The sequence below is a fragment of the Mustela lutreola genome, chromosome 8 (genome assembly GCF_030435805.1).
Source record: "Mustela lutreola isolate mMusLut2 chromosome 8, mMusLut2.pri, whole genome shotgun sequence".
Classification (NCBI taxonomy): Eukaryota; Metazoa; Chordata; class Mammalia; order Carnivora; family Mustelidae; genus Mustela; species Mustela lutreola.
The window spans coordinates 7147041-7435398 of NC_081297.1; the positions used below are offsets into that span (position 1 = coordinate 7147041).

Genomic DNA, 288358 nt, shown 5'->3' on the forward strand with positions numbered 1-288358 from the left:
AAATGAAGTGATAGTAGAAAAATCCCGCGCACCACTAGAGAATGCCAAAGCCAGAACTGTGGTTACCTCTGGGATAGGAGGGGGGGAAACAGACTTGGGGTGGAGATAAAAGGGGTTTCAACTCCACCTGTAAGATTCTATAGGACACATCAATCGGAAGCAAATACGGCAAACCCAATTACGTTGAATTCCTTAAAAATGTATTGAAACATTAAAAAATAGAGAGAGCTAAAAACTTTACCTCCACCCGAGTACATGATTACAAAATAAATTGGTGAGCAGTTTTTAAGTGGTATAAACCTGATTTCAACATCATGTCATAAGCAAACACGGAAGTATGCGAGACTGGTCATTGGACATGATGTGAGAACGGGAGACGGAAGAACGGCTCTTTACTTGCCACATTTTCTAGAACGCACATCCGTTACTTTAATAACGAGAAAGAAGACTTCTAACATGAACTTCCAACCCATGTCTTCAAGTAATTCAGAAAGGCTTCATGTCATGGCAAGAAGACTCAGTGACAGGAGGCTCGTTTGTTTCTCGGGCTCCAGACGACAGCTGGACCGCACCAGGACATTTGACCATCACTATTTATACAGGGCGTCTGCGAGGACAATGACAGCTGCCTCCTGTCTCAGGCTTGGTCCCCGGAAAGAAGACCCTGGAGATGAGCCTAGAAGCTGCAGCTTTACTGGTGGGATCCCAGCTGGGGGAAGGAAGGCGTGGAAGGGGGAAATGCACGGAAGCCAAGGAATAGAGCATTAGAGAAAGCACATGTGGTCGTTCAGACGTGTGGGATATCTGTGGACAGACGTATAGAGCTCCACAGTGGGGACAGGCAATCTGGGGTTGGACGGCAGAGGAATTTACCTGCTGTCTTTCACTGATCGAAGTCTGCCCACAGGACACAAACTGCCAGCATTTTCCAGGTCCAGGTTCTGGGTTCCGATTCTTCCATGGGGAGAAGCTACATCAACAATGCCCAGTGCCTCACCTGGGTGCAGAGACTGAAGGAGTAGAAACTTTGACCGGTCTGGCACCCCAGGATCTGGGGACCCAAGGGCATGTGGCTGCCCGCATGGTGGTTTGGGACAGCATGCGGTTCCAGTCCTCCAGGGCCAGAGGAGTGGGCAAGATGGCAGGCGGTGTGCACCAGGTGCAGCGGCTGGGCTGTCCAGGAAGGAGGTGCTGGCCCGGGGTGCAGGGGATGCCTAGCACCAAGCACATCTGGGGAGATGCGTTCCTGGACCCACCACCCAACAGTGCATCTGCTGGGCCACTCTTCTGCTCCCTCCAGTGACAGCCAGTCCTCACATGCACGGAACAAGTGCAGGTCCAATGTCCCTGTAAACCCTGTTCTGAATAAGCAGAAGCATCCGCTGAGCCCCGTCTCACAGACTCTACCCAACCTGTTTCCAGCCTTCGGACTTCTTCCTCATGCAATGAAGTGGATGTTCTGGAATTTCCCTTGTGCTCAGTGTAGGAAAAACTCTGGGAACCCTTCCTGGGAATCATCAGACGGTCTCCAAGTTGTCCTTCACAAGAAGGTTAAATCCCAAGTCCCAGGCGAATGTCCCACACCCAGGCTTGTACCCAGCACTGGTCTAATGTCCTCACCTTCTCCCACACCAGCCACATCCTGAAATTTCTGCCATGTGTGGACTGTCCTTCCAGGATCAGGGTTGGTAATTCCCAGTGTGGGCCGTCCAAGACCCATCTGGTTACCGCGGAGGCAATGATGGGCAGGGAAATTGCAAGACATCTTGAGAATGCTGGCATTTTGCGTTCTGGAGTTTTGCACTCTGTCCTCTGGCAAGGGGAAGGCTGGCCAGCTGGGAGGGCTCAGGGCAATGGAGGGTTCAAGGTTCTGAGCTTACGTACTCCATGACCCCCCTGCACATTTCAGAGGCTCTTTCTGTCACTGTCAGGAAAAGTCACCATCGGACATCACAGAAGGAAGCCCGAGGCCACACACCTCCTGTCCTCTGCATCTCTGCCATCCTCCTCACCAGATCCTGAGCCTGAGTTTTCAGCGGGTCTTCCCTGTGGCTGCGTTAAGATGGGAGTACCTCTACAAGCCTCCTTCCGTGCACCCACGCTGGTCATTTGCTTTCCTAAGCCTGCCTCTTTCTAAGCGCAGCCTCTCTGTAGAGTGTCTACTGATATCCTCGCCCATGTTCCCCTGCCCGAGCTAGGAGCCTTGCCCACCTGCCCTTCGTCCTCATCAGCACAGGCAGGTGAGCACACCACGGGGCTTGGGCACCCCGCTCCTGAAAAGTGAGAGGGTCCCAATGGCTTTCAGTTGGGTGGCAATCAGATTCCCCAATCCCATCTGGGGAATCTGTTTTCTAGAAAGCTTCTGGCACCCTGGCTAATTCAGGGTTCCAAAGGTAACACAGTTTGAGGCAACACTTATAGGCTAGTATTTGACTGTGGGATACAATTACAAGGCAACAGGCAAGTGGAAAAGAAAGCAGGGAAGAAAGCACAGCAAAAAACCCCAAAAAACAAAAACAACAAGGTGATGTGCTACAGGGTCAGCCTCTGCTTACGAAAACAAAGGGGACTCTCTGGACAGGCCACCTGGAACTCCCACTGTCCTGCAAGCACTCTCCCTACTCCTGCCCTGACCCAAGCTGGAGCTCTAGGACCCTCACCCCCCAGCCCGTGGGTGTCACTACGCTTCTGGTCAACCATCATTCCAGGAAGCGGATTCTGCTCCCACATGGTGTGTGCGTCCCAAGGATCCAGAGGTGGAGAGGTGGGGCCAGGCTCTCCAGGGTGTGACTGGGTCGGGCCTGGGTACCTGAGGCTCCCCCTGTCATGGGCACAATGGACACAATGGTTATGGTCGCCCAGATATTCTGGCTACGGACTATGTGTTTGCGGGCACGGGAGCTGATGTGCCGTGAATCGAGAATTCAGGTTCACCCACTCTGGGCTAGACTCTTGGCTTCGCACCACGTAGTATCTTTAATCCTATCTCGGGAGCATGGATGTATCACCACCTACCTTCGGCAGGCAAGAAAACCGAGGTTGTGTATCACATCCGGGGCATGTCGCAGAACAAGTGTTTCGACCCAGGACTGTCTGGAAAGCACGATACTCCTCCAAGCGGGCACCGTCCGTCTCCACCTGGTCTCTCTCTCTCCCTCCACAATGCACAGCCAATTGTCACACATCTGTCATCTTCCAAATCTTGAAGCCCAAGATGGCAGCGACTATGAGAGCAGAAACTGTGAGGAGGCTGGATGGGGCCGGCGTGGCGGGCGCGCAAATCCAGCCCCGACGGGACCGAGAAGAACGTTCTTCTTCGTGAGTCCGCCAGGCAGGGGACGCAGCACGGCACAGGAGGCCCCCCCCCCTGCCCCGTCTGGGCTGACATCACAAAGCCTCCCGACCAAGTGACTCCCTGGAAACCCACGGTGGCCTGGCAATTGTTCAGATGTGGTATTTTCACCTCACGGATGAATCGTCCTGTCTTCCTATGGGAGCCACCCAAGGTCATGTCTGGGTAAACAGCATTTTTTTACGTGGTCTTTGAACCCCCGGGAACCTCCAGGAACCTCCAGGAAGCGCTGTCCCCCCTCGAAGGAGAAGAGGAGCAGCACCCGGTGCCGGAACAAAGGGCAAGGAGCTTCCGAGAACCAAAGTCGAGAAGAGCCTCGCTGGACAGCAGAAACATTAAAACTCGGCTCTTGGTGGCAAGATGGAGAGAAATGGAAGGGTTTTTTTGTTTTGTTTTGCTTTTTTATCTTTTGGGGTTTTCTTTTGCTTTAACTCATCTAATTCAGAGGTCGGGGCAAGTGTTCAGCTCCCACTTTCCCTTATGATACACTCAGTCTGTGTTTCTTTGTCACCAAGGATCTTCAAGCACAAAGAGAAATACCACAATCCTACTTGCTCAGCCCTACAACCTGTGACTTGTTTCTGGTGTATTTGGAGAAAATGAACAGTATGCCTCCCGCTTGTGTCTGCCGTCGTAGGCTTTGATTTTGGCAGTGAGGAGCTGCTGATGGAAAAAGCTTTCATAATTCGAAACAGAACACGACAGAAGCGTCTACATACAGGGCCTGCTTGTGTGTAGGGGCAAGAGCCATAAGCTGAGAAAGAAGCTGTGGATGACCAGGTGGGCCGGGGCCGGAAGAAAGACACGTTCCTCCACCACCTGCCCCCAGGGCTCGTCCCCTTGGCCTTGGCTCGGCCCCTCAGTAATGCCGAGTGTGGAGTGACTGACGGGGGCAGGGAACAGAGCGCATCCCACCGGGGACAGAGACTGCACGGCAGGGCCGGGGGTGAAGGCACCCCTTGCTCTTCTGAGATGTCCGACACCCACCGGGATCATTCACAGGACAAGCATCCACGGAAACGTGGTCGAGCGCCACTCATAGAGCTGTCATCCTCTTGACGCAGCCGGTGGCCACGGAAGAGCCCAGCCACGGCCCCGGAAAGCCCAGAGGTGACTGAGTAGGAGATGCTGGTATGTCTTAACAGAAAGAATTAACACAAATGCCTTGAATAAAAAGTTCCGAAGCCACCAGGTAACTGAGAGATCGCACGGGACTTTCAGAGCCACGGTCATTAAAACCCTACGAACGCGCACTTTGGTGCATAGCAGGGAGAGACGGACAACACACAACACAACCCAGCAGTAACACCGAGTGCCCTCACACAGACAGACACACACAGCACCGCAGAACTTATTTTTACTTTATTAACAATGTGGCTTACAATTTTTTCAAGTAAAAAGGGTTTCTTTTCATTTAGAATAAAAATTAAAATATAACTCTGATTTAGATTTATTTATTTACATGAGAACATATATACAGAATACAATCTTCCAGCAAACCAACAACATGCCCTTTGTCCTGCAAATTCCAAAAGTAAAAACACGAATTTTTTCCTTTTACACACTGAAACGTACACAATATATGAATCAGATTTCAATACAAACTACTCAAACTGGAACGCAAAACAGTAACGGGGCTTCTGACATTCACAACTTGGGATAGTTTATGCCTCTGGATATCATGCTAGTGCCTTCTGTGAACAACAAGTGAGATAGTTTCTCTCTTCTATCATTTAAAAGAACAATCATCTCCAATTTCCCAACTCAGCAGCTGAGTTTCAGCCCACGCTGCTCCCAGACGTTCCCTTTTCTTCGCAGTATCCATCAGGCGGACCTTGCTCTAGCTTGGCTGCCCAAGACGACTGACGTGCTCTCTGGTCCGGAATCCCCAGCATTTAAAGCCAACAAGGAAGATGGACAGCTGGGATTAGCTGGGATTAGCTCTTATCACCTGAACTAGAGCTGCTTTAAACCAAAACCCAAAGCAGCGATTACAATTTTTAGGTAAATTCAGGGGGTCAAAACTACCACAATTCTTTCATCACGTTCATGTTTTGGGGTACTTGTAAACCAACTCGAGTGATAAAAGCCAAGAGAACCAACTGAAATACTCAATCGAGTTAAAGGGATGAAAGCAATTTCCAGAAAGCTCTTGAACAGAAAAGAACAGGAAACGGCAGGAGAATCTTTACATCATTACATTGTCAGAGCTGTGGGTAGAGCTGCTCCTTGCTGTTGGCCATTGCACCAACACACGCGGGCAGTGCTCACATCTCTTCAGCGACTGCTTCCTTACATGCTACAGACACCTTAATGTACTATCTTTCCCTTCAAAAATAATTGCACATGTGATCACAGCTTTCTAAAGACAAAACAGAGTACTTGGATCCTAGATTCACCATCTTAACCAAAAAGCAACCAGGGCGCTCAAACCACAAAGAAGATTTTGACGCTACTGTTTTTACAGTTCTATATACAGAAATAAGCATAAATGGGCGCTCTACGAAAGAAGTTAGGAAACCCCTAGAGCTTGCGAGACGAGGGAGAACGGCTCTCAGGTGTTTGGTCTGAGATAAAAGGCAAATCTCAGAACTTGCCTGATACGACACTCGGCATTCTGAGACGTCAGGACACGGAGACCGAGCTTCGAAGACTGACCCAAACCGACCCGCCAGATTACAGCAGGGGTCGGGGTGGGGGGAGGGTCACAGGTCTGAGACACTCTAGTGTACTGAGGAGCCAATCGAAGCAAACACAGGAAAGACGTGTCCAATACAGGTGGAACAGGTTATGCGGCCTAACCAGGGTGAGCCCAAACATGGGGGTTGAGCCCCGCTTCCATCAGGAGCCTAACTAAAAGCGATGGGATATCCTCTGGTCAGTGCAACTTGAAGGAAACAGGTTTCCATTTCCCTTTTTTGGTTTTTTTTTTTTCTTTTCTTATTTTTAGAAAAGCAAAGAAGGTTGTTTGCAATGCCAGCCTTACCCTACTCTTTAGGTTTTGTTTTCTTGGGTTTTTTGGGTGTATGTTGTTGTGGGCAGGATATTTTCCCAACACAGCACAGACACAGTCAGGAAGGTGGGGGCCGAACCAGCTCACGTAGTTTCTGGATGGGATTGCTCGAGGGCTCTCACCAATGCTGCATTTCTGCTTCTCCCGTTATCCGCACTTCACAGAACTCGAAGTGTCTGCTGGGCCAGGAGAGGAGAACGTGCTTCCCAGCCCGCTCCAGGAGGTAATGGGCAGCTCGGTGGATGCGGGACCCAGCCACACAGAGGACAGGACTTTGGTCCCAAAGTACTATCATAGACACAGAGCAGAGGCTGGAGCGTCTGGGGACAGATTAGTGGGGGGAGAGGCACCCCTTGCTGGTGTTTCAACCGAGAGAGGGGTTTGCCTCGGGGCCACAGTTGTGCTGGGGTAGGAGAGGAAATCATCGTTTCCTGCCTTAAGAGACACCACAGCAAGACAGCAAAATGTGCCTTGGAAATTGGCCCTGTTGATAGGCCAGAAGCCGATGTCAGGTGAATCCTACAGAGGAACGAACACTCATTACCACTGGTGGCCCACTTGCTACGAGGTGAAGTGCACCCAGCAGTGGAAACCCCCCAAGAATCCAAGTTCAGGAGGACGTCAGCAACACTCATGCCAGAAGCATCTTCTTGGCCCTGAAAGGTTTACTGGCCAGGAGGGGACACATACATGACCTCCGTGATGGTGACCCTGGAGCCAGGCCGTCTGCCTCTGGCCCTGGCCTTGCCTTCCTGACCACGCACCACCAAGTGGACGTGGGGGAAGTGACAGGTCGCCGCTCAGAGAGACACTGAGGACAAGGAGGTATGGGGCACACAGCCCCTTGGGGAGCAGGACGTGTCCCAGCAACAGAGGCTACATCTTGCCCAGGCTGCCGGGGGGAAGCTTACCAGCTCTCCAGGGGTGGGGGGGCTCCCGAGATGCCTGCAAGACCCCCCACCTCCCACGCAGCACCTCTCCCCCATGCCGTTCCCGGAAAGGACATGAGGAGGGGACACTCCTTCTGGAAACACGTTACCTTGCAGCCCCCACGTCCCCTCACTCCCGTTTCAGATGCCACAGGAATAGCTCAGCTCGAAAAGGCCACAGTGAAGGCTCGTGAGTGAGTCAGCGCAGGGAAAATGCCGACGATCTGGAAATGGATCCCCTTCCCACGGACTCCACAGGGCGGGCGTGGAAGGCCGGAAGTATGTGGCTGAGAAGCAGGAGTGGGAACCCAGGAGGAGGCGGCGGGAGACAGAAGCCTGACTGCAAGCCAACCAGCGAGTCCCTGTGGGTACTTCTGTCCTTACCACCTGCCAACGCCACAGGGCAGGACGCCGGTCCTTCCAGCACAGGTCCCCAGGCAGACCCACTTGCCAGACGTTTAAAACCTGGTGGTGGCAATCAGCTGGGTGGAAAGGAGAAAGTCACCTGCAGGACAGGGTTCCCGTCTGCATCTGTAACAGGGACAGACTATGGACACAGGTTCGCATCAGTCGTCAGACCCTGCAACGTCCGACGCATGACCACACCTCCCAACGCACGCGGAGACAGGACAGCTCGTCGGACCAGCCTGGGATGTCCCGCCAGGCAGGAGACCCTAATCAAGGACAGAAGAGCGAGGTCACTGCAGCACAAGAGCAGGAGGCCGTGCTCCCCTTCCGGGTCCATACCCTGACTCCAAAGCTCTGGTGTCCCAGCGCGAATCTTCCCGACGGAGGGCAGCCCCCTGGGTGGGAGTGAGCACACTGGGTCCCTCACAGGCAGATGGAGATCAAGGCCTTGGTACAAAAATAATAATAATAACAACAAACAAACAAACAAACAACTCAGGCAATTCTCAGAGTCACAGATCTCCCCACAAGAGACTTCACTGATCCGATGAACTCCCCGAGAAGCGTCAGGGGCACCCTCTAGGCCACCGTGGGCTGCCAGGAATGGCAAACAGGGCGCGGATGTGATTCTCTTCCACCTCGCCTCGTGTCTCGTGGGGGTGGATCAGACTCTTCCCTTAGCAGGAGCAGAGGCGGACGAGTGGGTCCGGAGAGACATGGTCACCCGAGGTCAGCGGTGGCCATCAGCCATACCAGCAGAAGAGCAGGGCTGAGGCAGGTCACTGATCCAGAATGCTGCCTGGGCTCCCGTCGGGAACACGGCCTTCCTCCGGACAGCCCAGGGCTGGGATCCGAGCCAGTTTCATTGAGACACTCACTGCAGGATCCCTCTAAGGGGACACAGCTGGCTTATTAAGAGTTTCCTGAAGCCTCTTCCCACTCCTCTCTGAAATTAAGCTTTTCCTTCGATACACCGCTCAGCACTTCCCCGCAGACTCAAGGACCCACGCCCTGATCTGGTCACAATGAAATGAGAAAGTCAGAAATAAGTGAGGTTCTAGAAGAGACTGCAGACAGAACTCTCCACAGGCTCTAGACATCCACTGCTTGGCAAGACCGGTCTCATTACAATGACATACCGCCTCCTTCAAGCCTCCTACTTCCCGAGAGGCAGCTGGGACAGGTGACGCAGGTTTAGCCCATCCTTTTACAACCACGTCCCAAAACCAGTGTGTCTGAGAATGAAGCTGCCACCGAGATCAAATCGGCATCCGTGCAGCCACAGCCACACGTGCATCGTCACCAGCGAGCAGAGCAAAGCCACTGGCTGGTGTCCTCTCTGGGTTCGTGCAGGAAAGACATCACCTGTGCCTTCATTTTCAAAGCCAAGTGGGCCGTGGCTGAGGAGGGCCCTTCGCAGGAGCCTCCTGGCTTGCGGAGGGAGAAAGCCGAGAGGCGGACGTACAGAGCAGCTCTTCCTCTTCCCGCAGTGCCCAGCACTCCAGGGGCCCCCGCCGCAGTGGCGGGTGTGCTTGAAAACGTGGTACTGGCACAGAGGCTGGAGAGGCAGGAGGTCCTCCGTGCTGCCTTCTGGCGCTTAGTACTAAGTGCGTGTATCAGCTCCCGTCACCCAAAAAACAAAGCACTGGTCCCCAAACTTTCCCAAGACGCTGCACCACCACAGCGCCGGTCCCCTCCGAGAGGGCGGCGTCAGTTGGCGTACTGGGCGTAGAAGGCCACTTTAACCCGCTCGATCTGATGGCACAGCTTGATGGCGGGCCCCAGCTTCAGCTCCATGCACTCCTGCACCGTGGGCAGCGTCAGCAAGAGCAGCGCCTGCCCGTCGATGTCCTGCCGGGAAACAGAGGCATGTGAGAGCCCACACTCCGGACACCAGGGGAAGGCAGCTGTCATGGCAGGTTCATCCCAGGGCCCACGGGCGTGCAGGGCTAGCAAGACAGACCAGCCTGGCCTGAGGACTCCCTCCTCCTTCTGGGTAATAAAACCTGTGTGCTCGGAAAATCCCAGCTACCCCGAGGCCACCCAGCTACCCACACCCAGGCCGGTGGGGACGAAGGAGCAGAGCAGGGGCACTGCCGCAGGGCCTCCTATTCCCCAGGCCGCCGGCCCCTCGCCGGGAGAGCCCCCTCACCCCCACGCCTGCCCGGTCCGTCTCGTGTCCTGCTGCGACTCCACATGCGAGCACCAGGGGAGAGCGCTCTGCTAAAAGCAGCAGCTCCGGGTTCCTTGCCAAGGTCTGACATTTCACCATCGCAACGGCTGAGAAGATGCGAGAGCGCCAGACGTAGCACTACCCAGGGCAGCGTGCCACGGAGGACCACATGCGAAGGCAGGCATCTGCCGGCGCACACGTGCACCACCCAGAAGGAGGTGTGCGACCCCGTCTTGTTCCTGTTAGCCCTCGGCAGCCGCGCACCGGGCCCAGGCAAGGACAGAGCCGGGAGACACCGGGCAGCCGCATTCCCTGCAGGAGGCGGGACAAGGGCTGCCCAGAGCTTTAAGATCACCCCAGGAGACACCGCTGCCTCTTCACCAGCTTGCTTCCTCTAACAAACGGGGCTCATTTACGTAGACACCGTTTCCCGGGGTGACTGAGTGTAAGTGCGATCCCTGCCCCCATCCACCGAGGCCGTCTTCACACGGCAGAGGCAGTAGGAGAAGGTAACGGGAAAGACCAGCGGTGGAGGAGAGCACAAACCACACCCCGCAAACGAGAATTTCTGCCCCGGGGCGGAGTGGTGAGCGCAGGGCTGCCGTCAGCCACGGAGACGCACGGTCCTACAGCCGCACACGAGCCCCTCTGACCTCACTCATGATGACTGACACACAGGAAGCTTATTTTCTTCAAATAATGGTTTAACGGTCTCAAAAATACTCAAACCAAACCGAACAAAACACAACCCCAAATGGGAATAAATGCCAGCCTTTGGGAGGACGAATAGTAGGAATACAATGTCGTGTACCCTGCGTTTCAAAAAGGGCACCCTGACGTGCTCATAATCTCTAGTACGAAGAGCAGCAGTAACGATGCAGCGTTAACCCTTAAGTACCAAAGCAGGTGCCACTTACCATGGTCTGAATTACGTGAGCGCGGCCGTGGCCAGTCCAGGCCACATCTCACCCAAGACTCAAACTGGACCTCCTCAAACCCAGTGTAAACCGACTGGTCTTGAACACACGCCCAACGAATTTTTGATGCTCTCCCTGGTTTTACTTTTTCGGTCGTGCTTTTACATGTCACTCCACTGGCTCTTCATGTGCCACCTCTCAGGCCGGCTGTAGGAAAGGGCAGACCGGCAGTGCTGAGAGACCGTGTTCTGCTCAGGGTCGTGGGCCAAGCCATGGCACCCCCGACCGGGGACCTGGGAGCCAACTGCAACTGCAGAGGCAAACCCACCTACGTTACACCACACCGTGACAGATGGGCACAGGCCTAGGGACACAGTCTTGTGAGCACCACGGGCCTCAGAAAAACATAGCGTGAGCAGGAAACAGGATGACGTCATGAAACCACATGCAGGTGGCTTTGCCATCATGTTCAATGAAGAACAGAACAGAGGCTTACTTTAGGATAGAAGATGCTTTTTTTTAGATGGAAATTAATGCCAGAAAAGCTAGTTGATCTACCTAAGATCATTTAGTAAGAGACCACATCAGAACTAGAGCCACAGTTTTTTTTTTGTTTTGTGATTGATTTATTTGAGAGAGACTGTGGGGGGGCAGAGAGAAAGGGAGACAGAGTCCCCCCACGGAGCAGGGAGCCTGACGTGGGGCTCAATCCCCAGATCCTGAGATCATGACCTGAGTCGAAACTAAGAGCAGGACCAACTGAACCTCTCAGGTGCCCCGAGAACTGTGGTTCTCTGATACTAAATTCTGGAAGGAAAACTGCAGCTCCAAACAGCCATACACTTAGTCGTACATACACTGTATGTCCATCCTTGGACATACAGATTCAATTACACTTGAAAGCCGCCCCTAGAATGCTTCCACAACTCTCTACAGACCATTTCAGTGAAGGTGGCCGCCATATGCACCGCATCTAACTGGAGGAGGTCCTTCATTTCTTTACTCAACAAGCACATGTCAGAGGGCCTGCTGAGAGACAGGCACACTGATGGGCTCCGTGGCTACTGCACCGACGGAGACAGATTCCCTCCAGGAGAGCAGGAGCCTCGAGGGAGGCCACTCTGAGGAACAGACCACCACAGTACAGAGAAAATCAAGTGTGGACCCAAAGGCACGGGAACACAGCCAGTCCTGCTGGCGTCAAGGAGCGCTTCAGAGATCAGGAGATTCCCGTGCTCAGACCTAAGGGACCACAAGGAATCATTCAGGGAAGGACGGGCCCGTGGAGGACAAGCAGTCAATGACAGCACGTATTCGAGGAGAGCAGAGAGATGCTGAAGGGAAAGCTGAGGTGCGCCCGGACAGCAGCTGGGACACGAGCTTCTGGGGTATGTGACCAGGAAGTCACTAACAGTCATTAGGCAGAAAAGCCACGTTCCAGGACGTGAACATCCGCAAGCTGCTACTGGCCACAGTGTACCGGAATGAGTTAGGAGGCAGGAAGGGAAGTCACGAGGGACTGAAGGGGAGGCCATTTACTAGGGGTCTCAAAGCTGAGCCTGTTCAGAGATAAGATCGCCCAGAAGTGGGGTGTTCCCCACGGGATCTGGTACTGGGCCACGGAGTGGCTGGACCAACCATGAACCATACACTCTGTGTGGATTGGACACGGGATGGCAGATGGACACAGGAATACAGAAGGCACAACACGATCAACAACGAAAGGACAAACTGTAAAAAAGAGTCTTCCTTGGACAGTGGCTTTCACAGGCGTTCGTCTTCTCAGGGTGCCCCGTCTGCACATGCCTCATGGGCACTCTTCAGGACACACAAACCATTTCTTAATAAAAATACATGAATGCATCTACGTCTCAGATGCAAGCCACTATCTGTCATTCTTTCTGAAATGCTTTTAGGTTTCCCCATTTTTCTGATGCCTCACAGCCCAGGAAGGAGGAGAAGGGGATCCCCTTGGGAAATCAAATCTCAGTTTCTGAGCAGGGCCAAGTCTTTAAAGTTGTTTTTCATTTATTTGCAAAATAGGTATTGAATTATTTGTATGTTGGACCCCAACGTAGCTACTGGAGATACAAGGTGAGTGAGACTTGGCTCCCGCGTTCTCTAGCTGGGGAACAGGCACACGTATGCGGCGGCCCAAATCCACACCTTAGCAGACAGAGCTTGAAGCTGAGCCCCGGGACACACCTGGCTGGGGGAGCAGTCAGGGACGGCCTCGTGTTTAACTCACTTGTGAGAAGGCCTGGCAATAAGGGCAAGAGAGCTTTTCTAGTCTGTTTCCGCCGCTCTAATCTCGGCATCTAGGAAAATACCTGCTGGATGCAGAAGAGGGGCTCGTGAAATGTTTGCTGAGAGACTGAAGGGGAAGACCTGGTCTGGGTGAATTTAAAAGTCAACAGACAGGTAAAGACAAAGTGAGAGAATGTGACACATGGACAGAACTCAGAAAGATGGGGGACTCTGGGGCTGTGAGTCCCCCAGGACACAGTAACAGACACGGCAGGCTGGGGGCCTGGGGAACGACAGGCACTTGGGTCTCACGGCTCTGGAGGCTGGGAAGTCCAAGACTGAGCTGCTGGCAGACTAAGGTGACCAGCGAGGCCCTGCTCCCCAGCTCCGGAGTCCTCACATGGGGGAGGGGCCAGGGAGCTCTCCGCAGTCTCTCTTACGAGGGCACTGATCCACTCACGAGGGCTCCACCCTCCTGACCCCATGACCCCAACACCGTGGGGGACAGCCGCTTTGGTCTACACCGCAGATGCGTCCAATAGGGCCATCGGGCTCCCATCCAGGGAGATGGGGGCTAGGGTGCACACTCTGAGGTTTCTGGAAGTGCCTCGGCCAGCTGTCCCCGGCTACCGAAGACCCCCCACTCATCCACGCAGACCTCACGCGGGAAGAAGGACTGGCCCGCAAGGCTGACTCTATTCAGCTCCGCTACCCTCACATTCGCACTCCCGTCTAGTGGTGGGGGTGAAGATGGCCCCTTGCTGGGTCTGTTCCTAAACCTTGCAGGGCTTCTGCCAACGGAGCACCGAAGCCGTGGGACAGGCCCTGGGAGTGAATGCAGGCTTTACAGAGCCGGAAGCGCCCCAGACGCTTTCCAGGGCAGCCCAAGTGTTCCTCCCGGGGGATGCCAGAGAGCCTCACACCTGCCACCAGGACGCGCCAGTTCCCAGACGCGGGCCGTCTGACCCACTTGAACAAACTACTCCTTGACCACCACGCACACGCCCGGGGGATGAACGCGCTTGATCCTGAAGCCCTGTAATGAACGGCCAGAGTGACTGCTGCTTGTTCCAGTCTGCTTGTCCGTATCTGTTTATAAGCCTGCTGCCCCTAGGCGCCTGGAAGCATCTAAAACTGGGGGGCAATAGGGCCATTTCCAGCCCTGGCAAGCAGCTCCCCAGGCCCTGAGCAGTGGAGGAAAAGCTGCACAGAGAGCTCAGGGCAGATGAAACCAGACGAGAATGATGGCCAGGATCTCTGAACGGCCTCTAGACCTTTATGTGATCACAGCCCCTTCTCACTCCCCCGACACACATTCACTCGCTCATTTCGCAAATGGGCAAAGCCAATGGGAGAGTGTTTCCCAGGCTCTCCCTCCCTCTGCGGGAATAGCGCCCGAAGGGAAAGACATCTGGGTGTTTGGGCCATGGTTGAGGGGTGGAGAGTCCATGCTCTGTGGCACGACCTTCAAGTGTGGGCAAGCTGGAAGGAATGGACGTGTCCATGTCCTCGAACCGGTCCTGCTAAGGGCTGGTGCACGTGGTCATGTGGGGACCGCACGGAGAGCCCTGGGGTGAGTTGGGGAGAAACGCCCGGCCGGATCTGCACAGACTGCCGCGTGCAGGGAGACGGAGACCACAGCGGGCGAGGCACGGCCGTCTCCCTCATCACACACACCGAGCACCCTGTTTGGGACGCGGGAAGAACCAATCAACCACGGGGCTTGAGGGTTCTGTGCGGTCTGTCTGCGGCTGAGCTGCAGGGCCTCTGGCCCCTCATTTCCCGTCCTCCCCGATGACGTGAAACAGAACTCCGCACTGTTCTCGTTTTGAGAAGAATGTGCAATCCAGAATAAAACTGTGCCCCTGATTTCTCAACACCAAAGTGTCCCCTGCCAGGGGCTGGGCTGAGCGACCTGAGCATCAGGCTGTCCCAGAGGTAAGGGCAGGGGTGGCAGCTGGGTGGGGTCAATGTCACAGGTGACCGACAGGTCTGTCCCCTGACTCTCTTCCCATGTGGGCTGCGTGTGGCTCCCACCCACTGCACAGCCCTGCAGCTCGTAGGGCTGCAGGTGCACAGAAGTAACACTGGGCCCCACACTAACAGTACCGCACGGCAAGGAGCGAGGGCAACCCCCTGTTTAAGAGTCTCGTGTTTTTCTTAGAGATGTGTAGAGTTTTACTATATAATGTACACGTTTGCAGCAGCATGAACAGAGTAGAGACATTTTAAGCTGTTGCCATAACATTTCTGAATTAAAGGCATGGCCTCCCATAAAGCGGGGACAGCCCTGAGCTGACACCTTCACGAGGAATGAGTGCACTTTGCTGTCGCCAGACCATGCCCAGGGTTTCTCCCACGTTGGGGAACAGAGCCACTGTCTGCCCCGGGTCATCGGAAACCTCACGCCGTGGCTGGACGGACCCAGTGGAGGCCTCCCAAAGCAGGACCACAGAGCACTTGCGCTGAAAGACGACTGAACAAATTTGCAAAAATTAGTAATGACGGGCCCAACTGAACAGTAAAGGGCTCACGTCCCACGCGCTTTGGACAGCACGGTGGGCCGCAGCTTTTTACCACAGTCAAGGGAAGGCCGACTGTGAGGCTGGAAATGAACCGGAACACAGCTGTGATCAATTAGTCTACGTATTCTTCCGTCTCTAAGAGAAGTAAGAAGGTACATAGTAGGACCGAGTTTTTAACTGGCGTGAGAGGAGAAGGTGAGAGGCAGGGCCCTGCCCACCGCCCGATTCTGGGAGTGGGAAGGCGGCAGCACGCTTCACGTCTTGGACACCTTGGCTTGGGAAGGCTCGGAACTTTCTGGCACACCCTAAGAAGCTGGGCTTAGAAGTGCAAGGAAGGACGACTCGACGACTCGGCACTCGTAGCATTTAGCCTTTCTCCCGAGTCAGCCTTGTTTCCACGTTCTTGCCGAGTCACCAGCCGGTGAGAGCAGCTGCAGGCAAGCCCCGTTCCCCTCTCGCCACCCCACTAACGTGGAGTTGGGGCGGGAGAGCGCCGTGCTCTGTTTGGCCACAGCCCGGCTGAAAACCATTTCCAGCCACAAGTGTGCACTGGAGTCTAAAAGTGAAATAAGGCAAAAGCACAGCTTGAGACTAATCTAGAACACGACCCTCCACATCGTAAGGCCCAGAGCAGACACTGTCACCGCGCTGAGTGAACACACGAGCAAACATCTCCCCATGTTAAGCTCTGGGTCACCGGCACTCAGTGGCTTCGCCGGGCCACCACTCACAAGTGGCCGCCTGGGAAAATGCCACGTTAGCCAAAGTTTTGAGCAGGAGTTCAATCTACCGCTTTCTTTTGTTTCCGAGATAGGAGATGGCCCAAACCACACAGGCCTTCGTGGTTCTTAGCAATTCTCTCCCTGTGCGCATGTTTTAAACGAAGGGACAGGCTCGTTACTAAGTTACGTCTGATGCAGCTTTTTCCTATTTGCGTTTCTGCGTCACTCAGAGGAGGTGCTGGTCACGGCAGAGCCCCACGGCCGCCACTCAGGCCTCCACGTGTGCGCAGTCCGTGTCTGGGGCGGCTCTGCGGCGGACCGCACGGGGCCCTGCCCTGGGACGCGCGGGGACTGCAGCCATTTGCTTTCACACGGTGGCCTCGAAGGTCTGGGGGACTCGCTGGGGGCAGCGGCATCGAGGCTTCTCTTTCCTTCCTGACTGAATGCCGGACTCCCCTCTTCCCAGAACATCGGTCTGCATCATCTAAAGAAAGGCCGCCCGGACCCACGTCTACTGGAGTACGTCCTTACATCCGAGCGCCCGAGGGACACGCGTACTCCGTGAGGCGCTGTGAGAAGTGACAACCTTCACGCGAACACGGGAGAGCGGCTTCCACTGGAGCTTCCGTGGGAGGCTTGGGTCCAGACGGGCCATTTGTATCCGTATTAATTTAAGGGGCAACATAAAAAAAATTCCTTTTTTGCGGCTCGAAGCACGTCTTACACTTTAGCTAATTCTCCCCGTCTCAGCGGCAGAATCAAAACTCCTCTAACGTATGGATCATCTTGATCATTCTGCGTGGACCTGTCGCTAGCAGGAACCTAACGTCCCACAGGTTTTTAATGTTGTTACAAAGGAAAGAGCGAAAAAGTGAGGCAGAAGCGGCGCAGAGAGCGGCCCTGAGAGAAACGGGGCAGGTGCGGGGCTTCTGCCTCTGCAAGATGAGAGCACGTCCTTCCGTTTCTCCCGCTGAACAGAACGAGAAGCTCTGGACGGTAGGAACCCAACAAACTGAAGTGGGGGGCAGAGACGGCCGACCAGCAGGGACCTGGGGGTGCCGGAGGGCACGGCACTGAGCACCCGGCTGTCAGCGTCCCTCTACATCCAAGACTCGCTGCTACAAGCATGGCCCCCAGTGCTGCCCTGGGCCTGGGTGAAAAGGAGCCCAAGGGACGCCTGCTCTTTCTAGCTGAAGGACTGGGAAAAGGGCGGCCCAGGGAGACAGAAACCTTTCAAAGATGGCTTTCCTGCAGGACAGAGAACCGCTCTGACCCTGACCGCGACGAAGGCCAGATGGCCCAGGCTCTTAGCCCCTGACAAGGGAGCCCGAGCCAGGACTCGCGTCTCTGCTGGGCAGCAAAGGGCCCCCCACGGAAGTGTCAGCGGGAACCACGAGTGAGCCAGGCTTCCGTCCCCCCAGCCCCCTGCAGTCACAAGGAAGCACCTGTGCCCTGCCAGAGCCAGGTCCCAGAAAGCAGCCACGTCGGAAGAACAAAGAACAGAAACGCCGCGGCAGGACAAGCACACCTGTTCCTGAAAGATCTTGGCCAGTGGGGCGCAGTCTGTCAGCTTGATGAACCTCACCACGTCGGTCACGGTCCACTCCAGCGGGTTGCTCTCCAGAACGAGTCTCTCCTCCTCCTGCTGCTTTGTGTCCTGGCGGGAGAAGGGAGGCAGCGGTCACCTGTCACCACCACACCGGCGGGACACTGGTAAACCCTGCGGGCCTGAGCCAGACTTTCCTCCTCCCTCTGGCCTCTCCCCAGGCACCGGACAGACCATAGGGACGTTCAGAGCAGCTCGTCTGGGTTACAGTTTTGCCTCCAATGCCTTGTGTGCCTTGGAGGTTAAAAGAAAAGGCGCCGTGAGGGCAGCTGCTGGAAACCCAGTTCAAGTCTCGGGCCTGCGCAGGGAGGAGCATCTCCGACTGCAGAGAGGACGGTACAAGGTGCCTGAGAACGTGCAGGAGGCAGCCAGCCCTTCTGCGGTTATGCTGCTGCTGACGGTGCCTGTGCCCAAGCTGACTGCTGACGGCCTGAGGGTTTGGGGGAGACGGGATATACTGTGTCATAGCATCACAGAGGTCTCCTGTGAAGGGGAAGCCTCGTGGCCACGGGACCCTGAGGGCCTAGTCTGTCTGTTCCCCTGACAGGGATCCTCAGCAGCTGGAAGAAAACCTTCTGGAGAAACAGGTGCCATGACCTCCCTCGGAACTCCGTCCAGGGTGGGCGATCCCCAGCCCTTCTCCCCAGACTCGGGAACCAGGCTGGAGCTGCCACGACTGCTGGTTTAAACCTGGAGCCCCCAAGCAAGGCCTTCCTTCTTCGACACGCTGTGTGCAGCCCCGCCCCCACAGCCCAGCTTGGGGCCCGCGGCCGTTACCTCAGCCGGGTCCTGGCCGGTGGCCACACCCTGCTCTGCCCCCTCGGTACAGGAAGCAGCCTGTGCCCTCCGGCCCCTTCGAGGCCTTTCCACGGGTGGCCGGCGCTCGGGCTCTGAGCTGCTCCTCAGGGTGACGGCCCTCCGGGGCCGCGCGGAGGGGACCTCGGCTGAAGAGGCATCCGTCTGGTCACCGCGGAGCTCGGAGCCGGTCTCCTCACTGCCCGAGTCCTCGTCCGCGGCGTCCCCGTCCTCCTGCGCGCTCTCCTGGGGAGAAGCCACGGCACTGACTCCAGGGAGGCCGTCTCCCACCGAGCTGGCCCCTTGCAAACCCTCGGGGGGCGGGGTGCAAGGCCCAAGCAGCCATCCCCAGCCTGTCCCCGCCGCGGCCCTCTCCTGGCCCACATGGCCGAGCGGGCGGGATCTGCTTTCAGCGGCTAAAGCACCGGGCTCCTGGTACTCGGAGTGTGCAAGCACCTGGCATCACACGTGGGCCGCAGCCCCAGCCAAGAGCCACCGCACGTCCAGGGCGCATGCAGGAAGGTGCCCTAGGCAGCACATACCTCGCCCGAGCCCACGGCCAAGTCCACGGCGGAAGATCTCCGCTTCTTCTGCACAAAGATGGATTTTCGCCGTTTCCTGCGTCTGGCGGGCTTCGGGTGTCCGCTCTCAGTGCTGGCTTCCCCTATCGGGGGCTTCACGATCTTCTTTCTCTTTCCATAGTAATAGGCTGCAAGGAGAGAGGATCCAAAACGTCTTCTCATGATCACACACACGTAGTACGTGGACACAGAGAGCACAGAGAGCAGAGGGAGGTCGGGCAGGAGAGAAGAGAGAGAGAGAGAGACCGGACCATTCTTCCAGTCAGAACGTCCCCCCCTTGCCCTCGTGGTTAGAAAGTGTTAGGGGCAAACCTGTGTGTTTTCAAAATTCACACGTTAAAGCCCTCACCCGCACGGCACTGTATCTGCAGTCAGGGCCTGTGAGGAGGTGACGAAGGTCTTCGAAGCGTGGGGCCTTCATCCCACAGGACCGGTGCGCTTATGGGAGGCGGAACAGAGCGAGGAAGGGGAAGGTGCTCAGAGGGGGAGGTGTGAGGACCGCAGCCAAAAAGAGAGGCCTTTGGAGAAACCAGGCCTGCCAGCACCTCGATACAGGTCTCTAGTCACACGCACAGCACCCGTCAGAGTCAGTTAGCAACTTCCAGTAACGACCGCTACATTTTGTAAATTAAACGTATACTCAACTAATTGAAACCACTGCTAAGGACCCAATTCTCAGTGATGATCCCAATCGAGACCCATCGCCCAAAGTCTCGGCCGTCCCACAACATAACCCCTACTGTTCCATCTAAAACCACATGCAGAAAGGCAGCCTTTAGCTATGGTTGGAAGGAGCCAAGAAAACACCCAAGCACACAGGCCTGAGGCTTCAGTGGAGCACACGCTCTGTGGTGGAGCGTGGCTGCCGTGGGTGCCCGCGCCCCTGCACTCCCCGCGAACGCCACCTGGCCCCAGCGTTCTGTTGTCTCACATGCAGAACGAGACCAGTGCGACCCACAAAGCAGGACGATCACAGCTTCACAGTTGTCTCCATGGACCAGTCACAAATGAATAAGCACCTGTTCACACCCAAGACCCCGCGTGGGCTAGAACCCGGGGGAGTCAAGAAGGTGGAGGAGCAGGGGACCCTGAGCTCGCCTTGTCCCTCCAGCACAGCTAGAGTAAATATCAAATCCTCAGGAACAGCCAAGAAACTGATCTGAGGGCTGAGAAAACACAGCACACACCTACCAGTGGCTTTCTAGAAGCCAAATGCTGGAAATCTGAGTTTGACCGAATACAACAAAGGGGCAGCACACTTTCAGAATCCTGGGCTTACACTGGGGTGACTGCTGGCCTCGGGGCTCCCAGCGTGGTTCTGTCGTCCCCCCAGAGCATCCGTGCAATCTGCAGCAGTATTTACGCTGACCCAGGGGTCTCAGGATTTTGATGTTTCATCACATGGGACCCAGAAAAATCTCCACGTCATTTCGTTCGTATTTAATTGGAGCTGGGGTAACCCGCTTCTTCCCGTCTGTTACTGAACAGCGTACTCCAGGGGGTCTCTCCTCTGGCCCAACGTAATGTGAGGGGAAACAAGTTCTCCAGAGAGGGCGGTGACGTCCCCGTGTCCTAGCAACACACCCCTGGCTGTCCGGGCGTGAGCGCGGGCACAGAATGCCCAGTGGCCCAACCTCACAGACAAGAGTGCTAACTCCTGGCAGGAATGGGGCGGAAAGGAATTCTTAGGATATCCATGCACCCATACAGGGAAAACTACAAGGAGATTCACACGCCAAATGGTGGCTCAGATTGCTGGTTATGACACACGAATTGATCCGTCTCAGCTGGCTGGGGTTCCCAGCACATGGACCGCACTCCCGTGTCCCGTTCATGCGCCAGTGGTTGGAATGCAGGCTGCGGGAGCAAAGCCCCAGGCCACCGAGCCTGCAAAGGCCAGAGCTGAGGAAGGATGGGACCTGAAGAGGCCACTAAAGGCGGCAGAGGAACCACACGTATGAAAATCCTGCCAGGGAGGGGTCAGAGCAAAGGTGGAGGGAGTGGGGGGCACCCTGAGTGCCGGGAACAGTGCGGGCTGCCTTTGCACCTTGCAGCAGCCTCATCAAGGAGCTCAGAGAAGGAGATACAGACGGGAGGGGGGGTGCAGGCTGTGACAAGGAGCTCCCCCCGTCCCAGGCGGCAAAGGCAGGGTCTGTACTTCCTCAGCCTGAGGACCAAGAAAGCGATGCCCGTTACCAGCTGCAACCGAGAGCCAGCTTCACCCCGCTCTCCCTCAGCCGGGTACATTTCCAGACTTACCGGTGCCCGAAATTCACAGCCCGCCCTTCCCACCGCTTCTCTGCCATCCTGTCCCTCCGCGGGGCTAGGGACACGTAGCGGCCACAGCAAATTTTAAACAATTCTTTCATAGCAATTCCCATGAAAAATTACTCAAAGGTTTGTTTTTTTTTTTTAAATCCACCAACGACCTATAGGCCCCCAGCCCCATCTCCTTTCATTCTTTGTACTTACTGTACTTGGTTTTGGTGTGAATGGAGCAGTTCTCCGGGCAGTTCTCCGAAACCAGCACGGGACTAAACAGATTTGGGCAGCATTCCAGCTTGGCACAAACCCGCCGGCAGAAATCTGCTACCTGGTCAGACGTCCGCACGATCTTGGCCACGGCGCGGTACGTTTTGCCTCTGTACCTAGAAACGAGGAAGAGCGACGACAAGACCGCACCGTTACTCACACCTGCCGGGCACACGGCACGTTCTGAAAGTGGCCCCTTTATTTTCCAACCATAAGGTAGGCTGTGTGCGATTCTCCCGTCATTTGCTTTTATCATTCCTTTGGAGCTCGGAGTAGTGTTTTTAGGAAAGCACCACGTGCACCACGACCGCAACGAACCAGTGCTACGGAGCTCGGCGTGGCATCGCTCACTGCGGTGTCTGCGGTTCAACACCCACTCCAGAACCCTTCAGAAATCCAGATGTTGTCACCTGCTGCTCATCACGTTTGAGGGAAAAAACCAAAAGACAAAAAACAAAACACTGTCTCCTGCTAAGAAAAACCACGGGCAGTGAAGTCTCCAGCATAACACTGGAGACCAGCTCTTTGGGAAAGCAGGCAGAATGAATGCTGGGTTCAAAAATGGGCACGGAGTCCTTGGGCCAAGTACTTACAGGGATAACCACGTAAATAATGCTCGGCTGGAAAGGGGAGCACTTGGATGTAGGTTCGAGCCACATGTCAACACATTTTTAAGATATCACTGGTAGAAAACACTTGCACACATCTCTGTTCGACCAGTGTTGATTTAAATGACACGTCACAGAACCCAGAATCCACCGACACAAAGAATGCATCAAAACCACGGGGCCTGTTCAACTATGCCCAGAGGTGCACCCTGATTTTCAAGTTGAAATCCTTTTTAAAGGTATTATTTATTTTATTATTTGAGAGAGAGAGAGGGAGAGAACAAGAGGCGGGAGAGCAGAGGGAAAGGGAGACGCTCCCTCCCTCCCGACGCGGGGCTCCACCCCAGGCCCTGAGATCATGACCTGAGCCAAAGGCAGACACTCAACTGAATGAGCCACTCAGGGGCCCTCAAGTTGAAATCCTGAACAACAATGTATGTTCCAGGAAGACAGTGGGACCTTTGGTAGGTAACACTCGGGTTAGTTTTGGGAAAACTAACCACCATCCAGAGGCATGAATTGCCAAGTAAGCCAACACTGCCGTCCTGCTCGTCCCCATCTGTAGGGGTGATGGGCACGAGCTCTCTGCCAAACCTGCTTTGCACACTCGTGTTGCAGGTTTCCAAGAGCCTGCCGCAAAGCAACAGGGACACCAGGTAATTCGTGCAAATGGCATAACGTAAGGAGAGCATCGCTTCGGTAATTTGCAAGTGAAGTATTACGTTCAAAACCTAGATCTGGTTCCCTAAGAGTAAGGCAGTGATAAAAATAAAAGGAAAATAAAAAATAAAAAATAAAAAAAATAGAGCAAACTGATCCTGAGTTGCGTTCAAGTAGGCTTTCTCTGTATGCCTCTGAAGACCAGAAAAATACTCCTTTTCCTAACAGATCGTTGTTTTTGTTTTTGTTTTTTTGTTTTTTAACAGTATCAACAGCAAAGAAATTAAATTCTAAGTTAAAAAAACCGGACTTCGTGTTCATTCTGCGTCTGGTCTCTCCGATCCCAGCCCCTCTGCACTCTTCTTGCATTTCTCTGAAGTGCCTAGCTTGGCTTTCTGTGTCTTGAGAACTAAAAAGCAATTCTTTATAGATAAAGATCATGCTTTAAATCGCATCGCCCTTGAACAACTGTTGATTTTTCTAGGACCTCTCCTGACCCTAGATGTAGGCACACAGTCCGCGCTCCGCTGAGGACTCTGTGGTTCACGTCTGGCTGGCTTGTGCTCCGAGCTTTTGTTATGCTTCACGGTAAAACCAGCACAGGTCCGCGGACACGGGGTAGCCCTCCTGCTCTGGGAAAGGCTTCCCTTACAGTTATACCCACTACGGTTTTGTAGCCCTAGGGCTCCCTCCCTTCTAAAGAGCTCTATATCAAAATTCTTCAAGCTCCTTAAAAAATTAAATGATATCAAATTTTAAAATAAAGGCAAGAGAAATGTGAAAATCGGGTCCAATTCCAACCTGTGGAAGTCGGGCCCGAAGACAGGTGTCTGAGACCTCCAAATTCCGAAGCTTCCAGAAATACATTAGAAGGACGTGAAGAGGACAAGAGCAAATGCCCACGGGAGAGAGAGAAGGCTCAGCTTCTTCTTCCCTTCTGGTTTGGGACGACCCCGTGGAAGCAAGCGTTTTAGTAAACCTTTCCCATTTAGGAAATGTCAATCCAAGTTTATGAAAACAGGATCCTGGTATAGTTTAAAAGTAAGAGAATCCCCTCTCCTTGCCTGCCCTTCTGGAACAAGCCCATCAAAGAGCTATGGTGATGGAGGAGGAGGGCAGGGAGACTGGGCAGGGAAGGTGTGCAGGCAGGAGAGGCTGGGTGGGACCCACAGTGTCCTGGCCCCGGGGTGGGTGGATGCGGGAAACACTGGTGGTGCTGCCAGGACCTCCCATTCCCACTGCTGGCCCAGATGCAGGCCCTAGAGGCTCTGTTCAGCTCCAAGAGCTCGCCCCCTCCCCTCCTGTGGGCATCCCCCATGCCGCGAGTCACTGTAATGGGGCAAAAGGGCCCGACCACTTGGGCCCACCTCGGGACGACCATGGAGGGCCATTCCAATGCCAGAGGGGCCCCGTGGGCTATGGTCCGTCTCCCCCTCTCCCTCAGGTGTTGTTCCAAGGGCCCTCCTTAATTAAGAGGATCCAGACGCGTGGCAGGTGAGGACGGAGGCAGGATGACAGCATCTCCGTCCCGCTCAGAACGCAGAGGATGTCTGCCCCTGCGGACAGCCCGGCATGGGTCAGGTGCGAAGGCCCGGATGGGGGTGAAGGGAACAGAGGGACAGGAGACAGGTTCCAGAGCGGGACCTGACCAAACACAACAGACTAGAGACAGGCCAGCCAGGTGTCCCCTGTGTGTTGGGGGGTGGGTGCAAATATAGGAGAGAAAAGGCCAGAGGGGACCCCCCCCCCCCCCACGGTGTTAGGCAGGTCGGAGAGGGGGAATCAGAGCTCGAATTCGGTCACAAGCGTGCAAGAAAGGCCAGGCTTGCGGGCCTGACGTTGCAGTCTCTAGAGAAGCTAGTCACTGTGGCTGGTGTCTGGGAACCGCATTTTGGAGGTTATCCAGGTGCTGAACTGCGCCCGGCGTGGGTGAACCATGTGTTTTGTGCTGAAAACGGGACCTGCTTGCTTGGCTGGCCCATGCCAGGCAGCGTGTTGCCCGTGGGACCAGCCCACAACAAGAGCCTCGGCCTGGGCTTCTCTGGATGGAATCATCCCATGAAAGTCACTTCCGCTGCCGGGGAAGCAGAGCAAGCAGGAGGACGCCTGACATGGAGATTCTTCCAGACCCCACCGGCCTCTCTCCTCCTCACGACCTCGCTGCGTGTCCTTACTACGTCACCGCGATCAGTCTCAGCCCACAGTAAAATCATAGCACTCAGTCCCCACAGCACTTGTAGGAAAATTCAGACCATGGAGGAGGTCATGAGGTCTCCCGACCCAACAGACACAGAAGTAAATATAAATATGTTTCTTTTTGTACATGTGTATGTCTAGACACTCACATGTGTATGTCTGTCTACACACACACACATACACACACACAAATGTCACTGCTCTGTCCAACGAGAAAGCCCAAGAGACACAACACCTCAATAGCAATGCACTTAAACGTGTCTAAACCTGGCTGCTAAATATCGTTTTTCACCTCCGCCCACCAAAAACAAACAAAAACAACAACAATAAAACAAAACAAAACCCAACCAAGTCTCCTTAGAGAGGTGGCTAAGTCCAGGACGAGGCAGAGAAAGAATAAGATGATCTGGGAACAGTTCACTGGGTCAGAAAATAACCAAGTATCAAACACTGATGAGAAAGGTCAAGGCGATAAACACAAAGCCTGCTGGGGTAGCGTGGGGGGCGCCTGCGTGGCTCCGTCCGTTAGCTTCTGGCCATGGTATCGGGTCCCAGGACGGAATCCTGCATCCGGCTCCCTGCTTCTCCCTCTCCCTCTCCCTCTGCTCGTTCTCTCTCTTCCCTCTCTCAAAAAAAATAAATAAAAATAAAAATAAAAAATAAATAAAATCTTAAAAAAAAAAAAAAAAAAGCCTGCTGGGTATGGTTCCCACTGGCCAAATCTGGGCCAACCCGAGCGTCAGAGTAAGCTGATGACGTCACCCCACTGAACGAACCTGTAGCCCCTGAACTCACACAACACAAACAAGGCTCTGAAAAGGCTGAAAGCCTGACAAAGAGGGATATTTACGTAGTACAGAGCGTGCCCCCACCAGCTGCCTCTGCCCCACAGCAGCGTGGCAGACGTCCCTTAATTAGGTGATCAAAGTCAACACCCCCAGGGAGGGGTGCACAGAGACGGGCGTCAGCCAGCAGGGTGCTGTGGGAACATCCTTACTCCTGTGATACTCCCTACACACCCCCTGAACCCCGTCATGCAGAAACATGAAAGAAACTCCCAAAGAAGCAGCGTTCTGCAACGTGGTCCCTACCCTCCACAAATATCAAGGTCATGAAGGTCAGGAAAAAGTCCGAGTAACTGTTGGGGAGCAAAGGGACCCTAAGAGACAGGGCAGCCCAGCGCCCCGGTTCTGCCCGAGGGACAACACTGGGACAGTGGAGACACGAATGCTAGTACATAGCACTCGTGTGCACCACTGTTCTGATTCTGATTATGTGGGAGAGCGTCCTTGCTGGTAGGAAATGGTTATGGACTGGGGGGCGATGGGCCATCATGCCAACCATTTACTCTGAAATCCACCAGGAAAAAGAATGTAATTGTAATAAATTGTTTATATAATTTAAAGTCATTTTTCTAGAAGTCTGAGACTGTTTCCAGATAAACACGTAGAGAAGAAATAATAAAAATGCTGGGTGTATATTGACTCAAACTACATGAAGCTTAGTATATACCACGATTTCCATCTCTGTTTTCGCGTGCTGTGGGTCAGTACGGGCATTCGCTTTTGGATCTTCACGCAACGCGGGGAAGACACATTGGACCTTACAGCTCCTGGCCTGTTTGGAGCCGGCCAACAAGGAGGGTGAGTGTCTGCACAACCCTTGTTCGTGAAGACGCACTAAACATACACAGCTACCAATCTACCAAGAAACGCAGGCAAAAGGCGGCTCCAGGACTGTACCCATAGGCTGGGGTTTAATGGTGACTGCATGCACACGACAGGGTCATTTCTGTGTTCTCTGAGACGCCGCACAACGTGACCATCCGAGCCTCACAGTCTCCCAGGGCCATCGCGGGCAGGTCAGGCGTCAGGAGCTCCGCCAGACGTGGAGAGGTGGGCGGGCCGTGCCCAGGGCGCGAACTGAGGGGCGCCACCGCGGTCCCCTCGCTAGCCTGTATCGCAGGTGGCCGTAGAATCCGTTCTGCAGCTCTCCGCATCAGGAAAGGCTGACAAACAGTAACGCCAGGGACACACTTCTGCAGGGAGAACGGGAGGGGAACACCTCAAAGCACGGGATCAAGCTCCTTGCTTTAGCCTGTCAATGTGAGTCCAGAGGGAAGGACCCTCTGCCGGGAACTTAGTAAAAGGACCAGCAAGGCTGTTGTAAACACAAGGTAAGGTTCTTCAAGCATGGAGCACAGGTTCAGTGAGGAGCGGAAAACACTGGAAGACATGATCCAGCTAGTGCACAGCAGGAAACTCCCTGGTCTCGGAAGGAAGGAAGGAAGGAGAGAGAGGAAAGGAGGAAAAGAAGCCAGAACTGCCGCGGCAGGACAAGAAGCGAAGATAAAGAAGGAGGGACCCAGGGAGATGTGCGAGCCGCCAGCGGCAGAGGAGCTCCGCCTCCGTCACTCTGAAGACCGCCCCCGTTCCCGGGGCACCTCGGCCTTACTGAGGTTCCAGAGATGCGCGGAACTTGATCCTGTGTTTATTAGCAGGGCGCCCGAGCACAGGCTGGGTGACAGAGGTCTCAGACACCCACTGTGAAACAGCACAGGATGCCAGAAAGCAGAGGGACGCAGGAGGGATCCTCTCCCCGGCTGTCCCTGTGGGGACCCCGGAGCCAACCCAGAGACGATTTTAAGATGAAGACAGCTGAGATCCAAAGATGCAGCAAGCAGCTTTCCCAGAGCCTCCATGAGCTGACTAAAAGCAGAAACTTCTGAGAAACGAGGACTGCCTTAAGTTCCTTCTTTGGAGTGGCTTCTCACCGTGGGGGAGAGACCAGAGTAAACCCACCATAAATCCCCTCTCTGAGGAGCTTCATGGCCATGGAAAAGAAAGACTGCTCGTGCCCACATAAACCAACTTTTCCACAAACTTTCTTATCTTCTACTTGTTCTCCTAAAAACTCCTATGTCTTTCATAAAGAAACCTATTTGGGGGCGCCTGGGTGGCTCAGTGGGTTAAGTCTCTGCCTTAGGCTCAGGTCATGATCTCAGGGTGCGTCCTAGGATCAAGCCCCGCATCGGCTTTCTGCTCGGCAGGAAGCCTGTTTCCCCCTCTCTCTCTGCCTGCCTCTCTGCCTATTTGTGATCTCTGTCAAAAAAATAAATAAAATTGGGGTGCCTGGGTGGTTCAGTGGGTTAAAGCCTCTGCATTTGGCTCAGGTCATGATCCCAGAGTCCCAGGATTGAGCCCCACATTGGGGTCTCTGCTCAGTGGGGAGCCTGCTCCCCCCCCCACCTACTTGTGATCTCTGTCAAATAATAAAATCTTTTTTAAAAAAACAAACAAATAAATAAATAAAATCTTAAAAAAAGAAAAAAAAAAAAAGAAAGAAAGAAACCTATTTGTTCTTCCCCTAAGGGCCTTTGCTCCATACTCTCTTTCCCCTACTGAGCTAGGGGTAACATACACATAAGCTCCAGATCCTAACTTCCCCTTCAAGTTCCCCATCAGGAAGCACTCCTGTGTGAGTGCATGGTGCACCTGTGAGTAAAGTCTTTTCTCTTGCTCATCAGTCCTCTGTCAGTTTAATTTGCAGGCTCCCAGGAACTGAACATTACAGGATACAGAAAAGGTTTTTTCCTCCTTGCCATCAAGAAGGAAGTATGGATAGTCTTCCAGTATCTTCCTACCAATCAAAGTGGGGGTTTATTTCCACATGTGAGTACATCAGGCAGGGTGGAGAAAGAGAGATGAAGACGGAGAAACAAGGATGCTGGAAAATATTCACCTCTTTCCCCCGAGAAAAACTGGATTTTGAGCCAAAAAGAAATCCAGAGTGAAAAAACCCAACAGTGATGTAACAATCCACTCTTGAATTCCAGGAGGAATTCAACTTGGGAGGACTCCAACTGGGCCAACGTTCTCTCATTCACTTGCAAAATGACCCCAGAGCAGGACCTTCTAATAGAACTTGGTGAGGCAGCGATGGGGGCGTGAGAGCACAAAACCAGGTTCTACTCCCGCAGGCTGAATCCACGACCTGAGGAAGAATTCTGAAGGAAGAACTCAACTCTGCGGAGACAGAGAAGCTTCCCATGCTGGAAGACCTTCACTCCGTTCCTTAGCCACAATGAGCAATGGTCCTGACTTCCTACAGAAGGGAGCCTTTCCTTCACTGCCACATCTCTGTGATCTTCAGAACTATGGGCAATGCTCTGGTTCACTGGCTTCTGGTCTTATGAGACACAACCCCTCAGAAACTTCTGCCATCTTTCTGGATTCCTGCATTTCAAGGAATGAGAACTCTGAGTAAGAAAGGGGTATGTGTGTGCTTATTTTGGAAAGACCCAATCCAATTCAGAACATCCTAAACTGGTCTTTGTTGGAAGCAGAAACACCAGGCCCACAACCTGGGGAACGTCCGCGCGCAGAAACTTGGGCTTATGTTCCACAAACTGGTTCAGCACCTGCTTCCTGGAATGTTAACGGCATGTTTTCAGGAGGTGATCGCATAAATCTGAGCGAGGTAAAAATTAACAAATGAACAAACTAATAATTTTTTTTTTCAACGAAAGGCCTCTGTTTGCAACTCCTTTTCCACACAAATCATTTTGCTGCCAAATATTACATCTTGCTACTCACAAAATAGAAGCATGAGTAAAAGACCAAAAAAAAAAAGCGGGGGGGGGGGGGAGAAACACATAAAAAATCAGTAACTGCTTATGAAAAAGAGACCAAACTATCGTTTCTATAGAGCCAAGTGTGACTCACCTTGAAGTTGTGACTTCCCCTGCGTCTGCCTAAATGATAAAGAAGTCTCATTCCCTCCAGTTACAGAGGACAATTCCTCTTTAAATATTCTGAGTAACTGTAGCAAAGGACTGTGAAAATGTATTAAGCCTTTACCTAGATTTTAAGACGATCACAAAAGCCCCTCAAAGCAGAGTTAACAGTCTTTCTCCTCCCAAGAAGATTCTAGAACATGTTGGAAAACATTTAAATGTCTCTAGATGCACACGGTTGGAATTATTTTTTTTTTTTAATCCCCCTAACGTATAGCCTAAATTCTTCCTCCTGAAATTCAAACTAATGTAGGTCAATTTAGTATACGGAAATGCACTGGAGAGAAACGTTCTCTTCCAGGACTGCTGAATGAACTACGTGAGAACCTACTTACTCTTCGGAACCACAGCTACCTGGGTTTTGCCTTTCAATATACGCTGAAGACTCCCAGTACAGACTCCTTACCCGGTGCTCAATACTGCAGTAAGTTCTTTAAGTATAAAAGGTGTGGCTGTCAGATAAATAGGGGGAAAAATCATCAAGGGACAGAAGATGACGATGTTAGGTCTTTCTCCCACGCACAGGTCAAACCTTTTCAATGGCACCTCCATCCTCTCAAGAAAATGGGTCTTTTCAGACGAGGAAGAACGAGTCAGAAACCCCAACTGCTCAGCGACTGCCCTCCCAAACCCCAGGACTGATGATCTCTTGTCTGTTTCCCCTGAAAGCACTCCCCGTGATACTGTCATTGGAGGACAGGGACCCAGACAACCAAATGCCTTAAATGCGAGTCCCCCCCGCCCCCACCCGCCAGAGGTTAATTTTTTCAGGACAGGATGTGTTTCAGCCTTCCAGCAAAATGGGAAGAAGGCCGGGCTCTCTCCTCTCATTTGCACCAAAAAAAACAGCCAAGTTGTCAAGATCTAAAATGTTGTCGTTTTACATCAGAAGCGAAGAGGTGACTCAGCACACAGTACCCTTAGAAGGAACACTCCCTCCCCCTGTAAATCTGTCATCATTAGCAGCTGCTTTTGAGACGCCACTGTGATCCAGAACTCTCGAAACCCAGGGCAGACAGACACATCCTCGTTGTAAGCTGCCACATAGGATCCGCTAAGGAACACACCGTCGTCTACGACCTAACAGGTAACACATCGCCTTCACGATCAGGCAGGGCTGACTGCCCATGTCAGTTTTGACTGTATGAGGCTGGATTTCATAAAAGCTCTGATCGACCTGGTAACGTGAAAATGAGTGCCAACACCGCAAAATTAACTCTCCCTATCATTCCGGTACCTGGGGCAACTTTCTGGCTTGTTTAGCAACAGGGGCGATTTTAATGGGGTTTAAGATTTTTGTCCCTGTCCTATTTCCTTATCTGTGAGGTGTGTTTGGGAGGTACGGAATCTTATAGAAACTGTTTAAAGCAAGTGTTTCTCTGTACCAACACATGCTCAAGTTTTTGGCCACCGCTGTTCCGGGGCATTGACCTTAGAAAATGTCGAGGTGCTGCTGATCTCCCCCTCAGATGAAGTAGAAAGATAAGGAACAGTCAGCTGGTGAAAAACCTGCTTTAGTTTCTTTTGCACTACAGGTGATGCTCATGTATTTTTTTTTTTTTAATAAATTCAGTTGCTTACATTTATTTCTATTTTTGAAAAAAGTAAATTGTTAACAAACCACACTAATTACAGAAGGAAAAGATTTAGTATGGCTGGAAGAGACCATTAATTTTTCCCATTAATCATAGCCTCTCAGGTAATTTATAGGGGAGGCTCATTTAAATACTTCTCGGGAAGGAGGAGATACGTGCCACGTCTCACCGGCAAGCCACTTCACACAAATAAACGTTCTCCCAACTAATGCGTATTCCCTCTGATGCCTGGGACTTGGCAGCGCATCGCTGGACCACAAATGACATTTATGGCATCTAAAATTACAGACGTGATCAAAAAAGAAACTAGGAAATGCTAGGCCGAGAAGACAGCGAATGGAGAGTCGCCAAGTGGCATCCCGCCAACCTTACCCAGGACCAGCGTGGTCAGGAAACCACACAGGAGGATAAAACCGGTCAAACAAACCACTTCACATCCCTCAACTTCCACATGAGCAGGTCAGGTGCTTTCTTTAAAGGGGGCTCAGCCACACACTCGTCGCGGAACGTGCGTCCCTGCTCAGAAAGATCTCATTTCCCAAATGTCACATCTGAAGACTATGTGAGGACGCTGTTCCACAACAAGCTGACCAGTCAGATCTAGTCTGCGGAAAAGCTAAACGAATACCAAGGACCCAAAGTCGAAGCGATTATTAACAGAAATTATCTTGACAGATTGATCTTCTTCTCTCCGCCTTCTAAACACGGCGCTCAAGCTTCTCCATCCAGCAGGGGCCGTCCGTTTCGGAGCTCGAGCAACTCGAGCAAGGCCAACGTACCCGCTTTCCAGTTAGCCTATTTGGAAATAAGCGGGACCAACTACATTTCAACCCACACCCATTTACCAAAACCAAGCAGAGGATAGGGTTCTTTTTATCTTTTAACACTGCCAACTGTCGGAGCAAAGAACATCTATCTGTGTCTGGCAGAGCTCCTCACAGTATCGAATATTAAGAGTTGTCCGTGAATCACAAATAATGACAACAGATATCCTCTCTTTCGTAACTATTCCCCTTCTGATCAAATAATCTGTTGGTCCTGAAACACAGGACATTCTGACTCTGAACGTTTATCACAACAAAGTTACAGTTAAACAAATCTCTCCTTTTGTTCCAGAATCCCAAGGCTTAAGGCAACTCCATGAAGCAGAAACGCCAATAAAGCTGCACACAGCGCCCAGCCCAGAACTAAAGAATGGCGGCCCCTCCCATCTGTCTGCACTTTGCGGGCTGTGTCAGGCAGAGGAAGGACAAATTTCAAAGCAGCAGGCGCTTACCAGACCTTGTTTCCCAGAACTGAGAACACCTACTTTGCCTTCAGCGTCTCCTCCTGAAAATTCCAGTGAGGATCCTCCACCAGCTGCAATTCTCTCAACACCCTTCCAGGCTTGTAAGCCGCATTGATGATCATGCTAAGAACCTGTGGGGGAGAAAAGAGCAGCAATGAACTTCAGCCGCATCCACCCCGGCTAAGCCAAGAACGCTGCCCCCACCACCCGGCGAGTGCTGGCCGCACACATCTGCTGAGTGGGGCAGAGCATCCTCCGCGGCCGGACACCGGCTCGGCTCACCACCCACGGGGTCCAGAGGATGGCAAAATCCAGTCCCCCTGGCGGGCGTGTGGACCGCTGGCCAGAGGGCACGGCGGACTTTCCCAGTCGTGTCTGACGGAAGAAAAGCGGATCTATTTCCTCTAAAGAGCCATTACTTTGCAATGGGATTGGCTACTGAGAATTTTTTATTTTTTAAAATAAATTTCAAAAGGAATCAGTGGGACGGAGGCAACAGAACAGATCTGCACTGACAATTCTGAGTGGACTTCAGGTATCTGTCCAGAGACTAACCAAGTATCTGAAAATCACCTGATGCCGGCTCAGTATACAGACGATTCACAAGAGGACGGTGCTCTGAGATGTAAGCGCTTCGAAGGACCGTGTGGAGTAACCAATACTCTCCCGTCTCCTATTTCCTCAAACCTCTCCTTTATTTCCAATTCCCAGCCCAAGGAAGTCCACCAGTGGTCCGTGCCTCCTGTGACACTACCAGAAAGACGGGACATTCCGCCCTGTGAACCCATGCGGGCTCTGAGAAGGTCCCATGTTCCTATTAACCTCGATGTGCCCCTTGAATGGAAAGGCCACAGAATTCAGATCCCGCGGGGCAGCCCCCCCCTTCCGTAAGCCAGTCATTAACCACAAACGTCTGCAAGCTCTGGCACGTTCCAGAGCGGCTGCCACTTGGACATACCGCGTGAAGAACGGGAGGTACGACGTAGCCTCCAAAGGACCCCCCCCCCAGTGTGAAGTTGCCCAAACGACCCCTTGCTGAGGATCCACCATGTGTGAGCCCCCTGTTGTGGCAGCAGGAATGCGTCACTGTGCCCGGCACGCCTGCGGGGTCTTCCGCCCTTGAGGGGAACCAGCCAGGCCCTGAGCTCACGTTTGCAGGTTTCTAAGCAAAACACACACCCCTGGGGAGGGGGTGTGAGAATCGCCATGACTGGAGTCCCTGCCAGAGCCCCTCTGCCTTTGGGGAGGACACCGCACGGTATCAGGGGGAGGATGGAGATCAACGTATGTGGCCTGGATTTTTACGTCGCAGTGCCTGAGGCACTGGCATGTTCTGCACCCTGATTTGATTCTGAAAAAGAACAAAGCTCCCTATTACAACAGAAGAACCAATCTTTACAGTATTTCAAACGGTGCAATAAGCCTGCAAGTGTCTTCTCTGAGCCGGGCCAGCGCTCCGCTGTGTTGCCAGGTTCCTACAAATCCCTGGCAGGAGCCCATGGGCCGTCCGCTCAGCCGAGGCACTAAAAGGCCAGAACAAGGCCATACAAGCAGTTTTGCAGTGTTTATGTTTTCTGTGTTAGAATAATCATCCGATTTTATTGTTTACTCTCAGTACCATTTGCAGAAATCGAGTTTAAAAATAAATCCAATTAGAACTGGCTGAAATAATGCACGAAGTATTTATCAACAGACAATAAAATTTAAACCAATTCTTTCCATTGTGTTTCACGAGGAAGGGCCCAGAGCTACATGTTATTCGCTGCAGAACGAAATGTATTTGGAGATGGTGACAAGAAAATGCCTTCCAGAGTTCCATTCAGCCTGGGAACAGGCAGCCATTAGGTTGTCAAAAGCGTCTAATATTGAATAATTTTCCCATGGCATTTCCGACGCCGCACTGCGCGTTGCCAAGTTCAGCAGGCTCGCCGTCAGACTTTGGGACTGTTGGCTCAATCATTCTTCTGCTCGCGACATCTTAGCGCATGACGACTACCTCTAGGAAAACAACTCAGTTGGCAGCTGGTACCACCATCCAGAGTCAGAATTACTGCTGCCTGTACCACACGGTGACTCAGGTCACTGGATTATGCTCTTGATCACAAGGGGTTGCGTGGACCCTGCCCACAATTAGCTAGCAGGATGCGGCTGTGAAGTTAATAAACATTATTCCCAAGAAACGCACGTACAGGCGTTGGGGTAACTCCAGGAGGAAACTCATGCTCCACGCAACCTTCCCTCGGCTTCTTGGAGTCCATGACATGGGTGGTGGAGAACACACCTCACGCAGAAGTCTCACCTCTGCTGGTGAACAGATCTGGGCTCGAACCCCAGTTCCATCTTGTAGAAGGATGAGTTCTTGGGGTGCCCGATTGGCTTTCCTCCTGTAGGATGGGGACACTGCCATTTATCTGGCTCATAAGGGGATCAGAACATTCCACCCCAAATACGCCATTTTGGCATAGGATTATTTTGAGTTGAAGGCAACGGAGAACTACACACAGGAGGAACTCTCCATTCTGCCCTTTCCTGCCTAGAAGCAGGGCCCAGGTGTCCCTTCATGCCCGCAGAAGGAAGAGGAGAGCAACCCTTGTCACTGGAGAAAGCAACATGTCCCTGAGATGACTCTGCAGAAACCACCTTCACTAAAAGAAACCTCAACTTCCACTGGTTTTCCTTATACTTGCCTTCCCACAGCTCAGCGCCCTAGAAGCCTGAACCCCTTTCCTTGGTCTCTCCCCTCTTCTACCTGCACTGCCGTTTGTTAAAATGGTACGGAAACATCTCAAGCATAATGGCCTCCCTGGGTTTTCACTTGTTTTCTGTGAGCCCCTGTGCACACAACATAAACCTTCCCTCCTACTGATCTGTTTTGTGGTCCGTTTAATTCACATGCCCCAGTCACTAAACCTAAAAGTAGAGATTTTCCTTCTCTACAACAGGAATGCCATGAAAAATAAAAGAGATCACATATTAGCACACAAAAAACGTTAAAAGGTAGCCCAAATCGCAGTATCAACCCAGTCCTCGCCAAGCCATAAAATAAACTGTCCAGCTCGCTATCCCCGCCAGCCCCCATGGATGTGTCAGTCTTTACAACTCTGCAAGATAACTCTGCGTCAAAGCTCCTTGACTTTCTTGCCACTGATTCCTTTTCAGAACACAACTTCTCATAAAAGTACTCTGTACTTTTAAATTCCGCTGCTTCAATTCCATTCTCGACTGACCCAAATCCGATTCCTCTTCAACCACGACACACGAGTGCTCTGGGAAGGTCACTGAGGACCTGCCACCAAATCCAATTAGCACTCCCGGCTCGCTGGGTCTCGGAGGAACCCGCCCCGCGTTCCATCGCCTGGGCCTGCAGCACCTCTCCCCGTGCTTTCCCTCCCTCTGCTCCGCAGGAACAAACGCTTATGCAGAAAGCGGGGAGCGGGTCAGGTGCGTGGGGGTGGGGAGGGGATCAGGGGAGGCAGAACACAGGTAGGCTGTGCCAGCCACAGGAGCTCACTCTGCACACCACGTGGGGCACACAGGAGCCGCTCGACCAACGTGGGTTTCTTCCCCCAACGCCTCCCCTTTCGGGCGCTCAGAAGATTATGTAAATTGGTGGGAATTTTTTTTTGTTCACATCATGAAATTATGTGATTCCATGATTTCCTTTCATATCCACGGTCATGAAAACTCCCAAAACACCAAAGTAATTTAGATAATTTCCAACCTCAACTGTATCATATGATCAAAGTCAGAACAATGTTGAAAGTGCAGGGAACCACTTAATAAGAAAATTATTTCTTTGAGTGTCAAAATCAGAAAACACTTTAGAAAGCAAATATGGCTCCCACAGCTTGAGTTCGGCTGATTTAATGGAAAAGAGACAGATTCTCAACTTTGAAAGTATGTAATTTGCTAAATTCTAGTGACTGTGGGGAGGCCTCTCTTTGGGGGAGACTGGCTCCTGTGGAAACAGGAAGGAGAAGATTCCCTCTTGGGGAGGTCGAGGAGTCAGAAAAAGGATCTGGACACAAAGCAGCCTCCCCCACATGCTCCAACAGACATTTCTCTGCAGTGCCTTCAAGAGCCATGGTTACAATAATTAGCTTTTTACAGGAACTGGGGCCATCAAAGGCCCTCGTGGGCCTAAAACATTTCTCCTTTCCAACTTCAAAATCAGAGGAATGGAGCTAATATGATAAACAGGTTGCTTGTTTTTATTCCCCTGTAAAATGATAAAGAATTGTTCCTGCTTAATCAGCAGTTTCTCCATCCATAGGGTTTTGAGCCTCAGAAAGGAAATAACCTTTTCAAGTGATTTACTCCTGAAAACTACTTGTTTTCATTTCGTCTTCTCAAAAACTGACGGCTCTCTGCACACATTCCTTTGCAAATGCTGCGTGTGATACTAAATATTATCTAATGATAAACTTTATGTTCCTCACTCCTTTTGTTGTTGCAAAAATGTTACTGCTAATAATAACAATTAGACGTTTTACCAAGTGGAGAACTCCACTGCTTTGGCCAAAACTGATTTCGACTTTCATTCGATCCTCAATGGAAGGCTGACCTCCCCTGGCAGCCCACTACTCGGGAGGGGAGGTGCTCCCTCTGTCCCAGCGGCAAGGCTAGGAAGCCCCCCGGGCTGCCCGGTAGGTAGCCTTTCCTCCAACCCAATCCCACGCCAAAGAACTCCTGGCTCCATTGCTTCAACTTGATTGAAAGATCATTTCTCAAAAGAGGCTATAATTCCCAGGAATTCTCTACCTGCCCCTGGAAGGCCATCAGAAGAATCCCATCAGACCCTAAATCTTCATTCACCTCAGTCACCAGAAACCCATCACTTCTAGAACATTCTTTATACCCAGAATCTGTTCCCTTAGGACTCTGCATTTCCCCCTAGTATGACCCAATCTCAAGCCCTTCCGTGCAAGCCCAATGCATCCCTTCTGCCCTCTATCATCAGCGAAATATCCTAGAACCCCACACGCTTTCCAGAATATTCTTCACCCTATAATTTTCCCTTCTGCTCTTTCCCTTCTGCACCCCAACCCCTATTCATATGTTGAAATGCTAACCTCCGTGTGAAGGCATTAGGGATGGGGCCCTTGGGGGAAGATTAGGGCTCCATGAGGTCTTGAGGCTGGCCCCCCTGTGCTGGAGTATAACTGTGAGAAGAGACCCCAGCGCCTATTCTCTCTCCCACCATGGGAGGACACTGCGAAGAGGCATCCAGCCCCACGCAAAGCAGGACCCACTCCGTGGGCACCCCAACCTCGGGTTCCTGCCTCCAGAGCTGCGAGGCACACGTCTGCTATCTGAGCACATCTGTGGCGTCGGCTGCAGCAGCCCGAGCAGATCAGCCACCCGCCTCTCCTACACCGTCACCTTCCCTGCTCTGCGGACAGCTTCCCTTCCTGCAGGAGCCCGTCCACGGTCCCACCCTCAACCGTGACAACTCTCCCCTCCTCTCTCACCTTCCTGCAGCCACCTTGTTCACTCTCCCTTCTCTTCCTAGGACTGTCTGCACTTGGGGGTCCTCCTCTCCTCTAGCACTCTCTGGCACCCACCCAGGGGTGCTCCCACGCCCACAACGTGCCCGCATCACCAAAGAACAGCCATCCTTGGTTCTGTTCTTATCCAGCCCTGCTGGTGCCTTGAGGCACTGCCCTCACACCTTCCTTGGTGAGCACCCTCTCCTCTACCTCCAAGACACCAGCCTCTCCAGGGCTTCCTGAATCCCAGCTCGCTTTCCCTGGGTCCCCCTCTGTGCCTCCTCCCACAAATAACAGTGGGGCTCAGGACTCAAATCCTTGGACTGTCGACTTCACTCTGCGGTGCACCTGGCTTTCAGCATGGCCGCAGACTCACAAACTAATGGTTCCTAAACTATTTCCATCCTAAACCTTTCCCCAGCTCCAGACTTGTGTGTCTGCCTCCCCTGGGATGCTCGGTGGGCATTCTGTTCAAATAAGACAGATTTTATCCATCTGACAGCTTCCCCTTCTCAATAACGTCTCTTTTCTTAGTGCTCACAGCTGACTTGGGACACCTCCGTGAATTCTGCTCTTTTCACAGTCCATGCCCATAGTCCAAATGAAACACTCCCTGTCTCCAATATATATCAGCTTATTTGTGTACTGTCCACTCCCACGAGATCATAAGCACCACATGAGGGACTGTATTTTGTTTGCTGCTGTATTCATAGTAGTCACAATTATACCCGCCAATAGCGGGAGTTCAGTAAGTTGTTTTTTTTTTTTAATTTTTTCAATGAATTTCAATATGAGCTCTGAAATGAGTTAAAAATATTTAAAAATATATTCAAAAGTTATTTAAAAATAGTTAAAATCAAACTGATATCAGAAATTAGTGACTAATTCATCCCAAGGATATCTTTGATACCATAAAATACACAAAATATGTGTGGATACAGACCCAGGGGGTAATATTTGCTCCTGACTTTCTTTGCTACAAAGGCCTATCCTACAGCATGATGAGAAAGTTCCACGAAGGGATCTTACCTTCCTGACAGGCAAAGAACAAAAATTTAAGCTTTGCCAACCCTCCCAGACACCGGCCAGCATGCTGTGAAGTCCGGCTTCACAGGTGATGTGTATGTGACAGTTTATGCCCACACCCAGGCTTGGTGCTTTGTTCTTTACGGGCTGGTGTTCAGCATAAGCTTAAGACAGCAGCAACGGAGCTACCACACGAAGCCACCCAGAGGCAGGGCACCATCTTGTATTTTGTTGATGGACGTAATGAGACATCACCGAGGCCAGACTTTTCCTCTGACATTACTGCAGAGCCTGAGTCCTTCATATGAGGCCACAGTCCCCCGTGACCCACTCCACCTTCTCCGTTTATACTGATGCACACAAGCCTCTTCTGAGGGACAGAAGGGACCGTCACATGCAGTATGGCACCATTTACGTGAACAGCCAAGGCTGCTCTGGATTCCTTTTCTGGGTTCCCACACGAAGTCGTTCCAGTGTTTAAGTGAAAGTCGTGACAAGGAGCCAAGAACAAACGCTCGATGATACACAATGAAGGGAAAGTCAAACAAGTCAGCCCAGGACTCCCCAAACGTGGGAAATAAACACGGTAATCAAAACCAAGAGACTGAGGGAAAGAGCTTCACGGGTCAACCATGTGGCAGAAACATGAACCGCGAGCCTCGACAGAAGCCAAACTCCAGCTGTCGGAACCCACCGGAAAGCCGGGAGGGTGTGGCGCTCACTCTCCCCTGTGGGGCACCGTTTGCAGGCGGGCATCTCGGATGGGGCAGGGGAGGCTGGCGCGGTGCCCGACTCAGAACAGGGAGGCCTCCGGAGCCCCTGCTGGCGCCCGTGCCATGCCCGTGAAGCACAGGGCCATGGGCACGGCGCCTAGAATCCACAGGAAGGGCAGGTCTGCAAACTCGCCCCCTGCGTCAGACCTGATGTTCACTATTTCAACCCTCTGCTGTGATGCTCGAGACCCACTGCCCCGACTGCCTGACGTTGGCTACATGTCATGGGGGGCTCGCGCAGTCGGAGATAACTGCCAGATGCCTGTCGGGCGGGGGGCCTCCGCCCCCGCCAGCCAGGGAGAAGGGGTCTGCGATCCTGGGTCCTGAGCCCGAGCACAGGAGGCGGTCCCAGCGAGACCTGGAAGGACACCATGGGGTACACAGAAAGGGGCTCCGGAGCAGGCATCTCTGTCCGTCCTCTGCCTTACTGCCTAACACGTGACCCTGCTTCCAGGTTCACACACCACGTGCCTACGCCTCCCGTGGACCCCACGGAACACGGAACTGGGGTGTTCTTCTAACCTGGCACAGATCTCTGCTGTGTGTCTGCAGTGTTGGTTTGCTAGGGTGAGACAGGCTGAGAGCGGTGACAGACCAGACCCCTCCCCGATCTGCAAGCGGGTTGTCACCTCACCAAATGAGGGGCTGCATCTCTTGCCCACCCTGATCCCCACTCCAAGAACAGAGCCCATAGGGCACGAGAGTACGACCCAGGCATTCCCGGGGCCTGAACGAATGAACGGCGGAGGGACCATGATTTCCTGCCAGGCTCCAGCACCGGAAGGGTCCCTGGTGTGGCACACGCTCAGGGAGCCTCGACTGTGTGTGGAGTCAGCCAGCACCTTCGTATCTGAAACACGCTAGAGCGGTCGTGGACAGCTGGAGAGCTGTGCCCAGACCACAGCGCCCCCGCAGGCCCCACACCACTCACTCCACACCTGCTGAGGCCCCAGAGCTACGAAGACAACAGAAGCCAACCGGACAGAGGAATCTCATTCACTGGAGGTGAGTACTCCCTGCTAGTCTGCCCTCTGGGAAGCGAGGACCCTTTTCTCCACCTGCATTTCACTTCCCCAAGGTCGGCTCTGGCCACAGGCACACAGGTCAGCCACCTCCGAGCAGAACAGACGGGGGACGACAGCTGTCACTCTGCGTTTCTTAAGGACCTGAAAACCTTTAACTGCTAAAAGCACCAAAAGCCTGAGAAGCAAACGTGCTCTGTCTTTGCTCCAATTACCTCGTTCTCTTTAAGTAAAATGCAATTTGAAACCACAGAGGTTTGGGAGCTGAAGGGAGCACATTAGCATAAATATTGGCTGGCTGGAACTCCCATTTTTCCTGCTCTCACAGAACTGAAGTGCTTATTTTTTTTCTTCTTCTTCTTCTTTTCCTGCCTCATGCATTTTCTGAACATCAGCAAAAAACTAGTTTTGTCATCAGAAAATGGCTCTGGCCTGGCTTTTGCATTTGGCTTCTGGCAGCTATCGGGGAATTGGTTGGGGACAACCACTGTTGACTCTGAAAACCACTGTGAGAGCCAAAGAGCCAGGCCCTGAAGATAGGCCGGACGCGGACCAGCATGTCTGTGAGCAGAGCCGGGGCAGGTGACCGGAACCCCGGGCTGATCCCTGGAGCTCGCCGGCCTTCCTGCTCCTTCCCAATCCCTCCTGACAAAAACAGGCTCACATCCAGGCAGGCATCGCCTAACCCACAACCCGCTTGGGCTGGACCGCGGCGGTGGGGGTGGGCGGGCAATGCTCTGTCCAGGGATGCGATTCCATGTCACGACGGGAATCCTGACACGGTCCTGGTTTCATCTCGTCCTCCATCTGCTCCATCATCCGCGAGGATCCAAGGTCCGCGCTGCCTCGCCCAGAGCTGACCAAAGGTCCCTCCACTTGTCCGTGTCACCTTGGCCTTTCAGAGGCATGCCTTGTCCCTCCACCTGCCTCGAGCACTATTATTCCGTAGCGACGAATGTCTTGTCTGTGAGACCAACCTGCCGCTTCAGCTGGGCCAAAATGTGCACCGTTCACTTTCGGGAGGCAGGGCCCAGGTGCAGGAGGTGAGCCACTTTAAATCAAGTGGGTGCCGGCGGCTGAGGACACCTGCCAAGGGCCCAGGACAAGGCCCACCCACACCTGTGCCCTTGCTGTGTCCGTCCTCCACACTCAAGGTGCCGCACGCCTTCCTTCCCGCTCTTCCCGCCTCCGGCCCCGGGCACCACGGACAGCCCAAGCCTCCCGGGAGCAGGCTGCCCGCGCCTCCTTCCGCACCGACCGTGGGGGACTCCCGGGGATCTCCACACACCTGCGCCGGACCCCTGGCGGCACGAAGATGCTCCCCCCTCTGCAGTCCTCGACCAGAGGCGCGTGAAATGATGGGACCCCTGCCGAACGCCCTGTGGGTTCCATGCTCCCAAGTAAAACCCACAGCAATGGCCCTATCAGAGCTTCTTCTCAGAGTTTCTTCTCAACCACTACTTCAATTTTCTCTCTAAAAGGGATTTTTGTTTTCTGAACATGTAAGTCTTTAACTGGTAATTCCGTGTTAGCCTAGAAAGGCTAACAAGCTCGGCCTCTGCTACAACCATCTCACTCTCTTTAAGGAGAATGACATCGGAAACCACGTGGACATCCCCGTGTGGAGGGAAGGCATTTGCACGGCATCACTCAGAGGGCCAAAGAAGGCCACCCTAGAGCTACATGGCTACCCAGTCCCGCCTCACCCGTCAGGCAGGCCAGACCTCTCTTCCGTTCTTTTGAAACTGTGACATTCTTCTGTACTTCCGAGTCGCCTCCAGCCGAGGGAACCGCACCCTGTCCCGACACCCAGCTGTACAGCCGCCGCCATGCTCCCACAGGAGGCATTCTTCCCTTTGCCCAAGCCAGAGCAAGGGGCCCTTCCCATCTGTTTGTCACTCCTTGTGCTCCCAAAGCGCTCTGCTCTGCGCCCTGACTGTCCCCCCGCACCGGACCGCCAGCCTAGAGTACGCCATCTCCCCAGCAGGGCCGTGAAGCTCCAACAGACCAGGGGCAGGGACAGCTTGTGTTCAGACATGGCACTTGGCACAGGGCCTGCCTCCAAGAAGTGGCCTCACAGACATGTGTTTGGTACATGAACATATTGTTGGGCCCCGGGAATTAAAACACATTCACTGCGAAGAACAACATCTACGTGGAGTCCTCTTTCTTAAGAGAAAACACTGATACATGTGAAAAGAGCAAAGATCACGTCCCAAGAACAGTTCAGAATGGTTCCAGAATGCTAAGCCATGTCCCCACGGGGTCTGTGGCAAGGCTATAAAAACGCACCAGAGAAGAACACCTCCGTCACTTTAACGAGGACTCACCTCTCTCTGTGGGTGGACCCCGAAAGACAGGGAGAGAAATGAGAAAGAAGCATCGAAATGATGCATGGCTTTGCCCACAACACCAACTTTAGGCAAGTGCCTGGAACCCACCGTGCAGTGAGCCCGTGCGTCCTGCAGGCAGACGCCGCACACGGACGACCGACGGAGGGGAAAGGCCATGCCACCCCTGACATGGCCGAGGGGCAGCCATCCCTAACAGCACTTTCTGTCACCCATCCAGGCTTACTTACCTCTTGAGAGAAACGTCCAGTCTGCGGGCCCGGGCCTCCACTCCACACAGGCAGCCCTTAAACCCACTGCAAGGTTCCACAGGACGCGGGCAAGCAAGGTCTGGATGCCCCTCCACAGGCCTGCGAGCCTTGCCGGTCTCTGCCTGACCAGCTCCCGTCCGAGGACAGAGAGAAAGGAAGCGCGTGGAAAATGTCACCTCAAGTGATTCAAATTTCTGTTATGGCCTTCAGAAATCGTGTCTGTGTCCGGGACGCCTGTGGAAATGTGCGGCCGCAGAGCCCCGCGTGCCTGGCTTACCTCCTTCAGCACCAGCACGCACTTGCCCGGTCCCACCGACTGAGGTAGCTCGGCGATCCGGCCCTTGTTCAGGTAAGGGCCCGAGAAACACCTGTGGTTGATGAAGAGCTGCGGACAGCAGTACTTCCCGTTGACAGGGCCTGCGGGGACAGCAGCACAGATCCCGATGAAACCTGCTCCGACCCACTCAGTCGGCAAAACGACCCAGAGGCCCGCTGCGTCTTAGCAGCCGAATGTCTTATAGACACAAGAGCGTAAAATTGGGGTTATTTTTTTGCTACCATATAAATGAACTTTTCTGTTTATGATGCAGGATTCAAGACACAGAAAAAGATGTGAAATCAAGACAATGATAAACAATGCATCACTGTGCAGCTGAGAAAAACAAGACACAAAACAGGAAACACGCTCAGCAACAGAGCTCAGCTCCCCTGGGTTTTCTACCCCAGAACTCCCCCACCTTCTCTTCCCCTAGCCTGAATCTGGTGTTTGTCATTTCCACAAAGGTCTATAAACTTGACCACAAACACTGGTAGACCAAAATGCATGGCATTTCGGGTATTTTTAAAGATGTCCCATAAACAGTTCTCTGCAACCTTTTGTTTGTTCGACCTACAGTTTCTACAATCCCTCCAATGGTCCACGTATATGAAGAACGTTCATCCTTCTGTCCTTTCTCTGTGTGACTCCATGACACGAAGCCAGCGCAAGCCAGCAGTCCACTCTCTTGCTGACGGACACTCAGTCACTTCTACTTGCTCGGCATGACCGACAGCGCTCTACTGAACACAGCTGTAAACAGCTGCTTCTTCCGGGCAAGAGAGCCTTCCAAGTCCATAACAAGGAGGGGACGTGCTTGGCCATGGGGGCTGCACATCTTCGGTGTCCCCCCACACGTGCTCAAACCGATCTCCACACGGACAATTCCAGTTTCTACTCCCATCAACACTGCACTGAAGCAGCTGCCATCCCACGTCCAAGGTTTGGCCAATCTCATGGACGTGCCAAGTACCTCCCAGGAATCTGCATTTCCCTCATTATGCTTTCCACATAGCAGGGTCTCAAATGGCCACGGGGAAACGTGGACGGACTGAATGATGAGGTAGTACCCGAAACCTGCCCGGTGTCTGTAACAGGGTCTCGCTGTCAGCCCAGGCCCGCCCTTCCCAAAGCGTTCCTGCTGAGTTCCACTACTAGTGGTGACTCTGTCCAAAGACCCTCCTTCGTGTGGGACGGTAATTTAACAGGCCCAGAAGGGCTGTCCTCATAGGACTTCAACTAAATACCAAGAGGGAAGGAAGGAGGAGTGTTATTTTTGTGAGGGGAAGACAAAGGGAGTAATACAACAATTACAGACTCTGAAAGAAGAGCTGACACGGTTCTTTTAAAACCATTCTGAAGTGTGAATTCTATACAACAAAATTAGGCAAAAGAATTATGTCCACAGCTGCATATACATGGAAATTTTTTGGTAGGATTACCCTATCCAGAACCTCAGGAAAAAAAACATTTTAGTAAGTCTACTCAGAAAAATGCTCTCCTTATAGAAGTTTGATTGCCAGGATTCTTTCATGCCATAGAGCTTAGAATCCCGGAAGAATTCAGAGCAGTTTTCACTTTGGTTAGAAAACCGAATTCTTAATCAAATGTGTTATTTAATGTACAAACACGTCTATAATCAGAGTTGTTGTCAACGGGGTATCCACATTTGTTTTCAAAGGTCATTGTAAGATATAGAACTTCACACATTAAAAAACATAAATTATTCACTTTTATTTGTTCGACCTACAGTTTCTACAATCCCTCCAATGGCTTTCAAACACAGAGGGTTTTAAGGAACAATTCAAAAGCCCCAGGGACTTAAATATTAACCAGTAATGGAAAAATGCAAGTGGGACAACAAAAAAATGTGAAAAAAAAATGGATGCCTACTAATATTTTCAATTCTCTCTCCTTGCACATGACCATCTACGACATACATCCCTAACTGGGCTCAAATTTCCAAGGAACACATGGACTCTTCTCCTGAAGACTGAGAGAACGGTCTAGAGCCACGGACCAAGAGACACAAGAAGCAGAGAATCTGGTTTAGAAATTTTTTTTTAATAGGTATGTGTTAATAAGCGGCAAGAGCAACAAGGAGAATGAACTTAAAGTAGAGATGTTCTTCTATTGACCTAAAACCACATGCACGTCTCCACTCCCAGATCAGGACAGGATGGCCAGCCGTGGGTGGGTTCGCTTACCTGCGGTGTCCAGGTGAGGGAATAAACAAAGGTCATGAGGTATTTTCTCAACAGGCACTGTGGATGGCAATCTGTTGATCAAGAAAATACAACCATCACGGCTTGCACACTTGAGAAGAAATGCAACAAACAAAATAACTAATTAAATTAATTAACTTAATTAAGTCTTTTCCCAACTTATAGTGACTATCACGGAAATCCAAGCACATAGTAAAGCCAATGGCATGTCTGCCCCTCATGTGGTCACCCCTGACAAGTGATATTCTTCAAGGAGGCCCCTGCGTTTGTCTCTTGCTGTAGAATCGTCATAATGCCCTTCATTATATTTTAGACACAAAGAAACATCAACTTGCATAGATTTTAATGGAACTCAGACTTCCCTTCGACAGAAGAAGCTGGTACTTTCTACAGACTAGTGTCTGAGAACTACTTGGCCTTCAATTTTTGGTGCCTTGCTTGTGTGGGTCATGGCCACACTAAAAAGACCTCCAAAGAAAGCCTATGAATGGACAGCTCCTAGAAAGAACAGTCAGCCTAGCCTAGAGCAGAGTTTGTGTTCTAGTTCAGTAAAAAGCTGCTGAATGAACAGAGAAGTAGCCCCAGGGGGAAGAGGTGCGCTGGTTTTCACAGGGCACCCAGGATGGCGGTGTGGAAACCACATCACTGAAAAATGACACAAATGCAGAGCGAACCATTATGAGATCTCAGTGGGGTCCTCTCTGTGCTGGTTCTCAAAGTGGGGTCCACACACTTGTGGACCAGTGCCACCCGGAAAAGTGTCAGATGCACAGACACACAGGCCCCACTGAAGACATCCCGAGTCGGGGGATTCGGAGATGGGCCCAGCAGTGAGTGTGTCTTATGGAGCTGTCTGGGCTGGTACAAGCGCAGGGCGGGGGCCATGGGCCCACGGACCACAGACTGAGGAGTTACAGATTCGGGCGGGGGCCACGGGCCCACGGACCACAGACTGAGGAGTTACAGATTCGGCTTTGGGTTCAGTGATGGGACCGTCTATTGTTTGCTCTCGGTTTCAATGTTATCCAGACCACACCGGAGTCATATTATTAACCTGCTACACGGAGCTTAGACACGAATGCACTGAAAATGCCCTGTTATTCACTGTTACTCACATTCAAATAGCGATGCACTTATTATTCAATTTCATTTTACAATTAAACCTGGGAACCCAAGAAAAATGCTGTTCTTCAATTCACTTCTACTGGTGTATTTTTATTAAGAAAACAGAACCACATTGCAAAGGTTGTGTATTGTAGTGGACCTTAGCTGCTCTTCAATATATAAAATATATATACATAAATGCTACAAACTTTCAAAAACATATTCCATGTACACACACCGCTTGATACCTTTTCTCCCTAAAATTACAACTGAAACCGGGGGTAATATACACTGAGCTAACCATGACATTTTTGTCACAAGAAATCTAATTTAATCTTCAAGAAACCCCCAAGAAACAGGTGCTTCACACAAGAGGATGCTGAGATGCAGAGCAATAAAGCAGCTTCGAGGACACCTTGCTGGGCCTGCCAAGCTGGCCTCAGACGACAGTCTGCCCACCGGGCTGGCAGTGACCTGTGATGCCTGCATGCGGAGTGTGGGTGGGGAGAGCGAGGTGCCGTCACTCTCCATGTGTGGGGCCAGGATGCCCTCCAGGTTTGCCGACGAGGACCGGGAGGGAGAAACTACAAACCAGAGAAGAGATCCCTGGTGGAGCAGAGCCTGTGTCTCGCATGTAACAGGTGCATCATAAAGACAGGTATATCTACGATCCCCTCTGTGACTGCGCCAACTGTGAACTAACCCCCGATACAAACAGCCGTGCTTCCGATCCTCTCTAAAGATGGCTCTATGGAGCTTAGCACCTGTAAGTTTTGGGAAAAAACAGAAACAGAAACGTACTGTTTTTCTGGTTGCACGACTGCAATCTTTCTCTTCTTTTGTGCTGTAAAATAGGCAAGAAAGGGCAAAAAGACAGTCAGCTTCGTTTGCAAGTTGAGCAAAGGCATTTTCCAAAAACATCTTCCCATTGAACTGGGTCAGTTTCAAAGTAACAATTTAAACACTGAAAAGTTACTGCATTCTCACAACTTTAATTTCCTCTAGCATTAAAATAAGTCTTTGATTAGGGGCGCGTGGGGGTGCAGTTGGTTGGGCACCTGACTCTTGGTTTCCGCTCAGGTCAGGATCTCCAGGTCGTGAGATCGAGCCCTGTGACCTTCTCTCTTCCTCCGTACCGCCTCTCCACGCTCTTCCCTCCCTTCTCAATCTCTCTCTAACATAAATAAATCTAAAAGAGGCTCTGACTCATCAGAAATGAAGTCTAAACAGAATTCCCTGCATTCAGTAAGATTAAACAGATCACTATGTTTGTATCCTCCAGATAAATACCTAGTGCAATCACGGGGTTGTAGGGTATATTTACTTTTTTATTTATTTTTAACTTTTTGAGGAAGCTCCATACTGTTTCCAGAGTGGCTATGTAATTTTAACTAACACTTTTGGTAAACATTAGGGTGGAATAAGAAATGGCAAAACTGATTAGTTTTGAAGAGTTTTAAGTGGTACGATCTCAGGATAATGAGCTACAGTAACCTATGTTAAAACACACACTGTTGTATATATTTAAGAGACAGACAGAGTTAGCTGCTGGGTTAACTACTAAATACTGTTTTAATTTTGTCTTTTTGTGATCAGAAGGATGTCATATTATGTACTTTTCAAAGCAAAGTTGAAATCTCACTGGTTAGTTAGTGCTGAGATTGGTTAAGTTTTTATATGTTATGTCAGTAACTATTAGGACCAATTATGATTCTTTTAGGGTAAACCTCACGAGAAAAATCAGTTGTTCCTCAGACATGATAGAGAAATGGTATCTGGGGGCTCCTGGGTTGCTCAGTGGGTTGAGTGCCTGACTCCTGGTTTCAGTTCAGGTTGTGATCTCAGGGTCTTGAGACCGAGCCCCAAGTCGGGCTCGGTGCTAAGGGGAGCCTGCTTGAGAGTCTCTCCCTCTGTCCCTTGCCCCCCCCCCCCCCCGCCCCGCTCATGCATTCTCTCTCCCCACCTCAAAACAGAAACAACAACAAAAAAATAAACAAAAAACCCCATGGTATTTAGCTTAAATTTTCTCTAATCAAAATAATGAACTTTAAACTGAAGACTTAGTTTTTTAAAGAATCTATTTATATATCATTTTATACAATCTTTATAGGTCTTATTACATTTATTTTCTATTTTACCTCTGCCACTCCATGGACCTTCACCTGCCACACCATCCTGACTTAGCTTGTCTACCTGTAAGATGCTTCCAAATCTCCATCTCTCAAAGGTACTGGAAGCATCCATGAAATAAAAACATTGTTTTTTACAACCTGGCTACAGTCTCTTTACAACACTGTCTATTCACCTCCCGAGCCCCGGACCCCGTCCACGCTGGCTCCCACCTGGGCGATACTCACAGATGGTTTTGTGCGGTGTGGTCAGAGGGTACGAGTTCGCTTCGCACCAGCCCACGGGGAAGATGTCCATGGACTCCACGTCAACAATGAACTCAGGGGAAGGAGTCTGCAGACCTGCATCGGGAAAGTCAAGACAACGGGTACGGACATTACCACGGAGACCCAGAAGAAAGGAGCCCAGAAGCATCACGGACACGAGGATCTCGCTCCCCGGACTGTTCAGCCGAGCCCAGTCTGATGACCGATACCAGCACCTGAAGTACCAAACAGCCGGAGTACGAGGGGTGCAAAGAAAGTGGAGATCCAGAAGATCCAAGCTACTTCCTGTGTGGGGTGGGGGGGCCGAAAAGCTGGCAGAGGGAACAAGGCCATCCCTTTCCCAAAAGTGCCTTTAATAAAAACGAAGGAAACGGGCCCGAGCTGGGGACACCAAGACACACTTCGTCTGACACCCAGCAAAGGCTGACCTTCAATTCATGAAGGTTAAGACTACCATGGAAAGAACCAGCTGGGCATGGCAACGTGGCTGTTGAGCAAGACACACAGACAGTTCCCCTAGGGAGCGGGCTCACTCGTCGGTTTGACGGCGGTTACTTATTTTGAACTCCATGGGTGGCCTGCAGGCTTCGGTCATATCCCATCCCACAAAAGCCATTTATGCGGGAGGGTCTTTTCTAGCGGGGTCTGCCTAAAAGTCACCCCGTTTCATGGATCTACTCGTGCCTTGTGATAAACTGTCAGCACAGCTCGGAGACTCTGAGCGAGGAAATCTGCCTGTGAGGTAAGCAAAGCTCTCAAGGAGAGCTCTGGCCACAGAGGACACACTTGGAACCCAGCAAACTAGTGAAAAGGAGAAAATTCGATACCGAATCAATAGTTCTTTGGGGGAAAACAGAAAACCCAGCAGCACTGAGGGAAGACACTCATGAACTACGAATGGAAAGACGTGACCTCTATTAAGACTTCCTCTCGCTTTGCCTTGGCTGCTTCATGGAGCAACAGGAGAAAACAACGCAGTCAACAACCCCCCCCCCCCGGCAACACCCGCCCACGTCACCACTCCCCATCTGAGGAGTTTTAAATCCTACCTCCCCCCAAACTGAATGTCACGAAGCTCAATTCCAACAGACACAAAATGGTCCCAACCGCTGTAACGCTGACGTCTGCTGCATCGGGCCCTCCCCCCAGCTCCTCGTGGTACAGGAGATTCCATGAGAAAGCAGCACGCTGTTCCACAGATGCGGTTCCAATTAAGTGCTAGCCCAACACTGCTGCACTCGCGGCACCCGAACACGCCGATGCACGCCGTGTGATCACCACCAAAGTCACTCCCAGCTCTGGATTCCTTCCCCAAGAGAGCAAGTACCATGATTATCAATCCTAACCTTCTCTCTCCTTAATGCTCCCAATAATCCGAAGGGTACATAAGCTAAAGGAATGCAAGCAGCTTTGTGGGGATCAGTTCTCCCCAGCTGAGTGAATGGAAATCATTTCTGTCCCCCATTACGACTCCACGGGTACTTAATGTACTCGCCAAAGAGACCGTCTAACAAACAAGACCACGTCCAAAACAGACAAGAAGTAAACTCCCTGGGTGGCTTCACTGAGGAAGTGACCGCTCCTGTCCTGGAGGGCGCCCGGCTCTCTAGAGGGTCTGCAAGCTGTCTTTTCCTCTCCAGACACACAAGAACAGCACCTGTTTCCCAGCTACTCAACAATTTTGCCAATGGGCTGAATTCATCTACAACATATATATGTATCTCCAGACTTATGTTTAGGTACAAATAAGATTTTCAAGGTCAAAGTAGTACTTCGAAAAGAAGCATAAGGTGAACTTGATAGCCTGTTCCTTCCTGAATCATGACCTTGATCTTCCAATATTCTGCTGGCTCAAACATCACTTGCTATTAATGCTTTAATATATACACTTCCAAAGCAAGGTATACAGTCATATATTTATATGGCTGTCTCTACCATGCTTTAAAATTCTTCAGTCATGCTCTGCATTCAGAACAAATATTTATGAGCTGCAACGTGACAGCGATGACATCTTCAAGAAGGTTATAATCCCGCCTTCCCTGCACCTTCAAATCTGACCCATTAAGGCATCCACTGAATAGGAACAGATGGAAAACTGGGTTATTTATCTCCCAGAAACATTTTCCTGACTGTGAAACTTTTCCAATCCTATTCTGAATGATGGGTATCGATTCCTTATGTCCTAGGAACTAGGACATATCTACAGCTAGATACAGCTGGCTGGACTCGGAATAATCTTTATAAAAAATAATCCACTATTTTCCAAGACCAGCGACCCACTAGCTTAGAAAATAATCCATTACAAATGTATGCGATTATCCTTGATTATTCCAGGGTTTCCACAACTACCTATACAGAGCTTAGTGGACTACTGCAATAGTCTTACCATTTTAGAGGACACCCTCTGTGAACAACACAAGGTCATGCTCAACCCTAGAGTTCATTTTAGCTGCATCCATCAATACGAATTCTACTTGCTTATCCTTATCCAGAACTTTCATCTCAAAAACCACCAAGAAGCCTCAATCTCTATCTATGGGAAAGTACTTCAATAAATTCTGGTACACCATATGACGGGATCTTCTGCCACTGTAAAAAAAGGATGAGAAACCTCTTTGTATACTTATATATAAAGATGTATCTGTATATGTTGAGTCAAATAAAGGCAGAGTACAGAACACTGTGGATATGTAGTATGCTACCATCTGTTTAAAAAAGGGGGAAATAACATATATTTATATGTGCATAAGACAAATCTGGAACCAAGTGTAAAATTCTAATACAGTGGGCGTCTGCTGGGAAAGGAACTAGGGCCCCGAGGGACAGGAGCAGGAGTGGGAGAGAGACTCTGACCATGGACACTTTCATGTATTTTTGGCCCTTGCGAATGAATCAACTAATTTATAATCACAAGCTCACTATCACTACAATAATCACACAACACAAATGCTCCAAGAACAAAAAGAGTTTCACGCACAGACCCTACTGCCACAGAAGCCAGATTAATGACGGGCAAGTGACCATAATAGGAAATAAAACCACACTATGACGAATCATTTTGCTACGAGGACAGAGATGTTCCATATTCACAAAGCATGTAAATTTGTTAAGAGTCACTTTGGAACCTTAAAATAGTTCTGCCATGTGCCACATCCAGAGACTGCGACATCCCCTCACTGGATACTGTTCCCTTCCATAAAGCTGCACCTGCCCTCCGGAAGAGGCTTAGGAAGAGAATCAGAACCAGCCCCACACTTCTGTTAAAAGGTGGGAAAGGAAGAAAAACAAGAGGTATTTAAGGAAGCCAGGTAGCCTTGCTCAGTACCCTCATTCAGAGTCAAAGGCTACAGCAAACGGGGTCGGGCTCAAGCACGGGACGGAAAGGTAAGGTGTTGGCGAGGGAAAGTGCTCCCGTGATCTGAGTGCCAGAAACCCCAGGGGCTATCCGGCCGCCTGCTTCCCCCTGCAAAGACCCACCTACCAAGCCAGACTGTCACGTCCCTTTGTCAGCCGTGGAGCCAAATTTCTAAGGAGGAAGCAGGCAAACTGTGCGCAGTGAGATCAGGATGTGACAGGGAACAGGCGGTCTGGAGGGAACTACAGAAGTGGGATCAGACGTGTGAGCGGACAGACAGATGCCTGAAGGACTACAAACTTGCAAGCACTGACATCGGGCCCGACACTTCCCCGAATGTTTAATCTTCACAAAGACCCTGAGGGATAGGGACCAGACACAGCCCCATTTTGCAGATGAGTAAGCTGCAGCACAGAAGATGATAGAAGAGCAGCGAGGGGCAGATCCGTGACTTGACCCTGAATAAGTCTAAGTCCAGAGGCGTTTCAGATGACCTCCTCCTTCCTTCCTCTCGTTCTCGTTTCGGCCTGGGGTTTGCACGGGCTGGGTCTGTTTGGCATTGTCCCATTCCTGTTAGAGCCTCACATCCCCCCTGCAGAGTTCCCCAGATAAGGCAATCACCACCGCCTCCCACAGAAGGGGAAGAAGCCAGACCTGCCCTCAGTGCGGGCAGACGACAACAAGAAGGCGGTCGGTCAGGCGTCACAACTATCCCAAGGGCAAACTCTGCATGTTCCTGCAGCAAAGCCTTTGGAGAGGTGCTCCCCCAGAGCCCCATCAAAAGCCTTCCCCCGGGGCGCCCGGGTGGCTCAGTGGTTTAAGCCCCTTCCTTCAGCTCAGGTCATGACCTCAGGGTCCTGGGATCGAGCCCTGCATCGGGCTCTCTGCTCAGCGGGGAGCCTGCTTCCCCCTCTCTCTCTGCCTGCCTCTCTACCTACTTGTGATCTCTCTCTATCAAATGAATGGATAAAAATCTTTAAAAAAAAAAAAAAAAAGCCTTCCCCCTCAATTCGCATCTTGCCTAGAAGAGCCGGCCCATTTCTGCTGCTAGTTACCAAGAACCCGTCTAAATCGAGCCTCAGCTTTGGGAACAAAACAGATTTGGGAGGATTAAAAGCCTGTGCCCACAGACAGCTCCCACTCTCCAACGGCCCTCTTTAATGTGCAGGAAACATTGCTCTCAGCCCGATCTGCTGAGGCAGCTTCTCCCAAAATTGTCTCATGCAGGCCATACCTCCTTTTAAAGATTTTAAAACCACCCACACTGGCTTGAAATATAATTACTTTCGCATTTGCATTTTCCCTTGTTTGATTTTTGCAATCTCTGCGAAATGCTTATTAACCACCTGACTTTTCCACAAAGTACAGAAAGGCTTAAGGGGCAGTTTTCCACACCTGGTCTCCTACCCATAAGGGGTCACGTCAACACGAGTCCCTTTAAGCCATGCCACACCTCACCCATTAGATCTCAAGAGTCCTTTACGAACCCCAGCGCACACGGAAGTACCATCTGCAGAGGGTGACCCCCAAATGCAGACTCCGGTCCCTGCCTGGGACCCCGAGGCACCAGGTCTGAGGAAGGTGCAATTTCACGGGATTCCCGGAGATTTACTGGAACTGACCCAAGCATAGGAAAAAGCTGGCCAGAGAGGTTCTGAATGTTAACTTACATATATAAAATATCTCACTGGCTCAAAATTCAGTTGGCCAGAGAGCAGATCTTTTTGTTTGTTTTAGATTTAATTAGCCAACATATCATTATTGGTTTCAGAGGTTCATTCAGTTGTAATGCCCGGCGCTCACCACACCACGTGCCCTCAATGCCCATCCCCCAGCTACCCCATCCCCTACCCATCTTCCCTCCAGCAACCTCAGTTTGTTCCCTAGAGTTAAGAGTCTCTCGCGGTTTGTCTCCCTCTCTGATTTCCTCCTGTTCAGTTTTCTCTCCCATCCTCTTCCGTAATGTTTCTTATGTTCCACGTAGGACTGAAACCATATGATAACTGTCTTTCTCTGACTGGCTTATTTCACTTAGCAAAATCCTCTCCAGGTCCACCTACCTCGCTGTAAATGGTGTCGATCCTTTCTGATGGCTGAGTAATATTCCATAGTGTATACGGACCACATCTGCTTTAGCCATTCATCTGCGGAAGGGCATCGCAGCTCTTTCCTCAGTTTGGCTATTGATGCTATGAACTTTGGGATGTAGGTGCCCCTTTGGATCACTACATCTGTATCTGGGGGCTGCTGCTGGGTCATAGGGTAACTCTATTTTTAACTTCTTGAAGAACCTCCATGCTGTTTTCCAGAGTGGCTGCACCAGCTTGCATTCCCACCAACAGTGTAGGAGGGCTCCCCTTTCTCCGCATCCTCACCAACATTTGTTGTTTCCTGCCTTGTTAATTTTTGCTGTTGACTGGTGTGAGAACGTATCTCACTATGGTTTGGATTTGTATTTCCCTGATGCCGAGTTGAGCATTTTTCATATGTCTGTTGGCCATTTGTACATACTCTTTGGAGAAGTATCTGTTCATATCTTCTCCCCTTTTTTTCACTGGATGTTTTCTGTTCATTGGGTGTTGAGTTTGATAAGTTCTTTATAGATTTTGGATACTAGCCCTTTATCTGATTAGACATTTGCAAATATCTTCTCCCATTCTGTAGGCTGTCTTCTAATTTTGTCGACTATTTCCTTTGCTGTGCAGGAACTGTTTATCTTGATGAAGTCCCAGTAGTTCATTTGTGCCTTTGTTTCCCTTGCCTTTGGAGACGTGTCTAGCAAGAAGCTGCTGCACCCAAGGTTGAAGAGGTTGCTGCCTGTGTTCTCCTCTAGGATTTTTATGGATTCCTGTGTCACATTTGGGTCTTTCATCTATTTTGAGTTTATCTTTGTGTATGGTATAAGAAAATGGTCCAGTTTTATTCTGCATGTGGCTTTCCAATTTTCCAACACCATTTGCTGAAGAGACCATCCTTTTTCCATTGGACATTCCTTCCTGCTTTGTGGAAGATCAGCTGACCACAGAGCTGAGGGTCCATTTCTGGGCTCTCTATTCTGTTCCATTGATCTATGTGTCTGTTTTTGTGCCAGTACCATACTGTCTTGATGATGACAGCTTTGTAAGAGAGTTTGAAGTCCAGCATTGTGATGTCCCCAGCTTTGGTTTTCTTTTTCAACATTCCTCTGGCAATTTTGGGTCTTTTCTGGTTCCATACAAATTTGGGGATTATTTCTCCCAGCTCTGTGAAAAATGTCGATGGTACTTTTTTTTTTAAGATTTTATTTATTTATTTGACAGACAAAGATCACAAGCAAGCAGAGAGGGAGGCAGAGAGAGATGGGGAGGCAGGCTTCCCACCGAGCAGAGAACTGAAAGTGGGGCTCAATCCCAGGACCCTGATCCAAAGGCAGAGGCTTTAACCCACTGAGCCACCCAGGCACCCCAATGCCAATGGTATTTTGATAGGGATTGCACTGAGTATGTAGATTACTCTGGGCAGAATAGAAATTTTGACAGTATTTGTTCCTCCAATCCATAAGCACTGAATGTTTTTCCACTTCTTTGTGCCTTTCTCAATTTCTTTCATGAGTACTTTATAGTTTTCTGAGTACAGATCCTTTACCTCTTTGGTTAGGTTTATTCCTCGGTATCTTATGGTTTTTGGTGCTATTATAAATGGGAATGATTTCTTAATTTCTCTTTCTTCAGTCACTTCATTAGTATATAGAAATGCAATTCATTTCTATGCATTGATTTTTTTTATCCTGTCACATGGCTGAATTTTGCTCTAGAAGTTCCAGCCATTTTGGGGTAGAGTCTTTGGGTTTTCCACATAATGTATCAGGTCACCTGCAAAGAGTCAGAGTTAGACTTCTTTTTGCGTTTCAGGTGCCTTTTATTTCTTTTTTTTGTCTGATTGCTGGGGCTAGGACTTCCAGTACTATGCTGAGCAACAGTGGTGAGAGTGGGCATCCGTTGTACTGCACACCTTAAGGATAAAGCTCAGTTTTTCCCCCACGAGAATGCTATTTGCTGTAAGCTTTCCATATACAGCTTTTATGATCTTGTGGTGTGTTCCCTCTATCCCCACACTGTGAAGAGTCTTAAGAAAGGATGTTGTATTTGTCAAATGCTTTTTCTGCATCAGTTGAGAGGACCTAATGGTTCTTGTCCTTTGCCTTATTAATGATGTATCATGTTGATTGATTTGCGAATGTTGAACCACGCCTGAAGTCCAGGAATAAATCCCACTTGGTCGTGGTGAATAATTTTTTTAATGTACCATTGGATCCTATTGGCCAGTATCTTGGTGAGAATTTTTGCATCTTTGTTTGTCAGGGATGTTGGTCTGTAATTCTCCTTTTTGGTGGCCTCTTTGTCTGGTTTTAGAATCAATGTAATGCTGGCCTCATAGAACAAGTTTGAAGTTTTCCTTCCATTTCTATTTTTTGAAACCATTTCAGAAGAATAGGTATTAATTTTTCTTTAAATATTTGGCAGAGTTCCTCTGGAAAGCCATCCAGCCCTGGACTCTGTTTTGTTGGGAGATTTTTGATTACTGCTTCACTTGGTTTGACGCTGGTTATGGGTCTGTTGGTTAAGGGTCTATTGGCTTGGTCTGTTCAGGTTTTCTATTTCTTCCTCCTTCAGTTTTGGTAGTTTCTATGTGTCCAGGAATGCATCCATTTCTTTCAGACTGCTTAATTTATTGGCATATGGTTGTTCATAATATGTACTTAAAATTTTATCTCCTTGGTGTTGGTCATGATCTCTAAGATTTTATTAATCTGGGTCCTTTCTCATTCCTTTTTTTATTAAGTCTGGCTAGGGGTTCATCGATCTTATTAATTATTTCAAAGAACCTGCTAGCAGTTCTTAAGGGACTGCTGTCTCTTAAATCACTTTCTTGTTCAGAAACACAAGATTATATTTATGCCTCTTATCTAGTCAGCAAATAGCTATTTAGCGAGCAAAATGCACACGAACTCTCGTCCAAACACTGTGCTGCGTGATAGACAAAGACAGGAGCACAGTCCCACACAGTGGCACGGGAGAGGGGGCTGCCGAATCCGCGCGCTGGAGCAGGAGACCTGACTCCAGGAGACAGACAGATGGACTGAGAAGGAGGAGGAAGCCATGGCTGCTGTATTACAGCATGAACTCCTAGGGCCCCGTGAGGGTGGCAGGGCAGCAGCCGGGGAACAACTGCGGGGGCGGGGAGATGAAGACCTGGGCCAGAGGGCGGCAGGGGGACATGAAGACAGAGTCAGGCGGGGCACTGGTTGCCGAGGGGATGCCCTGGTCACAGTGGCGGGCCATGGGCAGCCATGCGCTGGCTTGGATGGTCTCTGAGCTTCTCATGTGGGTCTGAGGGGAAACTCAAGCAGAGCAAATGTCAGGGTAACAACTGACATCTGGCTGGGGGACACTGTGCCGGCAACTAAAACTAGGACTGGTGGGGGGGTCTGCCATGAGTGCTGGAGTTGTCAGCACAGAACGGCTCCCAAAGCCACAGAGAGACAAGATTACACAGGCACTGGGGAAGAAAAGCACTTCAAAGAGCTCTGGCTCTGACCTTTACGTGAAGGAAGCTGAAAAAGTAAAGCCAGGAATGCTCATCGAAGAAAGAGTCTGTGCCTGGCACAGTATTCTGGAAAAGAGATGGAGGGGAGGCTTGGAAGGAGGGGTCAGTATGGTTTGAATGCTGCAAAGAGAAGAAGGGAAGGTGACAACCTACAGACGGAGAATCATCAGCGACGGTGGGAAAACTTGGGGAGAAAAAGCATCATAAGGAAAAAACCAGAAACAACCAACCAAAGCTAGAGATGGAGAATAAGTATCAAACTTCTTAGCAAGAGAAACAGAAGACAGGGGTGTGAGGAGGACTGGAGGCAGGAAAGTAATCACTAGACATCGGTCCTGGGGGGTGCCAGTCATCCACGCAAATGCATGGTCTCCCCGCAGATGCGCGGACACTCAGATGCTCACACGGACACTCGGATGCTGGCCCGAATGGAAGCGGAGTTAACAAGGCGTGCCTGGCATCGTCACTTTGTTTCAAAATGACAACCGGTTCAGCAGCTGCCTCCATGAAAGGAATACACCTCCATCAGGCCAGCAGGTGATCGAAGACCTTGTAGGTTCTATTTGCCGCAGAACCAGGTTTTCTCTCTTGACCAGGCAGGCAAAGGGAAAAGCTGGTTATGGCTAACAGCGGATGGAGATCTGAGACACGGAGCTCCCAGCCTCTCCTGCGCACTAGATCCCAGGGACAAAGCAAGCGCCCCTGGCGGTTTTCTACCCGTGGGAGGTGAGAGGACAGCAGGAGGCAGGGGTGATCTTCCCGAGGTTCTCACCACCAGCAAGCGAGGCCGTGAAGTCTGTAACAGTTAGACTCAATACTCCCATTTCTGTTCTTAAGAAGCTTTAGGGGTGGCTAGAGCTGCGGCCACGGTGCCACTGTACCCTCGACACGCTTCGTAGCTGAAGCCCACAGCAGACCAGCAACTAAAGCTTCCTGCCCTTGGGGGATGCCACCATGTGCTTGAGAAGAAGAGCTTGCTCAGTGGTAACAGAGGGACCTTGCTTCCCGGCACAATCCTGTCCTGCTCGAAACACCGTGTTTCTTGGCTGACCCGGGAGCAGAGAGACTCCCCATCTTGTTTCTAAATTCTCTGAGTCCTAAAATCTCACTCCGCTGGATGATAAATGAAATGTACAGCCTGGCACCGAGCTACTGATCAGAGGACACTGCGTGTTACTGCTCCCACACCCCAAGAAAATCTGAGTTCTGAGCCTCGACAGGCCTAAGGGGCTTACTTCTTCCTCAAGCGGAGCATTTGGAACTAGTGCTGCCCAAAAGAACCTTCTGGAAGGAGGCGGACGTCCAGGAGCTGCCCCAAACAGCAGCCTCCTGCCTCACGTGACAGTGCATGACCACAGACAGCCCAACATGGGAACCGAAATTATGATTCTGTTTAACTTAAAACAAAGGAGCCACCCGTGGCTAGAAGCCACACAGTGGACGACACAAGACTAGTATCTACTGATATATCCTGAGAATGTCTCCTACAGGAGTTCCGATCTGGGGAGCATGAATTCCAAGGAGGCCCGTCCAAGAACGGTTTTGAGAGGCTCTGTGGATGGTCTGAAGTTGCACCAAAAACTGCATACATGTGCAAGTGCTTTTTCCTGAGTGTCAGTCACCCACACCGGATTCTCAAATGGGCCCGTCTCATCACAAATGTAAACAGCCGTTGTGGAACTGGGACCATTCTAGAATTTCAGCACATTCTCAGTTCTAGTACAATCACTTGTACAAAACAGACTGAATTTTCCAGGAATCTGCTACAGGAACAGCCTAAGCCCTCCGTTAAATATGTCTTCATGGCCACCTGGCTTGGGCCCTCATCCCTATGCCTCATGGAATCAAGTCTGCCACCGAGGGGCTCGGGCAGGAAACCTCCTTAGCCTTACTTAGCACGTTACCTCAGGCACTTGATTTGCCCACATGCTCATTCACTCACTCTTCGGAGCTCTACAGAGTGAGAGAACAAGGAAGGCAAGAAGCAAGACGATCCAGCCTCCAGGCCCTAAGCGGGCGCGTGGCAGACAGACAGGGAGGCTTTGAGAGGCAATGGACGGCCGGTCTGGAACAGACAAAAGGCGGCTGATCCCAAGTGTCCCCAAGAAGCAGTTAGACCACTCCTTCCCTGCTGACTGTGCTGGTCCTCTGCATGTTTGTGTTTTAATAATAAACAGAACCGAAAGCAGTTGGTAAGAACACCTACAGGGCATCATTCCCTCCCCCGGCAGGCAGCTTGCTGTTTACTCTCCAGAAAATACAAAGCAGAGTGACTTAGAGTCAGAAGCACCAGGACAGGGAAACCGCAAGTGCAGCAAACAGGCCCGTGTGGAAAGTGAAGGGTTTGCACCTTCCCGCTGTCACTAACAACCCAGGTCCCTGGCTCTGGACGCCGGCCTAACCCTTAGAGCACGTGGAGGATGGGAAAGCAGCAGAGGCAGGCCGACCTCGCACAGCCAAGGAGCCAAGAGAAAATCAGATAAATCATTCCAAAATGCGTGCATTTCTCAGGAGGGGAGGAGAACTCACATCTGTTTCCTGTGCTTAAATACCTCCGCTGAAATTCTACGTGAGGCTTCGGCTCCAAGAGCCCACGGGCTGCTGCTGACAGCCCTCGGCCCCGGCAACCGGGGTGCACAGACGCGCTGCCCAGCATGTCCTGAGCTTGTCGATGTGCGACGTGAAGCCAGCAGCTACAGCCTGGGATTCCAGAACTCCAGAAAGTTACTGCCCGAGGCTATTCACCGCAGACTCACAGACTGACGCTGACACAGCAGGATTCTCCAGGACTGAGTGTGGAAAGGTTTTGTTCTCTCCAGATTTCAGACGGTAGCAAATAGTAAAGACCAAGAGATCTTGGTAGTAACCTAATTTGGATCTGACTAAAGCTCCCTGTTCTTAAGATTTCTTGGGGCATCGGGTGATGCAGTCCATTAAGCAGAAGACTCTTGGGTTTCAGTTCAGGTCATGATCCCAGGGTCATGAGATCGAGCCCTGTGACAGGCTCCCCACCCAGCGGGGTGTCTGCCTTAGATTCTCCCCCTGCCCCTCCTGCCCATTCCCATTCTCATTCTCTTTCTCAAAAAAAAAAAAAAAAAAAAGGTAAGTAAATAAATAAATCTTTTTAAAAAAAGATTTTGATACCTCTCCACAGACCTGCGGATTCTCAGTCATCTTTGTTTTTTTTGGTCCTCTGCATGTTTGTGTTTTAATAATAAACAGAACCGAAAGCAGTGGGTAAGAACACCTACAGGGCATCATTCCCTCCTCACGTGCAAAGCACAAGAAGGCCTGCTGAGAGTCCCCTGCCCTTTTCACAAGTAAGAGTGCTCCCAATGGCAAACCAGGTTTTGGTGTCCCCTTCCAGAGATCTCTTCAAAAATTTCTGTAGCGGCATCGCCTAAAAGAGTTAAATAATTCTGCAGAAATGAAGCCTGCTGGTCACCATCTCTTTTATGGCATAGGAGGAATTTCTGCCTCAGCCGGAAAAATAAAAGTAATATATCCAGGAAAGTGGAGCTTATCACATCTCTTCTAAACAGGAGAAAAATATTAATAATAATGGGGGTAACAGAAGCGAAGGAAAGCAAAGATGTAAGCCCTCTTAGGAAGGGAGCGGGGAGTGGGACGTCGTGAAAACAGGTAGAAGGGGGGGACCCTGAGGACAGGTGGAAGGGTGCAGGGGTGCATGAAGATGAGGGGAAGGGAGAGCGGGGTGCCCTGAGGATGGGTGGGGGGAGGGGCTACACCCTGTGGATGGGTGGGGGGAGGGGGGCGCCCTGAGGACCGGTGGAAGGGAATGGGGTGCATCCTCAGGATGGGTGGAAGGGAGCGGGGGTGCCCTGAGAATGGGTGGGAGACCCACATCCTATCCCCGGAGACAAAGCTCTGGAAGGCAATGAAGTGGCGCGGCCTGTGGGGATGTAGACGCAGGAGCACGAGGTTGCAAGGCTGGGAGCAGCACCACCGACAGCAACTCATGCCACACGGCCAACGCTTATAAATACAGATCAAATCACCTGAAGCAGAGTATTAACACAGAAGAGAAAGCACTACAACGTCCTCTCGCAAACACAAAAACCCCATCATCATAAATTGCACTTGCCACCCATCAGTGGTGAGAGCTTGCAATTCTTTTAAAATATGCGTCTAAAATAGTGCCACCTCCATCTCCTGTATTTCATTCATGGCCCGCTCCTCGTCATCAGCTCTTTTATAGACACTTAAAGAACTGACTTCAAGAGAAGTCAACTAGATTAAAAATGATCATTTTAATTACCTAAAAGTGGTCAATTAGCCATGTGTTGAAACTACTTCAAATCAATTTAATGCATAAAAATAACTAATAAATTGTTACGAAGTACTTTCTACATTTACAGTGTCAAGTAAATAAATGGTCTATAATCAGAATCCCCATCATCATAAAAATAATTTAACAGCCACAAAGCCACCATGGTGAATCTCTAGCAATTATTCCCAGGACTGAAGACAGAAAATACTATATACATAAAACTGTGAAACAATGAGAAATAAGGGTCACCAAGCCCACTGTGACTTTAAAAGTAATATTCAGAAAGGTCCTAAACAGAACAAAACCCAAAACCCCCCAAATTCAAGCAAGAAAAATTAACAAAATGGCATTTTACTTTTTTGATCAAACACAATTCTGACCAAGGACTCCAGGAGGTAATATGCAACAAACTGTATATTTAAAAAAGATTTTTTTTAGTGTGTCAGTCTGGAAAAAAAATGGACAATCTATTTTCTGATCTGCTCCCTAATGGTGATTTCACTGCTACAGGATAAGAAAGCGCTCTGAAGAATAATAAGCCGATGGGAGCTGCCTCACGTTTCTTCGCTATAAAAACAGAAATTTCTATCCAAAGAAAAACAGTAATAAGGATAAAAGCCTGTCAAAAATGTTCAATATAGGCTAAATGTTGCTGCTTCTCATTCTTTTCAAGAACTGGAAAGCTGGGGCGCCTGGGTGGCTCAGTGGGTTAAGCCGCTGCCTTCGGCTCAGGTCATGATCTCAGGGTCCTGGGATCGAGCCCCACATCGGGCTCTCTGCTCCTCGGGGAGCCTGCTTCCTCCTCTCTCTCTGCCTCTCTGCCTGCTTGTCATCTCTCTCTGTCAAATAAATAAATAAAATCTTTAAAAAAAAAAAAAAAAGAACTGGAAAGCTGTGAGGTCTGATAAATTAACCAACAAAGATGTCGAGGACAAGGAAAGTGACCCCAGGCATATCTTCACAGCTTAGCTAGTGTTGTTTCTCCATCTATAAAAATCAGGACTCTCTCACTGTTGCCTGTGTTAGGTAATTAACAGCTGTAAAGCACTCTAGAAGTAAAAACTGCTAAATAAATAATGACTGCCAAAGAACTTTAACAGTAATATGCCTCATCATAACGTGAAACATGGGCCGTGAACTCTACCGTTTTTGTTTTCCAATTAATAATGCAAGCAAGACCCCAATCTCGCAACGTGGCTTAGCACAGTATTAGGGAAGCAGGTTTAATGTAGGGACTGGAAATCACAGGAGGAATCTTATTTTTCCTACAGCAGTTGACTCAACTTTACCTACTGTAGAGAAAATAAGGCTAATTTTTGGCTAATTCCACCGACAAGCCATTTTACTTGAAAATCCCACAAGCAATCAACTTTTGGAGAATTTCCTTTTATTGCACCTTGATTCTGAAACCCTAAACCACAGTATGTTTTAAACTACTTTTCTAGGAATTAACGACAGATAATGTTCACGTACAATCACTGCTCTCTACACTTCCTGCTCACTTGGACTACAGTATTTCTGAGATCGAGATCATCAGCCTCAGAATTCTGGTGCTTCTTAGACTTGCTTACTAAAGAGACAAAATTACGAGATTAGTACCAGTTCTATGACCTTGCAAATTTTCATACCAGTGGTGGTAGGAGCATGGCATGATGGTTGAGATACGGGCCAAGAGAGCTAACTTTATTATTCATAACTAGTCTTGTTTTTTTCATATACATTTAAAATAAACTTATGAATGCCAGGAAAATTAAAAAAAAAAAAACAAACAGCAAAAATTTAGAGCACGGAAAAATGGGCAAACCTTACAGATCAGACTTAATTCCTTCTCGTTTAAAATATAACCTATAAAAAAACCACAGTGTTCTAGCTTAATCTAAAATCTGATCATGGTTCCGCTTATAAAGCATAATGTTCTCTGAATTATCTGCAGAGTTATATATATATATATATATAAAGGAGCTATGAGAAACAGTCTAAACATCATTCAACAAACAAGTCTTGTGTATTATTATATTTGGGGAGAAAGTCATCTCCAGGGACTATTTCAAGGTAAAATTAAACATCGGTGGAAGGAACCAAACAAAACGATATTATTCATATGAAAATGCAAATATGTAATTATATCCTCATAATAACCAAGACCCGAAATAGCAGTTTTAGTGACCCGTGTTAACTTGACTGGGGCCCTGGCGTTCATGACCATAGATGTAAAGGGCCGCCGTGCTCCAGACACGAGGTCACCGCAGCACCTCACTTCAGGAAATTACTCGTTAAGACGCGCGCCTCCGACCAGGTTTATATTTGATTAGTTTCCCTTGCTGGAGATCCCTGCCTGGCTCAGGGTCCGCCGCCGCGCAAGGAAGGCACAGGGGCTCCTCCCGAGAAGCAGCGCGAACCCCGCGGCTTCCAGGCGGGCCCAGGCTCCCCGGGGCGGGGTGCGGCCAGCCTACCTTCCAGGTGAAGCCACATCAGCCTCCCCTTCACACGGACCACAGAGGCCACGCAGAGCTCTCCTGGGTTCCTGGGGTTGACGGCTTCGAGCTTCATGTTCTTCGTGAAACCCCGACTGAACGTGGTCTGGAAGAGAGAGAGAGAGACGGGACCCTGAGCCAGGGCACAGCCAGCAGGGGCGGCACCGAGCGGCCCGCGGGCCAAGCAGGGATGCGCGCACAGCGGCACGCGCAGGCGCAATCAGACACGCGCGGACAAGCATGTGCAGGCGCTCACGGGCAGGCGCAGGCGCACACAGGCACGCGCAGGCGCACAGGCTCGCGCAGGCGCACACAGGCACGCAGCGCTCATCCATCAAACAGGGTTGCCGCCGTTGGTCGGAGAAGAACCATGACCTCATCTGCATCCCAGAATGAGAGCTCTGCGGGCACGCCGCAGGTGCCTACCGATATCTGTAGGAGGAGATGATGGATCGGTTCTCTGCCCAGCCCCGCAGGCGCCCTTACTTCTACGCCAGCACCGAGGCGCACAGTTGTCCTCCTTCCCTGGAGGCCCCGCTCGCGGCAGGCCTGGGCACATTCGTGGGGGCAGGGAGGCGGCCCGAGTCTCCATCTGGCATCCTGTCCTGTGGCCCGAAGAACATTCCTGGGCGCTGTTTTTAGTGTAGGTCAGCTGGTGGTGACATCCCACAGTTTTATCTGAAACCGTATTTATTTTAATTGGTGGCTTTGGCTTCCTTTTATTTATTTTCTTAATTCGCTTCTTAAAAAACTTACACCTAGGAACATTCACTCTTTTTGGTGCCCCGTTCCATGAGGGTTCGGGCTGTTAAATAAACGCGTAGAGAGTCCCGCAGCGATAACCTCTATCAACAGGCACAGCAGTCCCTTCACCTCCAAAAGCGTTTGCACTGGCCCTTTGGTGATCAGTCCCTCCCTGGCTCCCCGTGTCAGGACCATGCACCTGTGTCCTCTTCCGAGAGTGTTGCCTCTTCCGCGAGATCACTTTAAATGGATCCACACACTGTGTAGTCTTGCTTCTTCCACTGAAGCAAAATGCATCTGGGACTCATCCATGCTACTCCACGAACGGGTAGTTCGTTCTGTTTTACTGCTGAGTAGTTTCTAGGACCGTGCCACAGTCCATCCATTTGCCAGTTGAAGGACATTCGAACAGTTTCCAATTTCTGGTGATTGTGAATAAAACCGCCATAAACATTCAAGTGCAAGTTTCTGTGTGAACGGAGTTTATGAGTCTGCTTGGAAGACCATAACAAAATACCACACACTGGGTGGCTTTAACAGTAACAATTTATCTCGCTGTTCCAAAGGCTGGAAGTCTGAGATCACGGTGTCATGGGGTTGGCTTCTTCTGAGGACACTCTCCTTGGCTTATAGACAGCGGCCTTCTTGCTCTGTTGTCTCCATTCTCTCCTCCATGCATGGTCCGTGTCCTAATTACCACTTCTGATACGGACACGAGTCCTACTGGATTAAGGCTCCCCCTTATGCCTCATGTTACCTTAATTATCTCTTTGAAAGCTCTAACTCCAAATACAGTCACACTGGGAGGTACTACGGGTTAGGACTTCCACTGTATGAATTTGGGGGACTACAATGCAGCCCAGAGTGCAGCTTTCATTTCTCTAGATAAAGAATTGCTGGACCATATGGTAAATGTATGTTAAACCTTGTAGGAAACCACCAAATTAGTTTCCATAGATCATACTGCATTCCTACCAGCAGTGTGGGGCATTCCAGTGGCTAAACGTCCTCCCTAGCACTTGGTATTGGCAAGTTGTCCAATTTTAACCATTCTAACACATGTCCGGTGCTTGCTAATCATGACTTGAATTTGCATTAAATTAAATGTGGAGCATTTTTTTTTCACACGTTTCTTTGTCATTTGTCTATCTTCCTTGGTGAAGAATCCGTTTCTCTCTTCATTCGGGGAGCATTAGCTGTGGTGGTTGATTTCTTTCAGTACTCTACAAACACTGGTTTACTGTCTTCTGCTGTCCCTTGTCCCTGATGTGAAGTTCACTGTCATGCAAACTGCTGTTCCTCTATTTGGGATCTACCATTTTTTCTCTGGGTGCTTTGAAGATTTTTCTCTTTATGTCTGGGTATCAGCCGTTTGACTATGCCAGGTGTCTTCCTATTTATGCTACTTGGGGCCCACAGAGATTCCTGAACCTGTGCATTTAGTATTTTCAGCTGCTCTGGTAACTTTTGGGCATTGTTTCTTCCTACATTTTCTCTTCCGTAGTCTCTGTGGCCATTTCTTCTAGGTCTCCCAACTACATATGATATCGTCCCTCAGGTCCCTGAGATTCTGTTCTCGTTCCTCACACCCAATCTTCTTTCTCTCTCAGTTCTTCAGATAGGATCACTTCTATCCTCAAAGTCCTCAGCTCTCTCCCCTGTCTCCTCCATTCTGTCAGGAAGCCTTCTGATGAATTTGCTTATGTTAGGTATTGTATGTTTCAGTCCTAGAATTTCTCTTTTTTATACTTTCTACTTCTCTTCTGGAACTTCCTACCTTCTCATTCACTTTTTTCTCAAATTTTAGGATATATCTGAATCACCCGGGGAACCTTTTAAAAACAGGCTGCTGGGGGCCCCCTGCGTGGCTCCATGGATTCAGTGTCAGCCTTCAGCTGAGGTCATGATCCCAGGGTCCTGAGACTGAGTCCTGCATCCTCCCTCTCCTGCTCTCCCTGCTTGTGTGTGCGCTCTCTCTCTCTCTCTGTCAAATAAATAAACAAAATCTTAAACAATAACAACAACAACAAAAACAACACACAAAAAAACAGACTGCTGGGCCTTCCTCCAAAGTTTGTGATTCATTTGATTTGAGGTAAGGTCACAGAATTTGTATTTTCAACAAGTTCTTAGGTGATGCTGGAGCTGCTGGCCTAAAGACCACACTTTGGGAATCACTGCTTTACACCAAGCTTAGTCTTAATGGGAGCTTTAAAATAACATGTCTGCTAATTCTGACATCTGGGTCATGCTGGGTTTGGTCTCCATTGATTATCTTTTCTACTGAGAATTTTCCTATTTCTTCATATGCTGAGCAACTCTGAAATCTGGATGTTTTAAATGTTATGTGGCAGAGACTCTGGATTGTGTTATATTCTTCCCCAAAGCATTGGTTTTTCTCTTTTAGCAAGCAATTAACTTGTTTGGACTCAAACTACACACCCTGTCTCTTGAGAAGGAGCTCAAATTCCCACTCAGTCTTTTGTCCTTAACTAGGCTGCCTGGAGTTTGCCTGGAAAATACACAATCCAAAAAGACTTAAGCAGAATTTATACACAGAATCTGTGGTTCTCTCTCCTGGCTCTTCCTTATCTGTGACTCCTTTCACTTTCCAACAGCTGTGATTGCCCAAATTCTGTTATCTGGTTCATCAGACTGTGATTTTTATATTGCTGGTTTTGTTACCTCATACATCAGCTGTCAAAAAAAAGTCTGAAAAAAGAGTAAATCACACAACCCATCGTGTTCCTTCCAAGCGACCTGCTCCCCTCTAGATCTGCTCACTTTTGTTCATTCGCCACACCCCCAAGGTAGTTGTCTTGGTATCCTGTCCAGAATCTATAGTTAACTGCCAGAGGGTCAATTCAGCCAATAAATACTCAGCCAATACTCAAAGCAAAACTCCCTCTTAGCATTATTTTTAAATAAATATAAAATTTTCCAAAGCCATCCACTACTATACATTTCAATCAGATATTACAATACTGAAAACATCTATTTTGAAATATATAAACTGAAATTAACAGGTTCCTGTTAATAACAGAGACTACATCCTTGCGTGACCCATGGGGAGAAACTGAGGTTATTCACAACTCTTCATATGCAGGTTAAGTTGTAAATGCAATGTTATCTTTATGTAACTGGAACAAAATTATTCAGCAAATGTTAAGAAAGCAATTTGCATTTTTCCTTTATGTTTCTTTGGAAATAGGAAACAGAGATTTTAGGTGGGTTATTTTTCTGCAAGTCATCCTGCCCCGTCCACATCTATGTATTGAGCTTCTTTTTGATAATACGACTCGACAGCCTGCCTGAAAAGCCTCTAAGTAAGTTAAAATGCATTTTATCCTCCTTAATAAAGGAAAGCGACAACCGCATAACCTATTTTCGTTTCAACTCACTGCTTGAGGGTAATTTATAAAGATCAATAGCAAAACTGTTACCTGTGAGTTTATTTTACTAAGCATTTGGCTGTGTCAATCCATTTCAGCCCTGCCTGGAGATTGTTAAACGTCCCCAGGGAAATCCACTTCCACACCACCTCTCCTCTCGTACACACAAGATGTGTGATTAAAAAATGAATTCATAATAAGCATTCCATTAAAGAGCACTTGTAGCGAGCTAACAAAATTCAGCAAAGCATCGGTAATGCAATGCACATGCCAACAGGCTGATAACGACCCTGTCGATTAAATAAACGGAGGGCCAGAAACAAAGAGGGCATGTTTGTAACAAGTGCATTCCTAATGAATACGCCAGCATATTCATTAGGAGCAATTTCACTGTGGAAGCTAAATCCTGAAAGCTCAGAGGCCACCTGGGGATGCGGCTACTTGCTCCACGGCAACACTGCACATGGCCGGCTGCCGGCGGAACCGGAGCAGAGGATGGGTGGAAAGCAGCCGCAGTGGAACCATGTTGTCACAGAAGAAAGCACTCCCGACGTACAAAACTAGGGGACATGGCAGGATTTCCCTCCTTCCCAAGGCTGGAGAGGCAGGCTTTGTCGGGCAGAAAGCACAACTCCAGGAGGTTTGGAGAATGTGGTAAGTATGTCCATGATCCTAAGTGAAAGATGACGAGGCCAGAACTCTGTGACAAGAGATGGCACTCTGGTAAAGAGTCTAGTGAGACGCTCTGGGACGTGATCAGCCCCGGCAGCTGACCCGCGGCTATCCTCACGGTGGCTTGCCCACACAGCATTCCCGTCCTACTGCCTCAACTCACCACGAGGAGCTTTCCACACTGCAGAAGAACCTTTATGCAAACGCAGCTTCGGCCAGGAGAAAGGCCCTTTGGTCATTTCAGGAGCCCTGGTTTCCAGCTCTTCCGCTGCCGTGTTTCCATGTACGTGAGTACGAGCCGGCCCGCCAATCAACCTACTTCATTCTTCGAAATCCACTTCTGGCTCATGCTTGCTACTGAGCGTCTCCAGGAAGCCAACCCCTCTGCCTCTCAGTTCTCATGTGCTATGAGCCCCGCAGTCCAAATTATGGGGGATAGGGGGTAAGGGAGTGGCAAGGAGTCAGCAGCGCTAGGAGCACATGCCCAGAAAAGGTCTTTGATTTAGCGGCTCACTCTCTCTGTACTATCCACTATCCCCAACTGGAGGATTGAGTCTTTTTTTTTTTTTTTTTTTAGCATAAAGAATTAACTTCCATAACTGAATGCATGTTTAACACACAAGGCTATATATTTATGCCTCATTCTCAAAACAGAAATAATAATCCAGATCCCTTTTCATAGTTCCTAGGGCTGATAAGGTTTCAATAATTTATAAGCTACTTTATACGACCAACTCCTATAACTAAACGAGTACACATATGTGCACACTCACACACACACAAACACTCACATACTCACACACACTCACATACTCACACAGGGCTGTTTCATGGGCCATCAAGCCAACAGCTCTACTTGAACCAGGAAGCGGCGTAAAGTAAGCAAAGCAGAGAACTGCTGGGCTAGCATCTTACAGAAGTGAGCCAAGGAAAGAAGTTGACGATCACATACTGGGAAGATAGCTCAAAGGCAGAGCGTCTCCTATCGATGGGCTTATCCACAGTATGCCCCACACAGCAAATACCCATGCAATGGTGGCACAGGGGGCCACCCAAACGTGTCTTCCCCTGTCTACAGTACAGACTCGTGGCTGGAACAATTCCCCGGCCACGGCACATCTCCCAGCCTCGTTCATGGCAGGTGTGGTTGAGGAACTGGTTCTCACCAGCGGAAGGTGGATGATGTATCACGCCAGTATCAGCTGCCGTGTTGAGAAGCAGGATGAGCTTCTCCTTCCTCCCTTTCCTTACCTGCTCACTAGATTTCGGATGATGGAGTCAAGGGTTCCGGGGAGGCTGAGACTCACTGTTGACTCACTGTCATAAGCATGTGCCAATCAGGAACACCCTGGACTGCCTTCTGTGACTACGGCCCAGAGTCACCCTGATACACAACCCGAAAGAGGACTTTTCAGGACTACAAAAGCCTTATGCTCCTGCGGTCCACGGCAGCCCTCTAGTTTCGCCCAGGGAATAGAAAGCAGCCAACAAAATTGATGGTAGACGCCCTCTGGGAGAGAAGGAGTAGTAAGAACCAAGCTGCTTACATTTCTGAAGCAGAAGGGAGGGGCTTCTTCTGTCCCGTGCTGCTTGTGATAATCGGCCCAGTCGAAGTCCTGGCCGGAGTAACCTGCGCGGGGCAAAACACAGACAGAACAGCCTTAGTCAAGCTAAAGCTCAGAGCAAACGAACAGCTTTAGAGTTGGCCTCTCATTAAAACAATAAGAGGTCCAAGACAGGGCCCCAGAGGTGAAGTCCTCCTTGCTTCCAGAGAGCAGGTCAGATTTCCGAGGGGCACGTGGGAAAATGTGAAGTCCAACATGCACGGAAGGTGTACCGTCGCTAGTGTAATAGGGGCCCTGAAACCAGGCCAAGGTGGGACGCGGGTGCCGATCTGCTTTGGGGGAGAGCAGATGAGCCAGGATACTACACACCACACACCCACACAGCACGTTTGTAGAAATCTACAGGAACTCCTCCTTCTACGTAAATCCTGAGTTCACGAGAACTTGCTTCGTGGTATCGTCGTGGAAACCATGAGACTTTACCGGAAAACACCACCTTGGGGGACGGTTTTTTAAAGAGTTTCAGTAAGTGGACACCTAGCGAACAAGGGGCTGAGGTTCTCCCCAGAAAGCCTGGAAAGGCACGGAAGGCAGCCACGGCCCTGCCTTGGGGGCACGCCACAGAGGAGGAAGGAAGGAGAGAATCCGCCAAGTCAGGCCAGTCTGGGTGAGGATTTGGAGGGGCACACTGGAGACCTGGAGGGAGGGGGTTCGAGACACAGCTCTTCCCACATACTACACTTAACGAAATACAGATCTTACCAAGGTGGATTTTTCCCATTCTTTATTCATTTCATGTGGCAGGAGGGGCACAAGTAAGAGTCAAGTCATGACCACCGTGATAAGACATGGGAGGTCTTGGGAATGTCATGGGAAGAGGAAACAGTTCCAAATCTTAAAATAAGCATAGCATTGGGGGTACAGTTTAACCTGGAGAGCGAAACACCTTTTCCTGTGAGTGTCATCTGCATTTCCTGTGAACAAAGGACAGCAGTGGAAGCCATTGGGATCAACGGAAACCGTGTAAAATGTCACCATAACCTTCACTTGAGCACTCTCTCTTGATGGGTTTAGGCGTATGGAAAATAAATCCACAAGGGAGTTCTTAAGTATGTTTTTGAGCCAAGTCCCCATTTTTTCTTCCCCATAACATCGTAAATCCTACACCTGCTTTGGGGGAGAGCAGATGAGCCAGGATACTACACACAGGGGACTTGTAGTTCCTAAATCCCACAGCTGCAAAGTGACTCCAGGAATTCTTCGCTGAAGAAAGTCAAGATCCCGGTTGCCTCCTCCCTCCATTTGTACTCCCAAGTACAAGGCAGTATTTTCTTTTCCTTAGGGAAGCTCAATTTACCCAGCTTCTTTAGAAGATGGAGATGGGGTTAACCAAGAAGGCAGCTGCCCTCTGGCCCAGAGCCTGACCCTTGGCCCTCTGATCTGCTGCTGGCCATGAGTGGCAGAAGTAACCCCCCCTTTTCTTCCTAAGACATCCCTATCATTCGATTAAGGCTGACAACTCCTCATTTCTATCCAACAAGGAGTTAAAATTCTTCAAGTTTTGAGATGCTGTATTCTTCGAAGAGAGTTTTGAAGAGATTCTAAAAGCTTTTCCACCTGTCTTTGCCGCCAACCCCTCTCTCCAGAGCCTGATGGACATTTCTGGCAGGGGTTTCCAGAAGGGACCCTCTCATCAGAAGTTTCTGGAAGGGACCAAATCCCCTTTTTTCTGAACACTTACAAACAAAACGTGTTTTCAATGAGATCATGCAAGTTTCTTTACGATTAATAAAACCTCCACTTGGGGAATGGCTTCTCTGGAGCTGTTTGATAGCAAATCTTTATATTAATGTGTAAGAACAGAAGAATTTGCCCAAAGACAGCTCAAAATGCTGAGAATCTATGTGATGCATCCAAGGAGGACATCTGGGAGTTGAGAGTCAGCTCTCCCCAGAGCTGCGTGAAACAAGGGGAGAACCACTGGAACCTTCTGTGCCCAACTTCCCTTATTCACAAAGCTAAGGGAAGATCTTTAAGGCACCTCTAGCTGTTGCATTTCATAACTGAGAGCCACCATTATTCATTATTCTACCGTGGCTACTTAGGATTTTTCCCCATCCTTCCGTGGTTAATTCCTTCCTCTTTTCCTCTGAGAAAAATGTGGCAGGGTAGATAAAGAGAGGTTATGAAACAAGATACCTCCTAAAAGCTCTCCACGGAATAGGGGAAGACAAGATAAATCCTGCAACAGAAGGACCCCATTCGTTTGGGGTTGTGGCAGGCTGACTTCGCTAAGGGCAAGATCTCATTCCGTTCCGATGTCTCTTCCCTGGGCCTCTGCTGCTTAGTAACTTTTGTGAGCTGACAAAAATTTCATCAAGATCATGGGGGAGGAGGCCATATAGGAAAAAATATATATAAAAGTGAGTAACAACCCGTTTTCTGATATACTATGGAAACCTGGGTATTCTATTTTATAGTCAGATAAAACTTCCCGACGTAGAAGTCACCTCTACTCCCCCCACAGAGGCATGAGCTGGGCTTTCTATAATCACATTTATAACCGTGAACTTCCCATGGGCTTCAACGCAGTCCATCAAATGTCGTGCTCTCTGGTTTCTTAGACCTATGTTCAATCCCTCTCTATCCCGTCTTCCAGACTCGCTCTACAGGGAGCCATTTTTAATAGGATGATTTCAAGACAGAACCAAGACTTGTCGGGTACCCACACAACGACGGATGATTCTACCCCCAAAGTTCTTCATTTCCTTGACTATCTGAACAGCCTAGACCTCTCCTCCTCCTCCTCCCTCCTCTTGGGAACCTTTATTCACTTCATCACTTAAAATTCTTTTCCTTCAGGCTGATAATGAGCTCGCTCTTTGTTAGGCAGTTTTGTGACAGCTCAGAATATAACTGCTACATAAAAACAAATCGCTGTGGCTTATATAATAGAGACAACAGGGGTCAATTATACTCATTAATCAACAAAGACAGAACAAGAAGTACTGAGGCTTAACTGTAGCTAGGAAAACATGATGTAAACCCAGGAGGGAGGAAAATAACAGAGGGGAAAGAAAAGGAAATCAAAACCCCTTGGGCTATTAAAATCTGCAACAAGCTGCCACAGGGGACCGCTGAACCATGGCCACTGGAGTTATTTAAGCTTTTATTAGTGTTTATTCTGAACGAAGTTCCAACTCTTACGGGTCCAAAAGAGAACAGGTCGATGACCCATTTCCTTATGATACAAATTAATGGGCACAGGACAGCCTCACTTGCAAACATCGCTATTGGACGCGCAAGTGGTTAATTCTTTTAGAAAACAATTAGGCAGTAAAAATGTTCACGAACTTTGACATGACAATTTCACAAAAGTTTCAAAACAATCCTGAAAACTGAAAAAGTGTCCTACGTTAAGATACATACAATGGCATTATTACTGCTCAATCTGGGGATGGGGACCACTTTACACCCCCAGATCAGAACAGAAATGAAATCCAAGATCCATGGAAAATCATACAGGCATGAAACTGCACACAGTTTATTAAAAAAAATATGAAAACATTATTGCTAAGGTTTAGATGGAAAGACTGCCTGGCATAAGCATATACAGAATTACCAAATTTATAGAAGAGTATGCAAAGAAAAAGACCCAAGGAAATGTAATGAAAGCTTAGTAATGGTAATTAACAACACAGTTATCTGGATGGTGGGACGCATGGATATTTTTTTCTTCTGTCTCTTTGTATTTTCCAAGTCTTGATAGTGATCATAAATTATTTCAATAAAAATTACTTACAAGTGTAGCGCCTTTGCTCCATTATAAAAGATAAGGCACTAGTCAACCAACGAAGAGGTAATTCACATATGACCTGAGCTACACCATGAGCACCTCCCAAGAGCCAACCTCCAGCTTCTCCTTTGCTAACAGAATCCTGATTTTATCCAGTTTCTACAGGAAATCAGGACTCTCCTCAGCACCATGAAGTGAATCATGACAACATCATATAATCATGGCGGTCTTCTTGACCTTTGCACCAGGTAGTGAATCACCACAACCACCCCCCACACAATCATGGTAGTCTCATGCCCTTTGCACTAGGAAGTGAATCACCACAACCACCCCCTACACAATCATGGTAGTCTCATGCCCTTTGCACCAGGAAGTGAATCACCACAACCACCCCCTACATAATCATGGTAGTCTCATGCCCTTTGCACCAGGAAGTGAACCACGACAACCATGAGACAATCATAGTAGGGTAGAGGTTAGAGTAAGGGTTTAAAAAAAGACATCCTTCTGTAATAAAAGAGACAGAGTAAGAGCTGCTCTTCTATACTGAGTGAATATGAAAAAATTATACAATCTTCAAAAGTAACATCAGCAAAAAAAAAAATCACCTTTGCCATCTATCTGACTGGCAAAATGGAGGACAATAATAAGAATCCACCACTGTAAAGACTGTTGGGAAACAGGTGCTTTTATGCATTTCCAGTTGGCATATCACTCAAAAAACCACCCCAGATGTCAACTGGGCAATGCGTCAAAACCTTTAAGAAGGTGTCTCCTCTCCACTCAAGCCACTTGCTCACACACACAGTTAATCATTTAAAAGCACTGATTCAGTGTACCTATTAAGGCACAGTTCTAGTACCAGGCATGCAGAAGCGAAATAAAAGACGACAAAAACCCTTCCCCAGGCAAGCGTACATTTCAATGAGAGAAGACACATCATGTACAAATATAAAAAGTCAGACAATCAGAGCGTTACAGAGAGAAGCAGAGAAGGGGCAGAGGGAGGGCTGTAAGTCTTGAGGAAAAGCTCAAAGGCGGAGGAACTGAGGAAGGAAGCCTTGTGGCCATCTGGGGGAAGGGTGGGCCGGGGGAGGGGCCAGCAACTGTGAAATTCCAGGAGCATGTCTGGAATGTTCTAGAAAGAGCAAGGGGGGTGTGTGCTGCAGGGCTGGGCAGAGTGAGCTGTGAGAAAAAAGCAGTAATTCCACTATGAAGCATCCTACAGAAATAATAGGATTGCTGTGCAAACATTTTATGCATCAAAGCAGATGAGCTCAATACACACAAACAATGGGGACGTGTTTAAATCATTTCTTTACCTGCAAATCATGGAACTTTCCAGTCAGGTAATGTAGGAGACATTTTGCCAAGTAAGTGGCAAATTGGTATGTATAAATAAGCAAGTCGATACACAAAGTTACATATTCTGGGAAACAGAAGTCTGAAAGCATATACACCAAAAGAGGTTTCTTCACGACAGGAAGTTCTCTCCTTTTTTCTCAAAATTTTAAAGAATGAATACATTATTAAATCTATAAATTTTTCTTTTAAAAAAGTAGTCTCTAAGCGATGTCTGGGTGGCTCAGTCAGTTAAGCATCTGCCTTTGACTCAGGTCATGATCCCAGGGAACTGGGGTCAAGTCCTGCATCGGGCTCTGTGCTCAGCGGGGGAGGTCAGCCTTTCCCTCTGCCTGCTGCACCCCCTTGTGTGCTCGCTTGCTCACTCTCTGTCAAATAAATAAATAAAATCTTTAAAGGAAAATCTTTAACAACAACAACAACAAAACCCAGAAGTCCTAAAAAGTAGTAACACTTGTTCAAACAAGGAAATGCATTTAATTCAATCACTTTTCCCTGAGTCTCCAGGTTGCCGGCCCCTGGTTCATTGAGGGTAAGAAGATGATGAAATAGGTCCAGCTGTCCCCTGGCTCCAGGAGCCACTGAGAAGAACATGCACACGGTGCGGGAACAGGGACTCCGGGATGGAGGCCGACCTGGAGACCTGGGACAGAAACCTGGGAAGACACACCACTGCACTGCTGAAGAACACAACCCCACAGCGAGAGGTCCACCCCAGAGCATGTTCACAGCACGCGGTGTAGACGCAGGAGGCATGTCCACACCACACGGGTGAGGAAGCAGGACCACAGACGTCAGGGCGCAGGCGCAGCCCCGGGAACCAGTCTGTTGACTCCTGAGCCAGGCTTCCCAACGACCCTTCAATGCCACTCACCGTGAGTCTGCGCACAGGCTCACAGGCAAGAAGGCAAAGACACTCGCACCTGACTAAAGCCCTTCCTTTTACCCATGCTGTTTGCTAAAGAGCTATACCCCACGCCCCCCACCCACCCCCCGAAGTCTGCCGGCTCCCTCACTTCCCCAGCTAACGTTCAATCAAGTCCCCCCGGTGCAGATCTTTAAAACACACACATTCATTTCCAACTGAATTCTTCTATGTTTACATTCATAGAATAAAGCAGAGGCAAAAGAACCATGGAAAATTTTTAAAAAGGGTGGAAATAAATAATCAAGTTAGTATAAACCTGAGCTGTGCCAACTTCCTCATCTTTTAGAATAAAAACCAACGCTGAAATGCACTTAACATCAATAGGTGACACTATGACACCTGACACACTTCTTTGTCACAAAATATTAATCTGAATCATAACCATAATGCTAGGAGGTGTGGACATGTCCCCAGGAGGCAGTCCACCATCATGAAAGTATCAGCCAACGGCAAAGCCATGGCAAGCATCCTGAACAACGAGACTGAGGCATAAGTGCAAGGAGAGAGGCTGTTTCCAACCACTGGGAAATTTTCAGATATAAAACAATGACCCAAACAGTTTTACACCCCCAATTCTTTTCAATCAAAAGTGAATTTTTGTTCAAGAATCAATCAGGAAGCCAGAAATGAGAACAGACTTCCAAATCCAGTAACAGGATGGACGCTCTCGGAAGGGGATGGCATATAGTAATAATAAAAACAATTGCATAGCTCAAAAGAGAAGAAAATCTCCAGATTCTAAAAAAGCCACGAGGGCCACAAAGGCAGAGCTGACCCTTCCGGTGAACGCTGGGAGCTCACACGGGGTAGAAAACAGCCATGGGCTGGAGAGAGCAGAGCCACAGGGGCTGAGACAATCACAAAATGCCTGGTCCCCATCCGATGCCTGGTCTGCGACAACAGGACAATAGAACCAGACAGACTCAGGAGAGAAGGGGCAGACACAGCTGCTCCCAGCCCAGGGCTCCGAGTAAGTGGAGAAGAAAGGAGTGCCATGCTCCACCAAGCCAGAGGCCCATGTGGGCATGCTGTACCATTTTACAATTTTGTACAGCACAAGCTGAGATATTAACATGACATTCATTCATTCATTCATGCCTTGAATATCCAGGGACACCTCCATGTACCAGGCACTGTTTTAGGTGCTGGGGATACAGAAGTGAGTAAAACTGGTTTTTAAAATCCTTACTTTCTGGTGGGGGAGATAAAGATAATAATAAATAAATACTTCCAGGACTTGTAAAAATCCTACAACACTGGGTAGGCCCTAACACCACGCTAGATGGAAGGAAGTACTTTGCTCTAAGGATTCTGGAACTCCCACAGAAATCACCACCACCGCTGAAAACCAGTTCACAGTGGAAAATCACAACCCACATAACGGAACAAATGAACATGAGCGTCAAAAAGGGGTTTAAAACAAAATAACCGACTAGGGATAACGAGGGTCAACAGCAGCGAGCCCCCAAATCCCAGACTTCAATGTCCTACCATGCTTCACACACACGCACACGCATGTACACACACATGCACACACACACACACAAGATGACAAAGCCTCAATCTCACAATGATATTTTGATGAACCTTCTAGAAAATTATAGAACAAACAGAAAGGTAATATGTATTTTATGTAATATGTAACGGTTGAACAGTTAGTTTACCTAATAGAATACTGACAATACATTTGAAAGCACAGCTAAAGCAGGTAATTCTGGGGGCACCTCGGTGGCTCAGTGGGTTAAGCAACTGCCTTCAGCTCAGGTCAAGATCTTAGGGTCCTGGGATCGAGTCCCACATCGGGCTCCCCGCTCAGCGGCGACCCTGCTTCTCCCCCTGCTTGCCACTCCCCTTGCTCTCCCTCTGTCAAATAGATACATAAAATCTTCCAAAAAAACGCAGATAATTCTGTAAATACGTACACATTCCCAAAATTGTCTCAAACAGAAGTGGTAACCATGACTAAACTTAATCACTCAAGGAAATAAATTCATAATCAACAGAACACAAACTAGAACACCAGCCAAATGGTTTTATAAGCTAGTTTTACAAAACCTTCGAGAGTCAGATTGTCCATATCCTACACACACTGCTCTGGGGGGACCTGCCTTACAAAGGCGTCTGGATAGGACATAAGCATGCAAAAACCAGTGGTACTCCATTATACTGGCCACAGTCATTACAAAAAAACAAAAACGTATTCACAACAGCAAGCAAAATGTACCTTGGAAAAATTCTAGCAGAAGACTGAAAGTTATAAAAAGATAATATAGTGAAATATCAATTTGTTTCAATTAATTAAGTCCAACACACTGTCAATTAAAATCCAATGGGACTTTTAATAGCGTCTTCCAAACTGATTCTTATAAAATCCAAATTGTAAAAATACCCTGCCAAAAGCAACCAAGATAATTTTGAAAAGGAAGAAAAAGTGGAGGGATTCACCTGATGGATATCGAGACATAAAGGAAAAAGTATTTATGCGAGATGGACAAACAGACCAGCAAAGCAGAGTAAGAACAGATAAAAGGTCCTCACCCCTTACGGGACTCCCTGTCTGCCAGTGGTGGCTTTACAGATCAGAGAGGAAATCACGGACTATTCAATTCATGATGCTGAGACAACGGGTGAATCTGAAAATCCAATTCAACTTCAGAGAAAATATAAAATTGTTTTCTTTCCTCATGCCATGCAAAACTTCACTCCAAGCACATTAAAAAGAGCTAAATACAGAAAATGAAACCTCAAGATTTGTAAAGAAAACACAGAGGAACATCAGTAAAGAAAGATTTCCAAAGACATATAAACAAATCATAATGGAAAAGGCTGGTAGTATCTGACATTACAATTTCATATTTCAATATAACATAAAATACCATGAGAAGTGAAGCAACATGCCACAGGCTAGACTCTGACACGTGGTGAGTGTAAGGCAAAGAAAGCATTCATATTCAAATATAAATACTTCCATAATCAACAGAGGAAGGGCAAAAAGTATAATCAACAATGGAAACGAAATACAAATTGCCAACAAGCCAACGAGGAACTTCTCCACCGGGCCAGCGATTAGGGACGTCAAAGCGAAACAAGGAGACCCATTTCACAGCCGTCGGAAGGGCCATGTTCAAGCCCAACACACTCAGGATAGTGAGGAGGATGCGAAACGTGAGCCCCAGCAGCCATCCCACAGCTGGATGCATCCTCAGAGAGACCGCTCCCACTCGGGCACATGTACGCAGAGGCACTTCTGAATGTCATTCACAACACAGAAACCAGGAACAACCTGCAGAGGCCCTCACTGGTTTCAAGCATCACGGTCTGCTCACACAACAGGCAAAATGAATGAATCATCGATATGCACCAACGTGGAGAAATATCTATAGGACGCTACAGGGCGAGGGTCACATAGAAAGAGGCGTGGCGTCCTACTGTGTGCACGTGTTGAAAAGATCTGCTGTCAAGCAGTGAGAGCCTCCAAGTCATGCTGTGGGAGCACAACAGGTTTAGGAAGGTGGGTATGGTCATGGGCGGACAGGATGGGGGACGCTGAAGTCATGGCGGACAGGAAGGGTGGGAAGGGTCGAGCACAGAACATAGGCAGGACTTCAATTCATTCAACACTCAACACACACTGCCCAAGAGCCGCTGGGGATGAGCACAGAACCGGAGAAAAATCTCAGCTCTCCGGATCTTTCGCTGCAGCGGAGAGACACACACGGAACAGGACTAAGAAGTAAAATCTACATGACTTGCATCTGACATGCTAAGAAGTTCTGTGCAGCGAGGCCACACAGGGAAGGAGGTGACATATGTTGGGGGGGGGGGGATCTGTAATTGATACTCAACAAGAGAGCGAAGGAAGACCGCCCCGGGGAAGACGGCACCTCCACTGAGACTGAGGGAGGAGGAGGGAGATGGACGCATAAGGGGACCGAGTGTCACGTCCCGGGAAAGACAAGGCCTGCGGTGGAGGGCATCTTAGGAAATGAGGCAGACAGGGAACGAGGGGGAGCCGGAGGCTGGGATTGTGACCTGCGCTTGCCACTGAGTGAGGCAGCAGGCTCTGGACCAAAGGGACATCTTAAAACACGGGCATCTTAACGGGTACATTGTAACAGCACCAGCCAACCATCAGGCTCGAGGGTAGTCCTGGAGAGATCTGACTGTGGCCTGGACCAGGGTGATTGTGATGACACACAGTCAGATCCCCAAAATACCAACGGGATTCACCGACGAACAGACACTGAGTGGGAGCAACAGACAGTCAGAGGTGACCCAGTCTTCTTTACTCTATAACACCTCATTTAGTTTTTTAAAAATCCAAATCAAGAGCGCCTAGGTGGCTCAGTGGGTTAAAGCCTCTGCCTTCAGCTCAGGTCATGATCCCAGGGTCCTGGGATCAAGTCCCACATCGGGCTCTCTGCTCAGCACGGAGCCTGCTTTCCATCCTCTCTCTCTGCCTGCCTCTCTGCCTACTTGTGATCTTTGTCTGTCAAATGAATGAATAAAATCTTTAAAAAATAATAATAAATAAATAAATAAAATAAAATAAAAACCCAAATCAAATGTGGCCAAACGCCAGCACCTGCTTTAGGAGTGTGGGTATTTATTTTCTGTCCCCTCTGGTAGGTCTGAAAGATAGCAGATCACCAAGTGGGGAAAGTTCATCAGTCAGTGTCCAGGCCTTTTCTTTAGGAAAAGACCGTACCAATGAGGGGTCGCTACTCTGCGTCTCAGTAAGAATGGAAAACCCACCTTTACCTCTGAAGTCACGTTAACAATGGAAGCACCGATTACTAGCGGCCAAACAGCGGAGACAGGTGCTGGAATAAGCAGATTACTTCCAGCCCTTGCACACCCATTTGACAACAGACTTGCAACCAAAGGAAAGGCTTAATATTTCCTTCGAAATCCCCCTGGACGGGATGTTGGCCCCTCTCCTTCTACGCCTCATCCTTCACGTGACACGCCAACGAGGTTAAATCAAGTAGTTTAAAAACAGCAAGTCACGGCTGATAACCTATATACACTTTGGCTTAGCTGATTTATCTACTCGCTTGATTACCTTTTATAGTGCCTATAATACTGAATTGTCCTGCGCTGGTTTTAAGTGAATGGAGTAAAACTTCCAAGGTTCTGCCCTTTCCTTACCAGGAAAGCATTGGCTCTCCCAGAGACCTACTGAAACCTGCCTATAGGTTCTAGCTTACACTCTCTCAGTCCTTAAAGTCGGGAGACAGATTATTTTTTTTAATTAAGAAATAAAGTCAAAAATATGTAGGTATGGGTCTATGTTCTTTGCAAATCTTCCCAGACCACCAGGTATCTCGTGTTTGATAGCTGCTTCCCACTGGGGAGCGAGTAGGCTATCTTTTGGGGACCAGGCAGTACATGGTAACTGTAAGCAGTGTTTCCATTTCTAACGGAAATCCAAACGATGTTAATATGTTCATGGAAAACATACACACAAGAAAACAGTGAAACTCACTTCTCAACATGTATAATAAATCCTACATACCCTATGTATAAAGCTCAGAATAACTTTTATAAGAAGAGCATCTATGTCTGTATGTTAATAAAGCAAAGAATGGTTTGGAAACATTCTACAGAAGGATCCCCAGCCCTGCTGTTGACACGTAACCCATGTGACAAACTACCTCATGAGGAAACCATAAAATCACCACCACAGAAACCTCCAGTAGCACCTCTTCATTTTACTTTGCTTTAATTACAAAAACAAATATATTTTACTGACGTGCATAACATATATATAAATATCCAACAAATACATTGCCACAAAATGATAGGAGCTCAGTAATTAAAGCCAAGACTCTGCTATAACCACAGGCACTTGAAAAGATTATTCCCTAGAACTGTAATTCTCCAACTATATTTTTCCAAATATCATGGAATGCAATTATCCAATAGGCGCACACATTTTCTAAGTAAGTATCCAAATTACACCAACATTATCTTTTCCAAAACATATTTCTAACATTTAAATTTCATAATAAATATATTTAAAATATAGACATTTGGTAAACATTTTGGTAAACATTTGGTAAACATTTTGGTAAACCAAAAATCTGGGAGACATTTAACTCCTGCCTAATGGGATAATCAAGCAGCTGAAATGCATACACGAATATTTTCCCCTTTTGTTCACCCAACTCATTTTTTCTTTAAATTCTTAAATAGATCTTGTTACTACTTGGGAATTTAGAAAGTCCAACCACACAGCATTTTGGGTATCTAGAAGTCTTTCTTCAACGACAGGGACCCCTCCGCACAAACGCTCTGATTCTATTAGCCAGCACAAGGTTAGAGATGGTCCACGGGACTTTCAAACACAGCAAGTGACCTGTCGCTAGATTCTGCAGCAGAAAAAGACTTCCCTGATCTGTTCCCAGGAGATCGTCACACTGGAAATGCTGTAGGACCATCAGAGAGGATTATAAAGATACCTAGACTCGTGTCACTGTTGGACTCTGCCGAGCACTCGTAGAGTCCCGTTGGTGTCTCATGTGACAGTCTTGAAAACTGAAAGGCAATCTGGCCAGAGTCGCCCATGAGGACCAACACAGAGGCACATGCAAGGCCTCAGGAACTGGGGTCTTCATCACAGGGCCACACAGACTTGGGAGGCTGACCCCTCGCTACTTACCAGCGCTGTGATGTGGCCTCAGGTGGGTCCCGGAAGCTCTCTGTGATGGAGCCCTGTCCCGAGGCCAGGCTCATTTTGAGGACAAAATGAGTTAGGCATGTTCAAGAGGGTAAACCATGGTCTCTAAAAGTTCACCACACTGTGACAAGCCCACGCTCTGTCACCGCAGCCCCCTAACAAGAAGGGTCAATGGCGGAGGTGGACACACTCAACAGGCATCCCCCAGTGGGGGTGTGCGTGGAGGATGGAGCGGGAGAGAAGCCCGGCGGAGCACAGGGCAGACCAGCAAGGCAGAGCAGCAGGAGAGGCTGCATCTGGGACGAGGCATCTGGAACCTCCCCCAGGATATTAGCCCCCCAACATGGTGAACGATACCCGTAATCCAGTCCCTGGCCAGCTGAGAAGGACAGCACGGAACCCCCATATTATTTGTGGGTTGCTACTGGTATCCCGCCGTAAGTTTATTCTTCCAGGGAATCGCCTCCCCCTTTCCCTGCGATTATTCTACCATTCCCTCTGTGTTCCTTCCTGCCCGCTGTCCTTCCATCTGGCTGCTCTCTTCCATCACCTCGGTCAGGGACAGCACACTACATGCGAACCCCAGGCACAGTTCTTACCAACAGCAATGTGGTACGTGGTCCCAGTTTGAAATTAACTGCATGCAACCCGGCTCCTGACTGGATTATTTTTATGCGTTAGGGCATCAAATTGTTGGCTATCAGAAGAGTGACCGAGTTCTGGGGAAATTTTAAATTACTGGAAATGAAAATGTTAAGAAATGCTTCTTCAGCATATGGTTGCATTTGTTTGTTTGGTTGGTTGGTTTTTGCATAGCGTGGAGACCAACGCGGGGCTCGAACTTACGACTCCAAGATCAGGACCTGAGCTGAGATCAAGAGTTGGATGCTCAACCCACAGAGCCACCAGGTGTCCCTTGTTGCATTTTTAAACCCACTTCTAGACACATTTAAGCGCTGAGCCAACCCTGATCACCTAGTGATGCTGCGTCCTCTGTCATGCACACGAGCAGCCCCGCGCACGATAACCAAGAGGGAACCGGGGTGGACAGAAGCGGACTTCTCGAGAAGCCCAAAGTCACGCACCTCACCGGGGAGGGAGCTGGGACTGACTCCTGCGTCAAGCCACCTGAGAGACATACTCTTCTCACAATGTCAAAATAGTTTGCAACCTCAACTTCTGGAGATTAACAAAGCCACGCTTCAGTGACAGTAGGATGCCCCCACCCACCCACCGCGAACCACCCAAACACTGCGTATTTTCACAGAATACGAACCTTTGGGAGGCGTGAGATTGACTCCATTTTTAAGGCACCATTGTACTGGTAAAATCCCCAAAGAATCCGCATGGCACAGCATCGAGAGATTACTGGGTTCTGCCCTTAGGTCGTCAATAGTCACTTGAAAAAAATGATTGTTAAAAACCTGCAAGAAAACACAGACCACAGAGCCAAGGATTAATTCCGTGGGATTTTCCTGAAAAGCTAGTATGAGATGCTGGCACCACTTCCAAAGGCCATAAATACATTTCATCAAAATGATTTCAGCACAAACCGACCCCTCATTGTGTGTTATGAAATTGGTCCAGGTACGAACTGGTTGATAGGTGATCACCACGGCCATTTTAACGGCAAGAGAAGCGAATGAGTAGTACTCACATAAAACAGAGAAGGAAACAACACGGGAGGTCAACTGACGTCCAGGGCTGTGAGAAAACCAAACTTACACAGGGATACCAGGCCAAGCTTACAGCAACACCAAGACAGGCCCTGAAAGGTCAGTGGTTTCTTCTTGTCCACACCTGGGACCCACGCGCTCACACCAGATCACTGGAGAAGCTCCACTGTCGGGCTTGGGGACTTCTGGCTTCACCCTGCCTCCTAGCCCTGTGAACACCACAGGCTCCAGCCCAAGGTCACCCCGTGCACCCCCGCAGGCACATCCCTGCCTGACACCCCCCCAGCCTCAACACCCACTGCGCCAAAGCTCTTCCAAAACAGCAGTGTCTTTTGTCAAGGTGCCCCTGAAAGTCAATGCTGCTGGAACGTTTTCCTGACCACTCCGGTCCGAGTACAGGCCCCCAAGGCTTCACCCTGCATGTGCCCTCTGTCCCGGAGATCCTCATTCCTGCCTGGGGACTGATCCCAAATCGGTCTCCCCCCACGGATCCTCTGAGGGCAGTCTCCTCTCTTCAGTGAGGGAGCAGGAGCAAGACGTACCGATGGCAAGGGCAGAACGCAAAACCGAGATGGGCCCGGCACTTTTGTCAAGCATGATGGGGTTGAAGGATCTAGTATGTGAACCAGGCCAGGAAGAAAGACATCACTTTACGAGCTTGACAGACACAACCCAGTCTTTCTTACAAAATCCTAACACTTACTAAAAAGCTAGGATTCCTGGCTCCTTCACTGACAAAATATCTTCCAGAAGCAGTCTGATTAAAAGCAAAGTGGCAGAGCGCACTCCCTTCTGTTCTTCTCGATGTTAATTCTGGTAAATGACTACTGTTGTGCTGCCCGAGGTCCGCCTTTGACAGTGGACTTGACAGAGCAAAGGACCCAACCTCACCTTCCCAGAGAGATCTTCCCTGCGGCCTGATTTAGAATCACATCCCACACGCTGGCCTGCCACCCTCCGCTAGTCCTTCCCCTGCTGCGTCTCTCTCCTTAGCACTGAACATGTCACCTTCTATATAGATTTACTGATTTTGTTTGTCTCTGCCCCCCCCATTAAAATAAAAGCTCTGTAAAAGCAAGGACTTTTGTCATTCCCAGTGTCCAGAGTAGTGCCTACAAAACCCAGTGGAGTGGGAGGTGCATGTGCACACACACACACACACACACACACACACAGGCGGATAATTGAAGCATGGGATTCTGCTGGCTGAATCTCTTAGCACCACTGGACCCCATAAGGACGCACACTAAGGAATCTCCAAAACCTAGTAAAATGCATATTCATGTGTGCGCACTTCAGAATAAAAGCTCTATTAGTTTCTTCAAATCCATCAGGGTCATGGTGCACATGGTCCAAAAACATCGATCTGGTCCAGAACCTGCAGGTCTCAGAAAAAGACCCTACAGTTAACCAACCGGCCCAGGACTGTGTGGCTCAGAGCTAGGGACAGAAAGGGACAGAACCAAGACTGTTGATCTAAACAACGACAGATTTCACACACACAAATATGTCATCGTCACCATCATCAGTCAGTATCACACTGTTTTGGATCACCGGAAACTTAATCTATAATCGCACTGTACGGTGGGACATTTCATCTCGGACCTGCTACAGTCAAACGCTTTCTTGACTATTGGCTTCAAGGTTATTTATTTCTTCCCAGGTGTGCCATGTAGAAAAGCCTTGAGGAAAATGAAAATGAGGTTTTCATTATGATGAGTAGTAACAGCGCAGCGTTATAGGCTCAAACATAATACTCTAAAACCTTTTCCAATGTTAGGAGGAATTGGTTTAATTATAAATAGTGACTATATCAGGAATATCCTGATATTTACTCTCTGTAGGGAGCCCTGAACATGGGGACGTGCCCATATGTGCTAAGGGGCCAGAGTGCACATTTCAATCCATGTGTCAATAACACAGGGCTAAGAGGAGAAGAAAAAGGGATGCTTGCCGGACAGAAAGACGGAGTGCGTGATCTTTGGTAAAAAGGCTACGAAAAACTAAAATGAAAAAGAAAATGTACCTTAAAAAAAAAAACCAAGAGGGGCACCTGGGTAGCTCAGTGGGTTAAAGCCTCTGCCTTTAGCTCAGGTCATGATCCCGGAGTCCTGGGATCGAGTCCCGCATCAGGCTCTCTGCTTGGCGGGGGAGCCTGCTTCCTCCTCTCTCTCTGCCTGCCTCTCTGCCTACTTGTAATCTCTGTCTGTCAAATAAATAAATAAAATCTTAAAAAAAAAAATCAAGAGAAAATAGCCTCGCTGGCCCCATCCTCAATAAGACCTATTTAGAGAAAAAATTATTTATCGGGAAACCAAACTACTGTTAGTGGAACTCTATCCAACAAGATGAGGATCTCTGGGCTGCACCCAACCGTAAGGAGTGCACCACATTCTAACACGATCGCTTACAACTATTTACAGGCATGAAAGTGTGAGTTCACTGCTGACAGCACTTAGCACATCTGTTGCTCTGTTTCCTTCACTGTAGAAACACCAGGTAAAGTGGACACCGTGGTCTCTTAGAATGAGGACCGGGTAATATCCTTCCAGGTAAACTGGCAGCTGACTTCAGTGTATCGGCCACAGCCGGAACAAAGGGAAAGCCTGGCCAGGCTTTAGCAAATACCACGCAACAGTTCTGGGGAAATGTGCACCTACCAGAATACACACTCAGGAACCCCAAAGGTCAATTTAAATAAAAAGGCTTTGAATACATGGTGTAGGACTGTGAGGACATAAATTGCAACCCCAAAACCGTCCTGCAAAATCTTAGTGAGTAATTTTCTCGGGCACGCAGTTATTCTTTAAATAGGTAACTGTACGAGTTACATCTAAGTAATTTATGTTCTAAAGAAAAAAAGATTTGGAAAAAAGGAAAAAGGCATTTCATGATTCTAACCATTTCCCATACTCTGAAATACATGATCACCACTGTGTTTCTCAATTACCGATCATGAATTTAAAAAAGAGCATACAAATGACTCCCAGGCCCTCATCACTGTATTAACAAATCCAGTCTTCCTTGGTAAAAGAAATTAAAATGGAATTGACTTCTGGACCGTTAATTAAGTTCTCTTGCAAAAGGCCATTAACTAAAACACACACTGGGTAAGAACGCTGGGTTTCTCAGTTTCCCCGCCACCTGTTAGAGGACACTTAAGGTGGAACAGATACTGTAGGTGTGACTTCCCCAGGTGACTTCCTGCATGGCCAGGGGAAATGAAAATCAAAAAGACCATCAGACCGTCATAAAAATGACTTCACGTTAAAGGTAATCCCATTTCAAATTTGTGAAACGCAGAGGCGGGCTCTCCTTTTAGTGAAGGAAAGTCAACGGCAGAAAGGAAGCCGGATGTGGGGACACACACTGGAGACGGGACACGGGTCGGCATTTCCCAGATGCAGCTCGAACACACCGAGGCCGGTCAGCGGAAGAGGACCAAGTTACTACGGCAGTGACGACCACGTGTGACTGCCCGGCAGTTTGTGTTAACGAGAATGGGAACAAATGGACGCGTGGATGTGACCCTGGCCAACCACAGAAGGTGGCACACACTCGTGGTAGAGTTCACTGCTGTAAACTCAGCCGCGTACCTGCCCCTCCTTCCAAGTCACTCAAGGACACGTACATCAACAGTCTAATCCGTATTAACCCAATCCCTGCTGCAACAGGAGGCACATGACAACATCTGTGTGACAATGGGGGTGATTAGGACAGCGTGGCCTGGGGAGAATGCGCTCCGGCTGGTGTGCCGTGCCGTTCAGCCCCGATGTGCTGTTCCCTGCGCCGCGCCGCGGTCCACCCCTATGCCGGCACATTCCATCTGGCCCACGGTGAGCAGATCGGCTGGAGACAGCGGTGAGGAGCAAGGGAGGGAGCTCACCTTGGTCACTGATGCAGGACAGATATGAAAGGGCTCGCTCAGATTCACTGTTTCCAGCTTCATCCCGACTGTGAAGAAATGGCTTCGCAGATCGGCATGATCCTGCGGGGAAAAGAACAGAGATGCTGAAAGCTGACGGTATTGTCAATTAACTCGGGCGCTGTGTGCACGCTTTCCTTAGACATTTTATTGGGGAACTGAAGTCGAATTGAAATAATTAACCCTCCCCGTTATAAATTTCTCATTATTGCAAGATAATGCGAATTTAATTATTTTCTGCGGGCTCCACTGCTTCTCCGGGGGAAGAAAACACGGTTTTTGCGGCCAGGGTTAAATTCACGCTATGCAAGAAAAATCCACGAGGCCCTGCTTTGGTCTTCTTAGGTGCTCTACGTGAACCACAGCAGAGTAATGGAGGCAAGCAGTGATCTGAAACACACAGCAGGTGCACCCTCAGGAAACGTGGCGTCTTGCTCCTGGAGCTACGTCGCAGGGCTTTAGAGAGACCCTGTGGCTGACACAGCTCGTCCCTGTCTCCTGTGCCCAAGAACGTACAGCTTATCAGTTACCAGCAGTAAGTGGCCAATCTTAGGAATGCGTGCACAGAACGGTCCAACCCAGCCATGCACACCATCAGAACCTGACTCCCGCTGAATAAAGATGCACAAAGCCCCACTTTAATAGGCATCTGGCAGATTCATAACCGACTCACAGCAGCCCTCTGTGTGCCCGACAGAGCCTTCCTGCCGACTCAAGGAAACAAATTTCAGTATTCATGTTCCCTATCCGACCGCAGGGGAGGCTGGCCAGACTCTGGATAACAGGATTCATTTTGCGGAGATGGAGGTCATCGTGGAACTCACAGCCTGGATAAATGCTAGTGAATAAAATCAACGTACTTGCAGCCCGTCGCTGAGGGCGTTAACAGCTGCAAATAAATCCTGCTGTTTCTAAACACATCGGTTGGCTGGGAAGTATGCAAGGACCGAGGGATCTACTACTACTTTCTTTCATCTGCAAATCTAAAGTGGATTTTTAAATAATTCAATGATGTCATTCTACACGCGTGACTCTGAGGATCGTCACACGGAGTCCTGTGGGGCTGGGACGGCTCCCCTAGCCAGAGCCATTCGGGGCACAGAAGACCTGCTTACGAAACTCCCCATCCCTTCACTGTGTCACTGGCTTCAGACACCCACAGAACCACAAGGACCCTTCGCATGTCGCCACAGTCGTCCACCAAGGGATCAGCAACCCAGTGGGTGCACAATAAATCCTGGGTCTGACTGAAGTGAAGGGTGCCGCCACGTGCGGGGGCGGGGTGAGGTGGGTGACAGTCAAGAACGGATGTGTTCGGTGCGCCACGGCCTATGACAAAAAACTCACGGAGAGAGCTAGCCCATTCTCAATCTTTACGGATTCCTTAAGAACGTAACAGCTAACACTTGACAAAAGTCATAAGCATAGGACGCAAAGCACAAGGAAATATTCTTAAAGGCAAGAGATGATTTTATTGTCTTATACTTAATACAATGGGTTTTTTAAGATTTTATTATTTGAGAAAGAGCCAGCGAGCACAAGCAGAATGGGGAGGGGGTCAGGCAGGGGCAGAGGGAGAAGCAGATGCCCCACTGAGCAGGGAGCCCGACACCAGGCTCGATCCCAGGACCCCAAGACCATGACCTGAACCAAAGGCAGGCGCTTCACTGACCGAGCTACCCAGGTACCACGACAGTGTTGATTTTTACTGGTGGCTGGGAAGCTGGCTTAGGGAAAAAAAAAAAAAAATCAAAGAAGCAGTAGAGAGAATTAATGCATATTAACACAGTGTTAAGCACAGTGCCAAGACAGGGCCAGAAACCACAGGGGATGAGACAAAAGCAGTAAACTTGAACCCAAAAGCACGAGATGACACCTCAATGAAAAGACGGAACATTACAGTTCCTGTCAGACACCAGCACCCCCAGTATCTCACCAGCAGCGGGAACTGAGGCATATGAATCGGTTACGCAGATAAATACTTTTCCGTTTCTAATTCCCCTTAGGAAAGAAGGAGTTACTCCCAAACCATAATGTAAACTTTGCCTCAATACAGTCAACAAGTTGAAGTAGTCATTGTTCGCCTGCCTGACAGGACAGAAATGTCCTCAGGTACTAAGGACCCACGTGTAACTCCAGCCCAGCCTTGGGCGACGCAGCGGTTAGGGACGCCGACCTCCCACACAGTCGAGAATCTGCACGTAACTTTGGACTTCCCCAAAAGTTACGAGTCTACCACTGACCAGAAAAGCCTTACTGGTCCCATAAACAGTCGATTACCACATATTTTATAAGTTGTCTGAATGATATACCATATTCTTAAAACAGAGTACCCTAGAGACGACGTTAGTAAGAAATTCACAGCGAGAACACATTTCCAGCACTCGACTGTATCGAGCGAACAAAATCTGCGTGTAGCTGGAGTTCACATCCACGCGGTTCTGGGGTCCACTGTACGATGAACGGCCCGGACGAAGGCAAGGTTTTCACAGAAGTTCTGCTTCTCTGTGCGATCAGACGTCCCTCCTCGCCGCCGTGCTCCCTCTCATGACTCACACCTGCAAGGCTAAACACTTCTGAGATGTGGCTCGCCAATCTCAGGAAAGGTGTAGCTTCTGGCCGCCTCTGCCCACGGCACTCTCCTTGCAACGTTGGTCCCTTACCTGGCTTTGCTTCTCCTCTGTGTTTCCACCGTCTGGGGTTCCTGACCGCATTCCGGGCTTCAGATCTACCCACCGTCTTCAGCCCCTCACAATTTCAGCTCTGGGCCCGCTCTCTGCCTGAGATACTTCTGTTCCTGCCTTTGCTCTGAGCAGAGCCAGCCTTCCGAGCAGGGCTGACGCAGGGCGGCCAGACCCTCTCTACAGCCCAGGATCTCAGTTTGACCTTGACCACTGACCTGAAGTCCTTGGCCATCTTCACTCCCCTCCTGGATCAATGCTCCAAGCCCTCCCCGATCTCTCCAACACAGATCCCAGGCTTGTGTTGAAAACTCTGCGGCAACAGGAGCTCTCCGCTACTAGACATCCCTTCACAGCTGCCTTATCTCATTCACAGTTGTGGGGTAGGACCAGGCACTGGCTGCTTCCCTTAGAAATAGAGCATCAAGGCTTAGGGCAACAATTTGCTCCTCAGATAACCTCCTTCCAGAGCTGCAGCTGGCGTTACAAGTGTTTACCATTGAGGATTTCAGTGTATTCGGCATCAGACTCCATCGCTAGGTAAAGTGGGCATCATTTCATGCAGAAATCACACAGCTTCCTCCCTCCTTCCTGGAGGGGTCCACGGGCTTGTCTGTCGACCACCGAGTGTCTCTATCTCTCTGCTCATCCATAAAACATATCATTCACGTCAAAATCATACAAAGACATATGTGAGATGAAAATAAAGTACTAATGACATTATTATTTTTAAAAAATTTAAATGGTGTTGATGGTATGTTATCTCAGTGACCGTAAAATATTTTTAAGCAATTGAAGGTGGCGCCTGGGTGGCTCCGTCGGCTCAGCATCTGCCTTCAGCTCAGGTCACGGTCCCAGGGTCCTGGGATCGAGTCCCGTGTCGGGCTGCCTGCTCCATGGGGGTTTGCTTCTCCCTCTCCCTCTGCCCCTCCAACCTGGTCCTGCATGTTCTTTCTCTCTCTCTCAAACACATAAATAAATTTTTTTTTTTTTACAAGAATTTTTAAGCAATTTAAGGCTAATGCTCAGTGAGCAAAGGTTCACAAAGGAGTCTTCTCCTTGTTAATCACGGCTCAGATTTCCTACATGTTAAACTACTGCTACCAGCTTTCTATCACTTGCAAGCACACGGACCTCCGCCTTGAGGAAATGCATCTGTTTTTGTTCCAAACCATGTGACAATTTTTCAACCCTATAGTGTTTAATATACCGAAAAAGGAAGCCAGACATAATGCGAGGTAGCTGCACCCAAACACAGGCATTTCTATTCCAGTCTCGAATAATGCACATCCACGCAGAAGAGCCCCTTAAACGCAAAGTCTCCATTCCGGAGACAAGCCCAGCAACTGTGAGACACAGGCCTGCACCCCCGTTCCCACCTTCCCCTTTCTTAAAGTCACTGTTTAATCAGTACGTTAAAATAAAAGAAAAAAGAAAAAAGAACAATCCTGCAATGACCACCCGTGTCAAAGCCAAGTCAACACAATGAAATTTTTTAAAATCCAGGAGAAAAGATGAACTCAAGATGATCTTGAGTTCAATTATGACGATCCATCTGTTGCTCCAGTGTTTCTGTCCAGAAGGGTATCCGCTCAGAGGGCTGCCAGGGAAACTTCCAGCTGGCCCCTGGAGATCTTGAAACAAACAGGATAGACAGCCCACATGTTTGGGGCAATACTTCCCAGCCAGAGCTGAACTCTCTCGTTCGTGTTCCCCAGTCATCCTATAAAGACCCCAACATGTATTTACTGGAGTGAGCTAAAGAAACGTCCAAAACGAGATGACTTCTCAATATTCATTCCAATTCCATATTCTATGGTTCAGTCAATAAGCATGCATTAAACACCACCAACGTACCACACACATACACACACACAGAGTACTATGTGACGCAGAGCACACACGCGCACTCACACACACACACACACGCACACACGACATTATCAGAGAAGGAAGGAGAAAAACAAAGAAGAGCTATCGAAGATCCAGCCTTAAAGAAATTCCAGAAGGAACAGGTTTACCGCAGCCTATAAAAATCACTACTGCCACAACGATGGCGACCCGAGCATTTACAGGAGTGAATCCTGATTTGAAACAGGAAAGCACAAGACTTGGAAGGGTTAAAGAAAAGATTATGGGAAAGTGGCTTCATAAATTTAGCTCTGGAGGCTGGGTCTTAAAATACCGGGTTTAGGCATGTAAGTCTGATCAAAAAAGGCAAAGGGAGTCATTGACATTCTTAAAAAATAGAGTTTTTTATGATAATTAAAGAATTCGATGCCAGTAAATTTCCAAATAAGAACGCATAGACCTTCTGAGCTCTCTCTGTGCATATAGTTACATTCATATTCGTATACGAGGACATGTATAGACACTCTCATTGAAAAACAAATGTAATCACCCCCCACCAAGACCATTTACTTTGGGCTGTGAATGCAGTCAGAGTACACGCGTTCATTTACGCAAACACAGCTAATCATTCTCGATGTTAAAAAACAGAGTTCCTGGCCCTTGAAGATGATTCGCAAAACTGATTATCTACTGAGAGATAAGAGAAAATCCACTCTGGTTTGAACGATGCATTCCTGCCTTTGCAAAGCTCTAGGGCATCATTCACACCTCACAATTATTGGATCAAGAATGATGTTATTCCTGAAATCAGGAGGGATTACTAAATCCTCAGTGCGTTCACAAACACGCCTGTCCCACTCAAGAAATACTGTTTATTTAAATGTCCGGGAGTCCAATTAAATTGCTTACAGAAAAACTTTCGTTTAACAAAGATGGGCTATGTCCTTCCCATCTACACCCGTTGCTACACATTTTACTTTTGCCCTGGAGTGGTTTTATATTGATCAGAAGTAAAACGCCATTCATTTTGCTGGAGGACTGTCTTACCAGCCTACCTTAATAATCGCTCTTCAGGGAACCTTATTTTCGGTGGAAGGACACTGTAAAAGAGATTATGTGTACATCAACTTCTGTTCTCCATCAGCTTTGTTCTTTCCAGAACCCAGGAGCTCCTGCCCTCGCCCGTGACCACTCAGGCACTCTGCACTGAGAATAACTTGGTTTGGCGTGTGATGTCGAACACAGCACACTGCAAATACCTGTGAGTACTTTCTTGTATTACCACCTTTCCCTCACAGCAGACTATGGGGGAGTGTCCATCTTACAGCAAGGAAACTAAGACACAGAGAGGTTAACTTATCCAAGCAAGGACACAGAGCTCACCAGAGAAGCCAGATCCAAACCCAAGTGGTCTGACCACATCCATGCTTAGCTTCGGCGTACAGACCAGACTAGGAAGCAAAAGCCATAAAGGATCTTTTATTTATCCATCGTTCATCAGTAAACAAACAAATAAAACTTTCATAGCTTATGGGCTCCTAAAATTTTATCTCACAGATAGGTATTGCCAGGTTAAAAAGTAACAGGTATTAATACTAATCATTCACTTGACCTCCAAATTTCTGCTGTTAATTCCTAATACTTTTCTAATGGCATGTTAAAAAAAAAAAAAAAAGCATCAGAGAATTGCGACACTAAAAATTATGCCCAGCATGTCCATACACGGTCTTCATCAAAAATCAACAACTGATTACGACTGCTTTCGCGTGTTCTTGAAGCCAACGAAGATTTAAGAACTGTGTGCGGCAAAATGACTACCGTGCCCTATAAGCAGGCTATGCTTCATCGATACCCATCTCCTCACATTATCAACGTTAACGCAGACAGGTTAATCTGATAAACGTGGTTCAGCCAGTCCATGCTCCCGGCTGCAAAGGGCACACGCATCTCAACCCATCAGGAGTATTTTAAATGCCACGGGTCACACATTAATGTACACGGAATGAGGAGCAAGCCGGGGATGTAGTCCTGGCGCGGAGAAGCTTGAAATTTACTTAGAAAACAAGCAAGGAGAGATAAGTACAAACTGTCAGGCTAGAAAAGGAAGTATGGACGAACCATGGTGTCTCTGGCTGTTCGGCTTCCCAGCCCCCCTGATGTCTCATTCTACTTCACTCGAGAGGCAGAGGTCAAGGAGATTGGACGACCTCGGGGCATCCCCCCTGCCTGTTGCAGGGGTCCACCCCGGTCACCCACCACGGCCCACACCAGCCCCTGCTGCGGTCCCTGCCTTGGAAGGGACTGCCGTGCCTGGAAAAGGTTCCAGCGGCTTCTGGAAGAATCAAACCCAGCTACTGAAGAAACACCAGTGCACAGAGCGGTCTCCCTGTTAGTCATCCGGGAGGAAGCAGCACGCCAAACATCTCCGGCAGAGTGAGAAAGCTTCAGGGTGAGCAGCGAAGCCCTTTATAAAACAGACAAGCGGCCCTGAGTATTAATCTCCAGGAGATGAAGCAGAGACCGAGCAGGACACAGCAGACAGAGGGGACGGGAAAGACGGAATGCTCCACCGTTTGCGGTGCCCCTTGTGGGCCACATTCCTCCTTGAGCCCGACTCATCTCTCTGCATTTACTTTCGGGGCTGGTGGAGCAGCAGGTTATGCCCTCAAAACGTGCTGTGTGGCCATCACCGACTCCTAAAATAGCTGATGCTCCTTCCCACCCTGCCTCACTGGAGAAACACACCTCGCCTGACAGGACGGTGTAAGCATGGGACCCCGGGGGGAATGGGTTCAAGCTAATTAACACAATACAATTAAAGTGCACTTGGTGAGGATTTCAGTGTGAGAAAAGCAGTGCTCCCCCCTTCCCCTGTGGAAACCAGACTCCTAACCCAAGCTCCACCATCAAACGCTATAGAACATTTTCTGGGGTGGTTTGGGGGGGGGCATACGAGCCTTGACCTTTAATTCTTCGTCTTCTCCTTTTTGCTTATGTTGATCTGAAATAAAACGGGCAAAAAACCAGATAGGTATTTGCCAATTTGCCTCCCCACCGCATTTTTTTAAGCACCAAAACCTCTTTTTTTTTTTTTTTTTTTTTAAAGTAGGCTCCACGCTCAGCTTGGAGCCCAATGGAGGCTCACGCTCACCACCCCAAGATCGAGACCTGAGCTGAGATCAAGCGTCGGACGCTTCACTGAGCCCCCCAGGCGCCCAGAGCACCCCCATCTCTTACTGTCTCAACAGAGATACTGCACGGTGTAATTTTACTCAGTTCCAGCAAGGCACTTTTTTGGTCCACAGGGCACTCAAACATCGCACAGGCATCGTTTCAAAGGCCTCAATTAATTTACATAATTTCTAAGAATAGGCTTCAGAGAAGTCAAAGGAAAGTTTTAATTAGTATTACATTCAAATTGATATATAATGAACTATATGCTTTAATGCCTTTACTCCTATCAGCATGAGATGTGCTAAAAAAAAATAAAAAATCTGGTGTAATCTATCATATTGTTCCTCTTTTTGTTCTACCCGAGATCTAGTGCTCATACGTTCACTAGAAAATTACTCTCATTATCTTAGTTTCATCTAAAAACGGACATGAAGATGCCAGCATTTATTAAATCAATAGCATTATTACGTTTTAATTCCACTGCCCTGAATTAAATTTAGCCAATGAAATATTTATAACGAAAATGTAATAAAAAATCTGTACGCTGAACACTAATCAGCATTTCCATTCTTTACTTACAGCTGTAAATAGTGGTTTTATCTACGAGTCACGCAGTAAATCAAGTTAAAAAATCGTAATGAGAAAATGTAGTACCATATATACTTCAACCTGAACCACAAGATTTATAACAGGTAACTAGAGGAAGACGTATTTCACAGTAAGTCCAAAAACTGGTACACCAGGTTTAAAAAAATAAAAATAAAAATGAAGCAGAGCACAGAGAACGCCTTTCATTGATTACCATTTAGCACATAAAAGCATTTGTAAGTGGCAAGAAATTCAGGTTTACTCACAGCAGCAGCACTATGGGAAAAGCCACGGCTGATTTCGTGTGTGTGGGTAAACGGTGATTACATTCCCGCACTTAGTTCATCCTCTCCCTGATAAAGCCAGGGCATCTCTTCCCGTTTCTATGACAACACTCGGGGGAGGGGCTGGGACGGCAGTCCCAGCGCCCTGGGCCGAGGAAGAGCACGCTGGCCACTCTGCTTGGGGAGTCCAACCTTCACACCCCAGGGATGGAACGCGGCTGACACACTGTTGGGTGCCCCTTCGGCTGCCAACCCCGATGCAACCCAAAGCTTGTCCTGCAAATTAGGACCACAGCCCCGATCGGTCCCCACTCGGGAGGACACCACCCTTTGGAGACAGAAGAGCGGGTGAGGAGCACAACTGTCCCACAAAGCAGGCCGAGTTTGTGCTCCGAGCCTTCTAGACACGGACCAGCACCCGCTCCTCTGAACGGTGTTCTGACGCAGGTGGGGACGATCCCGTCACTGCACGTGCCAACGGCCAGGCCACCTGGCACAGACCTGGTAATGGCTCGAAGTCTCCAGCACCTTCCTCACAACCTTGCTGTCCTGACTGCTACCGTCCACCTGTTCCCGGGGGAGGAAAGTATTAATTCGCTGGGCTAAGTCTTCTCCTGCCACTGCTGGCCTTTGGGGGCCGATCATGTTTGTTGGGGGCGCTGTCCTCAGCACTATGGGACGGTCCTCCGCCTCTCCAGCCCCCAGCCACGGAGGCACCTGCACCCGCCTCCAGACGCTCCACCTCTAGACGCTCCACACGCCCCTGACCAGCAAATCCTCCCCGCTCGAGAGGACCCCTACATGTGTGGGCTCCTCCCTCTTCACGGTCCAGGAGCCTCCGTGGTCCCCTGCGCCTGTCTCCAACATTTAGCCAACCCGGCAGCTCTCCGCATCTCTTGGGTTTGAGGAGCCCTGCAGACCATCCCTGGAAATCTGGACAAGGCATCTGTCTGGGTCGGTCTACAATCGCAGACCCAGTGTCGCTACTTACCCTCCCCCAGGCCACCACGCTGAACATCTAGCGTAGGACATGAGAAGATGCCACGATGGAAGAGAAAACACACACCACACCCGCACAGATACTCTGTGTATAATACAGTGATGACAGATGACTCGGGGACTCGTTAACCTGCCTGCCTCCCCCCACGGCAGCAAAGGGTCTGTTATTTTTTAGTAGTAAACTCTCACTTCAAACCCACAAACAGACGAGTCACCTAGCGGGTACTGATCCCTGAGGCCACCTTAACATGGCCAGGCCAGAAAACCCTACTTGAACTGGCATACGCTGTAAGGAAATCTGTTACATCCCACAACACATTGTTCCACTCGAGGCTGCTCGTCAAGGGGGCAAGCAACCATGCCATACACGGCCCGGATTCATTCCGTCCTTCTCCACGCTCTGGGGACCTCCTCCCTCAGTCAGCTCTTCTCGGGGCCTGAAGACGGCTGTGGGGTCCCAGGGTCCTCAGCCAGGTCGGATAATGGGCAGAGAAAGAAGAGAGAGCCGCCCCTCCCCCACGTCTCCTCTGAAAAGCCAGGTCACCCATGCTACGAACCATGCAGCTGGCTTCCTCAAATACCGCTGACCCAGACTGGTCACAGGCTTCTTCCCAAGCCAATTGCACTCAAGGGAAAATGGGGCCCCTCCTACCGGCCCACAAAAGGTGCGGAGTGCAGGTGTTTGAAAGAAACAGGGGCACTTGTTAACTGTGACAATGAAAGATCATCCTGCCCTAAAAACCAACATGGGACACCTGGGAGGCTCAGTTAGTTAAGCACCTGCCTTCGGCTCAGGTCATGATCTCAAGGTCCTGGGATCGAGACCCCACGTCCGGCTCCCTGCTCAGCGGCGAGACTGCTTCTCCCTCTCTCCCTTCCCCTCCACCTGCTTGTGCTCTCTCCCTCTCTCTCTCACTTTCTCACTCCCTCAAATAAATAAAATCTTTTTAAAAATTTTTAAAAAACAAACAAACAAAAACAAAACGCCAGCTGAGCCTCTGTCAGAGGTGACTTAACAAGGAGGGTCACTCGGCAGACCCCAGCTGACCTGATCCTTCGATAGGCAAATCCCACACACTCTTGGGATTTATATTCTCATTCTTCATTGCAAGAATATTCACTGGGCTCAGCCTCTAAACACCCGTGTTCACTTCTAAAGAAAAAGAGCTCGGCCCTGGGATGCTGATAGGTCTCTGTGTGCATGCTGGGCCCACCACGGGCTCCCGGCCCAGGGCAGGACAGGGGATCGACCACTCTGAGCCTGACGACTCCCCAAGGGTCCCGGAAGCCCAAGGACACCCACCGCGTCACGCTGCTGTGCAGATAATGTCCCAGCACGTGGAGAGGGCCCGGGGCTATTTCTCCCACCCCGTGGGGCTCAGTAATCAGAACCCTCATCGGGAACGAGCTCCCACGGGAGCACGATGCCCTCATTCACGCGAAGTCTCCCCAGCTTTACCAACGCTTTCATCCTGTGCCTTTGCACCGCACCCTGATGGCTCTGAAAGGGTATCTATGTATTCCAGAGATACTCCGAAGCGGGGAGACTCACCACACAAGGACAAGGATTTGTGACACTTCCTGGCCTGGCCTGGCTCCCGTCCTGGCCCCCCACGGGCACACCTGCAGCCTCTCAGAATCATCGGCAGCTCAGGAACAACTGAGGTCCAGCGAACGGACCCGCGTGTACAAAATCGCAATCGAGAGGACGAAGGTTTCAGAACTCCCTTGCAGACTGGAGTTAAGTATGCACGCACGTACGGACCTTTAGGAAAATCAAGACGCCAGGGGCAAGAATCAGTCCCGCTGGGACCCAGGAATCTCACCAGCAACCCCACACGGGGCATCTTGGTAGCTATGAACAAGCTTTAAGCCGAGTCTCTACTATTCTAAACTTACCCTTTCCTCTTCTTCTTTTTTTTTTTTTTTTAAAGATTTTTTTTATTTGACAGAGTCCTTTCCTCTTCCTAAATGTTAAATGCAGCATTATATATTCATGTAAACGTTTATCTGATTTGTTTATCCTGGTTCTACGTGGGGCTGGAGACAATACTGGAGGCGATTTTCATCTTCCCCTTGATTTCATGCCATCAAGAGAGGGTCACTCGGGCTGGATGGCCGTCCAAGCACATGTCATCCCACTCACGATACACACACACCCCCTCCGGCTGCCTTTCTCAAGGCAGGACGGAGCTCAGGGACAGCTGGGGATTCCCGGCACTGAACCAGAAGTGTGCTGGGTGCTCCCTTTCCATCAGATCATAAACCCCCGAAGGAAAGCATTTAGACACCTCCTTACACTGGTCTCCCTTTTGGAGATACTGCAATTTGCAGGTGCCTGTTTATGAAAGGCAGGTGGAGATTAAAAGTCCAATCTAACCGGGGCCCCGGGGGGGTGGGGCTCATGTGGTGGAGCATCTGACTCTTGATTCTGGTTCAGGTCATGATCTCAGGGTCGTGAGATAGAGCCCTGTGTTCTGCCCTGAGCATGGAGCCTGCTGGAGATTCTCTCTCTCGCTCTGCTTTTCCCTATACTTGCGTGCTCCCTTTCTCTGTCAACAAATTCAAAATATTAAAAAATTTAAAAAAGGTCCAACCTAACCTACAAAGGATCTCTGTGTGTTTTTAGTGGAAAAAACCAGCCTCTATACAATTTTATTGTGCCCCATTACCAAGTCCCTTGTAGAAGAAACAAGTAGAATCACTTCTTCATTGTTCTGATTAACGGAGAGGGACACGGAAAATCTGAACAAAATAAAAATACGACGTGACAATCACTTTGCAATGTTTCTGTCTCACGCAGCTCCGCTGGGCCCCTGCCCCACGCCCCAACCCCAATCACGCCGAGTCCACGCTCGTGTCATCCTGCCTTCCCCAAAACCGCAGTGACTGGTAGGAGCGAGACTCATCAGCGGCCAACAGAAGCCGTTTGGGAATGAGAACTCAGGCAGCAGATAAGGGAAAGCTGACTCTCTTCTTAAAATCTGACTGTGCAGATCGAACAGCGAGCGCTACCAGGCCCACCGCAGGCAGCAGCATCTGGGCCCCCGCGTGCGTGCCGTGGTTAGCCCCAACTCCGAAGACGCAGACTCTGTGGTGTTTGCAGTTACCTTCATCATCTGACCAAAGTTGCCCTCTTCAGTGTGTCTCTCCCAAGACTGTCTCCTACGCTCATAATAAACAAGGCGGCCCCCATCGTCCTCTTGCCATTACACAATTCACCCACCACGGGCCATGAACCCGGAGCACACGAGGAACCGCCGCCAACGGACCCTCCCGCACGCCTCTACACATCAGGAAGGCCTGACCTTCCCCGCCGTCCAGCACCCCGCAGAGGCTCGTCTTCAAACACCTCTCCAAAATCTTGAACGCCACAGGAACGGCTTCGGAGGGGCGCTGCACGTGCCAGGCAGAGCCTTCCCACGCAGGTGTGCAGTGAGCCCAGGACGAGTAAGACCCCAGGGGGTGAGCCGTCCCTCTGACGCCAAAATGACCCCCCACCCCGTCGAAAACAGCCCTTCTTGAAAAAGAGCATTTGAGTTTAACTTGATGAGACCCTTTCGTTGCGAAACTGTCTGGTATAGACACCGTGCCACGTGGGACAGGGAACGTCATGCCAAAGAAATGAAGAGTTGGCCCCACACAGGGGGCCTGCAGCAGATTTCGGTGAGAATCTAAGTGTCCCCCCCCCGAGGGCCAAACTTAGCTGTGAGGGGTTTTTGTTGTTGTTGCTGGATTTAGCCGCGGAACGAGAGAAAAAGAAATCAGTCACCATAGAAACCACATTGCCATCCACCATCAGGGAACAGCTCCCAGGCTTTCCCACCCCTTCGGCGGCAGCAGATGGAAGAAGAAAGAAGCTCTCCTCCCGTCGCCACGCTTCGTCTTCTCTCTCCGGCCTCTCACCTCGGTCTCCGAACCTCAAACACAGAAGAGCTTCCGTCCGACGGGTTAAATCGACATTCACACCGACAGGTCCATAACTCAAAGCTGAAGGGAGCGGAAGAAATCGCAGGCCGGGGGGGGGGGGGTCTTCAAGGCGGCAGGAGCGTGCCCGATGCTCTTCGCGGGGAGGGCGGTACATGCCTGGAATGTCTCCGTCTCTTGGTCCGTTTGCTCATGCTGGAAACACGACTACTAACCGTGGCTACGGGTGGCACCTCTCTTGGCTCAGCGCTAACCGCCAGAGGGAGCGCGCCGCAACAAAGAAATCGCAATAGGCACCGCTTGAGATGGGACCAAAGCCACCCGGCTTGCCACGTGGCCATTTCGAGAGCCCTTTATGAACGCGTGCGAGGGCGTCCTTTAAGGAAAATCAGTTGTGTACACAGAGGCTGGGATCCTTTTAACCGAGGCTTCTGTCAAAGACAACAGACACCAGGAGACCTGGTGTTTTTCCCAAGCACTGGACCAAGGACTCTCTTCTAACCTACTGTGGGTCCTGATGAAGGAAAAGCGGCAGCCACCACGACCTCAGCTTCCCAAGCCTCCACAGCAGCCACAGATACCGATCGGGAACTGGCAATAAGGGGACGGATTGTGGCTGGAGTTCTGGGCGTCCCTATCCCATTGAAAAACACATCTTGGGTGCCTGGGTGTCTCAGTTGGTTGGGCGACTGCCTTTGGCTCAGGTCATGATCTCGGAGTTCTAGGATCGAGTCCCACATCGGGCTCCCAGTTCCATGGAGAGCCTTCTTCTCCCTCTGACCTTCTCCTCTCTCCCTCTCTCTCTCTCAAATAAATAAAAATCTTAAAAAAAAAAAAAAAGAAAGAAAAAGAGAAAGAAAATCACATCTCTCCTCAGCTTCTGATAAAAACAGAAATAATCCAGAATTATGGGCTGTCCCCACCCAAACACAGCTCATCTATGCGGTTTTGGTGTGTATCTGAGGAACGTGGATGGGACACTGGGAACGACAAGCCATACGGTGGAACAACAGAGACCCAGAAGGCAGAGCACAGTCCCTCCAGGCCAGCTACTGGCCAACAACAGTGGAGGACATTCCTCAAGCTCCCAGTTATCTACACCGATCTGTTTCATGAGCAAACGATACAGGACACCCAGCACCTTACGAAGAGATTTTGTAAGGTGAGGTAGGGAGGGCCAGACACTCTGACAAGAAAACAAGCTCACACACAACCTAGTGAATCCAATCCCCGTCAGCAAGACACACACATGGGCACGGCAACCTCACGAGCCACGGGATCCCACGGACGCGGAGATATCTCCTCGACTCCACTGCATCCCGAATATTCTCCTCGGTGCTCTCGGCAGTTTCCGCTCAGCCACAGACGGACACAGGTCATCTGAGCTGGTCACGGAAACACCAGCTCCTCAGCCCACCCACCACGGCTCACCGCATCACACTCCCACGGGGTCCGCCCCAAGGACTAACACTTGTGACCTCGGAGTCTCCACTCTTCTGAGTCAATCTCTGTATTGACTTCTTCACTAAAACCATTCAAGAATTTTTACTGAGCACTTACGCTGCATCAGGCACCGTTCATGGCCCGGAGGACGGAGCTTACGTTCCAGCTAGGGGAAACAGATCCAAAGCCGAAAAGGTAAATTAGTAAAGCACACGTGTGGGGATAGGAGTTACGAGAAGCACAGTGATGGAGGAGGACCGGTTGGGGGGGTGGGGGCTGCTGCTTATGGTAAGCAGAGGCCTGAACCCAGTGAGGGAAGAGGCTGGGCAGGCCGTTGGTCACGTTCCCAGTGACAGAGCATGATAGCAAAGGCCAGAGCAGGAGCAGCTCTGCGTGGGAGGGGAGGTGTCTGCCGGAAGCGGGGGTGCCACACGGCAGGGCCTTAGGCAGCAAGCAGACGGGCTGGGAGAGCCCACAGGGAGCAGGACCATGCGGGACCTGGGACAGCATGCCCCAAGCCAGAGCAGATGCCCCCGGAGAGTTACAAGAGGAAGAGTCACAGGATCTGAATTTTGTCTGAAAAGAATCTCGCTGACCACGAGAAGCAATGGCCAGCAGTCAGGGACAGAGTTCTGAAACTCACGCGGCAGTCCAAGGACAGAGGGACAGCAGACTGTCCTGGCGGCTGGGCTGATGGACCAAGAGGAGAGTGACTGAACTCGGGGAGGTCTGTGAGCCTGGAGCCACCAGGCTTCGTCGACAGATGGAACAGAGCTGTGCAGAAGAGCAGTAACAGCACAGCAGGCCAGAGACCGCAGTCCTTGCAGACGGCCTGCCTGCAGGGTTAGCCCTGGGCTGCCCTCTGGGAAGAGGCTTGTAAACAGCACTTTATACTGATACAAAGCTCCCCTCACCTACAAGAGTGGCCACTGTGCCAAGATTGTTTGCACAAACAGTAGGATTTAAATTTCCTTCTGGGAGACTAGGACTCGGGCCCATGCTAGGCTGGGGGTGCCTACATGGCCAGCCCCCAATCAAACCCCGGGTCAGGCCTCTGGTGAGCTCCCCTGGAGGACAACCGTGAGCACATGCTGTCACTGAGTTGTCCCTGGACACTCCTGAGAGGACCCTTGGAGGCTTCCGCATCAGTTTCCGGGGTGCATGCCAGGCTGCTCTTCCTTCTGCTAATTTTGCTTTACAGCATTTTGTTGTCATGGACTAACCATGAGTATGACCTCTTCTTAGTTCTGGGAGTCCTGGGGCTCACTAACCCTGGGGTTGAGCTGGGGACCTGACGCAGGCACGGAGAAGAGCCAGGCTTCGGGGACGATGCCATGGTTCTGCGCTCGCCTCTGTGGCTTAGACTTACTGCCACTCCACCGCCAATCTCTAGCTTACTTGGAATTTTCAACACACTTGAGATTTTAAACTTTTTTTTCCGAATGGAATGGGAAAAAAAGATATTTGAGCAAGTTCACTTCTTTAAGGGATAAAAATGGATAATGGGTTTTAGTGACATTTCCAGGAACATTCTTTCCTTGCAATTACAAGGTGTGGTCACGAATGAAGTCCGATGGGGTACGTGCTTTCTTTCCCTGAGCTACACATCAGATTTCCCTCAGGGAAAAATGCTTTATTTCAATTAACTGGCAAACTGGGGACTCTGGCTTCTTCCCTGTAGATCCTTTTGATGTATGTGGGAGTCATCACTGGAATGTCCACAACTTAGCACTGGCAGATGAATGGAGTTAGAAATGTAGACTATGGCTTATGAGAATTGCAGAGAATGAAAAGGAACTGTGATCAGAGAAGGTTTCTGAATGTCTGGCACGTGGAATGGTACATTAATCGGGAGCTACACACCTTTTCCTATCTCCCTAGACTCCTTTTTTTTTGAAGATTTTATTTATTGAATCACCTGGGTGGCTCAGTGGGTTAAAGCCTCTGCCTTCAGCTCAGGTCATGATCTCAGGGTCCTGGGATCAAGCCCCACATTGGGCTCTCTGCTCAGTGGGGAGCTTGCTCCCCCCAACCCCCGCCGCCTGTCTCTCTGCCTACTTGTGATTTCTGTCCATCAAATAAACAAATAAAATCTTAAAAAAAAAAGGGATTTTATTCGTTTATTTGACAGAGAGGGAGAGAGCACAAGCAAGCAGAGAGGCAGGCAGAGGGAGAGAGAGAAGCAGGCTCTCCGCTAAGCAGGGAGCCTGATGTGGGGCTCGATCCCAGGACCCTGGAATCATGAGCTGAGCCGAAGGCAGCCGCTTAACCAACTGAGCCACCCAGGCACCCCCCAGGCTCCACTTTTAAGATTTAACTGAATTCCCCCAAATCCGTGCATCAGATAGTCTGTGCAACTGAAAACTGAAACAGAACAGAAATTGCTGGCCGCTTTCTCCTAGTCTCATCACTTGGATGGTGGGACTTGTCAACAACCAAACGCTGGGTTGCAAAGATTGCCTAATGAGTGAGAAAGGAAGCCATGAGACGCCGTGCTGATATGCACCATGGTCACCTCTGTAATCTTACCTTTCTTCAGGCATAAACAAGTAGTAATATACGGATTGTCTTAGCAAATCTATCAGGTCCCTTAATAACAAGGCTGGCTTACAAACAAAAAATTTCTTTCCATTATTTGTTTTTCAATATAATGTATTTTTCTCTTCACTTTCACTTTGTTTGGTACCCATTTCACTAGGCCGTTGTCTTTCAAATGAATGGACACTTCTGAAAATCATCTGCATTTTCCAAATTAGGGAAATCAGAATTCCCACTAAACCATGGCACCCAAAAGCCATTCCAAGTGTTCTCTCAAATCAAGGGTAAATCACAGCAGGAATACTAACGATGAACTTGTTTTTACGTCATTACTGTCCATATTCCTGCGCGATGAGGAATCCTGCATGTTAACGCTAGCAGACTGTGTTTCTAGACACAGATACACAGATACCAAAGCACATGTGTGAACACATCCCCAGAGTGACAAACGCCACAGCTTAATGAGATTCATTCTGCCAAAATACCCACTTTGTCTACTGTGTAAAAATAATAATAATAATAATAAAGAACTGCTTTGAAATACTGCTCACCTCCAGACATTAAACATGCATATCTGTATTCCAACAGCTGGACACTGTGGAAATTTTCCATAACAACACACATCTAGAGGGATTCGTGGCTGAATCCAAGCATGTATACCTTTTACCATAATGAAAATAATAGAAATAAGTCGGCCTGCAGAGAAACAGTGATAATCAAACAGTGATAACAGAGTGGGGGAGAAAAAAAACACCTTAGTTCTATTTTTGTACCCGGCAGAGTGCTGTTCAAAAACTTCCAAAAATTTGAGACAAAAAAAAACTTGTTTTTTTTATTAACATGAAGCAACTATTAAGATGGTCTGGACCACATCTTCCTTATCCATTCATCCGTTGAGTCAATTATCATACAGCTTCGCTTATTTGTGGAGCATAACAAAAAGCATGGAGGACATGGGGAGTTAGAGAGAAGGGGGTTGGGGTAAATTGGAAGGGGAGGTGAACCATGAGAGACTATGGACTCTGAAAAACAATCTGAGGGGTTTGAAGTGGCGGGGGGGGGGGGTCGGGGTACCAGGTGGTGGGTATTATAGAGGGCACGGATTGCATGGAGCACTGGGTGTGGTGCAAAAATAATGAATACTGTTATGCTGAAAATAAATAAATGAAAAAACAAACAAAAAAAAAAGAAAAAAAAAGGTGGTCTGAACCTCATCCCATGACCCCATGCAATTTCTCTGAGCTTAATTACTCCTGTGTAAGTAGTATAACTCAGTAGAAAGTACTAGTATAGTATTTCTTAAATTACTGGACATTCAGGAAATGCGGTTGTACTGAGTGGCATAACGTCCCCTAAACATTCGCATCCATCCAGAACCTGGGAATGGGACCTTACTGAGAAACAAGGCCTTTGCAGGTGCAGTGGAGTTAAACTGAGGTCTACCAGCACAAGCACAGGCCACAGCCAGTGACGGCTGTCCCCATAAGCAGAGGGAAACTGGGACAGGCAAAGAGCAGAGAGAAGACTACACGGAGGCAGAGACTGGAAGTAAGCTGCCACAACCCAAGAGATCCTAAGGACAGTGGACCACCACCAGAACCAGGACACACTCCCGGGAAGGCCTCTGCCTTGGAGGCATGGGAGGGAGCATGGCCCTACCGACGGTCCCATTTCCACTTCTAGCCTCCAAAACTATGACCCAGTAAATTCCCATTGCTCTGAGCCACACAGTTTGTGGTAATTTATTACAACAGCCTCAGGATGGTGGTTGCTCTCACGATTCCAAAATTCAGCGTGTAAACATCCACGCCCTCCAACGCTCCGATGCGTGGTTATGGTTAAGAGAGTGAAACTGCCCACTTCTTTCCCACCGAATTGAAATGAGCGAACATTCATCAAAGTCCCTCACGAGCTTTAAGAACACGTACTTTCCAACTGGACCCATTTTTATTTATGGCACGTCCATTGCATCTGTCCTGCGAAAACCAGGAAATAGTCCGTATCGACTCTTAGAGCAACTGCTGATTATGAATGAAACACTGAGTGCCAGGAGAACTCTCAGCAGCCTGCCCAAAGAACAGTCAGAATTCTAACAGGAAAACCCAAAAGTGAGGGAAGAAGGTCACATTTTGAAAAATGCAGATGAATGACGAGACCTCGTCAACAGCCTTTTACAGAGAGTAGCTGTTCAATAATGTTTAATGAACTAGTAAATTATTAATTAAAACCGTATTGGGATTAGTAGCCACTCTACCTTTTCTGTCGTAGTATTCCCGGTTCTGAACAGTAAGTCTGTATATCCAGTAATCCACAACTCTATTAACTCAAAATATTTTATTTACATCAATGAGTTAAATACACCTAAACAAATCACACATTTGACAGGATTTCTGGCTGCTGCCTTGGAGTCTTGTTGAATGCATTCAACACTGATCACGAAAGATGCAGTCCTTGCCCTCCTGAAGCTTCAGTTAGGCAAGAAGACATGGACAGTCTGGCTAAATCAGCTAAAGAAGAAACACCACCTTAACAAAGAAGTGGCTCTCTGAGGGCTGTCTACACTGACCAGCTCTGCCCTTAGCTTTCTAACCCCACCTAGTACTTAACAGCCATGGGCAAGGATTTTCAGCCTCCAATAAGAACAACAGGAACCAAAGCAACATGGAGGGAACAAGTTATTCAGGGAAAAAAAAAAAAGAAGACTTTCAAAAATCAGTAATTCCAACAAGATAAACTCATGCGTCCATGTGGTAAGAAGAGGAGGCTGCGAACAGCATTCAGCAAAAACACAACCGCACAAATAAGTTCAGAAAACTTCTCATAGTGACGCCAACAGACAAGGAAACGAAAAGCAGAACTGAGATTTTGAAAAAAAAAAAAAAAAAAAAAGAAGTAAAAAGCAGTCTAGGAATAGCACGTCCACATACTCACTGATCAAGAAAGTGATGGTGGAAGCCATCATTTTAAAAAAGAAACATCCCCAAATTAAAGGCATGAGCTACAGACACCGGAGTGGTCAGTACTGTGGAAGAAAACTGATGTCCAACCACGGCCATCCACTGCCAACCTGCAGACTAATGGAGGAAGATGCAAGAGTCCGGAGAAGGGAGGGGAAAATGTGGAGTGACACCTCCAAATTCTTGAGAAAAGTGACAGCGAGCCTAGAATTCTCTACCCAAACCATCAGTGAAGCATGAAGAGAGAACAAAGTCTCACTCGCTCAACATGAGAAGGATCTTGGAGGCTGCCATCTTGAAGATGGCTTCCGCCTTGTACATCTTCATGACCTGAGCGGAGAACACCAAGGCAAGGCCAACGGAGACTGTGGCCAGTATTTGTCTCGTTCTGATCAAATACCAAACAAGGTCCCAGTCCCTGCTCTAGGCCCAGCCGCCTGGAGCTGAGGAGAACACTCCACAGAAGATGGTGCCTACTCCTGGAACAGAGGAAGCCAGGAAAGCAGAGAACAGCAGGAACCAACTGGTTCCTACCTGTAATTCTCAGGCTGTCCAGTACCTGGAGTTCAGGCTGCAGCTCCGACAGACAGGTCAACTCTGATAAACCCTAATTCTCTTAAGACCAGCCCATGATTTGGCTAACTCTAGTCAACTGAGGAAAAGCAACGCCCGCTTATTACCCAAACATCGCACGGCTATTTTCCCCTCCAAAGAGCGGGACAAGGCCTCTTCCTCCTTTTTTTTTCTTTTTTAAGATTTTTTTTCCTAAGTCATCTCTACACCCAGTGTGGGGCTCGAACCCACAACCCAGAGATCAAGAGTCAGATGCTCCACTGACGGAGCCAGCCAGGCACCCCAGGAAAAAAACCTCTTCTGAAGTAACTAGGCTTATACCTGCTTCTTACGTTGTGAAAAGCAAATGCACAACACTTAGGAGGACAGACACCGGCCGTAACAGTACAAAGAGAAGCAGGGAGGTGATCCCCACAAAAGTGAGGGTGCAGGGTCCCCTCACAGGGGCAGAAGAGCACGTCAGGGACGGACACACTTCTGGGGGCAACTTCCAGGTCTAGACAAGAGGCACGAATTTACGCTTTCATCTGTCACTTTTCGAGCTGCTCACAGAATATCCTTCCAAAGAAAATCTATTGTTTCGAGAGTGAGGGACATGATCTGGTGTACACACTTAAAATACTACGAAGGCCACCACGGAGAGAGTGGACCCCAACTGTTGGGGTCCCCGGCTGGGGGGGGGCACACAGACACCGTGGAACTGAGTAGGTTATGGAAAACTGAAAGCTGGTTTTATTATTTTTATCTTTTCCAGGGGAGGGTGTTATCAGGAAAGCAAGAAAGGTAGGAAAGATCCTTCTTCGTGGCATTGCCAGCGATCACTACCCCTAGCCGCCCGTCCCCTCTAGGCTGTTCCTCAAATTCAGGAGGGTCAAAATGCTGTAAAATTCATCTACTTGCTAACTTCAGAACATGATTTTATCCCCAGTTGCAAAAACCATCTTTTTAAGTCCGATCTTGCAAACAAGGACAGTGCAGCTCGAGAAAGTTCACAATTTGCCGTGACGGGCTTCAAATCTGAGGGACCTTCAGGGTAACTGAAATTCAGGAAGCCCATGTATGCGCCCAGACCCTAAACTCTTGCTCCCCGTGGCACATCACACCATCGGCACTTCGGTCCCCATGGGGACATATGGGGTGGAAACAGGCCCCCTCGGGCCTAGAAAGCCACTTTCCGTCAGCCGACAGCAACCCCGATTGAAAGGCCCAAGGACTCAGGGTCCAGGGAGGCAGAGGACATTTCGGGACTCCCTCTGGGCCGCAAGGATCATCCCTGCCCACGGCATCATTTTCAAGTGTTAAGAACCCGGTGATCTGTTTCAACTGTGTCCCCCGCTTTCTGTTGGCATCTCCCCAGGCCTACAACCCATCACATACTCACACCAGCTTCTCAGGCCACCCAGGAAACCGAACCATCAAGAGGAGCATCATTTTCTATTATTTTTACCAAACCAGTACCCGAAATAGACTTGCTACATGTCCTGTTCCCTTCGTAAGGGGTGAGGGAGTGCAAAGGAGGTGTTATTATTCTATAATAATACAACGTGCAGAAAAATGGTGAAGCCACGCCTTCGTCAGGATCCTGTGACAGGAGGAACTCGTGGACATGACGAAACAGAGCAAAAGCACAGAGAGAACATTTTAAACATGTGCAGCGCGAGTGGGCCGGTAGCCCGACAGCAGGAGACGACGGGCTGCGAGACACCTTCCACGGGAGAAGGGGGAGTGTGGAGAAGAGCACGAGTCGCCAGGAGCCGACATCTTACCTTAAATACTTCCATCGGAAGAGGAAACTGGGCGGCATCAGCGAGAGATTTTTCCAGAGCACATTTCCACTCAGATGCCATCTTCAAAGGATAGATTTCTGTATCAACAGCAAACCACATAAGCGTTTAAGGACCACAATGTTCTGCGGGGATGGTTCTCCCTTGAATTTTATCTTCTGAGTTCTCAGAGTCGCTCGGCACTGTCGCCGACTGCGAGGATTCGCACCCCGCCCCGTGAAAGGCCGCCTGCGGACAGGGTTTTCTGATGGGAAAGAGCAAGTTGAGACTCTGCGATCAGAAATGAAGAAGCAAGTTCATGGGGCCCTTCCGGGAACATGTGCGTGCATTCTGGGGGTTTCCGTCAGTAATTTATTGGCATAAACCACATCAGCCCCACCTTCAGTCGTCCGCGGCCCCAAACTCCACGCATCACCTGGGAAGCAATATCCCCTGATGAAGAACTTATTAGTGGATAAACTTCTAAGCTAGAAACGACTCTCGTCTGGCATTTTCAGTGATCACGGCCTGTTTCTCACTAAATCTCTGAGTGCTCATAGGCTAAAAATAGCCCGCGTAAGCCAGAAAACTATTAAAAGGTAAATTAAAATTTACCAACCAGGTTTAATATTTACACTTGAAATGTTGCTAACACGCCACATGTTCTCCCTATTTCCCAGCCCCCCCCAACCGGACCCAGACGGTGGGGTGCAGGGAGAGGGGGGCGGGCAGAGGGATTGACGGAGGGAGGTTACTCTGGCTGAATGCAAAACGGAAAGAAAAAAAAATTGTGGGGACCTGTTTCCATTGCCTGCTGAGACTGCAGGGGATTTTATGATCTGATCTCAACGGATTTAAGACCTTATCAAAATAGGATTTGCAGAAGCACTCACTTGAAGGAGATATGTTTATACCTTCCCTTTATCAACCCAGACTGTTTCAGACAGACAGTCAGGACATGAATATGAATTTAACCACAGTTAAAAGGCAACATTAAACCTCTGGGGCTATATTTTTAATTTCTTGCATGTCTGCTTTTCAGCACGCAGCCGTATATTCTGATGCCCACGGCTTCCGAACTCACCTTGAGCCTGAAGCTCCTATGTTCCAAGCAGTTTAGGGAGTCTTTCCAGACCCCCGTAATTATGATACAGAGAGATGCTGCTGGAAGGAGTCAGGTAATCAAGGCACAGCCCCCTGCTGCCCGTGGCCAGCTATGCAAAGTCCTGTAAAGGGTTATTAATGACAAGGGAGGCTCTACCGCGGATGTCGTCTATGATGCTTTTCAGCCTTTTATTTGCACTCTTCTACCTCGGGGGAATTTTTTTCTTTTCCAATTTGGCATTTCTGTATCAGAACAAGAATAGCATGTGATTTCTCTTAGTAGGTTTCTGACATATTTGGGGGAACCCAGTGAGGCCCCGGTTAACAGCTGTACAGAAAATGGATGAATGGTCCCTCTGACACCCACAGCAGGGCAGGGGTGCTGAGGGAGAAATCTCTGATCACAGGGTCCCACAAAGGAGGGAGAGGGACCTGTTCACAAATTGTCCCAGGAGTATTTGGGGGGGGGTGGTTTCAGCTCAGAGGCCCTGGACCAGAATCTCAGTGGAGGGCTCGAGGAGGCAAAGCCCTGTCACCCCGAGGGCAGCAGGTCACAAGAGCCTGGGCGCAGGACAGAAACAACGCCCGAGAGCCTAGAGTTCCGGGGTAGGTGAGAACAAATTCACCTTCCCAGGAAGCTGGAAGCTGTTCACCGGGGAGTTCAGCCCTGGCGTGGTAGCAAAAGGGGAAGCAAGCCACGAGAAAGGACGATGGCCAAGGACAAGACAGGAAAGGTGGGTCAAGGCCGGAGAAGGTGCACAGAGCTGGTGCTGAATTCCCGCGGTCTGGGGGCAGGGGAGCCCCTGAGACAGAGAGGAGGCCAAGAGAAGGGTGGTCCATGAAAACTACGCAAGACCAGAGCGAAAGCAAGACCAGCTGGCCAGAGCTGGAGCCGGACTCCCAGAACCGAGCCAGGTGACTCAGTGACATACAGAGCCCCGTAGGGACACTCGCTGCCCTTCCTGACACCTGTGTCTACAAGCACCTGGCAGGGCAGGCCTGGGGGTCCTCTGTATCATCCCCGAAAGGCGAGCCCCCATCCTCCAGGTGCTATCTCCCTCCCAGCAAACCAGAAGCTCGGGGCTACAGATGAACACTGCTGTTCCCCCAAGGTCATTAAGTTGAAATCCTAAGCCCCAAAGTGATGCTTAGGAGCAGGGGGCTTTGGGAGGTCATGAGGGGGGAGCCCCCATGATAGGATTACTGCCCTTACAAAGGAGAGCACAGAGAGTCCCCTCGCCCCCCGCCATGTGAAGACACTGCAAGAAGGCGGCCCTGTAGGGCCCAGGAAGCCAGCTGGACCCTCAGCAGACATCGGATCTGTGGGAGCCCGCATCTCAGATCTCCAGGCTCCACAGCTGCATGAGGGAGAAATGCCGCTGGTCAGAAGCTGCCAGGTCTGTGCTATCGATTCCCTGGAGCAGCCTGAACAGACCAAGAAGCCCAGGTTCCACAGGATTTGGATCTCTGTCCTACAATCTTAAGATCCTCTGTCTTCTTTCTGGGGCCATAAAGCCCTGATAATGAATGCAACCCCACAGCAAGGCCCCCCTCTCCTAGAAGGTGAAAATCAAATGCAGGTTTTTCAGGACACTCGGGCACCTGCGAAAGCTAAACACCTAATGTTTCCAATAAGCGGAGAACAACATTCCATGTGTGCATTTCATTAGCCAGAGAGGCGCCTGGTTACACCGGCAAGTTTATGGACAATAAACAGCGCCATTAAAAGAACATAAACCATTTTCTTAAAATGATTGTGTCACAGGTAATTTAATAGAGTGTATCATGTTGATTTCTGTTTGTGGGCAAGTAATAAGCAATTAAAATCGGCCCCAATCCGTCTTTAACTAGAAGCCTCGGTGAGCATGGGGCGATTCCCCCTCTGAGCGAGCATTTGGAGGGCTCCTGCAAAGGGGAGAGCTGCAGAGAGCAGGAGAGGGGCCTGAGACCACCAGCTCGCAGCCTCAGACTAAATGAAGCCTGGAGGGGCGATCCCCTTTGTTCAGGCACCCTACACGGACTGCTCCCTCCTTCTCTCCCCGGTGAGCAAAGGCTGGTCTATGGTTGTTAACAGATGGTGGGAAGACTAGGAACAGAAATGTTCATGTCTCCCCACAAGTAATATGCTGAAGCTCTAAAGCCCAAAGGGATACTATCTGGAGACGGGGACTTTGGGGGGAGGGTAATCAATGCTAGATGGGATCACAAGGGTGGGGTCCCCATCCTGGGATTAGTGCCCTTATAAAGAGACCCCAGACCTCTCGGTCTCTCTCCCCTCGTGTGCACATAAAAGACACCGTCCACCAAGCAGGAAGCGGGCTCTCCCGAGAACTCAACCCTACTGACACCCTCATCTGAGTCCCCCATCCTCCAGAACTGTGACAACATCACCTGTGTCGTCTGAACCCCCCGTCATGGGTATTTCTTTATGCCCACCTGCGCTAACTGATACACAATTCATTTCTGGACTGTTTCTTCACTAAGACATAGTTCACAAACTCCCTGACTCCAGGTACTATCTAAAAGAAAAAGAAACAGAAACAGGCAAAGAAAAAGAAAAAGGGAATGTTGACATAAAGATGGCGAAGGCAAAAAAAAAAATACATATATATATACACACACACACATATATATATACACATACACACACACATACATACATACACACACATATGGAGAAGCATCTAGAGATGAGAAAGACCTCAAAAAGTTTCGTGTCCTTAGGTTCTGCAAAAACATGTAAGACCTTGCTTTCCGAGCACCCAGAAATATGAAAACAGGCGGGGTCTCTAAAAAACTCCTGACCTCAACGATCTACTTAAATTTCTTAGGAAACCAAATATAACCATGAAACTCTTCTTACAGACTGAATACCCAGAAAATGCCCATCGCTTGCGGAAACCTAAACGCTCAGCAGCACAGCAAACACAGAGTTAGACCCATTTCACAGAGGAGAAAAGGCAAGGGACTGCCCAGGGCTCTGTAGCGAGGAGCAGACGTGCAAGGAGAAGCGAACTTGGACCTTGGTTCCAAGTGTCTGTTCTCCTTACTCTGCCGGCTTCCTCTAGCTGGAGGCACAGGTGAACTCTTCTAGAGGAACAAGAACGATCAGGACGTGCACAGGCCATATTCCCATGCAAGGAGTAGGTCCCGGAGCTCTGCTGGGCGCTCACCAGCAGGGCATCTCTGCTTGATCAGACGCTGTCTTCAAAAGCTCCCCCTACCTCCATCAGGGGCAACGCAGACAGCCCAGTCCCGGCCATCCTAGGGGGTGTCTTCACTCCAGGACCTCCCCTCCAGGTTGGCTTCCAAAGCCCCATCCATTATTTGGCTCCTGGAAGGTGGACTTGGCTGGTTCCTGCCCTCCCTGCAAACATACCCAACCTTTTAGTCAGTCGATCCATTTGACGACTATTTGCTGAGCACCTACTCTGTGCCAGGCACCAGGGAAACCGCAGAGACATAGACCCAGATGTTCAGTGTTCAAGGAGCCACTAAAACCTCCCTGGTGGGAACAGCGCCCGGGGGTGGGCCACGCTACATCTAGAAGAGCAGCACCCTGATGACAGGGCACTCAGGGCAATGTCAGTGGGTCACAGGGGAGGCCAGTGTGCAGGAAAATCCCACCATGAGTGCGGTGTGCCTTCCGTTTGACGCAGAAGGAAAGGGGCTCCTCCACATCTGCCTGATTTTTAAAGCTGATTTAATTTATGAAAACATCGCAATTCCTCTTCCCCCTTTCTCTGTGCAACTTGCAATGTCAGGGTAGCGTCGGAGGAAAAGACTCGGGCTGGGAGCTCAGACCAGACGCCAGCGTTCTAGTTGCGGTTCTGCTTCGGTGGGGTGACCTTGAACCACACAGCACTTGACCTCAGACTTCTGACTCACTAGTGTAAGACAAAGGGGCTGGAACGATGCCTGAAATCACGCCAGTGAGAAGTCTGACCTGACGACCTCCTCCTGCAGGTACAAGGCAAGATGGCTGGGATAGAACATTCTGCCTGATTCTCGCACCGCACTGTCTTTCTTGCCTTAGTTAAAGTTCCCTCAAGCAAAAAACAAACAAACAAGCAAACAAAAGCAAAGAACAAAAACAAGAGTCTTCACTCCAGAGTACACACAGCGGGTCACCAGTGGGGAGGGGGGGTGGGGCACGGGGACACAGGTGACGGGGATGGAGGAGAGCAGCTGTCGTGATGAGCACTGGGTGGCGTTTGGAGAACTGACTCACTGCACTGTACCTGTCTTGGGAAAGCCTGGACCACTAAGGACCTCAGCTGCTGGCCCCCTTCCCTGATCACCTGGCATCTCACCACGGCCTGCTAGCTCAGCATTCGTCACGGACGCTGGAGTCGACCTACACCACCAGCACCTGCCTGCGCTCCCCACCACCACCCTGGGAGCCCTGGATGAAAAGCCCTGACCTATGTTCTCCAATCTGGGCCAGAAATGAAAAGGCGCAGTGACCTTAAGCCTCTCTGATGGATGACATCAAAGCAGCTCCTTTTCTCTGAGGTTCTAAAAAAGAGCTACTTTCTATTTCCCATTTCTACCTCTCTTGGTACAGAATGGTTGGGAAAGATTGTGTCCTTTGAAAAAGTAGGAGGATTAAGTAAACTGCAGGCAGAGCCGTGGTTTGTTTCTGTAATGGTGGTGGTCCATGGGGTCGCCCAGCCCAGCAGGCAGGCAGGCTAGGGAGTCGCACGACTTCCTCTCACAGTGCACCAGAAACATCTGTCCCCTCCACCCCCACACCTCCAAATCCCCCTCTCCCACCACTTAACACCTGGGAGTAAGAACAACATCTAATATCTTTATGCAAGCATGAGATTTTATTCCCACCTATATTTCAGTTGAGGAAGGAGCACTACCATATAAGTTTTAAATGACTCTGGGTCTTGAAATTAATTTACACAAACCCAAAGTAACAAGTATTATAATGATATGTAATAATTATTATATATTATTGTCAATAACAGCCCAATGATGGAAATAGCCTGAATGTCCACGGACTGATGAATGGATAAAGAAGAGGGTGGGGCGGGTATATGTGATGGAATATTACGCAGTCATCACAAAGGATGAATCTCGCCATTTGCAATGACATGAATGGAGCTAGAGAGTATAATGCTAAGTTAAGTAAGTCAGTCAGAGAAAGGCAAATACTGTGATTTCACTCATGTGGAATTTTAAAAACAGAACAAATAGGCAAAAGGAAAACAAGAGAGAGAAAGAGACCAAGAAACGAATTCTTCATTCTAGAGAACACACTGCTGGTCACCAGTGGAGAGGTGGGTGGGGGATGGGGGAGCACAGGGTATGGGGATGGTGGAGAGCAGCTGTCATGAGGAGCCCCCACCATGGTATGGAAGTGCTGACTCCACTGTGGGCTTATCTAACCCTGCATGTCAACTAACCAGGATTTAAATAAAAACTTTAAATAAAAATAACAAAACACACAGGTCATAATCACAGCCCCGTATGCTGTTCTGCTAAATGAGTTTTTGTCTTACAACTGCTTCAACTGAAGAACTGAAGGCCACATAGGGAATACCCTTTGGCCTTTTACGTTCCTCTTCCCGTGCAGAACTCCTCTTGCCAACAATTCGAATGTTGGGAAAACCACTTCTTAATGATGAATACCTTCCATGTTCTTTAAGGACACTCATGAATTCCCCCATGAAATGGACAATTCATGCCCAGAAAACTACTAAGACAAGTAAACACAATTTATTCTTATCTTATAAAGACATTAAATTATCTACAAAAGAGAAAGCACTCTCCTATGCAAATATTTCCCAAGTTTCTATGGCGACACTTTCCATTCTTGCTTTTGAGGATGAGTCCCATGACTTCACAGCAAAGGAACACTAAAGAGAACCTAAGAAGCCACTAATAATACATCACTTTGCTATAAATGTTCACACTGGCAAATACAGGGATCTCCTAAAATTTATAAAGCAATTAGATACTAAGCTAAGATTTATACACCCAACTTCCCACACAAAGTAAATTTCTCCTGCTAGGTTATGAATCCCAAGGCAAATGTGAGCTTAGATCTTTTCTCAACATTGACAGGCCCTTTGTTTGTCATCATAGTCCAAAATTACTCAGGGTATATAAATGGATTTTCTGGCTGCTTCTCAAAATGTTGACAACAATACTACTGATAAAATACCATGTTACGTGTCTATATGTCTGTCAAATTCAACAAATGCAAAATACATGACATACAGAACCAAGATTTTTTTTTTTTTTCAATTAAAGCAGCTGAGTGACAGAAAGGAAAAACATTGTTAAGTCTTTGGTTTCATGTACTCGAGACAAGCACTGGCAACTAATAGGGGAGGAAAAAAATCTCTGGCAACTTTAACAAAGCATTTGGCTCTTCACTTCCGATATACCTGGTGAAATCCCAACAATCTCTGGGAGAAATTAATATTTCTATACCTTGGCACCTTTAATTCCATAAAGACCCAACATTTTTTTTTCCCCCCTGAGGATACCTATCAAAAGGTTGGTAAGGCCAGTATGGGCAGCAGGAGGAATGGGAAGAAATGAGCAAAGGGCCCAGGAATTTGAACTAGAGTATATTCCCCTCTCTCCAAGCTAGATGACCCTGGACAAGTAGCTTAATGTCAGTCTCAAATTTTCTCTGCTGGAAAAGGTAATATTCACACCACACCTGTAGCTTCTTTTTGTAATCAAAACAAACAACACAGCAGATGTAAAATCACCTGTCACATAGTAAACATTCAAAATGGTTAGTTTGTAAACAAGATTTTGGCCCGGTGGGGTATGTCAGGAAGCACGATGCATTCTTCTATCCAATGAAGTCTGTGGAAAGTCATTTGACAGGGCATTTGGAGCTAATTAAAATCCATGATGTGCCAGAAAAAAAGTATGATGATCTTCTGTTTGCTCTTTCCAGGTCAGGACAAATTATATAATGATAAGCATTTGGTTGGATAGTCGGATGGATGACTGGCTGGTTGGCTGGCTGAATGGCTAGTTAGACAGATGATGGGTGGATGGATGGATGGATGAAGGATGGATGGGTGGATAAATGGATGGATGGATGGGTGGATGGATGGATCGATGGGTGGGTGGATGGATGGATGGATGGGTGGGTGGATGGATGGATGGGTGGGTGGATGGATGGATGGATGGATGGATGGGTGGATGGATGGACGGATGGGTGGGTGGATGGATGAAGGATGGATGGATGGACAGATGGATGAAGGATGGATGGATGGACAGATGGATGAAGGATGGATGGATGGATGGGTGGATGAAGGATGGATGGATGGACAGATGGATGAAGGATGGATGGATGGACGGGTGGATGAAGGATGGATGGATGGACAGATGGATGAAGGATGGATTGATGGACGGATGGATGAAGGATGGATGGATGGATGATGGATGGATGATGGATGGATGGATGGGTGGGTGGGAGGATGGATGGATGGACAGATGGATGAAGGATGGATGGATGGACGGATGGATTAAGGATGGATGGATGAATGAAGGATGGATGGATGGATGGGTGGGTGGATGGATGGATGGATGGATGATGGATAGATGGATGGGGAGGTGGATGGATGGATGGATGGATGAAGGATGGATGGATGAAGGATGGATGGATGAAGGATGGGTGGGTGGATAAAGGACGGACAGGGGGCAAATGGGTGGGAGGCTGGGAGGCTGGAGGTTGGGTGAGTAGCTGGATAGGTGGGTAAACAGATGGGTGGTGGATGGGTAGATGGAGGGAAGTATATGGATGAATGGAGACGGATGGACAAATGAATGGATGAGTGAGTGGGTGGATGACTGGAGGATGTATGGACAGACAGAGATTTTGGAACCAACTTCCAAGACTATCAAAATTCCTAAAGAAAAAGGGAGAAAATGACCAAGTCACAGTCCCGTGTGTCTTTCATTAGTGAATCAGTGATTCCAGAGGAATAAGATCAGCTTCACCACAGCCTCCACCACTTTCTCCTTCCAGAACACTACTGAGGTCTTGAGTTCTGTTTTCCATAGAAGAGTTTTCTGCAGTCAAAATGCTTAACGTTCACATACGCACGTGTAAAAGATACCAGGGAGCTAACAAACTCTCCAGAGACACATCCAGGAAAACATCACATCCTTTACCAAATACTTCGCAGCAGCAAAAGCTTTGGCCCTTACCTGAAGGTGGGTCCATTCTGTATTTATTCTCTTGACACCAACCAACTGGTCGAAGTCTGTAATCCAAGTAAAACAACCACTGGTCATAGGATTCAGTGTCCTCCAATCCCACATAGCGAAGGCGTAATCTTCCTCCAACATTTTCAATCACACTAACTATCCAGTACTGAAAAGGGCTCTGAGAATCCTGAAGTTCTATTAAGGAATCAACTGTAATGAGGTCTATAGGGCCTTTCCCTCGCAGAGGCTGTTTAAACAGAAGCAAAACTCCTTATTTTAAACTTTATTTTAAGGTTCTCATGGAAACAGATGACAGCAGAAGATAATATTTTTTCACACCATCATCCAAGCTACTGGCAAACAGTCTGGTGTTTCCCTCCACCCCCAACCCCTTCCCACTCCTTCCACACACACGTTCATTCCCCCGGCCCTCTGTCCAACAACAAGAATCACAAGTAAACACAACATAACAGTTTGCGCTCGGCTCTCACCAAACAAATCACCCTTCCCAGATAAAATGGCATTTGTTAGAAATAAGCATCCTTTTAAGAAGACTTACACCAAACTGGCCTCCCACTAGAAAATATGTGGTAGCTCAATGTCTCTTCTCCCAGACCATGGGGCTATCAACATACCCCACGACTCAAGAGACATTCATCTGATCACAGCTACCATGTGAATGATTAAGACGCTCGCATACTTTTAAGTGAGCAAAGCATGAACACGTATCAAGGACGTGTCTAACACACGTGAATGATCAGCTACCTGAGACAATTACATAGTTATTTCTATACTCGGTCCCACTGTTGGTTTAGAGAACGTATATATATATATACATATATTTATATAATTAGTGCCCCGTATAAGCAAACTTCTCAGCATACACTGGCACATGAAAAGGGTGTTTGTTTAGTCAGTCTTGTAGGCAAATATGTTAAAAAAATATGAACAAAGTAAGATAATTCGTCCTTCTAAAAGGGTGAAGAATCGTCATTTTGATTTGCTAACCAAACAAATCAGGAGCTGTTAAGATAAGCAAATATACCAGGCAAAATCTTCACAGAATAAAACCAGATAACCGTGTCTTAGACAGCAGTGCTCCAAAAGTCAATGTCATTTATGAGAGGAGGGAAATTCACCATTAACATTAAGAGAATAATGATATCGTCAAGAACCATATCATATTCTTGTTATTTCACTTCCCCCTTTCTTCAAGGGGCATTCCCTAACCAGATGTGGTGACTCAATCATTACGTATGACAGTAGGGCGCTCCTTCTGCTCTACCATATAGAGTAAAGATCAAAGTGCTTTATCACACGGTTACTGCCAAACGAACCATCACGACCGCAGATCACCTGTTTTTTCTTCGGCACCTTAAGCATACCTTAACCACACTGAAATAGGATTCGTCAATACCCCTGTGGTCTTCAGAAGGGAGGCTGATTCAATTATTACTCAACACGCGTGCGTTGTTGGCATGCGCGTACTCAACCAGAACGGAAGAGTCACTGGGACCATTTGTTAGCACACTCCCAGACTCTAACAGGGCATGCTCATGCTTCGTGGTCACATCTACAGAAGAGGTCTTCTCCAGGATTTCATTTACATTCGCGAATACAGGACAGAGGCTCCCATGTAGGGGATAACAGAAAGATAACCTAACGATAGCATTATTTAAAAATCTGTTCACACAGAAGCCAGTTTTCCACTTATTGATTGTACCACAGATGCAGAAGCTTTGGTGCCATGAGAATCATTACCTTAAACAATTCGGAAGGAAAAAAACAGGAAGTTAGGCTATCTGGACAGAACATCCACATGTACATGTGTACCCACTGAAGGATATAGGCAAAGGTGCTCATGCAACCGTGAGGCTTCAGACACAGACTAGCTGAGAAACAACAATACATACACCTTCCAGGAGGTTGGCCGGCGCCGTCCGGGAACCAGTCAAGTCACGAATGAGGAATTCCGTCCAGTCTGTGTACTTCTCTTTGATTGCTGGCAAGACAAAAGAAGAAGAAGAAAAAACACACCTCAGCACAGCAGGCGAGTATCAGGTTCAGTTTAAAATCAAAGCACTTTTCTTTTTTTCAGATTTTAGTTTTTATTTATTTGACAGACAGAGATCACACACAGGCAGAGAGGCGGGCAAGAGAGAGAGAGGGAAGCAGGCTCCCTGCCGAGCAGAGAGCCCGATGAGGAGCTTGATCCCAGGACCCTAGGATCATGACCCGAGCCAAAGGCAGAGGCTTAAACCCACTGAGCCACCAGGCGCTCCTCAAAGCACTTTTCTGTACACCTGTGTTGTTTTGATACTTTTCTTCATTTTAAGCATCACACTGGAGAGCTAACACGATGACCAGAAATCTGCCCACAGTGGGTGACCTTGTGCCTGTGGCATGCTCGCGCTTGCTGGGCATCGGGGGGATTAAAGAAGGGGGAGCCCTGAAGTTTGAGGAGAATGTACTCGGGCATTTCTGCGAGAGAAAAGCAGATAGCGTGAAGCACGGAATTCAGGGAGGGGGAGGGGGATTCCAAGAAGGAAGAGACCAGGGAGGGACAGAAGTCAGAGGACCATCCCCAGGTGGAAAAACAGCAGCGGGCTCTGAGTGACACCGGATTCTGCAGGTGGAGACAAGGAAGAAGGGGCTTTCTGACTGAGAGGCCCGGGAAGGGAGGACGGAGACGAAGGCCGCACAGTTGTTGACCGACTCTGGCCCCGGCTGAGTACAGGGCGCGGGGAAACAACACCGATCAACAGCCCAGAAAGCAGACACGTTAAGTCAACAGGAAATCTCTGCCTAACTCGTATCTGAAAATAGCACAGAGGCTTGAATGGAAACAAAAGAGGCCAACGGCAGAGAAACCGAGGTAAGGAGTGGCTACAGCTCTCCAAGGACAAAAGCGAGGGGACCGCAAACTGCGGGGACCACGTTGAGAGCAAGGAAGGAATGTAGCGGAGACATCCTGAAGAACGACATTTCAGACGTTGGAAGCCAACCATCTCCGAGTGCTGAGAACCCGAGACTAGAGGAACAGGACATTCCTGGCACATCTCCCAAAGTACAGATCTCCAAAGGCTTCACCCGGTGACATCCACACCCAGGACAGGCCCAGAGCCTTCCCGGGGCCTCACAGGCTTCACGAATCAGCAACTCAGGAGAAGCATGGCCCAGATTCCCGCCTACCCACTCCATGGATCACGTGGGGAGCCAGCAGGCCAGGGAGCACTGCCTAGAATACATCCAGTACTTAGCCTCTGTGGAAAGTTCCAGATGCAAGTGGTTTACACGTTGCCTGTGTTCTGCAGAGGCACAATACAACAATTTCTTGCTCACACCTCAAGGAGCAGGTACCGTAGCAGGCTCTGCCCTCACTGGTTACAACTGTGAGTAATTTACCCACTTATCTTGTGCTCTCTCCTCATCAGTGTCAGGGTGCTAACAACATTTTCGCCTATGGGCTGCTAGCAGTTTTAGAGAAGATACACACATCAGTGAAACCTAACCATACCGGCACACACCAGGCAATTAATAAGAAGCAGCTCGTCTTGTTGTAAGCGTATATTAAAGTATGACACACTCTCACCAAGTATTTACTGTTCATTCCCACAAATGCCAGGCTGAGGCTGCACACGTGCGCTGGCCTGATCACCAACAAAAGCGGGGACAGCAGCGACTGCCACCACTAACCCGCATCCCAGTCAATATGCCTCCCTCACACACTAAGGATCCGAAGACAACCAGAACCAAAAGGGAAGAATTCGGGCAACATAAAGGGGATCCGGACAAGGCTGCAAAGTCCAGCTTTCCCCCATTCGATGCCCCAACCACGGTTTTGCTTAAAAAGGAGCAATTCACCCATTCATCAGCTTCTACCGCTAGGCTTTTTGCTCAAATAAAATACCATCTTCCTCATTTCTACATACACACTCATAAGGTAATGCATCTATTTGGGGGCAGGAACTGTTACGGTGTCCTTTTCTGTCCTTAAAAGTGTAGCCATCATTATTGAATGCTGTACCCATTTCTAAATTAGCCCCCAACTGTGTACGAAGTGATTTGTGTCCCCCCATATTCCTACTGAATCCTAATGTCCAATGCGACAACATTAGGAAGTGGGACCCTTGGGAGGTAACTAGGTTTTGCGGAGGTCATGAGGGTGGAGCCCTCCTGATGGGATCAGTGAGACCCCAAGATCCTCGACCCTCCCACCCCGTGAAATTCCAACAGAAGGAAGCAACCCTCAACCATAGAATCTGCTGCTGCCTTACTTTGAACCTCCAGCCTCTGGAACTGTGAGAAATAAATCTCTGTGGTTTACAAGGCCCAAAGAGCACGGTATTTCTGTTACAGCAGCCTGAATGGACAGAGACCGCCCTCCTGCATGCCCGCGGTTACCGAGAAGACCAAAAGGAAACGGCATACAAGACAACGGAATGAAAATCTGTATTTCCCCTGTACTTTCCCAGCATAACTTTAACTTCCTCTGGGTCTCGGGATCATTGTGACAGTGCTCTGGGGGTGACGTTTCTAACTAACTTTTCCCAAGTTCATAGAAATAACAAGGGTCACCCCCAGCTTCAAACTCAAGTATGCAGACGCCAATCCTACCCGGAGTCTTTCCATGGGAATCTATGACTCTCAAAGCTTCTGCATACAGATAAATCAGTAATTTGTAGGCATGATAGAGATAATATGAAAATTACTGTCTAACCCGAAGTTTCAAGATGAGGACAATATACAACTGTGCCAAGCAAATATGCATTCCTTATTTCTTTATCAAAAAATGACAATCAGCCTAGCTGGGTGAAATATGGTCCCATATCTGACAGATTTATGTCCATATCCACTACAAGAAGAAAGTTCAATGGCTTATTTAAGGGGTGGTTCTAACATCCACATAATCCAAGTGAACATTGAAATTAAAAATTTTTATTTTTTTTTAAAGATTTTATTTATTTATTTGACAGACAGAGATCCAAGTAGGCAGAGAGGCAGGCAGAGAGAGAGGAGGAAGCAGGCTCCCCACTGAGCAGAGAACCCGATGCGGGGCTCGATCCCAGGACCCTGAGATCATGACCTGAGCTGAAGGCAGAGGCATTAACCCACTGAGCCACCCAGGTGCCCCTGAAATTAAAAATTTTTAAATAAGCCATCACCTTATGAAGACATCGTGTAATGTTGAAATTGAAGTGGGTTGGGCTGTAGTAAGAGAACAGTAGAGATGCTTCTAAAATTATACCTTGTGAGCCCTCCAGCCCAGAGCCCCTATAACTATCCATTAATGTCTCTACACAAGGCTCTGAAGCAATCTTTCTTGTGCCACACAGTATCTAGACAAATTACTCTCACTAAAAAAATGGATCTTAGCTGCAAAGATATATTAACAACTTCTGATTAAGAAGTAGAGAGGAAACAGTTCTCAGAAATACTGTTACTTTTTAAAATATATATATTTTATTTATTTATTTGGCAGAGAGACAGAGCACAAGCAGGGGGAGCAGCAGGCAGAGGGAGAGGCAGGCTCCCAGCTGAGCAGGGAGCCCAGTGCAGGACTTGATCCTGGGACTCTCAGACATGACCTGAGCCAAAGGCAGGTGCTTAACTGAATGGGCTGCCCAGCTGTTAACAGACAGAACCACCCAAACACTGCGACTTTTAAAAGAAAAACTGTTCTGGTCAACATTTAGTTCTCAAAACTCAATATTCAAATGTAAAAAATCGATTAGAGAAAATACCACCATATGTATTTTTTAAAACTATGCAAAACAAGTCTAAAATTTGCAGTCAATGGACTTATTTTGAGTAATACTAAATTCGGTTAAATTTTAGTACAATAAAAATTGCCTAGAAATACCTTAGAATTCATTGCAACAGAAGCTGACCTGCACTTTCCTGGGTGTCCACATAAGATTCTAATTAGAAGTTCTAAGACTATAAATTTTCATTTACTACAGAATGCCTCTCTTCAAAGACTCAATCAACTAGCATGGCTATAAGAACCATCCTTCTCAAATAGGAAAAAAATTCCTTGCCCTCTGGTCATTATCTTTTCCATCGGATGATCCAGGCATTAAATTTCAGAAGACCTACAACATAGCAGACACCCAAAGACATCGAATGTGAACTCTACACCCAGAAAGAAATGATTAAAATGAAAACAAAATAGATGGATAAAAGTTTGTCCGTAACATTGTAATCATTTCCACATGCTGTTAGCTTATACGGAGACACTCCTGAGAGTTCATACGATTCTCTATTCATAAGAGTAAAATCAGGATCCTCGTATAACCTTCTCATGAACATGTTTCCAAGGTTCTATTCAGTTTTAACATTTTATAAACTTTGCATAGAAAATACATATACTTTAGTCAACTTTGCTTTTTAAGAAATCCAGGTTACACTCGTCATTTTAACACCCCGTGTGGGGAGCTACGCCTCTCTCACTGCAGGACGCAATCATGAACATCAGTTTCAGAAAGAGAAAACACACGCATGTGCGTACACACACACACACACACACACACACCAGAGATGTGACATTCAGAGATGGCCCTTAAGTCCCACAACAGCATTATGGGGATTACAGAGCTACCTATAAAAAGAGTTCCAAACAGGGGTGCCTGGCTGGCTCAGTCCACAGGACATGTGACTCTTGATCTCTGGGTCATGAGTTCAAGTCCCACATTGGGTGTAGAGAGAACTTTGGAGGAAAAAAAAAAAAAGGTTACAAAAAAAATGCAAGTCACCATCTCCCCCCCCCCCACACACACACCCAGGATTTGGGAAGACACCAGTCCTGTTGGACTTCCAGGCCCATCAAGCATACGTAAACACATTCAATGATTCCTCACTTCTCAAGGAGGCCATCTGCTGGGGACACTGGTCTGCGGTTCAGAGCTGCCCCTTCAGCGGGACCCTGAACACGGAGACTTGGACTGAAGTCAGAGGAACACATTCCTCCCCTCTCCATCCGTGTCAACAGGTTGAACAGACAGGTCCACGGGGAATACAGGCTGCGTCATACCTTTCCACTCACCGGGAAGATGGGCAGAGTAATTCCAATGGGCAGTGAACCGCTTTCTGCTGAGCCACTCAGATCTACCCTAGCTGGAAGAAAAGCCAAGCATTCCTGCATCTTAAGAGTCTAAACACACGGAGGCTAATTTTTGTTCATGGCAATTTTCTCCACTCACTGCCAACCAAAGCTTCTTTGAATTTATTGTGTCGCTTGCATTTTTGGTTCTGACTTGCTCTTTGGTTGTTCCCTTCTAGAGCTTTTTCTGCCATTTTCAAAACCTCTTGACACAGTAAAGCAGAGCATTTTCTCCTGCCGTATGCCCAGCATCCTCTCACTCGGAAGGTTGTTTCGTGGTTATGTCTTTCCTTTTCTCTCCTATCAAGTGTTCTCCTGGGGTGTCTGGTGGCCCATAGTCATGCATCACACGTCAACTAGAGCCAACCAAAAAGCTGAAGGGGAAACTTTGTCCCAGAGCAGAGGCTTGTAACTCAGAACGGGTGTTTGGTAACTCCCATCTGAGAAGGAAATGCCTGAACTAGTGTCTTTTTTTTCCCCGAACAGTTCTGTCCATTTCTTCAGAGATGAACCCAGAGGATACACAGTGTCTCTAGTCCTTGGTTGTCCCAATACGGTAGGGAACAGAGAGCCTGGGAAGTGTTCTGACCCCATTAAACCCTGCCATTTCCAGCCTCACCTGGGACTCCCACTCACCCAGCACTGCAGGGACTCCAAGCCCCCCACAACCAAGTGTGAGGCTGCAACGGCCCCCGCCCATCTTTGGCAGTTACCAACCCTTCATGAGCTTTCAAGCTGCAGGAACATTTTTGAGATATCTTTTCTGCACAAGTCTCTCTTCAATTCTCTCTGTGTGGGTTCATGTATTTTTTTTCTTCCTTCACTATCATTTTAAAGTAGCCTCTGGAGGAAGAAGAGATAAATAAAAATGCTCCATCCACAGAAAACTCCTGGCTCACAACAGAACTGGGCTTTACCATAAGGTGTCAGGCAGCAGCCTTTGAGGTATCAGGAAACTATTCTTTAACACTGACTTCGCTAAAGAAAAGAAGTGCAACAATGAATCCTGAATTATAAATGGAAACATTTACACTTACTATTAAGAAGAAAAGACTATAAAGTTCCTTCCATTGCAGTTTTTTTTTTAAGATTTTATTTATTTATTTGACAGAGAAAGATCACAAGTAGACAGAGAGGCAGGCAGAGAGAGAGAGAGAGAGGGAAGCAGGCTCCCCACTGAGCAGAGAGCCCGATGTGGGACTCGATCCCAGGACACTGAGATCATGACCTGAGCCGAAGGCAGCAGCTTAACACACTGAGCCACCCAGGTGCCCTCCCTTGTGGTTTTTTTAAAGGAAAGTATCTACATTAATTTTTCATACAGTTTCAAATTAAATTGTTCCCACAAACAGAAGGACAGGTCACAAAATGACTCAACAGGTCGACAGGATTGATAAGCTCCTACTGTGCGACGGGTTCAGATCAAAGCATTCTTATCTCCAGTAATTAATTAGATGAAGATTGTAACTTGTGAAAAATGCTGCAAAAATTATCTCTACACACAGATACACACACATACTCCTAAGTACTCACTATCTATAGATTGGAGGGAAAGTCTAAATTCAGCCTACCAGGATTCTTTCAGTTATGTAAATACACTTGCACAATTACAAAAAGTAGTATTACTATTTTGCTCTGAAGATAGGGATTTCGCAAAAACACAACCTGAGCACTGTTGGAGGGAACCACAGAGAGTGACGACTTTCAGCTGACACAGAGACAATGAGTGGTCTGGACGTCAGAACAGTCCACATCGCTGAAACACAGACTATTAAGGCCATTTTAATCCTTAAAACCTTGGTCAGTGTGTACACAGACTCTTAACAAGAAAGCCCTCGGCTACTTAACATTCTACACGTTGCCCAGAATTTTCCTCAATATTGGGAATGAGCGCAGGAGAGTTCCTCCGTGTTGAGATTAGCTTCTTATGGGGTCATACGTGACTTTGCGTGGAGACGGCTTCATTGGGTGGTTATAAGCCTTAAACGACAAAAGGCTTCCTGGCAGTTTTCATGCTGGTGGCTCAGTATCCTCGGATGATGCTTTCTGTCGCTCCCTCTTTAATGCATTCCAACATTTATATAAACACACTCGGTCTCCCTTTAGAAGATCGTACTTGAAATATTGCAAAACGTTGCTTTAATCATACACGAACAAATTTCTGACAATCCAAATTTAACTTAATAAACCTGTACCTCAGATCACGGATACGAAACGACAGCCATGGGCATAAAAACCACATGGTTAATACTTTATTAATTTCAGAAACTATAATGAGATGAAAAATGTCTTCCAGAGTGGGATGATACTTTTTAGCCTTCTAATCCCTTAACTACCTCTCCCTATGTTGAATATTAATGCTAATTAATGCTAATGACCACATCTTCAAACACTGACAAACTGGTACCAAAAAAGGAAATCTACTGTCTGGAGAATAATTCTTCGTGTAAGCCAATTCATTTTTAGTTTCTGTTCCTGCTTCCTTGCATTGTTATAAAACTGATCACCTGCTACATAGTGGGAAAATGTCAACCTCTCTTGTTACACTTTGCAAGAATAGTCTTAACGCAACAGGATCCGTCGTGCACAAAGACAGTGACTTGCTGAAGGTTTTCAGGAGAACAAGATCAATAGTGAATAGATGAGACACGAGGCTTCCATCAATACGAATGTCGACACACGCAGCTCCGTATTTTTTAATTGACACTACAGAGCACACTGGAGTTCCCATTGTCCGCACGTCTCTCACATCCAAATCCAGCATCTGTCCTTTGTGTTACACACCCAAGCACACACAGACAGGGAAACAAGCACACTTGAGATCTCCCTAAAACTCAGGATTCAAACCGGATTTCTGCACTCCGACACGCCAATGTGGCCTCAACAGCTTCCCAACTTCCCTTTGCTAGTAGTTAAGTTATTCCTACAGTTCGTGCAAGTCACGGCTCCCTGGAAAAGGAATGTATTCTACTAAGCTGTGACAGTGTTTTATCTGCCTGTTTAAATAAGGCAAGTACGTCAGTACATATCTATTTGCTGTGATGCTTTGTTGAGGGGATCCGGGAGGATCACAGAGCGCTTTCTTGCCAGCTCCTAGAAATGGCATGAGGTCCGTCTGTCTGGGACAGGAGCAGCAGGGAATGCCTCCCTCGGTGACACGCAGATTCAGGGGCTCTGTCAGAAGGAGCCCCCCCCCAACCACCATGCTTGTTCTCCTTACTTAAAACCACACCCTTTCCATCCTGTACCCAGTGAACTGTGAGTCCATCATCTCCACGCCTGCCTCCCTCTGACCACCGCCCCCAGTCCCCCTCTGCACTAGAACGACCAGGCTTATCACCACAGCATAAAGAAAAAGACTGAGCCAAATCATTCCCTGTAAGTCCTAGAACCACCCAACCTTGTATAAACGCCCCCTGCCCTAGAACTCTCTTTTCTTTTTTTTTTTTAATTTATTTTTTATTTTCAGCATAACAGTATTCATTATTTTTGCACCACACCCAGTGCTCCATGCAATCCGTGCCCTCTCTAATACCCACCAGCTGGTACCCCTTTCTGATCAATCAATACCATATTTCTCTGCTCCCCTCCAAAACCAAACGTAAGCAAAGAAGACTAAACTCACTCACTATCCCATCCATTCAACTTCCTTCCCCACGAGAACCAAGCCACCCACTGAACTGCACTACTGATGACTTCCTCCCTGAAACAAACTCCTCTCTGGGCTTCCATGACTGGGATTTTCTTTCTTCCTTCTCCAGCCACGCCTTCTCCACCCATCCCCTTTAACTTCCAATGATTAGGGGTTACTTAGAAACTGGTCCTAGGCTGGCTTGCTTTTCCTCTCACTCTGTGGTCCTCCTGTGGACAGTCTCATCCACGCCCATGACTTTAATCACCGTGATGCCAACAGCTGTCAAATTCATCCCTACAGACCAGACCTCTTTTCTGAGCCATAGGATCGGAGAGTCCTGCCTGCTTCGCAAATGTCCATGGGTGTCTGGGAGTCCTCTCACACCTGTTATCTATAAAAATCAAACTTTGATCTTTTGAAAAACACATTGATTTGTAGGAGCCCTTTATTTATGTTAGATATTAATTCTTTGTTAGATATCTCATAGCTCCTGACCTTGAATATTGTATTCAACACAAGCCTTTTAAAACAAGACATGAGATCATTTCACACAGCCAATGAATCTCAGAGTAAACTTCAAACTCCCGCAACCTGTCCCAATTTCCTGCAGGACTGGGTCCCTCTCTACTCTTCCTCCCTTTGGTCTCCACACTGGCTTTCTCTAAACTCTTCCCCTTCAGCAGCTTCATTATTGGCCTGGATATCCCCCTCCCTTGGTGTAGAAACACTTCCCCCACTGTGTCCCCAGTAAACCCAGCACCTCGACTATCCCTTTTTCGGGGATCCTTCCTAACTTCCAGGATCAGCAATATTCCCTCCTGGAGTCCCAGAGTCACTCCATTCATGGCCTGAACACAATGTATAATTAAGCGCACGTTTGTACTCACCCGCCTCACGACAGTCCACGCCTTACTCTCCACGCCCCTTGCATGACTACAAGACGCCCTGGACCCATGATAAACACACACAGCAGACGCCCAGGACCCATGATAAACACACATACAGAAATGTGTACACTTCTGTCACAGGGGAAGGGACATCTAATGGCTCTGCACCTTGTGTCTATTTTACGAATCTTCTGTTGAAACACAACTTGTGGGATTCAGACGAAGAATCATTGTTACCATGGATATTATATAGACCTTTCAATAAAATACGATACAACTCAACAGCACACCACAAGCATTCACAAATGAGCTTCCACATCTTTCCTTGGCCTGGCTTGTAACTGCTCCCACATGATACCAGGAGACATTTCAGATTATGGCTACAGCACATCTAACCCAGAAAGCGAGAGATCTCACCAATTCACTCAGTGGGCATCAAAAGCATCTTAAGAGTTGGGACAGACTGTATTTCTCTGGAGCTTTCCTTCGGAAGAACAATGCACAACTGTCCCATTAGGCAACATGGATACCGTTCATTTCAGACGAGGGCATCACCCAGAAATGAAGGAAACACAAGGTACGACACGTCTTTGAGGGGCCAACTGCTTCTGTGAAGTTCTCTGAGGTTCCTAAAAACCTCTCAGCGCTATAAACAATCAAGATTTACAAAACAAAAGCCATAAAGATAAACAGTACTTATGATACTCTCAATGTGTCACTCCTAGTACTGTGCATCCAATCTATGAGCCTAGAGGATGAATAACAGCCCCTAAAACTGTTAGGAGAAAGTTAAAACCTGATCACTGTTCTCTGGCTGGAGATTTTATCCAATAAAATAATGGAATTTCTCCTATTCTAGCACCTTCTCTCCCATTCTTCTCTAGCTGCCAATATCTCACCTTGCAGGCATTTCTGTTATTGCTTTAAACCTGTTCCTGCTTAAAAAAAAAAAAAAAAAAAAAACCCTTCCAAAGAGTCAGAGACTTTTTTTTTTCTCTCCACTAAGAAAAACTTCCTACAGGTCTTTCATTAGCTCACTCTGCAGAGAAACTGTCAAGTCTGAACTGACATATCACAAAGGTCCAAGGCTCCAAGTTCAATGGAATAGGACACTTTCTTGTTAAAGATTTTATTCTCACAGGTCTCTCTCTCACACATACTTCTTTCTTCCTGTGAAGTTACTTTCTTTGCTGTGGCAAAACAGCTTCCATTCAAAATTTTCCCTTAGGTGCAAGTTTTGAAAAGAAAGAAAAAAACAACCTTGCCAAAAAAAAAAGAAAAAAGCTTGCATAAAACTTATATTAACATGCCCTCTGTATATATCTAATTACATGAGTCAGCCTATCTTTTAATGGTTTTCACAGTTGCTGTCTATAATGGCATATGCTGTGTGTGAACATACCTAGGACACAAGCACCCAGACATTTGATCAAACATGCCTCCAGTTTCTGTGAAGATATTTTTGGATGAAATCTGCACTGCAATCAGTGGGTTTGAGTGAAGCAAACTACTCTCCCCAGTGTGGCTGGGCTTCACTGAATCAGGGGAACACTTGAATAGAACAAAAGACTGACCTCCCCAGAGCACTTCTTTGAAATCAAAGAAAAGTGAATAAAGAGATATTCCACGTTCATGGATAGGGAGACCCAATATTGTTAAGACGTCAGCTCCAGCTCTTCTCATCTTGCTCTGCTGATTCTGTGCAATTCACAATCCTAGCAACTTATTCTGCAGATATTAGCAAAATGATTCCAAAGTTTTTATAAAAAGGAAAAAAGTGCATGGGGCACCTGGGTGGTTCAGTGGGTTAAAGCCTCTGCCTTCGGCTCAGGTCATGATCTCAGCGTCCTGGGATCTAGCCCTGCATGAGGCTCTCTGCTTGGCAGGGAGCCTGCTTCCCCCTCTGCCTCTGCCTGCCTCTCTGCCTACTTGTGATCTCTCTCTGTCAAATAAAAAAAAAAAAAAAAAAAGAGGGAAAAATTCCAGAACAGTCAAGACAATATTGAAGGAGAACAAAGTGGAAGGACTGACACTACCTGACTTCAAGATTTACCATAAAGCCACAGTAACCAAGACAGTGAGGTATTGATGAAAGAAAGAACATATAAATCAGTGGAACAAAAGAGAGAGCCCAAAACAGACACACATATTTTCAGTCAACTGATCTTCGACAAAGGAGCAAAGACAATGCATAAGAGCAAAGATAGTTTCTAGTTTCTTCAATAAACAATACAGAAACAACGGGACATCCACATGCAAAAAAAAAAAAAAAAAAATGAACTTAAACACAGACTTTGCAATTATGAATAATTACAAAAATTACCCTTCACAAAAATTAATTCAAAACAGATCATAAATCTAAATGTAAAATATCCTAGCAGATAGCATAAGAGAAAACCTAGATCATCTTGGGTATAGTGACGCATTTTTAGATACAACAGCAAAGACACAGTGCATGAAGAAAACAAATGAGCTGACCCTCATCAAAATGGAAATCTTTGGCTCTGCAAAATACATTGTCAAGAGAATGAGAAGACAAGCCAGAGATTAGGAGAAAATATTAATACAAGACACATCTGATAAAGGACTGCTATGCAAAATATACAAAGTACTCTTAGAACTCAACAATCCAATAACACACCTGATCATAAAATGGGCCAACTACCTTAGCAGGTCCCTCGTCAGGAAAGATACACAGATGGCAAATGGCATATGACAAAATGCTCCATATCATATGTCTTCACAGAAATGTCTTAAAACAAGAATGGGATACCAAGATATACCATTAGAATACCAAAAACCCAGACCACCGACAACAGCAAATGCTTAGGATGATGTGGAGCAACAGGAACTCTCTCGCTCACTGCTGGACAAAATGCAAAATGGTGCAGCCACTTCTGAAGACATCGTGGTGGTTTCTTACAAAACTAAACGTATCCATACCATACGATCTAGCAATTACATTCCTTAGAACTGAAACATGTCCAAAGGAACTGAAAACACGTCCACACAAAAACCTGCACACAAATGTTTCCAGCAACTTGGTTTGTGATGGCCAAAACCTGGAGGCAACCAAGATATTGTCTGCCAGGTCAATGGAGAAAGAGACTGGTCCATCCAGACAATGGAATATCATGCAGCACTAAAAGGACATGAGCTATCAAGCAACAGAGAGACATGCAAGAACTTTAAATGCACATTACAAGCAAAAGCAGCCTTAAAGCCTCTGCCTATTGTGTGACAAGGCTCCCTATTGTGTGATACCAACTCCATGGCCATCTGGACAAGCACAACAGTGGAGGAAGTAAAAGGTCCATGTCCGCCAGGATTGTGGGGAAGGGGTGCACAGGTGGCACACAGAGCAATTTCAGGGCAGTGAAACGACTCTATGATGACAATAACGACGGAATGTACAATACCAAGAGGGAACTCTACCACAAAATGCGGGCTCTGGGTGGTGAGAATGTGTCGGTGTAGGCTCACCCACTGTAACAACGGTCCCACTCTGGCAGGGGATGCTGATAATGAGGGAGGCTGGGCATGTATGGAGGCAGGGGGTAGGGAAAACTCTGTACCTTTGCCTTAATTTTGTTGTGGACCTTAAACTGCTGTAAAAAGTTTCAATCTGAAAGAAAGGAGAGGAGATTCTCCAACAGACTGTCTTGGGACTCCACCTGTGACCCAGGCTCCTTCCAGTTCTTCTGTGGAAACGTCTTTGGACTCAAATTGCAACGTTTTCCCGAGTCTCCTCCTCCATCAGCTTCTGGACTCCCCACATCTCCACAACCATGGGAGCCAATCCCTTAAAATACACCTCTTCTCATAGCTCTGCACACATCCTATCGGTCTCTTTCTCTGGAGAACCCTAACCAATACATTACCATATTACCATCCTAAAGGGTGGGCAGACCAAAAGGAAAGAACAAAAACACTCAGAAACAAAAACACACAGAAAAGGGGAAAATGATAATGAATCAATCCTTAGACTTTCTTGCGGGCTGTAGCTTCCAGAAGCCTGAGATGACCTGAACCCCGCTGAGGAAGCCATGCCGCATTGGAAATGAGAGGCTCTAGGTGGTGCTGAGTGGAATCCCAGGTGCACCCTGTTTTGCTGTGTGGTATCAGAAAATGACCCAGCCTCTCTGGTCAGGTGTTCTTACCTGTATAAAGCAGCCTCCTCACAGTACTCACCTGGCAGAGCCCTAGGACCAGGAAGTGAGAGAACCCTCATGAAGCCCTTGGCACAGGGCTTGGCAGGGGTAAGTGCTAAATGAAGGATGTGGGGGGGGGCGGTTTGAAGGAGGAGAAAGAGGAGGGTCAAATGCACCTTCAGGCGTGTTGCTAAGAGGACCACGCCCACTCGGATGGGCTTTTTGCAGGGAAACAAACCAATCTTAAAAACTAACCAGGTCATGATCCCAGGGTCCTGGGATTGAGCCCCGCATCGAGCTCTCCGCTCAGCGGGAAGCCTGCTTCCCCCTCCCCCTCTGCCTGCCTCTCTACTTGTGATCTCTCTCTCTCTCTCTCTCTCTCTCTGTCAAAAAAATATATAAAATCTTTAAAAACTTTTTTTAAAAGATTTTATTTATTTGACAGACAGAAATCAGAAGTAGGCAGAGAGAGAGAGAGAGAGGAGGAAGCAGGCTCTCCGCAGAGCGGACAGCCCGATGCGGGGCTCGATCCCAGGACCCTGGGATGATGACCTGAGCCGAAGGCAGAGGCTTTAACCCACTGAGCCACCCAGGCGCCCCTAAAAACATTTTTTAACTAAAAAACTAATCAGGAAATTGTCATTTAGAAGTTATATTTTTAAATTTCGAAACTAAAACCAGACAATGATCAAGGATCATATAATTGCCTCAAATACGAACAAAAAATTAAATTAAATTTTAAATCAAGTATGATTTTAGAGTTTTCACAAGCTTGACCACTGTTACAAGCATAGTCAAGGGACTGAAGGGTATGACCTTGTTAAGTGGATACAGACAGAGGCAGTGTTTGCCAACGATTTCTGCCACAAAACACTCTCCACCCCGCACACACCCCACCATGTCTACACTCCGAGCAGCACAGACCGGTACTTTCTCTCCCAGGCACTGTCATTTTAGTCCAGTGGTTCAATCCAGGCTAAGTGAGGCTGGCAGGTGAGATCTGGGGTTGGTGTTGAGGCTGCTGATCACACGCCCTGTGTCCAAAGGCCCTTACTCACAATAAACTGAAGTCTGCTTTCACCATGTGGCTGTCAGAGTTCTGCTTCAGAAAATAATCAGAGCTCCAAGCCACCCGGAGAGACCAAGTCTCTCACCGTCAACCTAGCCGCTATCCTCTTCCGGAAGTTTTTACAGGAACTAAACCATAAACATCCTCCGTGCTCCTGGCTTCTCCTCAGTCTTGCTCCAAAGCCTGAACACTGTGTTTCTGTCACCTTCCTGAAGCACCCCCCCATTCCCCACCACCCCGCACTGGCAAAAGGCAAGCCGGAGATTAAGAACCCGCCCTTTGCATCTGACTTGAATCTAACTCACGTTTGGTTTTTCCAAGTCTTCGGCCACCATACTTGGACGGCTAGAAGTTTCTCTAAACCACACCTCACGGAACTGACCAACTGCGAGGTCAGTTTCCTAATCCAGACAGGCCCATCCCTCCAGCTTCGGTCTGAGTGATTACTATATCCCTTACAGCAAAGATTCTTAACTTGTTGCCCATAAAATCCAAAACGAAATTGTGAGCACGCATGGGCTCCTCCCAAGAAGTTTCAATGACTCCATCAGATTCTCAAAGGACTCTAGGACCCCAAGAAGGTTAAGAATGATGCAGAAATAATATAACTGTATTAAAATGTGGCTATGATGTATGTCACTGGACGAGAAGAGTGTTGAGGATGACCTGCTCTACCTTCCAAAAGAGAAGCAATTGATCTACCCTCTTTCCTCAGCCCAACAGACATGAGACTTGGCAATTCTGATAATAAAACCTCTCCCGAGTCTCCACTGCATACCAAACACATCCGTGCACAGCACCTCAACTGGTACCTCCAGAAAATCTGATGAACTACTTGTTCTCGTCCCTGTTCAACAAGAAACACTCAAAGCAACTAGGCAGACCTGCAATCAGTAGAGAGCATTTGCAACAGAAAGCCTTCTCTGAATTTACAAGCTACGTGCACAACGTCAATTTTAGAATAACTCTTCCAAACACACGTGTTGTATGACTGAGAAAATAAAACCGATGCAAAACAAATTATTTTAGGAGTCTAGAACGTAAACACAACTACTCAACAAAACCTTAGGTTCTGGGTCACATTTCTCAAAACTCTTTCTTGTGGGTCTAACTTTCAAAGATTTATAGTGCCGGGTAAGTCGATTTCAAGTAAGTGATTTAAAACGGAAGTTCCCACTTACCGAAAATCCACATCTCATGAAATGTTAGTTCCCTTAGAATGAAATACTGAAAAAGAGTAATACTTTGGGAAAACACGTAGCCATCGAAGATTACTTTCTTCATGTGCAGATCTGATTAACATACTGATTACAATAATTAAAGACAGCTTTAATCACACCTCACTGGAAGTGTGTTAGCACTGAATATGAACCAGAGCATGAGAAAAGGAACGGAATGGTTCTGTCGGTAAGCATCCAACACGAGATCTGATGTATTTAGGACAAGCAGTGAAATCCCTCTAGCTGAAGTGTAGGTGAGGAAGATCAGAACATATTCTTCAAGAGAAGAGGCACGTTTCATACATAATCGGTTAGGTCCAAGCATAAGGACCAAGAGTGGGCATTCTGCCACTGATGGACGAATCCTGTGACCTACCTGTCACGGCTCCAGATGTGGTTCAATTCTTAAAACCTGTCATTTTTGTGAATACTAACGAAACTCGAACTCTCAAGACCTCTCAAGACACCGAATTACCCCAAAGCAGAACTTCTTGGCAAAACACAGACTCCAGCATAGCCGCTCTTAACGATAGGATTTATTATCCAGTTATGGTAGACTGAAATCCTATATTATATGAGGACACTTTTATTGACTGTACATTTTTTAAATATGCTAGTGAAAAATTATTAGCAACAGAAGTTTGTTTTGTTTTGTTTTTTCCCTAATCAAAACACAGGGCACCTGGGCATCTCAGCTGGCAAAGTGTCTGCCTTAGGCTCAGGTCATGATCCCAGTGTTCTGGGATCAAGTCCTGAGTCAGCTCCCTGCTCAGTGGGGAGTCTGCTTCTCCCTCTCCCTCTGTTACTCCCCCTGCTTGTGCTCTCTCTCACTCTCTGTCAAAAACATAAAATCTTTAAAAATAAGAAATTTAAAAAATTGAAAATCAAAACACATTCTGCATGTCTAAGTTACAACAGTCACTAGCAATTCAAAATTCTGGGGTGGAATGATGTCTATGTTTCAGGTCTGCAGACTGGAGAGTAATCCCACCATAATCTCACTCTTTCACACATTTCTTCTCTTAGGAACATTTTTGCTCTGACAACTCTATATGGCACAATTCACAGATCGATTTCTCACCTGTCAAACCCAAGGGCAACGGCAGTAATAGGTTGGCAGAGTACGACTAAATGGAAGCGAGCTCGGCCAGAACCATGAACCAGGTAGGTGGGGACAGACTTACAGGGCACAAAGACAGACTGGGGAAGATGAAGCAGTTAGGAGGGTAAGATCACCGATGATTTCCAGATTGCCAAATCTATGGTCAATTCTCGGTCTTCTGCTTACTTGACATAATGAACAGCCTTCCATGGGTCTGATCAGCACCTCCCCCCTCCTAAAAACATTCTTCTCTTAGTGTTACAGATTCAATTCTTCTGTCTCTCCAAAATTCTTACGTTGAAATCCTAACCCCCCAACGGGACGGTATTTGAGGGTGGGGCCCTGGGGAAGGGATTAGGTCGTGAAGGGAGAGCCCTTACAAATGGGATTAGTGCCCTTACAAAAGAGACCCCCAGAGAGCCCCCACACTCCTTCAGGCAAGCAGGGACACAAGGAGAAGCTGGCGGTCTGCAGCCCAGCGGAGAGCTGTCAGCAGAGCCCAAGCAGGCCCGCACCCTGATCCCAGAATTCCGGCCTCCACATCTGTGCAGGACCCATTGCTGTTCCTGATAAGCCGCGGGCCTGGGGTGCATTGCTATGTCCACCAAGCTTACCAGGACACTTGGCCTTGGAGCCATCGAGCTCTCCTGGCCTACCTTCCTGGTCATCACTCCTCGGTCTCCTTGGCTACTGCTTCTCGTCAGCCAACCTCTGGGATGTCCCAGAAGCCAGTCCACCAGGACACCCTCTCCACCCACACTCATCCTCTCACTGATGTCATCCACGCTTGTGGCCTCAGACACGAACTGTATGCTGACGGCATCCAGTTCCCGCACCGACCAGGACTGCCCTCTGAACCCCAGACACACGTCCACCGTCCACTTTGACATTTTCGCCAACACCTCAACGGAACACGGCCAACCACACTCGGCTCGCTCCCACGGGATTCCTGGACTCTGGGACAAGTGTGCCTCTCCGGGTGCTCAGGCTGAAGGCTCTGGACGCAGCCATGGCTCAAACTCGCTCTCTCTCCTACCCTCCCACCACATCCTCCGCCCCGTACCATACACACAAGCACACGTCATATCCCGTCCGTTGGCAAACCCTGGTAGGTCCACCATCAGAATACCTCCAGAATCCAGTCGCTCTGCTACAAAATCCGCAACAAGCACCCTGATACAAGCCACTGCGATTGCCTGCCTTGATCACTGCAGCCACAGAGCAGTCCAAATGATCCATTCAGAACACAGCTCGTGCCTGAGTTATTCTGCTATTCAAAATCCTCTCTGAGGAAGAAAAGCTGAAACCTTTACCACAGCCCATGCAGCACTATGGGCCACTGCCCACTCTGATCTGCCCCCTACTGCTCTCCCCAACACCACTCCTGTCCCACTCTGCAGGCTTTCATAGCTCTCCTCTAATATATCCAGGATGCTCCTGCCCCAGGACATTTGCATGTACCGTTCCCACTGCCCAGAACACTCTTCCCCCCAGATATATCAACGGCTTGGTCTTTCACTTCATTCAGGTCTCTGCTCAAATGTTGTTTTATTCAGGAGGGCTGAATAAATATCTGCTATATTTCATACTTTAAAAATAATTGTTACTAGTGAAACTTCATTTTTACGAACATAATTTGATCTCACATAATTGAGAGGAAAAAAAAAAAGCCAGGGACTTCGTCCAGGCTCCACTTAGGCTCCCTCAAAGTTAACTAGCATCTCAATCATGCCCTCCCTCTTTCCCAGGAGTCCTGACCCCTGCTTCTTTCTGAGGCTGCCCAATGAGAGGAGAATATTATGATGAGGCTCTACATTATCAAAGAGAAACAATTTACTTATTTAAAATTATTTTAAGAATCAGGCGAAGGGGGCCTCCTGGGTGGCTCAGTCAGTTAAGCATCTGCCTCCAGCTCAGGTCATGATCCCAGGGTCCCAGGATCGAGCCCCACCTCAGGCTCCCTGCAGAGTGGGGAGTCTGCTTGTCCTTCTCGCTCCCTCCCTCCTGGTCCTGCTTTCTCTCTCCGTCCTCTCTGTCTCTCTCTGCCAAATAAATAAAATACTTTAAAAAAAAAAAAAAAAGGAAAAGTCCGAGAGTAGAGGGTTTTAAGAATGAGCCCAGTATAGTTACACGGACTAGAACTCCACAGGCCACCAGGACTAGGAGAAAGAAAGTGGGGAGGGGAGAGGACACTAGAGCGTTGGTTCCCAGGAGACAGCTCCAAGTCAGAAAATATCTGGTCACACAAAATGAAGGACTCCAGACACCTTCCCTCTTCTGCTCATGCAGCTCAACTATTTCAGTAATAAAATCAGTTTCCACAGTTTGAATTCGTCTTCAAAATTTCATAGGACCCGAGTCATAGAACCTCCTTCCACAGGAATGTGGTGGGAAATGATTACCACTGGGTAGTTAACCACACGTAAAGTAGCTGAGAAGGAGCCCGCCGTGCCGACGTCGGCCAGGACACGGAACCTTGACCCTAGGTGTCACCCAGGTCAAGTTCCTGAGCATGACAAACAGAGGAGTTTCAGTGACTATTCCAAAAACAGAGATACCTAGGCAATTAGCTGGCTTGGTTTTTGTTGTTACAATAAAAAAAAGTCTAATGAAAGTGATTAATTGTAAGGAAGATGCCATAATTTCTGGAATCATGAATCAAAACCATTCATCAACTTGTAATTAAAAGAAAACCCTCCAGAAAGAATCAAAATTATGGCATGGCTTCCCTTCTCCCGTGAACGAAATGCTGAGCACCTAAAACAATAGATCCACTGGTCTGCAGGCAGGAGCAGCACGGAAAGGAGGAATATGTGAGTGAATATCTGATCTTTTCCCCTTCTCTCTGTAACTGAACAGGAGATTTCAAGTAAGCCCCTAAGGTTTTGTCCTCTGTGATTCTTCAACAAACCAACCAACCAAACAAAAATACTTCAGGAATACCAAACAAAAATAGGGTAATATATCACAAAATATTTCAATTTTGCAAAAGGACAAGAATATGTAAAAAAAAAAAATATATATATATATATATATATAAAATATATATATATATATATAAAATATATATATATATATAGGCTGCTTCTGTAGCTGTTGGTAATCCATTCTGAGTGCTCACTATAAATTCTGCCTGCCTTATTACCTAAACAGAACTCATTCGGATTATTGCATGCGGCAGTTCCTGAAAAAAATCGGCTGTAAACAGAGCCTGCACAAATTCCCTGAATTTTCTATCAATTACACGAGATCAAATTATGTTTGTGAAAATGAAGTTTTACTAGTAATGATTATTTTTAAGGAATGAAATCTAACAGATATTAACTTACGTTTTTCTTCCTGTTATCACGAAGACCGTATTAGATGAGATTTATAGCTGTTTAACAAAACAGAAACTATCACATCAACCTTGGAAGCAGCAATTCATCAACTTACGTGGGACAAACAATTCATACCAGATGAGTGGAGAGGAATAAATTTCCTGCTCATTTTGCAACCATTATTCTTTCCACGGGGAGAAGTTTGGATAATTTGGGATTTTAAAAGAGGGGAGTCTATAATGCAACAGAACCTTATTTAGATATCTACTCTCACCACAGCCTGGAATTGGCTTATCAAAAAATGAAAAGATCTTGGTATTTTTGTCACTTTACCCAGGATTTCAATAATCCCAACATAACAAACTGCTAGGATTTTTTTAAAGATTTATGTATTTATTTATTAGAAAGTAAGAGAGAGAAGAGAATGAGCAGAGGGCGGGGGAAGAAGCAGAAGGAGAGGGAGAAGCAGGCTCCAAGCAGGACTCAATCCCAGGGATCATGACCCTTAAGGTCCAAGACCTTAAGCAGATGCTTAGTAACCGAGCCACCCAGGCACCCCAAACTCCTGGGATTTAAAACCAGCCACAAAGGGCATTGATGTGGAAATATGCCTCTTCTGGTAACCATTGCTAGTGACCAATTCTTCTTCTTTTTCAGAATATTTCTTCAGGAATCAAAAGATAAAAGGAATCTTTTTACTGCCATCATCTTTGGGTGATTTTATGAGCAGTTACATAAACACAGGCACGGATAAGAGCTGGACAGGAACCTACCTTGTGTGACCCCAGTAGGACGAGTAAGATTACACAAGAATGCAGAGAGTCGAAATCATGACATTCTTCCCTCCTCCTGGCTCTCTTCTCTGCGTGTTAGTTAAGGGTCCTGCCTGGACTGAGACAAAGTGCTGGAGAATCACAGGCAGATCATCATCCATGGGACTTTCTGCCACAGATGCGTGGAGGCTGTATTGCGGCTCTTCTCCCCCGGATGGTCCTTAACCAGAAGCATGAGCACATCACTAATTAAAGGACTTGGTGTCCTTCTGAGAGTGACAGAGAGACTCCAAACTGCCAACTGGTTTTGCATCAAGGGTCTATTAATAAATCACTAACACATTGTGAGTAATAGCACATGAGATGGCGAGGAATGGCTTGCCACTGCCTCTACAAAAAACACTGAGCAACTCTTGAACTATTCCTAAATATCAGGTAAGCGTCAGCTTCCATTAACAACACTGAGTTAAAAACAGAGCTTCCCTATGACCCAGCAATTGCACAACTGTTGTATTTACCCCAAAGATACAGCTGTGGTGAAAAGAAGAGCCATATGCACCCCAATGTTCATAGCAGCAATAGTCACAATAGTCAAACTGTGGAAGGAGCTGAGATGTCCTTCAACACATGAATGGATAAAGATGTGGTTCATATATACAATGGAATATCACTCAGCCATCAAAAAGGATGAAACCCCAACTTTTCTATCAACACGGACGGGAATGGAGGAGATTATGCTGAGTAAAATAAGTCAAGCAGAGAGTCAATTATCATATGGTTTCACTTCCTTGTGGAGCACAAGGAATAACACGGAGGACATTAGGGGAAGGAAAGGAAAAGGGAATTGGGGAAATTGGAGAGGGAGATGAACCATGAGAGACTGTGGACTCTGAGAAACAAACTGAGGGTTTTAGAGGGGAGGAGGTGGGAGGCTGGGTGAGCCTGGTGGTCGGTATTAAGGAGGGCACAGATTGCATGGGGCACTGGGTGTTATCTGCAAACAATGAATCATAGAACACTTCTAATGTAATAAATAATAATATTATTATTATATAGTAATAATAATAAATAAAAATAACAATAAACATTGTAATTCCACTCATTCACGTCAAAAACAAATTTTAGAAAGGATAGGGATGGAGAAGCGAAAGGGAACAATTGCCAAGGGCCGTGCAGTTATCGAAACACATGATTCTCAGTAGAGTCTAAATGAAAATGGCCTTCACTATTATTTACATTTGATACTTTTCATTTATTTACGAGACTGCAAGTATCCCAGATCAACTTAAAAGTGATGCATTTCCCAACTGACTTAGCCTAATGTAAATTAAAATTTGTAATTAAATATGTAATTAAAAACTGGCACTTTCATGAAGGGTGCTAGAGCTTTTATTAAAACATACTTATATCTTAATGTTTTAAAGACGCACATTATGATCAATGGGAGTCAACAAGAAGCCAGTAAAAGCACGTAAGTCCGTGACATGAGAGGCGCACAGAGGACGTCGTGAAGCAGGCGAGCGAAGTAGGGCTCCCAGCCCACATCCTTCCTCCACCAGTATCTTCACTGCCCACAAACCAAGAATGATGTCTATCCTTTTTTTAAAATTTGTTATTTCTTTTCAGCGTAACAGTATTCATTGTTTTTGCACCACACTCCGTGCTCCATGCAATCCGTGCCCTCTCTAACATAGGTTGGGAAAATCAACAGTTCGTGACACGTGAAAATTATATGAAATTCAAATGTGTGTGTCCATCAGTTAGGTGTACTATGGGACACAGCCATGCCCGTGCTGATGGCCAGACAGTCCATGGCGCTCAGGAGCAACAGAGCAAGCTGCACCTCAACGCCGACCAGATGGCCCACCGAGCCTACACACCGCCTCCCTTTCACAGAGCACACCTGCTGAAGAAGCAGGTCTTCGTGGGGCGGCCAAATGAGGGTCAGAAAAAATGTGTGCTTCGTTACGTTAAGAAATGCTTGAAAATAAGTAACACCATGATGAACAATAACCCTCCACCCAAAGATGTTACTAATAGTGACAGAAAAATAATTAAGAAAAGTTCCCAAAAGTGAAGCAGGGAGGGGGGAAAAACAAGAGGAGGAACAGGAAGGGAGAAGAGTGACAAAGAACAAAGGAGGAAAAAACAGAACAATGGGACCACTTTGGGACATTTCGGGCAATGTTCTCAACGGCCAGATGATGGCTGAGAGGGCTGTTACACTGTGACAGCTAGAAGAGCCGGTCACTTTTACCAAGTACGGTGGGGGAGGGAACACTAATGAAAATGGCCCACCCCGTGTCCTCCTCCTAGAGCCCACCCCCACTCTTCACAAGTAGTGAGCAGAGCCTACTCTTGCACAACCTAGACTAAAAATACTCATGAAAACCTCGCTTTCAACTTCATTACAGGTCTAAATCTGTCTTCATAGAATACAAAAATAATGCTTTAAATTATCTATTATCCTTACAGGCAGAGGCTCCAGAAAGGCGCATGGCACCTGTAGAAAAGCCTGGAGCATGACTGTCACCCAGTTTTGTCCAGTCGGAGAAATTCAGCAACCTCAAAAGAGCTGGCCACTCTCATTTAAAGGCTGATTTACGCACTCAAAAAAAAAAAAAAAAAGTCACAAACCTCTATCTACAATGGTGTGGAGAAGATAATCTGACTGTTGCATGGAAATAACTAAAAATGCTTTTTGTCAAACATGAGTTAAAGGGATTAATGAGCTAGCAAAGGGTAAAGACTATTCAGAACCCAAATATTATCTGGAAGGAAGGATCTAGAAGGGTAAAGCTGAGCAGGGAAACCATCAATTCTCCACAGGACATTTGCCCAAACCCTTGCAACAGCTCCACAGTGGTACCAGACAGTGGACAAATACCAAAGCCCATGCATCAGGCAGTGTGTAAAGCAGACTCTTCCCATGAAGCTGAGACTCAAGCACTCACCACCATGGTCTACATCTTGAGTGGAAGGGGGAACTGGAAATAGCCACCTCACCCCCACGGGCCTGAGGGAAGCCATCTTTGGTGAAATCTTGGCAGTAACTTGGATGGCGGATGTGTGTGAGGTGGGTGGGGGGAAGATGAAGAAACAGTCCCTGAGAATTCATAACTACAAACCAGCCCATACAACACAATCGTCCAAAACCACCTCGAGCTGAACATATAATTAAAGTGTGTCATTTGGCCACAGGTTTCTAACAGAAGCAAACTACAAATCTGTCTTGAGAGACTCCATCTTTAACCCAGCGTTTAAAGAGATCTCATAAAGTTTAAAAAAAGAAAAACAAAAACAGGAGTACACTATCAATAATCACTAGCCTATAATCATATTGCTATTTTTAGTAGTATTGTTACAATGGGTAACATTTATTAAGAGCTTATTATGAACCACTCAACAAAGTGTATGATGTATAATCACTTGGTTAGTCCTGATGACAATATTTTTTTCAAGATTTTATTTATTTATTTATTTGACAGAGAGAGAGAAAGAGAGAGCAATCACAAGTAGGCAGAGAAAGAAGGGAAATCAGGCTCCCTGCTGAGCGGAGAGCCCGATGCGGGACTCAATCCCAAAACCCTGAGATCATGACCTGAGCCAAAGGCAGAGGCTTAACCCACTGAGCCACCGAGGCGTCCCTGACAACAATATTTTAAGGACAGCACCATTACTGCTTCTATTTGGTCAGAAAAGAGACACAATATACAAGGTCCATTAGTAAGAAAAAATCAAAACTTAAAGATTTTAAAACTTAAAGATTTCTGATACTGGTATATAGCCGACTCTTGAATAAAACAGGTTTGAGAGCACATATCTGCTCATAGGCAGGTTGTTTTTTTTTTTTTTTTTTACAGTTTATAACATGCAAAACACACAAAATTTGTGTTCATTGACTGTATGTTGTCAGGGAGGCTCCTGGTCCACAGTAGGCTATCAGTAGTTCAGCGATGGGGGGAATCAAAAGTTATCTGTGTATTTTCAACTGCATGGGGGCGAGGGGTCTTGGTGCTCCTATTCCCACATGGTTCAAGAGTCAACTCGACTTAATGTATTAAAGAAAATAAAAGAGGAAATTCAAATTCTGTAAGGAACACAAGCAACAACAAAAGGACCCAAAAAAAAAAAACATGACCAAGAAAATTTTCAGCACAGACAAAAGTATGAAAATACAGGAGAAAAATTAAGAAACATGGAGCACACGGTCTACAAGAAGTCTGTCTGGAATGCTAAAAAAGTGAAGGGAAAGAGGGAATAGGGAAGAGGCACAAACTAAAGACAGAATATCTGAGAATTTTTCAGAACTGATAACACACAGTAATCTACAACCTCAGTAAGCCCAATAAACCCCAAATGGAGTCAATAAAAAGAAATCTTTTTTAGAAACATTCCAGTGGACCAGCAGAACACCAAAAATAAAGAGAATTTTATAAGGAGCTAGAGGGGGAAAGACTGTTGAGCGTTAAAAGAATGACGGGCTGACAACTGATGTCTCAGCAACAATTAAAAAGCCAAAGAGGGGCGCCTGGGTGGCTCAGTGGGTTAAAGCTTCTGCCTTCGGCTCAGGTCGTGATCCCAGGGTCCTGGGATCGAGCCCCACATCGGGCTCTCTGCTCCGCAGGGAGCCTGCTTCCTCCTCTCTCTCTGCCTGCCTCTCTGCCTACCTGTGATCTCTGTCTGTTAAATAAATAAAATCTTTAAAAAAAAAAAAAAAAAAAAAAAAGCCAAAGAGTAGAGAATCATATTGTCAGTGTGATACTACAAAACACCTGTCCATCCAGCATTACAGACACAGCAGAAATACCTCTCAATAGTAGGAGAGAAATAAAGACATTCTGAGACACAGGAGAACGGAATTTTTCAAAAACCGTCCTCCCCTCCCAACTTAGGAAATTCTGAAAAATATACTTCTTTCAAAAGAGAAGGGATCCCAGAAGGAAGATCTAAAATGTAAACTGAATTACAAGAAAATAAAGTGTTAATATAAGAGCAAATCTAAGTGAACACTGACCATACACAATAATCACACCTGGAATTAGAAAACATGTAGAATGTTGGGATGATGAAAACAACTCTCATATTAAAATGTGAGCAATTCACAACCTGAAATGACTATGTTAAATAAAGGCTGAAAAATAATGAGCTAATAAGACTCAATTTGAGAAATCAGAAAAACAAAAAATAAACCATCTCAAAAAGAGAACAGAAACACAGAGGGCATTCACAAAGCCAGAAATTGTTTTTAAAAGCTAATAAAATTGACAATCCCCTGAAAAGACCACTTTTTTAAAAAAAGGAAAATTATCAGAAATAAAAAAAATTACATTTACAAATGATAAAGAATTTAAATGAGGTAATAGGAGAATATGAGTACCTTTTGCCAATAGTCTTAAAATACAGATGAAACAAATTCCCAAAATCCCAAGAGTGAGTAAAACTGACTCAAGAAGAAACAGAAAACCAGAATAGTCCTATAACCTCTAAAGATGCTGAGTGCCTGAAGACTCTTATCCCTTACCACTATATTTCCTTCTTCATTGAGCCTGATTTTTGTATCCAAAATCATAAATAATAATAGAAAATTTGGCAATCCTGTATCTTACTTTGGGAAGAAATAAAGTCATCAGCTCAACACTCAATGACACTCTTATGAAGGAAAAAAAAACTTTCTACAAATATTTGGAAGAAGCAAATGTACACTATCCATTCAAAAATAAAGAGACTTCATAAATAGTCATTGACCAGCCAAAGCCTACTAACGTATGACATACCTGGCCCTGATTTATAGAGAGATGATTTTATCAGCTGTATAATATTCAATAAACATTGAACTGCAATAGAATTAATTTCCCTAGGGGTCCAGTGACCTAGCCAGACATAGACCTCTGCATGCAAAGCACAGCCCCCACTGTTCCCCATAGTCAAGAGCCAGCCCTCACTATCTGTTCTCTCTTTGCTTAGTAGGTCTCCTGCATCTGTGTTGGGGCCACATAACTCATTCCAGCCAATAAAAAGTGAGGCTATGCCTTCTCTAGACCCTTTCGTTTCCATCTACCCACAGAATGCAGTAGAGTGTGTGACCTTATGAAAACAGCAGAGCCACATGATGGAAAATGCCCAGGTCCCTGAATGGGGCATACGGCAAAGGCTGCTTGCCAATCCACACTGGACCGTGAGGAATGCAGTACAGTTACACTGAGCAGTGTCAGGCCTCCGAGACCAAATTTATCCATCACAGCAGCTCACTATGCACCCTACAGACTCACCTTGATTTCCCTAATAGATTTTTATGTAAGAATGTAGATCCTCATGTTATTCTAATATTGTAATAATAATTCCTTAAACTTCCCACAGCTTCTTCCATCCATAATCAACATTTCAACAAAGGTGACAGGTCTGTACCAATGAGGAACCAAAGACAATTCAGATAGGAAAATTGGTAAAGACCCAGAGGCCGAAATTTGCCATTAGTAAGAGGAAAGAGGTCAGCAGTTTACACCAGGGTTTCTTGACTTCAGCACTACTGACATTTGGGAACAGATCATTCTCTGTTGGGGGGGCAGAGCAGGGGGGCCATTGTTCTGTACAATGTAGGGTATTTAGCAGTATCCTTGGACCTTACACACTAACGCTAGTACTACCCAAGAGGTACTGAGTTGCCACAACAAGAATCTGTCCCACCCCCACTATGACAATAAACGTTTTCTCCAGGCACTATAAAACATTCCCCAGGGGGGCAATCTTCCCAAGTTAAGAGCCACTGGTTCAGACAAAACAAATGGTAAACAGTTTCAATCAAATTTGTTTAACAATGTCATTGCTGTCTAGACAAATACCACAAGTTCATTTGATGCATGCAAACGCCTCCCAAACATGTACACATCATATATTTCAAACGCGAGAGAAACACCCAAGTGGGGACAAGTACAAAATCTGGCATAAACGCCAGCAGATCAGAACCCAAGGCCCTGAGATGCTTCCTCCACGGCTGGTGCGACCCGGGCCCATTCCGCCATGTGCCTTACCTTTCCAACCTCAAAGGAGAACACCTATCCAATCTCCCCAAGCTACAAATGGGTAGGAAGTTACAAAGGATAATTTACTAGCATAATATTTTATCCACTAAATATTTTAATAAGGTAGCCCCCTCCCAGTCCGTTCTCATGACCAACACAGTGGTGCAAATGATGAGAAGGACGGATCATCCAGGATCACTGGCATTTCCTCCGGGCAGGGTCTGTCTGAGTTTTCTTTTCATAACTGCATCTCCCTCAGAATTTTCTTTTATTAGGGTTGCTATTGAGTGGCTATGCATTTCCTGACGACCTACGCCATACCCTGGAGAGGAAAACCGTAGATCACAGGCAGGCTTGGCACCAGAAGGATGCCAGCCTGGGTTACAAAGTGCTCCCTGGGGGGAAAAAAAGAAAACAATGTTTTACCCCAAATTAAAAAAAAAATAAAACCGCATGACACTCCCTAGGTAGTCAGACACAAGATGAACCTCTCCTTCTTAGCCTACTGCACACCTGGAAGCCCTAAAAATTACTAAGAATTAAGTAAGTGCCCTCTTTGCACTGAACAGGATGAATCCCGAGCAAAACATTTCCAGTGGCTATCTCATAGCAGTTTGTCTTTTACTGCGACATTTCAGCCGGCTGCACTCTACTTGGCAAACGAACAGAATCTTCCATCAATGGTGACTCCTAATTTTTCCATTCACAAACCCACCTGCTAAGAATGTGAAGTGATTTTTTAACAGAGAATTTGGCTAATAAATCCGTCACATCGTCCGCCGTCAGGGACTGACCCACCTGGGCTTATCCTGATTGACTTGTGGCTCTCCCAGCAGTCAGTCAGCCACACGGAGCAATAAACGATCTCTCCTCAAGCTGTTATGATTAATCACCACCCTTCAGTTAAAGCCAATATCCTGCTCACATCATGTTGACAACAAGAAAAATTTGGTAATAAGAAATGGCTCTGCTTTATCTAGGCTGAAGATATATAAATTACAATCAGATTATGTAGATGAAATACAGGAGCTAAATTTATCCACAGTAACTACACTTGTCACAGCACTTTTTAATGCCCCTAAAAAAGGATTTATGTGCACGCTAGAGCCAGCGGACAGTCAAAGAAAGACTTCAGCGGCTTTCCCATTCAGATTACTTCTTTTCACTGTAGAAATCGTTAGCAAAACTCTTTTCATTTTGCCAGCCCGGAATGTGTTTATTAAATCACTTACAAAAGCTGGACTGTCCGTAAGGCATACACCGTGAAGCAAACTACGCTCTTTCCTTCAGGCCGCTGAAGTATTAACCACAAACATGGGGCTCTGGGTATCGAAAGGATCCATGGCCACTTTCCAAAGCAGCCAGCCTGCTCTTGGGGCTGAATACAAGCCCTTGAGGAAGTCAGGAGACCACGGTCTGCCCTGTCGCAAGATACAAAGGACAACAGAGCAGCAAAGATCGGGATGGACAGGAGTGTTCGAGTGAGAAGTAAAACAGATGAAATAAAGCAAAGAAGAATGTGGGAACCTGGAAACTTCGCCCTAGATTCCACATACCGGACAGCAGGCCAAGAACGGCCTCCTGCTTCGGCGGTATGTCCTTACATAAATACCCATCAATAATTAGCAAATGAGTGCGCTGGAACGGCTTTGATACTTCTGTTTGCAGCTTAATGGTCTGCTGAGTTTATAGCTGGTAGCTGTCTCCATATGGGGCTGTCAGCATATCAGAATGATATTTACTGAACCTCACAGACTAGAAAGTCAGACTGGAGTTATTTTCTCTCCATGGCTAATTATAAAGCCCAGAAACTGGGATTTGAATTACTTGCCAGGTAAACGTGCTCAAGAATCCAATTTCAGAAGAAGAGAGACTCAACACGATAGGAGTGAAAACGGCATAGACCCACCAACACTTGGGGGACGGTCCTGTGTTGGCCACATCACATGGCTGAAAGGGGACCATGCGAAGCGTTCAGTCCAACTTTGGAGAACCAACTGAAGCAAAACACTGATTTCTGTTCTCAGACATAGCCTGAAGCCCCTCAACCCAGAAGGATGACCCTCCTATCAACCATTCATGCCTCGTCCCTGTGAGGGGAGGTCTTAGACGTCATTATGAAAATGAACTTTACAGCGCGGTGGGTACAATACAGCTGTTCTCTCTGCAGCACGGTGGATGACAGAGGAAAACGTAGCACAGATATGAGACACTCACTAAATAAATTACACGCCCCACCCACACTGCCCGACAGCAACAAAGAGAAATGAGCTCACAGTGTAAGGTGTGAATCAATATGCCACAATTCAGTGAACAAAGTCTCAGAACGGTGTGTCTGGTGAAGCCAGTTTCATCACTTAAGTTTCTAACTTAAAATACCGTCATAAGAACATCTAAATCAAAACAGAATAGTATTTAGAAAAATGCAGCTCTTTCTGAGAAGCGAGTTCAAAGCAGAGAAAGTTCACTTTTTACTTTAGATACTGATCTACCATCTTAATTTTTATTACTTTTGTTATTTTTTTTAAAATGAGAAATTCCATTGAGCCCTATTAAAATTATTACATGATTGAAACATACGGATGTCAGAACATTAGTAAAAGCCTAATGCAGACTCACTGTCCATTTGGTTTTATTCTCTATTCCAAACGAGTATTTACTTTCAACAGAAAAAAAAAAAAAAATTAGGGATAGGTTGTTAAATGGAAGGCAGATAACATAGGGCTACCTAATTATACTACCACGGAGCAGTTTCTAGAAGTTTCCATTTGCTTGGTTGCAAAATAACCTAATCTGCTAGCCTATGCACGGTTGAAGAAAAGTCCATCCAACATTAAAAGCAATAAGCCTACCCCACTGCATTGCTGCTACGTAGCAGCAAACCCGTAACATTTATTACCCCCCAACCAGCTATGCAAACAAAACAAGAAATCCTTCTTAAAAATGAACAAACACTGCCGCTTGGATGTCTTAATGATTACATGATCTCAGAGATTTATATCTATCTCAAGCACACTTGGTGTAAAATGTGAGTTTATTGTCTCAGCCTTTCTGTGACATGAGCTCTTTGAAAAAGCAGAGGCATTTTACCTAAACAATGCTCTTTTTACCTAAACAATGCAGAAATAACCAGACCCAATTTACCAGCACAGGTAAGTAAAATGTCATAATATACTGTGATGGTTAGTTTCATGTGTCAATTTGACCAGGCCCCAGGATACCCAGACATTTGGTCCAGCATTATTCTGGGTGTGTCCGGAAGGCTCCTTCCATGTGAGATTAAAATTCAAATCAGTGGTCTCTGAATGAAGCAGACTGCCCTCCTCAACAGTGGGTACGCCTCATCCCATCAACTACAGATCTGATGGAACAGAAAGGCTGAGTGAGATGGCACCCCTTCCATCTGGTGGCGGGAGCTGGGACAAGGCTTGTCCGACCTTCACACGTGAATGGAAACATCCCCTCCTGAGCTCATAAGAAAATGCAATAACCCCCCTAAGGGTTAAGTCCTGCTTTGTGAAATATCTGTGTTATCTCTGAGAGTGGCTGGGCACTGAGTCATGGTCAAAAAAACCCTCAAAGTCATTAATCTACTAGATTAGCCATCCATTTTGACATTTACTTCTGATAACCCAACCTCTACTTCAACAATCAGAGCTGGAAATGCACTGCTCTCATTCCTCTTAACCACTAAAAAGTTCTTACTTAACATCGCCCCCAAATGTGACTCCCAGTAACTTCTATTCATTGACCCAAATTCTAGCCTTTGAGGTCCTACAGATGCCCAGGCAGTTAGGACACCCTCAGCTAATTTTTTCCATAATCATATTATTACATATCCAATCTAATTATTATAACCTGGTTATGTGTATTGGGCGGGGGGCGGGGAGGTTGTTTGGGTGCCTTTGAAGGACTGACTGTCTGGAAGGGAATATGTCTCATGTGATTCTAAAACCTTCCCAACCCATCCCTTCCTTGAAACGACAGCTGTAGATCCTAGCCTTCCTCATGCTAAGAATACACAGTATTTAAACCTTTATCCTTAATACAGAGCCACTGACCAGAGTCCTGCCAATTCTCATGAATACAGATTTTCTCGTCCAGAAGAGTTAATCATTTCAAAATCAGGGGTGTCTGGGTGGCTCAGTCGGTTGGGCATCTGCCTCTGGCTCAGGTTATGATCTCAGGGACCTGGGATCGAGCCCCACATTGGGCTCCCTGCTCATCAGGGAGCTGGCTTCTCCCTCTACCTGCTGCTCCCCCTTCTTGTGCTCTCTCTATCAAATAAATAAAAGAAAAAAAATCGAAGAAGATGAGAAACAGAATACGGAGGAGCAGCAGTTGCTGGAAGTCTTTTCCCCACAGAGCAGCCTCGTGCTGTGGAAAGCAGAGAAAGCGGCAATCACTCCCCAGTCATCTGGAAACACAAGAAATTCCAGGACCTCCACACTGCAACAGCACAGCCTTGGCTGATGGAGCCAGGGCAGGCTCAGAGCAGAGCCTCCAGACAGAGTTGAAACAAGCAAGCATTTAGGGTGGACAGTCTCATGACCCCGCCCCTGGAAATCAAAATAAAAACGTACATATCCGTGATACGTAATAACACGGCCAAACAGATGTGGTCAACAGAGGAGGACACAACAACCCGCTGAAGAAAAATACTTAATTTACAAATCAAAATTACATCAAATACTAAGTTTCAAATTCTATTAAATTAAAAGGAAGATGCATGAAGGACCCTGGTGTAGAAGACAAAAATGGATCTCTGGATAAAAAGACACTTGATTTTGGTATCAATTCCTGAGGAACAATAGCCAAGTTGAAGAACACCACAATGCGTTATTATCATCACGGAATTTTAAAACAAGTATACTACAGGGGCACCTGGGTGGCTCAGTGGGTTAAAGCCTCCGCCTTCAGCTCAGGTCATCATCCCAGGGTCCTGGGATCAGGCCCCGCATCAGGCTCTCTGCTCAGCGGGGAGCCTGCTTCCCCCTCTCTCTCTCTGCCTGCCTTTCTGCCTACTTGTGATCTCTGTCTTTCAACTAAATAAACAAATAATCTTTAAAAGAAATAAAAATAAATAAATAAAACAAGTATACTACATATCTACTCAGGTATCTGTAAGTGTATGTGTGCTTTACACGTTTTGAAAAGTATTGTCATTTTTCCCCCTCTTAGAAATGCCTCAATCCTCAGGACAGCCAATGACCAAGTTGTTAGATTGTAAGTAGGCATGAACTTCATGACTTGAATCAGCTACACAATGTTTACTTTTCATTAGGAGAAGTTTAACACAAGGACTCTGTTAAATAGATCTCGAGCCATAATACAACATACCAGTGCAAGAACATCTAGTCAGTCTTTCTCCAGGTAAACACACAGCCTAGATGCTGAGGGGAAATGCAGTGAGCAAAACCACGTATGTTCTTGCTCTCATGCTCTGACATTCTGGGCTGGGGGTGGGGCGCGGTCAGCTGGCCAGTATGTTGTATGTCAGACAATGATACGTGCTAAAAAAGGAAATCAATCTGCCAAGGCGGATACTTGTCCACTGTGAGGAAGGGCTTTGCTGAAAGGCTGACATTTCAGCAGCGACTTAAGGGCAGTGAGACTCAGCAGTTATCTGGGGGAACGGTGTTCCAGGAAGAAGGCACAGCCTTTGTGGAAGCCCTGGGATGTAAATGAATTGGGCACATTTGAGGGATGGTGAGGAAGCCAAACCAGCCAAAACAGAGTCATGACGACACATGGTAGAAGACAAAATCATAGAAGGTGAGAAGAAGAGTGCCTGTGCGTGGATCCACTGATCATGGGCACAGGAAGACACTTTTAAAACCCTGTGCTTCAGGAAATCTATAGATGGCTATGGGTAATACAGGCATTTTAATATTGGTCCATAAACATGGAATAGCTTTCCATTTGTTTGTGTCTTCTTCGATTTCTTTCATCAAGCTCTTGTAACTTTCACTCCCTGGGTTAGATTTATTCCTCAGTATCTTATTTTGGATGCTACTATGAACGGGATTTTTTTTTTCAGATGTTTTGTTTGTGGTGTACAGAAACACAACCCATTTGGTATGTTGACTTTGTATTCTGCCACTTTACCGAATTCACAGATTATTTGCAGGAAATTTTTGTGGATGGAGTCTTTAGGGTTTTCTATATATACAATCACATTATCTGCCAACAACAACAATTTTACTTCTTCCTTTCCTGTGTGGATGCTTTTATTTCTTTTTTCTTGCCTGATTGCTCTGGCTAGGACTTCCAGTTGTACTCCTGATCTTAGGGGAAAAGGTTTCATCCTTTCATCACTGAATATGATGTTGGCTCTGCGTTTGCCATATATGGCCTTTATTAGGTGGAGGTATGTAACTTTTACACCCAACTTGCTGAGCGTTGTGTTTCATGAAAGAGTATTATATTTTGTCAAGTGCTTTTCCTACACCTACCGAGATTGTGATGTTTTAATCTCTTGTTCCATGAATGTGGCATATCGTATTTACTGATTTGCGTATGTTGAACCATCCTTGGAACTCTGTGCCAGAGGATTTTTAGGCAAAGTAATTAATATGTGAATGGAAAACATAAGTCTGTTTGTAAAGAAGTTACTAAACCCAAACCACCAAGTTCATGGTAGACCTGAGAAGAGAATGCAGAGCTACTCTACAAATGACCTTTCATCAAAATCTAGAAGCAGGTACTTTCCCTGTGTCTGCAAATGCATTATTTTCACTTGTTCAGGTGAGCCAGGTCCAAAATATAAAACTAATCCCTGTTACAATGCTGCTAACATCCTGAGAGTTTCAAGTATCTGGTTAAGGTATGTCCTACAGTTTTGTTTTGTTTTTTGTTGTTGGGTTTTTTAAATTTTATTTTATTTTAGTTCAGTTAACTAACATATACTGTATTACTAGTTTCAGATGTAGAGTTCAGTGATTCATCCGTTGCATAAAGACTAAGTGCTCATCACATCACATGCCCTCCTTAATGCCCATCCCCCAGTAACCCCATCCCCCACCTCCCCTCCAGCAACCCTCAGTTTGTTTCCTAGGATTAAGAATGTCTTATGGTTTGTCTCCCTCTCTGACATCGTCTTACTTTATTTTTACCTCCCTTCCCCTATGATCCTCTGTTCTCTTTCTTAAATTCCACATATGAGGCTGTAATATATAAAGTATAGGAATTAAAACTAGGTGCTGAGAGACAGAGAGAGAGAGAGTGGGGGGAGCCAAAGCTTGACAACTCCAAGCTGGCAAGATGAATTGCCCTCATTACTCTAATATGCTGTCATACATGCCAGGCAATTTAAAACTCACTGAATTTGTTTTCCTCTCCCATCACACTAGATTCCTAAGTGTGCAGCTGCTGACTCTTCACCATTAATTAATGGCTCACTTTTTTTACAGTTCTTCCTCAAAGGACTTGAAACACTTTTCTTAAGTATTCTCCAGGATCTTGCCCCCGTGGTTTAAATGGAACCCACTGATGAGCCCGAGGGCTGCAGCCACTCATTCCTGCCCGTTCAGACCATTCATCAAGAGAGAATTAATCTTCAGTGATCGAAGAAAAGAGCTGACACTCTGAAACCTTCTTTCCTGAGATGTTTTTTTCCAGGATAACCACTCAAGGAAGCACCTCGCTACCAGAAACAGGAAACACCATCCCAGAGGAAAGAAGAGCCACGTTCACGGGTAGGCAGGTCCATCACCACACGTCTTTTCATGGTCACCACCAGATTCTGAAGGTCATTAATATCATCCCCATTTTTCCAGATGAAGATAGTCTGTCCTGGAGTCCACTCCATCTAAGGTGAGGGGTTGAAGTAGGGATTTCAAAAGCGGTCTTTCTGGCCCCCAAATCCACAATCTTTACTACATCATGCTAAGTCCAAATGCCACTCTTCGTTGGGAGATGAAAATGACTGATTTTGCAAATGCAAACCGCCCTCTAATTCAAGTCAGCCAGCCCCACTCGCTGGCACAGCAGACGTAGCCAAGCGCTCACTTCCTCTACTGGCTGCAACAGTCAAGAGAATGAACAAATTGCCCAAAAGACATTCCTACTGAAAATTTCACTCACGCTCTTCTCCGTAAAACTGATTTCCCTCAGGACCCAGCACGTGTTCTTTTCAATTAATAATATGACAAGTTTTATTACAGGATTACTCATATATAAAACAAATTAATGATCTCTCCAAAAGGAAAGAGAAAGGACGTTCTCATTTAAAAAAGAAAATGTGTATCTCTCCTTTAAAAACTCAAAGTTCCACTTAAAGCATTTATCAGCATCGTTGTAGCAACTGAGGGTGAACGGTGTCCAAGAAAAAATGTCTAGTCATAAGGGGTGCCTTGGGGATAGGATCTCTTCTCCACAAGCTGTCTGTACATTTCTTAAGATAATCACAATATCCTACCCTTAGTGTTTTGTTGCCTTGTTTTGTCCACTTCCAAAGAGGCTAACTGCTTGAGAGTAGGGCTTTACTACTTATCTGGATGCTTTGAGATGCTTGAGACTATGTCTTTGACAATTAAAGTAGAGATGCTTCCATGTGCAATGTACTTTTTTTTTCCCAGAAACAGAACTCCACAGCAAATGGATTCCAATTCCTCAACTATACTCTGTGCAACTCCAGTCAACATTCCAATAGGAGTTTCCAGAGAACTTGACAAATGCGACCTCTAAATTGACATGGAATGTCAAGGGAGTATGGATGGCCAGGACTCGTACTCCCCAAACCTTTACACCTCATGGTCCACATGGAAGAAAGTCACATGGTACCACAGGTGGAAGCTTCCAAGTACAAACAACCAGCCCTACACTCTACCGTCCTAGGTCACCCTCGGCATTCCCACAGCTGAGGGGACCCTCAGACTGCCTGTGACTCAAACTGAGAACATCTTTCCTGAGACAACTGTGACAAGGAAAAAGTCAGGGGTGCAGTATGAAGGACTTTGTCCGGAAAGCAGTAGTGCTTAAAACATGTGGACAGCTGTAGGGAAAGGAAAAGGGAACAAGGGAACAGAAGAGGCCACCTAAAGAGCCACCTCCACACAGAGAGAGAGAGAGAAACTATGACAGAGAAGGCAGCGCCCACCATGGGGGAACGGAAGAGTCAGGGGATAGTCCTGTGTATGACAACACTGGTTATCATCACAGAGAGAAGTAACAGAACATCACTTCCCAGCCTACCCTGCCATCAATTCCAGAGGAGAGACCTTTAATACATTATAAATTCTAGAAGTACACAAGAACACTTTGGAACGAATAAAGAATGCTTATGGAAGACGCAAAGAAGCAAGAACAACAAAGGAAATGTCTGATGAACAGACTGAGAAAATGGCGGAGAGGGGTCAGTGGAAAGTGGGTGAAAGAAACCCTCACAGCCAGTAAACATATGAAGACAAAACCATACTAGTCCAGGGAGATACCGATAAAAGCCCCAAGACGGCAGCATTTCACGCCTACCACAACAGCGAAGTTTGGCGTTGACAAGGATGTGAGAAAGCGCCATGTTCACGGGCTGCTGTGACCAGAGACCCCCCACAACAAGACTTGCGTTATCACTGGAGAAATTCTCACATGGAAACCAGGACGCTTGGCCAAGGCAGTTCTTTGCAGGACTGTGGTTCATCATTATGAGAATTTGGGGAAAATGTTACGTCTACCGTGAGGAAAACTGAGAAGTTGTGGTAGAGGCATAAAAGGCAAATGGAAGAATTATTTGTACTGATGCCATCTGTGTCGAGTCTGAACATGTGTAAAAATGTTGTGTTATTAATGGAGAAACTAACATGCTACGTAAAGCATGGATGGGTAAATGAAACCCACTTTACGAGAGTGGTCAGCCCTGGAGAGAAAGAGAACAGACAGACCCAGGGTTGCACCAGTTTATTTTTTTAATCTGAAGTATGTCGAACGTGAGAATTTGACAGGACTATCTCAGGACGGTGTGGGTCTTTTTTATTTTAAACTCTGTGCTTTTTCTGTATGTTCGGTATGTCCCAAAAAAAAGGTTTTTAAAAGGAAAGCACAGATTGATGGAGAGTCCCCTAAAACAGAAAGATGTGTACCAAAAACTTTGCGTGGAATGCTGTTTCTTTTTAGCAAAAATACATACATTATATTTGGAGATAGATATATATATATCCCCCCCCCCAAAAAAAAAAGCCCATCAGGTAGGAACCCGTTATCTTCATCAGAGAACAGGCGTACAATGGAACTCTACCGGGCTATTTAAGATGCTACATATCCATCCATATTTACTGCCGAAGACATCCAAGAAAAACCATTAAAAAGCAATTTATGGAACAGCAGATAGGCAGGCCCCCACAAACATAAAATTGAATGCCTGTTATTATAAATACGGGCATGTAGAGGGGAGTTGACCTGTGCATTTGCAGGAAGCTTTGTGGAAAAAGAACTCCAAAATGTTAATAGTGGGTATCTTTACATAATGATATTTCATGAACATTTTCATTTTTTTCTGCCCTTTCCTAAACCGACAGAATGTGTCACAGCAAGTAGGAATCATTAATACAATCACACACACAAAGAAGTCCATCAGGTTATTCTGTGTTTGTGGGGGCAAAGTTCTCTCTATAGCATCTTCAGTAGCTTAGAGAATGGAGGTCTGCCGACCGACCGCTGCAGTTCAGGTCACGATGCTGTGTTGACAACTAACAGAATTAGGACAGTAAGAGGTGACACCGGAGAGGAAGCCAGGAGTGGAACAGAGGGGGCCATCCGGGAACTCCTGGAACCAACAGGCTGAGCTCAGACCTCTGGTCTGGGTTCTCACAGTCCTGGCTTCCTTCCCATATTCAATGCCAAGTGTACCCGAAGGCAGGTAACAGCCATTATCACTTTCACTAACACCCCCCTGCAGGTGGTGATTTGTATCAGCTGGAAGAAACCTACAGTGCAGTATTCTGCTTGGGCTGCCATAACAAAACGCCAGCGAGAACAGCTGAACCCACAGACATGTACTTCTCTGACTTCTGGAGGCTGGACATCCAAGAGCAAGGTGCCCTCAAGGTAGGTCTCATTCTGAGGCCTCTTCTTGGCATTAGGCTGTTTCCTCCCTGCTGTGTGCTCCCACCACCTCTTCTTTTAGGGAGAAGAGAGAGCCATCGAGCTCTCTGGTGTCTCTTCGAATAAGGATACAAATCCTATGGGATCAGGGCCCCACTCTTTTGACCTCATTTAACCTCAATTATGTAGTTAGAGGTCTCATCTCCAAATACACCCCTACTCGGGGTTAGGGCTTCAACACATGAATTTGGAGAAAAACAAACATTCATCTGGTAATATATAGTAAAAATAGAGCATAAATGAAATAATGAAGTTGCACCTGGAGAAGTATAAAATACTTCCGTTAGTCAAGGTCTCGGTGCTGAACCATGCATGTGTAACCTCTCTTCATACGAACACTTCACAACATTCCCTTTATTATCCTGGTAGGATACCCACTTCACATACATTTTTTTTTAATTTTAAAAATACCCAAATTTTGACATAAAAGAATAATAAATGGAAAGCAATTTATACCAAAATAAAGTGTGTTTCAGTAGGTAAACACTCTGGTACAATCCTCCCAGAAGGCAGAATGTGGTAGTCAAAGCTTTTATCTACTTAGAACAAATCAACTGGAATTTAAAAGAAGAACGTATCAAGCCGAGTACTGCCGGCCCTCTTTTCCAGGGGATACCTTGAAAGAAGGACAGGTACCCTCATCTGTGTTTGCAAACATGGAACTGTCCTGAATGCAAAGCGCGGACACGCACGGAATCTTGCGTGCTGCCCGCTGCTCAACTATCACCAAGAATATGGGAGCCAGTGAAGACTGTCTCCTACAAGTGAACAACTCTTATTAAGGTCCCAGACAAAACAACTATAACCTTCCTTCCATTTACTGGGTGCTCACATGCCTGAGAAATTCATACTATTGCAGAACTATACAAAGCAGCTTGGGAGTTGGAATCGGGTTCCAAACTCTGTGAATTATGTACAGGTGTTTCCCCTCCGCTGTCCAGCAGGACATTCCAAGGTCATGGGAACAATTCTCCGTGATACAGACAGCCCCATATGCTGCAGGACACTTGGGATCATTGGCTCCTTCCCATCAGTAACTGCCCTGCTAATTCCGCAATGTTCCCAAGCTATAAGAAAGCATTCCTGGGGATCACAGATCTCTCTTATTCCATAACTTCAGCTCTGAATTCTGCTCTGAAACCATCATAGGCAGCTACAGAACACTTCTGACATCCCATGTGAGCATTAGTAGTAGTACAAATACCAATGATAACCCTTCATGTTGTCTCGAAATAAATCTTTCTTCAGCTCACACAAGAGTATCAAGTTTACTCTTTAATTTTCTAAGCAGTACATGCCAATTAGCCTCAATTTTGAATTATGCAGTTAAATATCTACCCAGTACACTGAGAAACAAAAATTTCAAATCCCTGGTTCTTCATAATCATTCTTCCTGACCCCAAAGCAATTTCTCTTTCTCTTTCAAATTTCCTTTTAAAACCCAATCAAATTCCATTATTTATGTGCATGGAGGTGAGAGGTGGGGGCATTCCAATCCCTCCATGCATCTCTTTGGGTAATAATACCGAAGGAGGTCAACATTAAAAAGAAGACAAGCCTAGGGGTGTCACCAGGCCCCGACAACTACAGGACGAGAAGTCCTTCTTGCTGCCATCTTCACACGAGGGAGTTTTGCCAGTCAATGCTCTTCTTTGCCTCTCTCATTTGGGCAGCCAGCTGCCATAGAGAAACCAGATTTTCTTGACAAGGAGATGTTCTCTCATGCCTCGTTTGCATCTACAAAAGTTTTAAGAATTGTTTCTTTAACTTTATTTTTTTTTTCTATCACATGGGCAAACTGACCTTTGTTGGGTGTACAGTTCCAAAAATTCACAATACCACCACCACAATCAGATACAGGACAGTTCCATCATTCTCCCCACCCCTCCAAAATAAAAGTTCTCTCCTTTATCCCTTTACAGGCATACCTTGCCTCTGTCCGAAGTCCCTGGCATGCACGGATATTCTCCATCACTATAGTTTTTTGCCTTTCAAAGAAATGTCCTATAAATGGAATCACAGAGTTCATACCCTTTGAGACTAGTATCTTCCACCAAGCCTAATGCCTTTGAGATTGTTTCAAGTGGCTACGTAGATCAATCAATAGTCCATTCCATTAACTGCTGGATAATATTCCATGACATGGACATGCCTATATATTTACTCATTCACTTTCTGAAAAACATACAGATTGTTTCCAGTTGGGACAACTACAAACAGAGTGCCATAAACATTTATACACAGATGTTACGTGAACCTAAGTTTTCATTTCCGCAGGGTAGATACCTAGGCATATGATTGCTGGGTCATTATGGTAAACCTATGTTTAAATGTATTTTTTTAAAAAACCTACAAACTGTTTCCAGAATGGATTTCCCATTTGACTTTCTCACCAACAATGTACGAGAGTTCCAGTTGCTCCATATTCTTGCCAACACTTGGTACTATCAGTGATTTTTTTTCTTTTTTTCATTTTAGAATTCCAACAGGAGTACTGTAGTACCTTGGTGCAGTTTTAATCTGCATTTCTCTAATGGCCAATGACACTGTACACCTGCATGGGTTTATCTGCCATCTCTGTGTCTCTTTGGTGTAATGTCTTTTTAAGCCTTTTGCCCATTTTCTAATTAGGTTACTTTTTTTTCTCCATGTTAAATTTTGAGAGTCCTTTTGATTCTGAACACAAATCCTTTGCCAGGCATGTGATTTGCAAATGTTTTTCTCCAGGGAGCAGCCTGTCTTCATATTCTTTCAACAGAGTCCTTCACACAGGAGAAATTTGTTTTTGTTTTCGTTTTTTTAGAGGAGGGGGAAGGGGCAGAGGGAGAGAGAGAAAGAGAGAATCTGAAGCAGGTGAAACACCCAGCAAGGAGCCCGACTCAGGGCTCGATCTCACAACCCTGAGATCGTGACCGGAGCTAAAATCAAGAGCCAGACACTCAACCGACTGAGCCACCCAAGTGCCCCCAGACAACAGAAGTTTTTAACTTTCATGAAATCGAATTTACCAACCTGTTTTCTGGTCTTACTTCTACAAACTCTTTGTCTCACCCCAGGTCATGAAGATTTTGCCCCATGGTTTGTTCTAGAAGTTTCATAGTTTTACGTCTTACATTTAGACCTATAATATGTATTGACTTATTTTTATGTAATTTTTGTGTATGGTTTACAACCACTTTCAAGGTTCTGCACATGGCTATCCTATTCTGAACAAAACATTTTCCTCTTTGGCGAAGTAAACACCAAAATCCTAAGAGTCCCAGATAGAACTCACTTCCAGAGGTCATCTTTCTTTCACACCTGCAAGACAAATGTTTCCCCTTTTTGTACAAAAAGATTTGTATCTTTAAAAAATTATTTGTTTATAAGAACAAGGAGACTGTAAATAGTTCAAATGTGTAGCCCTTGAACCTCTTGTCGATTTCTGCTGAACAGGAGACCAAGGCTACCTTCTCTGATGGTTGGAACCCAGGACTTACCTCTCCTTGTTGATTTATAACCAATCAAGCAATGTCCTTCCAAGTTTGTAATGGCAGATCATGCCCTTTTGGATGATTTCTGAAGTATCTCCATCATCACACACATCTACCATGGAAGACCCAACAGCCATGAGCCTTGGAAACCCTGACAGCTTGCCTCGTCTCTCCTTCCTGTCCCAAACTCGGCCTTCCTGGGAACACACGAAAGGCTACCAAGCATCTAGCATTCACTGGCTACGACACAAAGATGTGGCTCTTTTTCTCAGCAGGGTCAAAACTCTTCCTGCTTCCACATGGACACAGCGAGGTTATAAAACCATGACACGACCTCCAACACTGGTACCATCACAGCAGTCTTCCACAGACCAGCAAACATTAACAGCAGAGGTTGAGAAGACCGTGGACAGACACATTTCCACCCAAGTCCATAAAGAGAAAGAAGAGCCTCTGCTGGGATGCCAGGTGTCCGGTTACAGAGAGCTTCTCATAAACCATGCTGCGTGCCAGCAGGTCTAGTCCGAGGAGCTGCCAGTGACCACAGAGCAGGCGGAGTGAGAACTGGAGTGCATGCATGATGAGCCCCATCAAGCGCAAGCTTGAGAAGCAGCACTGTGGTACTGCCGCAGAACAAATGAGCCCAGCATGGAGTAGCCTCAAGCACCGGTCGGTCGCTGGTCTCACAGATCCTGTGGTGGGAATTCCGACAGGTACAGAGGGCTGGTTTGCCTCTGCTCCACAAATACCAGGGCCTTGGCTGAGAGACTCCAAGGCTGGGAGACTCCAAGGAGTCTCACAGCGTGAGGGCAGCGTGAAGGGCATCAGTCCGTGGTGGCTCAGCGTGAAGGGCATTAGTCCGTGGTGGCTCAGGCTCCCAAGGGCTCCTGTTCCAGCCAATATGGTGGCCGTCATATGGCCTTTTATGACTTGGCCTCAGAATAAGTGACCAGACCCCACCCTCAACGGGAAATATGTCAAAGAGACATGGCGTTCTACTTAAAAGTACCATAGCTGCCAAACCTGTGGGGGTCTGAGAAGCCCCTAAAGACGTGCCTCAAGGTTTCTGGGAAGGAAGGAAGTTTCCCTATGGTCAGTCTGGCCCCAGGGACCACCCTCAGTACACATCTAGAAATCTCTTCGTTCTCTGCCCAAAGAATGGCTGGTGAAGGCATTTTAATGTGGGGAACTCTATTCTCTGACAACTGTATTGCAGCCTGTTTCTCAAGATTCCGCTACCGAACATCCTGAAAGATAAATCAGTCCTGTGGCTAACTTTACAACAATTCCCACCGTTTTCCAAAGTAACTAGACCAGCTATTTCCAATGCCACTGTTGTGAGACTCCCGTCAGGTCGCCGTGTAGACTTACTCCCTCTCCGGCTCACCCCAGAATTCACTTGAATCACATCCCGACTTGCTATGATCAAACGTAATTAATGCCTTTTGTCCCATTCGGAGGATGCATGTCAGCGGAGTACGTCAGCACCCCATGGCCTCATCACACAGCCTTTGAACCCTTCCTCAGGCAGCTGCGGCGAGCCCCCCACCCCCCAGGAGGTGTGTCAGCTAGAAGCTGCACTTAGTAATTGGTAATCACCATAATTACCTAATCAAGAAAACACCATCAAGCTAGGCTACCCTAGCCAAAGTGTATCGCTCCCTCTCCCTTCCTCCTCCTCATCTCACCCCCCGTCCCTGTCTGTCTCTCGTCTCACCTACAGCCTGCTCTTTCCCCAGTCACGTGTGCTTATTTAATTTTTGCTGCTTCTATAAAACCTGTCTCTGATCAAAATGCCTCTTTGTTGTGGCAGGAAGCAGAGGAAAAGAGACTCCTGGTGCCTTTTCTCCTCCCTCGGATTCATTCTGTTGAAAATGCAGGATGAGTGTCCGGAGTCTGACATTGTTTTCCAGCGTGGTTCCGTCCAACTCGGGGGCAGCAGGCCTGGGAGAGAGCCCGGCCTCCGCCCCTGCTCTCCCTGACACAGCACAAGGGGAGGGTGTTTTTGTTTCTGTTTTCTTTAAAAGCCATGCCCACTGATGTCCTGCTGTGACTTCTTTCCTACATCGCACCCTGACATGAGCACTCCAGCCTACCAGACCTTCCTCACTCATCACGTTACTGTACAGAAATAAGACTCTCATTGTGAGCCACGTCTAGTCAATCTCCCGCCTGCTAAGATCTCTTCTCCCCCTCCCATCACTCCGCAGCACATATAAGGAGGCCTGACCCACCATCTCCCTGGGAGCCTGTGAATTTTTTTCAAAAGGGAAATAATTTTCACTGTGTATCTGGACAAGAAAACCAGGTCAAAACTGACCATTACAAGAATCTCAAGTAACAACCTTTAAGCTCCTGAATCCAACAGTCTTCTTTGCCTTATAAACATCGAATGTCATTTTCCCAGGAGGCATGAGCGACCGAAGTGCGCTCCCGCATGGAGAGCTTTTCCAGAATAGTGTTTGTCTCTTACACCCATCCTCCTCTAGCTCAGCCGCTTCGGAGGTATCTCTCTAAAACATCGTCCGTCTACTCCCAGCCCCCATCCTGCAGCCAACACGGAGCGCTCCGATCTGGCCTCATGCTCCCACTTCACAGATGAAGTGATAAAGACCCCAAGAGGCACGGCTTCCCCGCTATGTCCAACCCACATGCATCCTTGAGCCAAAACAACGGAGAATAGTTACAGCCCTTCCGGGAACCACAGCTTTATACTTTGTTCTGTTTCTTTCGGGTTTATCCAATGAACGTTCTCGACTAAGGTAAGAAAGGGTAGCCAAGAAGGCATTGAGTCTACATTCCAGGGACCGAGAAGGATGCTCCAGAAATTCTTGGTGAGACTACAATGGTGTTAACGTCACTGGGCAGAGGGACGCCCAGACAGCTGCAAAGCATGATTCCTGGGTTCGTGTGAGCGTGTCTCCAGAAGAGATGAGCATTTGACCAGCGAACTGACTAAAGAAGATCTCTTTACCAGTGTGGGTGGGTGGGCATCATCCCATCCACTTAGGTCCTGAGCAGAGCAAAATGCAGAGGAAGGGCGAATCCGCTCTCTGTGTCAGCTAGGACCATCCGTCTCCTCCAGCCCTCGGACATCGCTGCTCCTGCTTCTTGGACCTTTAGACGCAGACTCAGGACTTAGACCATCAGCCCCCAGTTCCCAGGCTCTTGGACTGGGGCTGACTCACCCCACTGGCCCTCCTGGTCCCCAGCCTCCACACGGAGGTCACGGGACCACTCAGCCTCCGTAACCCTGTGAGCCAATTCCTACAGTAAACCTGCTTTTATAGTTCTCTCTCCGTCTACATCCATCCGACTTGTTCTGTTCTCCGAAGAACCCCAGAGTTTACCCAGTGGCATGACAAGATAATAGGAACATGAACAGCGCTAATTCACGTTAATCTAAGTAACAGGGCTACCGGTGGTGCTTATTCCTAAAAGTGTGCTTTAACCGGGAAAGAAAGGTATGGACAAGGCGCGGAATCCTTCAGTGAGTTCACTGTTCATATTAAACTAACATATATTTATTTATCCTCATAAAAGAAAAAGAGGCTTGATAAATTTTAACAACTTTCAGTCCCCTCTACGAATAAAATGCTTTAATGAGAAGCCAGCTGAAAACAAGTCTAGTGGGCCATTTGCTTTAACTCTCCTCGGGGGTGGCGGGGGGAGAAAAGCGTTTCATTAAAACGTGGGTATTTCTGTGAAGGTGCATCAAACGAATGCAGAAACACACAGAGAACCGAGGAATCTGGTGTCACCACTCACGACTGCACGTCCTGCTTCTGTCCTTGAGATGCCTCAGTAACGCCATGAGCCTAAGAGAAATAACTTCCTTCACAATTTAGCTTTGTGACTTGCTACCCCCTTGCAATAGGGAAAAACAGAAAAAAGGCACCAACAAAAAAAATATGCAGAGAACAATTCAAATATCTTTCAAGACTAAACATTGCGTCCCATAAAGCTTGTAGGGCTTACTGTAATGCCTGCCAAACAGTGGTGCCTAGTGACTCAGTACCCCAGGCACATGTGGACACTGACTCAGTGCCTGTGGCCACCTGCGGTACTGACGCAGCACCTGTGGGTATTACCCCTGTGGGGAAGAGAACTCTAGAGGGTTTCCACCATGCAGCTGTCCGGAGTTCTCAAGGGTCAAAGTGTCTTCAGAGGCTTGTTGTAGAACATTGTGAACATCTCTGCTAAGGAGGACATTGGCAAACCAAATGCTTATGATATTGTATTCAGCCCAGGCCACTTCTAGAAACTTCTCCGCAGCACCAACTATCCCCTTCGGTGCAACAGGAAAGAAAGATACATCCTCTCCCTCCCGGATCTTCCTTCCTGCTTCCCCTCCCATCTTATTTCTTCTTTCCCTTTTGTTATTTGTTTGTTTGTTTGTTTATTTTTTGTTTTGTTTGTTTGTTTTGTTTTTTTTAATTAAATTAATTTATTTATTTTCAGAAAAATGGTATTCATTATTTTTTTACCACACCCAGTGTTCCATGCAATCCGTGCCCTCTATAATACCCATCACCTAGTTCCCCCAACCTCCCACCCCCCCGCCACTTCGAACCCCTCAGTTGTTTTTCAGAGTCCATAGTCTCTCATGATTCACCTCCCCTTATAACTTACCCCAACTCCCTTCTCCTCTCTAAGACCCCTTGTCCTCCATGGTATTTGTTATGCTCCATAAATAAGTGAAACCATATGATAATTGACTCTCTCTGCTTGACTTATTTCACTCAGCATAATCTCTTCCAGTCCTATCCATGTTGCTACAAAAGTTGAGTATTCATCCTTCCTGATGGGGGCATAATACTCCATAGTGTATATGGACCACATCTTCCTTATCCATTCGTCCGTTGAAGGGCATCTTGGTTCTTTCCATAGTTTGGCGACCGTGGCCATTGCTGCTATAAACATTGGGATACAGAAGGCCCTTCTTTTCACTACATCTGTATCTTTGGGGTAAATACCCAGGAGTGCAATTGCAGGGTCATAGGGAAGCTCTATTTTTAATTTCTTGAGGAATCTCCACACTGTTCTTCAAAGAGGCTGCACCAACTTGCATTCCCACCAACAGTGGAAGAGGGTTCCCCTTTCTGCACATCCTCTCCAACACATGTTGTTTCCTGTTTTGTTAATTTTGGCCATTCTAACTGGTGTAAGGTGATATCTCAATGTGGTTTTAATTTGAATCTCCCTGAGGGCTAGTGATGATGAACATTTTTTCATGTGTCTGACAGCCATTTGTATGTCTTCATTGGAGAAGTGTCTGTTCATATCTTCTGCTCATTTTTTGATATGTTTGCCTGTTTCATGTGTGTTGAGTTTGAGGAGTTCATTATAGATCCTGGATATCAACCTTTTGTCTGTATTGTCATTTGCAAATATCTTCTCCCATTCCGTGGGTTGCCTCTTTGTTGACTGTTTGCTTTGCTGTGCAGAAGCTTTTGATTTTGATGAAGTCCCAAAAGTTTATTTTCGCTTTTGTTTCCTTTGCCTTTGGAGACATATCTTGAAAGAAGTTGCTGTGGCTGATATCGAAGAGATTACTGCCTATGTTCTCCTCTAGGATTCTGATGGATTCCTGTCTCACGTTGAGGTCTTTCATCCATTTTGAGTTTATCTTTGTGTACGGTGTAAGAGAATGGTCGAGTTTCATTCTTCTACATATAGCTGCCCAGTTTTCCCAGCACCATTTATTGAAGAGACTGTCTTTTTTCCACTGCATATTTTTTTCTGTTTTGTTGAAGATTATGTGACCATAGAGTTAAGGGTCCATATCTGGGCTCTCTACTCTGTTCCACTGGTCTATGTGTCTGTTTTTATGCCAGTACCATGCTGTCTTGGTGATCACAGCTTTGAAATAAAGCTTGAAATCAGGTAACGTGATGCCCCCAGCTTTATTTTTGTTTTTCAACATTTCCTTAGCAATTCAGGGTATCTTCTGATTCCATACAAATTTTTGGAATATCTGCTCCAGCTCTTTGAAGAATACCGGCGGAATTTTGTTCGGAATGGTATTAAAAGTATAGATTGCTCTAGGCAGTATAGACATTTTAACAATGTTTATTCTTCCGATCCAAGAACATGGAATGGTCTTCCATCTTTTTGTGTCTTCTTCAACTTCTTTCATGAGTGTTCTGTAGTTCCTCGAGTACAGATCCTTTACCTCTTTGGTTAGGTTTATTCCCAGGTATCTTATGGTTCTTGGTGCTATAGTAAATGGAATCGATTCTCTAATTTCCCTTTCTGTATTTTCATTGTTAGTGTATAAGAAAGCCACTGATTTCTGCACATTGACTTTGTATCCTGCCACGTTGCTGAATTGCTGTATGAGTTCTAGTAGTTTGGGGGTGGAATCTTTTGGGTTTTCCATATAAAGAATCATGTCATATACGAATAGAGAGAGTTTGACTTCTTCATTGCCAATTTGGATACCTTTTATTTCTCTTTGTTGTCTGATTGCTGTTGCTAGGACTTCTTTTTTTTTTTTTTTAAGATTTTATTTATTTATTTGACAGAGAGAAATCACAAGTAGACGGAGAGGCAGGCAGAGAGAGAGAGAGGGAAGCAGGCTCCCTGCTGAGCAGAGAGCCCGATACGGGACTCGATCCCAGGACCCTGAGATCATGACCTGAGCTGAAGGCAGCAGCTTAACCCACTGAGCCACCCAGGCGCCCCTGTTGTTAGGACTTCTAATACTATGTTGAACAAGAGTGGTGAAAGTGGGCATCCTTGTCTTGTTCCTGATCTCAACGGGAAGGCTGCAAGCTTTTTCCCATTGAGGATGCTATTTGCTGTGGGTCTTTCATAGATAGATTTTATGAGGTTCAATAATGTTCCCTCCATCCCTATACTTTGAAGCATTTTAATCAGGAACGGATGCTGGATTTTGTCAAATACTTTTTTTGCATCAATTGAGAGGACCATGTGGTTCTTCTTTCTTCTCATATTAATTTGTTGTATCACATGAATTGATTTGCGAATGTTGAACCATCCTTGTAGCCCAGGAATGAATCCCACCTGATCATGGTGGATAATCTCATCTGTCTTTAAGACTGACAACATACAGCGCTGGTGTTAAGGAAACACATGAAGCAAAGAAACGCGGAAGCAGCTGTGGAACGGTATGTAGGGAAAGCACGGCCCTGAAGGACTCTGTGCACATCGCAGCTGACCCTGGGAAATGCCTCGTGTCTGGGAAGACTGCACTGCTGAGAGGTCCCAGCAAGGGGCAGGAGGAACTCTCCATGCATCCTATGACCACACTGTCCTCAGAGCCCAGGGACACACAGTTTACTTCCAGCGCCAACACCTTCAGTTGCTGACAACGGGATCAAATCATCAAATACTGACATAGAAGGAGAAGAAAGTCAAGTACACCCCACGGCTGCCCAGTGGCTCACTGTCCCGGCCACCTGCCCGGAGAACAGGATGGAGACTCCTTCTGAAATCTCCGGAGCTCGCTCCCACCTTTTACAAAGTCAGATCCAGAGCACAGCCAGAAGCCGGGCCCTGGGACCCGCCACGGGGCTCACGCTTTGCGCTGCCACACATTTCACAGTAGCTGGGCATTTTTATTAGCTCCAACTCAGCCCTAAAATCAAAACTTCTGTTTGGAATTACTTCCCTCTCTTGACTGTACCAAAGTGGAATCAGAAGCTCACAGAGAAGTGCTGTGAAAATCCCAGGCCCAGGACCTGCACTGCGTGTTCCCAATCGTGTACGGACCACAGCGAGAACCGAGACCTAGACCGACAGCGACCTGAGGTGAGAGCATTGTTGTGTCATGGGGAGGATAAGAGGATGTTCCACTGCTCTTCATAGATACAGCCATGCCGCTCAGCTTCCCCTAACAAGTACTGTCCCGAGGCCAGGGCTTCTGGGCTGACCTGCGGAATTCAGTCTCATTTGCTGACCGCCCCACTCAGCCATGGACTACATGCCCCTCTCTGAAGCGCTAGGAACGGGGGAAGCACAACCTAGAACTTGGCTTCGAGGAATTTACCAGCAGAGATAAGCAGACAGGGGGCGCCAGACAGTTAAGCGTCTGCCTTCAGATCAGGTCATGCATGGTCCCAGGATCCTGGGATCGAGTCCCACATTGGGCTCCCTGCTCAGCGGGGAACCTGCTTCTTCCTCTGCCTGCCATACCCCCTGCTTGTGCTCAAGAAAGAAAGAAAACAAAGAAAGAAAGGCAGACAGATAAAAACTCAGAATAGTGTAGAAGGGTTACCATAAGCTATGCCGGGTGTGGGGTCGGAGCAGGAGGAAGAGGGAGTGAGGGTTTAAAGGGGACGGGGTTCCAGCTTGGGAAGATGAGAAAGTTCTAGATGGTGATGATGGTTGCACAGCAGTGTGAACGAACTTGATGCCACAATTATACACTCAGAAAGGATCCAAATGGTAAATTTTATATGATGTAATATTTTACAATAAAAAAAAAATCAGAAAAATAAAAACACGACCCAATGTCCTGAAATCCAACCATATTACACTGCCTTAGGAAGCATGAAATAAAAACATAGTTTGGAGCGCCTGGGTGGCTCGGTCGAGGAACCATCTGACTCTTGGTTTCAGCTCAGGTCATGATCTCAGGGTCCTCAGATGGAGACCTGCATCAGGCTCCATGCTGGGCATGAGGTCTGCTTGAGATTCTCTCCCTCTCCCTTAACCCCTCCTGTGCATGCTCTCCCCCACCCGTCTCATATATATTAATAAATTTAAAAAAAAACAAACCCACAGCTCAGTGATGAAACCTGAAAGCAGCTTTACCCGCTGACCCCACCCACCACATGCTTCTGGATAAAGCCTGCCCTGCTGGTTGCTACAAAGATCTTGCACAAGCAAACTTCATATAAACATCTCTTTTCTCAAAAAAGGAACAGCCTTGAAAGCATGTTCAGGAATACAGAGATATATATAAATGATACAGAACATTCCACATTTGCTTAGAAAGGGAATCCATCCGCTCTGGTGTGTAGGATGTGTGGTACCCTACAAATGAGCTCAATTTGGGTCCAAATCAGAAATAACGCTTTTAGCATAATAGGAAAAGGATACTACATTCTTAGTACTAGACACTAACAAGGGATTAAACCTGAAAGCGACGGGCTAGTGATTCTGTGCTACAACCTTCTAATGGGATTGTTTTAGTGACTACATCTGTACTCAAAGCATTTGTGGCCACCGTGCCTTATGGCGTAATGCATAACTAGCCCTTTTCTGAGAGCCCCTCGATCACTACAAAGAAAACACCTCGAAGGGAAAACAAACACTTCCTTAATGAGTATTGCACCTGCTGGTGTGAAATATCAGGCAAACACATACGAAAATTAAAGTACTTAATTCGACCCATCTTCATTCACTCAGTTCCAACAGTTCTAAAACTCCTAAATCATTTGCAAATGAAATATTGCCTTGAAATAATAAAAGTGTAAAATATGCTCATGAAGTCATTAAATTAGCCTATTTTCCTGCATAATTATGTTTTACTTTTCTCCTCACTAATTTCTTTACACTAGAATTAGCGTGAATTCTATTTGAATACAATAGCAGTTCCTGGCTCACGACAAGAGTTTTACAAATAGGAGAAGCGCAGAGCTGAACGCAAGCAGGACCCGCCTGGCCGGGGAAAGCCTCATCAGGACTCAAGGGCTGGAAGGGCAGAGCCGCAGACACATGCTCTAAAGCCACTTTGGCAGAAGGTTGTGGTTTATCTTGTGTTGTATCAGTAAATTAAAATGGTGTCGCCATTAGGCAGGAAAGTAAGGGGTAGCTGGAAATCAGACGGAAAGAACTACCGGGAGAGTGATGATCACAGGAACGGAGGTAGTCGAGAGAAAAAGGAGCCACCAAATGAGCAACGCAATCATTCACGACAAGTCCCCAGGAAGAGACACCTGAAGGAGGTAACAGGAGGGTTTCCGAGACCTGAAACTGCACCGTCACAACAGAGGACAGAAGACGAAGCCTCGGGGTGGACGGGGTGGGGAGGACACGAGACAGAGAATATCAGATGAGGAAAACTCCAGAACACAGACAGACAGCGCACCCTGTGGTGTCAACTGTTCGCAGTGCCGACGTCGGAAGGACTTTCTCTGTCCTGCTTGATTAATCCAGGGAAAAAGAGAAGAGTCCTGGTTCTTTTCCGCTGATAATATGCACCCTGACAACACGTACAATGAAATAATATGTGCACTGATTTAGACACGCAGCTTTTCTCTCTGTTTCATTAACAGATAGTTTATCGGAAAGCTTGCAAATATTCCAAATGACTCAAGCGTCCCATGGTGTGGGCACCTGTGATGAGGGCCAAGGATAGAAAACATAGACTGTCCGCTTTCAGAAGAAAAGCTATCTTTGCCAGGTCATCTGTTTTAAGGCCCGGGTTCCTGGGCCCTCAGAGCCTCAGCACCCACTCCAGCATGACGAGGTCCCCATATCTATGCTGAGGACAAGGGGTGGTGACTTTCACACGGAGAATGCCAATTACTCGGGTTCTTAGTTCATTTCAAGTTCTATCTTGCAATCCTTTCTAGAATACAAACCCTCACCAGCCTGGACCCCCACGCCACGCCATCTCACAGATCTAAGACCACAGCAAACTCTGCTGAGCTGTCCCTTGTCTCTAGAGTTTTCCGCTGATGTTTTGGACACTTTGGTGTTTCTGTATCCAAGTCCTCCACACGAACAGTCCTAAACCAAGCCAACTCCTTCCATTGTCTCCCACAGTCCAATGGCAACAATGGCTATAAAGAAAGGCCAGCAATAAACACTGGAAAAAATAAAATAAAATTTTGAAAACCTGGCTTGTCCTGCTGAGGGCTAACCAGTGAGGAAATCTACAAAGTGGGAAAGTGAGTTCAGCAGCAGATGGAGAGGGAACTTACCCCTACAGAATCACTTTGGAATGCTGCAAACCCAGGACCAACGTGCACACGAACTGCCCCGGAATTACATGTTCTTAAGATGGAACATCTCCTCCCTGCTCCCTGCTAAGCTTGCCCTCCCCCTCTCTGAAATAAAAATAAGTAACATTTTTAATAGTTAAGCCTCCGACTCTTGATTTCAGCTCAGGTCATGATGTCAGAGTCATGAAACGAAGCCCTGCATCAGGCTCTGAGCTCAGTGGGGAGTCTGCTTGAGCTTCTCTCTCCCTCTCCCCCTCCCTGAATCTCCACCCCCCACCCCTGCTCGTACTTTCCCTAACAAAAAAAAAAAAAAAAGAATAAGTTAGTTGATTAAAAATAATAATATTTTTCACAAGGTAACTGGGAGAGAGTACAAGAATTCTTTAACAACTGGCCTAGTAGACAAATGAAATTCATTCAAGGAACCAGGAAGACTCAGCACAGCCAAAGGCCAGTTTCAAAGCCTCTAGATAGACTAGACTCAACTTTCCTGCAAAGAGAACTTCTGGATACATGGCAACTCCATGCTTCCCACTCCTAAAACTGTCTCTAAAGGAAAACAATTAAAAATAACTACGTCAGGGGGCACCTGGCTGGCTCAGGCAGTAGAGCATATGACTCTTGATGTTGGGGTCATGAGTTTGAGCCCCATGTTGAGTACAGAACCTACTTGAAAAAATAAAATAATAGTAACCACCATATTAACACATAATCAATTCACTCTAGATGTTGGATGTTGATCCCAAGACAATGCCTGACCTTCTTCAGGGCTTACTGCTACCTCTGCTCACCCCAGCAAGAGAGCCAAAAGGCTCCTATCACATAGGACAGGATTAGTGCTAACTCGCCAGGACATCTGAAAATGCGTAACACGGGAACTCTACAGCTGTTTGGTAACACAAAGCCACTTTTATCACAGAAGTTTAACTCAAAACAACCACAATTAAATCTGACGTTCATCCTGGGTCTCCCAATGGAAGAAAAATGGAAGTTCACAGCTCTTAACTCATCATAAAATATAACAAAAATGGCATTCCTTTTGTTTTGGGTTTTGGGGGCAGCAGGGAGGTGATGATCTGTTTTTAATTTTTATTAATCCAAAAATTTTGAAGAACTAGACTACATTTCACTTCCAATAGAAGAATATTTTTTTAAAGATTTTATTTATTTATTTGTCAGACAGAGATCACAAGTAGGCAGAGAGGCAGGCAGAGAGAGAGAGAGGAAGGGAAGCAGGCTCCCCGCTGAGCAGAGAGCCTGATGTGGGGCTCGATCCCAGGACCCTGAGATCATGACCTGAGCCGAAGGCAGAGGCTTTAACCCACTGAGCCACCCAGGCGCCCCTAGAAGAATATTTTTAAACAAATATGTGGTTCTACTTTGTAAAAACCATTTTGTAAATAAAAAGTCTTGCAATCCCCATAGCTTCTCAATTACTCTGTACAAGCCTGCGCAGAATTATCCATTAGAGACACTTACTGAAATACATACAAATGACATAACAAGAAGGCTAATTATTGCTTCAGAAACAATACAGGCTGGCGAAATGGGTGGGAGTATTGATTTTATAAGGTTGGCTTTGAATTGACCATGATCGATGTCAGGCAATGGGCAGATTGGGGGTAGGGGCAGTCACCACGTAGATCATCTACTTTGGGGTATAAGGAAATTTCCCACAATAAAAGAGTTGTAAAAGCAGAACAGGAAGAGTATTTTGACATTCATTAGGAAAAATAAAAGTTGCAAACCACAGCAAGTAATGACTAGAGCTCCAGATTTTAGCAGAATGTGCCAACATAGTGTTGAGAAGTTGACGACTTTGGGCATTAATTATTTTTGTCTTTTTAAACCTACCTGGTCCGCAGCTCACTGTCTCATTAAAATGGATCAGTGTGGAGGTACCAAGCCTTCCCAGTAGGAGAACCTCAAAAACTAATAGCCAACTGGTACTAATCTAAAGGGGAATCCCATACAAATCAATTTATGACCGAAAACTACGAAAATCATGTGTTCAGATCACATTTCTTAGCCTATTACCAACACGATATGGTGCACCCTTAAATGTGCATCCTGAACAAATCCACTTGCATACACAGTGGAATGGGGAACTCAGACTACCATTCTAGAATATTCTGAAGGGAGTGAGAGACTACAAGATTAAGATATCAACAGTAAGTCTTCCAATCAAAAAAATATTTAAGTGTATATACCTAACTCCAATTTTAAGAAAAAGTAATCATCACTGTCCTATGTCATTTGTTTTATCAAAAACTACCAGGAAACCATACTTAAAAGACCCAAGATATAAACTACTCTAACACAAATTAAAAGTAAAAGCAGTATTACCCATAATACAATGTTTTCGGGAGAATTACAATAGCGTTCGTTGGGGAAAAGGAAGAGAGAAACGTGTCGGGGGTTAAAAAAAAGAACACAATGCCAGAACCTTCCTATATAAGAAAACCAACACTGATTCAGGCAGAACAAGCTTATAATTCTGATTTAGGATTATACTGGTAAGGCCATGGGAAGTTTCAGGTAAAGGGGCAGAAAATGGGACTCCACGTCCACAACTCCTCTAAGCTCTTGGCAGGGTTGTCATAGTTTCCTGAAAATTCAGTAAGATGAAAGGAGAAAATGTTCACTCTTAATAGTATTCTCATCCACTGACCCAAATACCATCCACCAACTGGCAATTATTCATACGCTTCCGGTAAGAAGCCATGGCAGGTTTTCATGTGACTACATTAGTCCAGGGCTCTTGGTGGGACCCCTGTGCTGTGCGCACCTACATGGATCTGTCCCTGCCCAAGGCTCAAGTCTTAGGCACTTTTGCCTTCATGGGTCAGGAACATGAGACCAACATGTGGGTGTGACATCTTGAAAGAAAAGAGGGCACGAAGAAAGTTCTCTGGCTGTTTCATCTGTAATTCATACTTAAATTTTTTATGAGCTCTGGCACACGGATGATAGAAGAAGGATGGAAGGGATCTCAGGCAGCAAAATCAGCAGCAAAAGAGGACCCCCAGGGAAAGAGATGGAAGACAGGGGAGGGGTGGACAGGGAGGCAGGGCCAGGAGGTCCCCGGAAACAAAATCGTCCCAGCAAGAGGCGGAAAGTAGAAAATCGTGCTTCCCCATCCGTGAAGACTGGGCCAACTTATAAAGGATGATTTCCAGATTCTGGAGCTTGCAGGTTCCCCAGACCTTTCTAAAAGTCGGAGTCCCTTCAAGACCACTCCACGTAGACCAACATAAGAAAATCAAAGCTTAAGGTGAAGTATCTTCAAAAATATTTTTGACACCCTTTATTCTGAGGCCAAGTCTACAACTTCCAAGTGATGGATATCAATGAGGATGCTGCCATCGATCCCGAAGACACGGACGTCCAAGCCTGCCCTCTCCGCTCGCCCATCAGACACACCAGCCAAGCGTGGTGCTCAGTCTTTGCGTAAATGGCCCTCAGCCCCTCAGCCCCGGGTTTCTCACAAGGAATCCCACGAAACGACTGGAATGTAATCTGATCAGGTTGGAAGCTTCAACCACAGCTTACAATCCTACTTTGAGCCCCGAGAGACAGTCTGCTTAAAACCACTGACGCTACTGAAATCGGAACGAGTCACCACTACCCGGCTAAGCACTACACCCTTACCGTGTTCCAGAGCAAGAATAAAGGCTTCGAACAGCTGAACTCTGTCGTCTTCACGCCTCAAACTCCCCATTCGACACTAAGGACCCAAATGGCCAGAGCTGCTGGCCGAACTTTGAGCCTCATATTTGACGCTACAACATCATAGAACATACATCCTGTGACCTTCGCTTTTTTCTCTTTGTGCAAAGTAACTCAATCAAACTGTTGCTTGTTCTTCTGTCTTTCGAGACACGTGCAGGATCTTCTTGTCCATGGTATGTTCTAAAATGATACAATGCTATGTCTGGGGGCCGGGGTTGGGGGGACAGGGAGCTCCTTTTATTCCCACAGGTTCATCTTAAATAGTTAAAAACACTGAATTTGTGAGTGAGGGTATTTTGCAGGCTATAATAAGACACCGCAAATTTTTAAAACAAGCCTTTTAGAACTGCTGGTCTCTTGAAAATACTAAACTGATAAGAACAGATACGACACTCGATCTGAGCCAAAAGGCCAAGAAGCGATGTCTCTTAAAGATATTGTACACATATTAACCGATAAACTCAAGCTTATGAAAACAGGATTTGAAAATGAAAAATGGAATCTAGGCCCAATATGACACATTTAAGCACAGAGAAATGCAGAAGTAGTAAGTGATTTTTTTTCTGCCCCAGATTGGGGTATACCTTAAAAGCACAGTAAAGAGTATTGCTGGTGTACCCAACTGTGAGAAAGGCAATCATATCGTGGGCCATCAGTCTCTTTAGAAGTTAACAATACAGGGGAGAAGCACATATATTAAATCAAGAGCAAATGCTACAAGGTAGAAATTTAAGATACTTTATCACCTATAGAAAATGCATTTTTACTCCCAAACGGGGGGGGAAAAAAAAAAAAAAACCAGTTTGGTTTGGTTTTATGTTTCCAGCACTTTTACATTTTCCTTGAGACATTTGGAAAGATGAAACAGTTACCCTCAAAAAAGTGTTTGTTAGCTAAATGCATTGTAGCAGACACTGTGGTCTGACCCTGAGGGTCATTTTTCCCCTTATTTCTCTTAGCAAAAATAGCTTCCACACCTGGGGAGTTTCAGCTACAAAGCTGGGCTCCCCAGCTGCGGACTACATCTGCCACCCTCCTTTGCAATGGGGGATGGTGATGTGCTGAATTCTGGCCCACGGAAGGTGAGCAGCAGGTCCGGGACTCTCTCCTCTGTCTTTCTTGCTGGGAACACGAAGGAGACTGGAGTTTCCATCACCCAGTGGTGCTGAGGTCCCCCATCCTGAACCACTCACCCCTGGCCTATTGCCGGAAGGAGGGACAAGCTTCTAAATGACCGTGAGCCACAGTATGTGGGGGGTCTTTTTGTAACAGACATTTAAGTTGTATCCTGATACATAAACCATGCGATCAAGGACCTCAGATGTGCTATAAAGCCAAAATCCCCAGAGACTAAAAATGGGAAAGAAAAAAAATAAAGGGGCCCATGAAAATGAGAAGAAAAAATCAATCATAACCCAATCCCTGTGCTTCTAAAAACCATTTAAATCTTCATAACACAGTTGACCCTTGAACAACGTAGGGTGTCAAGGCAGGTAATGGGGGGTGATGGGAGCCGACCCTCTGTGCAGTCAAAATCCAAATACAACTTCTGACTCCCCCAAACTTAACTACTAACAGCCTACCGTTACTGACAACATAAACTGCTGATTAACAAATCCTTCGTATATGTACGTACATTAAATGTAATCTATAATGTATCCTTAAAGTCATTTAGAGGGGCACCTGGGTGGCTCAGTGGGTTAAAGCCGCTGCCTTCGGCTCAGGTCATGATCTCAGGGTCCTGGGATCGAGCCCCACATCGGTCTCTCTGCTCAGCGAGGAGCCTGCTTCCTCCTCTCTCTCTGCCTGCCTCTCTGCCTACTTGTGATATCTCTCTCTCTGTCAAATGAATAAATAAAATCTTTTTTTTAAAAAAAGTCATTTAGAAAAGTGTAAGAAAATGTATTTATGATACTGAACTGTATGTATCAGAAAAAAACAAGAATATGTACGTATAAGCGGACCTGTGCAGTACAAACCCGTCGAGATCAAGGGCCAACTGTACTTTTAGGAAGCCGTATTCATACGCAGGCAAAGTCAACCTATATTCCTCTAAATGTGAAAGAAAACATGCTTTTGATAGCAGAAAGACAAGTTACACTGAGAAGCTGAATAGGCAAGCATTTCAAAAAAAAATTAAATTTAATCTAATATACTGCACTTAAATATTTGTTAAAGAGCTGCTGCCAACTACGCTAATAGAACGTTTCATTGACACTTATTTGCCAGTTGGTTATTTATGTGAATGTCCTTCTGGCAGAAATGCTTTGCAGAAATCCAACCTGGCAGGCCCCAGAAATACATACACTTTACTGAAAGGACCATTAACGGGACTTATAAATCTAAAACTCCATGTACATTAGGGATCTAACATTAATTTTGATGGACTAACAAATTACACATTAGATGTACAGATGAAGAATGAAAAAAATGGTGCTTTATTCAGTTCAAAAAACAAATCTGGGATTCAGTATCACTCCCAATAACATTAAACAAGGTATATAAATCATCCCTTAATCTCTGAAGGGCCATAAAACATTTAAACCAGAAAATAGGCTTTAAATTTTATTTTCTTTGGAGATTTTCGAAGAGTTTTGTTTTGATTCTGTTGGAGGGTGGTGGAAAGTTGGTGTGGGTTGGCAAATTATTTTGCTTTATGACAGTCTCAGAAGATATTCATCATAGAATTTTCTAAGAAATAAGCTGGTCAGATACTAATGACTTCACATAACTATCTAGTGTGAAAAAAAATCATTAAAGATGATTTTAATGGCAGTAACTCCTTTCTATGGTCCACGATGGGCTTTTGGGGGCTATTAGTCACCATTGTGTAACGACATCAAACGGGCTTTTTAAAAAATATGCATTGTTTAATCAACAATGCTTAAACAGCTCTGTCGGCTGGTCGGAGACAACCAGAAAAACAATAATTACAAAAACCCTAAAATCATACTTCTCTTCAGTTCTGCAGCACTTCCCTCTGCTTAAATCTCTTCAGAAACAGAAAATTCCCAGTAGCGGAACGTCTATGAATTCTTGCTCCGTACCCGCAGAACGTTTGAAAAGAGGAAGAGTTGGGCCACATGTTTGGGGTGCTCCTTCCATCCTCAGAGCTGTTGTACGTGACGAGATCCGTGCTCACCTTTGACAACTTCTTTTTTAAGAAATGCTTGACACAAATTCTTTTCACAGAAAAGACCACCTCTACAACCCACAGACCATATCTGGCCTGCTCTGAATGCAAGCTCTTGGGTACGTCATGTTCTCAAACACGGGGACGGACGCTCTACCTGGGCATTTCACCAGCGTCCAGACCTCGGGGTCTGCAAGAGGGGTGACGTGACGATTGCCACGCTGAAGACCCACAGAGGAGACGGTGACAAGAGGGAGCAAAGCAAGCCCTGGACAGCCACGCGAAGACACGGAGGAACCTTAAGTGCAGATCACTGGACAAGGAACCAGGTGGGAAAGGCCACCTACCGTACAGTTCCAGCTATCGGACGTTCTGGAAAAGGGAAGACCGTGGAGACAGTCGGCAGAGCAGTGGTGACCAGGGCTTGGAGAGGGGGCTGGGGAGGAATGAGTACGTGCAGCGGAGAGGGTTTTCTGAGCAGTAAAACTGCGTCATGGGATGCTCTAGATTACGGTATCCTTGCCATGAGGGAGCTGTCCGACAGAAGGTACCGCCCCCTCCCCGAATGAACCTCAGTGCCAGCTGCGGACTGTCCATGACGACGCAGGTTCATCCATGTTACAACGAGTGGGGAGACACTCGTGCTGGGGGAGGCTGTCCGTGTGCTGGGACAGGGAGTGGGTCGAACCCTGTTACTTTCCCCACAATTTTGCTGTAAACCTAAAAACTGCTCTTAAAAAATAAAGTCAGGTTTTTTTAAAGCACCAGACACTCAAGATCCTCAGGCCAGGGGCTCCTGAGCCCTCCCCACCTCTCCGATCCCCAGCTTTCCCCCGGCTCTGACATCTCAAGAATCTAGAAGGTAGGACCCTCCCTCCCCACCGTAACCCCCTCCTTGAAACTGGAACAGCAGAGAGACTCTTCCCCAACCTCAGAGAGGTCAAGGTGAAAATAACCAACACAAAATGCCACTCCATCCGTAAACGCAGCAGCTGCTCAGCTTCTGGACATCTGATGAAGTCCTCGGCACCGTTCCCAGGGTCCAATCCCCACCTCCGGCTCTGGTGTGGTTCCAGGACCGCCACCCAGGACGCACAGCAGGCAGAACCAATGACAGGCTAAGGCCACAGGACACCATCTGGGTGCTCGCCAGCTTCAGGTCTGCCCTTTGTATACACCTCTGCTTTCCCCAGACCCTTAGACGGCATCACCGGACGGCCACTCTGCTCTTCACCGATCTAAGACACGGTGTTTCAAAGACCAGCTGCTGTCAAAGCAGAAGTCACCCAGCTTCTAGGATGCCTCTCTGGGGAAGCACTTCTCAAAGAGGAAGAAGGCTCAGAAGCCCTCTCATGGGTACATCCCAAAAGGAAAACATACCACTCAGCTCAGGACCCTCGAGCCCAGGCCTGACTGCTAGGACACACACGGCCCCATCCAAGCTCCCTTCACTCAAGTCACCCATGTGGGGTCCCAGAAGCATCACTTATGGCTCCCTCCTCCTGCCTCAGGGGGTCTACCCTGTCAGTGGGTTAGGCCAGCCCTGACCTTGACCTGCTATATTTCCCAGTCCGGTGTCCAATCTTGCTGTAGGTTCTAGATCTGTCTTCCACAGGGCCCATGCTACTGCCCAGAGTCTTGCTTTGCTCTGGCCAGTCCCAGGCCCCAGGCCTGGACCCGTGACCGGGACTTCCCACGTGGAGTCTCCATCCACCGCGTCTCAAGAGAGAGCGGAACAGTCACAAGCCCACCCCACCTCAGAACTCACCCAGTCGCACAGCAGGTCAGCCTGGTTCTCGATCGTGACAGCTGCCCCCAGCAGGTGTCCCCAGCCCATGCTCCGTCTGAGCACGGGCCCGGGCCCCTCGCTCCTTCCCCAGGCGGCTCTGTCAGCCAACAACAAAACAGCTCACCTCCCGACGTCTCAAAACACAAAACTCATTAAAAGGGATGGTGTGTGCACCAGGTCGATGCCCCGAGGCTGTGCTGTCTTAGGGCTGCCCCGTGTTTCGGGGAGACAGACTAAGGGCTGTTTTACAGGGGGGACTCGGCGCTCGTAGAAGAGGTCTAATCTCCTTACAATAATGACACATTCGACTCAGAAAGCACCTGTCCATCAGAGAGAAGCACCTCTTTGCTCCTTATTCCCCCACACTGCATCCCTCTGTAGCCACCTGCTTACTAGATACAAAATAAATGTTAAGACCTGCCTGAGCACTGAGAGTCCTATAAATCAGTTACTCGGGCTTTCCCGAATGAGAGCGGACACTTTGCTGTATATCGACCCACCATCTCCGGAACCTGTGGACGGGCCACTTGCTGCGCGGTAAGCGGCATTAGCTAGCCCTTGCTGCCTAGTGGGCTAGATGCCCCCTCTCCCCAGATCTTCTCCCTTCTCCCTTGCGATCAGGCTGTCGGGCACCACTTTTCTGCAACCCAAGTGTGTATGACCACGGCCCTCCTCCCTGCTTCGAGCCACTCTTCCAGGATGCGCCAGGCCTCCACGCGAGTTCAAAAGGCTCTTTAGTAAATAATATGCACCCACCGCTCCCGATCAGTTTGTGTTGGTGGCTGCCCTTATTTTGTTTCAATTAGGGCGGAACCTTTGCTCTGAACAAACGTGAGCTTTACCTGCGTGTGAGGCTTTTAAAAAAAATAAAAGGGATGGGGCGCCTGGGTGGCTCAGTCGTTAAGCCTCTGCCTTCGGCTCAGGTCATGATCCCAGCGTCCTGAGATGGAGCCCCGCGTCGGGATCCCGGCTCAGTGGGGAGCCTGCTTCCCCTTCTCTCTCTCCCCCTGCTTATATTCCCTCTCTCGCTGTGTGTCTCTCTCTCAGATAAATAAATAAAACATTCAAAAAAATGTTTTAAAAGGTGTTAGGATGGTGTGGAACAGGAAAACCACGGAGAGAGCAAACAGATCAGTGCTGGGCTGGGGTCGGAGGGGACGGAAGGGGAGGAGGGATGGACAGAATTTTTAGGGCAGTGAAACTACTCTGTGTGACACTGTAATGTCACTGTACACCTGTCCAAACCCACGAGCTGTGCATCCCCGAATGTCAACTATGCACGCGGTCACGCTGGGGAGTCTGCGTAGGTTTGCCTACTGCAACAAAGGGACCCCTTGGTGGGGGGTTGATAGTGGGTGAGGCTGTGCATATGTGGGGGCAGAACGTACACGAGAAATCTCTGTACTTTCAATTCTACCATGAACCTACAACTGCTCTAAAAAGTAGTCTTTAAAATCATCAATCCATAAATAAAACTTAAAAGTGAAAAAAACACCATCCTTAGCCAGACGATGAAGGAAGAAAAGACATTATTTCTAGATTCCCTCCTGAGTTCATACAAATCCCATTTAATAGACAAAATGATCCTAGAAGGCAGCTATCATTACCCTGCACGGGAATCATGAATGGCACAAAGTTTAGAAATGAGGGAGCTTGTCCAAGGTTCATACGTTTAATTAGGATCTAGAAGACACACTTCTTCTGATGACAAAATGTTCAGAAGGCCTCGCTTCTGCTATCAAATGGATAAGACTGTATCCACAAATAATTACAATGCCAGGCAAAAATAACTTTGAACAGAGGCATGACCAAAATTCCCTGAAATGGTGGGAAAAAAGCAATTCCTCATCGTCATCTGGGGCTCTGAGCAGCTGGGTGGGGGCTCCCAGCCCCGTGAGCCCTCTCTGCACCTACAAGATGCAAGAGCTTCCTCACGGGACATCCCCTCTGTCCCGTCTAGGAAGGGGGACCGTCAGAGCCTCTTGCATTTAAGCCAAGGAAAAGAAGGAATAAAGTGAGGCTGAGCATCCTTCCCACCTCACCGTCGGCTTCCAGAGAGCTTCTGTTACCTGCCCTAAACCTCGGGGCTGACAGCAGCAGTGTGTGAGAAAAAGTCAGGTGTTAGTCAGCCATTCTGCAGGTGTGGAGTGGGGTGCAAACAGGTTAAGTGACTTTATTCCAAGATTACAACCAGGGACCAGCAAGAGGCAGAGCTAAGCCACCAGCCAGACCATGTGACTCGGACCAATCCTAGCCCCACTCCGGGAGGCCAGAAAACCACTCTTCCCCGTACAGGAGCCAGCTCCAAACACACTCACTGATTTCATTTAAATACCAGCAGGTCACAGGGCAGAGAGACCTCTGCCTTCAGCCTCTAGCAGACCGCTGTCGATGTCAGGGGTCAGACTTCTGTTACCCATCAGGTCAACCTGCAGCTCTTGTAAATTTCCACTGCAGGCCACCCATTAAAAGCCAAACCTTTACAAATGTTTAGCGTAAGAAAGATAAATGTTGAAAATGTGGGGGAGGGGGGAAGTGCTGTCTCAGAGAAGTTCCCACTCAGACAAGAAGAAAGATCCTACCCAAGTTTCCAGAGATCAGAATTACCTTCCAAAGCATCTTAGCAAGACAAGAGTGAGACCTTGAAGAATCAATGGCCAGAGCAGAAAATACCAATGAAGAAATACGTACACTAGCAGCTGTCATGTAAAAACATCCATTTCCGTGGGTGCATGGGAGGCTCAGTCGGTTGAACATCTGACTCTCGGTTTCAGCTCAGGTCGTGATCTCAGGGGACGTGAGATCAAGCCCCGCATCCCAGCTCCACATTCAAGCAGGGTGTCTGACTGAAGAGTCTCTCCCTCTGCCCCTCCTCCCATTCACACTCGCTTGTGCACGCTCATTCGTGCTCTCTCTCAAATTAATTTTTTTTTAATTCGTTTCTAGGGTGCCTGCATGGCTCAGTGGGTTAAGCCACTGCCTTCAGCTCAGGTCATATCTCAGGGTCCTGGGACTGAGTTCCCCATCGGGGGGTCTCTGCTCAGCAGGGAGCCTGCTTCTCTTCCCCGCCCTCCGCCTGCCTCTCTGCCTGCTTGTGATCTCTGTCAAATAAATAAATAAAATCTTTAAAAAAAAAATTTGTTTCCAAAAGTAAGCCCATCATCTGAGTACATTCTATTGGCCAAAAGTTGACTATATTACAAATGAAATTCATGTAAAATGCTAAATACTAACCATATCATATATTCCCACCAAAAAAGCCACTGGGCGTTGGGGCACCTGGGTGCCTCAGGGGGTTAAAGCGTCTGCCTTCGGCTCAGGTCATGATCCCAGGGTCCTGCGATCGAGCCCCGCTTCGGGTTCCCTGCTCAGCAGGGGACCTGCTTCCTCCTCTCTCTCTCTCTCTCTCTCTCTCTGCCTGCCTGCTCGTGATCTCTCTCTGTCAAATAAATACATTTTTAAAAAATCTTAAAAAAAAAAAAAGCCCCTGGGCGCATAGTAGAACCTCAATAAATAATCCTTGGTAGACTGACATAAAACTGTTTCCATTCCTACAGCAATAGTAATGAACAGCTGCCGGCAGCCACGAGAGGGCTCCCCCCCTTCAACCCAAGGTCCTCCCTCCACCAGCTCCTAGTGTTCCCATCAGTGAAGAACCCTGGAGCAAGACTTGCCAGGAGTCCGTGACTGGGATGGCAGTTCTATGAAAGCCCAGCTACGAGACGTCCTTTTAAAGCCGTGAAACACCTCTCAACACCTAAATTACGAGTCTGAGGTGGGCATGCACAGACGTTCAGAACACGCACACCTTCCAGATTATAGAGCCCACATATCCGCCCAGGAGAGCAGGAGGGACAACTTTGCTCTTCAAAGTGGCCTTTCATCTGACACGAGTGTTATGCTTTACTGCTCACATCCCCCCTCCAAATGATTCTGAAAATCTACACTCGCCAGTCATGGATTTTCGATGGGGCATTCTAAAATCCTTCATTCATTCAGATGGTTGCAAAGGATGTCATTTCCCATGAGTGCACATACGACATTTGGGAAAAAACTGCCACATCGTTCACATAACTGCACCCGGGAAAATGATTGGGCCCCTCCGCCGCGCACTTTGAAATGCACCGGAGCGAGCGCTGCCTTACCCATCTGTGCGGTGCTCCCTTCCGCCGCAGGCCAGACCCATCCCACACCCTCCAGCTACAATCCCACAAACTAGCTTTTCACTCCCAACTGTTTTTCTGCTCGTCCTACCATACTTCCCTGCAACAGAAAGAAAATGTAATATGGAATTTAAAACTTTTTAAAATTCCTCCAACCATAAGCTAAAAAAAAAAAAAAAAAAAGTCTTTAGGCTCCCGAGTATTAAAATTCTTTTTTGGTCCCGATCAAAACTTAAGTAATGTCACAAAGTTTGACAATTAAGCTTAAAAGCATAAAACTGTAATGTGGTATCTCGAGTGAAGGAGGCTTCGCTTAAAACACGGGTATTTTGAGGGGTGCCTGGGGGGCTCAGTGGGTTAAGCATCTGCCTTCAGCTCAGGTCATGATCTCGGGTCCTGGGATCAAGCCCCACATCAGGGTCTCTGCTCAGCGGGGAGCCTGCTTCCTCCTCTCTCTCTGCCTGCCTCTCTGCTTACTTGTGATCTCTCTCTCTGTCAAATAAATAAATAAAATATTTAAAAAAACACACACAGATTTTTTGAGTTCGGTGTCCCAAAAATGAGGCAAAAGATGACGTTCTTCTCTAAAGCAGAAGGCAGGCTGGGGGGGGAGGCAGCAGGAGAAAGACACCTGTTGGTGTCTTCTCAGGCAGATGGGTTTCCGGAGACCAACAGAACGTGTGGTTCCGGAAACTGAATCCTGAGATGCAAGCCGGGCCAGGTCATGGGGGCCGTGAGAGACCCGCTGTGGAAGCCTTGATTCAGGGCCACTCCCCTACTCCAGACTGGAAAGAACCCAGCAAGGGCACAAACGTGCCCCCCCTCCCCCGCCACATCTGTGGGAACGTCCTCAAGTTATTCATCAAACGCGCTGGGAGATAAAGGCTGCCCCTTCCTCCTCCGCTGGCAAATAGATCTTCATCAGAACAGAATCGGCAAGTATGTAAAAAGCTACGGTTTACGTACGAGCGCAAGTAGGCAAAATGCCGAAGATTCATAAATTTAATTATGATGGTGTGTCTGGCTGTTGATGGGCTAACAATGCTGGGTAAGTAATAAATTAGAGATTTCCATAGTTCATAAATCATTACATATTTACTCCATAAAAGTTATTTTCCTTGTCCTTTTCTCAGAAAAAAAGCATTAACTATCTAGTTAAAAAAAAATCAAGATTTTTCACATAATTTGTATTCTATTCACAGCAATCCTCTAAGGGAATAAAAAATAAAATATAATTATATCCAGTCTATACAATTTTAATATTCTCCATCAAAACAAGGCAAATCAAAATACAGAAATCAAAATTGCAAGGGTTTTTTTAAATTTTATTTATTTATTTAGAGAGAGCGAGAGAGAGAGAGTGCACAGGCAAGGGAGCAGGGACTGAGGGAAGGAGAAAGCAGGCTCCCCGCTGAGCAGAGAGCCTGATATGGGACTCGATCCCACCACCCTGGGATCATGACCTGAGCCAAAGGCAGACGCTTAGCATCCCTCCAATTATTTTATTATAGCTTTTCAAAAAAAGCTATTTTCCCTGTAAATATTCCAAATCACCTACTGAAACTAATAGGAAAATTACAAATTATAATTAGTATCAAAATTTTTATCTAAAATATTTCAATAAAATTTAGTATTTTATCTACTTTTTATAAACATAACCTTCATTAAATGTCTTTCTAAAAACTATCCACCGTTCTAGCATCCAACGACCTTCCGGCTGTTGATGTAAAAAAATCACTGTGTCTAGAGCTATACACACAGGTGTGAGATGAGCATGAATTTATACTGTAAAATATCTTCATTTCATAAGCAAACTTAAATTTAGTATTGTTTACTATCCCTCAGCCGACGTCCAAGCGTGTCACGAACTCTGCACCGATTACTGACCGCCTCTGGAAACACACCATAGGACACCAGGAAAGCAACAACAACAACAAAAAAGAAGGACACTCAGAACTACTCAAGAGGGAAACTTTATAAGCAGAAAGTCTCCGTCTGTGCTCCCTGCAAGGTCGATCCTCAGTAACATGTAGCATTATTAACACACACATCACTTTTTCAGGGCAATGCCACGACCCACGAAATCCACAGCCATCAGACACAGGCCTTGTCTCCATGGGCATAAGAGATACGCAGATTCGCTTCCCTTGTGCCCGACCAGCGTTTGTCCCAGACAGAACGCTCAGAATGAGGCGTTCTCTGTGCCCACACTGAGTCCAAGACCCCCAGGGGGCTAAGAAGGTCCGGAGACTCGCTGAGTTTCTAGAAGGCAGATCCCAGGCCAGACGCCCCTCTCGTCCTGGTCTAAGTACGATGCAAACATCAAAGACCCCTGCTGTGTTCACATTCATGTGTGGCCCTTCGCAGAGCAGAAGACAGGCTATAAAACGAAGACGCAAGCCCTCAAAGCAGCTGAAGCCATGATCAAGTCACATAACCTACGTCTTCAACGCATCATGGGAGCCAGCATCCAGAAGGCTAGCTGCATAAGCCACGTGGCTGGTCAGCAAGCCCGGAGGTGGGGGGCGGGCACCCTCAGAGAGCCCCACACAGCTGTGTGTCGGGCGGGGAGGAGGGGTTCCTGTCAACCTCTCGGATAAATGCAGAAGGCATGGTCCTAGAACAGAGTGCATGGTCCTGCAACAAAGGCATGACCTTGGAAACTTGAGCCTTAATGGGGGGGGGGGGGTGTTGGGGAGGGGGAACTTAACAAGCAGCCATAGGAAGGCACAGTCTTGCTCAGGAGCCCAGGGCAGGAGAAGGGGTGGGAGCAGCTCACCAGTGCAGTGGGCTAGAGGACAGTCAGAGGCATGATGGAGGGGACAGACGGTGTTGGGGCTCCTGGTTCTGGGCGGGAAAACACAGGCAGGTCAGGCTGTGAACAGTCAGAGGTCCGAGGAGGGCCATCTGCTCCAAGGTGCCTGGAAGCTTCTTAGAGGAGCTGCATTAGGGTCCCAAGGGGATTCAAGGGCCCGCCAGGGCAGAGACTGGAGTGGTGTGGGAGGCCAGCACTACCGGGGCCCATCAGGAACAATCTGGGGCTGGGACCTTCAATGGGGGAAGGCGGACAGAGAAGGCAGGCCCTGGTGAGGAGATGAAGGACCCACAGGAGGCCACGGAGACCACAGAACTAACCGCCTCTAGCACGGAATCAGACCAGGCCCGACCCCCAGGAGATGCTGCCGGATTAAGCAGCAGGAGAAAGGAAACGCTTTTACGACAAACACCAAAAGGGAAAATCTTACCGTGCCGCTTTGAGCTTACAGTTTTCATGGAGTGCAGAAACACCCAAATAGCATCTGATAGAATTTACATAACTTTACATAATCTCGTGATTACCACTTGGCAAGGAAGCTCCAGACCGAATCTCTTCCATTTATTTGCCTCCAAAAATGACGAGATGGAAAACATTCTGGACAAGGAGCGTTCTATCCTCTTCTTAAAAGCCCCAAGAAGCCAATTCTGCAACTTTCCTTGGTCATACGGTTCCAATATTTCAAGTCTAAAGATTCAAAAGTCTTATTGACACAACTGAATCAATAAACAAATATTTACTGACCCCCCGGCTACTTTCAAAGCATGGACTTCAGAAGGTGGGGGAGGGAATCGCCCTTACCTTCAAATCTACTTCAAGCTGTCGGGCCTGGGGACAGATTCACCCTTGCCAAGCCACATTTTTCAAAAAGTTGCCAAAGGTCTTCTTAGGGTTAAATTCAGTTAGCAGGGACAAGCAGGGACACAGCAAAAATACCGTGGGGGTGAAGCCGTTTCTAACTGAGGAGCCGTGATACCAACAGGACAAAATTCACGATGGACTCGTTCACTGGGCAAGACAGTGACTAAGGGGACATGCAGGACATAGTGAGTTTCAGAAAACAACTACGAACACCGAGCAGTAGGATTAGAGGAGAAGAGACCCGAGTTTTTCTGATAAACAAATAGTTGTTCACCACTGCCTGTACAAGGTTTTTGATTGAAATGAGGACCATTTCATCTGCCTTATCTTTTTGTATGTTTTATTTTTTTTGGTTTTTGTTTCGTTTTTCCTTCCATAGGCTAAAAACAAAGCAAAACACACACACACACACACACACACACACACACACAGTTTCGTAGGTGTCTACTCAGCGAGCCCATTTAGTTCAGAGCCCTCTTATAAACCTCACTCAGTGCTCTCTGGATTCTTAACATTCAGAACGTTTCTGAGCGGAAGGAAAACTCGGCGATCGCACAGACCAGCGTGTTGTAAGCTGGAGCTTCGACATGAGGTCACGCACTCGGAGAAGGCACAGGACACACGGGGCCCTCCTGGTCCACGCCCGACACTCCGATACCACCAGGACCCAAGCAAACAAGAACCAACACACAAGGGACAGAAGATGACCTGGAGGGCAAGCAGATGACCACCTGGACGGACAGGAGCTCCACGACACTTGGGACAGTGATGCAAACAGTGGTACTGCGTCAGTTCCAACCCTATTGCTAAAATGTCACTTACATAATAAACTAAGTGATAAATACAACACGATCAACTTCAACCTCTTAAGAGTCCACAGTTAAACAACCGGAAGGTCTGTCTGTCCCATGACTCCCCAGTCCTGTGCGTCACCTGCCCCCAGCTCTTAATTTATAATCAACTATGGTAAAAACAAAATCCCCCAGAACAGTCCCGAGACCAGGCTCCAGAACCTGGAAGGACCCACCCGCGTAACATAAGGCCCTGTTCACACTTGCTTCTAACACTTCATGAATAAACATCCCTTTATTCAAATAAGTTATATATTAACTAACTCCCGGTAATTTCAATTCAACTTGGGATGGTAAACAGAGTCATTCTGGCAAGACTGCGGAGTTTGCAATTCAAATTACAGAAATTTTAATAATGGGGAAAATAAAAATTAGTGGCGTGATTCCTAAGGCACCGTAATTCCAACACTTTTTAACGGCGACAGTCGGAAGCGCGCATAAATATTTCTCCATTGGTAGGGTGAGGGGTTTTATCTGGACGGGCATCATCACACAGACTTTCCTGCAGTCCTACAGGAGCATCCCCTGTCAGGGGACACGGCAGGCACCGGCGTGAGCTCCAGACTCTCGGGCCCCGGACACTGAGAGGCAGCAATGCTCGTTCTCAGTAAATAACAGAGAAACAGTCACCGGATTAAATGATTTCCGTACATTATCACCATAAACAATAATTATTTGGCAGTTGCCCTTTGCGGGCTTTGCATGTGCTTATGAATAAATCAAGCCTTATTGATTTCCTAAGCCTAAGCGTTTTACCTCTCGCTCCCCTAATAAGAACTCTAATCCCCTGGTGCACTTACCGATGCTTTAATGTAGTACGTCTCTTAATACTTCTAATATGAAAGATTAGCACCAATGAGCTCATGGGCAGGAACACGGCTCTTTGGACGGCCCGTCAGCCAGTCCACCCAGGTCTCTCTGCACACGTCCTCTCTAACAGAGTTCTCGCCGGCTGACCAGAATCACCCCTTAATGAAACAGGGGAGCTGCCACTGGCCTGTTTCCTTCTGCGTAACACTGAGCAGAAGAATGACGGCTCGCATTAAATCAAACATTAAATTCATCGCAAACAGCAAGGCAAGAAAATACGGGACCATGAAGGATGCTACGTGGTTGGTAAAGCTATCATCTCGGGTCACAGAATGACTGTCCTGGTGCAGTGGCTCCAAAAGATGCTTAAGACTACTTGGGACGATCCCAAAATGTCCTCCGAGGTCTTGGGTGCTACGATCCCAGTCCCCGCAGGAGAGGGGGCTCTCTGCTTCCTCCCACTGGTGGGCAAGATCATCCCACACCCTCAGCCCCTGGCCCCGCCGCCCGTACTTTGAAGCCGTCATGCTTGCACTGACTGCGGCGGCCACACTTCCGCGGACTCTGGCTCCGGGAAGGATGACTCCCAGTTCTCTGGGCTCCAACAGGGAACCAGAGTCAACGACTCTTTATCGAGGGAAATTCTATCAGCTGCAGGTGATGACGGACCCCAGGCACTCCCAGTAATTTCCCAGCCTCGTGTGTCCCCTGATGCACTGAAGCCTGATCACCCCAACAGTAACACGGAAACTTCTATGCTTCGTACAGACTCCTGGGCTGGGCTGCCACAGATCCTAGTTCCGAAACCGACTCCACGCTTCATATATACGTGAGGAAACTAGCACCCCTTGCTCCTCCTTTCCTTTGCAAGGACCCTAAACCCAGGCATGTCGGACTGGAAAGCTCTTTGGATGTAAGACAGGCTCATTTCAAAGATGAGGAAATGGAGAGGAAACCCACCTCGCCAGCAAGGTTAATGGCAGGGGCCAGATAAGAACCAGATCCCTGGCTCCAGCCGCGATGTTTCTGCCTTTACAACGACCCCCTGCTCCCTGAGATCGGTAAGAAAGTCCACCACCGTGGAGAATCCCAAAGAAAAAGCATTATGTGTCGTGGACTTCACCTTGTGTTAATATCCTGTGATGCCTTTCAAGTTTAATCACGACAAAGACTGACCGGGTACAGATGCAGAATTTCTAAGGATATTAGCTCTCTAAGACAGAAAACCACACAAACAAGAATCCTTGTTCAAAAATAGATTCCCCGATTCCCTGCGGAACCACCGTTGCCTCTGGCTACAAAGCAATAATTATCCTGTACTACAGCGATCAATAAAACCTTTTGCCCCCACGAACCTGCTATTTCCTGACTTTGTTCTCTGCACTAAAGATTTCCAAGTCATATTGATTACCTACTAAATTTTTTTCAAGTTCTTTAAAACTGGCAATAAAGAAATTCTCAAATTAACATAACTTGTTATTGTTGGAGCGGGCTTCAAATCTTTCCATCACGTTAATGCTTCCCCCCTTTACAGGGTGTTCCTGTTTTTCATGGAGAATTTGTCATTTTAAGTGTGTCTCTGTCTTGCCTAATAGCGCAAAGTCAGTAGGATACAAATTTGATGTTGCTTCTGGAACTGTGACTGCTGCCACATTTTTCATCCAAGCGAGAAAGAATTGATTAATAAACTATGCCCTCTCTCTCAAGCAACAGCATGGATTTCTACCAAAGGAACCCATTAGCTCTGAGAGTGTTAAAATTCAGCACTCTGGAACTTGCCTCTAAAACGATTCACTAGAGAATCTGTTATAAGGGAAACCATCGTGCACCCCTTCCAAGGGCATTTAGCTGCTAACGTATCAAACCTGGAGAGTGAGTCATGAATGAGATAAGCACGGACAGCAAGAAGGCAGGGAGGCAGCCCAAGAACCCGCCCAAGGGGGGCATGGGCATGGCTGTGTGGCCATCAGTCGTGTTTGGAGCTGGGCAAGTGGGACGATCTCTCATTCTTCGAGTAGCAAGGATATACTCCCAATATTCCATCAGCACAAACCATCCATCCAGACCTGTTTGCTTCATGAGAGGACAGAGCAGGGAAATTAAATAACCATATGTTACATTGTATCTTCTCACCTCCATGGCTGTTTTCATTCAAAGCAAAAGGAGTATTACTCAGTCTTAAAAAAAAAAAAGGAAACTGTATCTGCACAACTCATGAAAATTAACACGAAATGAACTAAAGACCTCAATGTAAGAGCAGAAACCATAAAACACCTAGAAGAAAACACAGGGAAAAAGGTCCTAGCCATCAGTCTTGGGGTGATTTTTTGGGATATGAGACTTAAGGCACAAACGATAAAATAAAAAATAAATAAATAAGCGAGACTACAACAAGCTAAAAAGCCTTCTGCAGAGCAAAGCAAACCATTGATAAAATGAAAAGACAACCTATAGAATGGGAAAAAATATTTGCAACCATGGATCTGATAAGGAGTTTATCCAAAATATTAACTCATACAATTCAACAGCTTAAAAAAAATCCAATTTAAAAATGGGCAGAAGTGGTGGCTGGGTGGGGTGGCTCAGTCAGTTAAGAGTCTGCCTTCAGCTCAGGTCACGATCTGGGGGTCCCAGGCTCCCTGCTCAGCGGGGAGTCTGCTTCTCCCTCTGCCTCTGCCCCTCCCCTCCACTCGTGCTCACGCTCTCTCTCTTTCTCTCAAATAAATAAAGACTTTATAAAAAAAAAAATGGGCAGAAGCTTCACCCATTTCCCTTCATGTATTTGGTGAAGGCAAGTGAGAGACTCAGGTTCCCAGTTATGGAATGAATAAATCACGGGGATGGATGATACCACGTGCAGAAAACGGCTGACGATACTGTAACGCCGTGTAAGGGCTCGGGTAGGAGCTCTACTCCTGTGGGGACGGCACGAGACGCAGAGACGCTGAATCACTGGGTTGTGTACCTGAGACTAACGTAACGTGTGTCAAGGATACTTCAATAAACAGAGAAAGGAAAACTGAGAAGCAGCTCCCAACAGACACTTTTCCGAAGAGCACACACGGGTACCTCTCCACATCACTGACCATCAGGGAAATTGCAAATCAAAACCCCCCGCAGGTCTCACCTCACCCCTGCGGAATGGCTGTCCTCAGACAGACAAGGGACAACATGCTGGCGAGGGTGTGGACAACAGGGAGCCCCATGCGCTGCTGGGGGGCGTGCCCGTCGGTACAGCCTCTCTGGAAAGTAGTACAGACGTTCCTCGGAAATGTAAAACCAGAACGACCTTACGATCCAGCAATTCTGTGACTGGGTATCTCCCCAGGGGAAACCAAGACTCCCTGGGTTCACAGCAGCCTAAGTTACAGCAGCCAAGACCCGGGAACAACCGAAATGTTCACTGTAGGTACATAGGACGGACTCTTCTTCAGCCACAATAAAATGAGGAAATCTTACCATCTTCCACAACACGGACAGCCCCGGAGGCATTAAATTAAGTGAAATAAGTCAGACAGAGACAAACACTGTAAGCACCTTACTTCTGTGTAGACTCAAAAGAAAAAACAAACAAACAAACAAAAACAAAGAACCAGTAACCCCCATACTACAGGAGATGACATGTGCGGTTGCTAGGGCCGTGGGGGGTCAGGGAACTGGAGGACGGAGGTCGAGAGGGACAAGTGTCCAGCTCTGACCGTACAGGGACAGCAGGCGCAGGACGCTGACGCTGCCGTGTGGTACAGCTGGAGGTTTTCAGACAGTACATCCCGACAGGTCTCATCACGGGAAAAACACACTTTTTTCTTCTGGTTCGTCTTTGTCTCTCTACGAGAGGACAGCTGTGCAGCAAACTCACACGGCTGTCGCTTCCCTCCATCGCGATAAAACTGGAAGGGAAAAGAAGGGAAATCCCGGGACACGCCGCCCACGGACAAACCCTGAGGACACAACACTGAGGGAAAGAAAGCAGGACACAAAAGGACACACACTGCACGACCCCAGGTACATGAGGAATCAGACGTGCAAACACAGAGAAGCAGGCTGTGCAGTGGAGGCTTCCAGGGGAAGGAAAATGCGGGGCTGCGGCTCCCTGGGTCCAAAGCCTCAGTCATGCAAGACAAAAAGGTTCTAGAGATGGGCTGACACTGTGCATACAGTTCACAAGTTTCCATCCACTTAAAACTCTGTGAAGAGGGGAAAAAAAATAAGAGATAGACCCACAGTGCAGGCCTGGGCTAGGACGCGCTGCAGAGAGCTCTACCGGGCTCAGCCCGCTGTGCGTGCGTGCAGACCTGGGATGGGGCGCAGAGATACAGCGGGGACCGGTCACCACCCACGAGCGCCCCTCCCTCCACAGACAGAGCAGAAACAAGGCTCACACTCGCAGCTCCAGAGACATGCAAAGGCCAGGAAGAAAGGCACTTCAGGGATTCCTCTCCTCAAGGGCATTACACAATAAACAGAGACCATAACCTCCTTCCAGAGTATTCGCTCCCTGGATGAGCACCTACTCAGACCTCGCCAAGCACAGGTGTCAGCACCAGGCCACCCGAGTGCACGATCGCCCACCACGGAGCCCACTGCGGAGCCTACCGCTCCGGGTAAAACCACAGAACAGAGACTAGGGCCGCACCCGCCCACGGCCGAATGCTGAAGCAGAGCGGAGTGCAGACCGCCGCCGGCAGAACAGTACACAGCCAGGAAAAGGCATGACGTCCTGAGCCACGCAGTGAACAACAAGGGTGAGCCTCCAGGACACGATGCAAAGTTCAAGAATCTGAATGCAAGCGGCCTCACATTCTGTGATTCCATGTGTTTCCATGATCGAGGCCGTGGAAGCAAAGCAGGCCGGCAGCTGCTAGAGCCTAGGGCATGGGAGAGCAGAGCGGCGGTCTTCCCTTACGCAGTGAGGACAACGCTCTGGCATCAAGACAATGACGACGGTTTGCAACCTGTGTGCAGCCAAAAATCACTGAAAGGTACACTTTGAAGGGCGAATTTCACGGTATGTGTATCATCATCTAATTTGTTTTCAAGGATCAGTAAGGGGGGAGGGGCAGGGTGGCAAATGTGACCAATTCTGAGGGCACCAGGGACTTTGTGAGCAAAAACAGGGTCTGACCTTGACCGCCTGTGAGCCTGTGGCTGGAGGAGGCAAAGGGGTAGGAAGACGGCCTGCGCGTGGGGGAGCACAGGTGCAGTGACCCAAAGCTGGACCAAAGGGCCCGTCTCTCTCTCTTCTGAGGCACTCAGGGGCCTTGATGTCAGCCAAGGCCCAGGCAACATATCTGGTCCCTACAAACGTCCTGGAAATGCAACTCAAGCTCCACGGGTCATGGGTCGTGCGTCCATGACCACCTCTTAGCAGTCCCTCTATTAGGCACAGCACGGGGGAGTAGAAAGCCGCAGACCATTCCCACCAATCAGAAGAACAATATATCAGAACTTCAGAAAGTAGATCAAATCTCAAAGTCCTGGGCGAAAGCAACTGCCAATACGGGGGACAAAAGAGGAACTCAAAACTCAACTCTGCAACGTTACGTGTCAGGCAGAAAGAAAGATATCAAGTCCAAGTTAAACTAGACGGACGGGTACTATGAAGACACGACACAGTCTTGAGCCTCGGCACTCAGGGTCTTCAAGCACCACCGCGACTGTCACCACGGGATCAAACACTGAAAACAGGGTGTTACGATTCAAATATTTGGAAAGGCGGCTTTTCTCACTTACGGGATCAGACGAGCTCCTCGGTTTCTCCAACTCCATGCCACCGGCAGTTCGAGCCCCGTGATTGCGTTTGGGGGACTGTCCTGTGTGGCCCCCTGGCCCTTCCACCACAGGCCAGCAGCACCCCACTGTCATAACCCAAAATGCTTCCAGACACGGCTGAATGTCCCCTGAGGGGTACGGTCGCTGGAGGGAACCACTGGGTTTCCGGCAACTACATGTACCTTCTCTCTACAAGCTCTGACGATTCCCTTGGGAAGAACGTCCTTTCTCTACGTCTGCCTGGTTGTCTCCACGCCTCCCACGCTGACAGTCTCCCCACAAGAAGACAAATGAAAACTTACTAGAGAAGCCCGTTCCACGGGCTCTAGGCGACTGTTCAAGCCCAGTCTCGGGGCGCGTGGGTGGCTCAGTTAGTTAAGCAGCCAACTCTTGGTTTCGGCTCCGGTCTTGATCTCACGGTCGTGAGATCGAGCCCCACATCAGACTCTGTGCTTGGTATAGAGTCTGCTTCAGCTTCTCTCCCTCTCCCTCCAGCTCACATTCTCTCTCTCCCTCTCTCGGAAATAAGTAAGTGATGTCTTAAAAATGCCCAGTGTCTAAAGCAGAAGAAAAGCAACACCATCCATCTGCGGGGGGACACGAGGTTCCTGTAACGTGCCTCCTCCTCTCCTACCCCCACTCCCATTTGAGGACTAGACTCCAAAGTTTTAGTCCCCAAAAGGCCACGGAGGTCTCAGCGGACACCTAAAAATGCATCCGGGTCCCCCTCCCACTTAGGAGTCCTCCTCACACGGAAACTCTCGAAGAACCCACAAAGCACCAGACCTTCCAATAAATCGGTTTTGGAGTCTCCGCAAGCATGTGGAACGATGATCATGTGCGACTCCAAAGGCCTGGGGGCTTGGGACACAGGCTACCTGGCCGTCCAGACGCAGGGAGCTTACCGTCCGGGGGCATCAAGGCCTTGTTGTTTTGTGTGCACCACCCCACGGGGTGCAGATCCGCGATCACCACGTCACACCAGAAGTCGGCCCGGCGGTCCTCGCCGTATCCACAGTAACGCAGAAGCAGCAGCTGCCCACACGTGGTGATGACCGTGGCCACCCAGTACGTGTCGGGGTTGTTCTTGTTGGCTACCTCCAACTTCATCCCTGGCTGGAAATTGCTCTGAAGACTGATTTCAACCTTCAGGAAGGAGAAACACAGGGAAAATGTCACTGCATCAGACACATTGTATCAGTTGAGAACTACTGAAAACCCAGCACTTGAAAACACTATTCCTCTTGCCCTAGGGCAGCTGGAAGAGAAATACAAGAAGAGCCACCCACCAGACGTTTACCAGTAGCCTGGATAAATATCAGAGATTAAAACAGACGAAATTAACTTCAGTAATGCATCTTATTTAACTCAAATATTATGTATCCCAAATGTTGCCATTTGAAGATGCAATCAACATGAAAAAAGACAGAGTTGTTTTCCAAGGCAGCCCACAAAAATCCCATGAGCTTTCTACGGTCACCCCACATCTCCGGGTGGACGGCACACTTCCAAACTGCTCAGAAACTCCACGTGGCTAGGGGCCACCGGGAGAATAGCACAGCCTTTAAGAATGCATTTCTTTTTCTTTTTTTATTTAGGGGTGATAGTGTATTCATATGTACCAGCTGTCCCCCAAAAAGGAAGCTTTGCAAGCCAGTGAGCCATGACATTGGAAAGCTCACGCATCGGACATCCCCAAGGAGCAGCTGCCTGATTTATACGTGGCTCGTCGACGGGTCCACGCAACTTTTCCTTTAAACGTGGCCCACAGGCCTGGGGAAACTGTGCATCGGGAAGGAAACTGCACTGTGGTTGGAAGGAAAGTGGGAGAAGTGACTGGATCAAAGGGAACAGGGTGGCTCCACGTGGAGAAATGTTGATGACTTCCTGGTCCAGAAAAGAAGCAAAAAATTGTGGATCGGTATCTCTTTCCTTAACTCCCTCAAGGGATCCAGCCAAGTCACCCCAGCATCTTGAGAGGCAAAAAGGCCAAAAGCAAGAACCGGCTGGAAAAGTACCCCCGTTTGCTTACCAGACTCAGGCTAAATCTTTGCCTTGGATAGCCCAGTGGAAAAGAAAAAAAAAAAAGTTTCTCAGAATTAAATTTTCATTTCCAGTAAAGCAATAGTAATGCCTCAGAACTCGGGTTCTGGAAATTGAGTCTTTCCCTTGCTAATGATAAATTACCAAAATCTCATACATAAGCAAAAGTCTGATAAAACCTCCATCTTTTATTTCCTGGACCTTGTCCTTGGCTGGGCACATTTTGTGCGTTGCTCAAAGAAATATTACTGAAGAAGATGATTTTCTGGTTTGATCCAAATGTGTTCCAAATATTTAGTTATTTCCTCTAATTTCAATCACCTGCCTACAAATGGCTCTAAGACTTATAGGTGTCCTTCTGAAATAAAAGTATTCATTCAAAATAAAAATCATTATCCTTCCTCGATAACATTACTCAGCCTATGGATTTGCCCTGTTTGCTGGCTCTTTACTCCCATCAGTCCTACCTGTCTCAGGCTGTGTGCCCTTTGCAGGGCCACGTCTGTCTGCTGCGGTGCCTCAGGGTGCAGAATAAGGGTAAGGTGCCCACGGTTCCCGCACAGAGCCCCGCCCAGGGCCCAGCCCTGTTAGCGGAAGAGATCAAGTGCAAGGACGAAACGTATACTTCTGACAGCTGGCTGCCCTCCCCTTCTGATTTCTAAAAAATCCTGCCTCCATTTCCCTTTTCTTCCCAAAGGTTCAGCATCGTCCTGCGGATGCCCCTTCCCACCTTCCGAATGCAGACCAGAAAGACAGGCGGGGTGACGTACGTGCTTGAAGGATGTGTGAGGGGCTGCGCTGGCGCCTGTTTCTTCCAGGTACTCCCCCCAGTTAAAGCCGATTTCCTCCAGGCCCGAACCTTCTTCTGTCAAAAGACAAAGGAAAATGGAAGAATGTCAACACCAGAGCGAAGAGCGGAAAGGCACCAGCCTCCCATGAAGCACAGGGGATCCTTAATGCAAGAGACAAGGGAACTCAATCAACGGAGCAGACGGGTCTTGTTGAGGGCGCTGCTGAGGGCCCTGGGGGCTCAGTGGGTAGGTCAGTGAAGCATCTGCCTTAGGCTCAGGTCATGATCCCAGGGTCAGCAGATCCATCGAGTCCCGTGCCCAGCTCCCTGCTCAGCCCAGAGCCTGCCTCTCCCTCTCCCTCTGATGTTCCCCCTGCTCATGTTCTCACTCTCTTTTTCTCTCAAATAAATAAAATCTTAAAAAAAAAAAAAAAAAAAACAGGATGCTGCTGGTCCTGTCAGCTTCAGCGTGGGAATTGTGGAATGTTGACTAAGGAAAGGGAACACTGAGGAAATCCTGCCTGAACTATGCTGGCAAAATCAAGTGTAAAATTAAGTGCTCTCAGGCAAATGAAAAGCGATTTGTTTCGGGGCATATCTGCTGCCGGTTAGAGTGCTTGTTGGGAATCAGCCTCTGTCACGGTGGCCCTCCCTTCTCCAGGGAGGTTGGAAGACCAGGTCAAGGAAACCTGGACGTGTCGACAGCACGGGCACCTCAGAGTGGTGAGAGATTAGAGATCAGACAGCAACAGCACAGACTGTTCGTGTCCTCAGGGACCTCAGGAAGCACTGACTCTGATGTGCTTCCAAGGAAAAAACTATCTGAGGTCCAGAAGCCTTGCTCGAGTATGTGAGGTCACCTAGCAACTTAGGGACAGAAACCAAGCAGCTGCCAATCAAGTAATTCCCAAAACATTTAAGACTGTATGTAAGATACAATCTGTATAGTCAAAAAGAACCCACTGACTCATTTTAATGCATGGATAACAGTATCATGCATGGATTCCAACGGGAAGAACACACAAGCTGTAAACATGACTTTAACCTCTCTCAAGGCTATCACAACATAAAGAACATAGAGCGTAGGCCTGTCCACACATGTGGCTAAGCGAAAGCATCGAAGTTTAGCTTCCCTTTCCTTGGGAGAAATGCAACGGCTGCTGATGCTCAAGCTGTGTATCTCCTATAAGCAAGAGCCTGTTTCATGGGCCAAGAATAAATACTGCTCTCAGCCACATTATTAATGGAGAAATGTTGTGCCCTGGCAGATGAGCTGGGGAATCAGCAGCAGGAGGCTCTTGGAAAGAAAGCCATGCTTTCTTCAATTTAAGTACGGAAAGTAATTTTCTGGTGCTACTTTGTATCGTCTCGGAAATGGACAGCTAATTTTTGGAAAGCCAAACAATGCTAGGTTAAAAGCAGTGACCTTACATTTTGTCTTCTAAATCAAAGTTGCTCAGAATTAGCCTCCTCGAGTTGCTCCCTATGAGCTGGTTTATAATTCAATGTGCAGGAAAAATAAAAGCGACCCGAAGAGGAAACCCTTCCCTCTTGTTTTTGTCCCAACATTCCACTTTATCCAGGGACTAAGGTCCTTCCATTGGAAACAGGCTCCCTGAAAAAAGTCAGCAGGTCCTGCACCAGCCACTTAACAAGAGATGTTGCCGAGACACCATGACGCAAAGCTGCAGGAAACACAGTTGCTTTCTGGAAACCCCTCCAGGTGTCACCCAAAGGCTAGACTCACAACTCTTTGCCCAAAAGGCCACAAGCATCAATTACCAGCTTTGCTTTCTGATGGACTAGCCAGAAGCATCCGCACACATCTCATTTGCTCAGGGCACCTGGTGCAGAGGAAGTCTGTGACTTCTCCACAGCCTACCTGTCTGGCCCCCACTCAGCCCATGCCACCTGCAGGCCGGCCCACCGCAGCCAGGGTCACGCATTTCCGGCCCCACAGAGCCACCACGCAGTCACAGCAGTGCCGAAAGACCCATACAGGACTGGGGTGTCAGCTCGGTGCTAACCGCTTTGCGTGCATCACCCCCTTTCATCCTTCCCAAAACCCTGATGCATGGTGCCTACCACCCCCATGGCACATGACAGGAGCCCAGAGAGGCTGGGGGCAGGGGGCGGTCACCGGGACCACGCAACTGTCTAGTCACAGAGGCAGGAATCCCACTGGGGCTGTCCTGTTTCAAGCTGGAACTGTCCCGAGACACCTCTCTGTACCTCCCTTCTGCCTGCATCATGCGTGGGGCATAGGCTCTCCAGCGCCACTACCCATTCCTCCTCCTGGAGAACCCAGGGCACACTCGGGGCCAGCTTCTCTGTCTTCCGTGCCGCTGAGCACGAGAGCCCTCCAGACCCCAGCCCGGCAGCAGGATGATGCAGGAAGTGCGGGAAGGCGGGAAGCGGTAGCCAAGCTCAGAAAGAACAGAGCATGCAGAGCCCCCAGAGCCTTCAGCAGCAGGACGAGACTGGGAGGGGCGACAAGGGTATGAAACTCGGGCCTGGGCCTTCGGAGGCAGGTGGTCCTGGGAGAGCTGCGGGTCAATGAACAGCTCCTGGGAACTGGAAGGGATCTCGTGGGGAGTGATGGCTCCCCCGGCATCAGAAGCATCTGTCTGCGGACACACCGCAGAGGAAGGGCCTGCAGCAGCCAGCGCCTGGGGCCGGAAAGCGCCACTAAGCTTCAGCACCCACCACGCCTGGAAGGACCAGGGAGCCCATCGTGTGGAATCATCCGTGCGCGTGAGCCCGTGTCTTCAATCTCTCCGCTCCAGCCTTGAGACCTCTCGCTTCGGTTCTCCACGCTGCCAACAACTTCAATCGAGGCCGCCGGCATTCTCCCCAAACCCCGTCCTCACCGGGGTTTAACTCATTCATTACAAACCGAGCTTCTCTCCCTGCGACGAGCAGGCTGCGGACAGCTTCCAGGTTCACGCGGGCGTTCGCTCGAGTCACCAGGGGACGGAAAGGCCCCCCAGGGACTCCCCAGCGAGCTCGGAAGAACCGTTCCACGCTCTACCGTCCCAGGAAAATACTTCGAAGTCAAAGCTGGCATGGGATTTTATTTAAAAGCTCAAGCCTGTGTGCTCAGCATCGGTAGCTTCCAACGATAAAATCATACACAACGCGCAGGGGTCCCCACCAGAAGGCCTTCCCCGACCTGTGACTCACAGCACGTCCCCCAGGCACACGATCCACGAACAGCCCGTTCTCTGCAGACCTTTCAATGAGCAACAGATAAACACGCACCCTGTTTACGAGAGGAGGTCTCATAAACCCAGAGCAAATATTTACAGCTGACTCATAAACCTCACCAACCCATAAACATTTGATCAGGGAAATGCTGACAAGCTCCGTCCCCTGCCAAGGCACCAGTCAGAAGTGTTTCTCCCTGTGATGTCATGAAAACAGGCCATGAAACGCGACCAAGAAGACCGCACGTTCTCCAAGAAAACAGGCGCCCTCATTAGTGGCCATTCAGTGATGGAGAACAGAAGGCTACTTACGGGACCAGCCTATTCCCTGATAGATAGAGAAAGCATGCTCAAAGTTCAGGTGTGGATGCTGACACAACTTACCCATGCGAGTAGAAAGCAGGGTAAACACGCGGCTCACACACACTCTTTTTTTTTAAGGAATCCAATCTCAGGTTTTGGTTTTAGAGTCTGAATTGGGCTAACTTTGCAAGGCTGAGCGCTAACGTCCGTGACCACTAGCCAGTAAAAGAACGGAGAGCCTGCAGGTTTGGAGCCCATGAAATCTCACACGACACCTAGATATTTCTTGGGAAAAGAAAGAAGAGAAAGGTTTCCTCGGGAAGAGAAAGAAGGCTTTACGTAGGCTGACAGGGCGTTCATACCACCGCAAGGTTTAAAAAGTACTTCCATTACTGCATTAAGCAGACTCACAACACGAAGGACGCTGGGAAAGGGCGGCCCAAGGTCACAGGAAGGACCAAGTTCACGGCCGCAAGACGTCCCCCAGGGAAGGGACAATCACCTGCACTCAAGACGATGCAGACAGCTAGAGAAATTTTCCAGAAAGACACACACACACAACCTAAAAATCACCCAGTCATCCAGTTGGGGGGTGGGCAGGGAGAGGGGAGGGCAGTAACTTTTCTAAAGAGAATTCTTTGGGGTCTTTGTTTTGTTTTGTTTTTAACAGGGAACACAAATGGAGTCATACAGAACCAGTTCCCAGCACCAAGAATCAGAAATCTGAATTTTTCTAAGGAGAATGTTGACTCCTTTCCTTCCAAAATTTAAACAACAACAACAACAAAAAATCTATGGGACTGCAGTTAATGTATTCCTAGCACACACAGAGAAAGAAAGAAAGAGAGAGAAAAAGGAAAAAAAAAAAAAAAAACCTGCTTAAGCCCACGTTCCCAGCATAACCCTTCACTCAGAGGCCCGCCCGGTCTGAACGTGCAACCCCACTTTATCTCCAGCTTCATCGGGAAATTACATCCAGCCAGCCTGGAAAAATCACGTCAAGGAGTCTATTTATCACCGTGTCGGCATGTTGTTTGGCTTGCTTTGATCACGGCAACTGGAGAAGCCCAGAGTTCCCGGCACCAGCTCAGGTCCCCAGCCTCCCCCGCCCGCCGGGTGACAACGCCGTCCGCCCTGTCTGCTGGGGAGGCCGCCGGCTCTGGGGTCTGCGCTCATCCCGGCCACATCCTCTGCGCCCCTGGGAGGAGTCGCCGTTTCCCGGGGCGCCTGTTTCCTTTATAGGACTCAGATGCCAGTCAAACTAGGATGTGAGCTTTCATGAGTAGAAAAGGCAAAATGGGAAGTAAAAAAAGCCGTTAGTCCGATTCGGACCTCACCGCGGTCCGGTGAAGCTTTAGCGAAAGTCAGAGGAGAGGGACGGCTCGTCCGCGCGAGGAAGGGCAGCGGCTCGGGGTCGGGTGTGGGCACACCAGTCCCAGCAGCCGGCCCGGGACCTGGGCTGAGAAGAGCTCCAGGCACCTATGCGTAGTCACCTGCCGGGGGAGATGGCCCGTGTCCATCACATGTGGGGAGGGGACAGCAGACAAGTGGAGGAAGGACAAGAAAACAGCTGGGTCGTGCCCACGTCCCAGAAAGAGCGTGTCTGCACATGGAGGGGGCGCGCTTGGCGCACCTTGGTGACTTCGTCCCGCACGGAAGGGCAGGTGTGACCCACTGTGCAGAGCACCTGCTCCCGGGCCTCCAGATGCTGGAAATGAAACCCTGGCCCCAACCCAAGAGCCAAGGGACTTCGCCATGTTGTCCGGTGTCCCCCTCTTTACCATGCGGATGATATAAGCAGCTATTTCACCGGGTCATGGAAGGGTAAACCAAGTCAACAGACACAAAGTGCTTGCAGAGTGCCTACCATACAGCTCAAACTCAGGGTCACGTACGTACCTGTCCCTGGTCCACAGAGAACCAGCTGCGCCTGCCTTCTCCTGCTCTTCTGGTGAGCGGGTCCGGCACGAAATGCTCGCGGCCCCAAACATGTCACAGTGGGTCCCACCACCAGACACCCCACCACAGACGCCAGAACAGACCTGTTTTCTGTATCGCCAGCTTGAAGAGGAAAATAAGCTTCCTGAGGATTTGTACTGCCCGGTTTAACAGACAGTGTTCGAGACGACCCTGGGTTTCTGGCAGTCGGCTTCTGCCCTCTACAGAGGTTTAGATCCTGCCCTAAATTTATTTCTCCTTGAGGAGCCGCTCTTTGTGTCTCATCTAAAAGTCTCTGAAGAGCCGCTTGTGGAAATTCCAAGGAGAAAGGAAAGATCAGCCACATAAAGTGGAGAAAGGCTCCTGGGCCCATGTCTATGCATGTTAAGACACTCTGGAGTCCTTCAGAACTACCATTTCTAGAAAAGAGCCTCCCGTCTTGTGTGATTCAGGCCGCCGTCGTGCATGAGCAAGGAAGCCACCATGAAGTGTGTGCACACGATGGGCCTTCGGCACAAGCCCAGCCCAGCCGGTGACAGAACAAATCTCCTACTTCCCTATTCATGGGATCCCCCACGAGGAAACGCAGCCCAAATAATTCTCCCGATACCGTATTATTACCAATGGGCTTCAAAACCTACGTGAGCTAGACAGATATATTGCCGCTGCAAGAAACTGAGAAGTCAATACACGTTAGGTTTCTCAACAGGCTCGAAAACACACTATTGAAAACGAGGAAGTCACAGACATAGGACCGTTCTGCAAAGGCACGGTGAGAGCCCGGGGTACGAAAAGTGGAAATATAATCTCACGCAGCAAACCTAAGACAGAGTTTTTTAAAAAAGCAGATTTGTACTTAAATAAGAGTAGGGTGAAACTTCCGCCTATGGGACTGACTTTCCTCAGAAGAGAATTTCCATACTTCCACTGGGGGACAATGTCTCAGCTCTGCTTCTAGAAGTTTCCTCACTCCAGCTTAGGTACAGAAAAATCCCAATGCGGCGGGTGGGGAAACGGGGCTGATTAGGAAGCAGACACGAACGTCCTTCTACATATTTAGGCAATAACTTCAGGGGTTTCCAGATTTTTTTTTGCAGATAAAGATAGAAATTTGAGTTATCGCAATAAATCCAATGATATCGAGCCATCGGTAATGCTGCCCTTGACCACACTTGTCCAAATAAAAAGGCAAACATCGTGATTTCTCCAGATAAGTGTCAAATCTCCCACTGAGTTAAGGATCAACAGCTTTTTACACGAATTCACCAGAGCGAATATTCAAGATCCAGACAGCTAACCTGTCCTGATTGAATTTGCTGTGATGAAAACAGAGCAATCATAAAAAAAAAAAAAAAAAAAAAAAAAAAAAAAAAAAAAAAAGAAGTATCTTTTTAAAACGGACTCTTGTGTAAGTATTTAGAAAAAGATGCATGAATTAACTCACTGATGAAATACTAACATTCGCTCTAAGGCTGGTTAGGTGTTAAGAGTCCTTGAACGGAGGAAAAACTTGACCACAGGCTCACGTGACTTAAATTTCTTTCCCATTCGGCACTTCTCTAAAAGACACGCTCAAGGTTTCCGAGAGGAGGGGAGGCGGTGGCGTCGGTGCCTGGGCGGATCCTGCTGTCCTGTCCCTCAAAGCACTTGGGAGACAAGTTTGATATTCCCACCTCCCTTGCACTGGTGCAAACACAAGAGTCATTTTGGTCAAGAGTTTCTGAGCAAAAGGGACAGCTGTGTCTTGGGAGCCAGATAATGTCCCTGTTGTTTCAGGACCCATAACAGAAAGACGGTGCGTCCTGACTGGCAAAAAATGACATATAAACATTTTACTGTGTCAGCCACTGAGATGCTGAAGCGATCTGTCACATCTCTGTGACCCACCCCTCACCATCTAGTTTTTTGCATAACTTTCAAGCTACTGTAGGCTTCTAACTATGACAGCAGATGCTAGGAAGAGGCAGCGTGAGGGATCTAGAAATGTCCAGCCCACTGATGCCTGAACATTTTCAGGAAGATCCGGGTCACGGAATCACCACGTCCGAGAGAGAAATCCAGAAAACAACGCCCCACCTGAATCGAGACCTCCATGACCGCTCGCTGAGCTCTGCTGTTTCTCCGGGGGTGAGGAGGCAGGTTCCTGCATGCTGGACGCGGACAAGCTGCCCTCCATGCCTAGTGAGTAAGGGTCCTCCTCTCTTAACGCATCCCGCAGCAAGAATTACCTAGGAGCAACCAACAAAGGAAAAAAAAAAATCAGAGAACCTTGATTATTTTCTTTTGTTTTTCAAGTCCCTCCTCGCCACATAAGAGCATCCTATCAGATCTGCTACCGGGTCATCCTAACAGGCAGGATGCCGCATAACGCTGGTAACGGAAATACCCACGCCCGGGGGAGACGGCGCGCGTGTCCCAAGCAACGTGCGACCAGACCCAGGCAAGGGCTCGACGTTTGCCAAGGTGCTTTCTGACCAATCAGACTTTTTCAAGCACAGCCCCGCGAGTCTTCGCTGGCATTCTGCTAGGACGAGGTGGAAAAACAGGTAAAATTACAGGTGCTTCTCGCGGAACCTACAATTCAGTTCATTTACGTTCCAGCTCACAAAAGAGCCGGGCACGCCACTCTCAAGGGTCGGCCACGCTCATCGCCGGTGTTCGACACAGCCACGCGGGCCTTTTAAATCTTGCCCTCATTCAACGTCTGCTTGTGCTGCACACGTAGATGAAAGTTTAAATCAGCAAAAGAGCAAGGATAAAGGAAGGCACAGTAACTCTCCACCTATGAATAGAATATTTTGTCACCCACATAAAGAAAATACCTTTATTTATTTGTAAATAAATACCTTTATTTATTTGTTCATTTAATAATGTAAATAAATGCCTTTATTTATTTATTATTTATATATTATTTATATATAGTATATAGTATTTATTATTTTTATTTATTATAAATACATAAATAAATAATTTATTTGTCACCCACATGAAGAAAATACCACTCCCTTTTAAGCCGCCACACACGTGCATGCACACACACTCACACTCGCACATACACACGCACATGCCCCTTTGGGTGCTATTCAGTTGACTTTCCTGGAAAATTATTTTGAGGTCAGGTCAAAATTAAAGGTTCATAAAAGGTTCACGAGTCCCCTGCACCACGGCAGGAAAAAGGCAGAAAACTCTCGCAGGAGAAGACCGGCGAGGTCCCAGGTACTCGGTGCGGGAACTTAACCCAGCGCCAACTTACTACCCACCTGTTCATCAAATACTACACCAGACGCCGTGGGGGTGGGGGAGGGATACGAAGCCATTTGTCCGTCAAAATTCAAAGGAAGAAAATACCTACTTTCGAATAGGAACCATGGAAATGTCGAGACTGGCTCTTCCAGCGGCAACCTAAGCCTCTTGCGGGTACGAAGAGAAGTACACAAATAAGAAAATGAAATGACAGATTATCAGGTAAACGTAACCAACTGGGAGACCATCTCTGACTCATGCACAGCTTCTGAGCACAGGTGCTTATGCTGCTTTCTGAAGCAAAAGTGAGCCTGTGCGATCTGAGGACCAGAAGTCAGGACGGGGACACAGGAGAAGACAAGGCTGTCCCAGGAAACAGGAGGGCACTGGTTAAAAGGCTGAAATGGCTTCCGGGGTTTAAAAGTCCCATCAAGGATCAGGAAATACCCCAGGCTCAACGGAGCCCTCCGTGGGGCCAAGAAAGCAAGGCAGGACAGTCCTACCCCGCCCTCCAGCAGCGTCTAAGACCGACGGTGCAAGGAAACTGGGTGCATCCAGGAACGACCTCAACCTAAACGAAAACTGGTGTGTTTTTCTTTAGTTTGTTTTGTTTTGTTTTGTTTTAAGAAATAAGTAAAGGAATGCATGGAACAGATACACGGGTTCCAAGATGCTTTAAAACAGAGGGCATTGGCAACCCCAGCACTTTGCACATTGGGGCTGGCTAATTTTACCGCAGCGACAACCATTTGCTAAAATTGCGCACGCGATGACGGGCAGAACTGCATTCTCCTAAGAGCACTCCTGCTACCACGCAGACGCTGGGATTTGTGGGCAGCCACGGTTCCGGAGGTCCCCTCCCTGCGGGGCAGCATGCAGTTGGCCGGGCAGGAGAGGGATGGGCCACCGGGGCTCCCCACAAGCCCTGGTGCCCTAGGCCTGGATGTCACAGCAGGTGGCGGTACGCACCGTGTCCCCAGCGCCACCGGCATCCAGGAGCCATGGCCACTGCCATCGGCAGAGAACTCACTTGTTGATAAGCAAGCGTGGCCATGCCACCAGAGACCCAGGAGCCAACAAGCGCCCGGGCAAGAACAGGTACGCGGAGCACGCAACCACAGCACATACCTGCCCATGACGCCGGAAGCATGGGTGTGAGTTCGTGGATCCCCTGATCACCCAGCCGGGGGGCACCCAGAGGAAGGTGCGGCACCCTCGGGAAATACTGCCTCCCTCACAGATGTCCACTGGGGTCTGTCGGGGAGATCACCGAGGCCTGGGAGGGCCAAAGCACAAGCAGCTGAACGACACAGGAGGGGGAACCCCTGGAGCCAACGGCGTATCAGACAGTCCAGAACAGAGGGCATCCCCACAGGGCACAGGGCGCACGCAATGACCCCTTATAAGCTGGTCAGGGACAGGGACACTAGAGACACAGGCAGAGGCAAGCAAGGCACAGAAGCCGTGATCACCACAAGGAAGATGGGGCCAGGCAGGACCGGAGGAAGTGCTAGCGGAACAGGCCCGAGGCTGAACCCCAAGGCCAGGAGGCTGGTTTGCCCAAGTCAGGACCCCAACCCTGTGTTCCACTCTGCGGACAAGAGCAGACACCGCAGGATTTCACTGCGGGAGTGCCATGATTCGACCTGTTCCAGGCAGCCGTACACCAGACAGATGGACAGACAGGGACAGGACTCAAACAGGACCCTGTGGAGGAAGGTCTGGAGAGAGAAGAATCAAACAAGTGCACAGCATCCTTCACAAGGCCAATCCAGGGGACGTGCTACAAACGACCCAGGGGTCCCCCCAACATTAACAAGACTCAATCTCTTCACAGCTTGGAGGTAGCTTTCTAGACCAAATCCCTTTCCACAGCTCAGTCTCCACAGCGCGTGCCCAGGCCGTGTCTGTGGACATAAACCCGGCCAGAGAAACCACGTCCAACAGGAGAACGACAGACCGCTCCACAGAAACGTACTTTCGTGGACTTCGTGGGGGCAGCAGAGCTCGCTGGTTAAAACCAACCCCGAAGTCCTACAAAATGAGAACAGGATTTTGAAAAGAAAATCCTTTCCTACCGCCAACCCCCGGCCCCCAAAAAAGGCTATTTTTAAAAAGAGGCATATTGCATTTTGGTTCTTAAAATACATATTAGGTTCAAGACCAAAGGTAAAGCTTTCTATTAATGAAAGTACCTTTATTTTTTTAAAGACATGAAAAGAAAGCTCACAAAGCTGGGTTTTTAAAGGGTAACTTCCTGTTTTTTACAATACACTTGGGACCCTGTGTAAAGTTAATCCCACTCTAATTGGCTCCTCTTCTCTCTAAAGCTGTTGAACACCACAATTAGAGCAACTTGGAGAGTAGCAAGGCTGTGATCTAGCTGTGTGACCCAAGCAAATGACTTGACCTCTCTGTTCCTTCAAACTTCTCATGAAAGCTTGATTAGATGCAATCCAGAGCCCTTTTCAAATCTAAAGTTCTACAAATCTACCAGAGCTTTTTTTTCAGTGTTAACGGTTTTTTTCTGCATTCAGATTACCTGTTTATCTGAAAGAAATTTAACAGAATAAGCACCCTCCCCTGTTAATTCTTTCCACCTCCTCCTATCATTTGGAAAAAAATCAGAGACAGTTAAGTAATTTTAGCATAAGCCAAGCAAAGTCTTGTTAGTAAGAAATTGGGTTGGGAAGAACACTTACTAGATAGTATTCTAGAGCTAACCAGAAATTATTAGGGGTTTTTTTTTTACCTATTTTGAATTATTTTTAAGCCAACAAGGTCCAGTCGAACTTTCTAGACCTGCGGGGTCTAATACAGTAACCACCAGCCACATGTGGCTACAGGGCCCTTGAAACGCAGCTAACATGAAAGATGATTTCAATTTAAAGAGAAAAGAAAAGATGATTTCAATTTTAATTTTCATTAAAAAGTCAGAGTGGCTGCTGTATTCGGGAGAAAAGCTAGCCCACTGCACAGGTAGGCCAGGGTTTACTCGATCTGAATTTGGAGCCTGTCATAAATAACCATCAATCCTTGGCTCTCTTGAAAGTTTTAATTTAATAATAGCAAGCTCATTAAAACAGAACTCAGGAATTTTAAAACCTAGGAAACTTCAAAAAGAGTCTTAACAGCTTCCCTGTGATATCCCACAAACACTGCAGAGCAAACATTCCGATGAAGCAGATTTTTACAGAATGTGCTGCATCTTTGCATCACTATAATTTCAAAGAAGTAAAGATCTAATATCCAAAAGCAAGCATGTCACACTAAAATCGCTTCCTGTTCTCATTCATCTATAAATTCAGGAAAATCAGTCCAGCTCAAAAAATGAAATCAGGCTTAAAGTTTATCTGGGAAGGAAAAAGAAAATTAATTATTATTTATTTAGTAATTATAAGAAATGAGTCATGTATCAATGGCTTACAGAATACTTATTGAAAGGGGAAAAGTTTGCTGAAGTTTTTATGACTTCTTAGGGATTCAGCTCTCTGCCCTTGCCCCTGGCCAGACACCGTAAAAAGGAAATCAGGGACTATAAAGTAAGACATCAATTTAAATGCACCAAATCAATCATTTTAAATAGAACTCAAGGGTAGCATTATAAATATCAAAAAGAAAGCCACATCAATGAGTGGCAGAGTTAAACCTTACGTTATTCTATAAGGATGAGTGACAAGACTCTTGTTTACAGAGGAGACTGCAAAATGTGTTTATTTTAGTAAATGTCGCATACACTTGCACTTTTTCTTTTTTTTCTTTTTTAAAGATTTTATGTATTTATTTGACAGAGAAAAATCACAAGTAGATGGAGAGGCAGCCAGAGAGAGAGAGAGGGAAGCAGGCTCTCCACTGAGCAGAGAGCCCGATGCGGGACTCGATCCTAGGGTCCTGGGATCATGACCTGAGCCGAAGGCAGTGGCTTAACCCACTGAGCCACCCAGGCGCCCCACACTTGCACTTTTTCAACCATATTTACTGGTTTCCTTCCCATAAAAGGTATACACATGCTGCAGAAGTCTAGAAAATAAAAGTACAAAGGAACACATGAAAATCACTTATCATTCTAACACCTGGGAATAATTAGTCTTATTTGGAGAGAAGGTCCCCCTGACAGCTTCTCTGCGGGGTTTCAGCTCACCTAGAATTTAGATTTTTAACTCGCATTTCATTTACCATCACACAGCAGCACTTCTCCCACGTCATTAAAATTCTTTGAAAACATGACTGGCACAATTTTTATTATAATACGGAATACAGTAATTTATTTCCCATTCCCCTCATACTGACCATTAAAGGGTTTTTTCTTTCTCCCCATCATCAGCAGTGCTGTGTCCACCACACTCAGCCATAGATGCTAGCAGACCTCCGAGGCTTCCTTCACAAGAAGCTCCAGAGGTGAGATGAGGTGCCCAATGCAGGAACACATCTAAGCCTCACGACCCACGCCACCTGCGATCCCACGGATGCGAGCCTCCCAGAGAAACGAGGCCACGGAAAGGGGGCCTGGTGTACGCTGTCCACTCCTGCCACCACGTCACAGGGAAGTAAGCATCATCTTGTCTACACCACCCCCACTTAGGGCCCAAATCCCACCAAACACACCCTACAAGGACCGTGCTCCCTTTTTATAAGTCTGTGGTTATGATGCTCTAGTCGTCACGGTTGACCTCAGGATGCGCGCTAAGCTTTTGTCCAAAGATTGATGTAAAACATGGTGTTTGGTTTAAAAAAAAAAAAAAAAAAAAAGTCACAGTTCCCAGCAGCGGTGACCAAGGTGCTTCAAGCCCAAGGAGGCCGAGGTCCCCGGGAAGTGAAAACAGGGCCTCCTACACTATGAGCGGGTGAGCCTCATGGCTGGAAGGTAACCCGCACTCGAGGGGGTCCTCACTAGCTAGAATGGTGCCCGCTGCCTCAATGGTTCTCAAAACTGAAGGCACAGAATCAGCTGGAGGGCCTGCCGAAACTCGGGCTGCTGGCCCCACCTCTGAGTCTATGGCCCACAGATCCAGAGAACTGCCTTGTTCCTCTGCATTCTAGCAAGTTTCGAGGTGCCGCGGTCGCTGCTGGGCTGATCACTGCCCTCGGGAGATCCCCTGCTTGATGAAAAGACATTAGTCTGTCTGGGACACCTGGGTGGCTCAGTGGGTTAAGCCGCTGCCTTCAGCTCAGGTCATGATCCCAGGACCCTAGGATCGAGTCCCGCATCGGGCTCCTTGCTCAGCAGGGAGCCTGCCTCTCTCTCTGCCTCTGCCTGCCTCTCTGCCTGCTTGCGTGCTTTCTCTCTCTCTCTGACAAATAAATAAATAAAATCTAAAAAAAAAGAAAAGAAAAGAAAAGAAAAGAAAAAGACATTTGTCTGGGCTGCTGAGAAAGATAACACAGTTCTTCATCAAGAGAGATTTAACAAAGGTGTACCTCCCCAAAAATATTATATTTTGGCAAGGGGAAGGCTGGTTCTCCCAGAAGTAGCTCCGCGTTGAAGAGTCTTGCATGGGAAGCTGCGTCCCTTACAGAATGCCGGTCACCTCCGCTCCATCTCACAAAGTCGAGCTTTGCGACCGCATCTGCCGAAGTCAGGCCACCCTCTTCCCCATAAAAGTCCGGTAAGAGTTACAGTTTGTCACGAAGGCCTCGCGTTCACTCTTCATGGGGGAGCCACGCTCTTTATGGAACTATGTATCTGGCCAAATTACTTTTTCCAGGTCTCTTTTCTCGAAAAACAAAAGGGAACTGGCTTGTACAATCTCCACGGACGCTTCCCGCGGTCCGTCCCTCCTGGGAACGTTCTCCCTCTTCAGGACTTGGCTGACTACCCTGGTGTTCGTCTCCACACCGCTGGTAACTCACTTAGGAACTTCCCCGTTGCTGTCATCGCGTCATGTGCCCACACGCGGCCCGCTCCCCCGCACTCTCTCCCTCCTGCCCTTCGCCTCCTAACAGGTGTGACCCCAGCGGGTTGATGAAGACGTCCAGCTGACCCCATGGCACATGAGGACTGGTTGCCCGTCCTCATACAACCGTGCTCTGGAGTCAGTCATGATCTTGTTCCTTCCGTGTCCTTTAACATACTTATCACCCATCCAAACACAATTTTTCCACTATCTACTTCTCTTCTTGATAAATTGACATAAATAGGCATTTTGTTCATTTCATCTCAAGAAATTTCCACCCGGGCCTCTGCTCTGCTCCCCTCCAGGCTGCCTTCTCTGCCATCTGAGACCTGGCTTCTCTTTCCTTTGTCACACTTCCTCTCTTCTGGGTCCCCCATGTCTCTCTTTTCTCTTTTGAGGAGGTATGTCCCCTAAGAAAGGACTTAGGTAGAAAACAGGAGGCCTTGCATGGTTGAAAATGTCATTATCTACCATCACGATTATTCCAGAAGTTTAGGTGGGCAAAAAAATTCCAAAGTTGAGGGACACCTTGGTGGCTCAGTTGGTTAAGTAGCTGCCTTCAGCTCAGGGTCCGGGGCCAAGTCCCGCATCGGGTTCTCTGTGCAGTGCGGACTCTGCTTCTCCCTCTCCATCTGCTGCTCCCCCTGCTTGTGCACTCGCGCTCGCTCTCTCTCTCTCACGTTGCTATCTCTAATAAATAAAATAAAAACCAAAAACAAAAACAAAAACCACACGGTGGAAAAAACACGAAAACACCCTCTTGCAGAGTTTTGAGGGCTTCTGTCCACGATCTCACAGCTTCCACGGGGGACATCAGTCAGCGGCGCAGCTCCTGGGGCCTCTGACGATCTGCTTGTGGCATCAGGGCACCCAGACTTCCTTCAAGTATGAAATTCATGTTCTTAGACTAGGATGTTTTCTTGAATTACTGCTGATTTCCTCATCTCTGTTCTCTGCTCTGCCACCCAAATATTCCATCAAATGTCAGACCTCTTCAATCTGCTTAATGTTTCCTCTTGTGTTCTGTCACTTTATTTTATTTTATTTTTTTTAATCTTCCACTTGGGATCTACCTTCAGCTTCTCCCTCTAGCTCTTCTACGGAGCTTCACGGTTTAACTGCATAAAGCTCCGTCTGAACTCTCATGAAGACTCCCTTTCCCACCCCATCTGGTTCTTGCTACCGGGATGCGAAGTCTAAACTAAACCCTCCCTGCGGTGATTCATGACCTTCTTTGAGAGATTTGTAAGTTATTTTGTTCCCTTGGTTGGTACTGGCCTCTACTTGTCATGTTAGGCACCTTCCTCAGAAGACTGGCAGCACTTTGTGGTTTGTCTTGTTTAAGAGGAGGCGGGCCGAGGGGCTGGCTGGCGTCTCTCGGGTCATTCCAAGAGGAAACCTCACCATCAGTGTCTTTACTCTCAGGTTGGTCAACATACACTGGAAAGGCTTCCACCCTATTCCGTCAGGGAAGGCGGAGGTCTCTGCCCACTGTCAGTGGCTTAGAAGGGGACATCGCAAAATACACACAATCCCTTTCATCCCTGAGATGAGGCACGTGAGGGCTCCAAGAACCATCTCTCTCTTAAATCCAAAGCAACAGAGGGTCCAGCTCCAGATCGCCCCTTCTGAGAGTCAAAAAATTCTCTTCTTTCCTTACCTACCCCCCTACCCACTAATATACTTTTTCACCTTGATCCTGTTTTATTAGACATGATCAATGTCACTCTTTCACTGCGCAGAGACAATTACTCAAGCGCAGGTGAAAACACGAAGCTTTCTACTGGAAGTCACGAGGCCTCACAAGGGCTCACTTTGGCGAACTGCATTACGCTAGCAACAAAAGAACTGTCCCAGAGTTACCCGGACTGCTCAGAGGGATCGGCCTCAACGTCGTTCAAGAAACTTGCACCGTAACTTATTAACATACTCATGATCTCACACGCGCTACTCCGAAGTGGAAAGAGGTTTGCGGTCGTCCGGGTCTCTCCGTGACTCAGAAAAGCGACTACCCTCCGGAGAGACCATAAAACGCCAAGGTCCAAACTCAAAGCTTATGAAATTCCAGACACGCCCGGGCTGCCCGTGGATGACTCCTGTGTCTGAATCGCGCAGAAAAACAGCCTCATTTCCTACTCCGGGCATCTCGAAATGAGCACAGGACACCCAACCCGAGCGAAGACCTTTCAAAATATTTCAAATAAAGGGGGAAAGATCGGGGGGATTCTGAAGGACGCACAACCCAATTTTTGTCCGAAATCTGATCTCGGAGAAATCACCGCTTCCGTCTTTGGAAGAAGCGGCCAGCAAATGAGCTGCCAAGTAACAGCCTGGGACAGCGAGAGCCGCTCCAGGAACCGCACCTGGAAAGGGCTTTGGGGAAGGAGAGCCACGTCAGGTGCCAGGCGCTACTGTCCAGGACAGCGTCCTTCTGCTCCTATCCACCCTGTCACCGGATCACCCCGCAAATGACGCCTGACTGCGTCCAGCCCCTCCTGACGCATAACAGCCAACACTCCGCCTTTCGAAAAAGAAACAGGTCCTGCCTGATTCCATCATCAAGTGAGACGAGCGGATTCTGTGGGGCGGAAGGTTCATGAAACGCTGACACCCACCATACTCTCGGAGTCCGAGTCCCCTTGATTAGGACAGCCATTTACTGGCCATTTGTCAACCGGGCTTCGTCGGTTTTCACTCTAAACAGACTGAAACCTGACACACACCGCTGCCCCGGCATAAGAAATGCTAATTCTTTACAATCGGATTCGTACCCCAATCCTGGGAAACAAGATATGTGGGGATGAAAGGGCCTCCAGGAGTCAACACCGGGGCTGGCTGGCTGGCGGCAGCCTGCGGTTCCCACAGGAACAGACCGTGACCTCTAATTCCTGGTTTTCACTGTCACCTCTTAACCTCCCGGCCCAACGGCATGTGTTACTCGAGCAGAAAGTGAACGAGATGCAGTGCTTCCGACGGGGCACCGCGCAACCGGAGAAAACCCAGGCAAAGGGCAGAGAAGCGGTGCAACATATCAGAAGCCCACTTACTTACTTACTCTTTACCTATGGATTATTTACAGACTGTTAACTACTTCCTTGCTCTAAACAAGGATGGGGCCTTGAGATCCCCAATGGAGTCTGGTAGGCGATAGGTCTTTGCATCGAGGTGGTGATAAAGGGTTTCTTGCACCAGAAATTTGCCTCCAAGCCACCGAGGCTGAACACCATCCTCAGGTGACCCTATCACTGACAGACACCACATACTTTACACCAAAGAGCCTGGAAGGGCCTTACGATAAAAAAGCACGCGTTCTAGAATTCGCAGACATCTTCCCGCACGGTCCTGACATCCTAAACTAGCCCTGGGGTTTCCCTGTCACCAACAGTCTGGAATGAATCAGAGCATCCGTCCAAGCCTCTGACGAAAGCAAAGGCATCGTTCGTCTCTGTGGGAGACGCGTATCCCACGTTACACGCCCGTGCGTGGAGTCACGAGCCCATGCGTCGTACCCACGATCGTGAGAACTCAAAAGGCAGAGAATTCTGACAGCGGATCCTTCTGCAAGCTAGACATGCGTAGACAATGTCTAATCATCAGCGCCTAATTTTCTGCCGGGATTTTACGTATCCATTACTTCCGGCAGCCCAGATACACAGCAAAGATGCCTGAGAGATGCCACACACTTGAAAACGTCTCATGGAAGCCAGCGTGGAGAGCCGTGCAGTGTCCCCGGGGATTCATAAAACAACTGAAGAGCATTTCAGGTGTTTACTTGAAGCCATACCAATAACCATAAAATTGGGCATAAATCAAATTTTATAAATCATATCATTTAAATGCATGAAGGAAGTTGGCTCCAGGGGCATCCAATTGCCTATCGTTATGCAAAGTCAATAAAAACACCCTAATTTAGCTTGGTTACAGAACACAGGGAATGTAATGAATGAAGACCTGGGCTTGGCACTGGAATGTACCGATCATGAACCTGAAACATGCAGCAAGCAATACTGTTTGATCTGCCAAACACTGGGCCTGTCCCAAAAGTCTCGCCTCCTAGGCACGCGGGACAGGGAATCTGGGTTTTCACGGACCTTCCTCATGAAAACAAAGTGTATATGGGAGGAGAGAGTATTAAAGCTTCCCCTGGAATGGAATAAAGACCCAAAAAACAAAACATTGCCCATGGTCTGAGCTGGATCCTGAAAGCTTGCATAAAAAGAGGCGAGTGAGGACCTCAGGGCCCAGCTGGCTCCTCCCAGACTTAATCTAATGAACTGTGTTAAGGCACTGAGGTTTGCAGCCGTAGACGGACGGAAGGGGGAAAGGTGTCCTGCATTGTGCAGCTAGCAGGGAAGGATAAAGCATATGTAAGTTAAAGTTTTAAAGACAATGAAAGACAAGGACCAAAATGAGGCTCCTTGTTCTCTGCTACTCCACAGGGAGCTGTCCTGCCTCCTCCAAGGGGAACGGAGAACCAGGACGGCTGGGTTTGATTCCAGAGTTGGCCGTGTTTCCAGACCAGGGGATGTCAGCTCTCCTTACCCAACATCAGGGACGCACACGTGGCCGGGACGCACACGTGGAGGATCTCAGAAACTTTCAGCTGCAACACAGAACATGACTGTGATCGAAGCAGATGAACTCTAACTTAGGGAGTTCACATCAGCAAGGATCTGAATGCTAAGACAAGCAGGCTTCCCGCAGAAGGACGCGTGTGCGGCGTGCACTTCCCGCCATACCACTGACTCTGTCCTCCTGCTCACACTGTGCGGGCGAACCACCGCCAAAGCCCTCCTCTCCTCACTCCCACTTCTCCACCCTTCCAAAGGCAACCGGGCTTCTTCCCTGCAGGAATGAGGGCAAACACTGCAGTGATGCAAAGGGAATGCTGGCCTTGTCCTCGATCTCCAGTCATTTTGGGGGACGTTTCTGCGAGCTCTCCACAGGGCTGGAGAAGCGATGCAAGAGTGGAAGCCGGTCTAGAACGGTCTCAGGAAGCTCTGCTTTTTTGCACTGAACCCCTACAGCCTGGGGCGCATGGGTGGCTGGTTGGGGTCTCCTTTCAGCTCAGGTCATGATCCCAGGGTCCTGGGATCAAGCCCCACATGGAGCCCCACACGGAGCCCCAGGTCTGGGCTCCTTGCTTTTCCCTCTACCTGCCACTCCCCCTCCCTGTGCACACGCTCACATGCTCTCTCTCTCTCTCTCTCTCTCTCAAATAAATAAAAGAAAGTCTTTTAAAGAAAAAAAGAAAAGAAAAACTACTTAGAAGGGAAAATTCTACCTCTCTTCACCAGCTGTCCCAAGGTCCTATGGAGTTCGACTCTGCACTTGTCCACGACTTGAGAATTTTTCCATTTATTTTCACCTATACACTAGTGTGGGAATGTCTTTCAGGGAGGAGAAGAAAAAAGAAACTGATGTGTATGAAAATCAAGTACCTTTTAATTAAACTGAAATTTCAGAAACGCAACACTTTTCAAAACTGTAATGGTCAAGTCACAGGATGAGGAGCAACACTCTACCCCAACCCAGAGCACTGAATATTTTCACTTTCCCATTTAAATACAGAGATTTAGCCTCCTCTAAAGGCTCTGTTCCCCCATGACCACCCGAAATAAATGCAAAGAGAAAATGCTCCAGTCTTCCTGCACTGCAAATCAAGTTCAAAGTAAACAAATAAATAAATAACCAACCCTGTTTATACGATGCCCTAGAACCACTCCAAAAACTTGATCTCCTTATCAATAAAATATAGATAGCAGCACTCACCTGTAAAGATTAAGCAAGCTAACACATTTTAAATGTTCAGTGCAGTGTCTCACGTGGACTAAATAATCAATATACAATAATTACAGTTTCAAGACAAGGCAGGACTAGGATTCACATCCTATTCTGTCTCTTGTCCTAACTTGCTGCCAAGTTACTCAGGCTCTCTAAGGCCTCAGTCTCTTCTGTAAAATGGGGTAATATTCCCATAAAATAGAAGATACATATATACAAAGCAGTAAGTACTAGGGCTGGAGAATAGTTCATGCTCAAATAAGTAATTATTTTTAACACCATCTTCAGGAAATCGCTAGTTCATAATCTTATTAATTCCACAATGCTTTCATTGTTAATCTTTACCTACAAGATCAAAGTGTCCAGTTTTTTATATGAGCATTTATTTATATTATGTTTAAAAAGAGACTTGGAGGAAACTTATACTTGGAATTACAGATTCTCGTATTATGGCTTAAAGTGATGCGATTTATACGTCAGTTTTAACTGAAATGGAAAAACAAATTTGCTAAATTTAGGAGAAAGCAGACATGGTACACCTTAGTAACTTTTTATAAGGCTTTTGTTGGGGGTGCCTTGTTTCTCAGTCAGTAAAGCGTGGGACCCTTGATCTCAGGGTCGTAAGTCTGAGCTCCAGGTTGGGCATAGAGATTACTTAAAAATATTAAATAATAATAATAATAATAAAATATTTTTTTCCTCATCCAATAAAACTTTGGGGGGGGAGAAATCACAGGATAAAAATCTGCCCCATCTTCCCCTGTCCCACCAGCACCAGAACGGTCTCCTATTAGCCGTACTCTACAGATATCACCATATGCGTTCACAAGCACTGTATCAACCCAATGTGCCATTTCCCTTAAAAGAAAATCAAAAAGAATGAAACAGAAAAGCACGATGGATTCTTTGCTTAATCACTGTCAATGACCTCTATCTTCTCACAAGGACAGAAACCTTAGAGACAAAAGAAATAAAACTTTCTGATTAGCGAATGTCATCCTATCAAAACACAAGGGACCTAACGATCAGTATACGGTGAAACATAATCATTTGTTTATTATGTTATGTTGGTCATCATACAGTACATCGTTAGTTTTTGATGCAGTGTTCCGTGATATTAAAATTCATTAGGGGCTGACCAGACGGGATCGGAGCACTACTGATAAGATCCTTCGGAACCTTGTTCAGTGACCTTCTATGGATCCTGTAAGATCCCCTGTTCGACTGCAAGCTCTAACCCAAATACCTTCCCTTATTTACAATATACAGTCCTGTCTCGTTTACACGGACTTCAACACGGCCAACTCTCGTTTTAGCCAACAAGATCACGTCTCTGGAGTTGTCCGGGACCTGTCTAGTCTCACAGAGAGAGGAAGTGTCGCTGGCTTACACACAGGTTTGATCTCTAGGTCCACTGACACATGATTTTTTTTTTTTTTAAATAAAGTACACTGTTGTAAATATATTTTCTCCTCCTTAGGATCTTAAGAACTATTTTTTCTCTAGCTTACTTTAATGTAAGGATACAGTGTATAATAGAAGTATAAAATATGTATGAATCAACCGTTCACAGTATTGGTAAGGCGTCTGGTCAACGGCAGGCTATTAGTAGTTATGCTTTCAGAAGTCAAGTGATGTGAGGATCTTCCACTGGGGGTTGGGGAGAGCTGTTGCCCCTCACCCCTACACTGTTGAAGGGTCAACGGTACTAACAGCCCAACTTAAAGAGCAGGAATGGGGACACCTGGGGGGCTCAGTTGGTTAAGCGTCTGCCTTCAGCTCAGGTCACGATCCCCAGGTCCCGGGATCAAGTTCTGCACTGGGCTCCTTACTCAGTGGGAAGCCTGTTTCTCCCTCTGCCTGCTGCTCCCCTGGTTGTGCTCGCTCGCACTCTCTCCCCGACAAATAAATAAATAACCTTTTTAAAAAATAAAATTAAATAAATAAAGGGCAGGAATGGTAAATGCAACATCAGACCTAGCTCTTTTACTCCCTAGGCTACCAGAAGGCCGCAGTCATCTACCCACACGGTCAATACTAGTGGAAGGAGGTCCCAGCACTCACCCTGTCTGCAGTGGCGGGGTACAGAGGGTTATGTGGAACAGTCCCTTTCAGTCTTAGGAATTCCTAAAGCATCCTCGAATCAGGTACTTCTTCATGACTTCTGCTCAAAACCACAATGCCCTCGCCCAGCCCACAATACTATCAAGATCATATATGAAGCTGGGGGCACCCAGGGGGCTCAGGTGCTTGAGCACCAAACTCTTGGTATTGGCTCAGGTCATGATGTCAGGGTCCTGGGATCAAATGCCGCTTAGCATGGCGTCTGCTTGAAATTCTCTCTCCCTCTCCTTCTGCCCCTCCTACTCATACTCTCTCTCTCTCTCTAAAATAAATAAATAAACCTTTAAAAAAAAAAGTTAACGGATTATATATGAAGGCTACATTTGTGTGTGTGTCCATCTCTACACCTCCCCTTTTCCAGGGCATGAGTGAAACCCAGCCCCACGTGCAGCCTCTTTCCCTCAATAGTGTCAGCCCTGGACCCCTGCAGAGGGAACCAGAACCCACCAAATGTCTTCCTGAGCCACAGTCACAAGGCCCGTCGTGCTTTCACTGTACTTTACAGGCAGGGGTCTGAAAGATGAATTGTTTGAGCATGCCTACAAAGATGTGTTGAACCACTGGTCTTTTCCCCAGAAGCATGGAGAAGCATGCTTTTCAACAGAAGCATGGAGATCGGAGTGAGACTCCAGTCCGACGCACATAAGGAAGCTGCAGCTCAGAAAAATGTTCTAAGTGGTCCAAGGCCACACAGCTAGATAGAAATATCTCCAAAGGAGAACCCAGACCTCCTGATTCTGTCCTCTCCTCTGCCACAAAATCCGGTGGTTAGATCCTGAATGCCCAGGTTGGTTTGTTATGACAAGCAAAATTTCCCTAATTTTTTCTCCATATTTGTAAAACAGGGACAATACGTTTGTACTGGGGCAATGCAGATGTAAAAACAATTAGAAAAAAAAAAAAAAAACATAACATGTGCCTTGAACTACATATCCTGATTTCATTTTGGTACAAGAACTTTTTACAAGCTCTTCTTTCCAACCACTGTACTGTTAGATGAACTCCGAAAGTTCCACTAGTGAAATAACTATCAGAAAAGGTCCAAACCTAGAACCCTAGAACTGGAGGTCATTCAGATCCCCACAGTACACCATTTTGTACGAGTTATTTAAAAGGAGGAGGACATCAAAGAGAAGGGAGAGGAGAAGAACTCTTACTCTGATACCCTGACAGAACCTTTCCACTCTAGTACAGGCCCTCCAGAGCGTGACTTCCATTTCAAGGGTTTTGCCAGCCCAAAAGCACCCTGTACCAAGGAAATGGAACCCTCATCCGCTTACTGCTCAGAGCAATGCTTCCAACACAGGCGTGGTGAGTCCTTCGTGGGCACCAGTTCTCAGAGAAAAGTGAACTATGTCATCTCGGCCAGAGCAGGCAGAAATGGGATTTGAGAAACATCCCCTGCTCCCCGGACAGCCACGGGAAGATCTTAGGACAAAAGAGGAATAGAAAGGCTAATTCTAAGATCACTCAGGCTCTTCTCCCTCTTCCGGAACCTATTCTGCTTTGTTTGTTTTTAAGCAAGAATCATGAACCTCTGTATTGATACCAAGCAAAGTTTAAAAAAAAAAAAAAAAAAGAAACAGAAAGAAAACAAAAAAACTAACCATGGTTTCTGCTAGAAAACACTAAGAGGAAAAGCTCTCTCAGATCAATGACTCCCATCATTAGTGAAATTCAGGTCCCAGCAGGGTGGCCTGTTGGAGGTTCAAGGTGCTGGAAGCCTGATGGGAAATAACACACTTCTTGGCCTGGCAGCTCTCAGCCCGCATTTCTAGAAAAACACACATCAAAACAGGGTCGCTGGGTGCACGCTTCTCTAGACTGGGGGCGCTGAATCAATCGCCCTGCCACGGGGCAGTGGTTTACACCGCCGGGAGAATGGGTCCTTCGCACAGTAAAAACTTTGGTGGGGGAGTGGAGGGTTTCTGGCGTGCGTGGGTGTGCCCCTCCCCCCCCCTCCCAGGCAGGCGGCATGGTCCCAGCTCCCAGCTAAGATAAGGATCTGAGCCGATTATTTATGGAAGGGCGGAAGCAGCGTGTGCGTGCCAATTTAATGCTTACTAGGGGGAAAGTAGCAATCTCCTATCGCAAAGAAGCGCCTGGCCAATTCCTTCTGGCCACCAAGGCCTCTCCCCTCCCCGCCTTTGTACCCGCTCAACCTCTCTCCCCACCCCCAGCGGCCTCCCCAGAATGCGGTGACCAATTTAAGCCGGTTTTCGCGTTTTCTCTGACCTGGTGAAACCTGGATCCGCTGGCTTGGTGTAGACCCTCGAATCGGTCTCCCAGGTCCCTCGGCGTCGGTGGGAGGGCGGAGGGGTGAAGTAAAGTGGATCCGCCGATGGAGGCGGATTCAGGCAAGGTCTGCCCTGGTCGAAAGCGGTGGCCCACCCGTGGGCTCCGATCCGCAGCGGCCGCGCCGCTGGAGCCGACAAAACGCGGTGCGGGGCGGATGCTCTCCGGAGCCGGGACTGCGCGCGAGGCTGGAAGCCCCAAACCCTCCCACGCGCCCGCGGGGTCCGGGAACTCAGAGGAGGGGGCGCTGGGGTGAGGAGTGCTGACTACTGCACTGCAAGGGGAACGCGCATCCCTAGGACCAGCGCCGGGCGCCCTCTCTTCCCGGAATCCCACCCAACTCTAGAAACCCAAAGATCCCGAAAATTCCGAAAGCGAAACTGCAGGCGGGTCTCCAGAAGTTTGGGGACGGTCTCCCAGGCTTCCCGGCGCCGGCTCTGCACTCCGGACACCACCGATGCCGTCAAGGCCGAGCGCCCCTGACCCTGGCGTTCGCTGCGCACCGCCACCTTCCGCGTCCCCGGGGCACCTCCCTCGGTTTTTTTACGCGGAAAGGGCCCCGGCCCCGAGCCGCAGCCCCGGTTCCGGGGCGGTGGTCGGCCGGGCTCCTGCCGCGTCTCGGTTCCGTCCCCGACCCTCCCCCCCCCCCATACACACACCTCCCGTCCCTTCCTACAGGAAAGGGAAACTTGGACCCTGCGAGAATCCTGAGGAATGTTCTTTGTAATCGGTTGTATATTCGCTTCCACGGCACAGCTCGGTGCAAAATCGCGGGTTTCGGGGCGTTAGAGTGAATTGTGCGCTTGTCAGCGGCGACGTCAGGAGGACGAGGGGAGGGGTTCCCGGCTGAAACTGCAGTTTACAAGCACAGAGCCATTTTAGGCTGGTTTCCACTCCAGCGAAGCCCACGGGAGAGCTGTCCCTGGAGGACCCGCTGCCAGCGCACGCTGCCAGGGCCGGGGACGCACCGCGCGCTCCGCCCGGGGGGCCAAGTCGGTCCCGGCCACAGTGTCGCGATCTCTCAGCCCCGCCGCCCAGGTGGGAAGGAAAATCTGACGCGGGGTCTCCAATCCTAGGGTCGCCTCCCCTGCACCCCCACCCGCGGGACACTGCGAGAGACAGGCCTCTCGGGCAGCGCGGCGTCCCCTTAAGTGGAGAGGACAAGCTGACCCTACGGATCTCCCCTTTAGGCCCCAGCAAATGCCCGGAGACCCCGTTACTGCGCTAACTACAGACCTAGCCAACACACTATGTTTAACCCTGAGATTGAAACACCTCTCGCGCACTGGGCCGAGGCGCCATCAGGTTCGCCGGCCCCGATAAGGTCCCTAGGACCTGCCCTCTCCAGGGCCGGGGCGGGGGCGCACAGCCGCCGTACAGCCCCCTGTCCCCTGGGTCCCTCCCGCGCGACCTCCGCTCGGCGGCAGCTGCGTCCTGGCCACTGGCGACCCCTGTTGGAGATCCCCGTTCCTAGCTTAGGAAGCTCGGGTTTGCTTGCTTCCCCTCCGACTTCCCCCTCCAGGCCCCGACTTTGCCCCCAAACTCCAGTCGCAGACCCTCCGGGCCCCAGAAGCCGGTCTTTCCCGGACACCCCTGAAACCCCCATGCCACGGCGGCGCCCCTCGCCTACCACGGCCGGAGGACGCCGCACTCAGATCCAGCCTTCTCCAGCAGGACCTAAGCAAGGGCCACTTTCTTCCGAGAACACTTCTCCCATGCCCCACCCTCCCTAGAGCTCAACTCCAAAAGCAACTCCTGGCTTCCACCCTACCCACTTGGCCGCCGAGGCCCGCGCGCCCACACCTCTCGGCCGCGCTGCTCTCAGGGTCCCCACGCCTCTGGCGCGAGGCCCCCACTACCAAGCGCGGCGTGCCCCCAGCACACCCAACCCCGCGGGCGCCTGCAGCCCGACCGCACCCAACACCCCGACACTTAGTCCTTTACTCGGGGCTTCCCCCCGCACAGAAGCCAGCATACAGGGAGGGCTCCTCTCGAGAACGCCGCAATAAATCATTGCCTCTGTCCTCATGTATTCTGCACCACGTGTCAGCAGTTTGTCACGTCAAATCGGGTTACTCTGGCTCCAAGACGCACACACACATTCGGGGCGTTTGTCTCTGACACCCCCCAACTGCACACGCCGGGATGCACACCGATCCAAAAGCACACGCAGCAGTTGTGTTCGGCTGCCCCAGTCTGGGCCAGCGGCACCCCTTTTCCCCTTGGCAATGGACTGGACACGCAGACTCCAAACAGGGAAAAAACTAGGGCAGCTCCTTCTGTCTCCTTTTTCCCACTTAATTCGCTAAAACAGCTCCCGGAGCAGCCAAAGAGAGTCGAAACTAAGGCACCGCAACTCCGGTGGGGTTTTTTCCCACCTCAAAACCTTTATTTTCAGTTTTTGAAAGCCACCTTAGCCCGCCATATTGGAACGGACACGGTTTCCAAACACTCCTTCCCCGCAGTTGCGGCGCTTCCAAGAAAACGCAAGTCTGGCTCGGGCTCTGGACCTGCGTCCGGCCCCCGCGAACCCTCCGCTCCCCACCCCCTCCCCGGGCTCCCCCCGCCCCGCTTCTGCTCCTCCCGCCGCCCAGGGCCAAAATCAATAAATACATCTAAGCGGTTCCTACAGTTGTTTTCTTTCTTTCCTTTTTTTTTTTCTTTTTTTTTTTTTTTGGCGGATTTTTACCAACACACACACACACACACACACACACACACACACGTTTAAAAATAAAACTCCAAAGCTAGATCGGATGAGCAATTTTGAAAGGAGGTCACATGAGAGTAGACAACAGGAAAGCCCCAAGTGACAGGATATTACTTTAAAGAGGAAAAAAAGAAGAAGAAGAACAAAAAGACCATCGGTGCCGGAGCACGCTCCGAAAACTCCTCCTGACAATCTCTTCTCGGCTGCACAGGCACCTATTTCCAAGGGGGCGACTCCGAGTGCGTAACCGGTTTTCAACACGCTTGGTGGCCGGTCTCCAGTCCTCACCCTACCGTTTTCCCCCTCCCCGCCCCCAACACAGACACCAAAAAAAAAAGAAGAAGAAGAAGAAGAAGAAGAAGAAGAAGAAGAAGAAGAAGAAGAAGAAGAAGAAGAAGAAGAAGAAAGAAGAAGAAAGAAGAAGAAAGAAGAAGAAAGAGACCCCGACGAGGGAAGCGACCGCGGAGCGCGGGGTGGCCAGGGCGGCGGCGTCGCCGAAATGAGGAAGGTGGGCGGCGGGAGGGGCCAGCCCGCACCCGCGGAGGAGGACACTTGGCAAGTCCGCACGGCCGCCCGCGAGGCCGGGTTCTCCAAAGCCGAGGGGCGAAGCGGCTGGAAGGGGACGGGCGGGGGCAGCGAGAATGACAACCCGGAGCGCGGAGCGGAGTTTGGGGCTGTGCTCCGGCGCGGCCGCTCTGCCCTCCCGCCGCGCTCTCCCGCCGCACCCCTCCTGCAGCCTCCCACGGCCGCGCGGGCCCGAGCGCCCGTCTTCCCCGAGGCTGGGGGGCAAGCAGCTGCCCGGCGCGGGCACTCGACCTGCGGGCCGGAGGTCTGCTCGCCCCGCGGGCCGGGCGCGGGGACAGCGGCCGGCGCGGCGTCCTACCTGGTGAACTTCGTGCTCCCCTGGGCGGGGACCCAGGCCCCGGGCGCCGCCGGGGTGGGGGGCTGGGGGGTGGGAGGGGGGCGCCGGCCTCGCTCGCCCGCTCGCGCCGCCTCGCCCCGGCTTGCGCCGCCTCGCTCGCGGCCCGCCCGCCGCCTCCCTCGCGCGCCGGCTCGGGTCCTCCGCCTCCCGCTAGAGCCTCATTCCAATATGGCATCCTCGCTGTGCGCATGCCCGGCACTCTTTTTTAAGATGATTATTTCGTGTGTGCAGCGAACTCCGGCAACGACCTTCTCCCGCGCTCGCCGAACGGCTCCAGCCCCTGAGCCTGCGGGGCGCTCGCGACGCCCTCCGCGGCCCCGCCGCGACTCCCCAGCGCCTGGGCACACCCCCACCCCCAAACACACACACACACACACGGGCACACTCACTCGGGCACACACACACGGGCACACCTCCCGCTCACACGCCCCCCCTCCCCGCCCCGCTCCCCGCCCTCCGCCCCTTCGGCTCCCTCCGTACACAATCTGCAGAAAGTTCACGGCAGGGGTGTCTCCGCACACCCATCTGCAGGGGAATCTGGGCAAACTGCGCATATCTCCCCGGACACTGTGCTCTGGGTCTGCAGTCCCCGCTGGACGAAGTGCCTGAACTTGCGCTTTATCCGCCGGAGCTGCTTTGCAGCGGAGAGAAATTCAATCCTCGCCGCCGCCTCGGCCCCGCCCGCTGCGCCCCCCCCCCAACCCACCCCCACCCCGGCAATTAAATGGAACCTTTTCTATGGAGATTCGGACTTTCCCTGGTCCCCTAGGGAAGGCGGGAGAGGACCGAGGGGAGAGGTTTTTCTGGGAAAGGTGCCTCTAGGGGGAGGAAATTAAGTTGGGGCTGCTCGGGCGAGCTTGCAGCTGCAATCTGCATGGCCCTGGCAGGACGCAGGTAACGAGGGTCGCCACGGCGTCTCCTGGGGCGGTGCCCGGGCCTGGGCGCCCGAAGAGGGCACCTGGCCGTGGCCGGCTATTGTAGGGTGGGGAAAAAACTCCCTCCCGGGGGGGGGGGGGGGGGGACGTGGCCCTCGGCGACTGTTGGAGCGAAAGGGAGGCCGCGCAGCCGGGTGCAGGGCAGGGTTACCCGCCGGCGTGCTTGGGCACGCTGGCACCTTGCCCGGGGAGTGGGGGTGGGGTGAGGCCGAGAGGACCTTCCGGGGCCTAAGGCGCAATGGCTAGGCAGAGAATGCGCGGAACGTCCCCAGGTCGGAAAAGCTGGCGACGCCCGAGTGAGAAAGACCGGTGGTGGGCCTCTCCGTACGGAGGCGCGGGGAGATGATGGTCGGGGGCAGCAATTGATTTTCCAGGAAACTAGCGACACGGACACGTTTGGTCAGGGGGGTTGAACTATAGCCACAAAGTGTAAAATTCCCCCCCCGAGTCTCTCAATTTTGTGTCCATCTCTTTCCTACGAACCCCCTCTTGCCGTACCCCCATTCTAGTTCAGGGGGTCGGAAGGATAGCCGGGTCCCGAGCCTCCTGCGCTCTAGCAACTGCACCCACCTTCCCCGGCCCTGCCACCCTAAGTGCATCCTCCAAGGTCCGGGCAGCTCCGGCAAGGGCCGTCCCCAAGGAGAGGCGGGCGCTCCGAAGGGCCAGGGACAGTGCGGGGACCTGGGATAGAGTCCAGGGATCAGAGTCCGACCGCGCGCGGGATCCGCGGGGTCCTGAGTTGGTGGGTCCTCTGCCCGACAGCGGGGCCCGAGCTTGTCGAGAAGATCCGCAGGAAGGACATGCTGAGAAATGGCTCTTGCCAAGCCACGAGGTAGGGGGTGTCCCTCCAGTGAAGAGGTCCCTGGAGCTCGGAGATGCCCTGCGGGCGTTGGCCCCAGGGAGGCCCGGCGCACGTCCAGTATGGGGAAATGGGATTTCCTTGCACCTCGGAGAGCGCTCTCAGAGGTGACCTCTTCCGTCCGTCACACCTCTTTGAGTTGCCACCTGAGACCCAGGGAGGTTAGACGACGCACACAGTTCAAACTCCATCCCGAGTCTGCGTCCTCTCCAGCTTTCCGGTCCCCTCCTCTTGGGAACACCAAGCTGGAACCCCTAGCTCCTTCACAGCAGGTCTCTGAAGGCAGAGCGTCCTCCATGCAACCGCACCCGGTCCCTGCACATTAACCCTTTCACCCGCATCCCCGAACTGCCTCCCTCGGTGCGGTAAAACAGCTCCACATTGAGTCAGAGGGACGCACCGAGGCTCGGAGGAATCCAGAATGTCCTTCACCCAGGTCACCTCGCTCCTTCAACACAGTCTGGACGGGAGGGAAGGAGCGAAGGAAACCGGGGACCATCCCATGCCAAGAGGATTTGCACCGCTGGAGACGCAACCCCTGCGCTTTTCTCCTGGACGGGGTCACCAGGCACTGCCAACGCCGAGAGCGCGGCAGCAGGAGGGCCCCGAATGCCTATCCCCTCCTCCAACTAGCCCGGCTCCCAGCCCCAGCGCTGCGGTACCCCGGCTACTGACCCCCCCCGGGGGGGGGCGGCTACGCCCCTCGCCTCAGGGACCCGCGGCCTTGCCAAATCCCGGGAAAGCCACAGAGGACCGCTCCCTACGCAGGACTTCCGGACCGCCCCTGTGCACGGGGGAGAAGCCTGTTCCCTCTCTAAGAGCTGTGGCGACGTGAGCTGCCGCCAGACTGCGACTTCAGGCTTGTTTACCAGGTTGAAGTCATTATCATGCTCGAAACGTTAGTTTATCTTAAAAAAAAAAAAAAAAAAAAAAAGCAAATGCAAAATAACGTCTAATCCCTAACTGGATGACCTTACCTTACCGTTCCTCTAGAGTACTGGACTCTCTATGTTTTGTAACTTTGCAATTGTGACTACAAACAGAGTGCAGGAGGTCCATTTGGGGTACCTATCCTGATGAAAGAAACAGTCATGAAAGCCACAATGCGCAGTGGCTATCACATTGTTAGCACAAAGACTCTCAGCGCGGTCTACAGTGGAATTTCTCCAAGTCCTACTTTGGCATTGCTTTTTCCACGTGACTTCTGGAAGGGGCTCTGGCTTTCCATTTTGCTTCCTGCCTCCATTCTCCTGTATCCAAGGACGCCAATGAGGCCAATGAAAATTGGCTGTAAGACCCCATGAGCAGTTAAAGTGGCCCCTTCATCCCCCTCCAAAACCTTCCAACTTCCATTTTTATTTCAAAGCCAGACACTTTGGGGATATGGGTATCCAGATGTAGAAACCACCCTAAATCAGTTAAAGATGAAGGTTGAAAAAAAAATCCAGCAGAGTTAACCAAGGATAAAACCTGGTAAAAATCATGAATGTTTCCAAGTCATGATCCTCTCCAACTCAGAGAAATTTAACCATGTAAATCTCATGACTAACCACACAAAATTTCTCTATATATTATTAACACTTTCTGAAAATCTTGGCAAAAAAACTTCTGATCACACGGATTGGCAATCACTGTTATTTCATTCCTAAGCAATGGCTAAACCATGAATTACGTGACTTCTAAAATCCACACACTTCTAAAATCCCAGTTACGCTTCCTAAGGACTTTGGAATTTTTTCCTATGGATGAGGCTTAAATTATACAAAATGTTAAAATTATGTTTGTTAATTGGAAAATATATAGATGTTATTCCCATTTGCTTGATGATACAGCACAAATTAGGAATAAAAAATAACAGTTGAGGAGTTTCTCATATACAGTGGGTTCCTAAAGTATTACTCCACAAAAATTATTGCTGAAGAGCTAAAAATTATATGCATGTTTTTTAACTTTATCTATGTACACTATCTTGTGATTACTTAAATCTTGCTTCAGTCTTCCCACCAAGAAAAATATTGGTCCATTTGCTCATAATTATTTTGTGATTAAGTTATCATTTCCCACTGAGAAAAGGAAATGCCCTAGGAGCCCCTGGATGGCTCAGCTGGTTAAATGATTGCCTTGGTTTCCACTCAGGTTGGGATCTCAGGGTCATGGGATCGAGCCCTGCTTTGGGGTCATCACGGAGTCTGCTTTGGATTCTCTCTCTCCCTCTGCTCCTCCCATTCATGCTCTCTCACTCAAATAATTGAATAAGTCTTCTAAAAAAGAATAAAGAAAAGCAAATGCCCCAAAGAAGTCGACCATTATGCTCTCTTAATATAGCAAATCTCTAAAGAAATAATAAATATACTATCTTAATACAAAAACAGGAGAGGGGAAAAGTCTCTGTCCTAGGCTAAAAAGATGGTATTTTTTCATCACCTTCCTACAGTCACTGTAACTAAAGATACTCCCTCCCTATGTTTTCACCCTTTTCCCTGATTCCCAGTTGAAGCACTGATTTCCAGTATCAGGACTCCGAGGACCACATCACTGCTCCAGCATGAGTTTCCTGTGTGACCTATCTCAGTCAAGTGACCTCTCTGAGCCATTCTTTTCTCCTGCACAAAGTACAGGATTGGACTAGATGTTCTGCAAGGTCCTTTCGAACTCTCAAGAGAGCTTGCCGTTGGACCCCAGGCCAAAGCCACAAATTGCATAATATTCAAACACCATCTCCGTCCATTTGAAGTGGCCAACGTGTAAATTCTGGGATCACAAAGAGGAAAACAAAAGGAAGAAAACACACGGAGAAAGGGAGAAAGGGCCTTCTCTGCCTGACGACCCTGAAGGAAAAGTATCCTTGGGTCATCTTTCTGCCTCACTGAGATGACCGTTGTGCTTTCTCTTTGCTCCATGGGTTTTGGGGTTGGTTTTTTTTTTTTTTTTTTTTTTGGTTTTTCGTTTTTGGTTTTTGGTTTTTCTTTTGTTTTGTTTTGTTTTGTTTTTTGGCTGCCCATGGTAGTGTCAGGTCAGTGTAGCCATGAGAATCCTTCTGGAAAAAGCTGGCTGATGGAGATCACCGTTTAAATGGATGAAGTTCACTAAATGCTCACAGTGACAGATAGGGGCCCACAGACATATCAGCTATCAGAGCACTTTCTAGAAACTTCAGAAACCCACTATTGCTTCTTATATAATTTAAAGGAATTTCGGGCTTCCCTGGCAAAAGATGGAAAAAGCAAAATACAATATACAGGGGGTATTAAAAATTGCATGATATCTAAACTCCCCTGTGACATTTATTTAAAGAGCAGAGACGGTTTCCTTGTGAACGACCCCATTCTGACTGATGGCTTCTTTCTCTGCAGAATACAATGAACCCCCAGACAAAAGTCACACCCAACCTCTGAGGCTCCTTGTAACGGTGGGGCCCGGTATCATAGGCTTCCTCAGGAATCTGATTTTTTATTAGGTAGAACGTTCTCCATCCTTCAGGCTTGTTTCCAGCCATTTCCGGGAGCGAAGAAAGAGAGGTAAGGAGAGAGCTGCGGACAGGGCCTGACTCAGCTACTGGTCTTTTTTTATTCCTCTACCGCAGGAGAAAGGAAAGAAGGAATTTATTTAGTACCTACTTTGTGCCAGACACTGTTCTCAGTGTTTTTACAGACCTGATAGCATTTAATGTGTTCTAGTCTTGAAATGGTTTTCAAGTATGTATTAAACATATATTCCTTCACATCCAAAGCTAGAGTACGGTCCACTGTCACTTGAACGCATCTGAACATCACTTTTTTCGTGGTGCCGGAGTTGCCTGGAATCATTTACATTCTCTTGGAGCAGGGATATTTGTTGACCAAAACACACACAGACATGCACCTATGTGCACACACACATACACATACACACCCAAAAAACAGCCCAAGTCAGGGATGTGGTTTATGACCCTGGAACAGTTTTGCTTCTGGATATTAACTGACTTGAATGAGACTGAATTCAACACTGTGTAAAAGTATAAAGAGTCCCTCTGGACTTATCACACGGTATAGACTAAACAAATTAAAATAGGCAGCCAAAATCCCACATCAAACTGTGGGTTCCTGTATAAGCAAGCAGACGGTTTTTATATGCACTGTCGTAATCAATAAATATCCCGCTGTCATATACGGAGAAGACGTGCCAGTGTTCAGATGCTGTCAATCCAACTTTACTGTAGCTTCAAAATCCCCGACCTATTTGTTTTCACTGTATAAGTCACTTCAGATCATCTCACTACAGAATAAATAATTATGATCATGATCAAAGAAGTAAGTGAGTAGACCTATAAAGACTTGATTTGCAGTGCCATCTACTGGAAACAAATAATGACTTGCTTTCAGATTTTATGCATATATATTTTTTAATTTATTTTATATTTATTATATATAATATATATTTATTTTGTATTTATTATATGTATGTATATATTTATTTCTTGTTGTTTTTTAAGGGAAAGAGTTTTGGGAATAACAGACATGGGTAAGAGAAAAATTGGGTTCTTACTGTGTTTGATTACATGTAATGATCTGGAAGCTCTAGTTTTAAATAAACAGAAATATATTCACATCAAACCATGTATTCTTTGAAAAGCATATAAAGTACTTAGGTGTGTCTTTGAAAAACAAAATCTTTTCCATCTTTTAAAATGAGTCCTTATAACTAGATTTTTTAATAGAGCACTATACTTTTTTTCTTCTCAAATCAGTTGATGAATTCTTGGAGGTTTTCATTTTAATTTCGTATTTTATGGGGGAGGGATGCAAAGATTTCTCAAGGTTTCCTAAATCAATTCCTTGAAGAAGTAAATTTTTAAAATTAGATATAGAAGAAAAAGGACTAATGATAAATAAAAACAAACCTCTGCTCAAATTTATTTATTCAACACATATTCACTGAGTACTTGCTGCATTCCAGCCTCTGAAATACAGTGAGCTGAACAGACACTTCTTGCCCCACGATACTTCATTTTCATCACCAAGAGCTCTGTAATAAATAAATATGGAACACGGCTCATAGAGGATAGTGCAACGGAAAAGAAAAAAGCAAGGGAAGCTATAAAAAGTGGCAACAAGGTTAAGCAAGGAGGACATTTGCATGGTGGGGTGGTCAGGAAGCCCCCTCCAATACGAATAATTTGAGCATGGCATGTTTGAGGCGAGTGTAGCATGTCCAGGAAGAGGGAACAGTAAGTGCAAAGGCCCTGAGATTGTCTCGGCCCCATTTCGAAGAAAGAATAAAGTTTCCTTCTGTAACAGTTATTGGGGATTTTGTTGGTTGGTTGGTTTTGTTTGTTTGTTTAAGAAAGGGAGGGGCAGAGGGAGAAAAAGAATTTCAAAAAGTTTCCACACACAGCAGTGAGCTGGGCTGGGTTCAGTCTCATGACCCTGAGATGGTGACCTGAGCGGAAATCAAGAGTCTGGCACTGAACGGCCTCAGCCCCTCAGGCATTGTCGCAGTTCGATGATATTCAACAACAGAAGCATAAACTGTCAGTTAACCTGTAGCGTCTAAGTGAAGCCAAGTCTTCCACATGACAACCCACAATAAAACGAGCCGTTCCAATGCTTCGGAGTCCATGCGTTACCCAAGAGCTCAAACCCGATTTTCCGGAGTTTCATTAGATTCTCCGGTTGCATGGAGCCATAAAGATCATCTGGTCTAACCTCTCTCGTGCCCAACACCTGCTCATATTGTCCCCAATTGTTATCCATTCTGCGCAGGGACACCTCGCTCTGCTCCCTCCAGAGAAAGCCAGTCCCAGCTCCGGACTGCTCCAACTCTGCGCAAGTCCATACTCACACTGAATAAAACCCGTTTCTCTTTCCCTGTGTTGGGCTGAGCTTGCTGGCAACAGGAGAAGCCAGAAGTCCCCTCTTCTTTTTTCTCACTGTGCAGGTGGCCTCTATAAGCACAAGTTTTCCATATGTTCTAGGATCTGTGGCTTTGCACCTGTCTCCCTAATGGACATACCGTAAAAACCATGTCTCAAAATGAATTCATTCATCCTCAACCTCATGAAAATGACCCCACTTTCACAGAAACTCCTCGAGCACACGGTGGTTTCTAAGCCTCTTCCTCACAACAAGGGAACTGTGTTTGCCTCAAAACCTTTAAACCAATGGAAATGGAGTAGTGTACTCAACTGAAAGACGTCAGTGTTTCTGGGCTCTGCCTACCTTTCGTTCCTTGCTTGGTTTGCCATTATGCGGCATCAAAATCAATCCCTCTGAGATGACATAAATGAAAACAGTCTGGAGAACACAATCAGTTACAAATGAACGTTAGGAAACAGTGTAGCACATTTGTTGGAGGCAAACGTCTTCTGGCTAGAGGATTCAGAACAACAGCTAACCTTTGCTGAGTATGCGCTCTGTGCCTAACACTCTTCCAAGAGTTATATACACATCTAGTAACTCATTTAACCCCACAGCAAAACCATGGGTGGGCAGTGGGATTACGCCCACTTTATAGATTCAGAAACTGAGAGCATAAGAGCAAGGATGCAACCAGGTCATGGGTGAGCACTAGTTAGTGTTGAAGGCAGAATTTGATCTCAGCCTACCTGGCTCCAGGGTCTGGGTTTTCACCCTGAAACTATATTCCCATTATTTATAAGAAGAGAGGTCCTAGAGTCTACATATCATGTACAGAGTGGGAGACTGAAAAAATTTGTGTGATTTCACAATGGAGTTAAAAAGGGGACCAAGGGGGGCACCTGAGTGGCTCACTGGGTTAAAGCCTCTGCGTTCAGCTCAGGTCATGATCCCGGGGTCCTGGGATCGAGTCCCGCATTGGGCTCTCTGCTTCAGCAGGGAGCCTGCTTCCTCCTCTCTCTCTCTGCCTGCATCTCTCCTACTTGTGATCTCTGTCTGTCAAATAAATAAATAAAATCTTAAAAAAAAAAAAAGGCACTGAAACACGGAATTGTGACTATGACCCTGTAAGTGACCTTGAAGATAAAAAAATGCTGAGGACATTTAGAACAGGAGAACAACAACAACAATAAAGAACTACCATTTACTGCCTATACATTCTATGCTAGGCTCTGGGCTAAGTGGTCAGCTTGCATTTGTTTTAATTAATCCTCATAAAGCCCTACAACACAGTTACCATCATCATACCCATTTTACAGATAAGGAAACTATGACATAGAGAACGTACAGAATTGCTTAAGATAGCCCGCTAGTGAGTTATGGTGCCTTAGACGGCGAATGTGTCTTCTGACTTTCATGCTATTTGAGAGCCAAAACAGGTCGCGCTGAAGATGGGGCTACCTTGGGCACCATGAAAAGCTAACAGTTCTCTGTTGGCCAAACTTATCAAAGGCCTTCAGACACTCCATTTCTGCTGAATCCACGTCTGCTCCATTAGACTGCATGCTGGAATGGAAAGATTGGGGATTCAGAAACTGGGAGGACTTCTTAAATCCCAGCTCCGCGCTATCCGGCTCGCTCCCTCTCCTTCTTTCTTCTTCCGTCCCTCTCTAACTCAGTTTCCTCTACGTGAAAATGGGGCTAAGGACACCTTCCCCCCACTGCAACTTACCACGAGGATGACATTTCTCTTTTAGAGAGACAGACTAGCACATAACAGGAGCTTAAAGAATATTGCCTACATCTCTCCTGCCAATGGCCACCAACTCGGAAGATGCATTGTTCATAAACCCTTAATACAGTGTTGAAATATTTTTAAATGCACATTTAAGAATTATGTGTTGAATGATTGAACCAGATCACACCCCAAATTCGTTTTCTCTATTCCCTGTGACCCTATTTTAGGGTACAGGGAATAGTACAACGGAAAAGAAAAAAGCAAGGGAAGCTATAAAAAGTGGCAACAAGGTTAAGGGAATAGTACCCTATTCCGTGTGACCCTATTTTAGTTTTCTTCCGCAGTGTCTTCTCCCCATTAGCATCCTTTCTCCATCACTCAGCAGTTTCACTGTCCTGAAAATGAGAATAAAATATTCCAAAGCAAGAATGTGGCTAACAATTGATTCATATGATATCAAAGGGCTTGAAGTTCTATTCTATGCATTGGGAACAAAGCTTTCACGCGTACCAATGCTATGTAATTTTTGTGAACCTTTGTCAATCTTTCAAATTCTAACAAATTTGAATGCCCAATTTAAAAAGCAGACGAGGGAGGTCCCTGGGTGGCTCATTGTTAAGTGTCTGCCTCTGGCTCAGGTCATGATCCCAAGGTTATGGGATCGAGCCCCGCATTGCGCTCCCTGCCTGGCGAGCCTGCTTCTCCCTCAGCCTGCTGTTCCCTCTGCTTTCACTCTCTTTCTCTCTCTCTCTCAAACAAATAAATAAAATCTTTAAAATATATATAAAAAAGCAGACAAAGGCTTCAATAGCTGGTTCCTAGACAAATTGTTTTAAATTCACAGGAGATGGATCTTTAGAGAATAATACTGCAGTCCCACCAAAAATATTACAAGAAATGAAGAGACCTGGATTCCAATCTCAATGGCCACCCTTAGCAGATTCTTAATAAGTCTGTGAATTTCTCTGAGCCTCAGATTTACCACCTATGAAATGGACATCACAACGTCTTACCTCATAGGAGTGAGGGAATTGAGGGAGAAGCAATCTACTCGATGTCTGGTGCAGAGTTTTGATTTGGACACTAAAACAAACAAACAAACAAAAAAACCCACCACATTTCCTTTAGTTCTTTCTCCCTTTTTGTTTAATTATAAATCAAGATTCCAAGTCCAAACTCTGAGTCAAAGAAAACCATAGACACCTTACCCCTGACAAGGCAGCTCTAGAATCCAAGTCACTATAAATCATTGTCTGTTTTATTCCCAGCGTTGAGCTAGGCTCTACCTGCTTTCACATTTCTGTTTGTGTTTCACACTGCTTTGGGCTCTTAGAAAGAAGAGAGCTACAGAAACTTCATGTATGGCTGGTATTTCTTGGGAGTCTTTTGTTCTTGTCCCTTTTTGCTCATAAAAGAGAAAGAAAGAAAGAAAGAGAATCTGTAAAACCAGGAAGTTCTTTGAGACAGAAATATCTCCATCTTCTTTTCTCTCGACCCTAAGTAGCACAAATCACACTGAATGAAATGATATTTTCTAGTTAAAACAAAACAAAACGAGATTTTTCCCCCCTTCATTCTAGTTGTCAACTAAAGGAAAGCTTTTGACAAATTTTTAGTACCAAAAAAATCAGTATCTAAATATCAGACCCTGAATCTAAACTTGCCAGGGTAATGAGTATGTGGAAGCAGCTCAGGAATGTTGGTGGGGTTCAGTCTCAGCTTTGACATTGACCCGAGTATAACCTCAGAAGTGATTGTACGTCCCTTTTCCCTTATGTAAAATGAGTATGATGTTATTATGCATACACTTTGGGGAAGATTGCATGAAAAGCATCACAGTTTTGTCACTTTTTTACCTTCTTGGAGGCAAAGGTGACCATAAGAACTTGGGTATTTGAAAGCAAAGGTGGTTTACACAGCTTCCGAGCCACTGCTGTGTTCCACACACCCATTGTTTGCACTCCTCGTGTATTTATTTTGTCGTTTGTCATTCTGGAGCAGGAGGAGAGAGCCCTCTGGGGAGAAGCCCCAGCAACAGGCTGCTGATGCTTTTAAGAAGAAAGCTATTTTCATAAACTGAATTTTTGTGATAGAACCATATTGGGGATGTTGAGGCTGGCAGTGTGGATAAACCTGATTAAAACTACTATTTTTTTTTTTAAAAAAGAATAAATAAAAATTATAAAAATACATTTTAAAATACACAGAAATACGGGCATCTGGGTGGCTCAGTAGGTTAAGCCTCTGTCTTCGGCTCAGGTCATGATCTCAGGGTCCTGGGATCGAGCCCCGGATTGGGCTCTCTGCTTGGGGGGGAACCTGCTTCTCCCCCCTGCCCCCATCACCTGCCTCTCTGCCTACTTGTGATCTCTCTCTGTCAAATAAATAAATAAAATCTTCAAAAAATATATAAAAATATTAAAAATGCATAAAAAGGTATCAAATATATGACTCTCCCATGAGGGACCCCTAGAAGTAGGACTAAGGACCTCAAAATCCTTCTCATCACCAGTGCGCACCAGCACTTGGCCATCTCCCAAAAGGGATGCCAGTATGAACTGTCATTTGTGTTATCATTCTTACACCTTGAGCCTCAGTCCTGGGCTCTTAGGCGAATTTTTGCTAGTGTCCTGGCGAGGGGTAAACATCTCATGACATGTTTGTGTCTTTATGGATTCTTCCCCTTTCTCCTGGCATTCAACGGAATGGCCTCGGACCAGGAATTTTAAAGGTAAAACCATCATCTACACTACCGAGGAGTAGGAGAGATGAACGTCACCGTCTATCCTGAGAGATGTGCTCAATTCCTTTATTCATCTCTTTTTTTAAAAGTACATCCTCAGACCACCAGTTTGGGGCCACCATTGGGGAGAAAAAGGATAGCACTAGCCTTGTTACACCTGAGCCCCTCAGCCTCCTTTTTTTTTTTTTTTTTTTTTCTTTTTTTGCAAAGGTGTGAGTGTATGAAGGTCAGACACGGGGGTGGTGCGAAGGCTAAGTGTTCACGTCCAGTGTGGCTGGGCCGTGGTGCCCCAATCTCTGGTCAAGCATCATTCTCGATGTTTCTACGAAGGTCATTTTGGGATCAGATTAACATTGAAACTGTAAACCAGGTCTTCCTCCATCATGTGAATGGCCTCATCTCATCGGTGACTGTCCTTAACAGTGGAAAGGCTGGCCTCTCCCAAGCAAAGGGGATTCAGCCAGGACCAGTCTCAGGATTTGAACTGCAGCTTTGCAAGGTCTACGGGTCTCCCACCTGTGGACTTTGGACTGACCAACGTTCCATAATCACGTGAGCCAATTCCTTAAAACACACACACACACACACACACACACACACACACGGCTGTTTCTCTTTCCCTGGGGAACCCTGGCTAACACAGTTGGTTATAAGGGATGCTTTAGAAATGTCACTTTCCTCTGGTTCCTTTGTGGCTATAAGCACAGCTTTACTGGGCCCGTTTTTATCTATCGATTTATTTATCTATTTAGATGTATCCATTTATTTTTCTACTGTTCCCGATTTATTTATTGATTTTTATCTATTTTTCTATTGTTCCTGTTTTATGCTCCTGTTCTGCGTTCGCACTCCTGGATGCCTTGGCCTCTTTCACTGCAGAAGGGACACTGGGAATCAGGCCGACGTGACTGACTAGTCTCCTCAAGCCTCTCACCACTGAAGGGGCTGGACCCCTGGGGAGGGTTTACTGCCCGTGGGCCGTCTGACTCCAATGTTCCACTCTGGCATGTCTTCTTATTATTTTCTCAGACCTCGTTATTTCATTGTTGATCACTAGAGACAGAGGGAGGTCCAAAACTCAATCTGTGTATTTCTAAACTGACAGGTTGGTGACGACTCTACCTTCCGTCACAGTTTCTAACACTGTATATTTTACGGACTATCTCTCAGTTTTGCTTCTGTAAACATACCGCAGTGACGTGGGAAACATCCCTGCGACTTACAGTCCACTGACGAGTTCTTTGAAACAGGCCGAGTGACCTTCCTCTAGGAACTCAGCTAGGTTGACACTGACACTTTGCTAAGGGCAAAAGGCAATCTTAGCTGAACCCCTAAGGATCCTACAAGTTTTCTTCAACATACAAAAATACTTCTGGAAACTTCTCTTGTCCCTAGCCCCCAAGATAAATGTTGGCAATCGTCCCCCAAGTGTATGACCCACCGATATACATCTGAAGGGTCTCGTGACTAAGGTTTTATCAGACAGTAATAAATGACCTTCCCTAACAATAGCTAGCCCCCTCAGGATCCTGGAAACCTTCCTCCCAAAATTGTTTAGAGACTAATGTCTAAACATTATTAATGTCCTAACCCCGTCCCAACTTGAAAGCATATAACGGGCCACTCCTCAGGAAGCCGGTGCCTTTCTTTCTGCCCATGGGTCCTGTCCCCAGGTTTTAATAAAACCACCCTTTTGCACCAAAGATGTCTTTAGAATTCTTTCTTGGACGTCGGCTCCGAACCCCAGCATCTTTCCTACATCAGCAGTGTTCCAGTCAAGCGCTCTGGCCCCATCTTCAGAACAGGTTCTGTGCGGGACCACCTCCTCCCTCCCTGGGCCAACCCACCAGGCTCACCTGCCTCCAGGAGAGCTCACTGCTGTCACCTCTTCACCGGTCTCCTCACTTCTCCTCTTATACTCTGCTGTCAGGACTCTGTACGGAAGCACAAGTGTGAGCTCCGCAAGAGACAGTCCGACCCCCTCTCCCTGCTTCAGACTCTCCGTGGTTTCCATTCTGACCCAAGTGAGGCTCTGAAGTCCTCACACGGCCCATTTGCTCCCACCTTCCTGTCGGTTTGGGGCTCTGCTTCCCTCCCTTGCTCTGCCTGGAGTTGTGTCAGCTGTTCCTTGGACAGGCTGAACACGCTCCTTTCTTAGCATGGGCTGTCCCCTGTGCCTGGAATACGCTCGCTCAAGCATTGGCCAATTTGTTCCGCTATTTCCTTCAGGTTTCCACTTCTTGGGCCACTCTCCATGTACAAACACCCCATCTCCTAGGCGCTTTCTGCTTCATTTCCCTTCACGGTATCTACCATCGTCCATATCAGATTATTTTTAAGAAACCTTAGTATGCATCCCTCCCATTATCGTAATTCAATGATAGTCGGGAGTTTCTCTGATCCATAGCTGTATAATGTCCTCGCCTAGAACGGAGCCTGGTACATAGTCGGTGCTCTATAAATATTTGTTGAATAAAAGATGAAAGAAATGCCATAAACACAACGTCTATCTCTGGAAAAGGCTGAAATGAATATATTCTGCGTAAATTCTAGATTTCCCGTAATTTCACTGCTAGATCAAGGAGGAACATATTCAAGGGGGGGCTTGTTTTCTGACCACCTGAGTGAGAGTGACAAGGTGCTCGCTGTACATTAGGAAGGTTCCTGCAAAGAGCCTAGGAGACACTGAGAGGTCCCTTGCCCTTGAGCCCTTGGCCTTATGAAAAGACACCCCCGTTTTTTTCTGATCCTTGCCAAGGTTCCAAACTAGGATTCCAAGTCAGAGCTGCGAATTATCTTCCGTTTCTCTGCGAAGTTCCCACACTTTCAATTGAAAAAGAAAGAGACCTCAAATATTTCTTGCTCATAAACTTCTCTTTCTTGATTTTCAAGTACGTTGCAATCACTATTCAAGGCTTATCTCATTGGTTGCCTTGATAGTCGGAGGACAAGGCCACATTCCACACCGGCACCTGTAGAGAGTGGATCCTTTAGAAATAACCCATTAGGGGGGCGCCTGGGTGGCTCGGCTGATGCAGTATCTCCCTTCAGCTCAGGTCATGGTCCTGGGTTCCTGGGATCGAGTCCCTCATCGGGCTCCCTGCTCAGTGGGGAGCCTGTCTCTTCCTCTCCTTCTGCCTCTCCCCCTGCTTGTGTGGTCTATCTTTCTGTCAAATATAGGAATAAAATCTTGAAGTGAAATAAAATTAAAATTAAATTAAAATTAAAATTAAAATTAAAATAACCCATTAGGACTCCAGATCTAGAAGGATGCCAGAAACAAGGCTGACTATCGGATGTCAGCTCCTGCCTAGTTAACTCTGCTCCTCTAGAAACTCACGGCTCAACAGCAGGGAGTCCATGACTTCTAATTGTTGCACCATTCAGGAAGGCGAGATCCTAGATGAGAGACTCACAAACTACTATCTCATCTTTAACAACCCTCCATTACCGTAATTAGGCTCCTGTGGTATAATGCAAACAACTCTGACCCACAATTTAGATGAAGCTTCCCCTTCCACTTCTGAGCAGCCTTTCACCATCTGTAGTTGAATGAGTGAATTAGTCTCCTCCCGTCCAAATGTCCTGGGGTTAAAAGAGAGAGAGGAACGGAGAGCTAAAATACCCATTTCAAAGTCTTAATCTGTTTTCCATTTTTTCCCATTTCTACTTTGGGGCAAGACATCATTTAGGCTTAGCAACTGGAAGAACTATTCTGATCGCCTTCAAATTCTATTCTTCTTCCCCATGAAGGACAGCATTAGCCCCCGCATCAACATGAACTCTTTTTACGTCCATTAGCAGAAATAAATCTAATGCTCTTTCAAAGGTGAAAGCAAGGGATTTCCTTTTGGAAAACAGAGAAGCAAAAATAAAATCCTGCCAAGAACATCAGTCGTAACTTGTTGCTGAGACCCAACCTTGTCTGTTCCATCCTTTTATCACTAAAGAGGATGCTCGAGGTGAGACCCCACCACTGATTCCAGCATAGAGAAGCAAGAATGACTCCACCCCCTTTGCTTTGCTTCTGCCTGTAAACCACCGGGCACCGCTTCCCTGGGGAGGGAGAGCCAAGGGACATGGCTCATTGCTTTATCCATACTTTACATGTGGATCTTGGGTCCAAATATTGAACTGCTAAAAGGATATTCTTTTTTTTTTTTTTTAAAGATTTATTTATTTATTTGAGAGAGAGAGAGAGAGAACGTGAGTAGGGGGAGGGACAGAGGGAGAGAATCTCAGGCAGATCCTGTGAGCACAGAGCTGAATGTGGGGCTGAACCCCATGAAACATGAGGTCTTGACCTGAGCCAAAACCAAGAGTCAGATGCTTACGTGACTGACCCACCGACGCACCCCTTAAAGTATATTCTAAGAAAACAAGACAAGTACCCAAATACGTGTACACAAAGATAGTCATCACAAAAGTGTTGAAAATACTGACAGGTGATCAGTTAGACTGCGTAAAGTACAATAAACCATAATAACACTAAAACATAATACCATTATGTTGTAGATATATATTTATTGGCGTGGAAAACATTCCAAAAATGTCATGTACACTCTGATCTCATTTTTGTAAAAACAAAGAAATACATGCACAGATGCCTAAAGAAGGAATATGGAAATACAGATACCAAAATATCAGGTTCGTGGCGGCACTATGCATATTTTCATTTTCCACTGTGTAACTGTCTATATATCAAGTGATATATGTTACAATATGCACTTAGTCATTCAGAAAAAAACTTACTTTTGAAAGATAATGCTCACACACGGTTCAAAATTTAACGGCTACAGAAGAGTCAACAATAAAAATTAAAGTTCCCTCCCCGCCACGTGCCCTTCCTGAAGGCGATTACCGCTGCCTCTGTCTCCCCCCACCTTCCCGAGATGGTCTATGCTAGTCCAGGTATTACTTTCATGATTAGAAAAAACTATAGTACTAGTTCCATTTTGGAAAAATAATTTTATTAAGATTAAAATGAAGTCTTTGGGAAATGGAGGAACTGAAGCAGTGATAGAAGGACTTGGGTTGGGGCACCTGGGCGGCTCAGTCATGAAGCATCTGCCTTCTGCTAGGGTCATGGTCCCGGGGTCCTGGGATCGACCCTGCATCGGGCTCCCTGCTTGGCGGGAACCTGCTTCCCCCTCTCCCACTCTCCTTGCTTGTGTGGCCTCTCTCACTGTCTCTCTTTCTGTCAAATAAATAAATAAAGCCCTCAAAAAAAGAAAAAGAAGTACTTGGGTTTCCTTCATTCTGCCGCTGAGCAGTGGATAGGAAATACTGAACACTTACCCAACTCTGAGTGAGGAATAGGGCTTCTTTGTTATATTACACTGACTTTTGTCTTTCTCCCCTATAACCTGTGCAATTTGGGAGGACAGAAGGGGTGTCCTGCAATTTTTGTCCTGCACAGTTGTGTACATACAATAAAATAATTGAAATAACCTTGGAATCATAATATTTATAAATTACCAAGATTTTATAAATCATAAGGTTTTATTAACACGGGGGATTATTGGGTGCCTGGGTGGCTCAGTTGGTTAAGCGTCCAACTCCGGATTTCGGCTCAGGTCACGATCTCAGGGCTGTGAGATCAGCCACGGGTCAGGTTCGCATTGAATGTGGAGCCTGCTTGAGGATTCTCTCTCTCTCCCTCTCCCTACACCCCTCCCCACCATGCTCCCCCTCCCTAAATAAATAAATAAGTCCTTAAAAAATCCCACCAGGGATTATCATGACCACTAAATAATAGTTTCCCTACAGCAAGCTGGAAATATATTATCTTCTTACGAGATAAATAAATGCATATGGTCTGAAATAAGATTAAACATCTTGTTAATCATTGGCCTTGAGTGGCAATGTTGCCAAATACTTACATTGTACTCACTATGTGCCCAGTATAGTTCTAAATACTTGACAGGCATTGACTCACTTAATCTTCTTAGCAATCCTAGGAAAATTTTCCCTTAGGTTACTGATAAGGAAAACAAGTCACACTAACTCACCCAAGATCCTCGGATGTGCTTGGAGGGGGTGGGTTGCTTCTGTCAGTAAGCCAGTATTTTTCCAACCAAGCCTCTTAAAGTACTTTATAGTAGATCAATAGAAATAACCTAGTGCTTCAGTAAGACAGTGTTGCCGTTCGTTGTTACGTCTGAGATAAATATCTCACTGTCAGTGACAGAGCTAAGGACTCTGAATTTGGGCCCCTTGTTCTAGCATCTAGACCCTCTCCCTCAGCTGGAAGCTCTGAGAGTTGCCTCATTTGAGGAGATGGACCACACTCTGGGGAAATGGAAGCAAATACAATGCCTACTTGTCATTGAACGGGGGTGGGGGGGTTGTACTCAAAGAACGTCAGGAGATATTGAAGGTAACACGGATGGAGAGTGAGGTCATTGTATCAATGCCAGGGTCTGTGCTCTTAAATTTGGGTGAATTGAATTTAATCATTTCTCAGCTCATGGCTGTTATTAAACCGACCACGTCCAGTTTCTGAGAGAGACTCCAAAGAAATAGCGAAAAGGGAAACCTGAGCTGGACCATTTCCAGGGCGCTGAGAGAAGACAAGGTATCAAGTGTCCCAAGGTACACAGACGATTGTAAGCGGTGTGGCACGGGGAATGGGGATCCTTGCTCAGTCTTGATGGAGACAGGGCTAAAATCCAAATTGCAAAGTACAGGTAATTAACACAAAACTGTTCTGCACATTGAGTTATAAAATGACCACTGTGTGTATAAATAACTTTTGTGGTTATGCATGGAAGTGACGGGTGCTGCTCAAATGGGAAGTAACCCAGCTTCTGTGTAAGCCTTTGACCTCTATAATCACTGTACCCCCAGCCATCCTTAGCCCTAGAAATTCGTACCGTGTGTTGCACAAAATGTATTTCCTTACTGAGGATAGTTTCCCTAACATCCATTTTCCTTCCCAGTCCACAGGTTGCAACAGCCAAAAAAAGAAAGAAAAGAAAGGAAAAAAATTCTGTATTCTTTTTAGGCTATCTTCTCTATGATATGGTAATTACTGCGATATTTAAAATGTAATCCTCCTCTAAAAATGTAAGTGTTAAACACAACATCTAAGCTGTACACTGTGATTATCCATCATTTTAATTTCTCCATTGATTCTCCAACCAGTATCAAATCAGCGAGGTATTTATTAGAGGAATTTTTTTTCTTTTTTCCTTTTGGAGGAAAGAAGCATTTGTATTTTCATCCGTGGGAAAGATAAAGCAATTATGGATTCCTTAAACATGGTTGGGCTCTATTTTAATTTCTTGGGAGGGGTTAATGATTAATTAGTATTTAGATGCAGATTGAAAATTGAGTTAGCTCCCCAAGTGCTTAGAGAGAGTAATAGTGCGTAACAGTTGGTCTTTAAAAGTGACACTTACTCGTTTTTATCAAAGCTGAATTGAACAACCGTAGTTGACATCTGCCTCAGAGAGTTCAAGCTGCTATAACAAAATACCAGAGACTGGGTGGCTCACACTTCTGGAGGCTGCTGGCCAAGGTCAAAGCACCCTCAGATCCAATAGTGTCTGTTGAGAATCTTCTCATTGTGTCCTCAAGGGGCCCAGAGACAGCAAGCTAATCCCGTTCCTGCTGCTCCACTCTCATGACTCATCACCTCCCAACTTCCTGACACCATCACACTAAGGGTTAGGATTCTAATATGAATCTAGGGGACACAGAAATATCCAACTCTTATGTCCCAAATTCATATCCATGTTGCATATAGTCATTCTGTTGGATTTGTCCACATCACCTATGATAGGTGCCGGTCTCTTTCTCGACACTGTTTTCCTTCTGTGCAAAAGAGTCAACCGAGATATTTTAAGCTCTTACTGTGCATGTAGCACCATAATGAGCACATGCACCCCTGCACTCACCTTGATTCAGTATGGGTTTCTGTCTTAAATTGGCCGTGAGTTTCAAGTTTCTAGAAACGATATTCCTCATCTGGGATTTGTTCCAAAGAAACATTTTGGCTTCCCCCCACCCACCTCATTCAGATGACTTATTATTTGAGAATTCCTAATTGCCTCTGGCTAAAAATTGGTCAGCACCACTGGGGGCAAAATGCAAGACTCGAGGCATTCCTAGGACCTAAGCTCCCTCTGGACGCAGCAGTCTCCCTTGTCGGCGTGGTGCATATGTCTGCATGGAGGGTCGCGATGCTGGGGAGGAATTATTATCCTGGAACCAAACTCTCAAGGTCCTCTTCAGAGAGAGTCTTGAGGCATCAGTCATTTGTCCTTGACAAAAAGAAACATTGTATTTCCCAATACATTTGATGCTTTCTGCCCAGACGGGACTGTTAAAAATTAAAGTGTTAATAAATACTGTTAACACACCAACCCATGTTTTGAGTGAGAGTTAGCAGGCACCAAGCGAAGTGAAGGGACAGAATTCTCTTTAAACTTGGGTTCCTCGGGCCATATCTGGAATGTTCCTCCCTCGCCTTCTAAACCAAAGCTAGGGAGGTGAAGAGGGAGGCCTGGAGGGAAAGATGGACAGAGAAATTCAGCTTCTATTCCTCAATTATCTGGCTCTTCAGGTCTGCGAGGGAGAAAGGAAAAGCTTATCGAATCAATACGGCAGCCTCGATTAGAGTACGGGGCACGAGCATGAGAGGCACTGAGAAAACACATGTCGCGAAGGGTTGGAGGTGATTACTAGAAAGAAGCCCTACAGTTAGGTTTCGATTTAACCAATCTCATTCCATTCAGTCTTCCGGATCATATTTGATTTAGAGTTTTTACAATATGGGTCTCAGTAGTCTTGCCGACGACACAGTGCCTGTTCCCTGAAGGCTTCATCAAACTCCTTTTTAATATATCTTTCATCATTGTATTATAGCCTGTCGGGTGATATGTGTCTTTCTGAAGATAATTATATCCCTCCGGTATTTTGTTGTTGTTGTTGTTCTTCAATAACTGCCAGGGTGTTTGAAATCTACGGTCTTTGCTCTTTTATCTCGTAGGGTACAACGTTTTCCCTCCTGAAGAGTTCTTTCATAAAGAGATCTTAAAGTTCTTTACGGCTGTTAATTAATTCTCTCGCCTGGAAATGACTCTCCAAGTCTTGCATCTTTGGGCAGTTGAGGCAGGAAACAAAGCGACACATTGAAGTCAGGTAACAGCTCGGCCCCAGAGCCGGAATTATTATCCGCTAGATAAATTCTCAGTGTTCTCTTCAGGAAGAAATGGTATTCTGAACTTGAAATAAATAGTGATGATCCCCAAATCAGATCGTAAAGTACAGAGACCTGCATAATTTCACTTCACTGACAGACAACCCTGAAGAACCACTTACTCTTAATGAAGATTTAGCAGCTCAGGATTATATTACCAACATTTTATTACCACCCACATACACACACACAGCAGGACTTTAGTATCCCACTACGAAGTGTTATTTGAAATCATTAAAGACTAAACTGCACCTGTCAAAATAAATCAAACAATACGCCGAGTGATTCTTGAATGGTCGTCTCTTTCTCTTTTCTATACACTCATTAATTCTTAATATTCTTTCCCATCATTCGTGTGGAACCTCCGAGGACTCCTGTCCTATAAAATCGTGAATCCCAATGAAATCGGGTATTTCATGCACAGTTCCATCTCTGGATTCCTCTCGGTACGCCCCCTTTTAGTGCGGCGGTCTGGGGTTTCCTCCTATAAAATGTTTTTACAGCTTGACGCCGTAAAAGTTCATCCAGCTGACACATCTTGGCTGTCGCTTTTATGTGTGTATGTCTGTTTGATTTAACATGCTTCTGATGAACAATGGGGCTTCCTGACGCTGTCCAAATAAGGAAAGGACAGAATGTCTTTCTAGAAATGACTGTTTTTAAAAGAGAGATGAAGTAAACAAGCCTTTCCTGCTAGTAAAATAATTGATGATGTTGCTGACTTCTTAACATTATGTGTAGCCAGAACTCTGTAGGGACCGTTTATGACGTTAGCAGAAACAAAGAGCGAACTAAAGGACCAGAGGTGGCCATCCTCTGTAAGGGAAACATAGGAAGACAGGCTGTAGATGATTTGTGTTTCCTGAAGGAACCGACGGATTGCCGGAAAACAGACACACGGACTGGAGTGTTACGAGTTTCCCTGTGCTATATGAAAACAGGGTTGGAAATGTTGTGTAAGTTTTTTTTAACCGTCCTCAAATGAAGTATGCGATTAAGAAAATGCTTTAGTTACTCAAGTTTAAAATCCTGAATCTAGCAGGCAGGAAATCTAGCTGGTTTTCATTTTTATTTTGCTTCCTAACAGTCCACAGTTTTGTTTCCAACATTCTGGTTACACTCAGGAACATCTATTAACCTGTTTTCCATGGACTCCTTAGGTAAGAGTGTCAGAAAGAGAAACCGATCCACTTTCCAAGGAACGCTTGCTGAGTTAGGCATAAAATGTGTTATTAGATGAGAGCCGGGGCTACCCACTGCATGGTGTTCCACTTAGATCTGCATAATTTGTGATGGCTCGGTCATTTTTTGAGCATATATTTCCATTTTGGGGTTAGGAAACATTTGTTTCTCCTGCTACCTTGGGTTTTGCAAAAAGGAAAGAAGGAAGCAGACAGATTAGCTGGTACCAATCCACTACGTCCTCCTTTTCGAGTGGAGAAAGCTAGGAGTTTTTGCAAACTTTCTTTTCTTGAATTCTCCCACAAAACCGTGTGAGGTAGTTCTTACCTGTGTTTTTACAGTGGAAAAAAGGCAGACTCACAGGCACACTGCTAGAAAAGACAGTCTCCTTGGTGGCAAAGTGCGGGGTATTTCCGGGACACCTGGGTGGCTCAGTGGGTTAAGTGTCTGCCTTTGGTTCAGGTCATGATCTCAGGGTCCTGGGATCGAGCCCCACATAGGGCTCCATGCTCTGTCGCTCCCCCTGCTTGTTCTCTCTCTCTCTCTGACAAAGAAATAAATAAAATCTTAAAAAAAAAAAAAAAAAAAAAAAAAAGCTCTTCTTTCTGAACAGAGAAGATATTAGGGTGAATGCATCCTGGGTGGGAAGAATGGTGCCGAGAAGTCCTCTGTCACCATCGTACTGTTCCTGCAATGCTCCATTCAGATGATTACCTAATATTTACTGGCAGCACGAATACTACCTGATTCATCCCATTTTTAGGAGGAAGAGCTACTTGAATAAAAGCACCAAGAGAATCATCTAAATTCAAAAGCCTAAGCGAACTAACTCGAAAATGGAAATATTCGGGCAAACAACACCAGTGCATATAGAGATTGATACCAATGGTCTCTCTTTTTTAGATACTCACCATGTAGCTTTTTAATTTAAGGTTAAATGAAAGTCAAACGTTTCCCCTTGTCCTCATTATCAGTATACATTGGTCCATTACATATTGGCCAATTGAAGTGTTTTTTCCCTCAAACTCTGATTTCACAGTAGCTCCCACCATGAGTGCGATCCCATTCCTATGAGCCCCTTCCTCAGCACCTGCCACGGCCTCCCAGCCTGTGGGAAGGGTCCGTGAAGTGGAGGGGAGGTCCTGGGCCGGAATGATCCCCGGAGATTCAACAAGTATATCTTGTCACCTGTCCTCTCTGGGATATAGATTTAAAAGCATGAATTTTGAGACAAGAAAAACTTGTCTTCGTGTGTCAGGTAATTAGTCAAACGCGTGAATTCAAGGTTCCAATTCTGGCTCCAAAACAGACCGTGATGCCTTGAACTTCATTTTTTAACTCCCCTGAATGTCAGTTTCTTCATCTATAAAATACGGAGAGTATTTTCCACTTTCCTGGGCTGTGGAGGTATTCTCCAGGTCAGGATTTCAAGGCTGATAAAGTGCAGGTAGTCGTAGGACGTGCAGGGCAGCTCCTGGTTGGTAGAGGGGGGCCTGGCTGGAGTATTGGAGAGGAGGAGGCAGAAGAAATCAGAAGTAAAATTTAGGATGAGAGAAGAGTGTGGTGGAAGAATCTGAGAAGGTCAATCGTGCAGCTGGGAAGATGACCGCAGAGGTCCAATCCACATGCCCAAGGCATGCTCCAAAACACGAGTCCAAGTAGAGAAACAAGGACAGAATTGGGGCGTGATATTGCTGGGACTGGTGCAGTGGTCTAAGGAGATGTAGGCAGCCCAGGCTGTTGGAAGAATTAACTAGGTAATGTGAAGACTTCTGGCCTGGAGGTTGTAGTGGTCTCCCAGTTCTTCCTTCAATTTTTTTCTCCCCCTTTCCATTCCCTGTCCGCTTCCTATGAAATGGAGATTTCCGATGAAATCAGCCACTCATAAAGCGGTTAAAACCCTATTAAATCCCGCTGCAGTACTTTCAAATGGCGAGGCATTAAGTCAGTGATGTGGCTGAAAAGGGATGCTCTAAATTCCCACTGCCAGTTGTCCCTGCTATTTGGAATGACTTGAAGTTTATTTGTGCACATTTTGAAATTTTTTAAATTTATTTTTTATTTATTTTCAGCACAACAGTATTCATTATTTTTGCACCACACCCAGTGCTCCATGCAATCCGTGCCCCTGCTAATACCCAAGTGATGTCTTCCATAATGATCCATTCAGGGATAGAAATCAAAGTTCAGCTAACTTTTTTGGCTCAGGAAAACTACCTGTTAAGGAGATGGTAGTTGACATGATTTTAAACCCTCACCACATGTTCAGAAGCTCAGCTCATATCATGAATAAACAGAATTGAGTTGTATGACTGACGTTGACCAGAGTAGTATATTTGGCCCTATTCTTAACTTTCGTGCAAACATTTACAGCAATGGCATACGATAGGCCTTCTGCCATTATTCCATTCCCAGTCTTCCCCTGATACGATAAATCACCCAAGACCAGAGAGGATTTCTCTTAGAAGGTAGCACCAAGTTTCTTTAATTAAATCACAGATAGTTTTCATTTGGATGAGCGTCTTTTGTTGCTCTAGGCAATGGAATACCCACGGGATAGCTCTCTTCCATGGCTGGGAAGGTGATTGGGAATGCCTCTGGTGACAAGACAGTAGGGGTGAGAAGTAGCCAGATATTTATGGCCTGGACTCCAATTCCTTCCAAAGACAACACATACCTCCAAGGCACTAGAGATGGGCCACCCCCACCCCCAGGTTTGAAACATACTAGCAACTTACTTCATCATGCCATCTTTCCCCTTTGTAACATGGGGATAATAATGCCAACTATACAGAATTTTGCGAGGATTAATTAAGATAGAGCCTAAAAGCACCTGTCCCGTAATAGTTACCCACTAAGTGGTAAGGGCGGACATAATAGCTAATATTTACAGACATGTGATATACTGCAGGCCCCAGCAATAAGTGTTTTATGGGCATTTTTTCTTTTTGTTCCTCTCAACAAACTTAAGAACTAAATATTATTGTAACTCATTTGACTGGCAAGGAGATGGAACTGTAGAAAGCCTCCAGGGTCTACTGAGGGTCCCCCCAGATGGTAAGTAATAGACGGAGAAAGCAATTTCGGTTTGTGGGTGCCCGTGATGGGTTCAGTTAAATGTATCAGGGGTCGACACAGAGAAACCGAGCAATTTGTAAATGATATTGAACTTCACTGAGAAGGTTACCAACTGATTATTATTACTGAAAGAGCGATCTGTACTTTCTATGAGCAAAGCAACATTAACTTGGATTACAGTAGACAGCGTGTTTTTCAGAATGTACTTTTCTAGAGCCTCTGAGCTCTAATCTTAGTGACCTCTACGTGCCAAAGTCACACCGTGATGAGTCCAGTAGAATCAGTCCTGAGGGTGGTGGAGGTGGCTGGAGAGAAGGTCATAATCCACGGGCTCGCTGCCAGGACATGGTTGGGAACTCTAAACTCTGTTTGGGTTATGACATAACCTTTGACTGTCATCCAAAAACAGTTATTACTCCCACAAAGCCCTGGAATTCAATCTCAGACTAAATTTTTAGTGGTTGTTGTCAGCTTGTTTCTAGAAAGATTATACTTAATTATGAGACGAATGTGGTGGGTGTTTTTCTGTGTGTGTGTATAAGGAAAAATATGTGAAGCTAATTGAATGGGGCCAGTGAGCAGACCAGACCAAGAGGGAGACATCATGTTGAATAAAAGAGGGAGAACATCCTACGACAAATGTCTTCAATGAGATGAAAGCGGGATACATGTGACGAAACACAGCCTGAACTAAGGCATCAGGGAAAGAGAGCATCTTCCTTGTCTGGGTGTTTGAGGACGTAAGTATTATCATTAATTGCATTCCTGTAATGTTGCAGCTACTAGGGACTTAACGTCCACTCTCAGCACTGTCTCAGGCTAGAGCAATTGGAAGATAATAAGAGGAAAATGAGTAATGAATCCTTTTTATTGTGCGTTGTAAATGGCCTCCATTCAAAGTCTGCGTTTGGACTGGTAATAAAAATGAGTGATGAGGGCTGACATTTAACATGGGAATTGGTTCGAGCAAGGAACATATTTTCTATTTGAAGGGAAAAAAAAACCACACCTCACCAATAATTTAGGTTATGGAGAAATTCCTTGCTTGGAAACTTTCCGCAACTACTGTACAGTTTTCATAAGCTTTGGCAAGGTGGGTGCATTTTGTTTTTTCTTTTTGTGGCTTAAAACATTGGCAAGAAGTGTAACAGCAGCTGAGGAGCCCAGGACTTCATGAATTTGTCGGTCTCTAGACCTCTGGCCAAGCATGGGAACATTAGGGAGAATTATGTTCATAAAATATTTGCCCCTTGCTAAGCATCAAGGATGCCGCTAATGTGCAGATCAGTTATTCAGATATGCCAACTGAACCCTCCTCTAGAACCTGAAATCATTCACCCAACATTTTACTAGATTCCTAGTAAAATCTAATTTACTATTTTCTTACCCATCACCGTGAAAGAGTCTGAACCTTGGGATGGCTCATTTTTTGAGAACTTACGCATCTAGCACCCTAACCACAATCCTTAGGAGTCTCCCAGCAAATTGGTGAACTTAATCATTTCAGGGATCAACACATTAAGGCCCAGAGAAGCTGAATGGTGACTTGTCCACTAATAAGTGACAGAGCCTGGAATTTAAAGCTGAGTTGGATGGACTCTGGAGGCCACAGTTTTTCCACTGAACTGCCCTGCATCTCAGCATTGGGGTAGTACGTTGCGGTCATCTTCCCAGAAACAAAAATTAGGCAATAAAGAATCACCTTCAGGCATGCAATTTGTATAGCTAAGGAACAGCTGGGAATGGAGATGACTACATGTGTGCACACACGCCACACATGTAGTCAAATACACACACATACATGTAGTCACATACACACACACACTGGGTTTTTTGGTTTTGTATTGTTTTGTTTTGTTTTTAACAGACCTTTATTTTATCCTCAAAAACCAATTCCCTGGAAAGAATTGGTAAAATGGGACAGAGATGAAATCAGAAGTTTGAGCAACGGGAAGGGGGAGGAACTATAGGATTCCTCCTTCTGTGCCCCCTTGTTGGGAAGTGATCCAGCAGGGTTTCACTGGTGTGATTTGGATAGATTTCAGGCCATAGAGGCTGCACTTGACATTGGTCTTTGTCTACAGGAAGATGGACATGATGGCACGGGAACAGAGTGTTCCTTTGCCATTCCTTTGTTGTTTAGCCTTCGGATCGTGTGTGCAATGTCCTTGGATCTCTTGCTCTTCTTGGAATACTTAACAATAACTGGGAGACGGGATTGTCATCAGATCTGCTGGTCAAGGTTTACGTTATTTTTGAAACTGAAGATGCAGGTAGCAGGTACTTAAAATTCATAAAATTAACAGTTTAAAAGATGTATTCCCACTTCAAAGCAAAAATCAAAACAAAACAAACAAAAAAAACCCCTTCCTCACTGTTTTGGGCATCTGAGCACGTCAGTGTGTTATATATTAATTAGTTAAATATTAATTAATCAATTAAGTATTAATATGCCATAAGTGGAAATGAAATGTAAGTACTTCTGGGAGCAGAGAGTCCACGACACCCAAACGGTACACCTGCAAGGGGACGCCCCGAGAATGATTCTGGTAGCAATGTAAGAAACAGCAGCATAAAACCCTAGCCCTTGACTGGGCCGAGCTAGCTCATTAGGTGTTGGAAGGAGAGCCCAAGCGACACCCCTTTCCGATCTCATCATGGTCTGAGCCTAGTCAGTGCCACATGGCTGGGGACCTCCCCAGGCTCCAGCTGGCTCAATCAAGATGTGAATTTTGCAACTGTCACCCCCCCCACCACCACCACCGCTCACCAGTCTTCATGCCCAGGGAGTGACAGCAGCTCCGATTCTTCCGGTTTTATAAAAGAGATACGTTTGGGTTTGCAGACATGCGTTTTGCTTTTCCACGGGATACGCTTCCCAGGGACGCTTTCCTCGAGCTACTCGGTTAGTTTGCAGCCTGGGCTGTGGCTGGACGTAGGAGGTAATGACAAAGACAGGTGGTGGGCAGTGAGCAGGGAACATCGTAACAGTGCTATGGGGCTGGAGAAGGTTTGGTGGCATGACAGAAGCAGAAGAAAGATGTGGGTCCTCGCTGTGCTCTCCCACCAGGACAGCTTAAATCATGCCGTGTAGATGCCCAGCTGGGCTGTGAGGCCGTCCACTTGCTCTCTGTGGCCCTGGCTTTGTAACCCGTCATTTAATTTCCCTGCCTCACCGAGGGAGAATCCAGTATGAAAACAGCCTGGTGTGACAAACTAGTCAGAGGGCTCCCAGGTAGGGCGGATGGAAGGCCCAGGTGCCCTCCACCAGGGCCCACGCTCTCCACGAGCTTCCCGACCCCCAGACTCAAGCCACGGGCTTACAGATCTTCAGCAGGTGGGCTGAAGAAGAGGTGGAGAAGTGGAGTCCATAATTTGACGACCTCTCTGTCCCAGAGAAAGGATCATTTGTGTTCACAGTTCACACGTGAGTATGCCATTGTGTGAGAGAAAACGTCCAATTGTTTTCATTCCCGACCTGACTTGAGATGTGTCTGCCTCCACAGGGTGTCGAAGCCCTCTTTCCTGGTCTGTTCCTCAATAAGACATTTTATCAACCTCTTGCTGCAGGTTATGGAGCTGCTCAGTTACCACAACAGCCTAGATTTAAGCTCTAGATTCCAAAGGCGTGGTCTCCAAAATTTTGGATTGCATCACCACCATCCCTGTACAGAAAGAAATAAGAAAAAATCGCGTCCATACTCTTTATGAAGTGAGTAATTATTATGTTGCATACTTCATCGAAATGGTTATACACGAATATATTGCTACTACCAAAAAAATACTAACAATATATTAGTACTACTAATGTGTTAGGTATGGTATAAAACACCAAAAAGTAGGGGGCGTGGGGAGAAGAATTTAAAAGATGAGAGAAAAATAAACTTAATTATTAGAAGTCCTCAATTTTCATCCCCCACACCTTTTTTTAAAAAAAAGATTTTATTTTTTTTTTAAGTTATCTCTACATCCAGCATGGGATTCGAACTTGCAGTCCCGAGATCAAGAGTCACATGCTCTACCGACTGAGTCGGCCAGGTGTCTCCACCCATCCCACCGACACACACACCATTGGATTGTCTCCAATGCCCCGTTTTTGGAAACCACAGATCTAATGCGAAAGAAAGAGGGCTTAGTAAAAACATTCGTGACATAAAGACGGGCTGTTTTTCAACTGTCTTTATTGCAAATAAAGAAAGAACCCAAGAAAAGAGAACCACTCTCTAGGAAGCCAGCGGTAGCATTTTGGTCCTACAATAGATGCAACTCTACAGCGTTGCTACAAGTTCATTTTCTCTGGCAGAGAGTGGCACCTTGGCCAACACAGGCTTTGTCCTCAGTGGCTTCTGTGGGACGGGGGTTGGGGACACAGGCTCGGCCATGTTTTCACTGAGGTGGCTCTGCACCAGCCGGTTTCTAAGGAGACCCTGCCTGGGCTTAAATGCAGAGCAGCTCCCCATCCCTTCTCGCTCATCAGTCTCCATCTAATTGAGCTCCCAGCGCCTCTGTTCCAGCACAGGCCTGTTTCACTTACTGATAGAGAGTCTCTGGCTTTCTAGTTTCAGAGCTAAATGAACCCCTGGAAGGAGACACTGTTCATCTTAACGGGGCCCCCAGCGCAGAGACCAGAGCATCGGGCAATCGATAGGGCTTTGCAGCAAATTAGCAGAGTTCTGAGGTTAGTTGCTGGCTCATCCCAAACCCAGACATGGAATGTCCTTGCCCAGGGGTCTAGGGAAACGTTGTTTGAAGGCTTAAGAAAAGGACCTTAGCCTTCGCTTTAGCTTCTTGCCAAAGTTTGGGACTTCCAAAGGATGGTCAAGTAAACTCATCAGGCAAATATTCCTTCACCGAGATGAATGAGAAAAAATTCAGCACGAAATAGGCATACACATCCATCTATCCACAGATAATATAGAACACCAGAAACTGTGTTTAGTGCATGTGTCTGAGCTCACGCAACCCCAGAAATCAAAGGAGCCATGTTTAGAGAGCCAGGATTTCCACAGATAATCAAAACCTAGCATCATTTTGATGAGGACTGAAGTCTATAGCCTGGCTTGGACCTCTCCAGGGATGTGAATTAGCATTAGGTTACACAAACATAGAAATTTTAGGAAGTACAAATGTGGGATGTGCTACTTATATTTTTTGTTTTGGGGTTTGTTTGTTTGTTTTTTATTTTAAAGCGATAAACAGCCGTAAGCACGAGCCAGCATTTCCCTAACGAAGCCCAGACAGGAAAAGTAACTCACTTAAGGTTACACGCTGGTTCGGAGTCAATCAAAGACAACAGAACTCAGACCCCTGACCCCCAGACCAGAGGGGAGCCTGCTTCTCCCTCTGCCTCTCCCCCTTCATTCTCTCTCTCTCTCTCTTTCAAATGAATAAATCAAATCTTTAAAAAATTAAAAAAAATTATGATTCTATTTTTTTAAACTTCAAATAACAATATGGTTTAAAATGAAAAACAAACCTCCTTCCAACCCAGATTCCCGGTTTCATCTCTTGACAACTTGCGTATCTTCCGGACATCACCTGTCGACACACATCCATGGAATTCTTTTTTTTTTTTTTTTCTCCATACAAAGGAGGACATCCAGATCATAGTATTTGATATCTTGATTTTTGTAATTGACAGGATGCCATGGCAATCTTTCTAAATCAGCATGTACCCCTCTGCTAATTTCCTTCTAGCTATGGAGCTCTCCATGGAGATGATACACTATAAATTTTTAACCAGCCGCCTATTAGAGACAGCAGAATTATTTTGTTTTTGCTCTTACCAACAACACAGCCATGATTATCCTTTCACAAACAGCCTTATGTGCATTTTCAACCTATTTGCAGACTAAATTCCTAGAACTGAAATTGCCAAGTAGAAGGGTGCATTCATTTTCTAATTTTGTTAGATATTAGCAATGCTTTAGGATAACACAAAACAAACAGTTGTGAGGACGCTGTGCTCATTTCCAGCCCCGTCCATGGTGTGTGTGAGGCTGGTTTCCCGGGGCCCTTGCTAGCATCTAGCTTTGTTAAAATGTGGGGCAAAATTAGGAGCCAAGTCTAACTTGTGGCTCTTAATTTTCAGTGGATGCAAGCATCTTTTCACGTTGATACCCCATTTAGGATGATTTGTTTTGTTTTGTTTTCATTTAGGATGATTTTTATGTTAACTATGCACCTTTTCCATTTTCTTCTTAAAATGTCTTTATTTTTAAAAATGTATTTATTTTAAAAAGTCTCTTAATAAGTTTTTTGAAGCAATCTTTTATATGTTGCAAATATTTCTTAGTGTCTCATCTTTGGTATATTTTACTATACTGAAGTTGAAGAGATTTATAGAACTACATATAAATGGAAATCTCTATATCCATATCCATGTGTGTATAAATATATACGTGTGTGTATATATCATATGCATGACAGAGGAGGGGAGAGATGAAATCATTTTCCTCATGACTTCTGAGGTTCCAAGGTTTGGCTCTTGCTTTGTAAGAACTTTCTTTACAGCAGATTATAGAATAAATTATCCCAAATACTCTCCTTGTGATTTTATGGTTTTATTTTCTTAAATTCAAAAGTTTGATTCCAACTTTTACTTTAAGTTAGAATGTAGAAGGACATGAAAGACCTTTATTCACATGGTAACACCAAGAAGCCAGACATATAAAAATCCTACTTTCCCATGAGACTAACAAAGATCAGGCACAAAGGAAGTCTTAATGAACTGAATTTCAGAGAAATGAGCCCCATGCTGGTAAAGGGAGTCAGGACAGCCCTACTGCTGGGGAAGAGTTTCTGGTCGGGTATGGCCGGATATTGGGGAGACCTTGCAAGGAGAAGAAATCACCTCAGCTTTGGGGGTACTGGCAGCTGCCGAAGTGAATGCAATGAGGAAGTGTCCCCACTAGAAAAATAAATTGCTTCAACCACTCTCCTATTTCTACCCTGCCCTCAAACTTTGACCAAAAAGTCTTCCTGGAAGAAAGGGCTAACCTCCAGAGCAAGTAGACAAAGACCCCCGTACTCCCACAGTCTTTAGATTCTAGTGATCTTCTGAGTCAAATCCAAAGTAAATGAAAAATATTAAAAATAGAAACCCATCACCTCAAATATCAATAATTTCTCTCAAAGTGTGAGAGTCTAAGGGTCAGTCCAAGCACACCACATCTCTATCTAATTAAAACTTAAGCCGAGACCCAGGTCGATTTGACTCTGGAAGGAAGCTGAATAGTGAGACCTTCTCTTCAGCAGTCAGGAGGAGAGAGCCTACATTCTCTGAGAAATAAAGTGAAAACATTGTATTTCAGTATTCATTGTCTATGTCTATCTTAGACACACACACACAAAATCACAAGGCATGCATACGAATGCAAGACACAACCAATAATCAAGAAAAAGAAACAGCTTATAGAGACAGACCTACAATTAACCCCAGTTATTGGAATTAGCATCAAGAATTTTAAAACAAGGGCTCCCTGCTAGCTCAGTTGGTAGAGCATGCAAGTCTTGATCTCAGGGCTATGAATTCAAGACCCAGTTTGGGTATAGAGATTACTTAAAAACAAAATCTTTTAAAAAAGAATTTAAGAATAATTGCTATAAACAATTTTAACATTTAAAGAAAAAAAACGAATGCAATGGGTAAGAGATAGGGGTGTTTCAGGAAAGAAAAGGGGACTCTCATGAAGGACCAAGTGGACATGGAAATTCTAGGGTGTCAACTGCAACGTGGGAAGTAAAATATTCATTAGATGACATTAACAGCATGTTGAATCTTCAAAAGAAAGATTCATGAAACTGACACAGGTTGATGGACATTATCTGCCTGAGTCAGAGATGGAAAAGAGATTTTCACAAACTAAGTGTAAACAGTAAGAATGAGGACTGAGTTACTGGAAACAACGCAAGTCAGAAGACCACCAGGAGTAACATTAAATGCTAAGATAACAAGCACTGTCAACCTTGAATTCTATCCACAGCAGAACCATCAGAGGCAGCAAATGGGTGAACCAGATGGAGAAGAAACAAAATCCAAAGTGTGGTCACTCCTAAGTAGTGATGTAATTCTGAGGCCACACAAAGATGTCTGGTCCCCAGAATTCTTGCAGTCATGTATGATGCTCCTGGGTCCTAAAAGATAAGAGACTGTTGTTCTGTTTTCTCTGGGGGTAGTGGATGTCCAGGCACTGAGGTGTTTTCCCAATTCTTCTGTTTCTTTTATTTCCTCTGTGCCTTAGGATTAAAAAAAGACAAGTCATCATTTAAAGTAGGAGAAAGTATCTGTTACTGGCAACCTGAAAGAGAAAAGTTAATATAATCCCTTGAGACAAGGTGACTTCTCATCTAAGTTTTTAGTCCATCTCACAAGTATTTTATATTAAACCACAGGAACCAGCATGGTAGACAAAAAGAGCCCAAGACTGCTTCCACGGTCCCAGAATCCTTCCAGGCAACTGTCTCCTTACTCTTCGTGAAGACTAAACATCTTCCAATTAAAATTATAGAAATCTGGGCGCCTGGGTGGCTCAGTGGGTTAAGCCGCTGCCTTCGGCTCAGGTCATGATCTCAGGGTCCTGGGATCGAGTCCCGCATCGGGCTCTCTGCTCGGCAGGGAGCCTGCTTCCCTCTCTCTCTGCCTGCCTCTCCATCTACTTGTGATTTCTCTCTGTCAAATAAATAAATAAATAAATCTTTAAAAAAAAAAAAATTATAGAAATCTTCACAAACTCTCTTCAGAGAGAGTGCCATATTACCATTGGTTTACAAAAAAATAAATAAATAAATAAAAACAAAGAACATGGTGCCTGGCTGGTTCCATCGGTGGAGAGTGCGACTCTTCTTCTTGCGGTTGTAAGTGTGAGCCCCATGTTGATTGAGTGTAGAGATTACCTAAAAATAAAATATGTTTTGAAGAGAGAGAGAGAGAACAGATCATTGGCTTTGATGAGACCATCCAAATTATTAATGAAAAATACCGAAAATGTTGGGGCTCAAGTATACATATGGCTATCAGGAGACTAAGAGTGAAGAACTTTTCACGGGTTTCTGCATTCTAAGCCAAATGAGTGTCTGAGAGTCTTTTCAAAATTACCATAATTATAATAAACTGTGCCCTGGTAGTTATCCCCTTGAAGTGTGTTTTAACTATAGCTTATATTCTACACATAGCAGCTTAGCTCTTACTGGGAATATTCATTGGAGGAAACATCACCTACCCGTCCCTCTGTTAGGATGAAATGTCACCAGTCCTTTTAGGGAAGTGTTTTGTTTTTGTTGTTGTTGTTGTTGTTTTTTAAATATTGGTTGGATTCCACTCTCTGCCAAGAGCAGTTTCAAAAATGGATGTCCTTCCATTGACTCTTAAATTTTTATTTTACATACACTTGGAAGGGCTCCTTAGTAACAACTTAATAAAGACATTAGCAGGATTAATAAAATGCAATTCTGATAAACCACCACCAGTAGTTTTCCAAGATTCTAGCTCAGAATTCTGAAGAGCATAACTGCTCTTTCAGGGCTTGTTAATGTCACAGTTTCCCAAAGGGCATTCTGTCCTCCGTGCACGATCACTCTTGGTGTGTCATTGTATCAGGAAGGTTTGGGCAGCAAATGACAGTATTCGCTATCCCACGTAACAGCAAGTCCAAGGTTATGGAAACTCCACTTCTCTGGGTCTGTCTCAGTTTTTCTGTTCCCTAACCCCTATGCCAAGTTTATCCCTCATGTGAACACCTGTCAAGGTTGCAAGGCAGGTAAAGCATATCTGGGCATTACATCTGACCCAGCAATGTCCAAAAGAGCCTTGTGACCTGCCAGTGTCTAACCCAATCACCAGCAAGGAGAACTGAACATTAGCAGACGAGCTAGAATCTTCCATCTGCAGCCGAGAACCGGCCAGTATATTCCTCAATAAAATCTGAGCCCCATTAGGAAAGAGTAAGGATGAAGAATGTTAGATGACTCGGGAAATTCTACCCAAATTAGAATTTTCCATTGCTGGTATTGTTGGTTTTTCACTACAAATGGCAGTTTCTTTAGTTTCGATATTATTAATTGAGTTTGTTGCAGACTCTTTGGCTAAGCCTACGATGTGGAGCAACGCCTATCTTTTTCAATAATGTTTTGAACTGCAATTTTTCCCATAACTAAATTTAAAGGCATGTGAATTTTGGGAGCCAAGAATTGACCACCTGCACCCCATGGCCAAAGCAGACAAGTCCACAGTCCTCACCACCATGGTCAGTTGGCTTCTCTGGTTGACCATTGTTGTTACTGAAGTTTTTCTTATGAAAAGAGGAAGTACGTGTGCTTCTAGGATACATTATTCTGCCTAAGTGGACTTTGCTCAGAAAGATTTAAGAGTCACTGCTTTGGGTCAGAACTCCCTGTGAGTTTCTTTCCATCCTTCTGTTCCACCAGGAGGAGAGAAAATGATTCTGTGCCTTAGGATCATATATGCTGACCTCAGTCTTCCAGTGTGAGGACCCAGGGTCTCTTCATCAGTCTCCCTTCTGGAGTTAGCAGCACCGAGATCACTTTTTCCAGTTCACGCGTAGCATATAAAGATCAAGGCTTAGGAACTACAAATACAACTATTCTGGCTGGAGTCATTCCAAGTCAATTACTACTATTATTAGGCATTAAATTAAAACATTGGCTCTTGCTTCAAAGTTCAGGCTCTCAGGTACATGATTACAACCGCTTCTCACTTTCTCTCTGGTCTCTCCAATTCATCTTGTAAGCCAGTCCAACACAGATCTGGTCACGTCATTTTCCTGCTTAGAATCCTCACAATGACATCTACACACGCCTTTGTCCATTTCGGCCGTGAGAACAGAATGCCATAGACTAGACAATAAAAATAGAAATTTATTTCTCACAATTCTGGAAGCTGGAAGTCTGACATTGAGGCACTACCATACCTGGTGTCTCATAAGGACCACTTCCTTGTCCATAGATGGCCACCATCTTGCTGATAAAGGATAAAGAAGGCTGCTGGGTACTACTCCATTCATGCAGGCTCCCTTCCCAGAGGCCTCATCTCCCCATATTATCACACTGGGGGGTTAGGATTTCAAAATATGGATTTGATGGAGGCGGGGGAATGGGAGCAGAGAAGAAAAACCTTTCAGTCCATAAATGAACTTCCATGAACTGAACTTTCATGTTCTGGCCTCTGCCTGTCTTTCCAAACCCATCTCCTGCCCCATTCCCCAGCAAAATTTCACTGGGCACTGCAGTCTGAAAACACCATTCTTGCAGTGTCTGGAACATACTGGATGCTTCCAGACTGCACGATTTTCTCCCGCTACCTGAAATGTTCTTTCTCCCTTATCAATCGAAGTACCACACACTCTCTTAAAAAATATCTGCCTTTACTCTACTAGGAAAAGTTACCTATCTTTGATGTAGTGTTTGTGGGATTTAATACCGCGCACTTCAGAGCCAAACTATCCAGGTTCAAATGCAAAGTTCACTACCACTTACTGGCTATGTGGCCTTGTCAAGGACAACATGGGACTGAGATTTCATCCTACATACTGGCCATGAACCTTACGTATTAGTGTTTCATAGATGCCAGCAGAAGACCTGACTCCCGGGTCAGAGATAAGCAGTACATTGAGCTTCATGTCAGCTTGTGTTTGCTCCCCAAGTCCACCAAGTCTCATGGGAGTCATACAAAGGGCCCATTATGATGGTTGCAGGGACAGTGAGTTGCATTACAGGAGAGGATCCCCGAGCATGGGAGAATCATCCCTTTCATAATAAGTGGAATAAAAACCCTTCTCTTTATCCAGGAAGGGATCCTGCCTCCTATCTCAAGGCTGCGTTCTGTCAACACCACCCCAGGAATCAGCCCATGGAAAGAGCAGTGAGGACCTCAAGCTCTTGGCACACCCAGAAAGTTCCTCCAGGAATGTTCAGGGTCCACAGAGGGTTGTTTCTCCCAAAAGGCTTACATGTGCCATTTCACCTCTGGGTTTCTCACTTTTCTTGTCTCAAGTTGGGAAAATAATGGTACCAGCATCACAGGGACTTCCTAAGTGTTAAAAGGCTTGCCATGCGTCCAGCCCTTAACCAGCTCCCAGCCCGGAAGAAGGGATCAGTAAGAGCTAGTTATTAGTATTAACATCCTTCCCGGCTCCCCCCTTCCCATCATCCACATAGTTTACTTATAGCTCTGTCCCATCTCACCATATTTGATTACCCATTTTCTTTGTCCACTGGCCTAGGTGCTTTTTCAGGCAATGCACCCACACAGGTAGGTTAAGTCGCTGCTCCAGTGGAAGGGTAATTATCGGTTCTTATCCGCTTCTAAGTCAGAAAAAATGGCAAGAATACAGGGCCGGCCTCTATGCTTAGGACAGTGCTGAGCACCTACGAAATGCATGTTCTCCTCTTACTCCTCACTGGATCGCATCTCCCGTTATCCCCACCCGGCTAGAGGACGTCCTAGCGAGAGGTGTTTCAGTCACTGGTGATGCAGGAAAGAGACACGTGGTTTCCACTCTTACTGTTGCAATTCAGAACACAGACTACCTGGGGACGGAAGGCAGGTGGGCCATTGTTTTACCCACCTCTGCTCAGAAATTAACCCAGGTCAACCGTGGAAGCAACTGATATGTTATTGTGCTGTATTTAGCCTGGCTGGACCCTGACCCAGCACCTATCATAGATCCTGCTCTGTGACGCCCACCCCATAAATAAAGACATGCAGGAAAAAATTAAAGAAGGAAGAGAAAGTTACGGAAACTAACATCGTTATTTTTAAGCACCTGGTGGAAAATCATCACTACTACTTTTTTTCCTGAAATCCATAGGGCTCTCAGTGGAGGGCGGACTGTCCTGCTTTAATGTCCAGTCCTTCGAGCTGAGTTTCCAGGAGATTATGGTTCTTCATGCCCAAACTGCTCAGAGTACATAGACCTTGCTGGGAAAGAACTTCCCTGTCAGCTGGTCCCAGGGCGTTGCTTGTCGTGCATATGGAACAGGTGGGGAGTTTGCTTGTCGTGCGTATGAAACAGGTGGAAAGGACTCAGAAGTTGATGCCTTTAGGAGAAGCCCTCAGCCAATAAGGGATGGAGGCTGGTGGATAGAGAGCTCTGCTTTCTTGCCTTTTGGGGGGGATAACTGAGTTATCTCTGCATATGCTTTCCAAGGTCTGATGCAGACCTGAGCCTCAGGTGCCTGTACCCAGGTCCCGCTACTTCGGACTTTACTGGTTTTCCTTCTTTCCCATCTTGCTTCTCCAGTCCCGCACCATGCTCCTGGGTCCCTTCCTGAATTAACGACTTACTCTCACATCATACCCCAGAGCCCCATTTGGGGGAAGGCCAAACTAATATCTGGCAACTAGCATGAATTTCTTGCGTAAGAGGAATACAGTTCAATGACAAAAGGATGTGGTCACAAATTCCTCGGACTGTGACTTCCTATTCTGTATGCGGTTCCAGGGAGGGATATAGTTAATTATAATATAATATATTGTGTATTATACTTATATAGAAAGTATAATATACTTATTAATTATAAGTAACAAGGTAATCACTTATCTAATCTTTGAGGGAACAGGCAATCCAGTCCTGAAATTCTTTGCAAATGTTAAATGGTACTTTCAATGTAATGAGCAAAAACAAGTCGTTTGTAAAGAGCGTTCTCTGATTAAAAAGGCAAAATGTAAATTTTGGAAAACATATAGAGTGTGGAAAACACACGAAAGTCGAAAGAGGAAAGTAAAATGCTTCCCATGGTTGCTTTTACAATTCGGGTATATGGCTTCTTGGTAGTTGGTGGACACAAACTGATATGCTATTGTGCTGTATTTAGCCTACCCAGGTGCTTGATCTACGAAAATAAAAACATCCAAAGATCAGGGTGATTTCAAATTAACTTAGCGCCCTCCACGGGATCAGAGATTTTCGTGGTTTTGTTTTGCTCCCTCTAGAGTCTGGAGTGGTGCTTGACACAATAAGCTTTCAATAGGGTGCCTGGGTGGCTCAGTTGGTTGGGCGACTGCCTTCAGCTCAGGTCATGATCTCAGAGCCCCAGGATTGAGTCCCGATCAGGCTCCCAGCTCCATGGGGAGTTCGCTTCTCCCTGTGATCTTCTCAGCTCTCATTCTCTCTCTCACAATCTCTCTCAAATGAATAAATAAAAAATAATAATAAGCTTTCAATAAATACCTACTAAGTTAAAACATGAATAAAGCCTCCTTTATTGATGGGATTAGAGCCAGTGTGCTAGGAGGAAGCCAAGGTCAGTGTTTAATAACAAGCCCTTCATGAACATCAGCTTGCTGGGATCATCACTTACCCCCTGGTGCTACTTTATTCCTTGTATCAGCGCCCTGCTTCTCCACAACAACTGAATGCCCCAGAACAGAAGTGAGGTTTCCCACGGGCAACACACCGCTCATCCCTGTGGCGAGAACTTTCCCTTTCCCACCATATGTCCTTGTAAATCATTCAACTATGATGTTTGTCAAGAAAACGGTTGAGAGCCTTTTAGGATGCTGTCACCTAGATTTGATCTCTCTTGCCAATGTGTTACCTTCCGTCATGGGGCCACATGCCTGCCATTCAACAGATGGCATGGACCCATCGTTGAAAAGCTTATGGCTCAGAGTGTCATAGACATTCAATACCCTGAAAACCTCGGAGGCACTGAAAACAGGGCAGGCTCTTTGTCCTTTTCCGCAGGTCCAGACAAGATATTCATGATTTATATTCATGATCCTGCCTATGGAGGCCTGTTCAAGTTTTGAGAGCTGCTGAAGTAGCCTTAAGGGCATAACTTTGTGACCAGTTAAGTGTGATTGTCACCATTTTGGTTACTGGTGGTTTCTGCTGTCACTTGGTTCAGTAACTCCAGAAGGTATGTTAGTTGTGTTGGCAGACTGGGTCCCCAGGTACAGTACTCTCCACCACCACAACTTCCAACTCTTGCCACCCCTCCAGCTGAGGGAGACGGAGACCCAGAAGCTGGCCCAGACCCCTTTCCCATTCCCATTCCCACTTTCCCAGGCCATACTGTGCTATCCCATTTTAGGGGGTGTCCATCATTACTCTCCCTGAAAATTAGCTTCCTGGCATAAATTCAATGGTGGTCATCCAGAGGAACAATACAGGGGATCCCATGGGCATCATTTAGAGTGGATTGAGTGGAACCAAAGAAAATAAGCCATTGACTGTGTATCTTCATGGCTGGGTTTTCACTGTTTCGGGATCAATGTAGCCCACTACCACAACCCTGAAGAGACAAAAGGAAATAGTAACCAGGACAGAAAATGAGATGTGCTTAGTAATGGAACACGTGGAGCGAACTGGAGTCAGGCAGAGTGTTCTGTGTGGATGACTCACTGACAATCATTAGAACACGGTCCTAGCTCAAGCAAGTACACCCCAGCAGCACAGATGCGGGAGAAGGTGGGAAGGGGCTGAGTCGAGAGAAGAGCCCAGGACTGAGACTCAGCCCGGCACTGACGCTTCTCGCATTCACCGGGAACAGGTATCCTCAACTGCCAAGTGAAATGACTGTATTAGACAGTGACTGAAGAATTTTTATGTTCTAAAACATTTCGAGGAGCCTAAACACAGTAATCTATTTGACATAGACGTTTAAAGATAGGGAAGACAGAGGAAAAGTCTATCTTTAATACTGTGTTGCATCAAAAATACTGCTCACGTCTCTATCACACTTTGGCGTTAAGTAGCGGACAGAGATGAAACATCAGAAAACAACCATCTCTGGGGTAATAAAAAAAAAAAGTACAATAACATCTTTAAATCATTTATTTACTCCTCTACAAAGAGTAATGGAGAGCTCTGGATGAAGGTGACTGTTGGTGGCCACGTGTGACAAGTGGGTCGGGAACAAATTGCCACATGGAACTGGTCCAAAACCCTGCCTCAGGTCTCACCCTCGCCGGCTGGTGCTCTAAGCTTCTCGAAGAGTCACGGAAATCTTTATTTTTAGAAGGCAAAGTTAGGACCCTAAAAACATGCAAAAAAAAAAAAAAAAAAAAAAAAAAAAGAATCAACCTCTGTCTAAAAAATCACCCAGCAGGAAGAAAAAACTATCTGAAAAGTACACTAAGTTTTGCAGATCCTGGCCTCAAGGCAAGAGCATGGGTCTGGGTGAGCCAGACACCCGGATGAATCCTTCAAGAAACATTTATTCAGCATTTACGAGGATTCAGGCACCACAGTAAGCTCCGCATCCTGCAACTGAGGGAAGGATTTCCGAGTGTGGGGCTGACGGGAGTACAACCCCCAAGAACCATGAGGTGGGCAGTGGTCGGGAGAGGTACGTACAGGGTGCTCTCGTAGCCTTGGCGCTTGAGGGGTTTTCACAGAAATTGTTTCTGAAGTAACCATCATGCTGAGAAGGACAAATGGACGGTGGGGGTGAGGATAAGTGTTGGACATTTCCAAGAGTTTCCAGGTAGAGAATACTGTATATACAGAAAGAAGCCCAGAAGGAAGACAGGACCTCCCCCCAACTCCTGTACAACCTGGCCCAGATTTTACCACGAACTTAGGAGAAACTGTAACACGCATTCCTCATGCCCCTCCTGGGAAGTAACATGCTCATTAGGATGGCTTTGCTCTCTCTCATTCAATACGTGACCATTTGCTGTATTTGTTTTAAAAAGATTAAAATTAGAATTCACGGAAGGGAAGACTTAGTGTGAGAAATGGGGAATTCAGTGCCTGACTGTTTAGTGTAAAACAGTAAACAATTCTGAAGTTATGTATCAGGGTATGAAATGGGTCATTTATATGAGGAAATTAAGTTTTAAAACTCCCCTTTCACTCCATGCAGCTTTGTACCTTTCCAAATAATCATCCAAAGCGTTGATAAAGTGACCCTGGCGAAAAACCAAAAAACAAATATGAACAAAACAAAAAAACACGATACAAATTTCAGAGACATTCTGATACAGATTAGACATTTTATACGGTGGGTTATCTGAAGGGGTGGATTGCTCTGGGCTTAATCCTTTGGAAGATACAGAGTTGACTTGAAAACTTTTTGACCGTGTAGCAAAGAGAGCCAATAGAGGTGGCGTGGCTGAGGTCGAGAGTGTGGGGTGGGCTCGAGGCTGGGGGGGCTTGGGACAGCTCGGTACCATTTCTGCCCATCCCTCCTCCACGTCTCTTTTCCACGAGGCAATGCCTCCTCCCCAGCCCACTGCTTGGGAGACTTGGAAGAGGTGAAGGGAACCCAAGAGAGTGTGGAGTGCGGAAAAGGAGGCTGGCGAGGCTGGCGAGGTGGAGGGATCAAGAGAGTCGAGTGAAAGAGCAGTTTAGAACCGAGAGGAGAGAATCGGACCACCACTCAACAGTGAAACACTGAAAGCAAGACCACAGGCCATTGTGGGTTTTAGTGTTTTGTTTCGTTTTTCAGAGATGTTTTTCCTTAAAAATAAGCGAAAGTATGGCTCTGAGTGCCAGGGATGGGTCGAGGTAAGAACATGGGGGACACAGGTCTCCCTGGAGCTCCCTAGAGCTCAGCCTCTGGGCTGTAGGACCCCATGTTCCAGAGCACCGACTTGTACCAGGTGACCTTCTTAATTCTTGGATCTTACGTGCTTTTAGTACCTGTTGATCTCTAGGGTCTAACAACAACTAAAAATGCCAAGGTTTCACCCAGCAGGACCCCTTCTGGAAGGCGCGTGATTCCTGACTCTTTTTCAGACACCAAAATGCCCTCATCCTCCCCGTGAGTGAGTTCTCTGCAGGAGAGTGGGTGCAGGGGATTCACAGAACCTAGAACCTCCATCTCTGGGCACACTTCCTATCCCTGCTTTCTTAAACAACATCCTCGAGGCTTCTCAGAAACCTCCCCTTTCATAGGAGTTAAACATTATTTCTTTTCCGCACTTAACCTTGACCCGCAGCAAACTTCATTCAGCTGCAATATTAAGTTTCAGCAAGTGAGGGGGAGATTCGCAGCCCGTGAATGTGCTCCTAAGGGCTGGGTGTGACCTCCTGACCTTTATTTGGAAGGTGTTTCCCTGTGGCAAGCTCTTTGTACAGAGGACTGAAGAGTTCCATGCCTTCTCTCTTGGGCTCTCTTTTCCTTATGGTCAAAGGAGGAAGCCCCTTCTGAGTCGTAGGCCAGGATCTCGTGATCGGCTCCTCTTCTTTATTTCCAAAGGACCCAGTAAATGATGGGCCCCTTCCCCCTTCCAGAACCTGTTGGACTTTCCCAGTTCAATGCCCTGTGTTCGGTCCACCCCTCCTCGAGCACAGCTTCTTCCACCCCAGGCTTTAGAGAAGGAGGTGTGAGCTGCTGAAATAAACACAGGAGCTCAAAACCCTGCAGCATGGCTTGGGCTGGTATTCCCAGCTTCAGGAAACAAAACATACTCCTTCTTCCCTGCCCCCCCCCATGAACTTGTTCTATGTGTTATTTCGCTGTTTGAGAATGCTGATTAGGAGCCGCTGCCCCTGTCCCAGCCCCACCAACGGTTTAAATCCTGCAGGTTGGAGTGCTTGGTCCCTCAGCTCCTGACTTTCTTCAAGGACACCTGCAGCCCAGGCTAGTCTCCTACGTCCTTCATGCTTGAGCACAGATTTGCTGAAATGGCCTCCGCTGGGCCCTTCCCCCGAACACCCCTGCCCAGCTCTGGAGTGGAGATGAGTGGCTGGGATGAGTAGCTCTACCCAGTCCCCACCCCCTGCATGCCCCAGGCTCTGGTGGAGACCTTTCCATCTCAAAGGAGCTTGTGGCCACTGAATTCCCCTGGGGTGGGATGCAGAGGTCATCTCCCTGTACCCCCTTCTGCCAACATCAAGAATCTGAGTGATGTCTGACCATGGCTCCGGAAAGTCTGTGGTCACCGAATTACATCTTACCTGGAGAAGTCATCCGGCGTTTGGATGCCATGATCCACCGCAGAGAATTCAAGCAGCCCAGAAAAGTGTATGCTTTGCAGATACCCCCAAACCAGCCAATTCCTCCTCAGTACTCTGATGAGGCTTGTTGGAGTTCCCTGCCGGACCCTTGCTAAGTGGGCACATGTTGGACACCTTCCTTCAGAATTCGAAGTGGTCCAAGAGTCATGGGTCTGCCGTGGCCCGGAAGATTGTTTGAGATGCCGTATTCCCCCAGTGGGTCTTTATGCTCAACACAACCCCTGTCAGAATCGGGGTCACTCTTACTCTGCAGAAATTCTTGAACTAATCCTCAAATTCATAGAGAAACATGAGGGACCTCCAAATAACGCAAAAACGGTCTTGAGGATCAAGAACCCAGTGGGAGGGGGCACCTGGGTGGCTCAGTAGGTTAAAGCCTCTGCCTTCGGCTCAGGTCATGATCCCAGGGTCCTGGGATTGAGCCCCGCATCGGGCTCTCTGCTCAGCAGGGAGCCTGCTTCCCTTCCTCTCTCTGCCTGCCTCTCTGCCTACTTGTGGTCTCTCTGTCAAATAAATAAATAAAATCTTTAAAAAAAAAAAAAAAAAAAAAAAAGAACCCAGTGGGAGGACTCACGCTTCACGTTTCAAACCTTGTTGCAAAACTGCAGTAACCGAGGTGGCAGGACAGGGCCATAGCGACAGACATGTAAGTCAGCAAACAAAACTCAGAGTCCAAAAATAAACTTTTGCCCTAACGGCCAGCTGATTTTCGACAAGTATGCCAAAACGAAGCGATGGAGAAAGAAAAATCTCTTGAAGAGAAGATACTAGAAACACCGGACATCCATATGCATCGGGGAAGCAGGTGTTGCTGCAAAAGGTAGTTTCCCTGGGGAAGCCAGGAGCTTGGTAGTCATACTGGGCTTGAAATGATTTTATATAGAGCTGGAGTATTCTAGACATTCATAGGCAGAAACGAAACTGGGTTTGAAGAACTACCAAGACCAGAGGGCACAGCTGCTCTGCCTGTCTCTTCAGAGACCTTGAAAGAGGAACACAGGGGAGACTCCTTCCCCAGGGATGATGTGCGGCTGCTGGGGGTGCTGTGGGCTTGCCCCGAGTGGTGGCCACACTTGCCAGCCTGCATGGAAGAAGCCTGTTCGCCAGATTTTCAGGCGGCTGATGTGGTGGTGCACACAGAGGTCCCGGAGCCGTGGGAGAGAGCTCTCGACACAATTCCGGCTCTGGAACGTTGCTCCAGAAATGACTCACAAATAACCCGGATGACAAGATGCTGGACATCAGCGGTCACCAATAGAATGCAAATCAGACCCATGCTGAGATGCCACCTCACGTCCTCAAGGTTGTGATCAAAGACACAGAAAATCAGTGGGCAAGGAGGTGCGAGAATTGGAGCCTTCCCACGTTGCTGGTGGGAATCTGAATGACTGTACCCAGCAGGCTGGTAGGTCCTCCGAGAGTTAGACTGAGGGATTCCGTATGATCTAATCATCCCACTCCTAAGTACACACCTGAGAGGACGGAAAACATAGGTGCATACAAAAACTTATCCATGAATGTCCGTGGCAGCGCGATTCGTAACAGGCAAAGAGCAGCAATAACCCAAATGTCAGTCGATAAATGTTCTTGTATCTATGGTTTATCCCCATCGGGGAATGTTACGTACCCATTAAAGGGGTGAAGCAGGCTCTGTGCGGACAAAGGGATGAACCTGGAAAACATTTTGCTACGTGAAAGAAGCCAGGCACGAAAGGCTACATTTTGTACGTTTCCATTTACCCACCCACCGTGTCCCGAACAGCCACAGACACAGATCAGCAGTCTGTAGAAGCTGGGGGAGCGAGGAGTACAGTGACTCCTTAGCCCCAGAATTTCTTTTGGTACCATGATGATTGCACCACTTCGTAACATGCAAACACCAGGGGCCTGGGTGCTTTAAGATGGCCAAAAATGTAAATCTTTGGCGAAATTTGTTTCCATTTAAAAAATGCAAAAAGAAGGGCGCCTAGGTGGCTCAGTGGGTTAAAGCCTCTGCCTTTGGCTCAGGTCATGATCCCAGGGTCCTGGGATCAAGCCCCACATGGGGCTCTCTACTCAGCGGGGAGCCTGCTTCTGCCTCTCTCTCTCTCTCTGCCTGCCTCTCTGCCTGCTTGTGATCTCTGTATGTCAAATAAATAAATAAAATCTTTTTTAAAAAATGCAAAAAGAAGAAGAAGAAGAGGAGGAGGAAAAAAAAAAAAAGAAGGAAACCTGGTAAAGTACGTGGTTCTGGTCCAGAGGCAACCCTTGTCCCTTTGTTTGCCCAGGGCCCCTCTTGCCAGCCCGCAGGAGCATGAGGTCTGTCTCTTTCAGCCACGAAGAGGGCGTCTGTATCTTGAACGGGCTAGAGCGGATGGGAAGATTCTCGGCAGGCCTGCTTTCCCACGTATTCTCAGCGAATACAGGCGGAGGGAGAGGACTACACGTTAGATATCGTCGGCTTGATCTAGGCAGCAAAATACCAAGACAGGAGACTCTCAGCTGCGACCAAACCAGACCCGCGTGTTCTCGGGATGCGTTTGCAGAGAACACAATCTTTAACCAGGCTGTTCCCTGGCTCCTCTAGGTCTAACTAGCCAGGAGCTCAGCTGGGCGCTGCAGGCACAGCGCGGAAAAGTCACTGCACTCCACCTTCACTGCAACAGGTTGAAAGGGCTGATTTATGACTCTTGGCAGGAACAGTTTGGCTCCATGCTAGGGGACGTGAGGGCAGCTGCCCTGAAGGCCAGTCCGCTCGGAGCTTCCCCACCCCCGCCCCTGCCACCGCCACCGCGAGGACGGTGCTCCGGGTTCCCGACTGCTCTGGGTTTGAATAGAGACAGCCAGAAACTCCGGAGATGAACTGTAAAGATGAGGGGCACCTCCTGGGAATGGCCCTGACCAACCCAGAGTTAAAGCAACAATGTTGCTCTTTTGCTCCAAAACTTTCTCCCCAGCCTCTCGCCCAGGCAAGCTTCCCGCTGAACTGTCTAGTGCCGACCTGCGGATCCCCGCTGTATCTTCCCCAAACCAGCCTGACAACCCTCCAAATCTGATTCTTGTTGTTTGAAGACCACCAGCATCCCTCTTCTCTCAAGGCCACAGAAGGGGACAGGTTAGCATATCCTGATACAGGCGACCACAGGACAGTTTATGGTGGTATGTCTTTCCCTCCCAGGGAGGCCTGCGTCTTAAATGCTGACTTCTGGATCCTACCTGCACACAAAGAAGTGAATCTTTAATGGATGTTTATTTTCCTGGAAGAACGAGGTGGGAGTGGGAGCTTAAGGCATCTCTTAAAAATTCACTTTGAGCTCAGTGTCCTTATAAAGTCAGGTCATTCTTGCTGGTTGACTGTGGCTGTGTGTTGGGGACAAAACAGGGACTCTGGCAAAGCTGGCCTTTGGGGTGGTCTGACAAAGTGAGGCACAGGAGCACGCGGACAAGGGAGGGAGTTCGGGAGAAAAGGCTGTTTAAAAGCGACGATATGGTGAGCGCCTGAGAGGAAGAATCCTGTCCCAATTACTGGCGCATCTTATTTTTTTTAAAGATCTTATTTTATTTATTTATTAGAGAAAGAGAGAGCACAAGCAGGGGGAGCAGCAGGCAGAAGGAGAGGGAGAAGCAGGCTCCCCACTGAGCAGGGAGCCCCATGTGGGCCTCGATCCCAGAACCCCGGGAACATGACCTGAGCTGAAGGCAGACGCCCAACCGACTGAGCCACCCAGGCGTCTCCTGGCACATTGGATCATTGTCCTTCTCTTAAAAAATTCCTCAATGTTGCTTCTGGCGCGGAGGCCCACAGTGACTCAGGCCTAGCCCAGGTCGGAGAGAGGTTAGTTTTGAGGCTTTCCAGATGGGGATGCTACCGGAACGAAAAGATATTCCACCGTGGGTAGAAGGCTCGGAAGACTTAAAAGATCCCGAGGTGTTGCAGGTCCAGACGCAGCCCTTGGAGGCTCTGCTTGGCCCAGCAGGATCTCAAATCCTGTACAGCAAGCGAGTGAGCAAAGTCACACTCGAGCTAAAGGTTCTGGAACCCTTGGACTTCACGGAGGTCGTGATTTATGGCTGTTACTTATGCAAGCGCAGGGCCGGGTGGGTGCTCCGGTCCGTGGCCCAATGGCACCGCCAGCGACAGGAATGAGCGATGCTCAAAATTGAGGACGCCATGAATGCCCTGGAGCTAGGTCCTTGGATGAAATGAAGCCAGTGTGCAACCCCCTACCTGGGATCAGGATCTGAAGAGTAAACTGTGTCTCCAGAGGTGGAACTGTGTCTCCAGTGTCTCCAGTCTGACAAGGAAAAACCAGCTGATCTTTGGGTCTCTGCCTTGGTCTCAGTCCTAACGTGGCTTCCTCCCAGGTTTGCTAATTAAAGGATAATTTTTTTGATTCCTCAATGTTTTTGGATTACTGACTTTAATAGGTACATAAAAGTTTTTAAAACTTATCAGAACAGGAATGCCAAATGGTGCAGCAGATTCTTACAAAATCACACATACTCTTCCTGTGTGATAGAGCAGCTGTGCTCCTTGGGATTTATCCAAAGGAGCAGAAAACTTATGCCCCTGCCACCTGCCTGTGGATGATTCTAACAGCTGCGTTCGTATTTGCTAAAACTTGCATGTGGCCACGACATCCTTCAGGAGATGAGGCCATCTGCAAGCTGGGATATTATACAGCACTTAACAGAAATGCGTTTTCAAGCTGGGAAATACAGAGAGGAACATACAATGCCTATCGCTAAGTCAAAGAGGCCCGTCTGAAAAGGCTCCATACTGTCTGATCTCAACTGTAGGACATTCTGTCTCAAGGCAAAACTATGGAGACAGTAAAGAGATCAGTGGTCACCAGGGACAAATCGGCCGGGACCCAGGGGATGTTTAGGGCATCAAAAGTCCTCTGCGCACCACCCCGAAGATAGATGCATTGATTCAAGCCTGTACGGGGTCCACCAAGAGTGAACCCAGTATAGACTCTGGGTGATAACACTGTGCAGGGTAGTTTCATGGATTGTGACCGCTGTCCCCTGCTGGAGAAAGGATGCAGAGAGTGGGTTTGTGTGCGTGGGGGGCAGGGGGCATATGGAACATCTCTGTACCTTCCCCTCAGGTTTCCTGTGACCCTAAAACTGCTCTAAAAATATAGAGTGTTCTTTTAAAAAGTTTACCAGTATTGATAATTTTCCTAAAGATTAATATTCCTATAGATCACTATATTTCCTAAAGAAATATAGTGAATTTCAGGGCAGAAGAACTCCTTGTCTTGAAACACTCAGAAAATTACCAACCATGTTATTGCCGTCTGCGGGGTTATAAATAGTCTCCCATTAATATGGATAATTATCCTTTCATAAGGGTTAATTTAGGATCTTAGGCTCTTTTTTTTTTAATTTAAAATTTGTATGCTCTTCTCACATTTATTTTTCTTTATTAAAATGTAAATTTTGCCTTACTACTTTGACCGTACTAGTTCATGACAGAGAACTGAGAAAACAAAGCAAAAAGTTCTCCGTAATTCTACCACTGGGGATTCTTCCCGTAATTTTTATTCTATGCATATTGATTTTTAAAACTCAAGATCATACTATATTTAGCGCAATCTTTTTATATTCAGTGGATAGCCGCTTTCCATTTCTGGCTCCCACATGACCCCGCCGACTGTCCTTTCTCTACTCTCAGAAGCTGGCTTGTTTTGATCTCTCCACATTTTGCCTTTTTACTTCAATTATCTGAGTAGACTTCAAAGGAAGAGATTGACGGAGACGATCTACAATGTCATTTTGAACAGCTGAGTAGTTTTGTATAAATACACAATTCAATTAGCTAATTCCCTTTTGGTTATATATTAACCTTCTGCTATTTCTTGGCCATTCAGAAGAGCACTATAATAAATATCACCATGCTGAGATCTTTGCAAGTGTTTCCTTAGGGTAAATTATTAGATGAGCAATTACGGGTTAAAGGAAATTAGTGTCATTTCTGCAGTCCATCCCCCGTAATGGTACGCATGATTATTCCTGTTTTCTTCACCCTGGCCAACATTAAATTGACAACTGAAAAAAGAAACCATTCTGCCAATTAAAGGAGCTAAAAATACCGTCTCCTAGTATTAATTTACATTATTTCATCGCTGGAGTTGTAGAAACTTCCATATACTGATCACTCCCGTCATTACACTACATTATAAGGGACTCATTTCACATCTTTATTCATTTTCTTCTATTTATTTGCTCATTTACATCCTCTTGACTTTTGAGTGGACTCTTGTTGTTAAAGATTCTATTTATTAATTTGAAAGGAAGAGAGAGAGAGAGAGAGAGAGCACACGAGCAGTGGGAAGGGACAGAGGGGGAGAAGCAGGCTCTCTGCCGAGCAGGGAGCCCCATGTGGGACTTGAGCCCAGGACCCTGTGATCATGATCTGAGCTGAAGGCAGACACTCAACAGACTGACCCACCCAGGCGCCCCCAAAGAGGGCCCTCGTTTTTAAAATTAAGGGCGTTACACTTCTGATGGTCACGTATTTTAAAGTTCTTCCTCCCTCCTCATTAGCCATTGGCTTTTAATTTTACATATGAAATATTTTGATATGCATTAAACAGATTTGTATCGTCATGTGGTTTATTCCTTCGGTGTCGTAACTAGAAAGTAGTTCACCTACCCAAGAGTATGTAATTACCTACATTCATTTTTAAGTGGGTACATTAGAAAAACAGTAAAATACCATAACACTTAGAAATCAAACACTTAAATGACATACAATGAACACCTAAAGCAACATATACTAAAATAAAGACAAAATCCATTACTAGACCTTCTCTAAACTTTAGGCATACTGAAAGTTACCAATTATGAGCCATTCCTTCTATAGGAAAACAGAGGCACTCTATCTCAGAATGAATTTCTTTTTAAAAGCTTTCCATCCTGCCTCAGATGCATCTGGATTATCTAAACCATCAAACATTATCAGGGAAACAATAAGACAAGAAAATATTAAGGAATTCAGGTGGCAAAGACTTTTAACTATTTGTCTCTTTCCTGTGGATGAAACTACACAGAGTCAGTGAGGAGAGAAAATTCACTCTGGACCTCCGAATTCTACCGCCCCATTATTTTGTGTGGGGAACTAAGAGTTAGCCTCTTCGTGGAAAATGCTCTCATTTAGTGGATTGTGGAGTTCATCAGGGACCTGGTTCTATTCAGAAATGTCCCTGGAGAATCTTGAGTTGTCCTCCACTTAAGGCCGTAGCCCATAATCCACGTGATTATATGTATTACCGTTTTGGGGGTCTTGTGGCTAGCAAGAGAAGTAAAAGCATGCATCGAGGGTTACAGGAGCTTTTTTACTGATGAGATGTGGTAAAAGGGAGACTAAAACTAACATTATTAAAGGTATGTCGCAGGATTATTACCCCATTTTATAGATGAAGAAACAGAAGCCCAGAGAGGTCTAGCAGCGTCCCACCGTCACACAGCTAACAAATGAGGAGACAGGATTTGAAAACCAGGATGATGGAAGAAGCAGAAATAAGTGAAGATCCCGAGAAGGGAAGCTTTTAAGACTCGCATCCGTCCCCAAGGGTAGTGTTCAGGAAGACAAAATTTAGAACGAAGCGTGGAATTCTTCCTGGTTAAGCACAAAAATACGTGTCTTAGTAAGGAGCGCCTACGGTTGGTTTATAGAAAGCTGCTAACTTGGGATGGGTTCAACATGATGATTCTTCAACTTTATGATGGTGCAAAATGATACGTATTCAAGTAGAAACTGTACTTCGAATTTGGAATGTGGACCTTGTCCCAGGCTAGGGATGTGCGGTCAGTCCACTCCGACACCGGGCCGTGAACCCCAGTTCCCAGGCAGCCAGCGATCACGAAGGCAGACGAGCCGTCCTGATGACCTTCTGCACCCATCACCATTCTGTCACTTTCAGGGCCGTCCTCAACACATGACGCAAGACAGTCGACCCCCGATGATCAATCAGGCTTCCTGCGGGGTGACTGACCCACCTTCCCGCGGATGGGAGTGTTGTGGGCCTGGTGAAGGCAGGCCAGGCTATGTAAGTGTGCTGCTTGGGAGATCAGATGTAGTAAGTGCATTTTCCACTTATAATGTTTTCCACATATGTTGGGTCTGTTGGGACACAACCTCACTGTAAGTTGATGATCTGTATTAATTTCCTTTCAAGCTTTCACTTGGGTGGGTAACTTCAGGCTTTTGCTTTGGAGTCAAAAGTGCTTGCTAATTGATTTTATGTAAGAATACCTCTAAACATGTGATTTTATGGCCTGGTTATCCAAAAAGACCCAAGCATAGTCAGGTTATCTCCCTATCGAAAATCGACAAGTATGACTCTCAAGACTAAACACCTTGGAGGTGGGGCTGCTTTCCCCTGAATGTCACAGGGCTGCATACAGATGCCCCCGGCAGCTTTAGTTTGCTTATTCCTATGCAAGGGTCTGCTCTGCTTTGCCCCCAAGTAAAAGTACTTCCAGGAACACCAAGCACATCTCTTTTCTCCCCCATAGATGTCCTCTTGGCAGGATCAATATGGTTGGTTTACAAATTACCACTAGGTGTGCAGAATAGACGACTTTTCAGGGGCTGGGAGCCGCTCGCCACACCCCCCACATGACCAGATGTTGCCCTTAATTCTCAGCTAATCACTTCTGCCAACATTGTTAGTTCCGGCCACTCCGCCTGCGCCCTGATCAAAGCGGCATTAGCTGTCCTCCCGGTAGGAGAGGGGAGATAAGGTCCTCGGTGTGGCTCGGAGTGCTCTCCGAGCATGACTTCCCTTGTTTGGTTTTTACTAATCCCTGTTTGAAATGGGTCCCTGGGCCTCCATACTGGGCCATCTTCATCGGGCGAAGTAATTTGCCTCGGTCTTTTCTCACTGTCAGATGCAGCACTCTTTCTATTTGAATAAAATCTTTAAGGAAATAGGAGGAAGTGTCTTCAGCGATGTTCCTTTCCCAGCATCTGACCCCAGAACGCAGCTGAGCAGCAGGCAAGTTGCTTCCTCTAACCTCAGCCACCCCAAAGGAGGAATCCTCTGGCATCGTGGACTAATTACTTTGTGCCGACTAATTACTGGAACTGTGTGTGTGTGTGTGTGTGTGTGTGTGCGCGCGTGCGCACGCATTCCAAGATAAAATTTTGGAGCGGGTAAAACATCTGGAACTTTGCATCATCGGATTGCATAACCCGTACGAACCACACCGGCCCTCGAAACCCCCCACTCGCTCTCCCCCTCCTGCCCCCACTAACTGCCTCACATCTTCACTACTGAAAAAAGAGGAGGAGGAAGGGGCCGGCAGGTCCCCTACATGGAGCACCGCTCACCCTTGCCTCTCGTGTGCACGCTCCCCCCTCCCCGTGCTCGCCCTGGCCGGCCGACCATGGATGACGACAGTCCCCCGGATGTGGCTGCCTTGCCCCTTCCTGGCACCTGGAGGCAGGAAAGCCACAGCCTAACACAGGGATGCTGTGACCTTTGATCTTCTGGGTCGAGCAGACGGGGCGAAGGGATGCCCGAGAGCTGGCAGAACTTGATTTCTGTGCATGTCCGCGAGGATGTGTCTGAAAGAGCCGTAGTGGCATCTCCATCAGGACGCTGAGCAGCGAAGGCCCCTTCCCTACTGCAGGAGGGACCTCTAATCCACCCCGGCCGGAGTAAACCAAGAAGATGGAGGAAGGGCGAATTCGTTCTCTTGCTCCACGTGACATCTGTCTTCTCCCGCCCTTGGCCACTGGAGCTCCTGGCTCTCGTTGGGGACCTTCGGACTCGGGCTGAATCATATCGCCAGCTTCCTAGTGTCTCCAGCTGGCAGAGGGCCGGTGTGGGACTTCTCAGCGTCTGTAACTGTGTGATCTAATTGCTTGTAATAAATTTCCCCTTCTCTGTCTGCAGCTCAGTGTACATCCATATCCACATCCGTGTCTACATGTCTGTGTGTCCGCATCTATCACTCTTCCTAGACCTATTGATTGGAGGAATGGATAGATACCCCCAAAATACATGTAAGTAAGAAACTGAACAGACAGGCACAGAGAAGGCGGTTCTGTTTCTCTGGAGGACACTGAGTGACACATTTAAAAATTAGAAATTACTACGATTCCTGAGACACAAAGAACTAGGCGGTAAGACAGAGAGGAGGTGATTTTTCCATGGCTGTGCATGGCTAACAAGCATGAAAGCCAGGGCTGGGTGGCCGGTTTTCAATGTTCTTATCCAAAGGCACGCTGGTCCCCTCTACAAGGCTCAGCTCCCCAAGGCGGGTGCCATGACGCCAGACCCAATCTTCTCCTTGGCTCCGGCTTCCCTCCTTGACATCAACCGGGTTTGGTGACGCCCGTCACACAGAGTGGGAAGATCTCCCACCATATGTACAGTCTCACCAGAGCAGTGGTTTTCGACCAGAGATGATGTGTCTCCCCAGAGGCTTTTTTTTTTTTTTTTTTTTTTTTTTGAGCAAAGTCTGGAGACACTTTCTGTTGTCACAGCTTC

General features: G+C 47.4%; 2 protein-coding genes and 1 pseudogene across 6 annotated transcripts; 1 reads left to right on the plus strand and 2 right to left on the minus strand.

Moving 5' to 3' along the window:
* Nucleotides 1-4694: 4694 nt before the first annotated feature.
* SFMBT2 (Scm like with four mbt domains 2) lies at nt 4695-233436 on the minus strand. 5 transcript variants are annotated; one of them, XM_059183762.1, is made up of 21 exons: nt 233327-233435; nt 212470-212621; nt 204927-205021; nt 203019-203259; nt 124332-124420; nt 122419-122665; nt 113125-113222; nt 90305-90406; nt 86019-86166; nt 71957-72039; nt 65581-65707; nt 49857-49970; nt 48301-48343; nt 46378-46448; nt 44132-44271; nt 32964-33073; nt 21741-21916; nt 19230-19396; nt 18670-18933; nt 17815-17943; nt 4695-9553 (listed from the first exon to the last, which is right to left on the minus strand). In XM_059183762.1, exons 2-21 carry the CDS (start codon nt 212567-212569, stop codon nt 9413-9415), a joined length of 2685 nt encoding a protein of 894 aa, XP_059039745.1. In that variant the 5' UTR covers nt 212570-212621; nt 233327-233435; the 3' UTR covers nt 4695-9412. The 5 variants fall into 5 exon arrangements, with proteins under 5 accessions (XP_059039745.1, XP_059039747.1, XP_059039746.1 ...); XM_059183764.1 differs by lacking the exon at nt 233327-233435 and adding an exon at nt 230393-231091; XM_059183763.1 differs by lacking the exon at nt 233327-233435 and adding an exon at nt 229674-230337.
* Nucleotides 182164-182342, minus strand: LOC131840107 (U2 spliceosomal RNA; annotated as a pseudogene).
* A 48267-nt stretch (nt 233437-281703) lies between the features above and the next one.
* Nucleotides 281704-281994, plus strand: LOC131839680 (developmental pluripotency-associated 5 protein-like). Its single transcript, XM_059187445.1, has one exon. The coding sequence runs from the start codon at nt 281704-281706 to the stop codon at nt 281992-281994; it is 291 nt and encodes a 96-aa protein (XP_059043428.1).
* The last annotated feature ends 6364 nt before the right edge of the window (nt 281995-288358 follow it).

What these genes read in the sequence shown, in the direction of transcription:
- LOC131839680 (XM_059187445.1), top strand. Translation starts at nt 281,704, where the DNA reads ATGGGGATGCTACCGGAACGAAAAGATATTCCACCGTGGGTAGAAGGC.
- SFMBT2 (XM_059183762.1), bottom strand. Translation starts at nt 212,569, where the DNA reads ATGGAGGGCAGCTTGTCCGCGTCCAGCATGCAGGAACCTGCCTCCTCA. An exon ending in TTCCGATGGAAGTATTTAAG is followed by an intron (nt 90,407 to 113,124) that starts GTAAGATGTCGG and finishes TTTTCCCCGCAG; the next exon opens with GATCATGCCGATCTGCGAAG. An exon ending in CAATCTCACGCCTCCCAAAG is followed by an intron (nt 72,040 to 86,018) that starts GTTCGTATTCTG and finishes TGCCCCGCGCAG; the next exon opens with GTTACTCCGGCCAGGACTTC.